Raw genomic sequence first — 286496 nt, 5'->3', positions numbered from 1 at the left:
CCCCTTCTATTTACTGGAGGAGATTGTGCAGAATTGGTATTATTTCTCTAAATGTGTAGGAGAATTTGCCAGTAGAAACATCTGAGTCTGGAGTCCCTCCCTCCCTCCCCCCTCCCTCTTTTCTTTTTTTTTTTTTTTTTTAAGATTTTATTTATTCATTTGACAGAGAGAGAGACAGCCAGCAAGAGAGGGAACACAAGCAGGGGGAGTGGGAGAGGAAGAAGCAGGCTCCCAGCAGAGGAGCCTGATGCGGGGCTCGATCCCAGAATGTTGGGATCACGCGCTGAGCCGAAGGCAGACGCTTAACGACTGAGCCACCCAGGCGCCCCTCTTTTCTTTTCTTTTCTTTTCTTTTCTTTTTTCTTTTCTTTTCTTTTCTTTTGTCTTTTCTTTTCTCTTCTTTTCTCTTCTTTTCTTTCATTCTTTTCTCTTTCTTTTTTTCTCAGATGGTTTTTAAGTACACATCCAATTTCTTTAACAGATATAGGACAATTCAGGTATCTGTTTCTTCTTGAATGAGTTTGGTAGTTTAAATCTTCAAGGAATTGTTCTGTTTCATCGAAGCTGTTGAATTTATGAACATGAGTTGTTCATAGTGTTCCTTATTGTTCTTTAATGTCTGTGGCTCCAGTTGTGATTTTCCCTCTTTCATTTCAGATACTGCTGACTTGTTTCATTTTTCTCTCTCTCTCTTTGGTCAGTTTTGTTATTGGTTTATCTATGTTGTTGATCTTTTCAAAGAACGAGCTTTTGGTTTTATCATTTTTCTCTATTGCTTTTCTGTTTTTAATTTAATTGATTTTTACTTCAATCTTTATTATTTCTTTCCTTCTGCTTGCTTTGGGTTTAATTTACTCTTCTTTAGTTTCTCAAGGTGGAAGCTTTGGTTACTGATTTTAGATTTTTCTTCTTTTAAATATATGTGTTTAATGCTATAACTTTTCATCTAAACACAGCTTTGGCTGCATTCCACGAATGTTGGTATGTTTTATTTTTATTTTCATTCAGTACCAATATTTTTAAATATCCCTTGAGATTTCCTCTTTGAGCTTCAAGGAGTAATTTAAAAGCATGTTGCTTAATTTTCAAACGTTTGGGTATTTTCCACATATCTTTCTCTTTGTGGTTGCTAGTTTAATTGTTTTTCTTATGATCTAAGAACATGAATTGTATGATTGCTATTCTTTCAAATTTGTAAAGTTTTGTTTTATGGACCAGGTGATGGTGTATCTTGGTGAATGTTCCATCCACAGTTCTGATGGATATGTTCCTGTGTTGTTGGGTAGAATGTTCTATAAATGTTTGTGAGGTCTAGTTGGTTGGTAGTATTGTTTAGATCTGTATCAATACTGATTTTCTGCCTACTTGTTCGATAATTACCAAGAAAAGAAGTGTCAAGACATCCAACTACATTCGTGGATTTGTCTGTTTCTCCTTTCAGTTCTGTTACTTTTTGCCTCATATATTTTGATGCTCTGTTGTTAGGTACAGACACATATATAATTGCTATGTCTTCTTGGAGAATGGGTGCGTTTATCATTAAGTAATGCCCCTCTTGATCGCTGAAACAGTCTTTGTTCTAAAGTTAGCTTTGTCTGAAGTTAATATAGCTACACTGGCTTTCTTTTGGTTGGTGTTTGTAGAGGAGGAACAGGGGGAGGAGAGGGGCGAGCAGGGGGAATAATGTCTTTTTCTAAACATTGAGCTGTCAGCATGTTGGCATAGAGCTGTGCCCAGTTGAAGATGGGACTCCGGATTCCTAGCACTGGCAGTAAAGTAGGCACCTGCATGAGAACTATGGCCATCTATAACCTGTCTGTCTGTGGTTCGATTTCTCAGGGAGAGACAGGTGTGGCAGGAGGCCACCATGGCTTTGGAGGCTCTTCTAACTTGGGACTTAAATTATTCTGTGTTTCCAACCTTTCTCCACTATTGGGAGCACCTGGCAACCCCGGAAAATCAACTTTTAAAATACTTGGTGTGTGCACTGGAGGAAAGAAGGTAGAGGGATTATCTGTAGGTGTATTTTTTTTTTTTTAAAGAAGCTCTTTCATAAACCCCCCCTGCTGTGTAATTGCAAAGTGGGCTGTGGGAGGGAAGGGAAGCATTCCAAGGTTCATCAGGAAACGCAGGAAAGACTCAAGCAGATGACAGGGCCCAAGGTCATACCTGGAAGATTAAGAGTAAGTTGGCCAGCTCCTAATTATTGGTATTGTCTTAGAGTTTCAGCCTCAGTAAGGACGGAAAGGGTGGCAGGGAGGGGAGGAGATGTTACTACAGTCCTCATCTATATTCAGTCTCTAAGAATAGCCTTCCGATTGTAACTGAATGTAATTGGAGACAGAGTCTGGCTGGCTGGAAGCTGATGGTTGTCTACCTTCACAGTCTTGGGGTGGGGGAGTGGGAGCAGGGATGTGGTGGCGGGGCGGAGAAGCCCTGTCCACTCAAGCTCTGCTCTATCCTGAATGTGTGGGCAGCCAGGCTGGGGCCAGACAGGCCTGAGTTCCAATCCCACCTGCTAGCTGGCTGACTTAGCCATTCTCTGCTTCAGTTACCTTATCTATAAATAAGGATAATAACGTGTATTTAGAGCACGCTTGTGAAGACGAGATGAGATAATCCACGTCAGTTATTTCTCTCGCAGTTGGAAACATTCTGCCTCTATACCATTGCCCTCTTTTCTCGTTGAGCCCATTCCATTTTGGGGGGGGCTTCCCTCCACCCACATGAAACAGCACTCGATACCAAGAGCATTTGCAGAAGGTAATTCCTACCGTTTTGAGGAGCCCTGGCCTTTCTCAAGAGTATTAACGCTGGATTCCATCCTTCCGTCCCCTCCCCCCAACCCCCAAACCTATAAATCACCATCACTTCATGCATCTGTTAACATTTATGAACATTTGTGAAGACATAGCCTTTTGGCAACTTAGATCCCATTTTTAAAATGTACCTAAGGGAGCCTGCCAGTTAAAGAACACCCCTGGTGAGCACTTCTGCAAAGTAAATAATCACCAACTAATTCATCTGTTTTACAAAGCGCACATTTTGCATATGGTGATTTCAGAACAAAGCAGGTTGAGCTCTTGAAAGTTCTAGTTCTTAATTAGCAGTATTCAGGAAAAAACAATTTTTCTTTGTGTGAGTGACATAGGTCTCTTTTCCCAGTCTCAGTGGGGCATCACAATCACCTGCAGAACTTTACATTTTCGTAAATTTGAAGTATATAAATTGAGTGCATGGCTTGATGACTTTACATATGTATGCATCTGCGCAGATAAGACGTAGAACATTTTAGCACCCTGTTTCTGGTTTGGAATTTCTGGAGGGAAGGGGGACTAGGGAGACATTGACTGAAGTAAAGCCATTTTAGTTTTAGGCTGACCCTTAATCTAAAAGTCAGCAGGTCATAAAAAGAGTTACAAGATCCGATTCATAGGAAATCACAAGACCCCACTCCCTCCCACAGCAAAAGCCACCTAGGCTGGACGTTCTTGAGAATCACTCCCCACAGGTAACCACACCCCTAAGACAATGGAAAAACTAACCACCCAATGTACATGTTAAACCCAGAATTAAAGACTAAGCCCCTCTCTAGATGGTTAGCTAATTTTAAAAAAATTTATAAAACCCTTTGTCAGAGGCAAAGGAGGGTCCCTTCCTTACCTAGGAAGAGAGGCCACTGCTTCGTTCACGAAGTAGCTCATTTCTTACTTCTTTACTTACTAAATCTTTGTCCTTTTCTCTAATTGGCTTGCTCTTGAATTCTACTTTTTCTGGATTGAAGCCAAGATTCTGGCTACGTATGATAGATGTGACTCTGATGCCGGAGTTTGGATTTGTAAGGTTGGTGAGACTGGGGACAGGATTTTCTTTTGTTATTTTCCTGCTCCCAAGTGACCACCAAGAAGGCAGTGGTTTCTAGATGCATCTTTGAGGTCCTAACTGCCGGTTTCCCATTAGGAGTGAGGTCTGTGAATTCAAGGACGCTAGCACCCTTCCCTTCAATTTCTTCTGTTCCCATAAAAATGCAATTCCATTTAAACTCTAAGGCTTAGTGAGTCCTAATTACTATATTTATAAAAATTATATACAATTAGAGCAGAGTTTCAGGAACCAAGCCAATTCTCTTGGGGGGAGAATTGAATACATTGAAATGTAAATTTTAATAGGGCAAAAGATGTTTGGGGGCAAAGCTGTAATGTGACATCTCCCAGGGCCATTTCGGTCATTGGTTTTTAGGGGCAGAATATAGGTTCTTCCTTGGCTCTTGGCTTTAGCTTGGATGCAAACCATTCTTAAGACATCAGAATTCATTTTGGAGATTTTACATGGAATGGTTGTACTTTCTGGACCAAATGTAGGGCATGCGGTTAGCTGAGGATCTTGATGCCCTTAAACATCCGAATGACAGTGTGACGTCAGAGTCCAACCAAAGGTGGATTTGAAAATCAGAAGGAGACAGAAGTGATACTTGGTGGTAGAAGGTCCCCAATCCGGTCCAGACATGGGACCAAGCCCTGCTAATGGAGGGGTCAGGTGATTTGGCCTCCAGTCCTTCTCTGATAACCAAGACTGGCCCAGGTGAGACCAACCCAACATTTTTGGCCTCCAGCCCAATCCCAGAGCTCACTAGTTTTCCATGCAAGGCAGTGCCCATGGAACTTTCACGGAGGCCAGAGAAGCCCAAGCCAGAAAGAACATTTATCCCTGAGCACGCTCAGAGCTTCAGAACACCCTGCCTGCATCCACCATGGATCTCCCCTCTCCTTGCTGGCATGGTAGTCCAGCGCACGGATGGGCTTGCATCCCCTGCGCATGCTGGGCCCTTCACCCTTCTAGGCCTCTGCATAGTTTGTGAGCTCTGCTGCGGTCACCATGCCTTCCTTTGTCCACTTGTCAAGCCCCAGTCACCATGTTCTTATCAGGTGCACGTTCCCTGATGCCCACCCGTGCAGAACCCAGCGCCGCTCCCCTGAGCTCCCTGCGCATGGGATGCTGCAATTGTTGGCTGGAGGTTAGTCCTCTGTAGCAGAGGCCAAATAGGAGTGCCTCGGCCAAGGGGGGTTCATTCTCAGCTCTTGCCCCCATGATATTCCAGGTGTAGTTCAGGCCCATACATGGTGCTCTGTGCAGGGAGCCAAACACCTGCTGCCCTACCGCTCCCCCATTCCTAGGGGTGTCTTCATCTGCACACACCAGATGCTGGCTGTTCGCAGGTCAAAATTCCAGCCAGTGGGAAGGGAAAAGGAGGGAGGAGAGGCCACGCCCCTTTCCCTGAAGGGCACGACTCACTTCACACATACTCAATATTCGTCAAATGTCAGAAACTGCTTTAGATGCTGGGAATTCAGCAGGAAGCAAGCCTAAACCTCTGCAAGGGTAGAGTTTACATCCTACTGGGGACAGAGAGATAGTAATAAGACAAAATATATTGTACGTGCTGGGTAGTACGAAAACTACCAGGAAAGAGGAATCTGATTTCTTAGGGAGCTTTGCAGTGCAAGGAGGGTGCTTGGACTTCCGAGGGAGTTGTTTGCATTTAATAACTGATGGGTGGATGGTTCATGGGTGATCTGAGGGCAGTGGTAACCCGGAAGCACAAGTGCTTCCTCCTGCAGGGGGCGCCCCTGAGCTCACACACTGGAAACCTGGCTCCCGGAAGGGGAAGGATGATGCTGTGGCACCGAGGGGACCTGCCTTTGGACTCTGAAAGCCCTTTATTATTATTATTATTATTATTATTATTATTATTGTTATTATTATTTCCCCTGGGTGGCCGTGGTGGCCCAGTAACGGGAAGTCACAAGCAGTGACCTAGTTGAGGCAGATTCCATGGACAGGACTCTTTCTTTTTCGAAAATGATTTCATTCATTCATTCATTCATTCATTCATTCATTTTAGAGAGAGAGAGAAAGAGGGCCAGCACAGACAGGAGCAGAGGGGGAGGCTGAGGGAGGGGGAAGGATCTCTAGCCGACTCCTTGCTGAGACCCTGAGATCATGACCTGAGCCAAAACCAAGAGTCTGGCGCTCAACCGACTGGGCCACCCAGGCGCCCCCAACTCTCTCTCAATACTGACACTGAACAGCAAACTGCCATAATCTCTGGGGAGGAAGATACTCCTCACAGGAACCGCAAGCATTTCATGTTCCATGTGTGGTGATATGTATAAACGCCCTTTGGAAAACAGCAAGCGTTTGCAACATTATTTAAGGGTAGTCCCTTATGTGGACTAATTTTGTTTCCCATCTAATGAGAAAACTCATTAATTGCTACATGCAAAGTAGGAGACTCCAATTCAACAATGGGGAGATTGTCTGAGGACTTCCCCCAAACACCTTGTCTAATACTGTACGTCAGAGGACCTTCCATGTCAGTTTATAGAGGACTCCCCTGTGTTTTTCATAGCTGCATAGTATTTCCACAATGTGATGAGAACGTATTTTATCTAAGTGGTATTGATGTGCATTTAGCTTTTCAACAGAGAGACATTAAGGGATGTCAACTGAGAGCCTTTGGTTTCAAATCCAAGCTCCAGCACATTCTAGCTGTGTGATCTTAGACAAGTCACTCAACCTCTCTGTACCCTCATCTTTAAAAGGGGGATAGTTATCACATCTATTTCGTAGGGGATTAAAAGACGTAATTCATGCAAAGGATGGAGAACAGCATCTGGGACGTAGTTAGTGCTTGGGAAGTATTAACTGCATTAGTATTGTGCGTTTCTTACTGTAACTAGAAAAAAGTCAGAGTGCAACAATTTAACAGTTCGTTCGTGTTTCCTTGTCTTCGTATCTCCATGAGTAGTGTTTGAAAGCAGGTTTTAAGAAACGGGTTAACTAGTAAAGCTAGGAAATATCTGATAGTAATAGGCATTTTAGAAGCAGAAAGAAGAAAATTACTGCTACTATCTTTGGACTATTTCTTTCCACTGTGGGTCCTTTTTTTTTTTTTTCCTGTTTGTTTTGTTTGTTTGTTTTGCTAATCTTTGGAGGTGAGTTTTGTCAGCCTTTATTTCTATGTGTATATAATGAGGATCATACTGAATTGGAGTTTGTATCCTGATTTTTTTCCTAATTTTATTTATAGGGGTTTTTCCCCAGCTTTATTGAGGTGTGATCGACAAATAAAATTGTACATATTTAAGATGTATAACATGATATTTGGGTACACGTCTTCTGTGAGGTGATCACCGCAATAGTTAATTACCTTGCATACGGACCGTGTTTTCATGTGTGTAATAAGAACACTTGAGATTTTCTCTCTTAGCAAATTTTACGCATACAGTACGTTATTGATAATATAGTTGTTATGCTATACATTAGTCTCTAGAACTTACTTGTAACCAAAAGTTTGTCCCCTTTGACCAGCATCTCTTTTGTTTTGTTTTATTCCCCTCTGTTTTATTTATTTTTATTTTTTATTTTTTTGAGAAAGAGAGAGAGAGAGCATGCAAGCTGGTGGGGAGGGGCAGAGCAAAAGGGAGAGAGAGAATCTTAAGCAGGCTCCATGCTCAGCGCAGAGCCCAACACAGGGCTTGGTCCCACAACCCTAAGATCATGCCCTGAGCCAATATCAAGAGTCAGACGCTTAACCAACTGAGCCACCCAGACACCCCTATTCCCCTCTGTTTTAGAGCAAGCTTAAGTGAATAAGGAAAAAGGAGGGGCAGGTGTGTGAATGCACATTCACTAGCACAGAAGAGAAGCTTCAGCATTGCAATCCACCTAGAAAAGAGGCTGCTTATCTTGAGGTTTCAAATTACCTCCATTCTCTCCCGAAACTCAGGGGGCCCCATGATGTTCAGGGTTTCCCCTTTCCCAGCACGCATGTTGTGCGTGTTTGTACTGGGGCATACGTGTGTGACTGTGCACTTTACATTTCAAGCGTGTGTCACTCAAGAGCTTTGTCCAAAGGGCCCCTTCAGAGAGCCAGGCCAGGGAACTCTCCAAGTTCAGAGGCGGGCTTTGATTTCTGACACATTACAGAGCTGTTTTTGATAGAAGAGTGATTCTCAGCTGCTGAATAAGAAATAGTCCTCCTCCATAATGCATGGCCCTTTAGAAGGAGAGAAAAGGAAGTCTAAATCTAGCATCGGCTGGAAAAAGATGGTGAGTGATTGAGAATACCATTCAGAGCAGCTGGGTACTTCTCTCAGCTAATTCATACTTCCCTCCCGCTCGCCGAGGAGGCCCCCAAGTGGGGGCTCGCCTGCTCGGGGGCGCTGGGGTCAGGAGGAGCTGCAAAGGGAACTCCTCGGCTGCAAGGCACAGGTGACAAGAGACAGAGGCCAAATGCTTATAGGGGATGCCTTCCAACTCAAAGATAACTTTACTCAGACATTCTAGATCCTTATGAGGTTTTTATTTTGGGATCCTCATTTTGGCTGTAGTGTTCACCAACTGAAACACAACCACAGAAACCGGGGGAGGGGAACATATGGGTTTGGGGGGCCTTTGCTGAATTACATTCCCACTGGCCTAAATATACCACCCAGACACAGGAAGGAGCCTGTTTCACATTTCGAGTGACATTTCTAGTGCCTGTCACCATCCATACACTGTTGCTTCTTGTTTGTTCAATCTCGGTGACAGTGGGGGACTTCCCAGGGCCCATAGCTTCTAGAACGTTTAGTCTTGGAGACATTGTGGGGAAGATGTCTGGAGGGGGTTGAATAGTATCCCCTAAGCCCTAACCCGCTGTTCTTGTGAATGTGACCTTAATGGATAGTGTCTTTGCAGATGTCGTGGCGTCAAGGACTGAGATAATGTTTTTCTGGATCCTGTCTTCCTGGATTAGACCCTAAATCCAATGATTGGTGACTTTACAAGAAAAGAGTAAATAGCTTACCCAGGGAAGATGGCCATGTGAGGACAGAGGTGGGGATTGAGGTGATGTGGCCACAAGCCAAGGATGGCGAGCAGCCCCCAGAAACCAGAAGAGGCAAGGAACGGTCCTCCCCAAAATCCTTCAGAGGGAGTGTGGTCCTGGCAGCACCCTGATTTCGGATTTCTGGCCTCCGGAACCGTGAGAGAATTCATTTCTACTGTTTGAAGTCACCCGGGATTTGTTACACACCCGGGATTTGTTACAGCAGCTGCAGGAAACAGCTATGATGTTCCAGGCCTGAGTCCCTCTGGGCCTGTTGTGTCCCACTCACCTGTTACACAAATGCTCCAGCCACACCACGTCTCCCACACTCTCCAGTTCTCTCCGATTTTCTTCCCCAAACTGCCTTCTCCCCTGCCGTCCCCCCGGCTACTTACTTGCTTCTAACCCCAATGCCACTCTCACCCCCAAGTATATTCTGTCCCACAAATTGTCCCACGGCCTCACAGGGGCTGGGACTTGTGGGGTCGACCCGGTTCTCTCCAGGCCACTCCATTCACTCGTTCATTCAGCAAATATGCATCAGACCCTGGCCCTGTTGCAGGCAGTCGTCTGGGCGGGGGTGGCAGAGGAGTGAACTTTGTAGGAGAAATTTTCTTTGTGAAGAAATACTGATGTTCTCTTAGATAGTCACGGCCTATCACTGATACAGTGGCTTTAACAATTAATGGGGGGCCTGGGTGGCTCAGTCAGTCAGCGTCTGACTCAAGCTTCCTCTCAGGTTATAATCTCAGGGTCCTGGGATCAGGCCCCGCGTTGGGCCCTGCGCTGGGCATGGAGTCTGCCTGAGGACTCTCTCTCTCCCTCTCCTTCTGCCCCTCCTCCCACTCACATGCTCTCGCTCTCAAATAAAAAATTTTAAAAAATGAATTAAATGGGAAAACAGCTAGAAAGCTTAGAACAGCGCCTGGTCCACAGTTAGAACTCAGTAGATTCTGGTTGTTGTTACGGTTCCTGTTATTAAGAAGTTATAATTGGGAGGAAACAGCGTGTAGCCCGAACAGAACATGGCTCGGAGCCAAATCCTGCCCGCGGGCCCAGTATCCTCTCACAAAGCAAGAGCAGAAGGAAGGAGCCTGGGAGCCATGTGCAAAAACACACAGAGCTCCTTGCTGCTGTCCCCGATCCTCTGGCTCCGGGTCTGAGCGTCACTCTCTGTCACTCACACACACAAACACACTCACATGGCGGCCCCCTGTCTGCCACGTCACCCCACATAATTGGCAGGGCAGCCAGCTTTCCCAGCAGCTCTGAGGCCGCCGGGGAATTTCTCAGAATCTCTTTCCCTTCCAGGTGAGCCGGCGGGAGCAGCGGGCCAGCCACCTATTGCTGCTCTAACCAATTAGCCCAAACTTTGTGACTTAAAACAACAAAATCCATCATCTCACGGTCCGGAGGTTCAGAACCTGAAATGGGTCATCCACGGATTGTTCCTTCTGGAGGCTCCAAGGAGGGATCCATTTCCCTGCCTTTTCCAGCTTCTGGAGGCCGCCCGCATCCTTGCTTTGTGGCCCCACGTCACTCCGACCTCCGCTTCGGCCATCACATCTGCTTCTCTGACTCTGACCCGCCTGCCTTCTCCCTCTGACAACCCAGGCAGTCTCCCGATCTCGAGATCCTCAACTTAAGCCCATCTGCAGAGTCCCTTCCGCCCTGCGAGGTAACAGAGTGGCAGGTTTGGGGGATTAGGACGTGGACACCTTGTGTGTGGGGTCATCATTCTGCCCGCCGCACCCCACAGAACTGGCCACGGCAGCCAGCTTTCCCAGTGGATCTGGGGCCTCGGAGGAACTTCCCAGAATCCGCTTCCTTCTAGACGTGAGCCAGGCAGCCTGCACGGCAAACCTCGTGGTGCTTCTTAGCCATGGCCGGTTTGCTCAGACGCTGTTGAAGTTCATCCCCCGTGGATCAGCGACCACGCAGGATCGATGGGTCCCCATAGGTGGGTGAGGTTGTCCTCACCTCATAGCCGTGTGAGCTGGGGAGGGAGGGCCCGTTTGAGCCCTTCCCACCCCTCCCCATTCCCCGAGACGTCCACGCCTCTCTCCAAAAGGATATGTGTGAATACATTTAGGGCCCACCCAGGTAATCCAGGACAAGTGTCTCCACGGGAAAGCCTTAATTTCATCACACTTTGTGCCACAAAACGTAATTCTCACTCTTGTACCATACAAGGCAACATTCAGAGCTTTTAGGGATTAGGATGTGGGCCCATCTTTTGGGGGCCACCATTCAGCCCACTATAGGGGGAAAGGGCCAGCCCTCTGGACACAGTCGGGCTTGGAGTCCAATCCAGGGTCTGCTGATTCTTGGGTGCGTGAGCTGGGGCAAGTTGCCTTAACCTTCCTAATCTGTGGCATTAGCATTGGATTAAGAATCCAGCTCACAGATCTGTGGCAGCGGTTCCGCCAGCTAACGTGGCACAGGGCGCAGTGCGGGGCGCTTACTAGGCATTGGGCATGCGTGAGCGGAAAGCACACACCGTGCAGATGCCAACTGCTGCCTGTCCTCTTGGACGAGTCGTAATGTGTCTTATGCCTCTGTATCTTACGTGAAGTACGTCAAGCGTCTCTGCTGCCTTCCCAGGACATGTGTGTTTCCTACTTTCCGGGGGAAAAGTGGTGAGAGCAAGCAGGAAATAAACGTGTGGGTTCCTCCTCCCTGATGTTTCCCAGGGCACGGTGCTTCTCAGATGTGCGCCTGAGTTTCATCCCTGCGCTGGCTTTCCGCAGCTGATAGGGCAGGTTTGGCCACACCTGTCTCCTGGATGGGAAACAGACGTGCAGGGAGGTCAGGTGGCTGACCCCGTCTCACCCAGCCAATTAGGGAGGAAGCCAGGAGGAGGCGCCCCTACCCTCCATGTCTGGACCCTGCACCCAGTGGGGTGTTTGCACTCAGGAGCATTTGGAAATTACTTCCATCTTCTCCTGTTGTTTTACAAGCAATTTTGGGAGAGCGAACTGAGTCTAAAACGTTACCCACCTCCTGACTGTAATGAAACCAGTTGGAGAGAGGCACATGTGTTGCTTGGAGTCCCCTGGGCACATTAAACCGTGTTCTCACTAATAGGAACCAGCGCCGCATTGGAACACAGATGGAACATTTACTCCCCTGAGTGCACCTGAGCAGTTCTGGAGGGTGGGGCTGCTGCTGTCGGCTTCTGGTAGCTGTGGCTCCTAATGAGCCTCCAGGCTCTTTAGGAATGTGATCTACCTAAGTCTCCCAGGATGGGCAATGGAGGAGGGCACGTTGACCAAAGAATGCCAGAGAAATCCTCCCTGGACCTTCTCTATGTTTCTCGGTAAGACTGTGAAGTTTCTGAACGGGAGAAAGGAGACTTGACAATCAAACAGGGTCCTTTGCTATAGGCAACAGGAGGAGACTATGCATAAGGATAGAACACTATGGAAGTGCTCAGAGGATGGAAGGAAAAGACTAGAAAATGAGGTTTGGGGGAAAAAAATCAAGTCCTGCAGATCCAGTGGGATCTCAGTAGCAAAACCTGTGTGATGGTCTCATCTGGAACAGGAGCTGAAATGAACTACCTCTGTCTTCCATCGGGGTCCTTTTGATAAGATCCCACCATTTTGAACACTTCCTCACTTTCTGCACAATGAGCTGTGTCGGGCTCACCTTGTCCTTTTCCTGTCCTGACCCTAGATTCATCCATTTCTCAAGGAGCCCTGGTTGCTTTTTGTGGGGAACAGTGTTTAGACACCAGGATGGCATGCAAGGTGCACGCCCTGCTGCCAGGCTGTCGTTGCTTCTCAGCCCCCAGCGGACAGAGCATCTGTGTGCACCTGCATGTGTGTGCACGTGGGTGCATGTGTGTGTGTGATCTAACGGGACTTCGTACTGATGTCTTCGTGCCAGCCTAATGCCACGGGGCTCCCTGTTGCCTTTCTGTGTCCCATGTTGGTGCCCCCCCTTCTTCTGCAGTGGGAACCCAGGATTTCAGCACAGCCAAGACACTTACTCATTTGCTTAATCCTACAACACACACACTGTCATTTCAGATTTGCCTTACGCAAACCACTGCAACAGGCTGTCTACTGAACAGAGTTCAGCATTCATTTGCGGTCCTTTTGTGTCATCAAACGGAGGGTCGATAGCCCAGGTGCTAGGTTCAGAAGGTATGTGGGTTGGTAACCTCTGCTTGGCTGTGTAATTCCTAAAATGCAGCTCGTTTCCTTTTTTGTTTGTTTTTATTCCATTTTAGAGATTTTTCCCTATTCTCGTTGATATCATACTATTATTCGAAAATAACTTATTCTATGTTAATCTTGTTAATGATTACCCAGATTCCAGAAGACTAAACTATGTGAAGACTGTATTGTCAGTGGGTGGGCCTCCCTTTCCTGTTACTTCTACCAGCCCCACCACCACTGGGGATCAGTGTCATTAGTCTTTGGTTATCAGACCTGTATGTCTTTTTTCAAAAAATAAGCAGATAGGTATAAAACCATAACAAAGGTCATCTAGGTAGAAGGGTAGAAACTGTGATTGTTCTATGACTTTAAAGGAGAATGGACAAACGCAGCAGGTACTTAAATGTTAATTTTATTTATTTTTTTGACACAAGGACAGAGCACAAGCAGGGGGAGTGGGAGGCAGAGGGAGAGGGAATAGCAGACTCCCGGCTGAGCAAGGAGCCCCATGTGGGGCTCGATCCCAGCACCCTAGGATCATGACCTGAGCCAAAGGCAGTCACTTAACTGACTGAGCCACCCAGCTACCCTTAAATGTTAATTTTTGAAATAAATAAAGCCCCTCCCCCTGGTGGTCATCACAGCTCAGACCAGCCCCATTCCTGCACCTCTCGGACTGTCCTTTTCTACCCTCTGAAATCATTTTCTCATCCCCAGGACAGATGATGCTAAAAATACCCATGAGTGTCCTCATTGATAGACCCCAGTTCCTGGAGGCCCTGGGGCCTTCTGCTTCAGTGACTCACCAGCTGATCTGGGGAAGCAGGGCCGCCAGGATGCATTTGGCTTGCGGCTGGGTTGGCAGATTCGAAGTGGAGAGTGCCCTAATTGGATTCCAGCACACAGACCTTCCTCAAGGCATCCTGGAGAATATTGCTTAGGTGAGGCCTGAAACAAAGTGAGGTTCAATATATCGCGCTCAGACCCCGATTACCCACAACCCACCTGTCATGTTGCCCCTCCCTCACCAAAAGCCAGCTGCAGAGTCCTCTCTCTGCCTCTTTCCCTCAGGCGTTTGCACCTGCTGTTTCCTGTACCTAGAATAATCCTCCCAGAGATGTTCTGAGATTGGGTCACTCTTGTCAGTCGACGCCAATGCCACCTCATTGGAAAGCCTATTCCTAACTGTATTCATCTTCTTGGGCTCCCAGAACAAGGTACCACAGACTAGGGGGCATAAAGCACAGAAATTTCTTTCTCACAGTTCCAGAGACTAGAAATCTGAGATCAGGAGCCAACACGGGGTTTCTCCGCCCTCTGTGTGTGTGTATGTGTCCTCCTCTCCTCTTCTTAGAAGGACGCCATCCTATTGGATTAGGGCCCACTTGGTGACCTCATTGTAATTTCATTATCCCTTTAAAGACTTCAAATATATTCCTGACTACAAATATAGTCAGATTCTAAAATAGTGCCGTTAGGACTTCAATGTATGAATTTGGAGGGTAGGAACACAGTTCAGCCTATAACACTGACCATTCCATTTAAATGCCCTCATTCTGCCCCATCACCCTTTATCCTATATTCTACCCTGCCTTCTTCAGAGCACTCATCACTTTCCAAGATCCCCTGAAACAATATTTTCTTACTTATTTATGGCTCATTAGCTACTCAGGATCAGAACTGTCCAGTGAAATATAATACAGGTGCAAATGTAGACATATACATAATTTTAAATTCTCTAGTAGCCACACTGAAAAAAAGTAAAAAGAAAATGGGTAGAATTAATCTCACTAATATATTTGATTAACGCAATATATCAAAAATATTATCATTTCAACATGCAAGCAATATAAGTGTTATTAATGGTATGTTTTATGGGTGGTTTTTTTTGGGTTTTTTTGTACTAAGTCTTCGAAACCTGGTGTGTATTTTACACTTAATAGCACATCTCAATTGGGCCCAGCCACGTTTTAAGTGCTTAAGAGCCACGTGTGACTTGTGGCTCCACACTGGGCAACACAGCTTTAGATTATAAGTTCCAGCAGAGCAGACCCTCATTTCCTTTGTGTGACGCCGTATCCCTCGTGCCCGGCACATGGTAGGCATTCAGTATTTGCTGAGTGACTGGTTGGATAGATAATGTGCTGGGCAAGGTTGGCTCCCCTTGCCATACCCAAGGCCGACCTGTTCATCAGAGTGGTCTTTCCTAAGTGTCGGGAGAAGATCCTGTCGTTTTGCAATAGATGCTTCCAGAAGAGTGCATTTGTCATGCGAGTTGACCCTTTTGGCTGTCTCTGATCTAACCCGTACCCAGGTTGCACGTCCTTGTTTCGATCCAAGTAGTCAAGGTTGTTTGCCTCGAAGCTTTGTTGCTTGTCTGGGGTGTATGTGTTACCTGCGTGAAAGCCAGAGCCAGATACTCATGTCACAAGAGGCCACTACATGGCCAGCCCATGTAGTCTGGCTGGTAGGAAATTTGACTTTAGGCAACTTTCTTGCTTCCTCAGTATAAATCCTGGAGTAAGAAACAATGGCAAGTGTATTTGTTTATGTGTCTTGGAGAGCCCACCACACTTCATTCTGCTTGATTTCTTCTTCCCCTCATTGAGCACTGCTGAACTTTATGCTGTGCTTGGATCACGATTCCGCTCTAAACCATGCTTCTAAAATCCTATTCCCAAATTCAAATCAAAACCACGCTGAGATACCACCTTACGCCAGTTAGAATGGCAAAAATAGACAAGGCAAGAAACAACAATTGCTGGAGAGGATGTGGAGAAAGGGGATCCCTCCTACATTGTTGGTGGGAATGCAAGCTGGTACAGCCACTCTGGAAAACAGTGTGGAGGTCCCTTAAAAAGTTAAAAATTGAGCTACCCTATGATCCAGCCATTGCACTACTGGGTATTTACCCCAAAGATACAGACGTAATGAAGAGAAGGGCCATAGGCACCCCAATGTTCATAGCAGCAATGTCCACAATAGCTAAATCGTGGAAGGAGCCGAGATGCCCTTCAACAGATGACTGGATTAAGAAGTTGTGGTCCATATATATGATGGAATATTACTCAGCTATCAGAAAGAACGAGTTCTCAACATTTGCTACAACATGGACGGCACTGGAGGAGATAATGCTAAGTGAAATAAGTCAAGCAGAGAAAGACAACTATCATATGATTTCTCTCATCTATGGAACATAAGAACTAGGATGATCGGTAGGGGAAGAAAGGGATAAAGAAAGGGGGGGTAATCAGAAGGGGGAATGAAACATGAGAGACTATGGACTATGAGAAACAAACTGAGGACTTCAGAGGGGAGGGGGTGGGGGAATGGGATAGACCGGTGCTGGGTAGTAAGGAGGGCACGTATTGCATGGTGCACTGGGTGTTATACACAACTAATGAATCATTGAGCCTTACATCGGAAACCGGGGATGTACTGTATGGTGACTAACATAATATAATAAAAAATCATTAAAAAAAATAATAAAATAAAATCAAATCCTATTCCCAGCCCAGTGCAGGCAGACCCAACCGGCACATTATTTATAAGAATAACGTAGCTCTCGGGTAGGACGGCATGTCTGGGGGAGCCTGCCAGCCAATGATGGCTTTGATCTTGTTTGTGGTGGTTCGCATACGGAACTGTTCATGTATCTGATAGCCCAGAGAACACCCGGAGCTTCCGTGGTCCCAACAGTGCTATTTCATCTGTCCTGGGCTCTGTGGGAGCCCTTGGGAGGCAGTAGGGCCAGGCCGATTAAGGCCTGGCAGGCCCCGGCAAGGAGCTGGGTTTTACTCCAAGTGTGCTGGGAAGCCAGTGGAGGGCTCCAAGCCGAGGAGAAATGTGACCTGACTCAGGTTCTGCGGGCTCCCTCTGGCTACGAGAAGATGGGAACAGGGAACCAGGGAGGTGGGAGGGCCCCAAAACAGTTCAGGTGGGAGATAAAGTGGCCTAGTTAGGATGCAAATCCCCTTCCCATCATCGTTCCCCGAATCATTGCAATGTTAGGATCTTCTTGAGGGGTTTGGTGGGACTCTGAGTGATCTACCTGCCCCATTTTTCTAGAACATGCATAATAAGAATGAATGTGATGCCTGCTCAAAGTTGGGAGTGTGGGAAGAGGGTTCTTTTCTATTGTTGTATAATTCGTGGGAGTATTAAATTATCTAAATTTGGTAGACTTCTAAGGATTGTGCCAATCCTTCAAAGAAGTGTGTGGTCAGTTAGACGAGGGGAGTAAAAGATTGTTCCAGAATGCCTTGAGCTCTCAAGTCAGTGTCCCAGTGCTGCCTGAAATGTCACCACTCTACCCTTGGGGCCAAGCATTGCCCTTGTCCTGCTTCTTATCCTCCCCCTGACTCTGGATTCTCAGTGCAGACACTGTTGAGTGGTGTGTGTGTGCTTTCTACTGTCTTCCAGCCATAGTGAAGGGAAAGCATCTCGATGTAGACAGCTGCAGAAGCTTCAGGATATTCTCTGCTTCTCTTCTTACTCTCCCCTGTGTGCCTCGAGTTAGCCTTCTGTCGTGTAAGCCTGCTTATGGAATTCTCCTGCTTGAAACCCTCCAGAACCTTCTCAGAGCACTTAGAATAAAACCCAATCTGCTCCCTATGGCCTGCATGGCCAAGCATGATCTGCCCCCACAGCCTCCTGCCGTCTGCCTCTGGTTCACTCTCTCCAGCCTACACTACCATTCCTTCCATTGGTTGAACATGCCAAGATGGTTCCCACCTCAGGGCCTTTGCCCTTGCTGTTCCCTATGCCTAGAACACTGTTCCCTCCTCTGTGTGGCAGGCTCATTCTGTTCTTTCAAGTCTTTATTTAAACAGCTTTTCTTCAGAGAGGTTTGCCTTGATCATCAGATTACAAGTGACCACTCGGGTCACCCATCATTGTTTTATTGCCTTCAGAGCAGTCACCACTAATGGGAAGGATTTCTGTCTATTTTTTATCTACTCATTCATCAGCCACCACGTCTGCACTGTAAGCTATAGGGATAGGGATCTGGTCTGTCTGATTCGTCACTGTGAACCAGAGCTTAGAAGAGTGTCTGGCACATAGTAAGTGCTCAGTAAGTATTTGCTGAACGAATAAACAAACTTATAGCTTCAATACTCCAAATATAGTTTGGTATCTCCTAGTATAGTTCTTAGGTGAGAGCTGCTGGCTGGTTCTCTCTCAGGCATGGTGTGCTATGGTACCCGGCACTGATGGGGCTTCCTTAGCAGGGAGAGCCTTCTCGATGGGATGGGAGGAGTTCCTGAGGTGGGCTGTGTCATTCCCTTAGCCAGGACCCAAAATCACCTCCCATCACCCACAGCATTGAGCCTATAAAGTCTTCACCTTGATCCTGACAACCACTGGAGGCCAGCCCTTTGCTGCCTGTCTACCCTCGTCTCTGCAGTTCAGCCTCTGCCTTGCCTGTTCCCATGTGCTCTCACCTTTCACCTGCCTCTCCACCGTCCCCTCCCTGACACCTGGCCCCTCCCAGCCTCGTTCGATAAGCTTGGAACTCTCCACGTGTCTAATGTCTTTGAAGAACTTGTGTGAGTCAGGAATGAACTCTTCCTTAAATGTTCCGTAGAACTCACCTACCAAACTCAGGGATCTTCCTCCCCTGGCTCTTGGATGCCTGGGCAGCTCAGACCTCCAACTTGTAGTTCTCAGTTCAATGAGATTGCTGAACACGATCTCTGTCTCTATATCTGTGTCTGTCTCTAGCTCGACCTCTGTCTCTCTATCTCTCTGTCTCTCTCTATCTCTGTCTCTCTCTCTCTGAGGCCATGTGAGGACCTCGCGAAGGCAGCCATCTGGAAGCCAGGAGGAGAGATCTCCCCAGAAGCTGAATTGGCCGGAACATTGATCTCAGACTCCCAGCCCTCAGAACTATGAGAAATGAGTTTCTGTTGTTTAAGACACCAGCCTGTGACTGTCTGTTAGAGTGGCCCGAGCTGGCTGAGACAAATGCCTTACTCTACACTGAACCCTTTATGTTCACTGCCTCTCATTTTCCCTAACCCTGAACTTGGCCAGAGTGTCTTCATTTCACAGAAGAGGCAAGCAGAGTCTTGGTCAGATAAATCCCTAATGTCAGAGAGGTAGGTCGTAACCTTGTTCGAGAGAGGTTCGTTGGTGGCCCCTGAGCTATGTCGTGCTGATTTTTTCTTATTAAAATTTTTAAAAAATCATTTCTAATGTTTACAAATTAGAGATTTCATGTGAAAATGGACATTTTTGGCTTCTTTTGAGTTTGTGTTTCCCTGGACAACGAGTAAGAACTGTTGTGCCCGATGTTGGTCTGAGGGTCTTGCTGAAAACGGTAGGAAATGGACCAGCCAGCATCCCTGCCAATGCCTTTCCTTTCTGGGGTTAACGTTGCTGGGCCATGGCCCCTGGAAACTCCGGGCATCCACCCACCACAGGCCTTGAGTCTCTTCCTGGATCAGAGCTGTCTGTCCAGGGAGGGTCTGCATTGTCACAGAGACATCAGAAGCCCTGGGTGCTTCACAAAGCAGGTGCTTTTGAAGAACAGATATACTAATTCAGGAAGGATTGTGGGACGGGGTAGGTAGGTTCCTACCTGCAGACCGTGTTACGACTTTCTCCAGGGCGCCCCTTTATGTGATGACGTCCCCCACCCCTACTGCCTGTGAGCTGAGAGGGTGGGCCCTGGAGCCCGGAGGGCTGCATGTGAGGCCTGGCCCTGTCGCTTCCCAGCCCTGCGACTCTAGGCGAGCTCCTAGATCTCCAGCCTCCCTGCAGGGGGTGGGCCAGAGGAAGATTTCAGGGGTATGAAATGTGTTCACGGACACACCGGGGCCCTGCTACTGCTTTGTGCGTGAGGCTCTCCCCCCAGACACCTGGTAAATCAAGCTTGTGTGATTCGTCCAAGGACATGCAGTGAAGAGGAGCTGCGACTTTTCCTGCCCACGTGGTCCCCCCTCTGGAAGACGGAGGGGCACTGGGTGAGAAAGGGAGTGCTCACTCAGCTCTACGGGCCCTGGGATTCTGCCACAAGGCTCTGCCTCCCAGAGCCCACATCTCTCAACCCCCACCCTTGTCGTACAACCTGCTGGGTGACAGAGAGCGGTCCCTTGGTCACTATCTGAGGGCTCTCCAGTGTCCTGCAGGACAGGAAGTGGGAGAGATGCTGGGCACACAACAGAGCTGGGCACACAACAGAGCTGGGCAGACTCCCCATATAAGCGCCCTGCAGATGCCCCCCGCCCAACACGAACTCTGGCCTAGAAATGCGGTCGGGCTTTTTTTTTTTTTTTAAGTTTCTGCCTTTTGGAAGCTGTTTTGTTTTGTTTTGTTTTGTTTTGTTTTGTTTTGTTTTGTTTTGTTACTTCTGGGCCCTTTTCAGAGCCCCTAGCCACACTTGTTTTGTTTTGTTTTGTTTTTTGGAGATGGTGTTTCCTCCTGGGAAATTTGTTTTGCCACCTGTGTGCCGTGCGATCTCGGGCACTGACAAGAATGCCTCATGTCTGGGAAGTGTTTTGCACAATTCCTGGGGCCCCGTCACCTGCGTCACCCTGAGAAGGAGGCAGGCAGTGCGTTCGGCTCGCCCATTTCATGGTCGATGAAGCGGAGGTCGGAAGAGAAGTTTGCAGCTGAGGGTCACCGGGACGCAGGAGTGATGTTCGGTGTTTAACAACAGTCAGCTGTGGGGTCGGGGCAGGGCCCGGAGGCCCCAGCCATGCAAGGCATTGGCCATTTAGCTGCAGGATCACGGGAAGATCCAGGAGGTACCAGGGGCAGGTCTGGGGTGACAGGATGGTGTTCGTATCTCCAAACAGGAGCCACTTACCACCTGGGGCAGGTTATTTCCGACTGGTGCTGGGACGTAGCATCCGGGACTCTTGGGTAGCAGACAGTGGAAGCTCTGGCTAATTTAAGCACTAAGGGACTGTCTTTATCGGTTCGGGCCACTGGAACAGAACCGTAGACTGCGTGGTATTTATTTGTCACAGTTCAGGTGGCTGGAAGGCTGAGGTCACAGTGCCAGCATGGCTGGGTTCTGGCGAGAGCCTCTTCCAGGCTAGCGCCGGCTAACTTCTCCCTGTATCCTCACCCGGCAGAAAGAAAGCGTGTTCTGGGGTCTTTTCTTATAGGGGTACCCATCCCATTCATGAGGGCTCCACGCTAACAACCTAATCACCTCCCGGAGCCCCCACCTCCTCATACCCTCACATTGGGATTTGGGTTTCATTCAGTGAATTTGGGGGTGGGGGGCACAAACATTTGGTCCAATTGCAGGGACTTTATAAAGAACATGGGGTCACTTACAGAGTAGGTGGGAAGAGGGCCAGCCAGACCCAGAGAAGGATGGAGAGCAGAGAGCTCCAGGAACCTCTGGGGCAGATAGTCTCGGCAGTTCCTGGGGAGCACTACTCTAGGGATGACCCAGCTCCCGCATCTGCTTGTTGCATCATCCATAGAGAGCCTAGTTGGCCCAGCTTGGGTCACATGCCCCCTTTGGCCGAGGTAGGGCCGGGTACCTAGACTGACAGCCCCCCAAGACTGTGTAGTGCGGGATGAGGGACTCCCCCAAGAAACAGGTGTTATTACCAGACGAAGGGGGGATGGAAGCTGGGTGCAGGAAAGCAACAGATGTCTGTTGCAACAAGAATGAGAGCAGATCAGAGAATGTTCGGGCTAAGCCGTCCTCTCATTGAGCCACGGGCCCAGAGGGGAGTCCATGGGCCCAGAGAGTTACCTGTGATCACACGGTGGGTACCATCACCAAAACTGGTGGGTGATCTTTTCTTCCCCAAACATGGATTTTCTAAGAAAACTTCACTCCAAAAAACAGGCTCCAAAGATGTTGGCTAATCTCTGTTTTCACTGTACACTTACGTGTACCAGGCACTGTGGGCTCGTGTTCTTCAAGCAGCCCCACAGAACGTCTGCTGGAGTATATCCTATTATTATTGACCCATTCTGCAGATGAGTAAATGGAGGCTCAGAAAGATTATGCAACTTGCCCAAGTACTAGGGCAAAGATTTTTAAAATAAACTTTTTATTAAAAATATTTTAAGAAAAGTATATAAATATTAACTCTACAGTTCGAGTTTCCACCCAGTGCCAGGAGACTAGTCCCTGGCTAAAAAACCAGCTCATGGCCTGTGTCCCCGAACTGCCTTCATGTCCCCTTCCACCCCCACACTCCTGGTGGTTTTGCCTGGTTTTGAGCTTTCTACAAACGGAATCATACATTTGTGCAATTCTGTGTCTGGCTTCTTTTTGCTCAGTGTTATGTTTGAATATTTCCATCCAGCATACGTGGTCACAGTTCCTTCCTTCTCGTGATGTGAGCTAGGATTTCTCGACCTCAGCAGCACTGACGTGTTGGAGAGGGCAAATCTTTCTTGTGGGGGGCTGTCCTGTGCACTGCAGGGTGTGGGTAGCAGCATCCGTGACCTCAACCCACTAGGTGCTGGTAGCACCCCCGGTTGTGACTGTCAGAAGTGTCTCCAGATGTTGCCGAATGTCCCCAGTGGAGAACCAGCGCCGTTGAGGATCGTGTGGTGTGAGCGTGTCGCAGCTTGTTCCCCTAGTCTGCCTACTTGGCCTCTCCCCAGTGTCGGGTTACAGTCTTAATGCCGCTAGTACCGTCCTCGAGTGTGTCTTCTGGGAGCTACCCGTACACACGTCTACCATGCAGACACCTAAGAGTGAATTTCTAGGTCGTAGCATGCGTCTGTGTTGAGCTTTTATATGCTTCCGAAACATTGCTTTTCTGAGTGTTTGTACCCGTTCTCACTCCACCGGCCACAGATGAGAATTTCAGAATGCTCCACATCCTCATGGGGCTTGACTTTGAACTGTGGGTTTTTGAAGGTTGGGGCATGGCTCTTCCTCTTTTTGCCGTTCACACTGCCTGGCATAATAAATCCCACACAGCAGACACCGCTTGCGGAACAAATACAGACAGGAATTCTGGCCTTCGACTAGAAGGTCCCGTAACCCTGATGTCGTGATGCTCAGCTCTGGTCCTCACGAGCAGTTGCTCCTGGGGGGCGGGGCGCGCTCCTTCCTGCGTTGGTGACAAAGTGTCTCCCTCATCAGCAACTCCAAGCAGCTCATGAGCCCTGGGGACGAGGCCACATATTCACTTTCTAGGCGAGTTTCATATCCTGCCACAGCTGTCAGAGCCAAGTGTCAAAATGTGATTGCAAAGGTTTGGTTCAAGCTTTGTCATTCAAACAAGACTTGTCAATCAAGCGAGAACCTGCTTTTTCTTTCATCCGGCGGCTGTATTTTTACAACGAGGTGGGACTCTTTTAGGACTAAGTTGCATAGCCCTTAAATATTAAGTGTGTTGTAGGCAGACTCTCTACCCGCCTGGGTTTTTTTTTTTTTTTTTAAGATTTTATTTATTTATTTGACAGAGAGAGAGACAGCCAGTGAGAGAGGGAACACAAGCAGGGGGAGTGGGAGAGGAAGAAGCAGGCTCCCAGCAGAGGAGCCCAATGCAGGGCTCGATCCCAGGACTCTGGGATCATGCCCTGAGCTGAAGGCAGACGCTTAACGACTACAGCCAACCCCCACCAGCCTGGGTTTTTAAACACACATCACAACCACTGGGTCATTGCTGTTGTCACCATCATTGTCACCACGCTGCTCATCTCTGAAGCTTTCTGTGTTCAGAGTGTTTTCACACACTCTCTCTCATTTGATCCCCACAATAAATCTTGAAACATAGCAGAGCGGGGAATCAGGCTTTCACTGGGGAAGCAAAAAAGAGGCAAAGAAGTGGAGACTCAGCCACAGGACAGCCCTGGTCCCGGGCAGAAGAAAGTCTTAGCTCCTGGCATTAATTTGGATGCCCCCGTAGAAGGTCTGATTTTTCAAGCCACACATTCTGACCTGCAAAAAAAAAAAAAAAAAAAAAAAAGTAGGCTTTTCTCATACAGCTGCACTTGACCTGTCATTCTGCCCAATGGTGAACATTTTACTCAAGTCAAAGAAGTCATTTCCAGGTTTTTCCTTCGTGGTCATTTCAGATTTACACTCAGCCGTTCGGGGTGCCCTCACCCGCACCCCAGGGTGGCACCCATCTTTGGAGGCTCCTGTCATTTTAAAGTCACGTCCAAATTTATCACCTGTTTTGGAAGGTGTCCCCTCTCTATTGAAATGTCCTGTTGCAGGTTTGCCGTGGACTCTCCTCCACCGGAGGCAGGAGGCCCAGTTTGTGCCCTAAAATGCGGGCAAGGGCGATGTCTCCAGGAGGAAGGGACTTGTTAGGAATGATAAATCACAGGCATTAATAGCAACACAGCACCTGCCTACACTAAAAGGTCAATGAGGATTTAGCCTACTGTGAAATAAAATAGGATTTCAGAGGAGACTACCCCTTGGGGTTAACTTTAGGAGGGTGGGACGAGCTTTGAAAAATCCCCGCAGTCCGTCTCATGTTGAGCCTAATGTTACCGGATGGACTAATGGCCATAGTGCTGTTCCCACGTCTGTGCCAAGCAAACGTCCATAGTTGCGTCATCATTTTACCAAGAGGCCACTCTTATCCGGGTCTCACAGGTGAAGCCGACAGACTTGACCAAGGCCCCGCCGAGAGGAAGTGGACGAGTCAGGATTCAACCCAGGCCTGCCGAGCCTCAGACTTTGGGCCTCCCTCCTTGAACTGCCAAGATGTGTGGGCCCCGGAGCCCTTTCCAATGGTCTCTGTCACGAAGGGGTGAGTGTTTTTACTCCCTTGTACAGTAACTGCTGAAAGTATCACACTTTCAAGGCAAAAAAGCCATCTGAGTCGTTTTAGTGCCTTTTTTTTTTTAATTAATCTTCTTGAAAAAGTCAAGTGAGAAATGTGCAGAGCGCTTATCAGCACCAACAGCCTCACCCCCTCATCGCAGGCTGTGGCAGGAGGGGCAGGAGAGACATGGGAAATGGGAAAGAAGGAACCAGCAGTGCAACCTCCAGGTCAGATTTTCAGGACCCCAGAAGGTTCTCGAGCCTTAGGGACACACGGAAAGTTTACGGAGGATGCCAGTAATCGGGCTCACCCCACAGCCTTCCATTCTGTAGCTCTGGGGTGGGTGAGAAGTTAGGTTTTTGTTTTTTGGTGCTTTTTTTTAGACTTTATTTTATTCTTTAGAGAGGGGAAGGGGCAGAGAGAGAGAATCTTAAGCAGGCTCCCTGCTGAGCATTGAGCCCAAGGCAGGGCTCCATCTCATGACCAGGAGATCATGACCTGAGCTGAAATCAAGAGTGAGTCACTTAACCAACTGGGCCACCCAGGCGCCCCACAGAAGTTTGGTTTTTCACATGCTCCCCAGCAGCACTTTGGTGCAGGAGATCTGCAGACCCTGCTTTATGGAATTCTATATCAAACCTGCCATCCCGGCCAGGAGTGGCTCTGAGGCCGAGCTTCAGGGCCACTCTAAGACTTTGAACCAGTTTCAAAGCAGCTTGGTGTCTTGGGCTCAGGAGACCTTCGGTCAAGCTCAAGCCTCATTCTAAGCTAGTCTGTGTAAGTTCTCTGAGCCTCAGGGAGTAACCAGTGTGAGCACCTGCGTGGAGTAAACTCACAGTGGAAAGTCCACCTAGTTCACTGTGGCTGGAACAGAGTGGCAAGAGATTATGCTTCCAGAGTGGGTAGGGCCTTGTCAACCTCCAGAAGTCTGAACTTCTTGCTCTTTGGCAGTGGGGAGCCCTGAGAAGATCTGGAGCAAGGAATGATGGGAGTGGGGGGCAGGAAGACAGGTCAAGAGGCTGGTATAAGAGACTGAGTAGGGATGGACAGTGGCCTGACCTAAACACATAGCACCACAGATGGGAAGAAGCAGGTTGCACAGGTAATAGGGAGAGGATGAAGTCAAGGTGTTAGAGACTGATGCATTGTAGAAGAAGTCTGGGCACCCCTCCATGCTTAACATGCAAAGCAGCGTCCAGCACATGGTAGGTACCCAAAAATAATTACTGGATGAATGAACAACTGAATGAATTATCTTAGTTCTAGACCCCGTCTGGTTGTGGGAAACAGATGAAATCTTCATGTGAAAACACTAGAAATATGCGTACATTCAGAAAGTGGTTCAGCTACTGACAGAGTCCCAAAATGGTAATGGCTACAACATAATAGGAGATTCTCTTTCTCTCTCATGTAACAGGCTGCCTGAGCATATGGAGCTCACAGGGCAGCTTCATGATCATCTGAAACCCAGGCCCCTTCTCTGTTGTTCTTTCATCGTTGAAACATAGTTTCCATTTCATGGCCCAGTATGGCTGCTCTCACTCCTGCCATCACATAAGCACTCTGTCTTCATTTTACTTGTGTGTGAACCAGTGGTAAAGGAGGAAGGGCATGTACTTCCTTTAAGGACATGATCCAAATGTTATAAATGTTACTTCTTGTCATTTATTATTGACCAGTATTCGGTTATGTGGCCACACTCAGTGCAGGAGAGGCTGGGAACGATGGTCTTATTCCAACACTCGTCTTCCCAGGAGGAACATGAGGGTTCAATTTCTAAAGTGAAGAGGAGCACAAATACTGGAAGACAAGTAGTCGGCTGTGGTATTCAGATGTGAAGCCCCTTGAGCAGATTTTAACACTTGTTAAATCTGGACGGTGTATCCACGGGTGTTAATCCGTACTTTATGTTTGAAACGTTTCATAGTGACACAAAGTGCTACACAGGTGTGAGCACCCTGCACCATTTCTCTCTGTCTCAGCAAGTGACCCACCGTGATGCCGAGGCTCAGTTTCCTCACCTTCTTCTTGGGTTCGTGGTGAGGAGTCTATGGATGGAATGCAGAGCCTGTCCATGGGGATTTGTGCACTTGGGCTGAAATGGGAACCTCACAACATCGAGAATGTAAATAACAACCTCTGATGAAGAACAACTTACAAAAAGAGGCATTTGTGTTCTTTAACCAGACGTCTGAATGAAGAAGGGTGCTGCCCGCGTTATACCAGCAGCTCACTCATGTCAGGGCCCTGGGCAACTCTGTGATTCTCCAGACCTTGCCCCACGGTCCCAAAATAGTTGTCACACAGCCCCAGATGTCATCTATTCATAGAGCTGTATCCAGTTCGGCACTACGAACACGGGGAGCAGATCCTTCTCGGCTGGGGGGCCATCGTGTGTACGGTAGGCTGTTTAACAGCACCCCTCCCACCCGGCCTCTGCCCACTGGAGGCCACCAGCGGCCCCCACCACCAAGCTGCAACAACCAAAGATGTCTCTGGACACAGCCATACGTCCTCTGAGGGACTACATCTCCCCCAGGCCAGAACCCCTGGGCCAAAGTAGGGATGACAATATTCTCTTAGTGCAGTTTTCTCTGTCTTCAGTGAGGAAAGGACCCCCTCATTTTCCACTGGCCAGCGCGGGTCACGTGCCAGAGCCCCGAAAGGGAGCACCTGCCGTCTCTGCCCTTCTAGAAGGAGGCAGCCCTACCACTGGAGAGGCAGGGGGTGGAGATGGCTGTCCTGGGCGCGCCCAGCAGCGTCTGCACGAGGGGTCTTCACGGGCGGGTCCAGGTGTCTTCCCAGAGCTCTTTACATGTGTGGTAAGGAGTGTCTCCCAGGGTCGGCCTAGCTTGCAGGACCCCCGCAGACGTCTGTGGGGAGCTCAGCATTTGTCAGGCGCTGTATTAGTCCTTTACACACATCCACATGAGGAATGGTCACCTCAGCACTGTGGAGACAGACTATTCTTGTCCCTCCTATGCAGATGAAGAAACGGTGGCTGAGAAAGATTAAGCCACTTGCCCCGGGTCCCCCAGCCCCTGAAGGGCGAGGTGGGCACCGAAGGCCATGCATGTCGCTCAGTGCCCCGTTGGGAGACAGAAACCACACCAGCAGCTCTCATAGAGAAGGTTCCTATAAAGGATCGCTGCCAAGGTACGAAAGAACCGCAAGGCAACCTGAGACCGTGAAGGCACCGCAGGAGGAGCACGTCCTGGGAGCATTGACCACGCCAGGGCTGGGGCATCCAGGGGAGGCCCGACCTGCCTCAACTTGGAAGCTTGGAGAAAGAGCCAGAGCGGGGCACCAGCGGCTGAGAAGCACAGAGAGGCTGGGCGTGGGCCTGCTGGAGACACAGACTGCCCCTGCTGCGGTCAGACACACTGGCTAGATGCCGACGGCCTCAGGGAGCCGGCACTGGACGGACAGACAGACAGACAGCCTGCCTCCCCCATCCTTCGGCCCCTCGCAGCTGGCAGTGAGGAAGGGTGGTTTTCAGAGTCCCAGCCCGGCATCGCAGGGCAGAGCGCAGAGGGGGCATGTTCGGGGCTCGGGGACGATCCTTCATAACCAGCACGTCTGCCGGCCTCCTTCTCGCCCTGCCTGATGCCGGGAGCCAGGAGGGCTTCACCGAGACGGTAGATGATTGACTGTCTGTTAGGACTGGCCCGAGAGATGGGCCAGATGCCTTGGAGATCCTTCGGCGAAGGCCTCTTGCCTCCAGGATCGCGGCCTTCGCTGTGTGCTCGTGAAGCTGACAGCTCCGGGGCAGCCTCTGGGTCTCCACTCTCCTGGTGGAAGCAGGTGCGTGAACTCCTTCGGTGGGCCGGTTCTGCCATGTTTTCCGTGGAGACCCAGCCCAGAATGGCTCCACGTGAACTCCCGGTGGTTTTTGTAGGCCCCTAATGGCCTCTGCTAATTTCTCTTTGAAATAGATAGAATGGTTCTGCAGCTGAACTCTACTTCAATCACACCTGCAGTCTTCACGACATTGATTCCATTTTACAGACGAGAAAGCTGAGGCCCGCAGTGGTTCGGCATCCTGCTCGAGGCCACAGTCACTAGTCAGTGGCAGTGGCAGAACCACAGTGCAAAGCCAGGCCTTCCGCCCCCTAATGCTGTCCCTTCCCATCTAACCCCAGGAGGCTGTGACTTTTAAACTGGAGCAAGGATGTGGTCTGAGCCACGTGTAACTTGCAAATCACACAATGTGTTCCACTTTTATGCTGAATTCATCTGAGCCTTGATTCTTGTTTGTTTCAGTGGTATGATTAAGAAAAGCATAATGATTCTCCTCTGGGGTCAGGTGGCTGTGATTGACAGGGCCGTGCACACAGCCAGCAGCTCCGCAGTGGCCGCAGAGTGGGGGCCTGTGCTCCTGACCCTCATCGCCAACCCCCCGGGGAATGACTTGAGGACAGGATGGCATAGAAGGGTCCACCATTTATCAGGCATGCACTCAGTGCCAGGTGCTCGGCCCTAAGGTGGTACCTATGATCCTCACAATGTCCTGCATAGTGAGGACAGCCACACCCTTGTACAGATCAGGGAGTATCGGTCCTTAGGTCACGGTTATTAAGCAGTTGCAGGGTGTGGCTGTAGTTCTGACCTGCTCAGCCTCCCATCCTCCCTCACGAGTAACAGCACCTCTGTTTTCCTTTGTGGGGGCCTATCCCTCCCCCACCCTCAGGCCATGCAGAGTTTGGTTGGCACTGACTCTACCTCACCCCCAGCTGCAGGGGAAATTCCTGACTTCCACATTCCATCCCCAGATTACAAGGATTCAGCCAGGGGCTAAGTCACCCAAACAAGGCAAAGGAGACTTGGTCCTACCACCACTCTTGAATTATTGGGAATGAGAAACTGGTTCTTTCTGTTGGACTTAAAGACATATACATGGAGTATCTGGGGTTACAGGAAGACATAGGAAGATGACCTGTCAGAGTATGACACCCAGGAGCTGGGAGAAAGACGGGAGGCAGATTCTTGATGACATCATTTATAACACTGGATCCAACCCTACCTGAAACCATCACTTCCTACCCTAGTTATGCAAGACAATAAATTCTTCACTTTTCTTAAGCCAATTAAGGTTGGCCTCATTTTTACTTGAACTTCACTGTCTCTTGACTGCTGACTAGATCTTTTTTCCAAGCATGTCCTATGTTCTTTCCACCAAACCAAGCCCCTCTCCCCCCAACTCTAGATGGGTTGAGCTTGGACTGGTCTCAACTACAAACTACTGAACTTCTCCTGAGTTGCCAACTTGGCCTCTCATGTGACAAACACTCAAGATTCAACCAATCCCACTTCTTTTATTCTCCAAAAATAATTTAAGATTGCCTATAGATGCCACCTCCCAAATTACCCAGAAATCCAATGTCACCCTCTGCCCCCCCCTCCCTGGATTGTCTGTGAGTGCTGGAACACAGCAGAAAAGTATCCTGGAGGAAGGGGCAACTGAACTGAGTTTTGAAGAGTGCGTTTGTGTTATTCTTTTTTTTTTTTTTTGAAGATTTTATTTATTTATTTGACAGAGATAGAGACAGCCAGCGAGAGAGGGAACACAAGCAGGGGGAGTGGGAGAGGAAGAAGCAGGCTCATAGCAGAGGAGCCTGATGTGGGGCTCGATCCCATAACGCCGGGATCACGCCCTGAGCCCAAGGCAGACGCTTAACCGCTGTGCCACCCAGGCGCCCCCGTTTGTGTTATTCTATCAAAGAGAGCAGGAGGCGTGCTTTCCCAGGGAACCATCCACCTGTGTGAATGGTAGCGAATACACAAGAGAGAGTAGGGCCAAGGGCTTGGAGCTTTACAGTGGGATGCAGGGAGCCCCATGTTTGTAGAAGATGTTCCACTGAAATATCATGTGGAGAAAAGTGTGCATATACCTGCACAGCTGGATGAATTTCACCAAGAGAACACACCCATGTCAGCTGCAAACGGGTCCAGAAGCAGAGCACAGTCAGTACCCGTAAAGTTTTCTGTCCCTTCCTGTCTCTCTGTGTCCCAAAGGTAAGTTTTCTCCTGACTTCTCATATCTGCATCATGGGTTAGTTTTGCCTGCTTTCAAATTTATAAAAACAGGATCACGTCTGTCCTCTCTTGTCACTGGCTTCTTTAATTCGACCTTGTGAGGCACATCCTTATTATTGTATATAGTTATGCATTGTTTACTCTCAGCACTGTTGGGCAGGGCTTAGCAAACTTTCTCTGGAAAGAGCCAGAGATAGTAGATACACGAGGCTTCTCAGGCCATTTGATCTCTAGCACAATGACTCAACACTACTGTCATCGTGTGAAAGCAGCTGTAGGCAATATTTAAACCAATGGATGGCTGTGTTCTAATAAAACTTCATTTACAACAACAGCAGCCTGGATTACAAACACAGAGCTGTAGTTTTCTGACCCCTGCTGTAGAACATTCCAGTGTGAATAGACCACATTTTATTGATCTGTTCTGTTGAGGAGCTTTTGGGTAGGGTGCAGTTTGAGACTATTTATGAATACGCTGCTATGAACGTTCTTGTCCATGTGTTTGGTGAACAGATGTTTGCATTTCTGTTAGGTATGTTCCAAGGAGTGGAATTGCTAGGTTGAAAGTTATACATATGTTCAGCCCCATAGTTTTGCAAAGTGATCGTCCCGATTTACTTCCCCCGTGTCCGCAAACAGCAATGCCTGGGCTTTCCAGTTGCTCTATTTCACTGCCAACACTTGGTATTTTCACGTGAACCTTTCCGGTGGGTGTGTCCTGGTATTGCTTTATGGTCTCAATTTGCATTTCCCTGAGAAGTAATGAAGCTCAGCACCTGTCCATATGCTTACAGCCGTTTGGGGTAGCTTTGAGAGGTGCCTGTTCCAGTAACATTTGTACCTTTTATATTGGCATAAATTACATCCTGCCCTGATGATAAATCTGGCAGCCTCCTTTGAAGAGTTTGGTTTTCCTTTTCTTCTCTAAACTCAGGAGTCTTCAGGGGCCCATGTTCTGTATATGTTACTAATGTGTCTTTAATTCCAGAATCTACGGTGAAACGTTAGCCCACTAGGAGTTTGTTGAAGTCCTCTTCCCTGAAGGAATTTTGATCTTGTGTCTTGCATGTATAACTACTGTTTTGAAATGCAGAAGCCTAAGGAGCCTAAACTCCTTTGGAGATTGGGACCTAAAAGAGTTTAGACAGTGGGGACCTTTCTGGCTCAGGCAAGGGGGTGTGATCGTGCACCCTGGGGTCCATCACTGAACCAGCCCGGGTATCTGAGTGCAGTTGTGAGCAGTACTTGATGCCTCTATCCGCCCCTGTCTTTTGGCTCAGGACCCTGAAGATCCTCAACGAGTACCTATAAATTGTAGGAGTCACAGGGAAGAAAACCTTTCCAATGGGGCAGGTTGAGAAGTAAATCTGTCTGAGGAGGAAAGATTAGTGACAGTGAATATCATTTGGCAGATTCTGAAATTGTGTGTGTGTGTGTGTGTGTGTGTGTGTGTGTGTGTGTGTTTGAGAGAGAGAGAGAGAGAAAGAGAGAATATGACTATTGGCTACGGAATAACTATGGCTTATGTAACCCACATAAAAACCTAGCTGCATTGAGGTCTAGCAGGGCAAACAGTCCATGTAAAAACAAAAAGAGTGTTTCAACTCCAAATTCACTAAGAGTCATCTGAATATATATTGGAGCCTTTCGAATAGCATACCAAAGAAGGAACCCGTGGGTAATACATATCAAAACTTCTTTTTACAATTCTTCTTTCTACAATACACAACAGCTGCCATGAAGTTATTTTCTCTTCTTTATCTCCCACATTTAAACAAAATGCAACAAACCAAAAAACTCTGTTTAATTCAACATTCTTGGGCTTTTTGATTTGGATCATTCCCTTATTTCCCAAGTCTGTTAGAAGTCACCAGCTGAAGTTCTCGCAGTTCCCACTGGAACCCCGACGAGCCCTCCCTCAGCTTATCTCCCTTATTGATTATTTTATTTTAAAGGTTTCATTTATTTATTTGTCAGAGAGCAAAAGCAGGGGAAGCAGCAGGCAGAGGGAGAAGCAGGCTCCCCACTGAGCAAGGAGCCTGGCGCGGGGCTCCATCCCAGGACCCTGGGACTATGAACTGAGCCGAAGGCAGATGCTTAACCGACTGAACCACCCAGGCACCCCTCCCTTATTGATTATTGCATTCAATTAAGAAAAGGCTCAGTAGCCAATCAGACAAGATTCCTTCCCGGAGAGGGGAGGATGAGAGCAAAGACGAAGCCGATTTTCTTGAGGGTTTAAGATAAAAGAGGCCATGAATACCCTCATGAGTTCATATTTATGTCCTTGCTACTCTTCGATTCTTGGTCCATGCAAGTATACATCTTTTGAAACTTTTCAAAAAAAAAAAAAAGGTACTTTTAGGGAAAAGGGGTCTCTCTGATTTCATTCTTGCGAGTAAGGACATTGAGACCATGACTATGATGGGAACTCATATTTGAGGCTTCTGCTTCCAAAGACTAATCATGGAGCAGGTACCCAGTGCCTGAGGTCTTTACTGGGGCTGGCCACCCAGGGACTCTCTGCACCGCAGGTGCCAAATTTCGCAGGAAGAAAGCCAGTGTTCAACAGAAACCACACTGTTGGTGCGCAGTGAGGGCACCGTGAGCCCCTCTCATCAGGGAATGGTGGGAACCCCTTCTGAAACCCACCTTCTCAGATGCTCTCCTTTGAAAGCCCTTTTAAGCCTTTCAAAGGAGAGCAGCCAGGCCTCCTTTGGTAACCACCCGTGCACAATAATAAAGAACCCTCCCCCCAAACCCTATGAAGCTGTCCGATCATTCTCCCCATTCGGAGGAGAAGAAACTGAGGCTCAGAGGGGTGGAGAACTTTTCTACTAAGAGCTAATAAATGATAAAAGCTGGAAGGAGACTGTGCTTTCACCATGCCCACTGCCTCTCCATTATTTATTTCAGCTTGTAACTACTTAAATAGCCAACATCTACTGAGTTTTTTCTATGGGCCACGCACTGAGTTAACAGCTCATTTACACCTCGCTTTATGAGATCTTCTGTTAACTGTCCTCTCCATTTTACAGATAAGGAAACTGAGGCACAGAGATACTGAAAATGAAACATCGGGGCATAATAATCATGGCCATGTGTTGGGTGCTTTTTAGGGCCAGACTCGGCAGTAAGCATTTTATGTGGTCACTAAGTCTTCATAATATCTTTATAAAATGGGCCTATGGCAGCTCCAGAATTCACGGGTGGAAGGGAGTCAGGGATGGCAGTCTGACTGGAAGGAAGTTTGAGGTTTTCTGTTTTTATCTTTTAAAAAAAAATTTATTTATTTTTTTGGCAGAGACAGCACAAGCAGGGGGAGCGGCAGGCAGAGGGCAAGGGAGAAGCAGGCTCCCTGTCAACCAGAGAGGACCCTGGGATCAGGACCCAAGCCAAAGGCAGACGCTTAACCAACGAAGCCACCCAGGCGCCCGCGAAGTTTGAGGTTTTCTATCCCTTTACCTAAGCCTGAGGAGATCTGATTGTCCACACCAGGAATTGCCGGGGAGGGGGGGCACCCCCAGGGGAGTAGGTGTGACTTTTGTTTCCAGTTTAAGCTGAAGTGCAGGAGTATTAACTAACGTGTTTAAGGCCACATTACTCCTGGGGGGGGGGGGCGCTGGTTGATTCCAGTGTCCCCAGGCACTGAGTTGGGCGTCTTCTCCCTGGTGACCCCTGTAGAGCAGAGCTGGACTGGAGGTGAATCTTAATGCAGTAAAGCTCGCATGAGAAGACAATGAAAAGTTCCAGGAGCCAAGGCTGACGAAGGGCTCCAGTTCGCCCAGCAGAAGGGAAAGCAACTCGTTACCCAGTCAGGAAAGGGGAGACCAAGGAGAAACTGGCAGCCTCAGGGCTTCGAGGAGTTTTCAACGCAAATACAGCCCCTGGTAACTTCTCCCTCATTCTCTCCCCCACACATACCCTGGCCCCACCCTGGCGCCCACCCATCAAAGAAGGGGACATACTGGGGTGGGGAGGGCTCCTTGGAACCCTTGACCCGAGAGGAAAAGGTGTGGACCCAGCTGAGGAGAGAAGCTGGGAATTGATCCAAGCCCAGAGGGGCAAACCCGTGCCTCTAGCCAACTTGGAGGCGCAGATAGCAGAGAGGAGAACCAGTTCGTTAGAAGGCCAGGAGGCCAACCAGACAGCTACTCCAGACCCCGTTGAGCCAGGGCCATTGTCTGGCCCTACTTCTCTGCCTGCCCTGCCCAGCACACACATCACCTACCCTGAAGTGATACAGTTTGTGAAACATAACCCTTCCCAACTCTGGAGAAAGGCAACAACTGGTATTGATTTCGCAGATTCTAAAAAGTAATGGTTACTGTTATCCTGCTAATAATGCAATGTAATGTGATATTGAACTCGTTTTTATAGCAGAATTCATATTGATTGAGAGCATCGTAAGGTCTGAAGGGGACACTTCCGTTACATTTTCCTGCAGTTTAGAGGAAAATTAAATTCGGCGGCCAGGGTTGCCAATTCAGGCATTTACCAAGAACGCCGGAGGGAACTCTTGCAAAGCACGCGGGATTATTTCAAGGGCAGAGGTGATGCTCAGCTGAGAGATATCTTCTGTTTCCTGTCTACCCTGAAGCCCCACCCACGCAGCCGAGCACAAGTATGTGACTAGTACTTTCCCAACATTAGAAATCTGAGGACAACCAGTTGCCCCCTTGACTTTTAAGCTCAGGCCAACAACGTTGGGCAGGTTGATCCAGCTCTCCAGGCCTCAGTGTCCTAATCTGCAAAATGGAAATAACCACGTTCCTAACACTGTAGTTAAATGAGACTGTGGATGGCAAATGTGGGGCACTGTAGCATCTGGCGCGACAATGCGCTTCACACACACGAGTCGCTGCCGCGGCTGCTGCTGACAAAGCTACTGGAACCGTTAAGTCACACTGAGCACCGGTAGTGAGTGCAGCCCAAAGACGCAGGCAGGAGGAGGGACTTCTGCGTTAGCTCAGGGTTGTCTGCGCCCACTCCCATCTCAGAGCAGCCAGTGGGTGTCTGCCACCACCATTCCTTCCCTTGGGGCCTTCCTCAAGCTTCTAGAATTTCCTTCAGGCTCGTGTGCCCCGCTTCCACGCAACACACACTTTGGGGAACGATGACTCCACCCCTTTGCTCCAGCAGTGGGCCCTAATTGGCTTACGGGGAGCCGCGTCCATTTCCACAGGGACCAGTCATTGGTTCGCAGGTGAGCATGTGACCCAGGGGGTCCAACCAGGGTGCGTTTTGTTTGGCCCCGCGCTCGCCGACCCGGGGAACGTGCCTACGCGAGAGTGGACCCGCTGGGGCTGCAGGCATGTCGCCGAGAGCAGAGCTGGGAAAGAGAAAACACCTGCGCCCAGGTGGCACTGTGAAGCCTCTGGATCGTCCACCTGGAGGCTTGCTGCGTGAGACAGATGCCCTTGACTGCACCAGCCAGTTGAAGTTGCCTTTCTCCGTTATTCACACCTAGAAACATCCATCCGGGCTGCGCTTTTATAGAAGCAGTGATCTGCTTTTGTGTCTGCCTTGGAGAAGACAGTAATTTCTCTACTATCTTCTGCATTCACAACTTCTCGCCAGTGTCTAGGACACCTCAGGCACTTAATCATTGTTTGTTGAATCCATCCGACATGACTTACCCTGTGGAACTTGCGGTCTTTTTGAAAAATGAGACACATGGTTTTGAATCTAAATAAGATGTGAGACAAGCTGTCACCAAATCCCAGCCCTAGTCCTACAGGCTGTCAATGTTGTCATACTTAATCTTCCTTGAAGTGACCGTATAATGTTGTTGTGAATGAATGACAAACCCATAGGAACCAGCTGGGCTTTGGGGAAAGATTCACCGAGAAGAGAGGAGGATTTTTCTTTAAAAGGTAAGTTGGAATTGTTATTGAAAGTAGGAGACAGGCTCCAAACAAGGTGTCTGTTAGAACACTTTTGGTTCAAATGGGACAGAAAATTGGTTGCAAAATGGCTTAAGCAAAAAGAGAGAGAGGGAGAGGGAATTTATTGATTCGTGTGAAAGAACGATCCAGGGGCAGATTGATCCTCAGGAATGTAAATGTGAGCAGAATCCTAGCTTCTGTCCATCGCTGAGATCTGCCTTCTTCTGTGTTGGCTTCAGTCCCCCGCTCTGCCTGGGAACAAGATGGTGACAGCAACTGCCACCAGTACTTCTCATGGGTTCACAGGAGGTGGGAAAGAGCTGGGGGCTCCTGCCTTATTGGCGCAAGTGTCTGTCCTGGAACTAGTGGCTGCGGCTGGGAGGTGTTCTGCTTGATAAGGTTAGGCTTCAGTTGCATGCTTCCCCCCTTTGGTGCAGTCCCATTGTCAGCCCCTGAGACACTAGGGCACTATTGCCAGAAGGCTAGGGTGCTAGGGACAAAAGCAAGAGCTGTCCGCTGCACACAGCAATGGATAGGAGGAGTGGAGACAAAGAGGTGCGCACATACCCCCAGCTCACTCTGTCCCTCATCAGGCCCTGGGCTGGGAATGCAGGGATGCGTGAGAGATAGGGCCTGGCTTTGAGGAGCTCACAGCCCAGATGACAGGTGGGAGTTTTATTCCTGTGTGGCTTGGGGTAAGGATGAGGCGCAGAGCTGGGCAGGACCTCTGGCCTCTCCCCAGCCCTTATCCCTTATCCCTTATCTTTCCAGTCGGTGTCAGATCCCCAAGCCCCATCGAGGAGATGGAAGGGATGCAGGCCTGCTTAGAGAGGTCTGGAGGGACCCGAGCTGGATTGAGCCTCTGTCTTCCTGAGGAAGAAATATAGCATCAAGGACAGGGGGAAAATTAGCACTTGAGAGAAAACAGTTTCTCTAGGTGACACCTTTTTTTAATGGTGGAGCTTGTTTGTTATACCTCGGGACAACCCTAGAGCCTGTGTGAGACCCGGCACATGGTAATCTGACACGCAGTCAGGTCGAACCAATAATTTCTTATAGTTCTCCCCCTACCCCCGACTTCTTTAGACTTCTAGGACTTGGCCTTGGGGTGAATATTGCCTTATGATTTATTCTGCTCACGGTGCCTGGATACAGTAGGTGCTCAGCTGTTTGGTTTCCTGGCATTTCCATAAATGCATGGTGCATCAGCAGTCTGCAGAAAAGGAGGGTCTATATCCTTAAAAACCTTGCTGTGGAGTCAGGGCTGACCCGATTTTTAAACATGCAGAAAAAGAGCGTGTTGATGATAGACTTAATGATCACCAACTGAGCACCTACTGTGTGTTAGACTTTGTGCTGGGAACTTGACAAGTTGTTTCAACTCCTCCACCAGCCCTTCAATATGGGTATTATCCCCATTTTCTACATGAGGCAACTGAGATGTGGAGATGGCGAGTAATTAGCTCATTCTTTTAGAGCAGGGATTAGCAAACTGGCCGGTGGGTCAAATCTGGCCCACCACCTGTTTCTGCAAATAAAGTTTTATTGGCACATGGCCGCAGCCATTCATTTACATAATGTCTTCAGCTGCTTTCGCACTACAACAGCACAGTTGAGTAGTTGCGACAGAGACCATATGGCCCAAAAAGCCTAAAATATTTACTATCTGGCCCTTTACTGAAAAAGTTTGCCTGGTTTAGAGGAAACATTTGAATAGTTTCTCTTTGCTAGTCTGGAAATCAGATCGGGGAAAGGCTTTGTAAGGAAATGAGACTTGCTGGGCTGGCAGAGGATTACCACGGTAGGGGTTTGAACAGGGAAGGGACAGGACTGCATTTGTGTTTCAGGACAACCAGGCTGGCTGCTGAATGGAGAATTGTCAGCAGCAAGCCAGAGCACAGGCAGCGAAACCTGTTAGAAGTCTGTTGAAATAATCCAGGCAAGAGGAGGCTGGGCTGGAAAGTCCCAGTGGGGTGAGAGATTTAGGAGGGAGAATCAACAGGAGTTGGTAACTAATTTTCTGGGGGTGGGGAGGGGAGGAGAGGGAATCAGGGAAATAGCTCCCATTTGGTGGGGGGATTAGAGGTGTCATTCACTGAGGAGCAGCGAGGAGGAGGAGCAGGCGTCAGAAGTGTAGCTTGAGAGATGTTGAGTTTGAGGTGCCTGTTGGATGTCTCAGCCAAGATGTCCGCCGGAGGTTGGCCTGATGGGTCTGGAGCTCAGAAGGGAGGGACAGGTGCACACCGGAAGGTGACGATTTAGGAGTCTCCAGCGTAGGGATGTCCACAGCAGGAAGAACGAGCTGAACAGCAGGGTGCTGGTTAGACCTGGGGCTGAGTTCTTGAAAACCCCTATTTTTGCAGCTCTGGCACGGGGCTTCTCCTCAGGTTCTCCTGAGACCATTTCTGGAGCCTCAGGTACAGCTGCAGCCAGTGAGGAGAGTCCAGAACCCAGCAAACCCCAGCCCAACCCCCAAACGGCCAGGGCCTACTCCAGGCTGCAGAAGCAGGGAGACAGCTGTCTACCTAGAGTCAGAGATCCCGGGAGAGCTAGAGGCTGTCACTCTTCCTGGGAAGTTGACATCTGTCACGCTGACAAGGCCTTTTCTAGTGCCTCACACCCCCAGCTGTGTTTCTGCTCCAAAGCGTGGCTCCGAGCAGCTGGGCTGTACCTCCACATAGCCATTTGCCTGGAGTTTGCTTCTCTGGGCTCAGGTGTGTACTTGCCTTTTGGAGAGAGCTAGAACAGGCCCCAGCTGGCCCTCAGGTACCATTTTGAGTGCACGGAGTATCCAGGATGCATGCCTCATATGGGCCTGGGAGCGGATGGCAAGTGGGAGGCATTCTGCATGCTGGAAATGTTTTGCACCTTAAAGAAGGCTGAGGAAATCTTTTTCCTCTAAAGATATGACTGGTGCCTCAGATTTATTTTTTGCCTTGAAAGATTTCAAGGCTGCCTGAAACCCTGAGAGGGGTGAGGGGAAGCAGGGCCCTCAGAGAGGTCGGGTACCCCGGCGGAGAGCAGCTCAGGAATGCCTCCATCTGGGAAGATGCTAGTTTTCCTGGTCAAAGCCCTGGTTGACTTCTGGTCTAATCTGCCTTGGAGTTGTCTGCCTTTTCCCCTTGCTAGTGGAGAATGTCGTCCCTTGTGTGCCACAAAACAGTGTGGGGAAGGATGGCGTTGGGGCTAGCACGGGCTCCCACCGTAGCAGGTTGGGACAGTTGGGGGAAGGTGGCCCTCTTCCCGCAACTGGCACTCTCTGCCCCACCCCCACCCCCCTGCTGCCCCCTCACATCTCTACTAAGCAGCTCCTGACTAATGCTTGCTCTGTGAATCAGAACAATTTTAGTAGCAAGCGACACGTTAAAGTACAGCTGACTTAAGCCCAAAAGGGAATTCATTGGCTTGGAGCACTGACAATTTCAGGGGTTGCCTCTACTTCAGGTAAATACGGGTGCAGGTGCTCAAATGGCATCATCTGAACTGTGTGGCTCTGAGCTCTGCCACCCTCCGTGCTGGCTTTGTTCTCAAGGCGGGCTGTTCCCACGCTGCGGGAAGATGGCTGTCAGCTCCAGGCTTACATCTACTTAGCTTGGCATTCCCAACAGGAGAACAGCACCTCCTTGCTAATTAACACGTGGTGAAAGTCCTGGAATTCAATGTCAGTGGCACCCGCTGGAGTCACGTGGCCATTCCTAGCCAATCACGGGGGTTAGGACAGTGTTGCGCTGTCATTGGCCAGGCGTGGGCCACGTGTCCTGCCCTGGAGCTCAGGATGGGGGTGGGCTGCGTCTGAGCTGCGGGGACTGAGTGTGGGCGAGAGGTGGTTCTGTAGAGGCGGCGTTAGGGTCCTGTTCCCCAAGGGGGAGTGCAGGGGGCAGGCGGAAATAACGGATGAGTGTTATGCTTGGTGCCTCGGAGTATAGTGATGTGGGAAGGTTGTGAACTGGACTGGCCCTCATGGCCTGAAGGAAATACTGATGGCGGAATGATATATATGAGGCAGTCGTCTACACAGGGTTATACTGGGCATTGGGAGTCCAGTGGGGGTGGGGGCAGGGGTTGTGTGTGAGGGGGCTAGGTGGGGGGTGGAAGTGTGAAGGGAACCAGCACCTGGGGATATTGGGGAATAGAAGCCCCAGAATTGGGGCGGGGGGCAGGATGGGCCTCCAGCTTCCTCTTGCCCTCTCGTCCCCCCACCTTCCTTTCTTCTTTTCTTTTTCCTCCCTCCTGTCAACACCGGGAACACAGAGATGGACAAGATGGAAGCATTCCCCACCTCTTAGGGCAAGAGTTAATAGGTCAACGAGATCATTTTCCATAGATGAGCTAGAGAGCGTCTCGGAGGAGGTAACATTTGAGCAGAGACCAAATGATGAGCAGGAGCTGAGCCTAGGAAGAATAGGGGTGGGGTGGGGACAGCGAGCATGGGAGTCTTGAGGTAGCAAAGAGCCCTGGGTACTGGAGAAATAGGCAGCAGCCCATGCAGGTGGAGCCTAAGGATGGAGAAAGTGCTAGAAGTCAGAGTAGGGCTAGGCAGGAGCAGAAGTGGCAGTCCGGAAAGGCCAGGCAAGATGTTTGGATTTCAGAGCCATTGGAAGGGAACTGAGCATGGCAGCCTCCTGGTCTAGGAGGAGGGGGTGGAGCCCTGCTGTGGCTTGGGCCCAACCTTCTAGAAAAAAGAGAAGGAAGAAGGACCAACTTCAGAGACAGTTCTGTGCCAGCTGCCATCCATCTATATCCCTTAACCTTCAGAAAAGCCCCGTGAAAGTTGTGATGCCCATTTTACAGATGACAAAATGATGCTCAGTGAGGTGAGGCGAGTGGCCCCAGGCCTCTTGCTATACTTTGTGGGGCTAGAATTTGAACTCAGGTCTTTTCTACTCCCAAACTCTTCCTCCTACACGAACCTGCCTCTTGCCACGCGCATTCAAATGAGGCAGCAGTCCAGAGTGATTCATCGCTTTTCTTCCCTTCCCGCCGCCTCTCGTTTCCTTTCTTAATTTCCACATTTCTGTGCTGAAACAGGCTGGTATTTAAATTTGCCAGTAGCAGAGTAGCAGATGGGGGTGGGGGTGGGGGCAGCATTGGCCTCTCAGAGCACGAGGGATGGGAGGCTGAACCCCACCTGGCCACTGAGGCTGGCGGGACCCTCTCCGCTAGCCAGATGCTCCCCACAGCTCGCGCCAGCGGCCCCCTTGCCCAGCTCCTGAAATGGTTTCAGAGTAAGAAAGATGATGACGCTTCTCCTAGCACGTAAATGTCACTTTACTTCATGTCTTCCTTTTTTATCAGTGCACTGGGAAAGTGCCTGCTATCTCCAAAGAAACGGTTTTGGTTTCATCTTCCAAATGCCACCACAGTTGGTGCCGGCACAGGGCTTAATAGCAGATTATTTTTACAGCTTGTACTCTTCCCCGTCTTTGAATCCTGATACCATCTTAGCCAGACACGTGAGAGGCTAAGTGGAAGACTGCCATCACAAACACCCCATATGTCCTGCATTATGGGGACTTACAGGGCCCTTCCTCAGAAACCCTAATTCTGGGGCTGGACACAGGGTCCCTGACATGGGCTCAGGCTTGAGAAATTTGCTGCAGAAGAAAGAATTCCTATTTCACCTAGACATTTTGTAGTGCGCATCTGCTGATTTTTCCTTCCCAGTCACTTCTGAAAACGGGACCCTTCGTTCATGCATTTGGGTGGGGATGAAATCCATCTCTACCCACCTCCCACCATCTATTTTTAGGGGCAGTCCCATTATCCTGGCCTGGCCGGCAGACGTATTTTCTCCCTGATCTACCGTGGTGATTCAGACACGAACAGGAAACCCAAGCCAGGCCAGCGAGCTTTGGTTCGGGGACTTATATGGGAAAAGAGTAGCTGTCTTGCTGGGAACTGGCTGAATGGGTAAGATGGAAACCAGAAGCTGCTGGCAGCCAGAGTTCTGGGAGAGATTCTCCTTGATAATGAAGCCAGCACAGTAAAGCAGAGCTAAAATTTGGATGCGAGAGAGGGAAAGATGGAGTTCCAATGACATCACTTGGACATCTGGATCCAGCCATTCCTGAAGCTAATTAATTTTGGAGTTGGTAGCTGTATGTGTTCATAAATTCGGTTTGATGGCAGGATTACTAATAGCTGTTGGTATGATCTTGGCTGCGTAAAGCAGCCTTGTCTCTGAGTGTCCCCACACCCGCAGGTTACTGCAGAGATAGAGCTCATAGCAAGAAGGATGGGTAGGAGCAAGGCATAGACACCACCCCTTCTCGCCTATGCAGACCCCATGGGAGCCATCTCTTGAAGGTTCATCTGCTCTCTGGGGATCCCCAAGAAGGATGTTCAGAGCATAAAGGGCAGGGCTACCTGCTGGGACAAAGTTGGCAGTTGGGGGGGGAGGCAGGGTCACAGAGTGAAGAGGCCTCGCATGGCCCCGTCCTTGCTTTAACATGAGGGCCTTAGTCCTCCAGTTTGCACTCAGCAAGGGGCTCTTATAAGTACTCTAATTCTGCTTATTTGCTCCCAGAATCACACTTAGATTCAGCAGATAAGGTACAGAGGGCCATGCCAGGTGCTGGGAATCGACAGACTTGGGTCTGGGTTCTTCCATCTTTGTCTCTTAGTAACTGTGGTGTTGAGCAGTGTCCCTGATCCCCCAGAGCTTTCTACTCTTTACCTGTAGATCAGGAATGATGGCATGACCTGCTTCGGAGGGTGATTAGGACTTAATGTTCAGCCCTGGGTCTGGCACACAGTAAGCAACTGCTAAGCATTTGCCAGCATTATTGTTCTAGAGATGATTATGTCCTAGTCCCTGTGTGTGTGTATTGGGGGGTGGATAAAGGTGGCTCAAGTTTGAGAGAGTTATATAAATGGATTATTCCTGTGTTGTATAGTTGATGGTAAGATGGACATAAGCCCCTTGTACAGGCTGCCCCAGGAGCCCAGAAGGAGAGGTGTCAAATTAGTAGGTGGGATTCAGGGAAGGCTTCTTGGAGGAGGTGACCACTGAGCAGAGCCTTGAGGATGGACCAGAGAATAGCAGGGGCAGATACTTAGAGGCCTAATGCGAGCAGGAAATGTGCCCAATTTGAGTTAACTAGGTGGTGGAATGTGATGGAATATGAGAGTCAGAGGATAAGATTGGAGAAGCCACTGGAAAGATGATAGATAGCCTGAGTTCAGGGTAGATGCTGGGGGCAGTCGGGAGCCTTGGAGGGTTTACTAATGAGGGAGCAGAATGGTCATATTTGAATTTTAGGAGTTTCCCCCCACCCGCTGTGCAGTGGGAGCTCAGAAGTCTTCTTTGAGGGGGGAGGTTGCTGGGGCATCTGGACCAAGTTAGTGCAGTCCTCCACCGGAAAGAGGTGGTGGTCTGGAGGGAGGGGCAGAGCTGAGACAGATGGGAGGGAGAGAGCTCAGCTGGACGAAACACCGAAGCACCCAGTTTCCCTCTGATACTTGGTTCCCCTTGACTGTGATTTGAAAACATGTCACGTGTGCCTTGTGGAATGATGGGTTGTTTCCCAGGCTCACTAAACGCTGACATCATCTCTCCCCAGATGAACGTCATTCTTTTCAGCCCATCTGCCATAGCTGGGCATATTTTGCTTCGATCAGTGGTTGTCTTGTTTTCATTTTTTTCCATCCTGAATGCCAGTTCTGACTCCTAGCTGTAGATCTGATTCCCTAAGTTCTTTAGACGTTAGAGCCCTGGACCACCGACCAAATGCCCTTCCCTGTATTATCCCATTTTATCTTCACAGAAACCTTGCATCTTAGCTGCAGTGGATATCGTGTCCATTTCAGACACAAAAGAACAGAGGAGCTGGGAATTTAACTGACTTGCCTGAGTATCTGTTAGAGCTACCTTATGTGTTTGGGGGATTTTGATTTGTGTTTTGGGGGCCTGTGTTTGTTCTCTGTGCTAGATACTTAAGCATGAAATCACATTTTTTTTTAAAGATTTTATTTATTTATTTAGTTGACAGAGATAGAGACAGCCAGCGAGAGAGGGAACACAAGCAGGGGGAGTGGGAGAGGAAGAAGCAGGCTCATAGCGGAGGAGCCTGATGTGGGGCTCGATCCCGTAACGCCGGGATCACGCCCTGAGCCGAAGGCAGACGCTTAACCGCTGTGCCACCCAGGCGCCCCATGAAATCACATTTTAAAAGATTTTTGGGAAATCCAGGGATGCCCCTCTTTTGCCAGGTGGTAGATGTAGCGAACCGGTGTTCAGCATCCATTTTTACCTTCCTTCTGCACTTGCCCACCTGCATTTCCCAGAGTCCCTTGCAGCTGGTGTTCCAGACGTTCTTCAGGTCAGGCCAGTCAGTGGCAGGCACGGGAGATGTGATCTTGCCTTGAGGCTGTTTGCTGTGTCCTGTTTTAATATTAAGCTTCTGTGACCTTTGCACATGCTCGTGGCTCTGTTTGTTGGACAGACTACGGGAGATACTCGTGGTCTCGTGGCGGAAGGGTATTTGCTTTGAAAGTGGGTCGGCACATTACATGCATATGCAGACACGTTTTCATGGGCTGATGACCAGAAACTCTTACTCCAGACAAAACTTAGCAGGAGTAACCGGGTTATACACAGTGTAAGAGGCTGATCACTAGCTGTGTCAGTGCGAACTGTGTTGGTTGCACACAGAGCAGGAACCTGACCAGCAGTGGCTTGAACAAACAGGTGTGTACTGGGGGAGGAGTGGGGATTTGTTCTTTCACCACAATATCCCCCAAGGTAGGGACCTGGGGCATTGACTTAGCTGCCCACAAGGGACATGAGGAACCTAAGCTCACTCTCTATCCTGTCTTTCTGCTTTGCTCACCTTCGCATTTTGACCACTCTCGCTTCATGGTCACAAGAGGGCTCCTGCAGAGAAGAGGTCATTTGTCCTTCCTGCAGCTTCCCCTGGTTGTCGAGAGAGGCTTTGTTTTGTTGCTGCCTCTGCTTGGGGGGGGGGCCAGGATGGCCCCAAGCTCCCATGTCCCATGTGCACTGAATGCCAACAGCAGCCGACCCCACGGCACTCGGCTCTGAGAGCAGCCTGGGTGGCCACAGCGGGTGCTGCTTGTGTTAGTGATTAAGGCCAGCACCCACGATTGCAATTTTAGAGCCGTTTCAGTTGTAAAAGCTGATCCCAAGCAGCACAGGGTGACGAAAATTCACGAGCCTCAAACTACGGTGATGAGGACTGTTGATCAGCCCGGCTCAGCGCTGGAGTCTGGGTCTCGGGCCTGCCGCTCCCTGTGTGCTCCCTCTGGCCCTGACAGACGTGTGTAATCTGGTGCCTTCTGCGCAGACCTCACAGTCACTGCTGAGTGGCCCCTGTCTGTGCCTGTCACCTCATCTGGGAAACTGGGATACCTCTAACCATGGGATGTATTTCCTATGGTCCAAATCTCGGGGGGCTGTGGTGAGGCTTTGCTAGGATTATGCAAGTTCATCCCGTAGGCCCATGCCTGATCCTGTTCACGGCTGGAGAAGGAGTTGGGTATTCACTCAGAAGACCTCTCACGGTCAGGGGATCACATTTATCATATACATACGATCGTCTTATTGAATCTAGCCCAGGGGGTATTGGCAACCCTGTTTTACAGGTGAATTCAGCAGGGCTCAGAAAGGCCAAGCAGTTTGCTCCAGGTCACATCGATCTGCAAGCAGCAGAGCCGGGACTGGAGCGCCAGCCTTCCGACTGCAAGCACCAGGGCCACGAGTAGGATGAGACAAGTGGCGCACTCTTTTTTAAAAATCGAAATCTACAAAAAGAATCCAAGGCAAATATCCACAAGGCACAATATTACAGTTTTAAACACAGACAGGATCCATCTGACTGATTTTTCCTTTTGCTCAGACGCCAGTGGGACTTGGCACGGCTGTGGCTGACCGTGTCCCCGTTGCTGGTGGCCAGGGTGGCCCCAGCACCCTCGGGCATGCGTCCTCCTCTGCGAGAGGCGCACGGAGGCTGCCACCTGGACTGTCTTCAACTGCTGCTCACCTCCAGCACTGGGAGGAAAACCAGCCCCGCCGATCACACATAGTGACAGTTGGGAAGGGACAGCACTCAGAAATGTTGGGGTGCTGATTCGATTGTGAAACGAGGCTTGGATGTGAAACATGCAAACATTGCAGATTCTACTCCTAGGGGGTGGTGCCTGATCCAAAGGACTGTCACCAGTCGGGTTTGGGGCGTGGCCGGGGGTCCTTCCTGATGTCCCCAGGTTGGCGCTGGGCTTGGAGGCAGCTGGCACCTGGGTCCTTGTCCGGCTCCGGTTCCCCAGAGTCCCATCCTTCTGCTCAAGGCTGCTTAATCTATGCTCACATTTTCGTCTCCCTCCTCCTCTTCCTCCTACAAGGATCTTGCAGAATGATCAGGGCACTTAGTTATAATTCTGATCTCTTTTGATCAGACCTGTCTATTTTTGCACCAGTAATGCCTGGGCTTGTGCCTCGGTCCCACCCCACAGTGAGGAGTACCGGGGGATAAGAGCAGCCAGAGGAACAAATCCCCATTTCCGGGGGAAGGAGCCCAGCTAGGCGGGACGAAGGGCTCAGGTAGACCTCAGCAGACCTCTGGCAGTGCTGAGAGCGTCTCGTTATGCAGTACAGCACAAAGACGGCAGCATGTTTCTTCTAGAATATTACTCCTGGAGGTTCACCTTTCCCATGACAGCGGGTCGGGTACTCGGGAGCCAGGGCCAAGCTGGCAGGGCTGGCAGGAGTCAGCGGAGAGGTGGCACAACTGTGCACAGTCTGCAAGAGCCGAGAAGCAGCTGGGCAGGCCTGTGCTCTCCGCTGGTCCCAGTCCCCACCCCTCCCTGGTGGTGTACACCTGCTCTGCTCTCCTCATGTCTGTTGCCAGCCTTGCTATTGCAGAATCAGTGTCTCTCTTCTCCCCCCCCCCCCCCCCCCCCCCCGCCGTTGAGACTAAGCCTTTTGCATCCCAGTATCGGAGCATCTGCAAACAAGGCAGGGGAGGGCGTCCTGGAGCTCTCAGGTCCCCCAGATCAGCCTTTAGGGTGTTGTTCAGCAAATGTTCACTCTCTCTCCACTTCCCTAGGAGTATATTCCCTGCCCCACTGACGTTGGGCTTGACCTTGTGGTCTGTTTTCATCAGTAGATCACGTGGTCAAAGTGACAGTGTGCCAGTTGTGAGCCCAGACCGTACAAAGGATCACACACTTCCGCTTGCCCTTCAGGTAGCTCCAGAGTTTACCCACAAGAATAACAAACTCCTGGGTAGTTGCCGTCTTTCTATGCTGGACCCCAAAATAAATACACGTAGAAAAAACCATCTCCATTTTCCTACGCACCTTTGAGCAGGAGAGTAAATTCTTACGGTATCCTGCGGAGTTTGGGCGTGGTGTGTTACGTAGCAAGAGCTGCCAGAGGCAGAGCTCGGGGCTTTCTGAGGTTCAGGAAGACTGTGGTAGCAGTGAGCTCGGTGGTATGGACTGGGGGCCAGATCGGCCTCGGTTTGCCTCTGGTAGGATCGTGGACTTACCTCCTGTGAGCTGAGGCATGTAACTTGGCCTCTCCTTTGGGAGTGTCCCCATGTGGCAGGTGGGTACAGTCCCCCCTACTTCACGGGGCTGTCGTGAGAATTAACATAGATTGTATCTAAAGTCCTAGACGTGTAGTAGGTCCTCTGTGTCTTGGTTTCCTTTTCTCCCCCTTTCTTTCCAAGGACTGCCAAACTAGTCTTTTTTTTTTGTTTTTTTTGGTTTTTTTTTTTTAAGATTGTATTTATTTGACAGAGAGAATGAGCGTGCAAGCAGGGGGAGCAGCAGAGGGAGAGGGAGAAGCAGGTTCTCTGCTGAGCAGGGAGCCAGATGCGGGGCTTGATCCCAGGACCCCGGGATCGTGACCTGAGCCGAAGGCAGGTGCTTCACCGACTGAGCCACGAGGCGCCCCCCAAACTGTTACGTTTTGAGAATGGCTTTGTGAGTCGCCATGTCACCAGAAGCCCTTAGATAGAAGCTTTAGGTTTAAAAATGACAGGCTGTGGAGCGAGGCTGTCTTCCTCTAGTTCTGGCTGCACGCTTCCTCGATGGGTGACTCTGGGTCAGCTACTTAATCCGCCCCGCACCTCAGCAGTAAATGGGTGCCCTGACATTTCCTAGCTCAGGGCTGCTGGAGGGGAAGGATCCTCTGAGACAGGAGATGGCAGGAAGGCAGGAAGGGGGTGCCCCCGGACAGCACCCTGTAGTCACAGCCACTATTCGTGATGCAGGACTTTCACATTCCTGTCCCACCTTGTCTCCCTTTCTCTCTGCCAGTGTTTCTCTAAGTAGGGCCCACGGACCCCCTTACCATAGAATCACCTGGCTGGAGGAAGGGGGTGCTGGTTAGCGTTCAGACTCCTGGGCCCTGTCTGTGACCCATAGAGTCAGACTCTGTGGATGGGCCCTAGCTCCTGCCATTCAGCCATCTCCCCACCTCTGACCCAGGCTCCTCCCTGCCGGGGGACCTCAAGACTCTGGCTGGGTGGCACAGAGTCAATTCAGGACTCCAGTCTGAGGCACTTCCTTGAAGCCAAATCAGAGCTGTGTGCTCTGTTTGCACAGTATTTTATTTTTTGTCAACAGAAAGTACTTGGAGAAGTTGCCTTTGTCTGTGTGCCCCTGGGTGTTGGCAGTGTCCCTTGCGGTGACCCGGGAAGGTTTAGAGAAGAGGCCCGGTTTCCGGGGCAGTCCGCCCCCCAACCGGCAGCTGGGTTCTGGACGCCCCAAACACTGAGAAAGATTTTCACCTTTTTACACTGTCGGAAAAAATCCAACATTGCAGTTGATTTCAATGATCGGGAACACTAACTTTAAACCCCAATGAAGCGAAATGTTCTCGTCCATGTTCCGTTCCTCTCCTTGGTAAACTTGTATTATTTTTTAAAGTTGTACTTAGTTATTATATTTTGAATTTCATTAATAACAAAATGTATGGAGATTTTTTTTTTAAATCTTGTAAATACAAATACTTACACAATTCAGTTTTGCCTCTTGACCCACAGTCTAAAATATTGGCTCTCTGGCTCTTGATAGAAAAAGGTTGGTATTTCTGGTCTGCCCTCCGGGGCGCGGTCTCAGTAAGCCCTGGGCTCCCTGTCCTGCGGGGCAGTCCAGGGACCAGCTGCGGGCCTCAGAATTGGAACTGCCTGCTGGCCTGACAGGACTCTCTGTTTCACTCTTCCCTTAGTTTTCTGTAGCAGTTTTTACACACACACACACACACACACACACACACACACACACACCTGTCAACAGACAGTGAGAAATGCCGTTCAGAAAACCCTCTGTCCCGTGCTGGGGTGGTGCAGCCTTGCCTCGGCCCGCCCCACCCCTGCCCTGCTCCCCACGTCCAGGCCCCCCTCCAGAGGCCCCTCCCGCCATGGCTTGTGTTGTGCTTTTCCTCTTCCGCACTCGCCTCCCCCCATTTCCTGGAGGCTGGAGTTTCCCATGGCAGAAATAACAGAGGGAGCATTATTTGGTGATGTCGCTCAGGGCAGACGGGACGGAGGACAGGCGCTTTGGGCGTCCTAGGGCGTTATCCGTGCTGCTCACGGCTGACCGGCCCGCGCCCCCGTAGGAGAGCCGGCTGCTGCTTAGATTCTGCCAGCCTTCGTCTTCATCATCATGTGGGGCTCTTCCCTCCTTTCTTCTCTCCACCTTCAGAACCAGGGGCTGCCCGCGCCCTTCCCCACACCAGCATGGGAAGCAGGGAGCCAGCCGCCCCCCCCAGAGCCCCCCGGGAGAAGAGGAGGTGGAAGCCAGAGGGGGGGGGGGCTCAAGGGGAAGCATGCAAACCACTGAGGAGGAAGAGGGCCACGGGGCAGAGTGTCCACGGGGTGACCCTGTGGGCCCCTGAGGCCCTGGAGGCCCAAGCCCCATGCCAGCAAATGGGTCCCCTGCTCCCCCACCCAAGTCCCCGCGGCCCTTGGTGGACTCAGAGTTGGAGTCCGTCATGTGACTCTGAGGGGAAGAACCAACAGAGCGTGATTTCAAGGCTTCCAGTACTTCTTTGTTGGGGCTCCACACCCGCCCACCTCCAGGCCGGGGCAGACACTGGAGGAGACGGGAGAGCGCCGGCCGCCAGGCTGCTCTGTGTACTGTTGAAGCCCCTCTGCACCCCCCAGGAAAGGGCGTGGAGCCCAGAGATCACGAACTTAAGCAACAGTGTATAAAAGCACTGAATGCAGTTTTCCAAAAACATTAAAAGGAATCATGTCATAATATTGTTCTAAAATTTGTGTTTCTTACCTATTTCGAGTCTCCCGTTGAGTTCGGCCTCATTCATTTAACTGCTTTATACTTTTCCAGTTTTCTCTTGGTGCCGGAATTTATTTAACCCACCCCTTTGTTGATGGACATTTAGGGTGTTGCCGTGTGCGTGAACATGCATGTACACAACACATACCGTTGCACATGACCTTCTATGAACATTCTGGAACATGAATCCTCCTCGGGTCTAGATTCCTAGTAGGAACATTGTGGAGTAAAAGGAGATTCGTGTCTTTCGCTGAAATTGATTCTGCCAAATCACACTCCAGAAAAAGCCTAGATGACGTTGTCCACCAAGTGGCTCCAAGTCTGACATCCACTTACAGATGGGGAAACTGAGGCACGGAGAAGTTCCGTGATGTGCTGGATGTCCCACAGCTCACGGATGGTTGTGCCAGTTCTCAAGGCCAGGCTCGCGGGACTGCAGGGCCAGACCTCTCCTGCACGGTGTGGGGCGGGGGGGTTGTAATCGGCCGCTCAGTGACACTTGTGGATATGACGGCTAGCTTGAGTTTTCCTGGGAACCCTAATGAACAAGCTCAGAATTCAAAACACTGTGTAATGGGGGCCCCGATTCACACTTCCTGCGCAGACCTTCCCCTTTATAAGCGCCCTTTGATGCATTTCAGCATGCGGTTCTGCAAAGGGCGGCTGTTCGTGTAGTTTTCCAGGAACCCTCTCCTGGGGAAATCCAGGTTCACCTGTGAGCTCGGGGGACACCGCAGGCAGCCCCTGCCTTCATCCGTTTTGTTGACGAACATCCAGAGCCGAGATGTTGACGCTAACTGCCTCATGCGCTAGAAGGCTCTTCCCCAGGAGGAACGCGTTAGTGCCAGGAATGGCAGCCGAGTGTCGATGGACCGCGGGGTCTCGGTGTCTGGGCTAAGGGGGGGGATGGTGTGTGTGTTGGAGGAGGGTGGGTGGGAGGCTGGGAGGAGAGGTGAGAGCTCAGCCTCCCACAGCCAGAGCAGAATGTGTTGTGTTGCTTGGTTCGGGGTTAATTTTTCTGTTCCATTTTCTTCGCCACGAATTTTTATTAAGTGCAAAGAACAGACACCTACTCGAAGGAGGTCCAGCAAAAAGCCAAACGTATTTGTTCCTTGGGCAGGTATTCCTTGGGCACCCACTCTGTGCCACCCACCACGGAAGGTCAGTGACCAGGTGCCAAATAAAGAAACGAGGCCATTGCAGGTAGTGCTGGTGCCATGGGGAGGCTGAGGCTAGGTCCTCACGGTGGATGGAGCAGGAGGTCGTGGGGGAAAGCACCTCTGAGGAGGGAACGTCTGAGCCGAGGCTCGAATGATGAGAGCTGGTGTTGGACATTTGGGTAAAGAACTTTCCAGATGCAGGGAAGAGCAGGTGCAGATGGCCTGAGGCAGGAATGGACTCTGCAGAGTAGAGCAGCAGAGAAGAAGGCCGCTGTGTCAGGATGGAAGGAAGGAAGGGGCAGGAGACCAGGCCCTCAGGGGCCTCAGCTTGGATCTTCTCCTCAGAGCAAGAGGCAGGGCAGCTGTGCGAGGCTCACAAGGGGCGTGAGTGTTAGCGCGGTCCCAGGAGGGACAGGAAGTTCAGAGGTGGGCCCAGGCTGTCTCTCTGGCCTCCGTCTGTCTGTGCGTGTCACCTCCCAGTGTCACGATGGCCACCGGAGCCGCCAGCGTCCGAGGCAGGACGGCAGGCTGGGAGGATGCCTGCTGCGTCTGTGACACAAACAGGAGCAGAGCTTGTGCTACAGGAGTGAGCTCCCGCTTTCAAGCCCTCGGCCAGAACGGGGTCTCGAGGCCCACTGGGAGGGAGGCTGGGCGATGAAGCATCTCCCCTGGGAGATCGATCGGAATTCATCACCCGGGCTGGACCTGCCCCACAAAGGAAGGTTCTTTCAGAGCAGGAAGCAGAGGGCCAGCCCGGGGATCTAGGGGAGAAGAGGAATCTCAGGCCAAGTAAATGAGAAACTGTAAATTAGAGGCCTGTGCAAAATGCAGGGCCATCCACACCCCTACCCACCCCACGCCGGCTGTGGTTTCGGGAAGGTTTCAGGTCAGGCTCCCGTGTCTGGGATCCCGCGCGTCCTTAGTGGAAGGTCTGGCAGGACGAGCCTCTGTGTTAGGAAAGGCAAGTGCTCCCTCTAGTGGCTGCACAGAGGCGAGCCCTGCAGGCTCGGGGGAGCCGGAGGTCTGACCTGGCAGAGGGCTTGATCCATCAACTATACTGGAGCCTGGAAGGGGGGGGGGGGGGCAGTGATGCTGGGATGAGCGAACACTCCCTGGGCACTTACAGTATGCCAGGGACCCTGCTGCACAAGTTACAAACATTAACTCCGATCCTCTTGACAGCTTTGCGAGGTTGGTCCCATTCACGTTTCCATTTTCATGAGGGGGTCCTTTGCCCAATATCACAGGGGCAGGATTGGACCTGTGTCTGTCCCACAGAGAGACTGGGCTTCCAGCCAGTGGGTTCAGGGACTGTAGAATATACTATTAAATGTTACAGCTGGGGGACAGTCGCCCCGATCATGAATTACATTTCTCCACTGTTTTAACTGGCTTACTTAAAAATCCTTGGCTGGGGACAAGGGGTTCATGGAAATCCCCAGATCTGGGTGCAGATGCTGTAGGCAGCCCTGCACGCTTCCCTGGACCGAGGCCCAGAGCAGCCATCAGATGGGCAAAGGGGCTGGGACCCAAAGAAGTAAAAAGAGCCTCTGTTTCTTATTATTTGGATGTCATGCTTCTTCTTCCACAGACTTTTGGAGGGGGGTAAGGATGGAACCGATTAGACGATGTTTGTCACAAAGGCTTGTCTGAGCCCTAATTAACTTGTGATGATCTTAGATTTTGCATAAACCCAGCTTTTGTTGAGCTCTGGAAACCTCTTGACGTTGACACCTAATCAGGGCCCCTCGAGGGTTGAGGAAGGCCAAAGCCACCTCCCTATTTAAAATTAAAATTTTGCTTTTAAAAGTCAAAAGGGAATGTGGAAATTATGGTAGATTTTCAGTACTTGGGTTTAATAAAATAATACTTTTCACGTAAAGTTCAATGATTACTCATCTAAGTTTAGACAGCGTCACAAGTCTAAGTTGGAGGAATCTGTGAATGAATGGCTGGGGGCCAGATTGCCCCCCTGCCCTTTTCCCCCACTCGAGAACAGGCACCAAACTGCTGAATTATACTGACCCCGGTGCTGGAGTCAAGCAGAGATAACAAAGCGTCTCCATCCTTCCAGTTCCTGGAGAGGGTGGCAGGAGCAAGTCTACCTACCTCCACTTCAAACAAGCAGGTTCTCTGCACAGGAGTTGAAGGGGAGGGGGCCATCCAGGGCCAGGGTGGGGGAGGGAGAGTGAGGTTAAGGAAATTTCTCACCCAAGCTGAATTCTTGACCATCTGGCTTGGGGTGAGGTTGATCCCAAACACCCAGCCCCTATTCAAAGGATGCACCAAGTTCATTCCAGAAACAGAAGAAAGGATTTTGAATTCCCAGCCGTTGGGTAATAAAGGGAAGAGGCTGGACTTTGGATTTGGTTTCTGTTTCTACCCCTTTGGAGCTGTGTGACTTTGGGTTAACCTCTTTGAACTTCTGATTCTTCACCTCTCAGGTCAGCTTGATAATTACCTCTTCCCAGGCAGCTACAGGAGAAAGTGCGGTTCATTCAGCCTACACTGAGGGTGGGCCCCTGAGCACTGGGGGTCTGCCGGGCACTTGGGGTGCAGAGGACTTGAGGGCACCAGTCCTAAACTCAGGGTCGTGGCGTGGCATGTGGGAGACAAGGCATTGGGATTTCTAGAGAGATCAGTGTGGGGTTGGGGAACACAGGGCAGGGCTGCTGATCCCACCGCCTGTGGCTCAGAGAGAGGGTCCTGTGAGTACCAGTGTGGTGATAACAGCAGGGGTAACCAGCGTCTGGGGGAGGGGGGACTGTTGGCCTTTTCACCTTTGCAACAGCCTGTGATTGAGGTGTTATGGCCCCATTCTGCAGGCTGCTGAGGCACACGCTAGCTTAGATGGTGCCAGAACCCTTGTTGACAGCCAGTGGCAGAGTGGGGTCTCGTGCCTGACCCCACAGACCTCAGGACCAACTCTGTCAGAGCGGGGAAAAGAGCACACAAGCAGGGGGAGTGGGAGAGGGAGAAGCAGGCTCCCCGCTGAGCAAGGAGCCCGACGACGCAGGGCTCGATCCCAGGAGCCTGAGCTCATGACCTGAGCCGAAGGCAGATGCTTAACTGACTGAGCCACCCAGGCACCCCAAGTTTATCTCCACTCTTAATAGGCTCTAGAAAGCCTGTTTTTCCAGCCCCGCTGCCCAGCTCCTGGAAGGGCCCTGGGCCGCCTCAACATTTGATGACCTCCAGGCTCATGCTCCTGGGGGCACCTCTCACCCTGCACCCCAGCTGCACATATGAGGAGCACAGAAGTTTGGGTTAATTTTCACACGTGCACGCAAAACCCTCTAGGAGGGCATTTGGGCCCAGAGAAGGTTCGGATCAGTGGAAGGACTCACAGCTCAGTAACCAAGCACAGCTACCGGGTGATGGTGAACACCCCCCATCTTACAAAGCTCACAGCGTTTTCACACTTCCGGCTCATCCCCAGCCTTGGGACCCACCTCACTTCCCCCTGCTCCTCCCCCCCCCCCCAGCACCTCTCCCTGCCTTCCAAACCTCCGTGCTTTAGCGCTGAGCACTTCAGCGGATCTCTCTACCAGGCCTGACCTCCAGGGTCCCTTTATGCCTCCAGAGGCTGTCTGGGCCCAAAACTACCAACCTTTTCAATGTTTCGCAAAAGGCTTCAAGTCTAGATTTTGGGTGAAATCTGCCCACTTGTGAGGGTTAACATTCATTATTGTGATATTATGCAGACTTTCTCAGCTCCGTAGCCTGACAGCTTGTGACTTTTGGACAGAAACTCAGTGATACTCTCCCCCAGTTTAAAATGTTTGTGACTTTGACACAGCCCCTGGGGAGAGCAAAATTGAATACACACGTGTCTTGTGACACACCAGTTCCACCCCTCTGCTTTGGTACCCTGGAAAAAGCCTCATTCCCGGGTGCGGGAGCCACGCTGAAGGACACTCACCTCAGCGTGGTGTGTAGACGTGCGTCGTAGGGAAACACGGGAAGCCGTCCAGGGGTCCGGCACCGGGCAGATGGAACGGCACTTGTGACATATTTGCAGGGAAAAGGAACCGCGGCTACATCTACGACCGTGGACAGATTTCAAAACATCACTTCAGAATGAGAAAAACATAGTATTTTATTTCTGTAAAGCGTTCAGCCTGACAAATAATAACGTGAATTGTTTATGTGTCTGTGTCCTGTCAACGTGAGAGCAGAGCTGGGAATGATGGGTGGCATGTTCAGAATGATGGCACCAGGGCGAGAGAGAGAGAGAGAGAGAGAGAGAGAGAGAAGGTGGGACAGTTACCCATGAGGCTTTAACTTGATCTGCCGCAAAGATAGGTTTTGTTTCTTAAAAACAAACCATGGGCACATGAAGGGTTTTCTGGGAGGCTGCTAATAGATTTGTTAGTCTGGATGCTGGCGTCGCTCTGTGACAATTCATCCAGCTGATCACATCATACATGTGCATTTTTCTGCACATATGTGATTTTTCAATAAAAGTTGAAGAACTGAAGTCACGAAGCAGCTCTGATCCAAGCTGGGCAGTGGAGCCAGGCTGTTCTTGTATATTCGTCTCTGTTCTTTGTCGTAGGCTTGAAATCCTTACTAATGCAATTCTGCGAGCCTGTAAATGCTTGGCAGCGACCCGGCAAATTGAGATGACAAAGGTTTTGTCTTCACGGCTGCCTGGCTGGGGGGCTGGAGGGTTGCACCGTGAGGGCGAGTCTGTGACAAACACAGTCCTAGAAATAAGATCCGTCTGCCACCTTGGGCTCCTCATTTGCCAAAGGGGAAGGGTCATGCCAGCCTTACAGCTCCGTGGGGAGGCTCTCCGAGGCCAGACCCTCGTGGGGCCCTCAAGGAGGCGTAGCTCTGGGCCTTTGCCCCGAGCTCAGCAGGATGTGACGGGGAGCCAGTCCATGGGAGGCCTTCTCTGCTAAGTCAGCGCTGTTGGGAATTTGCAGGGTGGCTTGTCCAGGGAGAAGATTCTTCCTTCACACGCCTATTCCCATCTCTGGCACTTCCTTCCCTCTGATGGGAGTGGCACAGGCTGAACACAGCCCCCCCCACGCACACCCCCCCCAATACATGTGAACGCACACACACACCATCCCAGAAGATTTGATGGGTGACCAGTGTTGATTAGAAGATGACAGTTCATCAGCATGAGGGCAATGTCTGTTCTCTGAGCTCATCAGGATGAAAAATAGCAAGGAGCTCCAAGAAGGGGTCCCCCAGGTGTCATTTTGTCCCCCTCAAGGTCATTTGGCAGAGTCTGGAGATACTTTGTTACGAGGTAGGGAGGCGCTGCTGGCATCTAGTGGCTGCCGGTGAGGAGTGCAGCTGGACATCCTACGGTGCCCAGGACACCGCCCGCAGCAGAGAAGGATCTGGTCCAGATGTCAGTAGTGCCCAGGTTCTGGCTTCCAGGAGAGGAGGGCGGCGGGGAGAGAGGAGGGCGGCGGGGAGAGAAGAGCTACTACTTGGAAAAGCTGACAGATGCCATTCAGGGTGTGCGAAAGGCTATCACAGATCGGAAGCATCTTCTGAAGGCCAGCTTCTCTGGAGCTCTGCCTGCAGAGAGCCCCCTGTCCCACCTGCTGTTATTCCCAGGGCCTGCCATTGGAGTGGGGCTATGGAAAGAGGGGGTCCTCTCCCTCTGCCTGGACTGGCTGCCACGGGGTCAGAGCTGGTCTTGGGGCCTAATCTGGAGCCCTTAGAAGGGCACAGGTGGACACATTCCAGCACTGGCTTTCTCTCCCACTTGATTACTGACCTCACGGCCTAGCAAGAAATAGTGCACTTGAGAACAGTCGAGGGAGGAAGACCCAGAGCTGAAAGGGAGAAAAGAACCAGGAGAAGATACCATCACCTCACTTTGGTCTAGGACTCTGGGGTCACCGGCTTTGCCTCACTTAATACCCCCAGCAGCCATGGCAGGGTGAGTGTGATCCGCAGCCAGGTGACAGATGCGGAGACCGGGCCCAGAGCGGCGGTTATGGCGGCAGGTCCCACCACTAATAACAAACTTGAACTCGGGCCCGAGTCCCTGGAGTTCAGAGCCACCCCTGCAGACACCGCCTCTCCAGGCCTGGACATGGGGACAGCGAGCTCAGCAGCCAGGCAGCTAGAGGAGGGAGCCGCAGGGGGAGACGCTGTGGAAGTCAGCTGATGTGTGACGCCCCTCACCCAGTCCTTTACACACAGGGCATCATGCGGTCCTCCCCGAAGCATTTAGCGAAAGCTAAATGTTGTCAACTCCATTTTCCAGAAGGACACAAAATGAAACCTACCCAGCGTTACCCAAGTAGAGAGGCGCAGAGGCAGGATTCGAACTCCAGACTCTGATTCTCTAACCAGCCGCTCACCCACCACACAGACCTGCCTTTGGGTCTACGCTACTTCTAGTTGCTGTTACCACAAGTTCCGGCCATTAGGATGTGAAAGGCCTGGCTAATTCCCCTCGTGTCTCAGGAAATGGAAATGCCCCCAGCAAATCCACTCTAAGTCCTCAGGCTCGGTGCCTTAGCTTTTGTGCCTCTGCAGAAAGTTTTAGACGGACTAGCTGTGTGTGTGTTTAAAGCACGGAGTTGAAATACTGTTTGCTCAGAGGGGTGTGGAAATTTGTCCAGCGTTTCCTTGGTTACGTGTTTTTCTAGGGTGCTAGGGGAGGCCCCCACAAATCATTGTAGCAGTAGTATTTTATACATTTCTAAATCGTTAACCTCAAACCCCCTCCTCTCAGAAATCCGTAGCACTGGAGATCGACCTTCCTTTTGGGCGAGCCCGTTAACAGCTCACTCCCCTCCGCAGACCGTATCCATCTTCGCGTGGTGCTGGAAACGGGAGCGCCGGGGTTTTGGTGGGCAGACGGAGGGGAAGCCTCCCACAGACACCCTGGGTCTGGCCTTGGGGGCTGGTCCTGCTGTCACGTCTCGGACCCGAGCCGCAGTGATGTCACCCGAAGCCACAGTGCGGAACTCCCGTCCGTGGTGTCTGTGGTCGGCCCTGGGCCCAGAAGTGTCTCCCTTCCTGGGCTTCGGTGTCCTGATGAAGTCACATTTCCTGGGCTGTGGCTTCGGTTACCGATAATTGCCTTGCGAACTGGCAGATGCAAAATCAACATTTCTGGAGCCTGGAGCACACGGAGCTCTGGCGGTGGCCCGCCACGACGGCCGGGAGGGAGTCCTGTGGGGAGGCCGGCCCGGCGCTCTGCCCGTGGGACACGCACACCGAGAGGAACCCCCGCACGGCGGCGGGGCCTGACCTGCGGCTTGCGGGGAAGGGAGGGACGAGCGTGTGTGACCGGGGCCAGGCTGAGGGGCCCTTGTGGAATGTGGGTTTTCCACACTCACACAGAAAGCAGATATGGCAATGGGAGGGTCCCCTGCCAGGCCGAGCCATGAGTCATTTTTTCCACCAGCCACTGTCCCCCCTCCAAGTCTGCTCTCTCACACTGTGGTTATTCTGTGGAGGGAGAGCAGAGCCTGGAAAGGGCAGATCCAGAGCCCGGGTCGAAGGGACCGTGTCCTTCCCACTGGCCAGGTGTGAGTAAGGTAGTGGGACTTCCCCAACAAAGAGCTGTTGCTGCGGAGGAATGGGCCTCCCTTCACAAAGAGAATAAAATCCAAATTCCTACAAGGCCCTGCGTAATGTAGGCCTGCCTAGCATCCCCCTCACCTACCCACCTTCTGGATGGTTCAGCCTCAAGATCCCCCCTGCTGTTTCTCACCTACCCTGGGCTCCTACCCACAATCTGACCTCAGGGTGTTTGCACCCTCTGCCTACAGTGTTGGTTTCAGGTTTCTACCCCATTGTCACCTCCTCAAGAAAGCCCTCCATGATAACTCTATCTAAAATTCTATCCCCATAACTTTATTTTCTCATTCTTATAGGTTTTTTTTTCACCCTACAGCCTTTATAATTACCTGGCATGATGTCACATATTTGATTATTTACTGATTGTCTGTCTCTCCCTCACTAAAACTTCAGCCCCTTCAGGGAGGGGATTTTTGCCTGTCTTGCTCACTAAGTCTGTTTTGGCATCGGAAAACTGGAGCTAATAATAATACAAGAGATTTGGGGTGGGTCTAATGAGATAACACAGCTAACAAATTTAGATCCGTGCCTGGCACTTGGAGCCGCTACAAGAAACGTTAGCTGTAAAAAGATTTGGTTGCTCAAGGGACCAGCTTTTCCCATCCGGGCTGCTGTAATCCAGAGTACCACAGACTGGGTGGCTCGCAAGCAACAGAAATTCATTTCTCATAGTTCTGGAAGCTGAGAAGTCCCAAGATTAAGGCACCAGCAGATTTGGGGTCTAGTGAGAGCCCACTTTCTTGTTCACAGGAGGCCATCTCCTCGCTGTGTCCTCACATGGCAGATGGGGCAAAGGAACTCTCTGGGGTCTCTTTTATAAAGGCACAAATCCCATTCTTGGGGGCTCCACCCTCATGACTTAATCACCTCCTAAAGGCCCCACCTCCAAATACCATCACATTGGGGGTTAGGATTTCAACGTATGAATTTGGGGAGAGGGAGGGACGCAAACGTTCAGTCCAGAATACCTCCCAACACCTGGACCCAGGACAGGTATCACTCTGCTTGGGTTTTCACAGTCTGTGCAAAATACTCCACTGTTTAGGTCAGACTTTTTATTTTTCTGAGTATTTTAATTTGCATGCCACTATTGAAAAACATAGAAGTCTTTTGAGGTAGATACAGTTATGATACCTACCAACTTTTCATATCTTTGGCGCCTGTGTGGTCTACAGACAGGTGTATTAGTTACTGCTACATAATGAATGACCACAGCCCAGTGGCTTAAAACAGCACAACAAAAACAATCTCACCATTTCTGCGTGTCGGGAATCCAGCATGACTTGGCTGGTCCACTGCTTTGGCATCACCCAAGACTGCAGTCGAGGTGTCTGCCAGGGCCGGGGTCCCATCTGAAGGCTGGACTGGGGATGGATCTACTTCCAAGCTTGCTCACGTGGTTGTGTGCCAGATTTGGTACCTTGCAGGTTGTCAAAGGGCCTCAGTGGCTCCCTGGCTGTTGGGGAACCCTCTTGGTTCCTCACCGCTGTGGCCTCCCCATGGTGCAGCCAACGGTGTGAGCTGGCTGTTGGCCTGTAAGTTTGCTTCATCACAACCAGCATGGGAGAGAGTCTGCTAGCAAGATGGAAGTTAGAACCCACCAATACTGACAGCCCACCAACACCGAAGTGTTCTGTTGGGTAGACACAGGCTACTGGGGGAGGGGGGCGGTTATCCGGGACATGACGGCCAGGCAGTGGAGAGCATTGGCGCCATCTCAGATGCTACTGACAACAGGGAAGAACCTGTGAGGTGTAAGCCAAGGCTTAGCCCAGTGGGCTTAAGGTTATCCCCTCCTTTAGTTGGTAATAAGATCCCTGAACCTGCCCACACCTCTGCTCAAGTCACCTCATAGTCAACCTTTGATCAGGAGGCAACTGGTCCCTCTTAGCTCGTGTGACAGGGGACAGTTAAACCATTGCTTAAAGATGGTTGTAAAGAACTCGTGTGACCCAACAAAGGCAGGTCTCTCACCATAAAGACCTAGTGGCTGGCTGGGGTCAGGGCTGAGGGAGACTGGATCACTCTGCACATGGAGCCAGGATCTCTAGAGAAGGAAGGGGCTCAGACATCTGACCTCTGCTCCTCAAGACTGGAAGTCAGGAAAACCCATCAGAGTGGACTCCAAAGCTCCCACCTAACACCCACCGGCAGAGGAGGACAAGAAACCCATGTGGGAACTCGTTAGGAGGGTGGGGGCGCCTGGCCAAAGATTGAGAGTCCCAAGGAACTTTGTGGGGGGCTGCTTCTGACAGAGCAAGTGAATGAGCTGGAACCCCTTCAGACCCCCGCAGACTTCCTACAACTGAGTCTGGGATCAGTACTAATTGTGAACTAGGAGATCTGCGGGGACTGTGTGCAGCCTGTGTTCCACAGTGACCCCTAGTGGCCTCAAGAACCAGTGAATGGCCAGACACCCAATTCTGTTCAAATGCTCCCCTGGCCCGCTTTGGACCGAGTAAAACCCTGTGTTCTTGAACAGTAGGCATGTTGAGGAAGTCAGAGGCGCAAGAGGAGGTGTCAGGCTTTTCAATGAGGCGTAATTTATTTATTGAAGACACAAAAGCAATAGGGAAGTCGTTGAATACTTCACAGGTCATAGAGATTGTAGAATAAACCAGAGGTCAGCAAACTTTTATTTGAGGGTCACATAATCAATACTTTTAGACTTGCAGGCCATATGTCTCTGTCCCAGCTAATGAACTCTGTCCTTGTCACATGAAAGCGGCCGCGGGCAATAAGTAAAAGAATGAGCACAGTTGTGTTCCAATAAAAGTTTATTTACAAAAACAGCCAGCTCGCCATGGGCCCTAGTTTGCCGCCCCCTGGAATAAACAGTTGAAGTCAGTCTTTCCATCTTCAAAAAATAGAAAATCATTTATGTTTTTGTAGAGTGTCCTTTCCTCCCTTGGGTAAATGAAGTCTCATCCGTGGATTTGCTAATTGCTCTTTTCTCCTTTAAATAGAGGCTCACTCGGATTTACTTATTTTTTCCTCCTTTGGATAAATGGAGGCTTATCAACAGACTTTCTAGTTGCTATTGCTTTCTTTATGTAAGTGGAAAGTTATTATCTTCTGCTTTAGGTTAATAGAAGCTCAATCATAGGCTTGCTTGCTGTTCCCCATTGTCAGTTACGCTTGATTCGGTCATTTTAACGCATTGACATACACACGTACAACCTTAAGAATGTACTACTTGTGGTTGTAAAAGTGAAGCTGTTCATCTTCTGCTGTGAGAGTCTGGAAAAGCTTATGCATCTTGAACAGTATCCGCCGTCATTGTCCAAGAAGACACATCACTTCCTAGTATGCGGGCACTTCTGTCCTGTCTAGCCGCATGCTTGCAGCCTAGCTCAAGCTGGCATCAGGATTTTCCACTAGACAGTCCACATTCTCCAGCAGCCAGTTCGGAGCTATTCCTGCCCTCAAGGCCACAGCCAAGTCCAAGGCCTTGGTGGCAGGTCTGGGGAAAAACCACCAAGTGATTTGGGAGAACCAAGGAGTCTGGGTCAAAGGCGTAGGGATTTCCTCCCACCTCTGCACCTCTCCAGACAGACCTGCCATTCATCCTGAGTATACTTTTTCATAACTTCAAGCAGAGCTTTTTAACCATGACGCGTGACACCTGTAGGTATTCCTTACATGCTCCTAGGTATTTGATATAGTTACCTGAAAACAGTGGAGCTGTGAGATAGTCTTGGGATCTTATATTTTAAAGTACATTAGAAGAGCATTAGCCTCCAATTACTGTCTAAGGGTTTGATGGGAGAAACAACTGGAGGAATTTATCATAAGGATTTGATATTACGCAGATGTCGGAGGTGGTTCGACAGCCTCTGTGAGCCTGTTTCTTTTGAATCTGGTGCTGGAGCCTCAGGGCAGCAGGACGGCCACCAAGAAGGCAGGGTGAGCAAGACGTGGAGGGATGAGGACAGCCCGGAGTCACTAGCACAGGCCGGAAGCCCTGCCCTGGTGATCCGCTGGAGACAGTGGCATCCTTTGTCATAGGACTAAACAGGCACCTGCCTGGGGTTTGGAGGAGCTGAAAGAGGACTTGTAGGAGCTGGAAGCTGTGGGCTGTCTGCTGCCCCCATGCCAGCCAGGTGAGCCAGGAGAAGAGCGTCGGTGTGAGTGAGCCACAGCCAGCCCCCCACACCCACCCTCCAAGCGTGGAAATAGTGTATCTGCTGCTTCTGCCTTCCTAGTTCTTACCAAACCTGTGTCTCCTGGGGCACATGCCAGCCAGAAACTCGACAGGGGAAGGAATTCTGGAAATTCTAACTCTGCTGATGACACACTCAAACCCACCACAATTACCACATTAAAAAGTAAATAGCAGTAAGTGAATTGATTTGCGCTTTTATTAGAAATGTCACTCCTAACGGCCAGTTTAAATGGACATTTAAAACACGCATGTGAAAAGGTTCTGATGTGGAAGGAAAGGCTTGGGGGTTAGAAAACCTAGATTCCCGGTACTGTGTGACCTAGGACACGTTACTTAACCTCTCTGAGACTGCATTGCCTCACTTGTAAAATGGGGATTAAAAATACAAACTCATCTAGGTAATATAAATAAGATATAGCTTACTGGCTGCATATGGTAGCTGCTCAGTAGATGAAAAAGGAATTTGTCAAGGCACTTACAACAGCATGTCCTGTTGTGTGGTACTGTTTTCAGAATGGACCAATCCATCTGAGTCTCGTTAAACTGTGAATCCATGATGTCTGGGATTATGATTAAATGACCAACATAAATGAATAAATGAACTATATCCCCAGGTGCTAGGCAGAATGGGTGTGGCCCCTCCCATGTAAGTATAACAAATGAAACTTTAGTAGTTGATCAATTAAGTAGCCAAATCAGGACCAGACACTGACCTTCTGATATCTAACCTAGTGTCCTTAACCGCACATCCTTATGTCTCTTCTGCGCACCAGAAGATTCTGGGAGTATAATGAGGAAGTGGCTTTGTGTTCAAAGCTGTTGCTTTTTCTTTGGGGTCCCCATGATTCTGAAGCTGTCGTACACAGTTGGCTTCACAGGCTGCCCGGGAGAAAGCCTTGCTGGAGAGGCCATGCTCCACCTGTCTGCAGAGAGGTGTGTCATTCTGCTTTGGCTGACCGAGTTCCACCTGTACTATTCATTCATAGAGTCAGTCAGTTATCCAACAAAATGGATTAAGAATCTGTTATGTGCCAAGCATTGTTCTAGAGACTGAAGACAACTGTGAACAAAACAGACATGGTTCTGCTCTCGTGGTATTTGTGTTCTAGTAGACTGTGGTAGCCAGCCTTTAAGATGGCCTCAATGATCCTTGCCTCCTGGTAGTCATATCTTGTGTGGTCCCCTCCCACTCTGAGCAGGGATGACTTCTGTCTCACACACACATATGCACACACGCATGCACACACACACACACACACACACACACACACACAGAATGATGGAGGTGACTTCTGAGGTAAGGGTGTAAAGACACTGTGCCTTCTATCATGCTCTCTCTTGAATCCTTCACTCCGAGGGAACCCAGCTGCCATGTTGTAAGTACATCAAGCGGCCTTGTGACAGGGTCCACATAGTGAGGAACTAAGGCCTCCAGCCAACAGCCATGTGCAGGCACCATCTTGGAAACAGATCCTCCAGCCCCAGTCCAGCCTTCAGATGAGACTGTAGTGCCAGCTGACATTTTGACTGCAACTCACGAGAGAGTTCTGACTCATAAAAACTGTAAGATAATCAACATTTCTTCTTTTAAGACTACTTTAGTCTTGGAGTAATTTGTTATGCAGCAATAACTAATACACAGGGAGAGACAAATTTTGCCCAAAATAATGCCAGATGGAGGATAAGTGCTATGGAGAAAAATAGAGCAGGGAAGGGTGAGGTGGAGGGAATTGAAGTGTTAAGTAAGGTAGTCACTAAGGCCTCACTAAGAAGGTGACAGTTGGCTAAAGACTGGAAGTGGTTGAGGGAGTGAACTGTATGGAAGAGTGTCTCAGGCAGTGAGATCGGCAGGTGCAAAGTTCCTGAGGCAGGAGCTTGAGTGTGTCATCAACAAAGAGCCTGATGTGGCTACACCAGGTGAGGGGAGGAAGATGGTAGAAGATGTGGTCGGAGAGATGATAAAGGGTCCAACGTGAGGCACCGAAAGCTCCAGGATGAGAAGCACATAGTGGCTAATGACCCCGGGCGTGCCTCAGCGCCAGGCGTGGCCTTTCCCATGCATTGCTTCCTTCAATTGTCGCCAAATGGGGTAGACACTCTTACTGTCCCCACTTGCCACATAAGGAAAGTGAGGCCCACAGAGGTTATCTAACTTACTTGAGGCCACACCATCAAGTAGGGATTCAAATTCAGGTCTGAGGTCCTCAAACCTGTGGTCTTAACCAACTGGAATTTGGGTGGGAAGGGAAGAAGAGGGGGCTTCATCTGTTTCCCTGAGGCATCATGACACTCTGCGATGCTTTGTCCGAGCTGGGATCTGTGGACCCTGTGCTGCAGGAGGTAAGTATGCAGACTTCAGGCCCTGGAGAGAGCACAGGCCATAAATGACCCAATGGGCTGGAATTCAGGATGGGTCCAAGGTTCTGAGGATTAGCAGAGTAGCTTGGGGGATCTCCAGCCCCAGGGCAAAGTGGGACCAGCCGAGGCCCACTTGGCAGTGGAGCGCGCCGGCTTCGGTCCTGGCTCCCCACAGACATGCATGAATCACCACGGGCAGCCCCGCGCGGTCTGCCCAGGACGCGCCGTTCTGCGGGGACCACGGCTCCCACTGGGAGCTGGGGCCAAGCAGGCAGAGTCTGTGGAAAAAGGCTGTGGTGGGGTCCACCCTGGCACTCTGCTGTGTTCTGTGCTGCCCCAGATTCACCCGTGGCCTCCTGCCAGCCCAGTGGGATTTGGTGCGTTGGTTTAAAAAAAAAAAAAAAAAGCCAATAGAGCACTTTTTGAGAAGTCAGAGGCCCAGATGTTAGGTTTTGCTGCTTTCCCCGTCTAGGTTATCACAACAACCACAATGTCAAACGACACTTACTTCATGGGGACTGCGTGCCAGCGACTGTACCAATATGTACATTGTTCTCTCACATCTGGGCCTCCTCGTGGTCTTGGGGGGCAATGCCTTTATTATTCCCATTTTCCACGGGACAACCCTGAGGCAGAGAGGTTAAATAACTTGACCAAGGTGAAGAGGGAGCTTTCACACCATGTGGTGTGGTGCCCTGGCACCTCTCATGTTAATTCAAGGTCACACTAAGGGGCATGGAGGGCACCCACTTCTCCCCACTTCCATCAGCGCACCTCAATCTTCTATGTGGGGCTTCCGTTAATAGCATTAGTTGAGCATTAAACTAGTTTTCTTTTGCTTATCAAAGCTAATAACAATATAAAGTGTACAAGGCCGAGACTTTTAGTTGTCTTCTCAATGTCCGTTCTTCCCTTCTTCACTAACAAGACCCCGGTTTTATTTACTGTGGCTCTGTGTCTAGCTAAAAGACCCCAATCCCACCCCTGCTTACAGCTAGAGGCAGCCGGGAAGATAAAGGCCAAAGTCACCAGATGGGGCTTTTAAAAAGGCTCTTAATAAAGAGTTTACTTGCTCACTGGAAGGTGTCCTTTTGGTCCTTCCTCTCTTTGCCTCCTTTCTCCTGCTTAGAACTTCACAGTAATGGCTGGATCCCTAGCAGCCACTTTGGACCACGATTCATCATTGAACATGGAAGTCCTATGCTGAGGGTGGTTGAGCAGGAGGCTGGGAAGTTACTGGCATCATGGCGTCACCATGCCAGCCCCGTATTGCCTTCTACATGAAAAGGAAAGGAGCCCTACATTTTTTTAAACCGTATTTGGGTTTCTATTCTAATCAGTGGGAGTTAAGCTTCTGTAGTAATGTTTGTTGAGCATTTGCCACATGCTGGGCACTGAGCTAAAGCTGTTCACATAATCTCATTTAACCCTTACAATAACCCAGTGAGTTAGGTGGGCTCAGGAACCATGTAGTCTGGACTCAAATCCTTGCCTCTTTCAACTTAGGCAAGTAATTCCATCTCCTTGTGCCCTTATTTTCCTTCTTTCTAAAATGGAAACAGCAGCAGTGGGGTCCACCCCATCAGGTCACCCGGACGCTTAAATGAGGCTGTGTGCATAAAGTGCGAACAGGAACAGCTGGCGCGTAGTAGGCGCTCCGTGAATGCCAGCCCTTGTCCCTGTGGCCCAGACGAGGACATCTGGGTGGTTGGGTCTGAGGCTCCACAGCCAGCATAGGGAGGGAGCAGGAATTTGAAGTCCGTCAGGATCCTGTTGCTGAAATAAGTTAGCTGCTCACTATTCGATGATCTGGAAGGATTATTCTCATTTTGATTTCTGTGCAGTTTATTACTATATGTGTCTATGATAATAAATACAGAACTAAAATATGTCGCTACTTTTCAACCAGTAAAGAAACGCTCAGTTTAAACAAAAACACGGAGCCCAACTGGGTGCCCAGGAGTGGCAGGGCTGGGAATACAATGAAGAATAAACTGAAAAGTCAGAGCTGGTGTCCTTCAGGAGCCCCCAGTCTGATGAGGCGGGGGGCTCATCCATGGTGCTGACACACAGTAACGTAATGTCATAAAGCCATCTCCAGGTTGCGGAAGCTCAAAGAAGGGGCTCCTAATCCAGGAGTCAGGGAGGGCTTCCTGGAGGAGGAGACATTACCATTTAATGCTGAAAGAAGTTGTGGTAGGCCGCTTTCGCCACAGCCCCTAGTGATCCCTGCCTGCCTCGTGTATTCACATCCTTGTGTCAGCCTTCCCCTGTGTGTGCATTGGAGCTGGTGACCTGCTCCCAGTGAATAAAATGTGGCAGAATGATGGGGTGTCGCTTCCAGGACTAGGTGCACAACACTGCGACCTCCATCTCCCTGGCACTCCCTCTTGCTCACTCTGCCAGCCGCCGTGTTGTGACATGCGCCGTGGAGAGGCCCCCATGGTGAGGAACCAAGAAGGACTTCTAGCCAGCGGCTTGTGAGGACTGCGGTCCTCAGTCCAACAACTCAGGAAGAACCGAACCTGCCAACAGCCCCGTGGCTCGGCTAGAGGCCTTGCCAGTCAGGCTTGGGGATGACTGCCGCCCTTGAGAGCCCCAGAGCCAGAGGACCGAGCTAACGGCGTCTGGATTCCTGACCCATAGAAACCACGAGATCAAAAATGCTGTTGGAAGCCACTTTGTTTTGAGGACGTTTGTTCTGCCACAGCAGATAACCAACATAGAGGAGTAGGAATTAGCCGTGCGTTGGAAGGGAACACGGGGAGAGTGGGGAGGCCACGGGGGACATGGGGGCCAGCTGAGCAGGGGTCTAGAAGGAAGAGGGAACGGGGCTTTAGCAGAGCCACCAAGATCTGGTTGGGGTAGAGCTCAGGCTGCAAATGGCCACCCCCGAAGAGCAGGGGCTCCACCTCACTGACCGCCAGCGCCTAGAGTGTGAAGGGCAGGTGGGCACACAATGGGTACTCAATAAATGTGTACGGGAGGTGTGATCAAGAGAGGGAAATGGTCAAGGAGAATCCTGGGAGGAAAGCTCAGGGCAGGTAGCCGAGGCCTGCTGGCCTGCTCACGGAACCTGGGCCAGTCCTCAGGGCCCCCAGGGTCACAGCTCACATGTCAGCGGGATGATAGCCGCGCAGCGAGAATGGCCCAGGGACAAGGAGGAGGAGGCCGGCACGGGCCTGCCGGTGAGCAATGGCCTGGACCAGGCTGGGCCTCGGGGAGGGGAGACATGGGCCCAGCCCTGGGGCATCGTTGGAAGGAGCGCCCACAGACCTGCCCGTAGATAGGATGTGTGGGCCGAGGGAAGTGGGGGCATCAAGGGACACCTACTGTGTTGGTCAGAGTGGCCGGAAGGGGGGAAGCGGTGCTGTGTTTTGTGATAGAAAACATCGGAGACGTGACCGTGGGCCAGTCAGTTAGCCTCTCCGTGCCTCAGTCTGAGTCATCAGTAAATAGGGGTAGCAAGTCTACCGAGTAGGGCTGCTGCAAAACTTAAATGAAGTAATGGATGAAGACCCTGGAGCGAGAAAACAACAAGATTTACGCACACGATTCACGTGTAATACATGATTTATGTATTGCGTATGTCGTTTCTACATCTGAGTTTTACGTTCCGTCTCAGACAGGAACACACTGGAGAAGGAGTGGCCCGGGCCGCTCGAGGGGGCGCCGGGAGAGACGGGCCCTCTTGGAGTTCTTTTCCCCAGCTTCTGTCCCTGGGCAGAAACAAGCCGCTCAAAGGAAATCAGAACCCTCTGGATGAAAACTCACTGCTGCCGATTGTGGCAGAGGCGAATTGCATCATGCGTTCGCCCCCCTCCTGAGAAGCGGCCTACGCCGCCCCCCCCCCCCCCCCCCCCCCCGCAGAAGGTCCGAAGTAGGCCGCGGCTCGCAGTGATTACGTGCAGACCCGCTCGCATCTTGATATCACTCCGGGCTCGGGGCTCGTCCCACCACGACGGATGTATAGATTTCAGGGGGCGGGCGTGACGGAGCTGCAGCATTCTTGTGGGCTCGGGTCACGTCTTCGCTTCGAGGCCCAGTCGTGCCTGCTCCCATGATGGGTGTCGCGGGGTCCTGACAAAGGGACGGACTGGCCACATGTCAGATGTGTCAGGGGCTTGGGCGTTGTGTTTCCGACTCTCGGGTGATTGTGCAGGGTGTCCGTGGGGTTGTGCTAACACTCTGCCTCAGGGGTTCTCAGCTGGTGGTGGTTTTGTTCTGCAGGGAACATTTTTGGTTGTCCCAGTGGAGGGGGATGGAGTGAGTTGGGGTGCTGCTGGGCTCTCACAGGTGGAAACCAGGGAGGCCGCGAAACCCCCTGCGATGCCCGGGCCTCCCCTCCCCCGCGGACGTCAGTAGTGCTGAGGACAAGGGACTCTGCTCTAGGTTGACTTGCTTATTGAATGAATTCTCGGTGCCTGCTGTGTGCCAGACCCTGTTCAGCCCTGACAGTAAAACTGGGAACGAGACCTCTGAGTTTCCTCCCCTCCTGGAACTGCCTCACTCTCCGGTGGAGAAGACTGATAGAAGCAGTGTAGAATGAAGTGGATTTCCGAAGATATCTCAGATCGTGGAAATTGTGGCAGACGCTGTGTTTGTGCACACGGTCGTTTCCCGGGCACAGTGCTCAGCGTGGAGTTCTCACGGAGTTGGCATTGGTTAAGAGCGCTCAGCTCCGTGGCCAGCCCACTTTGTGCTCTCGGGCAAAGTCATCTCTCTGTGCCTCAGTTTCTTCATCTGTAAAATGGGGGTGGTCACAGGACCCACCTGGTAGAATTGTGGCGACCAAGGGAGAGGATATATGTACGGAGCACCTCAAACATACCTGGCCTGCCGCCAGTGCTCCGTAAACGTTGGTGATGTTCATTCATTCATTCTCCACCCCCTCCTCGTGGGTCAACAGAGTCTTTGCTCTGTCTCCTTGGTTCCATCTCTGCCCTTGACCTTGGCCAGCTGTGATGGGTAACAAGTGCCTAGCACAGTGCAATAGACCTTCCAGAAGGTATGAGAAGGAAGGTCATAAAAGGGCTTGGTGGGGAATGGTCATGACGGAGAATAGTTCACGCCACTCTGGGGAGGGTACCGTGTAGCTCTGTGTCCCCAGATGGCCCTTCAGGGTCATCATGACCCTGAGTGGTCAGCGCATTTCTTGTGCCCGTACCTTGGTGGCTCACACAGATCCCCAGTTGGCTTCTGACTTCTAGTAAGTTCTTCTTCCTGCCTTTGGCCAGTTCCTGGGGGGCTGGGGTCTAAGGACTTAGTGTCCTTGGATGAGTTAGGAGCCTTCTGGTTACAAGTAAGAGAAGACCACCCCCCAGATGCCATGGACACCCCCCCCCGCACCTCCTCACCTCCTCCCTGGAAAGACCCTGTGAACTTTCCATAGAACAAAACTCTCATCGGATCCCCTTTCTTTACAGACAACTCACCTAAAGTTGGAGGCAAACTCATGAAACCAGCTGAATTATAAAGCATACTCAAGATGAAACCCAACTCTAAACCTATTTCTTGTGTAAATGAGAGGTTTGGATATGCCTGCAACTATTTTGTTGAGTTGTTTGAAAACTTTCAATCGATTTTATTTGGTTTTTAAACTTCTTCCAACGGCATCTGCTTGTCTTAAATAAGAACAGGAGGTGGAAATGCCGCTCTGAACGTTTTCCTTGTTCAATTTTTAATGGAATAAATATAATAACATACAAATTAAACATCATGCAATAAAAAACAACACTTTCCAGGAGGAGTAACTTCGAATAGAAACTCTGCGGTACTACTAGCAGCAGTAGTGGTAAGAGTAGCTCATGCGTATGACCCCTCTCCTGTGAACCAGGCGGCGCTCGAAGCGCTTTATCAGTATGCGCTAGATGCTAACATTGTCCCCATTTTACAGATGGGGACACTGAGGCACAGAGCAGTGACGTGAGTTGGGTAGGGTAATGTGGGTAGTAAACGATAGAGCAGGGATTTGAAGCTGTCTCGCCCAGCTGCAGAGTCTGGGTCCCCGAGCACTGGCCCAGGGGCCTGGGTGGTCTGGGTCCCAGCCATTATGTCACAGGATAATGTCACTCCCAGATGGCTGAAAGGGAGGCCACCCCACCTGAACCTGTTTGCAGGTTCATTCAGCAAAGGTTGCATTTCATGCCTGCTTGATGTCTTTGTAGTTAAGCCGAGAAGCCATATTGGTAAATGGATTCTCTCAAAATTTCTTCCTCCGCCCAAGTTCTCTTGGGCTGCAATCCTCAAAGGCACTCTGCATATACAGACTTCAAAGCCAGTTACATCCAGCCTGGCGTGACTGGAGGGTGCCTCCAAGGCCCTGGCAGAGATGACAGTTGGTGATGGAACTGTTTTTAATGATGTTTCATTTTGATCAAGCCAGAAAAAAATGTGCAAACTGAAAAGATTGTTTACAAACTCCAGCTGTGGTCGCTGACCCGCATCTAATCCTGATAATCACGTAGATGCGAGCTTTATCCCCACCCCGCGGAATCCATTTCCAGCCGTCCCCACCTTTCACCCTGCCCCCATGCCTGTCCCCACTGCTGTCCCCACACCAACCAAGAAACCGCTTTTCTTTGTGACTACAATTGCTGTAATTAGCACTGTCTACACGGCATTACCAGGCCTGTTCCCATTCTTTCCCCAGCCCAAGTTGTGCCATTAAAACAGAGAGCTTGGAGGTTTTGTAAAATCTAAACATCCCAAATGTGTAGGGCTGCATTTGTAAAAAAAATTTCAGCGGAAGAGTCCCACTTGAGATTTCCATTTATAACCAATTATATCTGTTAGGATTAGGTTTCACTAAGTATAACAGGAAAAAACAAAACAAAACACCCACCCCAAATATGTTATGCCCTAAAAAAGACCAAAGTTTATTATTTTTTCATAAAAAATTAAGAGACCCAGACTATCTTTCTCCTCCACCATCCTCAGCATGTGTCCTCTATCTCATGATTGGAGATAGAGGCTGAAGGTCATCTCGTGATTCTAAATGGCTGCTGCAGCTCCAACCATCACATCCACCTTCTAGGCCAGCAGCTAGAAGAAACTGAGGAGCCAAGGGCCCTCACCACTCCCATTTACAGAGCCTTCTTGGCAATAACCCACCAAATCTCCTTTTATGTCTCCTGAGCCAAATCATAGTCACATGGTCATATCTAGCTTCAGTGGATGCTGAGAAATGTAGTCTTTGGACATTGGCTGACAATGAGGTCTCTGTCACCATCAGAGATGCAGCATGACTGGATCAGTCCAAAAGAACTGAAGTTCTGACCACCCAGCACAGTGCTGGGGACCAAGTAGTCCCCTGGTGCTTCTCCCGTCCTTCACTGACCCCAAGTCTTTATTTCTTGGGCCAAACTCTCCTCTTCCAGAGGGGCTATGATCTGGGGATAGAAAAGGCTTACCGGTTTTAGGTAAATTTGGCCTAGCAAAACCAAAGGAGCAGTCTTTGAGATCTCTGGGGTATATCTCCACCCTCTGCCTCGGAGGCAGTTACTCTGGTAACAGTAGCTGAGGATCTGTCCCTCTCATTCACACTCTGCTGTCCTCTACCCCACCTGTCCCAATAGAAAAGCATCCCAGCGCTATCCTCTGGGTTTCCTTGTCTCCCTCAAGGTGGCGTTGCCAACATGTCAGCCCTTCTGCCTTCACTTTGCTCTCATCTCGTCCTTCACCTCCCGTCAGCTCTTTCTGGAACATTAGAGGTGGCTGTGGGATAGGGTCCTCAGGAGAAGTGGGGTCTCCTTCAAGAGAGGGGATCACTGGGACTTAAAGCCCAGAGGGGAGAACTAGGGTTGAAACAGGAGGTTTCAACCAGGAGGGATTTTGCCCCCTGGGGAAGTTTGACAATATCTGGAGACACTTTTGGTTGGCACAGCTGGGGTGGGAGGTGTTACAGGCATCGCGTGTAGAAGCCGGGGGGGTGCTAGACATCTGACAGTCTAGAGCGCAAGGCCCACAAACAAGGCATCTGGCCCCAAATGCCAAGAGCGTTAAGGCTTAAAGGGAGCAGAGATGATGTAGCTTCGTAGTTGAAAGCATGTGTTCTGACGTCGAAAGGCCTGGGTCAGATTCCAGCCCTGCCACGTGGCAACTTCGTTGACTTTGGACAGGGCCCCCTGGCCTCTCTGACCCTTTCTGTGCATCCACAGTATTCATAGCTCTTGGGGGTTGTCTGGGGGGTGAAGGAGATAATCCCAGAAAGTGGTTTATAAAACACCTGGCCCCTCGCACTCTCCCGAGTTTGCAGAGCAGGATCGAGGAAGAGAAATGCACAGACACCGGGATTCCCACGCCGAGCCTCAGAGCATTTACTTCCTGTCCTACAATTAAAAGGAAAGCGGAGGTTGATTCTAAAGTTGAAAAACAAGAAACAGATCTAATGTGGTTGTGCAAATGCTGTCTCTGGAGAGAACGAAACGCAGGGCCACACGGCCGAACCCAAGCCCTTCGAAGGCGGGTGCGCAGCACGGCCCGCCAACCAGATCCTCCTATGTTCTCTTCATGCTCACAGCACTGCCTCACTTTAATCGTCCGGCCTGTGCCTTTCCTTGTCCAGACTGCTTGTGTGTTTTGGTCTCATTAAGAAGGGGCTCTTCAAGCAAAGCCTTGAAGGAGAGGAGAGAAAAGGTTGTTCCAGAAAGAGCGAACCAGGCAGGGGGAACAGCAAGAATAAAGCAGAGGCACGTCAGACGTGTTGGGGAGCAGCAAGGGGTCCCGTGTGGCTGCAGCAGGCTGAGAAAGGAGAGCGAATGGGAAGAGACGGGCACTGGGCCAGTCTGGGCTTTTGTTTTCTGCCTACGAAATGAGAAGCCACTGAGAAGCCGGGAACAGAGGAGGGACGTGATTTGCTTGGTTTTAACAGGGCTCCCCGTGCTGTCGTTCTGACAGTGGGCTGTGGGGCACCAGGGAAGAGTCGGGTGGGGGGTGCTCAGAGCAGGGGAGGCGGAGGAAGATATTCAGCATATATTTAGAAGCTGGGACCAGTAGGATTTGCCGATGGACTGGGCACGGGCTATCAGAGAGAGTCACGTCACCATCAAAGTTGTCTCCACATGTTCTGGCCTGAGAAACTGTGTGATGGGTTCAGTAATGCCCCCTCCCCACCAAAAGATATGCCTAAGTCCCAACCCCCTGGAACCGGTGAAAGTGACTTTATTTGGAGAAAGGGTCTTTGCAGGATCTCAAGGTGGGATCATCCCAGATTTAGGTGGGCCCTAAATCCAATGACAGATGTCCTTATAAAGATTGGAGGGGACACAGACTCCTACGGAGGAGAAGGGTGTGTGAAGACAGGGGCAGAAGTCGGGTGGTGCATCTACAAGGAGCACCGGAGCGAATACATCCACCAGGAGCTGGGGGGGCACGGGGTCTACCCCCCCCCCCCCACAGAGCCCGCCATCACCTTGATACTGATCGTCCAGCCTCCAGACTCTTGAGAGGACAAATGTCTGTTGTTTAAGCCCCCAGGGTGCATGCCTCGTTCCAGCAGCCCCAGGAACCAAGCACAGACTGGAAGGATGGGGCTGGCACTATTTGAGATGGAGGAAGTTAGTGTAGAAGGGGGTAGAGGGTGGGGTCCCTAATCCTGTGCAGGGATGTTGTGAGGCCAAATGAGGCAGTGTAGGCAAAGTGCCCAGCACACCTGACCCTAGCTGTCTCACCTGGAACCTTCTCCCCCGACTTCCCATGCCTGGCCTCATGGCTCAGGTCTCCCCACCCCCCATGCCCCAGTGACTCCCCCTACCCCCCACAAGAAAGACCTTCCCCACCACTGTCTAAAACGGTCCTCTGGCCTCCCATTAGGCCCTACCATCCCATCTATTTTCCTTCCCAGCACATAGTACTTTCTGGAATAATCTCATTCTTTGTCTGCTTTTCGCCATCTGTTACTGCAGGACCAAGACACTCACATGCTCTAAACTGAAATTTGCATGTGGGTGGGGGCTTTTTCTGTTTTTATTTCATTTTATGTTTCGTTCCTTTGTTTTTCATGTCACTTTCTTTTATGCGTCCCCAGGGGCCAGGACCATGCCTGGCCCCTAGCAGGCCTCTGATGAGCCATCATGGAAGGTGCTTAGTGGCTGCTTGGCAACCGTGAGGCCTCCAGCCCCCTGGCCTGACGGCCCTGTCTTGTGAAGACTCCTTGCACGGTTCCGAGTCACTGGGTCTGGGTTAGGACTTGGAAATCTGCGTCTGTAACCAGATCCCTACGTGATCCCAATGCAAGTGTCCTAGGGGGTCACACGCCTTGTCGATCGCCGCCGTCCAGGCTGTTCCAGGAATGGTAGAGGGCACGGGCCTGCTGTCAAAATGCTGCCCGCCTGGGAGGCTCCTGCTTCCAGGCCCCGGCATGTTTTTGATTGGCAGGAGCTTGGACTCACATACAGCTTTAGGCCCTTCTCCTAAGGCCTGTTCTTCAGGGTGGGGCGTCTGATACACACACAGGGCGTTTGTGCATATGTCTGTATCTGACTCACACGACACTAGATCGAGCCAGGAAGGAGCCTCCCAGCAGGACACCCACTTCGATGCCAGCCCTGGGATAATGTCACTCCAGTTGCCTTGTGACTAACCCATGGCCCCAAGGGCATCCCTGGGTGGGGAAGGATGAGGTCTGGCATCTACAGAGTTTAAAACCAAACATCTCAATATAATTTCTTAAAGCATCGACTATACTCAGGGAAAATTCAGATAAAGGCCAGAGCTTGAGGGATGAAGGCAAGGAATGGTAGCCAAGAGGTCGACTTGTAAGCTTGACCAATTAAGGGCATGGCTTCCAGAGCCTTAGGCATAGCTGACCTTCAAAATGATACTTGACCTTGGGAAAGCAGTGAGTCACAAGGCTCTAGTGCCTGGTTCCTGACGGCAGAGCTTCCAAAGTCTGTGAGCCTCGGGGCCTTTCTGTCCTGACAGTGTCAGTCCCACGTCAGCCGATTCTGCCAGAAGAATGTGGCATCTTGCCCTGGGAGCTGACCTCCCTGGGGAGAGCTCAGCTTCCTGGGGGGGCCCCTGGACTGATAAGGACTTAGGATCTCAAATGGGTCTCAGCTGGTCCCAGGTTTGGGGTGACCAGTAGGCACTGAATCCATCCAGGAGAATAAATCTCGCTGACATGTGGAGAGGAAGCCAGTGAGAAGCAGAAAGCGGAGGGACAGCAGCAGGTGGGGTGGGCTGTCTTCTCTCTGTGTCGGTGTGTACCGATCGAGAACAACAGCTAAGATTGATGGAGCAGCCTCATTGGCCAGACTGAACAGGAAAAAACCCTGTTCTCTGTGCGTTTTCTCACCCACTGCTTACAGCGTCTCTCACAGTAGATGTGTGGGGTTCCCCCCAACACAGCTCTGCCACACCAGCTGCGGGTCCACGACGCCCTCCGATTCTGACGCGCACCGGAATCGGCGCAGACCCCATGGGCTACGGGGTCAGTCCCACGAGACTGCCTCGCCCTCCCCGGGTGACATCGATACCAACCAGGAGTCCAAATGGTCGCCGGTGCTTCTGACCCACCAGCACTCAGTGGGGGTTCCCATGACCCCCTCCTGAGGTTTGATCATTTGCGAGAGGGGCTCACAGAGCACAGAAAACACTTTACTTCCTCTTGCTGGTTGATTACAAAGGATATTTCTAAGGATAGGAATGAACAGCCGGCTGAAGAGATTCATAAGGCCAGGTCCAGGAGGGTCCTGAGGGCAGGTGACTGTCCCCCTGGGGTTGGGATGTGCCATCCTTCTGGCACGTGGATCTGTTCACTAGGTCTGAAGCTCTCTGAATCCCATACTTAAGAGATTTTTACGGGCTCTTCATCACATAGACACAGTCAATTATGGATTCACTTTCCAGCCCCTCTCCTCTCTCTGGAGGACAGGGCTGGGGCTGAAAGTTCCAAGCTTCTGACCACGGCTTGGTCTTTCTAGTGACCAGACCCCATCCAGGAGCCCACCACCACGAGAACAAAAGATCCTGCTGTCACCCAGGAAATCCCAAGGGATTCAGGAACTCTAGGTCAGGAACCAGGGATAGAGACCTATATATCTTCATCTGTCTGTCTGTCTGTCTATCTATCTGTCTTTTGTAGGATTTCACACACGCCTGCCCTAAGTGCCCTGCAAACATCTCCTCTCCTCTCTGTTCAGAGGTGGTATGAGAGGAAAAGCACTGGGCTAAGAAGCAGGGGATCAAAGCTGCAGACCCAATGATTTCTAAATTGTTGGGAGGCCTCAGGTCACTTAGGGCAGTGGTAACAGTAACCGTGTCCATGGCCCTGGTCCTTGAGCCAGGGGCTGGGCTAAGCCCTTTCCATGGAGTCCAATGGGCCGGGTGTGTGTGCGTGGGAGCAAAGGAGACAGGCTCAGTCTGCACCTCGGCTGCGCCATCTGGTGTTCACGGGGTTCGGGATCCAGGACACCCACCATGCTGGAGGTCGTGGAGACTCAGAGCGAGTCCAAGGTGTGTGTGTGACACTTATGACTGAGTCATCACTGGGGGGGGGCACTGACAGCTCTGAGAGGCCAGGCTTTCTGTCAGAACCCAAACCTGCTTTGAATGTAGAAACAAGGCAAAGGCAGAAGGAAACACAACCAACCAGGGAGCCCTTGCTTATACGTGGAACTTGCCCGTTCTGGTTGGTCACAAACCCTGAAAATGAGGACTCGGAAGGAGAGGAAGGATTGCAGAACCCAGAATTCCTTCTCCTCTCTGTCCGTCCTCGCTCCAAGGTGAGCAGAAGGCAGAGGGGGGCTTCTAGAACGTGCGTGTACTCACTATGCTGGTCAGGACGGTGTGTGTGTGTGCATGTGTGTGTGTGTGTGTGCGTGCGCGCGCGTGTGTGTGTGTGTGTGTGTGTGCGTGTGCATGTGTGTGAGAGAGAGAGAGAGCTGCGAAATACCAGTCATGTAATCTGGGTGTAACTACTGATGGGCGAGGTGCCCTTATATTTGAATTTAGAGTTGGGGTTCTGCAGTATACAGATCGGCAGCAAAAATTCATGCTAATAATTTCAAATGTTGAATGTTTCCATACTTAGAGCAACGTCAAATAGCAAAGAAACGCCACGAGCAGTCAAGAAAGGAAAATACTTGATGTTGTCGTACCTTGAATACCTTTAGCGACACTTTCTTCCTGCTTTTTGAACAAGGGCCTGGCGTTCTCATTTTACCCTGGGTTCCCTGCTTGCGCCCCAAGCCCGAGCACTGTGTAGAGAGAAGGGCAGAAGGGAGCAAGGGCCCAGAGCGGTGTGTGGCGAGCGGGACTTGGCTCGGGGCCCAGCCCTGGCCTCCCCCAGCCCAGATTTGCAGAGAGGAAGGAGCTGGGAGAGTTGTTTGCACTCGGTTCAGTTAATCAAGGGGCCGGGCAGGCATCAGCAGTAACTTAGACTTTATCACAATATTTGCTTTGGCCCCTGGCTTCGCCTTGAAGGTGAAGTTTGGTGAGGGCAACGGCTGCTGTGAGCTCACTCCCTTGGGTCCTTCCGGAGGCGTGTGAGCACAAAGAAAGCTCATTCTTCTGCTCTTAAAAACAATCAGGCCCTTTCCCTCTTTTATTTATTTTTTCGTCTTAAGTCCAATTTAGAACGGGCCGGGGGCCGTGACTCAGTCCTACCTGGTGCCCCTTGGAGAAGCCGAGGACGGAGCGTGGGGCCCTGTCATCTCCGGGAGCAATATTTATGACCTGCTAGGGGGTGGAAGGCACACACTCTTGGGTTTCCTGTCACGGACTGGGAGCTGGGGCATGGAGGGCCCTGCCACTGGGTGGCCAGGGGCTGGCCCAGCACCCTCCCATAGGGACAGCCTTGTTGTCACCAGCTCAGCTTCTTTGAAAGGCTCGTCAGCTTCGGGGGCTGGCAGGAGTGACAAGCCGGAGAGAGAAGGGTGGCCATTGGCCTCTCCAGGGTCAGAGTGAGAGGTAGTGTCACCTTCTGTGGTCCCCAAGCTGAGGACCAGATGGGACAAAGCATGTGCCTGGGTCCCTCAGTGATCAGGAGGAGAGGCACTGAGAGAGGGGACACTGTCTGCCCGGATGGTGGGATGATGTCACTCTCAGGCGGGGATTGGGGGTAGGGTGGTTTGTGGAATTTACTCGCTGGGCCATTCCGAAGCTTTCTCTAGCTTGCATCCAGCAGGATACGGGAAGGAGCTTGGCTTTGCTTCACTTGGGGCTGAGTTTGAATGCCAGCTCACAATCTCAGAGGGACCCCGTCACACGGCCAGTGCAAGGAGGGCGGAGAGGTGCTCAATGCATGTGGGTTCTACGTATAATCGGTATGCCCCAGAATCTAAAGTTCCCCAGTTTTTAAATGTCAGTGTTTCAGAGACTACGCTTTGTCACCCAAATTGATGTTCTCTTTTTCCTTTGATAGTAGCACCTCTGAATTTTTGTCAGGCTCGTGGCCGTCCCAGGTACCATACACCCCAACAGCTGCATGTGGTCAAATGACCAATTTCAGGCCAATGGGTTGATAGCAGAGGTGATGTGGGCAACTGCAAGGCCCTGACCCCAAAAGGAAGGGCACACCCTCCCCTGCCCTTTTGTCGCTGGCTGGATGCAGACCCAGACCATGGGATGGTGAACCATTGTGGACCTTCTGGAGGGTAGCACTTGGGAAAGGAGGCAGGGCAAGAGGGAAGGAGCCCGAGTCCCCAGCCCCATAGAGGCTCTGTATCCACCTGCTTGTCCTCAAGCTGTTCTGGAAGAGAGAGAGAAAACGATCTCATCCCTAAGCTGCTATTATTTGGGGTCTCCAGGTCAGCAGCTGAACCTGTACCCTAATTCCTTCGGCAGCTATCTTAAGTTTTAAAACCACCATGTGGGCCAATACCTAGCGTGCCAAACAGAACACATCCCCGGCTGGGCCCAACCTGTGGGACCCTCGTATACAAAGTCTGCCTTAGATTTGGAAACCTGACCTGGGGACTCAGATAGGAAAGAAACCAGTTTTATTAGAATCAATGTATAATAGTAATAATAATTAAAATCTCAATATTTGGGGCGCCTGGGTAGCTCAGTTGGTTAGACATCCAACTTTTGATTTCAGCTCAGGTCATGATCTCAGGTCGTGAGATCGAGTCCTCATTGGGTGTGGAGACTGCTTGGGATTCTCTCTCTCCCTCTCCCTCTGCCTCCTCCCCCTGCTCATGTTCTCTCTCTCTCTCAAAATTTAACTAATTAAATTAATTAAAATAAAAGCTCAATAATTATCATGAGCTGTCCGTGCCAAGACTGTACTCAGTCTTTTTCCTGCATTATCTAGTTAACTAGTTGAATCCTCCAACAATCCTGTAAGGTAGGTCCTTTTACAGCTGAGGGTATGGGGGCTTATGACAGTAAGTCCAGAACAGAACAAGTTGTGTCTGTGGTCAGTGAGAGCCTCTGGGTACCTGGGGCCAGCAGGAGGCCACAGGGACCGTGGACGTGATGCATTCTAATTGCACAGTCACCGTGGCAGATCTGAGACTGTGGCTGGGGTGGTGGGGTTGGGGGGGACCTGCCCCTCCACAGACAGCCAGGCAGTGGCAGCGTTGGGCCTCAGGAGAGGTATCGCTGTGGTAGAGAAGCAGAGCAAGTGTGTGAGGGACCAGGGGATTCACTCCCTCACGGCTGGTGGCAGAGCTCCCTCAGCTCCTTCGTAAGTGGCCTGGATGAGGGAGATGCCCAGAGGGTCCTGAGAGTGTGTTGAGATGGGATGGGGAGCCTCTCAGGTTTGGCTGAGGCCCTGCCCCTGTGGTTTCCTGAGCATGGTTGCTCTTGGGAGTACCCTGGCTCCAGGTCCCCAACAGCACCCCTGACTCATGCTTCTGTTGTCACAGGAGAACTGTTCCCCCAAACAAAGGGAGGAGGCCTGCGGTGTGCTTATGGGCAGCCGCAAATGAGGGGTCTCTGAGCCACCAAACTGCAGCAAAGCAAAGGCTATTTTAAACCAGAAGAGAGAGGCTTAGGGGATTAGAAGGATATCCTGACAAGTTGGAAAAAATAAGGCATTACTTCGCAGGTTGATTTGCAGGGCATGGCTTTCCTGCCACACTCTTGCCCTTCTGAACCTTCTTAAGTTTTTTTTCAAGCTAAAGGCCGCAGAGCGACATGTTGGGAACATACCCTGGCTCTGCCACTTACCAGCTGTGTGGTCTTGGACAATTTACATAACCTCTCTGAGTCTCAACTTCTTCTGTGAAATGGGGGTAGTGGGAGTAGTTCCCTGGTAGGGTCGTGAGGATTGAGGTGGAATCTTTTGCGTCATGAATTTGCGGTATACAGGTTGGATGAAACACTCTACGAATGGCTACTTTTATTTTCTCTTGGACGACATCCTTAGCTAGCGGATGAGTTTCCCATTGCTGCTGTAAGAAGTTACCACAAACTTCAAAACAACACACACTGAGTACTTGACAGCTCTGGAGTTCAGAAAGCCTAAACTGAAGGTGTCAGAAAGGCTGACAGGTTCTGAGAGAGGATCCATTCCCTTGCTTCGTCCAGCTTCTAGAGGCTGCGTTCTTGGGTTGTGGCTCTTACCTCCATCTTCAAAGCCAGCAGCATCTTTATTTTTTCTTAAAGATTTATTTATTTATTTGAGAGAGAGAGCACAAGCAGGGGGAGAGGCAGAGGATGAGAGAGAGGGAAAGAATCTCCAGCAGACTTCCCACTGAGCATGGAGCCAGACACAGGGCTTGATCTCACCACCCTGAGAATGTGACTTGAGCCGAAATCAAGAGTTGGACACTTAACAAACTGAGCCACCCAGGTGCCCCCCAGCAGCATCTTTAAATCTCTGTCTCTGACCCCTGCTTCTATCACCACATCTCCCCCCCTGACTCTGACCCTTTGTCCCCCTCTTACATGGACCCTTGTGATGACATTTGGTGCCCCAGGCAACCCAAGGTGATCTTCCCATCTCAAAATCCTTAATCACATCTGTGAAGCCCCTTTTGCCACCCAGGGGAATGTATTCATTGGTTCTGGGGATTAGGACGTGGACATCTTGGGCTAATTATTCCGTCTGTAACTGGCGGTGGTTATTTTTGTTAATGGGACTGAGAAGGCATCTTTTTTTAAAAAAAAATTTTTTTTATTTATTTGAGAGAGAGAGAGACAGAGATAGTGACAGAGCGAGAGAGAGAGCACGAGTGGGGAGGGAGAGGGAGAAGCAGACTCCCCGCTGAGCAGGGAGCCCGACGTGGGGCTCGATCCCAGGACCCCAAGATCATGACCTGAGCCGAAGGCAGACGCTTCACCGACTGAGCCCCCCAGGCGCCCTGCGAAGGCATCTTGAAGGTGGCTGTTTGCACTAAGCATCTGCCACAGAGGCCCAAATAGCAGCGGCTAAAACAAGATGAAGCTCTCGCCGGAACTAAGGAGGTGCCCCTTATATCACGTCCTCACTCCCCCCACCTTACCATCCCCAGGCGCGTTCCAGAAAAGTCTCCATCACATCTACAGCCTAGCCAGTGGGAAGGAGTGAAGGGGAGAGGACACCCCTGCTCTCCTTTATGAGCACACCCAAAAGTTGGATCCTTCACTTCCGCCACCACTCCGTTGTCTGGGCTTGGCCACCCTGGCACACCTAGTTGCACGGAAGGTTGGGAAGTGTGTTTATTCTAGGTGGCCATGTGCCCAGTAAAAATGGGCGTACTAAACTAAATGGGCGTACTAGTACTAAAAAGGAGGGAGCGAACCAATTGGAGGGGACACAGAGCCATCTCCACGACAGGGCTGAGAGAGGAGAGAAACCCGAGGTCTCTCTCGTGGACATGGGGTTGGTGGGGGGAATAAGCAGCTCCCTGGGGGGGGATATGGAAGCATCCATCCCTCGTACACTTGATCACTCACCCAACATCTGATTTCCTTCTCCTGTCCTAAGAGGAGCCCTGGTTTGTTCAAGACCGCAAAGCATTTGGCTAAGAAGTTTTATCTCCGTCTCCCTTGAGACCATAACTATGAGCAGAAATCTGGGATTTCTGGAATAGCTTTCCGTCTCCTGATATAAACGCCCTCCTTTCTTGTTTCCCTGGTCTTCCTCTTCTTACCAGAAGCTCAGGAGTGAGGCTTCAAGGTGCAGCAGCCATCTGTCTGTCAAACGTGACAGGTGGGCACCTAGGAGGAGCCTTGATGGATGATGGATGATCTCACCCTAACATCTGGGGACTTCCTGCCCTCAGACTGCCTTCCTCCAGAGAAAAATGAACCCCTTGTTTGTTTAATCCTCTTTGCTCTGGTAATTTGGAATCTCCTCTGCCCTCCTGTTTGCTCTCTGCTCTTGTACCTTATAGGGAGGCTTGCTGGTGGTTGTGTCCTGCCCGTGGTGTGTCTCACCCTTCCAAGGAGAGGTCCACTAGGAGAAGGAAACCATTCGGAGTTGCAGAGGAAAACCATGCCTCTCACAGACGTTGGCCAACTTGATCCCATTTGTCAATGCAAAACAACATTCAGAGGATCTCAAGGCACTTGGAGAAAACAAATACCACAAAAGGGAAGGATAGCAGTGGATACACTGACTACTTTACTCTGGAAGAAGAAGAGATGGTCCAGGGAAGAGGAGAAAAGTGATTTTGTTCTAGTTTGCATCTCTAAGAGGATTTGAGAGACTCTTGCATCAACAAGAGTAGGTTGGTGTGAAAATGTAGTCGTCTGAGAAGAAGAAAATGAAAGAAATATGATCTCATTTGAAGATTTCAGTGAGTGGGCTGAAAAATAAAATAGACCAGCCGATGATAAAGTTACTATCTGGAAAACGGAATCGAAGAAATACCCCAAATGTAAAGAGAGAACACTGGAAAATATGAGGACGTTGAGACAGAGGGGATAAATCCAGAAGTTCCAACCCCTGGAAAATGGGAATTTCCAAAGAGGGAAGAGAATGGATGAGGGCTTAGGGGGTGGGGGTGGCTAATAAAAGAAATGAGAAGAATATTTCCCTGAAGTCCCGGAGAAACTTCAGGTCTGCAGATTACATGCTCCACCAACTTCCATTTCTGATTCATGCCCACAGATATCAAGGGAAGTTTTAAAACTTGGAGAATAAAGAGGCTACTGTATAGGCTTTGGGAAATAATCATTTTAAAGTGGCAAACTACAAAAGATTGAGAATCCAATGACACCAGATTTGTCGTCTACTTGGATGCCTAAGATTAGAAAGGGAGGTCTCCCACGATCTGAGGGTAAGAGATTCTCAATCCAGAGTTCCTTGGATATAGCTCAACAAAGAAATTCTCAGATGTTCCAGAACTCAAGCATTCACAGTCCTTGTACTCTCTATATAGAGAAAACTGCTCAAAGGTCGAGGTCAGCATCCTGAAAATCTAAGAGAGAGCATGGCATACACTTTTTAAAGTGGCAGTTGACTGTTATACTGAAGAGGCAGGGAATACTAGAAAGAAATGAAGAGTATGTATTAGACCTGATACTTGGAAGATTCCCCTCTGAGTGGTAAAGGTTCGGTGACCAGAATCACGTTTCCTTCTCCGTGGGTCCGTGCGCATGTAGTGAATACTATTTATTGGTCATGGTTTTTAATTTTTAGAGTCAGCCTATTGACGGTTCAAAGAAGACTTAGCTCCAAATTCTAGAGCAGGATAATGAGAAATCGTTTAAGTAATAATAACAAGTTAATAATAATTTATCAAAAAATTCTATAGCAGGCACTGTTTTAAGCACTTTGCACGATTAGTCCATTTAATCTTCATGACAACTTTATGAAGCAAAAACCAGCGTTAGGCACATTTTTAACAATGAGGAAACCAGAGCACAGGTTAAGCAGTTTGCCCAAAGTCACACAGCAGGAAGTGGGAGAGGTGGGATTTGAATTCAGACACTGACCTCAGGGTCCACAAAGTAAAACTAATATAACTATTATGCATGGGAGGGGATGGGGTGGTAGGGGGAACAAAAGGGTAACTATATTAATTCCCTCATGCCTCAATGGAAGGAATTGTTCAGTACCATTTAACATTGATAAATCAAGCAGAAGTGAACATATCATTCAAGGTAAACTTGACCATCAGAAAAACAAGAAAAGCCAAACCAAGAACGGACAGCACTGGGGAGGGGCTCGTGAGTACCCTGGTGGAAGAAGACCTCTTGTGTTACACTCTTTTCCCCTTGATATTAACATCCTTAGATACTAACTTTGTCTTCATGTTCGCTGCTAATACTTATCTTTATTATTGAAAAGAGTGTTATCATGTGCACATGTGATTGCTGTCACTTCAATTTTCAAAAAACGTGACTCTCTAAGTGCAGTGAGCCATCCTGACAGTCCGAGTGGAAGTTATGCATTTTGGAAGAACACTGACAGTGGGTCTGGGGCCCAATTCTAACAGCCTGCTCGGCCGGACCCCTCCGCTCTGTCCAGTCAGGGCTCTCTCCCAGTCTGGGGAGCAGTCAGTCTGGCAAAGTCTTCCAAGTTCAGAACCTTGGCAGACTCAGCATTTTAAAGGGATCCCCCAGGGCGTCTGGGTGGCTCAGTCGGTTAGGCCTCTGGCTTGGTTTTGTTTCAGGTCATGATCTCAGGGTCATGGGGTCAAGCCCCATGTCGGGCTCTGTGCTCAGCGCAGTCTGCTTGGGATTCTCTCTCCCTCGCTCTCTGCCCCTCCCCCCACTCATGCTCATGCACTCTCTCAAAATAAAAAAATAAATCTTAAAAATAAATAAAGGGAGCCCCAAGCTTCCTGGGAAATGGCTGTTTGTTCTCCCCCAGAAAGAAGGGTATTGGATGAGGTGGGCCGGGGAGAACCTGGAGCAAATAGACTCACCATTCAGGGCATTTTGGACATTTGTAAAACCCAGTCTCAGTCTAGCAGGATCCTCCAGCTCCCCAGAAGCTAGTGTGGGGTGGAGTCACCCCAACTTTGGGGTCTCTCCATGGTCACTCCTGTGACCCCCTGGATCTGTGGTCCGTTGGCCTCCTGGCTCCACCACCCATCAGTGCCGGGTTCCCAGGGCCCTCTCGGGAGCCACAGCCCCTGCCGCTGGCCCCTCTGAGGGGTCCGGGTGGCCCGGGTCGGTCATACCCCTGTGGTTCTCGCCGTGAGTCATGTGGGTCGGCTGTGCGGTCCCCGCTATCTCGGGGAGCCGGAGATCCCCGTTAATTCCCTCCAGCTGCCTCTCTGCAGGACTGAGGTCATCTGGCGCAGGAGGAAAGCGGAGTTTGTTGTGTCTTTCTTTCATTCAAATGGTTTGGATGATGACTCACTTAATTTCTTCTTTCTTTCTTTTTAAACCAGGGCCCCGTCTGGGAGTCGTTTTTGATTAGGAGTTGACCTCAGAAATATGCTCGCATCATTTTGAAAACATCTTCCAGCACCACAGAAACCAACTCAGAATGAGAAAGGACACTGAGTGGACGAGGGCCAGGACTGGGCGTGTGCTCGGCACCAGGGCCTTCCCGGGGCTCCAGGGGTGTGCGGGCCTGAAGGGAAGTGGGGATGCATCCCGGTCATGCCCCCGGAAGCGTATTGGCCTGGCCCAGCTGGGAGTGATGGTGATGATGGTCGTCGCCGTCCTCGTGCACGACACCAGCCGGTGTTAGTGACTACCTATCACAGACCCTACGGCTTCTAGGGGAGTCCCATGGGTGACCTCATTACGTACTCACACCTCCTCTCAGATGGGTCTCATTGGAGTTCGAGGTCTGAGCGGCATTGTCAGGTACTGCTCAGGAACTGGCAAGGTCAGGGTGGAAGGCCAGTGCACTTGACCCACTGGGTCAGGACTATCATATGGGTCCTATAGGAAGCACAAAGCCAAAAGGCAGAAAGTGTGGACCCAGGGTGGGTGTGGGAGAGGGTGGTCACAGGCGGTGGGCAGGGCATTAAGTGATGTCAGAGGTCAATGTTGGCAAGAGGGGAGCAGGAGGTAGGGAGTTGGGTGCGCAGGGTGGGGGGCAGCAGAGAGCTGTGGCTGACCAAGGATGAGGCGCTCTGTTTTCATTTCTTGCTGTGCCTCTGCGATCTGCCAGGTGGCTTATGGGGGGAGACAGGTGAGGTGGGAGGTGTTCCTTTCCCTGGGCGTCCACAGCCCATAGGAGAACCAGAGAGAAATCCCCCCACAGCAGGGGATTAGGGAAAGCGTCCAGTGGGGAGGCGGCTTTGGCGTCAGGGAGGGTGGGAAGGGAGCACCCCTGCATTCAGGTGAGTTACACACCTGTGTGTCACAGAGTTGCTCCGTGTGGCAGGGGCGTGAGCTGAGGGAAGGGGAACTCTAGGACATCTGAAACGTAGGTTAGAATAGACTGGGAAGGTCTCATCACAGTGGCGGTGAGGATACTGGAGGAGAGGCATGGCGTCTCCGTCTCCAGGGCAACGGCAGGTGCCGGGAAGGAGGGCCGATCTGGCTGCACCTCTCGCAAGCGCAGCTCTTCCCATGGCGCCTCCCGGCGCGGGTCTCGGGAGCCCTTTTGTGGGATGTTTGCGTTTGGTCAACGTCTCAGTCTCCCAGGGCCACGCAGCAACAAAGGGCCACATACTCAGTGGTCTAAAACAACAATTTGTGTTTTCAAAAACAAAGTTTACTCCTTACAGATCTAGAGGCAAAAGTCCACGGTCAAGGTGTCGGCAGAGCCAGCCTCCCTCCAAAGGCTTCAGGGAGGAATCCTTCATGGCTTCCTGTGGCTTCCGTGGCCCCGGGTGCCCCTTGGCTTGTGGCTCTGCTCTCTGCCTGCATCTCCACAGCCTTCTCCGTCTGAGTCTGGCCCTCTTCTCGTGAGGATGCTTGTCATTGGATTTAGGGTCCACCCAGATAATCCAGGATGATCTCGTCTTGAGATCATTAACCTAATTGCATCCCCCAAGACCCTTTTTCCAAATAAGGTAGCACTCACAGGTCCCTGGTGGGCCTTTCAGGGGGTACGGGCACCGTTCAGCCTACTGCAGTGAATAAGGTCGATTTTCCCCCATTAAGCGGGAGCTTGAGACTAGAAACTGTGTAACTTCATTCATTCGTTCAGTCATTCATTCATCCCACAAATAACGGAGGGAACGCCTACTGTGTTCCAGGCCCAGTCACGGCGTCCGGAAGCAACCCCAACAGATCCAGTGCCCGCCCTCCCGGAGCTGACCCTGCAGCGAGGGAGGCAGACCCAGTGAGACCAGTGAGACCGGAAACACGACTGCCATTGCGGGCGGAGCTGCCAAGGGAACAAGGGAGAGGCAAGGCCAGTAGGGGTGGGGTGGGGTGGGCCAGCTCTAATCAGGGAGGGCAGCGAAAGCTTCTCAAAAGACGTGACCCGAGAGCTGGGCCCTGGAAGCTGAGAAGGACCCGGTTGTTCCCTCCCCCTCACTGCGTCGCCGTGTGATCTTGGGCAAGCTGCCTTCTCTCTCTCTGCCTCAGTGTCCTCCTACGTAGAGTGTCGATGGTGACAACCCAGCCTGGTAGAGCCGTCCTGCGGACAGGGTGAGTGAGCCGGGAGGAGCCCTCAGAACCGCAGGGTCCCTGGGACCTGCTCCAGGAGCAGCAGCTAATCCTCATAAAAGAATACCGAAGTGTTAGCATTATTAGAGCCTGAGCAAGGTGATGCACCAAACATTCTTGGTTAGTAGTTTGAGGGATATTTATTCTAAAAAATGGAGAAGTCTTCAAAGTCGTCATCATGCAACACTCGGAACCGTCTTGGACGTCCCTGTTTTACCGAATGTTGGGTTTTGTTTGAGTTAGATTAGGGGGCATGAGACGTCATATTCTATTCAGAGCTCAGGGATTTACCATCTTTGGAGAGGCCTGGCGGAAGTGCCTGGACGCCAGTCTCTACTTTGGGCAGATCAAGCTGAGTCCTTGGGATGCAGCCCACGATCCAGGGACCTGACTCAGCTGGCGGGGCTCAGGGCCTCCTCCACCTTGTTGACTCAGCAGATGGACTGAGGTCAGGCTAACATTGTCCCAGAGGAGGGACAAAGAAGCCCAAGGAGCTGCTCTGGCAGGGGGCACAGGGAGGGCCCCAGGCCCCAGGTTCCAGGCCCGCACATCCCCAGCGAAGCCCCCAGAATGTGTCCCTCTAGGGGGCAGTAGGGCTCCACTGAGCGTCCCCATCTGGGCTCCCAGAGGCCAGGAAATGCTCTTTGCCTTAAAACCTGCCTCAGTGTTCAGCATAAAGGGGACTTTCTGCCCACACGTTGCCTTGTCTGGGCCCAGAGATTATATCTTTGCACATTCAGGTGTTGGCGAGGTGTTAGGAGGGCAGTTGTTCGTGTCATCGTACCGTGAATGTTTCTAAAAACAGAAGCCCAACAGCTGCATCCACTTAGGGGACCCTTAGGGGTTTAGGGGTTCCAACCAGCATGGGAAGTCCACCTCCTATGGCCAGGGAAGGTAGGTGGATTTCTAAGGCTCAAAATATTCACGTGGAGAAGATGTGCATTTCTGCGTGCATGTTTATGGCCAGACTCAGGTTTCTAGACTAAGAACTCGGGTTCTAGACCTCCTTGGCTGGTCTTCTCCCCCATCCTAGGGAGCACCTGCTCCTCCTCTCTCTCGCTTGGCAGACGAGGCTAGCCCCTGGGTGTGTTTGGTGTAGCACTGTGACCCCAGATCTGAGACTCGTGGGCAGCACCCCCTGTGGTCCCATGGTTTGCCCCCCTCTCCAGGGGCAGGTGTAGGGGTTATGAGCACTTCTGCCTTGGGCGCACACAGCCCAGGGGTTAGATCCTAACTTTGCCACTTCAGGCTGGGTGGTCATCCGCAGGGATCCTCCATGACCCTCCCACCTCGCCCGGGAAACAAGGGGAGACCTGCCTTGCCGGGTGGCTGGGGTTCCTGGACACCATTCTGGGGACAGGATTCCTGGAATGGGCTTAGCATGGCGCCAGGGACATCGTAAACATGCCCCACAACACTGCCAGCCACCCCTCCCTGCTACCACCCATCCCGCCTGCGAGACTCTTGCTACCTTGACCCACTTCTTTCCTCCACGGCACTTGCCACTTGACTCCGTGCCTTCTCTGCTGCATCCCCAGCACCCTGTTCCGGGCACACAGTCCGCATCCATGTCTGGTTATTGCGTGTGTGAATGAATACTGGGAGCTCTCGTGACAGCTCTCCGGGCCTCCGTTTCCCCAGCTGTGCAAAGGAGGATAATGGTATTAATAACAAGTCTCCGAGGTTGCCTGGGACGGATGAATGCCAGCAGACCTGTGTGACAGCACCTGGCCCAGGCACTCAACAGGTGCAAATGTGCTTCCTGGTTCAGATTTCCGATGTCGTCCGAGGCTTTAGAATGCTGTTAGGAGAATCGCCAGCCCCCCTCCTGCCCCGCAGCCCCCAAGGGCCGCTCAGAGCTATGGGCCACCAGCCACCCATTTATACAGCCTCGACCAGCGAGACCTGAGTTGGTTCTCTGCATCAGGCACTGTCACATTGGATCTTTCTGAAGGCCAGACAGAGGAGGCCCGGGTCAGGGAGGAGGACCCAGGGCTCAGAGAAGTGGGGTCACTGGCCTGTGTAAGTGGCAGCATCGAGCCTAGAAATGGTCTCAGCTGTTTCTCTGTGTGAAACAGCCAGAGGCTGCGAGTCTCCAGGGGGAGAGGTGGCCCATGGTGGGGGACAGAGCTCACATGGTGGCCAAGAGCAAGGACTCCTGACGCATGAGTCCCAGCTTGGCAGCGTTCCCCACCCAGTGGCCTCTGGCAGGTGGATTCACACCTGTGAGGCCCAGTTTCCTGTAAAGTGGGGGTGATGCTAGCCCCTCCCTCCAAGAGCCGTAGTGAGAATATAACAAACACCAAAAATGGGAGTCATTACTGTGCTGAGTTCACTGTTGAGAAAGGAGTAACAGCCCCCAAAGATGTGCCAATCCTGGTCCCCAGAACCTCTGGATTTATATTATGTGGCGGGGGGGGGGGGGAGGGGAGATTAAGGCTGCTAATGAGCTGGCCTGATGATAGGGAGGCCAGCCTGGAGTAGATCCACTGTGGCCACAGGACCCTTAGCAGTGGCAGGGGGAGGCAGGGGTGTTGGTGTCGAGATGCAGAGAGAGACTCCGCCTGCCGTTGCCAGCTTTGACGATGGAGGGAGGGGCCCCGAGCCAAGGCAGGCGGGTGGCCTCCAGAGGCTGGAAAGGGCAGGAAACTTAGAGCCTCCAGAGGGAACACAGCCCCGGCAACACCTTGCTTTTAGCCCAAAGAGGCTTCCGATCTCCCAAACTGTAAGATCATCACTTTACTTTAAGCTGCACGCTTGTGGCGGTGGGTCATGACGGCTACGGCGAGGTCTTGGGGAGGGCTCAGTCTCGGGAAGAGGGTCTCACACCTGCGCACGGTGAGCTGAAACTCCGAAACTCCCGGTCCTTTATACAGGAAAGAGAACTTCAGGATCATGTCGCTCAGCATTTCAGAGTGAGGTGTCGTGAGAATGGGTCCAGGGCAGTAGTCCACTCCGAAGGGCCTCATGGGTCAGTCAGGAAATGCCGCACACGCGGTCCACCATGGAGATAGTCACAGGGTTCTCAGCTCTTCAAGGGCCTGAGAAGGTCCGCAGCAAAGAGCAGAAACGGATTTCCGACTTTTAACTCGGCACTTCCAAAGATGATGTACCACCAGCTACACCCCCTTCCAGAACACCTATGAACAACTCACAAAGCATGTGTTCAGTGCAGGGGCTGGCCTAATCAATCGATCTCTGTGCCAAGGGAGAAACGAGCCCAGAGAGGCAGCTGAGCAGCGGCGCGGCCCGGCGGGAAGAGTGTAGGCGTTGGAAGCAGGGAGAGCCGGTTTGCAGCCTGGCTCTGTGGAAACCAGCTGCATGACCTGGGGAGGTCACGTCGCCTCCCCCGGCCTCCATTTCCTCATGGGTAACATGGAGATAAAAGTGCCTGCTTCGCACAACACCATGAATAGCTGTCTTAGTGCCATCTGCAAGCCAGAGCAACTTACTGTAGACCGGCTGGCTGACGAACAACAGAACTTTCTTTCTCGCAGTTGTGGAGGCTGGAAGTCGGAGACTGGGGTGGCAGTGCCAGGCTTCTGTGAGGGCCTCCTCTGGGTGGGCCCCTCACGTGGGGGATGGAGAGCTGGCGAGCTCTTTTGTAAAGGCGCTCACCCCTTTCTTGAGAATTAGGCTCCACCCCCGGGACCCAAGCTCCTCCCCAAAGGCCCCGCCTCCTGATACCATCACATTGGGGCTTAGGATTTCACACTGGAATCCTCACTCCGTACAAGGATCCGCCGCAGGGGCTGGCGCGCACACGGTCGTTAGGGGAGACTAAATATTACTGTTTGTATTAGTTTCCTCTTGTTGCCGTAACAAATCACTACCGACTTCGCGGCTTCAAAGACAAATGTATTATCTTGCATTTCTGGAGGTCAGCAGTCCTAAAACCAAGATGTCGGCGCTGATTCCTTCTGGAGGCTCCGAGGAGAATCTTACTTTGCCTTTTCCACGTCCTAGAAGCTGCCCACGTTCCTCGGCGCACATCCCTGTGGCCCCTGCTTCCTGTCACTTCTCAGACTCTGACCCTCCTGCCTCCCTCCTTGAAGGACCCCTGTGGTCACATTGCGTCCACCTGGATAGTCCAGGACAATCTCCGGATCTCATGGTTCTTCGGCACAGCTGCAGAGTCCCCTTTACCGTGTAAGTAAGGTGACACATTCACAGGGCCCAGGGATGAGGATGTGGACGTCTTCGGGGGCCACCATTCAGCTGACCGCACGACTCCTCTGATGCCTCCGTGCCTGGCCCTCCATTCCTCCTGCTGCCCTGGGTTCTCCTCCACTCCAGCCTGGACACCAAAGGAGTGATTGAGTTCTAGTTTAGGGTTCCAGTTGGGTCAAGTGGAGGAGAAGGTTTGTCTCCCCAAATACTCCTCCTCACCCCCAGACCATGTAGGTGGCCATGGAGGAGCTTCTCAGAAGGCAGTCTGCAGCCAAGGATTCCAGAGAAAATGGATAGCCAACATACCCGTGCACTTGTCAGATATTGGAGTGCCTGCCACATGCCTGGCCTGTCTGGTCCCTGTGGGGATGGCTGTGGACTGGACAGAGCGGGCTTGCTCTCAAGGACTGACTTCCTTATGGCGAAGAAAGACAGTCAGGGGAGAGATCATGTAATAGGCACTAGACCAAAACAAGATGGTGGGTATGGAGATGGAGGGTGGCGGAGGGGTGGCCGGTAGCCATACTGGGCTGGGGAGGTGGGAGGAATCCTGGGTTTCTGGGTTTAGCACCAGGGCAGATGGTGGTATCGTATTCTGGGAGGGGTTCACAGGAAGAGAAGCACATTTTGCAGGCAAGGGGGTGATGATGAATTCCATTCTGGGTATGACAGAATGATGGCGTGAAGGGCCTAAGGTGGAGCCACACGGGGCATCGGTGGTGAGGGAAGATCTGAGCTGGAGCAAACGGACACAGGCATTGTTGGTCTCAGGATGGGAATCAAAGCCGTGGGGTCCCCAAGGGTGAGAAGAGGACCCAGGTTTGGAGCCTGCGGAGCCTCTGTGGTAGCTGTAGAGGAGAGGGCTGGAGGGCAGAAGCAGGGGAAATCCCTGGGTGGGGTGTGGGTGTCCTGAAAACCCAGGGGAAGGGGACAGGTTCACATGGCGGAGAGAACTCGACAGTGCCAAACACTGCTGAGAAGTCCAGGAAGAGAAGGATCAAGACGACTCCATTTGATTCAGCCTGGGAAGGGAGCTGGTAGCCTTGGTCTCAGCAGTGGGGGGGCGGGGGGGGCGGGCAGAGGCTGTGGGGCAGCAGCTGAGGAGAGAGCAGAAGAGGAAACAAGAACAAGACACATCAAACTCTTTCTAGACCCTTGGCTGGGAGGGGGGCAAGAGAGCTAGGCCAGTGGCTGGAGACAGCAGTGGGGCCGATGGTTTTTCTATTTTTGTTTCCGGTTTGACAGGGGACACCTCACATGTGTATAGGCGGATTGCTGGAGGCCAGAAGAGAGAGCGTGAAGATAAAGGGGAGGGGTTGAGCCCATGGGAGGGTGGAGCAGCCCTCCCGGGAGGAAGGAGGGGGGATCCTTGGGCGGGACATGTGTGCACCAAACGCAGGGGCTGGGGCTCTGGGTGGGACAGGTGTGGGCCGGGCCTTGTGTTGGCAGCCCCAAGAACTCCATAAAGGGGTCATCCCAGGGCTTCAAATCTCAGAGCGATGGGGTCTGATTTGAGCTTTCAAATCAGTGTCTGGCAGTTGAATGAATGGGTGGAGGCACGAGGACCATTCAGGAGGCAAATGTGCAGGCCTGGCAGCCTGCCAGGAGCAGGGCTCACACCCATCTTCTTTGTGGAGATGCTGGTGGAACTGTCCTTCCTAACACAAGACGCAGAATATTCTGAGAAGTGCTGTGTTTCAAGAATAAAAAGCACAAGTTCTCAGGGATGAACTGGGCGTGGACCCTGACTCCTTTCCAACAAGCTGTGTGACTTCAGGCTGATGACTAGATTTCTCTGTGTGTGTTATTCACTGTATAAGAAATTGCCTCAGAACTCAGCATCTGAGGACCACCTGGGTGGCTCAGTTGGTTAAGCGTCTGCCTTGGGCTTGGGTCATGATCCTGGGGTCCTGGAATCAAGCCCTGCGTCGGGCTTTCTGCTCAGCGGGGAGTCTGCCTCTCTGTCTGCCTCAGTCCTCCCCCCACCACGTGCTTTCCCTCTCCCAAATAAATAAAATTAAAAAAAAAAAAAAAAAAAAAAGCTTAGCATCAAACGACATGTTTATCATCTTATGGTTTCTGAGAGTTAGGAATCCAGGAGCAGCTTAGCTGGGTCCCCTGCTCAGGGTTTGTCATAGGGCTGTGATCAAGATGTCCGCTGGGGCCAGAGTCCTCTCCAAGGCCCGTGAGGCACAATCAGCTGCTGCTGGCGGGGTTCAGTTCCAGCTGTTACCATTTCCCTCATCAAATGGGGCCGCTGGGAGAGAGGGAGGGTGGGGGAGGTGCTGGGGGAGAGGAGAGGGGAGAAGGTGTGAAGGGCTCCTCCAGCAGAGCTGAGAGCTGCGGACAAGGAGCGAGGGACTTGGGTGCCTGGGCCCTGACAGAGGCCGGTGTGTCATTGGTGGTCACGCACGGGCAGTGGGTTTGTGCTTTGCTGTAGCACGTTCATGGGTACAGGCGCGGAGGAAACAGCGCTGGATTTAACCAGCGTGGGCAAGATGGGTTGAAGCTGGGAAAGGGGAGGAGGAAGCAGGTCAAGGGAAAGGCAACAGGGAAAAGGTTATAGGGACAAAGGATTGTGGGTGGCAGGTGGGATGTAGGATTGTTGGAGTCAGGTGCTAGAGAGGGAGGAGAGAGGGTCAGAGGGGGGTGCTCGAAATTGATTGGAGGGAGGAGCTACGGTGACGGGTGATCTCAGGGTCAGCGTGCCAGTTCTGCACGTCGTCCCAGAACCTTGTTAGATGTGCCCGTTCTCTGGCCCACCCCCGACCTGCTGCCTCAGAATCTCTGGGGATGGGACCAGCGATGTGTGTTTCAACAAGGTCCCCGGGTTTTCTGATACACACAAAGATTTGAAAACCACAGCTCTAGGGTCTGATGGCTGAAGGAGGGGACAAATCACAGGACAAGAAGAATTTAAGAAACTGAAAGTCGGGATGAGGAAAGGATCCTTTGATGGATGATGAAATTGCCAGAAATTAGGCCAAGAGTAGAAGCTGAAGAAAGGGCTCTGGCCCGGGAGCCAAAATCACGAAGAAATGAGCACATTGGCTGGGGATGGAGTAAGGAAGGCACCGACACGCCGAGCCCGGCCGTGCAAGGGCTGTGGGCAGCACAGTGGGCGGACAGCAGTCCCCGACGTCCACCTCGCAATCCCCAGCACCTGCGGATGTCCCGTGCACTCCGCAGGTGTGAGTACTACGCCCAGGCTGGGGAGAGTTGCTTGCATTTTCCAGGTGAGCCCAGTGTAATCACACGGGTCCTTAAAGAGGGAGGCCGAGGGGTGGGGGGATGGGATCGCCGGCTTCGAAGATGGAGCGGGCCCCAGGCCAGGAGGCAGATTCTCCCCTCGAGCCTCCAGAAAGGACGAGGCTCCGTGGACACCTTGGTTTTAGCCCAGGAGACCATTTGGGATTTCTGACTCCAGAACCGTAAGTTAATGAATTTGCACTGCGTCAAGCCCCTCGGTTTGTGATCGTTTGTCACGGGCCTCCGAGCGAAACGGGGGCCTCAGCAGTGTGGCGTCCTCAGTTGGAGCAAAAACCCCTGGCATGCATGGGCCAAAAGCCCGAGGGTGTGGGGGTTGTGTGTGTGGCTGGCCGTGAGATGCCTCAGGCGTAAGCCCCAGCACTGTTTTGGGAGGCGGGGGGGGGGGGGGGGAGCGCAAAACGTGAGGTGTGCAGAGCCTCATGGGGGCCGGCGCCGGGGAGACAGAGGGAGGCTGGCTTGTCTCTGACATGAACAGGAATGAAGGACAGAAAAAAGATCAGTGCTGAGGATGAGGCCGTGGGCAGCGGGAGATGAAAAGGGGGGGGTTCTGGGACCCGTCTTCACAGCGCGCAGAGGGGGCCTGGACCCACTCAGGGCAGTGTTGGTCCCTGTCAGGGCCCCAGGGGAGGTGTCCAGGGGGTTGGCTTGAGAAGGACTTTCTGCAACGCCTGTATCCAGAGCGCCTGTTGGGGGATGGACGAGATGTCAGACCAGGCGCAGCCCGGCGCAGGTGTTTCTGGGGGAGGACCAGGTAACGAGGAGCCCCAGCCACGCGTGTTTGCACAAGCAGGCAGGACACTCTGGCTGCACCTCGCCTGCTTCAGACTCTCCTATTACTCACCTTGTCAAACAGACTCCCCAGAGAAGTCGTGTTTCACATGTGGCTTGTAAATGGCAGGTGGCCAGCCGCCCTGCTCTCCCCTGTCCCCAAAGAGCCGTCGAGCCACAGCAGTAAGCACTTTACAGGCAAGAGGGCCACTGACTGCACGATGCCAGGAGGCAGATAAAGCTCGGCAGGCCCCCGGATTCTAGGGCATAATGGTCTTTATTGGCTTCTGCAGCCAGGAGAACTGGCTCTTTGTAGAAGACGGGCTGGAATACACCCATGTGTAATTAGAAGTAAAGAAACTGAGTCACATGGGACCAAAGGTCTCTCTTGAGTTAGATGTTTGGCTTTTTTAAAATGTATTAAATAGTAGGAAACAATTTTTCATGCATTCCAGACAAGTCCGATGTTCTCAGTGTCGCTTGCATATGTGAAATTTAGACGTGTTTATTCATTCAGCATGTCGTTCCAGGGGGCCTACTGTATGCAGGGGCCAGGTGTGTGGCATTGAACAGAGACCAACCCCTCGCGCTCATGGAATTGACAGATGTAAGAGATAGACCAGAAGCAAACAAGAAAGTGGTTATCCAAACAGGAGCATGCATGGGTTGTGACGGGTATATGTGTCAATCCCACATTACCCAGTGGTCAGGGAAGTCCTCTGAGGACGAGATGGTTGATCAGAAACCTGAAGAATGAGGGAGAGCCAGGTCCATGAGCATTTGAAATCCTGGGAGAGCAGAGAAGGAGGCGGGAGAAAAGTTTTTGCCTGTGCAAGGATCAGGAGAGCAGCCGAGGCTTTAGCCAGAGGCAAGTCTGGAGAAGTGGTTGGCGGGGAAGTTCACTGGAAGTCTTGCCTGCAATCTGGACCATTCTGAATGCACAGGGAAGAGCTCGGTCCTGTGACTGGCAGGACACCAGGGCTCTTGCAGTGTCTCAGAGCCAAGTGGTTGAGCTACTTGCTCCAGGTTTGAAATTAAAATAAAGAAGTGATGTCAGCAAAATGGCAACTAGGAGCTTTTTACCCTCCTTCTCCCACAGAGCGTTGATTTCCACCCCCCCCCCCAGCTTTACTGAAGTGTAACTGACATGAAATTGTAACCTGAAGTGTACAGGGTATATACATTGTGAAAGGCTTCCCACCCACCCTTCGCTTCACATACTGTCGTTTTTCTGTGTGTGAGAACGTTTAGCTTGGCCTCCGTTAGCCGATTTCAGTTACACAAGTGTTGTCAACCGTCATCACCGTGCTGTACGTTAGATCCTCAGAACATACTCCTCTTACAGCTGAAAGTCTGTACCCTTTTACCAACCTCTCCCTATTTTCCCCGGCCCCTGGTTACCAGACTTTTCTACTGTCTCTTTGAGTTGGACTTTTTTTTTTTTTTTTCCTTTCCTCTTAGATTCCACATAGAAGTGAAACCATGTAGTATTTGTCTTTCCGTGTCTGGCTGACTTCACTTAGCATAATGCCGTCCAGGTCCATGTTGCTGCAAACAGCAGGATATCTTTCCTTCTCGTGGCTGAATGATAGATATTCCACTATGCGTACATACCCACTCTTCCTTGTCCATTCATCCACTGACAGATGCTTAGGTGGTTTCTATATCTTAGCTACTAGGAAAAGTGCTGCAGTGAACGTGGGAGTGTAGGTCTCTCTCTCATTTCCTTTGGATCTATACCCTGAAGGGGGATGGCTGGATTTCGAGGAAACTCCATACCGTTTTCCATAGTGGTTGCACCAGTTTACATCCCCACCAGCAGTGTATCAAGGTTCCCTTTGCTTCCTCACCAGTGCCTCTCTTGTTTTTTCGGTAACTGCCATCCTAAGAGGTATAAAGTGAGATCTCATTGTGGTTATGATTTGTGTTTCCCTGACGGCGAGTGGTGCTGAACACCTTTTCAAGTACCTGGTGGCCAGTTGCCTGTGTTCTTTGGAAAAATGTCTTATTTAGTTACTCTGCCCATTTTTAAAAAATTGAATCATTTGGTGGTTTTGCACATATTTTGAATATTAACCCCTTATTAAGATTTGCGGATATTTTCTCCCATTCTATAAGTTGCCTTTTCATTTTCTTGATGGTTTCCTTTGCTTTGAGGGAGCTCTTTTAGTTTGATGTAGTCCCATTTGGGTTTTCTTTCTTTTTTTGTTTAGCGTTTTTTCCCTGTGTTTTTGGTGTCAAATTCAAAAAACCATCACCAACATTGATGTCCAGGAGCTCACTGCCTATATTTTCTTCTAGGCGTTCCATGGTTTCAGGTCTTATGTGAAGTCTCTAATCCATTTTTGAATTGATTTTTGTGTATAAGGGTCCAGTTTCATTCTTTTGTGTGTGGCCGTCCAGTTTTTCCAGGACCATTTATTGAAGAGACTATCCTTTCCCTGTTTTATATTCTTGGCTCCTTTGTTGTAAATTAGGCAGCCATGTATGTGTGGCTTTATTTCTAGACACTCTCTCTGCTCTCTCACTGATCCATATGTCTGTTTTTAGGCCAGTCCCACACTGTTTTGATTACTATGGGTATAATTGAAAATCAGGAAGTGTGATGCCTACAGCTTTGTTCATCTTGCTCAACATTGCTGTGGCTATCTGGGCTCTTCTGTGGCTCCACACAGATCTTAGAATTCTTTATTTTTGTGAAAAGATGAAGGTTTTTTATTTCTATTTTATTTCTTCTTTGGAAATTTGATAGGGTTTAAAATCTATGGATCGTTTTAGGTAGAATGGACTTGAGATATCGTTCTATCTCTGTGTCCTCTTCAAATTCTTTCATCAGTAACTTCTAGTTTTCAGTATACAGACCTTTCACCGCCTTGGTTAAATTCATTTGCAGGTATTTTATTCTTTTAGGATGAATTTCTCTTTCAGTTTGTTAGTGTATAGAAATGCAACTGACTTTTGTGGAATGATTTTTGTATCCTGTTACTTCACTGAATTTGTTAGTTCTAACAGTTCTTTGGTGGAATCTTTACGATTTTCTATAGATGACATGTCGTCTGCAAATAGAGACATGACTTCTGATAATGAAATCTAGGGATCATAGGCCATTTCTTCTAGATTATCCAGTATAGTGATGGGGTTCAAATATCTTTTTGAATAAGCATTTTCCTGTTCTTTGGGTAAATACCCAGTAGTGTGATTACTGGATTGTAGGGTAGCTCTATTTTTAATATTCTAAGGAACCTCCTTACTGTTTTCTGGAGGGACCGCACCAGTTTGCATTCCCACCAACAGGACATGAGGGTTTCTATTTCTCCACATCCACGCCTACTCTTGTTGTTTCCTGTCGTTTTTATTTTAGCCATTCTGACAAGTGTGAGCCGATCTCTCATTGTGGTTTTGATTTGCATTTTCCTGATTATTTATGAATGATGCTGAGCATCTTTTCGTGTGTCTGTTGGCCATCTGGATGTCTTTGGAGAAATGTCTGTTCATGTCTTCCCATTTTTAATTGGATTATTTGGGTTTTTTGGTGTGGAGTTTTAGAAGTTCTTTATATATTTTGGATACTAACCCTTTATTGGATACGTCCTTTGCAAATACCTCCTCCCATTCAGTAAATGGTCTTTTAGTTTTATCGATAGTTTCCTTTGCTGTGCAGAAGCTTTTTATTTTGATGGGGTCCCAATAGTTTATTTCTGCTTTTATTTCCCTTGCCTCAGGAGACCTATCTAGAAAAATATTCCTACAGTCAGTGTCAGAGAAATTACTGACTGTGCTCTCTTCTAGGATTTTTATGTTTTCAGGTCTCACATTTAGGTCCTTGATCCCATTTTGAGTTGATTTTTGTGTGTGTGTCTGGTGTGAGAAAGTGGTCCAGTTTCAGTCTTCTGCATATAGCTGTCCAGTTTCCCAGCGCCATTTGTTGAAGAGCCCGTCTTTTCCCCATGGCACATTTGTGCCTCCTTTGTCAAAGATTAATTGACCTATAATTGTGGGTTTATTTCTGGGGTCTCTCTTATGTTCCATTGGTCTACGTGTCTCTTTTTGTGCCAGTACCATACTGTTTTGATTAGTACAGCTTTGTAGCCTATCTTGAAATCTAGCATTAGGATACCTACTTTTGTTCTTTTTCAAGATTGTTTTGGCTATTCGGGGTCTTCTGTGGCTCCATACAAATTTTAGGATTATTTGTTCTAGTTCTGTTAAAAGTGCTGTTGGTATTTTGATAGGGATTGCATTAAATCTGTAGATTGCTTTGGGTAGTGTGGACATTTTAACAGTATTTGTTCTTCCAATCCATGAGCATGGATATCTTTCCATCTGTGTCATCTTCAGTTTCTTTCATCCGTGTTTTATACCTTCAGAGTACAAGTGTTTCATCCTCCTTGGTTAAGTTCATTCCTAGGTATTTTATTATTTTCGGTGCAGTTGTTAAGTGGGATCGTTCTCTTAATTTCTCTTTGTGCTGCTTCATGATCAGTGTGTAGAGATGCAGCGGGTTTCTGTATAGTGGTCTCGTATCCCGCAAACTTACTCAGTTCCTTCATCAGATCTAGTAGGTTTTTTAGTAGTCTTTAGGGTTTTCTCTATAGAGAAACCAACAGTGAAAGTTTTAATTCTTCTTTACCAGTTTGGGTGTCTTTATTTCTTTCGGCTGTCCAATGGCTGTGGTTAGGACTTCCAGTATTATGTTGAGTAAAAGTGGTGAGAGCGGACAGCTTTGTCTTGTTTCTGATCTTGGAGGAAACACTGTTTTTCACCGTTGAGTATGATGTTCACTGTGGGTTTTTCACATAAGGCCTTCAGTATGTTGAGATCTGTTCCCTCTAAATCTACTTCGTTGAAGTGTTTTTTTTTTTTTTTTTAAAGATTTTGTTTATTTATTCGACAGAGATAGAGACAGCCAGCGAGAGAGGGAACACAAGCAGGGGGAGTGGGAGAGGAAGAAGCAGGCTCATAGCGGAGGAGCCTGGTGTGGGGCTCGATCCCAGAACGCCGGGATCACGCCCTGAGCCGAAGGCAGACGCTTAACGACTGAGCCACCCAGGCGCCCCTTTCTTTTTTTTCTGATTTTTTTTTTATCCCTTTTCTTGTTGATGTGAAGTACCGCATTGATTTGCAAATATTGAACCACCCTTGCACCCCAGGAATAAATACCACTTGATTGTGGTGAATGATTTTTTTTTAAATGTATTGTTGGACTTGGTTTGCCAGTATTTTGTTGAGGAGTTTTGCATCTGTGTTCATCAGAGATATTGACCTATAGTTCTTTTTCTGTAGTGTCTATCTGGTTTTGGTATCAGGGTGATGCTGGTCTCAGAATGAATTTAGAAGCTTTCTTTCCTTTTCTATTTTTTGGAATAGTTTGAGAATAGGTATTAACTCTTCTATAAATATTTGGTAGAATTCACTTGTGAAGCCATCTGGCCCTGGACTTCTGTTTGCTGGGAGTTTTTGTTTGTATTTCATTTTTTTAGTTTGTTAGAGAACGGAGAGGCAGAGGGAGAGAGAGAATCTTAAGCAGGTTCCACACCCAGTACGGAGCCCAACTTGAGGCTCAATCTCATGACCCTGAGATCATGACCTGAGCCAAAATCAAGAGTCGGCTGCTTAACTGACTGAGCTGCCCCAGTGCCCCTGCTGGGAATTTTTTTATTATTGATTCACTGCTGGTAATTGGTCTGTTCAAATTTTCTATTTCTTCCTGCTTTACTTTTGGGAGGTTATATGTTTCTAGGAAGTTATCCATTTCTTCTAGGTTGTCCAATTTGTGGGCATATGATTTTTCCTAATTTTCTCATCCTTTGTATTTCTGTGGTGGTGTTATTCTTTCTCCTCTTTCATTTCTGCTTTTGGTTGAGTCCTCCCCCTCTCTCTTTTTTTTTTTAAAATGAGTCTGGCTAAAGGTTTTCTTTGGTCGTTCTTTTTCAAAGAACCAGCTCCTGGTTTCATTAATCTTCTCTGTTGTTGTTGTTGTTTGTTTTAGTTTCTATTTCATTTATTTCTGCCCTAATTTTTTTTTTCTCCTGGTTTTGGGTTTTGTTTATATTTTCTATATTTTTGTTTATATTTTCTATATTTTCTAGCTCCTTTAGGTGTAAGGCTAGGTTGTTAATTTGAGAGTTTTCTCACTTCTTGAGGCAGGCTTGTATTGCTATACACTGCCCTCTTGGAACACCCTTTGCTGCATCCCAAAGATCTTGGCCCATTGTGTTTTCATTTTTATTTGTCTCCATGTACTCTTTGATTTCCTCCTTGATTTCTTGGTTGACCCATTCACTATTTAGTAGCCTGTCACTTAACCTCCACGTATTTGCGTTTTTTCCCAGATTTTTTTTCTTGCAGTTGATTTCCAGTTTCATAGCATTGTGGTGAGAAAAGCTACTTGGTATGACTTCGATCTTTCTGAATTTGTTGAGACTTGTTTTATGGCCTCATGTGTGATCTATTTTGGAAAATATTCCATTTGCACTTGAAAAGAATGTATTCTGTTTTAGGATGGAATGTTCTGAATATATCTGTTAGACCCATCTGTCCAATGTGTCAGTAAAAAACACGATTTCCTTATTGGTTTCTGTTTGGATGACCTATCTATTGTTGCAAGTGGGGTGTTAAAGTCCCCTACTATTGCATTACTATCGATTACTTCCTCTGCTTGTTACTAACTGCTTTATGTATTTGGGTGCTCCCATGTTGGGTGCATAAAGTGTTTACAATTGTCATATCTTCTTGTTGGATTGTCCCCTTGGTGATTATATAGTGTCTGTCTTTGTCTCGTCACAGTCTTTGTTTTAAAGTCTATTTTGTCCAATATAAGTGTTGCTTCCTTGGCTTTTCACTTCCATTTGCATGATGAATGCTTTTCCGTTTCTTCGATTTCAGTCTGCACGTGTCATAGGTCTGAAATGAGTCTCTTGTAGGCAACATCTGGACGGGTCTTGTTTCGTTTTGATCCATTCAGTCACCCTAAGTTTTTGTATTGGAGCATTTAGTCCATTTGTATTCAAAGTAATTACGAAGTATCGCCATTTTGACATCCGTTTTGTGGTTCTTTTATAGTTCTCTGTTCCTTCCTTCTCGATCTCTTCTCGCACGATTTGCTGGTCTTCTTTAGTAATATACTTGGGTTCTTTCTCTTTGTCTGCATATCTATTACGAGCTTTTGATTTGTGGTTACCATTAGGTTTCTATATAACATCTTCTGCATATAGCCGTCTCTATTAAGTTGATGGTCACTTAAATATGAACCCATTCTTTACTCCTCTCCCCTCCACATTTTAGGTTTATGGTGTCCTACTTTGTGTCTTTTTATTTTGTAAATCCTGTGGTTTTTATAGATATACTTAATTTTACTGCTTCTGTGTTTCCTACCGTTCTTACTCCTACTTATGGTTTTTTCCTTTCCACTGAAAGAGTCCCCTTTAACATTTCCTGTAGGGCTGGTTTAGTGGCCATGAATTCCTTTTGTGTTTGTTTATCTGGGAATTTCTTTCGCTCTCGTTCTATTCTGAATGATAGCCTTGCTGGATAGAGTACTCTTGGCTGCCCATTTTTCCCTTTCGGCACTTTGAATATATCATACACTCCCTTCTGGCCCACAGAGTTTCTGCTCAAAAATCAGCTAAAAGCCTCATGGGGTTCCCCCTTGTATTTGCTTTCTTTTTTCTTGTTGCCTTTAAAATTCTCTATCTCTACTTTTTGCCATTTTTATTACTGTGTGTCTTGGTGTGGACCTCCTTGGATTGACTTTATTGGGGGATCTCTGTGTCTCCTGGATCTGAATATGTTTCCTTCCCCAGATTTGGGAAATTTTCAGCTATTATTTCTTCAAACAAATTTTCGGCCCCTTTTCTCTCTTTTCTCCTTCTGGGATCCCTATGTGTATTACAACTTGATGGTGTTGCTAAATTTCCTGTCTATTTTCACTTATTATTTTCTCTCTTCTGTTCAGCTTGCTTGCTTTCCATTAGTCTGTCCTCCAGGTCACTGATCCATTCTGCTGCTTCCTCTAGTATGTCATTTATTCCCTTTCGTGTATTTTCAGTTTAGTTATTGAGTTCTTCATCTCTGATTGGTTCTCTTTGTGTTCTGCCTCCTTGTTAGGGGTCTCAAGGAGGTCCTCCACTCTTTTCTCAAATCCAGCGAGTATCTTTATTACCATTATTTTAAATTCTCTATCAGGCATATTACTGCTCTCCATCTCGTCTCGGTCTCTTGCTGTGTTTTGCCTTGTTCTTTCATTTGGGGCCTATTCCTCTGTCTCCTCACTTTGTGGGACTCTCTGTGTCTGTTTCTTTTCTTTTAAAAAAAGAATATTTATCTATCTATCTATCTATTTATTTATGAAAGCAAGAGAAAGCAGGGGAAAGGGCAGAGGAAGAGGGAGACAGAATCTCAAGCAGACTCCCTGCTGAGTGTGGAGCCCGATGTGGGGTCCAGTCCCACAACCCTGTGATCGTGACCTGATCCAAAATCAAGAGTCAGATGCTTAACTGAGCCACGCAAGTGCCCCTCTGTCTGTTTCTGTGTTAGTAAAGTCAGTGAGGTTTCCTACTCCTGAGAGTAGTGGCCTCGTGAGGAAGAGGCCCTGTAGTGCCCTGCAGTGCTGTGTCCCCTGTTCACCAGAGCTTGGTGCTTCTGGGGTGTCTCCTGTGTGTTGCATGTGCCCTACCGTGGCTGTGTGGCTTTTGCCTTCAGTCCAGGCATCTGCAATGGCTCTTTTCGCCTGTTGTGGGCAGGGTTTGGTACCTGTGTTATTAGTGGACCAGTCTGGGGCTGCCTTGGGCTTGAGTTGAGTCAGACCAGACATTTCCTGGAGACGTAGTTGCCCTGAACTGCAGGAGCATGGGGCGGGGGGGCACACGGTGCCAGCAAGGTCCACACCGGTGGGAGAGGACCTGTAGCCCCCAACTGCAGCAGGCTGGGTGGGAGGGGGCAGATCCCTAGAGGCAGGTGGGGGGTGGTGGGAAGCAAGGTTTGCACGAGTCTGCTGTGGGAGGAGACCTGGTAGAGGGGATGTATCCACAGGAGAACACGGGGGCAGGGCACGCCGTTAGCAAGTTAGGTAGGGATTGTTGTTGCTGTTTCCCGTAGGTGTCTAGGCTGGGGGGCAGAGGGAGGGAAAGGGCACCCACCAGCTCCCTTGTTCCTGGAGACGTGTCTCTGTCCCTCCAGCACGAGCTCTGAGATTAGTAAGCAGGTCTCGCTCCCATATACCGCAGGCAGTTTTCAAACTGCGGCTTCCATACTTTATGTCCACAGGCTGGTTTGTTGTGCTCTCTCTTTAAGGGCAAGGACTCCACTTCCTCTCTCCTCCCAGCTCTCCTAGAGCCTGTTGATTTTTAACATTCTAGGTTTTAAGCCCCGTGAATTGTAAGAACTGAAATTTGGCCCCTGCAGTTTTCAAAGCCAAGTGGTATGGGGATTTCTTTCCCATGCAGGCTTCCTAGTCTAAGTTGTTTCTCTCCCCTCCATGCGCCTGTGGCACCCTTCCAGTGGACAGTCCTGTGGGTCCATTCAGCTCCCAGCCGCATCTCCGCCCTTCCTACACTCGTCTGCTCCAGCGTTAGCTGTGGGGGGTCTGTTCTGCCCTTCTTTGTGTCATTTTCTGGGTGGTTTACCCTGATGTGGCTGTTGCCTCGTCCTATCAGTGGCACGAGGTGAGCTTAGGGCCCTCCTGTTCTGCCATCTTCCCCGGAAGTCTGGCCTTCATTTCTTAATGGTCCCTGTGGTTATGCCTCCTTCCCAGGATTATTTCATGTTCAGCCTGCTCCTGCCAAGAAGTCCGTTTCCTTCCAGTTTGTGAACCTGAAAATGGTAGCATTTCATCTGCTCTCGTCTGCTTCTTCATATTCCCACTTGTTACTAAACCAGTGTTGTTTTTAGTCCTTTGTACAAAACCACATCACGCCGTTGCCTGCAGCAAGAGACCCTCACAAATTTGCCAAGTTGCCCTGATGCAGAGAAGTTAGCTGTCCCCGTGAGTTTCCCTTTTGTTTCAGGACTTGAAAAGTGGACAAGCTCAAGTTTTTGGCTGTAACAATTTCGTGTGAAAAGTTCAAGACCTACTGTCAGAGCTCTGAATGCTTCCTTCCCGATATGAGGAAAACGGGGGCCAGCTCTGGGTGACTCTTCAGTTTGCCAGATGATGGGATGTCGCATCAACAGCTAATTGTTAAGTGAGCGGTGTTAGTGCCTACGATGCAGGGACTGTTCTTATCCTCAGTGTACATCTAGGGAAAATGAGGCACAGGTTGAATCGTGTTTACCAAGTGTGACTCAGATATAAACCTAGAAGACACTTATTTTCTAAATGGTGTATAGTCTTATCCTCGTCCTGTGCCTAAGGTGATGGAGTTTCTATTCAGGACAAGCAGCATAAAGCTTTCAGAAAGTTGGTTTATTTAAAGACCACCAGCATACACAGCGACAACAGAAGCTGTAAGGGGGCAGAATTGCCCAGAGAGTGTGTGGGCCTGGGCAGACTGTTCTTATGGGGATCCTGGCTACATAAGAAGTTTGGAACTTCTTCAAATCAATGTTTTAGCTCCAATCTGGTGACCCAATTTCACAGGATCCCACCAAAAAAATGAAAAACTCTTCACCACGAAGCTCTTCTGGAAACCAGGTCAGACCCCATAGGTGTGGGCCCTCTTTGGGGCATCTGGTTGACCTTGTGCTCTGAACGGCAGAAATGGGAACCAGCTGGTCCCAGCCACTAGAGGGGACCATGGGTTCCACTAGCCAGAACCCACGCAGGCCCCTGTGTGTACCCCACTTAACAGTACTGCTGTGGTACTGCTACTTCTGGGCCCTGGAAGGGGGGCTCAGAAAGTCCCCAGGAAGGCATTCCCAAGGCGGGGCCATGTGTGGGAGAGTGGTCCTTGAAGCACAGGACCTGGGGCAGGGATCCGGCTTCCCGAGGGCATAAGGGCAGCACTGAGCAGTGGATGAAGTTTGAACAATATTAAGACTTAGTGATTACTTCCAAAACCTCTTAATAGCTAAAGGACCCGAGGGCCGGGGGTGGGGTGGGGGGGGGAGCTCTTGTAAGGAGGAAGCCAGCTGGAAAATTCTAGTATTTACAATATCTAACTCTGTGGGTTTGGTAAAAGGGACTTTTTTTTTTTTTTTTAATTGTGTAAAATGTTCAGGCAAAGAACTGCTTTTCCTTTCAAGTGCCCAGTTCAGCCCAGCTGGCTGTGAACGCTCTGCAGGCCTCCGTGAGCTGGCCCAAGGGGGACGTTCCAAATCTTCTTTACGTAGATGCTACTTCTAAAAAGGTGTAGAGACCGATTATAGCAGAGCTGCCCTGATGGGAGCGGGGAGAGAAACGGCGGAATCGAGGGTGACCTTGTGGCTCTGCCGCTTGGGGCCAGTGGCTGCTGAGCCCCAGCGTTAGACGTAAAACAGACAGTGTCTACCTCCTGGGACTGAGACGAGGGTATAAGTACACACACCGAAGGGCCTTCTAGGAACTCGACCCGCAGAGGGCAAATCTGAGCAGCCTCGCTGGAGAAGAAAAGGCTCACGGATGCAGCCGTTGCTTTCAACTGTTTTATTGCTAAACTATGATGATACAAGCCGTATAAAAATACTTTACATATAGCAAAAATAAACTACATTAAACTGGAGATTAAAAACGTTTTGCATAGGAATGTGATGTATTCAAACTTCTTTAACAGTCAAGATTGTAAAAACCTAAGCCTCCCAGCACCACCCCGCTGGAGAGAATTCTGTTTGCTGGAGAACAGCTGTGGCATTGTCCACATTTTCTCCCCTCTGAGGGCTGCAGAGGCAACAGGCGTAAGGAAGGTTCTTTGACAAGATGCTCAGGATGTTAAGCTTGTCCTAACCATGGCCCCTGTCTGCTTACGCCAGCCTCCATGCTGCAAGCACCTGCCTCCTGGAAACCCAGCCAGACCCGGGAGCAGGCAGGAGTTTGGTCCGCTAACCGCTGCGCCGAGGCCAAGTGTTCAGTGTTTTTTCCAGCACCCTGTCTCCTGTTCAGAGGGGCTTTGCTTAGGGACCATCTCTGAGGGAGGTTAGGATGTGCGGGGCACCTGCTGAAGGGTTACCCCTCCAAAGAACAAGTGCAGGAAAGTTTACCCCAGCTCGTCAAGAACGTCACAACCCCCTGCCTCTTGTAAACGCGGACGCAACCATTGACTGGACTTCTGACACTTTCAATTCTGAACAACGGAAAGCCCTTGGAAAGTGTTTGACGTGAAAATAAACACATTCGGCCCTCCCTTTAGTTCAGAGTGACAACTAGAACACATGAGCTTCCAATCTGTCTAAATGTGACCGCTCCCGCACCGGCCAAGGCTGGCTTCCTGAGACCGACGTCTTGGCTCCTGGCTATAAACAAGAGAGGCCACATCAGTGCTTCCCAGCTTCTAGAAGAAATCAACCCGATTCATCTAGGGTGTGTCTACGCTGGAAAACTCTGCAGGTCCTTTGGATAATGGGTGCGGGGCGGGGGGGTTATCTACCAGGATGAGGTCAGCTCTGTAAACACGAGCCTGTACTTAGGGTTCTGTGAACGCGAACGTGAACTCTTCCAGAGTCCCATTACCGCACAGGCGGTTTTGTTTTTAAATCAAAATCCCCTACTAGGCTACTGCTTTGGGGGATCTCAGCACTTTACGATTCTCCTCCGTGACCAGATGAAGGCTCAGAGCCGACGTCCGTGTCCTCTCAGGCAACCAGCAGAGCGTTCCTCCTTCTGCAAAGTCGTCCCTCGGTCTCCAGAGACGCTTTCTTCTGAGACTTAGGTGACTGACAGACTCGGAGGTGGGTTTTGGGGTGGGTTTTTTTTGTGTGTTTTTTGTGGGGTTTTTTTTGGGGGGGGGTTGCTAGCATGAATCCCACAGTTTCAAGAATACATCATTTCCCTTAGGGGAAAAAAATCAACATATGTAAAAAGAAACACTTGAAAAAGATTTCAACCATTTATAAATATTTTCTAATTCCAACAGGGGTGGGGTGTGATATTTTCAGGACAGATAAAAAGCATAAACATACAGATAAGAAAATAAAATTTAATAACCTACTAACTTGGATCGCTCTTATATATTATCAAGCAGCAGTATTTCTGGACAATCCAGGAAGACTTGCAGACTCTGGACATCTACATTCAGCAACACGGTAGAGTCCTGTTGGCGGGGCTACATATCTACCTTGGACGTAGCAAGTGCAAACCTCGACCTGAGCTCCTTCTATCACGTGCAACACACACATCTTTACCACTTAGACATCCTTACTTTTCTCCTTCTCTGAGAGGATCTTATTGCCTCTTCCCAGACCGAAAAGATTTCATGAGCAATTCCTCTTGGCAAAATTTCCTCCTGGCAGTTGTTACCGACCAAACTTTCTTGATCGCTGTCGGTTCCTGATACACATTCTCTCGCCTGTTTAGGTCTCAAAACTAATGCTTTGGCTTCTCTTTCCTTTGTCATTTGGTATAGTTGTTTATGAAAGTGCTTCCTCTAATATCCAGCTAAGAGGTCTTAGAAAAAGCTTGTGTGTGCATTAGACACACACATACACACACATACGTACAGGAGTCGGGCGGGAGGCCTTTTTCACGGACATAGTTGGAAGATGGATAGAAAACATGTTAGCCCTTGTTCGCCCCATCCAGGCACAACGAAGCAGAGCGACTTTGCTACAATAGCAGGAAGGCACTTGGGTAAAACATTCAGATAACTGAGGAAAGGCCAAATTCCCTCATGTGCAAAAAAAAAAAAAAAAAAGTTAAGGTTCTCAGCCAGGTCAAGTGAAAACAGATCGTTCACCAAACACTTTAACTCTTCCCCAGTGAAGTCAATATTGCTGGAGAGAAAATGCTTTAGGTGAAGCTGCTGGTATAAGGAATCTTTTATTAGGCAGAATTTCACATCCCCGAAGTTCTGCAACAGCGGGCAAGCTCTCACTGGCATTTTGTATAGCAGAGGATTTTGCCAAACTTTGGTCCCCACTTGGGGAAAATAAATGCTAGGTCTCCATTGAAAGGTCACACCCTGGGCGTTCTCTTCTACTTTCTGGAGCACCAGACCCTCCGGGCCTTAGTCAGCAAGCCTCACGTTCCTGGCCAAGCCATGGGGAAGGCTTAACCTCCGGGTAACCTTGACAAGGAAGCCAGAACCCAGAAAACCCACAGCGAGCCCTGAATGGCCATCCTAGGCCTCTACCTAGCAGAGTTGACTGAGAGATCCCGAAGAAGAGCCTTTCGAAGAGGCCCAGGGACGTTTACATTCTGCGTGGAAGAAGCTGAAAGGCTACAAAGGAATCCCTGGCTTGTCCCAGGGTGTCCGCAGTCAAGGCCAACAGGAACACATCTGTGTGATGACAAAAATCCCCTTCCGAGAACTCAGAGTTCTAGGTGTTTGCAAAAACTGCACCAAAGGAGGAAGACTCTTGAGGACTGATGTGCGCAGTAGAAACAACTGGGGAGAAAATCACCATCCAACCGGTCTGGGCAGAGCTCCTGCCAACTGAGGAGGCACGGGGGTGGTTCTCTTCGATGCGGATGAAGCAGCTAATGCAAACAGGTCTTTGGGGACAGAGGGGTGCTTTAAATGGGTTTGGGGGAAAAAAAAAAACCAATGAACTTTGGGGCCAAAGCCTGAGCTTGTCCCACCAGGAGTCTAGGCCAGAGAGGGCGTTCCACCCTTGCCGTGGGGGAACTCACTTAGAGAAACACTTAGGCCTGCCCGTTGCCTCATTTCACACTTGACAAAAATACCTGTGCCGTTTCCATGCTCCTTTCCTTTGGTTCCTGGAGCTCCTCTGTGATTCCTTCTCAAAACTCAATGCACATGCTCGAGATTTTTCTTCACGAGTTAATGGAAAAGCGCTTTGGCCGCTAGGAAGGAAGCAAGCGAGACTAGCAGAAAGCCCTTGGGTTCAGGGCCGCAGAGGCCGGGTGCTCACGCCGCAGCCTGAGGTCCCTGCTCCAGGCCCACTGCTCCCTGCAGGGGTGAAGAGCAGCGGGCCCGAGAACTTCCCCCTCCGGCCACCTTAGGCCGGCTTTTTGAAGCAGAGACAAAAATAACAAACGTGGACACATGTCATAACTTAACGCTGAGTTTTAACTGGTCATCTTGCATGGGCCACACAGTCTTGCTTCAGAATGAGAAAACTGAAAAATAAGGCTTGAGCGGTGGCCCAGCCGTGGCCGGGACTAGGTGGTCCCTAAGGAGGACGGTCCGGCTTCTGGTTTTTCCTTCAGCCTGGAAGCCAGGCTCGCTCGGCTCACGTTCCTTGGGTGGCTCTGTTTGAAAACTCCTTTCCTTCAAAAAGTACAGGAGCTGTATCTGTGACCTGGAAAAATGAACGCAGGGCTGGGGTTTAATCACAGGGGCCCACATCTTCCATCCCCCAGCCCAGCCCACGCCCCACGCTCCGGTCACTCCGTTCTCAGGGCCGATGCAGCTTGCTGTCTTGTGTGTTTGGTCAGCAGGCACTTAAGGCTTTTGGATGGGACACCACGAAAGTCAACCGAGATGCTCTCTGGGATTTAAAACAAAAATCAAAAGGCAGAGTGTTCTCTCTGGTGTTTACACAGAGAGGTGGCGAGCTCCTTAATCGAGAGTCAGCTTTCTGCCAGGACCTTGTCCCGCGCGCGTGGCCTCCGGGCCAGGAGATGTACAGGAAAGGAAACAGAGGTGAGGGCAGTGGGAGGCTCCAAGGGGTCAGATACGGGAGGTGTCTTGCTAATGGCATCTTCTACGTCTGATTTCTGGCGGGAGGTCCTGAAAACTCCTTCCTGATAATTTCATTAACTACAAAAGAACAGAGAGAGAGGGGGAGAGAGAGAGAGAGAGAAGGGGCGAGTGAGCGGGCACCAACAACACGGATCAGGTTAGCTTTCTAGAACCTCAACAATGGGGCTGTTCTTAAAAACACGCTTTTGTTCTGATAATACATCGGACGGTTTTTAACCTAAGAAATGCTTTCCTCTGCTCTTTTTTCTGGACGATATTCTGGGCTTGAGGTGTTTGTGAGAGTTAACTTAAAAAATCATGGCAGAAACGGTGCTGGGCCAGAGGGCAGGTGCTAAGTATGTTCTGTCTCTCTGCTGGCTACCGAACTCCTTCCATTACTCTAGCATCCAGAAAATACCTGCTGCGTGATGAAACCATAGTTGACCCACAGGGCCTACAGTTCCTAGAAGAGGGACCTTTCAAAAGATAGTAGATGGGAATCCCACAAAGACTAGCCATCAGTGTAGACAAAATCTCTCTCAGCACAACCAGGAATCCCCCCCACACCCCCCCCCACACTAGTGAAGGATCACGCTGTGAGTCTTCGCAAGTGGAAAATGTCCTCCGAGGGGTCTGGAAAATTCGGCCACCCCCTCCCCCAGAAGGACTGTGTAATTCCTAGCAGGGACGCAGGGATGGGATGGCAGCCCCTGGCATCAAGAAGCTGGCTATCTTCTCCCATCTTGGCCCCTTCCCGGGCCGTGGTCCCTGTAAGCGAGGCAGTGAGGTCTTAGCAGGGGGTTGCTGGCAGAAAGGTTTCCTCCGACTTTCTTGGTAAAAGTTGCGGTCAGAGGTGCCCACCTGCCCTGAGGTGTGTGTCCGCCCTGGTTTGTGCAGGGGGGTGGGGTGACTGGTCCCAGGGGCAGGAGGGGAGGGGGAGAGCCTTTTGGGTGCCACGGAAGGTCTCCCACGTTCCCCGCAGCCCTTCCCCAGCCTCCTCAGACGGGGGGTTTCACTTCCGCCTTGCTTTTCCCTAACTGTTGAGATGTGCTCCCACTCTCCCCACGTTCGAGCCGAGCCCTCCGAGGTCCAGCGTGCTTTTCCCAGAAGCCCCCGCGCGCCCCCAGGTAAGAGGAGCGCAATCGCCCTGCCCCAGGGCGGCCAGCGGCGCGTCTGCCCCTCGGCTCCCCCGCTCCCAGGGCGGCGGGACTCGACCTCTCTGTGCCTCGTGCTTTCCACTTTACAGAGAAAACAAACCGTGCGGACCGTTCCGTCCCCAGGAGGCACTGAGGTCCCTGCAAGCTCCTCGCACCCACCCGGTCCCTGGTAGCTGTTGCCCACGATCTTGGTGCCCAGGCTCGGGGTGGGGCTCCGAGGGAGTGTTTCGCACCAGCGGCCTTCGTTTTGTGCTAGAAACTAGTCAAGCACCGCTCTCTCTCGTTCAGATACAAGGGGGGAGTTTGGGCTCTGGAGCCCGCCGGCCAGCGTTAGAATCCCACCTCGACTGCCGCCTCGCTTGCTGAACCTTGCCTCAGTCTCCCCATCTGTACACCGTGTATAGGAACGTCCCCTTCCTTCTAGGGTTGTGGAGGAGCTCGGATGAGATCATGCAAGTGATGAAACGGTCACCGGGCCTAGTGTGTGGCAGGTGTTCAAGTATGGTGTGCATTAGTTAGACGCCTCCGGTGTGCACAGATGCATGTGTTCGTGTCTATCAGAATGGCAACCTGTGGGAGCGGATCTGTTAGTAGCAGCTCCGAGGAAGACTTCATAGCGAACCCACACTTACTGTATACCGGGCACCAGCCTAGCTGACTCCCAGGGGCCCTCAGGCAGGAACCCCACCAAGAATGGCCACCCCATGGCCTGCCCTTGGGCGCACCCCACCAGGGCCTGCTAAGCCCAGAGGCCTTTGTGCGGCGGGCAGGGGGGCAGCAGTGAAAGCAGAATGCCAGGGGAGGGGGGGCAGTGCGGCTTCACGCCGAGCTTTTCAAAGCCCGGATCCTGAAGGGCTTCCTGTTTTCTCAATCTAGGAAACCAGAGGAGTCGATCCTTAATGGAAACTTTCCATAGCCTGGGCTTTCTAAAAATATCTGGGAGGCAGTGATGTTGGCACCATGGCCCTTGCTAAAGGGTCGTTTCCCTTCTCAGAAGGCAGGGGCCGGGGCCGGGGAGGGGATGGAAGGTAGGGAACGTGGCCAGCAGGCTGACGCGGCGTTCCCCTCCTGCCTTCTGAAAGCGACTTCCAGGTAGAAGCTAATAGTGGCGTCTGGAAAAGCTCTGGACACGGTGTACTTAGCCCTTCATGTGGTTGGGGGTGGGCAGGCGGCTGTGCACTCAGGCCCTGAAGGGAGGCCCCGCTTGAACCCCACAGAAACCTCTCTGGGTAGAGGAACCTTCACTTGCTGAAACCTCAGAGTGTGCTCCCCTCGCTGTGAACAAGGAGAAAGTTCTACGGCAGAAGAGCTGGGTGGGCGGCCGCCACGGCAGGGCAGCCCCATGGGTCTGGGGGCTTGGAGGGTCTCTGCTCCACTGCTTCCTCCAGAGCCCGGGGTCCTGCCTGTAGGAGGTCTTCTCTTCACAGCCAAGGCTACTGGAAGAGTAAGCGAGTCCACCCTGCCCTCTCAGTTCCGCGGTGCCCACCATGAAACCCCTCCCTTGGTCTTTCCGCAGCTGCTGTCCTTCAGGGGAAGACGGACTCCAGACTCAGCCCCATAGCACCTCATTCTCGGGCTTTGGTCTCACTCCCAAGCTCTGTCTCTCTTAAGGTCTCCCTGATGCAAAAAAAACACAAAAACCCTGCTCTGGGCCCCACCTGTTCTCTTAGAGGTCCTGCAACCTGGTCCCAGCTCCCTGCACCCTCCCCTCCTGCTGGCTGGCCACGTGAGCTTTTCCCTGCACCCCACTAGGCCTCTGCCCTGGCTGCCTCCCCCGCCACCTCTAATGAATGCCTTTCTCCTCACTCCTTCATTCAAGGCTCTGCTCCCTCTCCTCCAGGAAGGCTGCCTGGGTGCTCCACAGTGTGCACCCCCTGCCCCGCCCAGTTGCATTCTCCCTCCATCTTCTCCAGTCAACCGTTCCTGCAGTTCACCAGCTAGTGCTTTGGTTATGTTCTTGTTCCCCACTGAATCCTCAGCTTTTCAACAGGGCCTCAGGACACAGGAAGTGCTCGCTGACACTTAATGAGAAAAAGGAAGCTGAGAAAGAGGTTAAGTAGCCTCAGGTCCTACTGACAGTCCTGCGCTTGGTCCCCAGCTCTCCCGGATGTCTGTCTAAGGGCTGGATTCTGTGTCAGCCCTCTGTGTTGCAGTCATTCAGTAAATGTTTTGAGCATCTATCCTATGCCAACCTCTGTGTCTATCTATCTTCCCACCTCTTCTCAAACTGGGCCACGTACATTTCTCCAAGTAGCCCCTCTCCTTGTCCCAGCCCTGACTTCCCTCCTGCCCCTGTTCCAACGCCACTTTTTCACGGAAGCCATCTCCCACTCCCACCCTCGGGCGTTTACTCCTTCCAAAAGCAAATACTGAATTCTCAAAATGCTTTGCTTGTGAACTCCTGGGCCAGGTTATTTGAGTTACCTGTATCCCCGTGGTGCTGTGCCTAGCACCATGCACACAGGTACCGACTGCATGCATCTCAGCCCCCCACGGGGATCCCACACCAGTCCCTTGGAGGTGGATTTTCCTCTGTCACCCAGTTGACAAATGGGTTGCTGGTCTATTGTCTCTACAGAAGAATAGAAGCCATTCATGTTTACTGAAGGCTAACCATGCACCAAGCACTGTAGTAAATGCAAATTTTTCTTAAACCTAGTAATACAATCCTTGTCTTAGAGATGGCAGTCACCAGCCATACCAGGTGATGGGGTCGGGATTTGAACTCAGGGCCCGTGTGTTAACCTGAACACCATATGGCTACACAATTGGTAAAGCGACTGTGCTATTCAGTTCAGGGGTCACCGCCTTTCCTCTGTGGCCCTGGGGTCCTCAGTGTCGTGTGTGTGTGTGTCAGGAAACGAGAAGGGCAGCCTCTGCTAAGTTAACAGCAGAGAAGGCCATGTGCTGAGTGGTTAAGGCGGTCACCGAGTATCACTTTCTCAGAACACGATTGAGGCCAGTGGTGCTGACTGTACCACAAGCACTCCTGACCTTTGATCACCCTCAGAGCGAGGCACTGTGCTGAAAACACTGAACGTGCGTCCCACCTCAGCGTGATTTCTAAGCCTGACACCTGAGGCTGAAGCCAGAAAGGAAAAGAAAGATTGACAGATGTATTATTATAATTATACATTTTTCTCTTTCAAACTCCAAAAAATCAAACTGGTAGAATAAGTAAAATATAACTATTCTAATAAATGGCTGTAGGCATAAATAGACTATACAAGGGGTCACCAAGCTGCTTCTATAAAGGGCCAAAAATATTTTCGGTGCTATGGGCTAGATGGCCCCTTACTCAACTACCGAGCTCTGCCACTGTAATGCGAAAGCCACAGACAGCATGTGAGTAAACAGACATGACCATGTGCCAATAAAACTTTATTTAACCAGAACAGGCCGGGGGGCCAGATTTGAACAGAACACTTACCAACTGGCCTGAGCGTTCATGCACCAACCCCTAGTCTATACCAAGGGCAGAGAAGCACAGGAAAGCAGTGTTTTCTTCACCTACTTTTGGGGATTGGCAACTGCAGAAGCCCGTGCTTCCTGTTCAACGATTCTAGGTGTTTAATTGCTTGGGTTTCTGGGAGCATCCCACTTTGCCCTAGGAATTTTCTGATTCACTTGAAGGGCCAGACATCTGCATGCTGACTTCCTTCTTTCAGCTGAACTCGGAGGTTCTCAAGCTTCACCTTGCAGAAGAATGGCTGCTCAGAGTTGCAGAGAGAAAACCACACGCGTCTATGGTAGGTGTACTTTAAAAGTCTGTTAAGAGTCATTTTGACTCTAGGCCTTTCCCCCTTAAGTGCTGACTTTGGAACTTCATCCCCCGAGAAAGCAACAACAGGAAGGAGTGGACAGACCCCATCCTGCTTCTCTCCCAAACCTCAAGCATGTTTTCTAAAATCGGGTTAGATCATGTGAGTGCCGACGAGAGTGTGGGGCCAGCCACAAAGGCCACAGCCAGAGAGATACTCCTCAAGCTTGGATGGGAAGTGGGGGGGGGGGCTGCCTCCTCTAGGGCCAAAGAGGCTAAGAGCTAGGATGGGTGCAGCCCTGCCTGCCCCCCAACCCTTCTCTTCCATCCCATCCCCTCCCACGGTGCTTTCCTGCATTCACTCCCGAGACCCATGCTTGGGGCGAGAAGGCTGGACCAGAAAGCACGTGAGTGTGCCCTGGGTACTGCCGCCTCTTTGGGGGAGTACCTGCTCGGACAGCCAAGAGTGAGCGCCAGGCCTGTTTCCCCCACTAGCGTGTGGAAAGGGTCTAAGAAGGAAAGGGTGGCTAGTGGCCTTGGACCTTCTCCTGTGACTTCAATATCAAAACTGAAATGATTTGTCCTCTGAGACCAAAACTCTCCTAGGGCTCTGCTTTTTGCTTGCTCAGCAACTTCCAAGCCTTCACTGCCTGCTCTGGGGGCACTTGGGAACAGTGACGAACTTTCTACAGGGGCCAGGCCAGACGTTAGAGGCTCAGTGAAAAAGACAAAAAAAACCCCTTGACAGGCCTGAAGCCCAAAGCCGTGGGTGGGGTCTGCAAGTTGCGCGCTTTGGTAAATCCCCCTGGGGCCCTGAAGAGCAGAGCCCGCGCCAGAGTTCCCAGGCCCCTGTAAGGTCAGAAGCATTGCCAAGTGCTAATACCAGCGAGGGGAGAAGCACCAATCAAAAGGCCCTTGAAGGGCTTTGGTTAAGTGGCGTATGGCCTTGGCACTGACATCTTAGCTGCCTGTGCGTCACCCTGACTCGGGGAGAGGAAGCCCCCGGGAGGGAGTCTGGCACCTGCTGTCCAGCCACTGCTCGCTCATGGTAGTGGACGGAGTCTCATAGTCCCTGCGGGAGAAGGTGCCAGAGCACCACCGCCTTCCCCGTGGCCCCCGTTTGTGCTGCTCCTGGGAAGTGTTAGGATGGCCACAGAGCCCACCTTCTGGGCTCCCCCCGCCAACCCCAGGGCAGCCCACTCTGAAAATGGTCAAAGTCACCAGTGTGACACTGCCGTGCTCGTCTGGGCCTGGCCTTGATGGAATGAGCCCACTTTCTCTGACAAGGGGCCGTTCCAAAGCCACAGCCCAGCGAGCCGGGGAGAGGTCCAGAGGCCTCTAACCCCGCTCGCACTGGCGGACTTCTGGGGAGGGCTCGCCGCACGCCTGCCTCTGCGTGTGCGGATTCTGCCGGAACGTCAGAGGCCCCGGTAACAGCAGCAGCATCTCAACAGCTGAGGCCCAGAAAGGCCGAGCAACAGCCTCCCTGACCCCCCGGGGGCCGCCCAACCCCTGTGCCGCGGAGTCTGCAGTGGCTACCGGGCTCTTCTCCGAGGGCCCAGAATCCAGAGTCTGTGGAGGGAGGTCTGTGCCCTGAGGCCGGCTCAGGGGCGCTGCTGAGCTCCGTGGGAAAACCAGCTCTGCCTGGGACCGAGCACAGCATCCCCGCTTCCCGGGCTCGTCTGCTCTACCTGCCTTCTCGCATTCCCCAATGCAGAACACCCCGTCTGACAGAGTCTTACTTAACCGCATCCACCAAGCAAAGCTGCACAAAGCCAAAAAGGAGCTGGTCCGCTGCAGAGCAGGACTTTTCGACCCGGCTGCGCTCTTCCTGGGAGAACATGCAAGTTCCCAGAGCCTCATCCCCCCCTCCCCAGCCCAGCCTTGAGCTCCAGCCTCCCAGACAGTCTCGGGGATGTCCCGCAGGGGTGTCCCCTTACAGGGTGGTGGGGTCCAGCCCTTAAGAGCAGGAAGCGGCGTCTGTGAGGACGGTTGGAAAAGTTTTCTTCTAGAAGTAATTCAAGTTAAGGAAACACACAGCTGGAAAACCAGAGGAGAAGCAGAAGATGTCAATTACCTTTCACTTTGATTTCTCGGATCAAAGATCACAGTCATTCTGTTTCATAATATGTTTTGTATCCAGCTAAGGTGTGTGTCTATCAGCTCTGAAAAAGATTTGCAAAACCATTTTTAAGAAAAAAAATCACCTTTGACCTCTATTATGCTTCCAACTCATGTTAATATCATCCATTTAATGAATATCATCCCTTAGCCGAGGGCCACTCGAACCCAGGACAGACGTGAACCCTCTGGCTATAGTTTAAGCCCCCATTCTATATCCTCTTAACAACTGTGCCAGGATTACCCCCAAACCAGTGTTAACAGTCCCTGAGCGGAGGGACTTGGTGCAAAGAAATGAGGGTCTCTGAGATCCAAGGGCAGCAGCAAGGCTCTGGTGGGTTTTTTTTCTAAACTACACCAAACAGTCCTGCCGCCCACATGTCCTAGAGTTAGTTACAACTCAGGGCCGACTAAAGTGGTAACATTTTAAAACATTTTCTCTGCCGTCAGAGAAAATCTGAATTTCATGAGGAATCATCTACCCAAAACTAACCCTTCCTCAGGCTTTTATATATGAACCCCGCTTCCTTCTTACAAGTGACATAACCCCAGTGTGCATGCAAATTCATAAGACTGCACATTTTCTTCCTGGTTTTTGGCGGGGGGCGGGGGGGGGGGGGTTCACGATGAGAAAAAGTTACTATTTTCGTTGCTCCTGCCCAGTCCGAGCACTGAAGGCCCTTAAAAAGGACTCGTGAGCCGTCTACACTACAAGCCTCTCTCTTCAATTTTCAATGGCCCCACCCTCCCCTCTACAGCCCTATAACGTCGAAGTTTTCAAACCACTTGTTCTCACGATCCCCTTTGAATGGCCAAAGTCAAAGGCCGGTCCGTTTTGAGTGCCTGAAATTAGAAACAGTTCCCGGGATGAGTCTCTTACAGGCAGTGATCCAACTTGTATCTCATCAGCATTGTTAGGTAAACCAGGATGGTCTTTAAGGCCAGTACGGTCTCCCTGAAATGTCCCATTCGAGGCGGACAACACCGAATCTTGAGAACTTTCCAGCCGGGATGCAGTCACAGGCCTGAACTCCCCAGTGCTGCGCTCCAGCAGGGCTGGTTCAGTTGGGGTTAGGGGCAGGACAAACTCACCAGCCCACCTCTCGTCCTCTGTAGGTGCGGTAAACAGTTTGGACCATGCATTGCAAACCATCTCCTGAAGCAAAAAAGGCCCCACTCCCCCCAGATCCTGGGTGCCCGTGGCCCTGCAGCAGCTTCCTCACTCTACTTTCCTCTCTCTACTCCACACCAGCTTACTCTAAACCCAAGAGCAGAAGGTACTGTCAGACCAGGCCCTCGGGGCCTTAAAACACCACCTGTACTCACCCTTGAACTTCAGGCTCAGACTTATAACTGCCCCCTGGGCACCTCAAACTGAACACGGCCAAGGCCGATCTCCTGATCCTCGCTCCCCCCTCCACAGTAGCCCTGTACCACCTGTTCCCACCCTAGGAAACCTACTCCCTTCTTCCAGTTGTTCAGGCCAATCTTGGTCACAGCCCACATCCCTCCACATGCAAATGTTCCTGGATTTACCCTCGGAATATACCTGGAAACTGGCAGCCCCTACCACCTCCTGCCTCCATCATTGCCTTGGCCCCTCCCCTGTCTCCCTGACCCCATGCTGGGACCCCTGGTCTCTGCCCAACAGCAGGTGGGCCTCTCGGCCTTCAAGGGAGAGCAACTGGCCCAGCTGTTACTCCCGGAAAAACCAGCTCCAAGGTGCTCTCCGGGCCAGGACGTGTTCCCTCCGTCCGTCTACGCCCATTCAAACAGCACGGAGGTGGCATCGGGGGCCACACACAGGTCCGAGGTCACGTGCTTGGAGCAGCAAGCCAAATCTAGGGGGAACCCCGGGGACCGTGCCCTTAAAACCAGCCAGCCGGTACCCAAGAAGCCAGCCCGGCTCGGTCTCCACTCCCCCCCAAGAGTGTTCAGAGAATTTATAAAGCATCAGACTAACGGGTTGGTCTGCGGCCTTTTGAGGTGCGGCTTCCTGTTTAGTCATGAAGTTTCACTCTTTAATTGTGTGTTTCTTGGTGGAAGACAGAGGCGCCAAGAGGAGAGGAAGGGCCTGTTTCCATTCAACTAAGACCCCAAACTCCGCTCGAGACCCAGCCCCTGCCCCCCCCCCCAGCTGACCTCTCCTGCAGCAGCGATCCAGGTGCTTTCTGTAACCCCCACGGCCGTCTCTGGGATTGGTGGTGAGATGCCCATTGCTCAGCACAGAGAGATGGCGCAACTTGGCCAGGACCAGCCCCCTCCACTGGGTGGAACTCGATAAGGCCCCAGCTCCTTGGGCGTTAGTCCCAGGCTCCCTACGTTTGGAAGATGGTCAGGGGGGCCCCGGGAGCTGGGTTAAAATGCAGATTGGTGTCAGGAGCCCTCAGAACAAAAGCACTCTGGCAGAGCCATCTGGGTCGGTCTCGTGGCCTCTCGCTGAGCCACAGACTGGGGATAAGAACACCTCCTTGGCAAGGCTGCTGTGTGGATTAAATAAGAGGTTCTAACTTATTCACAGGTATTTATAAATGCCGCAATATGGTCCCCTAAGAAAGGAGAGTGAGAGGAGAGGATGTGAAAGGAGATGGAGACCTGGCCTAACCATCCTCTCTAATAACCAAGAATATCACTCTATTGCCCTACATGGTTCAAGAGGAAGTAGGTTCATCAGTATGACTGCTCTGGCCAGTTGTTAGTAGTGTGGAGGGGGCCTGCAAGAGAGAAGGCCATGCTTAGCATTACCTGGGTAACATCCACAAACCCTCCCAAAGCCAAGGAGAGGGGCCTCTGGTCCTAGAATCATTGCCCCATTTTGTGGTCTTTCATGAGGCTACAGATAAAGATGGATACAGTGATGTTGCATTTTTACAACACTAGGCACAAATGGGTGAATCATTCCACTGGTGCTGTGGGTTAGATGATCCTTGAGGCTAGGAATTGGAAGTGCTTCACTGATTAATCAACACTAATAATTAACAGGCAAGCACACGGTATCGACAGAGCAAGTGCAAAAACACAGAACCCAGAATCGGTCACCTTGACAAATCCTACAACTAGACTCCAGTCTCCTGAAAGCACAGGCATGCCTCTCTAAGTGGGGTGGAATCAGATGGGAAGACCTGTGTGCACTGTGTTGGGGAGCCGACAGGAATTAGAGACACATCCAAGGTGTGTTCCGTTTGAAGGTTCTACGATGAAAACACCGATGTCCCTCCCCAGCTACTACCATCCTACCCATTTCTACTTTTCCCGGGGTTCCACGTCAGCTTCAGTCTAGAGAAGAACTTGGACTTTCTCTAGGCTAAGCTGCCCTACAAGGAAGGACTAACTGGCTACAGAAACTCAGACCTGAGCTTGGTTTGCCCCTTCTGTCCAGTCCTTTTCTCCAGTTCAGCAGAATTACTTCTGATTTCATGCAGCGACATTGCACCTCTCCTGGCGAGCAACCGCACGGCTTCTAAGGTGGCACCCACAGGCAGGAAAGCATTCTAAACAAACCACGCTTGCTTGCCCTTCTGCCATTTTATCATGGCCTTGCCCCCAAACCTCTGCTCAGAGGCATCGGCCACAAAGCAAGCATTGCAAAAGGAGCTGTCGGCCAAAACAGAAGCAAAAGAAAAGCACTTGTTACTACATCCAGTTGAGATTCAGGACAGAAACAGCAATCCAAACCCACAAATCAGCCTGGGACCGCAAATGAGATGATCAAATAAATACCTAATTGTTTGGGAAGCCTTTTTTCTCATTGCGGGTGGAAAGAATTAACCAGACACTGACGCGAAGACACTGGAGTGTATTTCTCCTTGCTTACGGGTGAGAGATGGGCTGGAAGCTGGGGATGGGGGTAACAGGTGGAAGCCTAGAGCCGTAAAAAGCACCTCCCTCCTGGGCCACTTTCCTCCTGTCACACAATGGCACAAAACTTCCTCGTGACCTGTCGGGAGCTGGCCCGAAACCCCCGGCCTGGCTCACAAGACCCTGCCTTCAAAGACCAGCGTGGCCCTTGCCGCTTGGAAAGGATTCTCTGCAGCTCAGTCTCCCCCTCACCTTCCAGATCATTCTGTATCCTCCCACATTTATCCTGACCAGCTCAGAGCACAATCCATCCCCCAGAAGGACACCCCCACACACATTTCCAAAGCCCAACACAAGCCCGTGTCCTGTAAGGAGGCTTCCTACCACTTTGCACTCCCTTCCATGACACCTTCCTCCTGTCTTGCACATCTTGTCTTGAAATTCCCCTAGAAGATTACAACCACCGTCCGCCTCTCTCTAGCTTGGGTTGGCATAGGACTTGCCTCCTGAGGGTGTAAGGCCTGGCCCCAGGTTCGCTCGGCAAGCCCTCACAATGGGCCCAGCCCTGGGCAAGCCCACCTGCCTCGGGGAGGGAGAGGGCAAGTGCAGAGCCAAGAACCTTCCACCTTCCTGGTTCAGCCAAGGGCCTGTGGGGTGGGTGACAGATAAATCAGGGACCCCCTGGGCCACCCAGCCCACTCCTTCCAGGCTCAAAAAAGCTACTAGCTCCTTACAAAGAAATTTTACCAGGTCTGAGCAGGGACCAAACCGAGTCCTAAAGGTTTCCAAGCGAGATTCACAGGCCTGGCCTGGGCACTAGTTGCTCTCAACTCAAAGGCTGTCCAAGGACCAGCAAGGACTGTGTGTGTGACTTCACACCAGATGTCCCTAAGATACATGCAGACAGAGCCCCAACACCTGACTCACTCCCTTGATTAAACATTTCACCTCCAGGCCCAGCTGTGAACTGTGTCCCCCAACATGGCTGTGTTGCAGCCCTCCACCCCCATGTGATGCTATCTGGAGATGGGGCCTTTGGAGGGTGGTTAGAGTCAATGAGGTCATCAGGGTGGGCCCCCCATGATGGGCCCCAGTGTTCCCTCATGCAGTCCAGCTCCGGGGCCGGAAGTCCCCCCTCTCCTCGCTCTGCAGCAGGATGCTGCTTCTCTGTCTACACCCAGCCTCAGACGCTGCCTGGATCGTCCAGCCCGGAGCCCCTTCCCCCCCTCCACCCTCCACTGATGTCACACATGCAGCCTTGCTGTGTCTGGAAGGTGGTACAAGCCTCTGAAAGTGGGGACCACAGATGGCTCAGTGCAGGGGCTGAGCACTGTGGAGAGGGGCTCGTACCCCAGGGCAGACTCGCAGGGAAACACACTGCTGGGGGCCAGAACCGTGGGTCCAGATCCCAGCTGCCACATGCTGCCACGGACCCTCCGCACCTGCCCCTGTAGAAGCTGGACCATGACTGTTGCCGACAGCTGCAGAGGGAATCGAGGAGTCGGCACGCGGCAGGTGCTTCCAGCAGCGTGTGTGACACACGACAAGCACTCTGCAGACAGTGAGGGGACGTGAGGCGGTCGTGTCACTCCCGAGCCTCCGCTTCCTCACCCACGGAATGGGCTGTGAAAGATGCTGCGCTGAGTCCGGGGGGCACGATGCCGCGCTCAGCGAAAGCGCGTAACTCTGGCTGTCCGTCCGTTTTCGCCCACCACGCAGAGAGGGCTCGGCTCACGGACTGAGCCGGACGGACAGCCACCCTCTTTCACCAAAGCACTTTCACCCCAGCAGCTATTTCTGCATTTTCAGAGTGGGTGGGTCTGAGGTCGGAGTGCTCTCAGAAATGCGTTTTCACATCCTGCCGGGAGGGGCCCCTCCAGGGCCACCCTGCACCGCGCCCTGGCTGCACGGCCGGCGACGAGCACAACGGCCCTCTGAGTCACCCACGCTCTGCAAACCAGAGGCCTCCGGAAGCCAGCCCCGGCATCGGGCCCGCACAGCAGCCAGACGTCTTACCAGCAAGACCTCGGAACTTACGAGAAAAACGCCACGCCGCGCCAGCCTGTCCCCAGCTCTCGGGATGAGTAAACATGGCAGTTCTGAGGCTCGGGTGCTGAGGCGGAAGCCAAGGTGCTAACTGGGAGGAGGGCATGTCGCTGGCAGGCGGGAAGACGGGCCAGCTTGCAGCCAAGATGGGAATTCTTCTGCAATTAGCATCTGGCAGCCAGAACGCTTCTCTGAAGGCAATTCTGAGCAAAGACTGGTCCCTAGGGTCCCCTAACTTTAAACAGGGTGACACTGTCAAAATCACTCGTGTCGTATTTGAGGGAAAATGGCGTGAGCTAACCGCGCTGTTCACTCTAGTTAAGCTGGGGGGAGGCACCCTGGGGACTGCAATGTCAAGCATAGGGCGCATGTCTATGAAGTGACAGGGCACGGGACATCACGAGACTGAAAACAGAGCTGAGGCTCAGGGCTCAGAGAGAGATGGCTTCCCCAGGGATGACGGGGGGGGGGGCATCCCAGGGGGCTCCTGTTGACAACATTCTCCAGCGAAAGAGGAAAGTTTAAGTTCACAGCACAATACCACCAGCAACCTGTGTTTCTAGACCTCATGGAACCCACGCCTTCCCCTGCTGGATCTGACGCTGGCTTTGGGCTCCAGTGGCCGCCTGCGGAGCACATAAGGCACCCCTTCTCCGAAGAACGTATAAGCATCTTAGCCTCCACGGTCAGGGGCCTGATGGGGAAATCCAGGCGATCCTAGAGGGTGATGCGTGAGTGGCTGTCAGACTGCCACTGTCCACAGCAGGAGCTGGGGTGCTGTGGATGCCCATGGGATTCCACTTTGGTGGAATTTCTCCAGCTACCACTAACCCACTCCTGGGACCTAGGGATCCCCTCGGCCCTGGGAAAGTCCACCCCTTTAAGATCAAAAAGAATACACTTCTCTTCCTCACGTTCCTCTGATCCCCCAGCCCGCCTTCCCACACTCTAAACACAGCAAGCATACTTACACCCCAGGGCCTTTGCACTTACTGTTCTTGCTACCTAGGATGCTCTTTTCTTAGATATTTATAAGGCTCTCTCATTGAGCTCTCTGCCAAACGTCTCCTCCTCTGGGACACTTCCCGTTACTAGAACAGCAGGCCTCTGTTCCCACCACTCTCCGTTCCTGCTCTCCTTGCTTTGCCTTTTTTCACAGCACTTAGCTCTACTGGGTTCTATCATTTAGACTGTGAGCTCAATGAGGGCAGGGCCTTTGAGCCTTTCATTCATGCAGCGTCCCCAGTAGTGACACTAAATAGCTGTTGGATGAATGAATGATTAATGAAAGAAGGAAAAAAAGGAGGAATAAACTCTGGCTCTGAGTATTGGCAAACCCAGTGCTGACTTCCTCATGGCAAGACACGGAGAAATATAACGCTTGTCCCTTAGAGCAGATCCCAAGACAAGCAGTGACCAGTCACGCGCTGCTCTCACAAGGGAGAAGCCAAGGCCTCTGAGCTTTGGTCGTGCTGTCACCCACCTGGCTCCCTCTAACTAGTGAAATCCTGGCTCCAAAGTTTCACGAGGCCCACTTCCCCCTCCGAGGGCCAAGTGTGGACACAGCAAGCCTCCTACGCCATGCCGCAAATGCGGTTAAGACAAGAACCGTGGAATCTGGAGCCCCAAACCTTTGTTCTTCACTAAGTCTGACTTAAAGGGTGAAAAAACCCTGTTTCTCCACCTGTGAACATCTCTACCCTGAGCCCATTTCTTATGCCAACTGGGATGTGGCTAGAAATTGCCCATGAAAAGACCTTTGCCAGACGCAGGTTTTAAGAGTCGCATATCCGCAGGAAACCAGAGACTCTTAGGTATGAGAGGGTCAGCCTTTCCAACCAATGCCCTCCATCTTCCTGACCCTGAGCACGCACCCTCTGAGGCCACCAAGCTTTGAGGGGGAGGCAGGTGGCAGGGCCATCGTGAGCTCATGAAGTGCATCCCAGCCCACGTGGCAGGGTCAGTGGCTAGGACTGACCGCAAACCCTCACGTGAGGTGGCTCTCTCTTTCCTCCTATTAGGAAGGATGACCTTGAGAAGATTCTAGAAAAACTCCAAAAAATGCAATACTGTACAATGTCCGTGATTTCCTGTTTGACCTAGAATGTGAAGATTCAATGCCATTCTGTGCAGCCTGAAGAGCTGTGTCCACGGACAAGCAAAAATCCCCAAAGAGGAGCGCCTGGGTGGCACAGCGGTTAAGCATCTGCCTTCAGCTCAGGGCGTGATCCCGGCGTTCTGGGATCGAGCCCCACATCAGGCTCTTCCGCTATGAGGCTGTTTCTTCCTCTCCCACTCCCCCTGCTTGTGTTCCCTCTCTCGCTGGCTGTCTCTATCTCTGTCAAATAAATAAATAAAATCTTTAAAAAAAAAAAATCCCCAAAGAGCCAACACACTTCTGGATAACAACGAGCTGGTGACTGACCCTCCCAGAAACCAAGACTATCTCCAAAGCTAATGAAGACCTGTCGCCGGGGACAGACAAACTCATCCATGGAACAAAGCCGAGAGACCAGGAAGAAGCCCACGCTTACGTGGAAATGCCATCCACGCCGCCACTGGGTTACAGGCCCGTGGGGAGAGCAGGGACTTCTCAACAGACGGTCTGGGCCCACTAGTTGTCCATATGGAAAACAATGAAATGAGAACCTTACCTTTACTGGCCTCAAAATCAATTCCAGGTGGATTACACACTTCAGTGTGAAAAGTAAGACAACGACATACTGGAAGGCGATCTAGGAGAGGCTCTGAAAAGGCGTCAGGGTGGAAAAAGGTTTCCTAAGCCCGTCCTTCAGACCTGAGCGCCAGAATCACCTGGAGGGCCTGAACCGAGCAGAGTGCTGGGCCCCACCCTGGCGTTTCTGACTTACCAGGTCTGGAATTTGCATTTCTAATAAGCTCCCAGTCCAGCGACACATTTTGGGTAGCACCACCCGAAACGACGCTCGAAAAAGTTCAAACCTTTCGGAAAATAAATTTACATTAAAAGTTTCTGTTCGTCAAAAGGTGTCACTTCACACATACCAGCTAAGCAAAACCACTCGCAGATCTCCCAGCACCAAATGTCGGGAGGCTGTGGAGCCGGGCCCTCGCGTCGGCGCCGCTGGTGGGAGTATAAACCGGCACGACCACTTGGGAAGTCAGTGTGGTACTGTCTACTGACGTGGCAGCGGCGCACGCCCAGGGACCTAGCAATTCCACCTGGAGGCATAACCCTACAGAAACTCCTGTGTGTGCCAGGAGACACAGCAAGAATATTCCAGAAGACACTGTCTGTAACAAGCAAAGGGGAGAAATACAGAAACGGCCAAAGGTCTCCGGGTGGGAAGGACACAGGAGTTCCGTGATGGGATACTACACAGCAGAGAAAAGGAAAGCAGGCCGGCTCCCGAAATGACAACATCTGAACCTCAGTGTTGAGGGGAGAAGCGGGTTGCGGCAAACTTCTTACAGAATGATTCCATTTACGGAACCGTCACAAGCATGCAAAGCTACATGTACCGTGCGGAGAATCGAACAGGTGGAAACGTTAGAAAGAAAAGGAAGTGCCAAACACAGAACTGAGGACAGCGATTACTCCAAGGCAGGGGGCGAAGAGGGTACATTCCAGGCGCCCTGGCTGTTAGCCCTGCAGGAAAGAGGCAGCCGGACCCCAGGGGCCTCCTGACGGAGGAACGCAGCGCCCCTCATGAGGTGTTCTCCCCCAAAACATGAAGCTGAATCTGATCCGGCCCCTGGTCTCACGACTGACTGGCAGGAGATACTGGGGACCGAGCAACACATCGGAGATGCATGGGGCTTCGATCTGCCGAGCCAGCCTCTGTGCGAACCACCTGGCTTCTCGAACAGCAAAGGGGAGAAAGGGGCGGGGGACGTGAGCACACGAAAGAGACGAAAACACACGTCAGTGGGCCCTGTCTTGGATCCAGACTCAAACAGGCTGAGAAAGAAAGAAGGAAAGAAAAGAAAAAAGGAAAGGAAGAGGAAAGGAAGGAAGGAAAAGACAGGACTCGCTCAGAGTTACAGAGCCAGCAGGTGGTCGAGTCGGGATTTAAATGCAGGCGGTGACGCCAGGGTGCAAACTCAAAACCACCCTACCCCGCACCCCTGCCTCGCCAATAAACCTTGGTGTAATGGTAAAGACAGAGGTTTTTGTTCGGGCCTAAAATGATCAGAGTTAACCCCGAAGTCCAGGGAGAACCTGACTGGGCCCACTGCTTTCTCTTGCCCATACCAGCTCCAGGGCTGCTCCTTGGCACACGCGGTTGTGAGCCCATGCTCCCCCGTGTGTGCACACACCCCTACACTCACCTCACTACAAACCATAGTGCAAGTCACTAAGCCGATACCCTCTGACTTGTTTTCTGCTTGGTACACAGTAGGCACTCAGCAGATACGTTGAGTGGAACAGACTCGAGGGCACACAGTTTGGGCCAGGACGCCAAACTTTCCAAAATAGAAACTGGTGGTGCCGACCTCCACATGAACACCCCCCCACCCCATTTCTTCTTAAGAGATCCGCCGGCACGAAGCAGCCCCTCCTGGGAATGTGACGCACCCCCAGGAGGGGGCCCTGATCTTATCAGGCATTCCCACCTCAGCAAGAACGACTTTAAACGGGGTGCTTTAGTTCTGTCCCTCTGCCAACCCCAGCCATGCAGAGGGGCCCCCGAATGGCCAAGCAGCTCCCTCAGAGCAGCAAGAGCCCCAGGGCTGTAACCCTCGAGTGCCAAGAGGCCAGCTTGGGGTGAGCCCCAGGCCCTGCGCACCCAACATCTGGAGCTGGGTTGGGGGATGGGCGGGTGAGTAAAGGGATGGCAACTGCAGATGGGGCAGGAGACCAGCCCTAGAACCTCCTCTCCCATCAGAGCCAAACGGGAAGCCGGCCGGGGCAGGGGCGGGGGGAGCTGGTACCTGTCCCTCACAGCGGCCAGGGGTCGGCCGGAGAAGGGAGTTCCAGCTCCTGGGCCGAGGCACACATTTCTCAGAAGCTTGGCAGCCTGGAGAACACAGGGCTGGTTTCTGTTTTCCACCCCCAGAAACGCCTGGAACCGCAGCAGGAGGGAGGCCCCGCTTGGCCAGGCCGGGCCCCCGGGAGCCCTGGCCAGCCCGGGACGCACACACGGTGCTGTTTACAGAGGGAAGCCCGGGCCAGCTCGGATGCCCGCTCCGGGCGTCCCCGGCTACCTCGCGCTCGGCCAGCCGGCCTGGGGACGCTATCTGCCGGGGCAGCGGGAGCTGGCCGGCCGCCCCGGCAGGGAGAAGGGGGCGCGTGTGCCAGCTGGGCCAGGCTCCTGGCCGGCGCGGGGGACGGGGCGGCGGGTCTCCCTGCAGAAGGAGTGCTGCGGAGCCTGGCGGCGGCCGGGCCAAGCACAACAGTGGACGGGGCCGGGAGGGCCGCGCTCGAGCTACCGCGCACCCCGGTTTCGGGGTGCCAGCTCCGGCCTCGCACCGCCGTTTCCATGGCACCGGGTGTTGCTGTCACAACAGGCGTGGGATGGCCTGGTGCTGGGCCGCGCGGCTGGCCGCAGGCAAGAAATCGATTTGCTCGTGGTCCCGCCGCCAGCACATTTTTGAAGGCCTGGCTCGGCCCCGGGGTTCAGGCTCTGCCGTCCGACGGAGGGGAGGGAGCCCGAGGCCCAGCCGCGGCCCTGCGCTGTGTGCAGCCCCAGCGAGACGGGCAAGGCCCAGGCACGGCCGCTTTTGGAAACGCCGGGCCCTGTCCTGCCAGACAACTGAGACGCCCCCATCACCGGCCCTGAGCATCGTCAAAGCACTGCCGTGAAGCCTCAAGGGGACGGCTGACATCTTTCATTTCTGGGCATTTTGTTAAACAGACGTCACCTCCATTTTGCAGCTCTGGCTTTGCATTTAGAGGATAATTCCTCTCCTTGCCCCCGGCCTCAACCCCCCCAATCCCACGTCTCTCAAACAATCTCTTGGGCCTTTTCGAAAAGCTCACAGCTCTAGGTTCCAAAGCTGTCCTGCTGCGGCCTGATTCTGAGACCAGGACACAGGCTGTGCCCGCTTTTATGTGATACTGAATTTTGCTAGGAGGGGTCACAGGGCTGTGTATTTCCACTCCTGAACTCCCACAGAAAGATGCAGCATCTCGCCTCACAAAAACAGAGAGAAACGACGACTACACATTTACTCGCTGGCTGTGTGACCTTCGTCAATCACCCAACCTCTCTGGGCTGGAGTTTCCTCGCCTCTAAAACGGGAATGATAACAGCACTTGCCTCATGAGCTGTTGTGAGGGTTACATGAGTTAATACGGTAAAGTCTTAGCAGAATGCCTGGCACGCAAGGAGCACCATCAAAGTATTAGCTATTATTATTATTATTAAAAATAAGTATTGTTGTTTTAGGATGAAAAGTTTCATATCATTTAAAAGCCAGGCAGCATATGGTCTCCATTCTGTTCTCAGATATTCATTCAATTCCACACGTCGTACCCGCAGGGAGCTGGGCGAGGCTTGGAGCAAAGGGGGTCATGAGCAAATGCTGCCAAGGACCTACTATGTGCAAAGTCATCCCAGGGGCAGTTGTGGGTACAGACAAGTCAGAGATGGAAGTCCCTCCCACCCAGAGACTTGGACTTGAGCCAGGAAGAAAAAACCAGAAAACACCTGAGAGGCACGGTGATCAACAGCGGCTGCTAGGGGCCCTGTGCGTCTCCAGGACTCGGAGGAGGAGAACCGAGAGAGCTCGGCAGAGCCTCGAGACAGTGGCCAGAGTCCAGAAGGCACAAGAGGGAGGGGATGGCATTCCAGGCAGAGGTTACGGTATGGGCACAAGTTCAGAGGCAAGAAAGTCTCAGCGCAGCCACATGGCAGCCTCCACTCAAAGCTGAGCGGGGTGGACAAGAGGGACAAGTTCATGTCCAAATGGCAAGACGCTCCCGTAAACAGAACTAACCGCTTTCCATTTCAAAAACCCCGTTTTTCGTACGAGCCTGTAGGATCATTTCTGAGACCTGAACTGTGTTCCCTTTATTTTTTTCTTTGTCATTTTCTTAAGGAATACACGCATACAGCAAAGAAGAAAAAAAATCCGTAAGTGTAAAAACACAAACAGGAAGAGGTCTCCCCTCTACTCCTGTCGCAGCTGCTCGGCACCCCCTCCGGGGCCTGGGTTTTAGTCACAGGCAGGTAGGTTGCGTCTGGTCGTCTGCTAGTGAGGACAAGACGGCAATCCACACCCGTGCCCCTCACTCAGTGGGGCGTCTGGCCCTGAGACGAGGCTCACTGTGCTGGCCGAGCGGATGGCTTAAACCCGGAGCGGACGGAAGGACGTTCACGAAGGGCCAGCACATCCCAGCTGTAGGGATGGGCCACTGCTCAGCTGTGGACGGATGAGGATGGTGACAGGGAAGGTGACGAGCTGCCAGGTACTCCCTGCCAAGTGCCGACCGTGGCGGCCTCTGTGACAGGCACTGGCCACGTGTCAGTCATTGAAACCCAAAGCACTGTTATGATACCCCTTTTACAAATGGGGAAGTTGGGGTCACAGGTATTCAGGAACTTGCCTGAGGCCACACCCCCACATTCCCTAGGCAGCCACACAGATAGGGGACACAGGGACAGAGCAGGGTGGGCACCGGATTCCCGTGGGGCGTCCATGTGGGGGTGTCCAGCAGGCAGACTGGTGGGTCTGCCATGAAACCCCTTTTTCTGGGGTCTCATCAGATACAGGGAACAAAGAGGCCCGAGCTACATGCTCCATTCTGTTCATGAACTGTATCTGGACGACTCTCCCAGGTCCTCCGTCTGCACGTGCCTCTGGGCCCCTACCTTTGTGACCTGAGACAAATCGCTCCCTTGCTCCTCGGCCAGGGCTCCTAGCTGTGATGGGAGATGATAATTAGTCCCTGCCTGGATTCCAAAGGTGCCCATGAAGTGCGAGGGACTGTTGTCATAATTATTTCCTGTACTTGCCGGCCTGGCAATCACACGCCCCAACCTGCCACCTGCCAGCAGCTTCCCTTCCCTCCTGGAATCAAATCCAGGCCTCTTGCTGTGGCCTCTGAGGCCCTATGTGGTCTGGCCTACCCTCAAAACCTGCCTCTCACTCACCTCCTGGCCATGGCTGTTGGCTACACCAGACCTCCCTCTGTCCTCCACACGAATCGGGCCTCCTCCCAGCTCCGGCCCTTTGCACATGCTGTTCTCCCTGCCTGGAATTCCCTTCCTCCACCTCGTCTATTTTATTCAGAGCACTTAGCTCCCGCCGAGTCTCATTATTGGTTGATTTTTGATGAACGTTTTCTCCCCTAGAGACTCTCGGAGGGGCCTCGTCCACTGGACTCACTGCCATGTCCCAGTGCCCAGCACAAAGTCCAGCACACAGTAGGTGACCGGCAGATACCTTTTCAAAGAAGGAATGAATGAAGGGGCAAGCAGCCGATCAGAAGCAAACTAGGCAAATGCTCACACGAGATGTCTCTTGGCAGTTTCCTGAGCCGGCCAGCCCACCAACCCCATGCTAAGGGAGGTTACACCCACACCGTCAGCCCTCCCCATTTTTTGTGGGGCACTTTTCACACATGCCTCACCCAAGGCCACAAGCAAGGCGGAAGCAAAGCACGCTCCAGGTCAAGCCTCCTCTGACTCCAACGAGTCATGGGCATCTGACCCTGAAGTCACTGTCCTGGGCATTCACCAGGAAATCCACCGTGCACAGCGAGAAGCTAGTTCCTGGTGGCTTTACACACCCAGAGAGATCTAAGAATTCTCCAGTCTACAAATAATAGGCTTTTTCTAGAGTGGACCCCCACGTACCAAAAAACCACATGCTTTGGTCAATATTCAACATTATAAAGGCATTGTTTCCACCAGAATCAGGCACTAAATCCTTCAGACTGCTGGTTCTTAACTAGTGGCAATTCTCCCCTCCCAGGGGTCATTCGGCTGTCAGAACTGGGGCAGGGGGCACCTGGGTGGCTCAGTCGTTAAGCGTCTGCCTTCGGCTCAGGATGTGATCCCAGGGTCCTGGGATCAAGCCCCGCATCGGGCTCCCTGCTCTGCTGGGAGCCTACTTCTTCCTCTCCCACTCCCCCTGCTTGGGTTCCCTCTCTCGCTGGCTATCTCTGTGTCAAATAAATAAAAATCTTAAAAAAAAAAAAAAAAAAAAAGAAGAAGAAGAGGAAGAACTGGGGTGGGTCAAGGGGGCTGCTGGAATCCAGTGGGTCAAAGCCAGGGTTACTAATAAACATTCTGCAGTGCACAGGGCCGCCACTGAGAATTATCCAGCACCAAACGTCAACAGTGTTGAGGTTGAGAAACTTGATTCAGACAAAAAGATAAAATGTTTTGGGGGTTCTTGGACTAAGGAGAGGTAATCAGCAACTAGACATTTGAGGCCTCATCCTGTTTTAGATTCTCCTCATAGTGTTGTGACCACTGGACGTGATCATACATATTTGTTTGACTGTTCGTTTCGTTCCCCAACTAGGAGGTAAGTTCCATGGAGGCAGGGACTCCATCTGTTTGCGCACGACTGTGTCTGCAGGACCCAAACACCTCCCTTGTCACATGGGAGGCATTCAATAAATACTTGTGGAATAGATGAAGGAACTCTTAAGAACATTAAAGATTACAAAATATCCAACCTCTTTTTGGAGCTGTTTTCCCATTACAATCACACTTCATGGGCAGAGACCCAACATCTGTTCTCCTGTGACCCAGAGTAACGGGTTTTGTGATTGGGCAATGTAAATACTTAAAACTACATCTCCCAGCCTCCTTTGCAGCTCAGTGCAGTCACGTGACAAGCCTCTGGCCAATGAGGTGTCAGATGAAGGGATGTATGAGATGGCCAGGTTACAACCCTGAGAGGAAGGGGCATGCCTGTCCTCCTCCTCGTCCCACCCTCTCCCCCACCCAGGAGCCATCTTGGACAATGCAGATGAGGGCACCACCCTGAGAATGGTGGAAAGATAAGATAGAAGGAGCCTAGTCTTGGCACCTTGTGGCCAGTACACCAGCCCCGGACTGCTTATGCCGGTGCTGTTAATAAGAGAGCAAGCATCTATCTTGTTTAAGCTGCTGTGAATTTTGGGTTCTGGTTACAGCAGCCCTGTATGCCTAATCAATACATAAGCTTCTCCTGCCCTGCAAACTCCAGCTATTCTGAAGCTAAAGACTCCTTAATGCGTTGAGGACGACCTCCGTCCTGGCACGCAAGGGCTATTTTATGATTTCCCCCTCACACATGTCGGGATCATAACCCTTAGTCTACACGAAGGATTCTTTCCTCCCCAACACCTCAGAATAAGCACATTGCTAAGCCAGAGAAAGAAAGGAGAGGAAGTCGTATTATTTAGACCCACCGAATGACGAGGACAGAAGGAACTACCAAAAGAAAGTCTATTAAAATCTTAAAACATCAATTATGTTTAAATCTACGAGTTCATAATGGCACGGAAACCCCACAAAACCCTAATTGACTACCACTGGAGGATGTTAAGGAACCAACCCATTATTTTAAAAACTGGTAAATAAAGGGAAAGAATCAAGCATTCATTCTTCTTTTCCTATATGAATTCTACCATTGTTGATGAGGGACATTTCTCTTTATAGAAGTTTTCCAACTAACCGAAGAGGAAGGGAAGACGGAATTAGAACAGAATATCACCATTTTGCCATTAATGCGTCACGGAAGCAACAGAGCTGGGCCGATGGACCGTTACGAACATCACCAAAAGAGAAGCAACCTGACATCGTGCGCTTCCGGACAAAAGGATCCACCGTCAGCTATGAAGCCATCTTGGCCAAAACAGTTGAATCTGAATCAGTTGAACCGTCTAGAATCAATGGCCAATTTACAGGAAATGGAGAAGAGAGGGGGCCATGCTGAACCTCACCCTGGGAATATAACTGCCAAAAACCAGACTGTGAGAGATTTCATGGGATGAAGAAGCTGGGTCTTTTTTTTTAAACAAATAAATGGCAAAATAATAATAATAAAACCAGTTCTAGGGGGGACCTCTAGATTAAAGCAGACTTGGAGAAACCAGGGTATCCCGCCTTACAAGATATGGGCCTGGGTCTGAATCCTGATGCAGACCAACTATAAAGTAATGAAAACAAAATGAAGGGGGAAAAAACGCTTGATGATAGGTCCGAGACAATAGGAAGTTTCAACACTGGATAGTTCGTGATATTAAAGCATCTTCACGAAGCTTCATACATGCTAAGAGCATTAGGAGTATTTTCATTTTTTTCCCTTAGGGATACACGGTGCATTCCTACACATGCAATGATATGGTTCTGCTCTCTAGGACTTCTGACGTCTAGGATTTGCCTCAAAACACTACAGTGCAATGGGAGTGGGAGTTGACGGAGGTAAACCGGATTGGCCGGGAGTCGATAACTGTCTAGGCTGAGTGGTGGGTACGCGGGTACACAGTGCTGCCCTAGATTTGTGTGTGTTCAAAGCACTTCATAGCAAAAGCTTTTTAAAATATCTTACCCCGAGCTTCGGAGGGAGAAAGAAGAAAGACGGAGGGAGCTAACACTTCCTAAGCGTGGCTGTCTACCCAGTGCTGAGTTAGGCAGCCACGGACGGGCGTGGCCCTTCCAGAAGAGGGGTCACCAATTCACATGCTTAACAGGTCAGAAAGAAACCTTGACTGAGTGAGGTCGGCCGAGTACGAGAAGCACAACGGCACAAGCATGATGGCAAAACACAGCAGACACTCCATCCATCTTCAGGAGACAGGAGGGAGGGGTGGGGGGCTGTGGACGACGGCAGGTACGTGCTCTGTCTAACGGACGTGGTCTCTACAGTGGGCCAGCCTTGACCCTGATTCTAGGTAGCCACCGCGCAGAACGTGGGGCCCGGGCCGGCCGATTCTTGGATTTTCCAAGGAAAGCCTGAAATCTGTATTTGTATGTGCAATCTCCCAGTTTTTAAACGTTGGCATCTAATCCAAATATTTTTTAAAATACTGTATGGGCCAAACAAAATATCTGCAGGCTAAATGGAGCCCCTGGAACACCAGTTGGCCGCCCCTATTCCAAGCACTGAAGCCACAACTCGATCCATCTGTAAGAAGTGGAAGGGGTGCATTAATCAACTTTGGGTCAATTCTTTTTTAGGCATCCAGTAAAGCTGAAAATTCAAAAGACACCATCAACGTCCAGAAATCTATAAGAACCGGCTGCGGAACGTTTCAAAGGCGTCGTCCACATAAGTCAGCTTATGCAACAGAACTGCGACTCTGTCCAGAGTTTTGGAAACTAACAACCAGGGAGTGTCCTTGCAACTTTCCTGGGATGGTGGAACTAACAGGCTTCAGATGAAACCCATTTGCTGGTTTGCAGAACGCCTGGGACTGGAGTCCAAACCACTTGCAACAGGCGATCCCATCATAAACTCAAGTCAGGGTGCTCAGCGGCCATTGTAAAATGACCAGGAAGCACTCCACTTTGGTTGCCAGGGATCTGATTTCATGGCTGTTGAAGGAGATGAGGCAGATGTCATCCTGAAGGCTTAAAGTGGCAGCAGTGGTTGCTGAGGACCTGAGCAGACCTCGTTCCTGAATCTCAAGCCTGAGTTTGCTGGTGACTTTGCCCAGGGAAAGACTCCTGACATCCTGGATGGGCAAAACAGGCTCCAGCCCTGCCTTTATAGGCACGGGCTCAGCTTAACCAGCTCAGGTTTAACAAATTAAAGAGGTGTCAAGAATGCGGTGGAGAAGGGCCAGAGAAATGGTTTCATCATTCCCTGAGAACAAAGCCCCTCTTTTTTTCCTGAGAGGGTGGAAAGTGAAAGAAAACTCGTGCTAAAACAAAGCTGAACGGGCCCAGGGCACGAAAACAGTCCGGAACTATGCCCAAAGGCCACAAAGACAACATGCATCCCAGTCTCAACTCTACAGAATGGAGTGAAGGCTATTTCATAAAAGATTTTTTTCTGGGTAAATACAGCTTAACTATTTATCTGCAATGGGTTTCCTGATGGGGGAGAGGGGAGGGAGTACAGAGAAAAAGGCGGCATTAAAAGAACATTTGATTAACGGCCACACATCTAACTCATAGCCTCCAACAACGAAATTGCTTTTCCAGTTCTACTTTTCTAGAGCGAAACAAATGACAGCTGGAGTGGATACTGTGAAGTGTCGTATTTTTTAATACGACAATTCTGGACTATCTTGGCTTGTGGCCTGGGGCACATGAAGAGCCACCACGAGCACAGCCCTCCACGGAGGGATGCTCGCAACGATCACCGTGTCGTCCTGCAAGGAGCAAAGTCACGGGCAGGGCCAGCGCACTGGCCAGGGAGGCAGTAAGCCTGAGCATTTCTGCACGCTCCGCTAGCAAGCATGAAAACGGACAAGCGCTGTTCAAAGCAGGTTTGCATGCTGACCTACCCAAAAACCTGGTTTAACCGATCACCTTATTCCTGCACAAGGATATCCGCTTGTTACCACAAGACAATGCCTGCACTTGGAGGAGGAAGGACAGCCGCACAAATGACTCAGAACAGTTCAAAGCGTGGGTGTTGGTGGATGACTGTGGGGCCATCGAATGACACCGAGTGACATCTCTCTTGGTCCTTTTTACTGGGCCCGGTCTGCTGTCTGGGGGTCAGAGACTGCTCTGGAATGCAGGCCGAGTGGACAGCAAGTCTGAGAACAGACTTTCTTGTGGTTTGGTAGCTTCAGACCTTGACACGCAAGAGCACATTCCTTCGGAAACACCTGCTGCAGAACTGCAAAGAGATGGCTGAGCCTCTCTGGGTCTGGACTGTGCTGGAAGGCGTTCCCTTACACTTACATGAGTCAGCAACGCAGAGCACACATCACCGGGGATGCCAGGACAGCGAAGGGGCACGGCGAGAAAGCTGAGGTTCTTAGAAGGTGGGAAGTATCACGAGGGGCAAATTAAAGCTGCGTCTAGGGAAGTGCCTACGTGACGCCGCCTCTCCTGGAACAGAGGGACCAGACCTGCGCTTAGCTCCCGCAACGGACCTTCCAGCCCTAGCTCTGCAAAGTTCGAGGCTAGCAGCTTGCGACGTGGAGGCAAGCAGCTTCCTGGGCTCTGGAATTTTCTAGTAAGACTCTAAATGGCCTTTGCTGAATTCACGAGAAGTAGCCTAACAAGGTCCTAAGGACACAGGCCGAGGCAGCCTCAGGGCTGATCTTCAAAGCCCAGCTCGGCCCCGACCACCTGCAGGGCCGGCTCTGACTGTCGCGGCCCCTGTAAGGAACAAGCCACCGGGCGGTTCACGAACGACAAATATTTCTGTCTCACGGTTCCAGAGGCTGAGAAGTTCAAGATCGAGGCGCCACCAGATCTGGCACCCTCCTCACAGACAGCCGCCTTCCCCTGTAAGCTCACACGGCAGAGGGGAAGCGGGGAGTTCTGCGGGGTCTCTCGTAGGAGAGCACCAGTCCCATCCAGGAGGCTCCGCTCTCCTGCCCGAAGCACCTCCCGGAGGCCACACCTCCTAATACCGTCACCTTGGGGGTTGGGCCTCAGCGTATGGATTTTGTGGGGGCCCAGATATTTCAGACCATAGCAATGGCCCAGAACGGATGACGAGGATGGGGGGAAGGCGGTAAAGTGTGCCGACAACTACTGAGCCCTCCCCGTACATACCAGGTACTGGCCCAGATGCTTTCCTTCCAAGGACGCTCCCTTTCTCCATTCGTACCAGAACCCTCAGAGTTGGGGCCAGCATCAGAAGTTACTTGCCTGAGGCCACAGAAGAGTGAAGCGGTGAGTGAAAGCCAGGCGGGATAACTCCAGAAACTCTCCACCCCCCCCCAGGCCCCCGAATCCAGGCTGGACCCTCAGACCAGCCCTCCCATTCCCGAGAGCCAGTCCCTGACATACCCGCCCCTTCAGCGGGTGACGGATTCGCACGGGGGACCCAGGAATAGATCTGCTACGTTCTGTAGAAGCAAGGAGGAAACCAGGAAGCCGGATTTGCGCCCGCCTGTGATGACATGAAGAAACTGTATGCGTGCACTCCCGAGGGGGTGAAGACTGGATCTTGGGGAGTGAAGAAATCTTATATATGACGACAGTTACAATACCGTACAAAGGGCCATGGCCCGTAACCCGATATATGGTGTATCTGTGGGAGAGACGATCAAGGGCACTGATGGGACAGAACTACAAAAGGAGCCTGGCCGGAGAGGGTGGTGGTACCGACCATGAGGTTGAGAAAGGCCATTCTAGAAGGCTAGAGAGGGGGCAGGGCAGAAATGGGAGCAAGACTGCGCCGGATGGATCTTCTTATATGGTTTGTTTTTTTTAAGCATGTGAACATATTGCCTAAATAAAATATAAACAGCTTCAAATGAACTTTAAAAAAGAACGCTGACCAAAAACCTCGGCCGGGGCAGGCTCTGCGGGCGCCCACGGAGGGCGGCCGCGTGGATTAAGCTTGGCTTTGGTTTCTGGCGAGTGGCACGCCCTGATCCACGGCCAGAAGCGGACTCTTGAGGCGTCCGTGGCCTCTGGGCCACCCGGCCAGGCAACCACTCTGCTTGGTCCTCATCGGAATCTACAGTCCCCGTGTTTCCCCAGCCCTGCTGGGGCCGATGTGGGGGCCGACGCGGGGGCCGACGCGGGGGCCGCTCTCGGCAGCACCAGGCTGACCGTGGGCTCTGCCCGCCTCTCGCCTCTCCCTACAGGAGCTGCTTTATCACAGGCTTGCCGTGGGCACTGAGCAGCCCTGGGAAAGGTTCCTGACCTGCTGAACAGAGCTGTGCCAGTCACCCTCAGCTCCTTCCTCCCTTCCTGTGCGTCCCTCTGTCCACTCTTCCCAGCCCGGTCCCTGCCGACTCCCTCAGCCCCTCTGCCAACGGCACAACTAGCAAAACTTGGGCCACTGGTCCACGCTCTGCCAGGGGAGCACGGCGGGGGCCACCAACTGGCCTTCCAGCAGTCCCTGAGCAGATGGCATCATGTCCTCGTGCAGGCAAACATCCCAGAAGGGAGCTTGGGAAGGGCCCCCTGAGCCCATGCCACGTGGGGAGACAGGGCCTAAGGGTCCTCATATCCCAAGACCCAAATAGCCAATTTTTTATTTTCCTATGTAAATACACTTTTAAAACTTTAAACTGTGTTCTACGAGAAGCCGCTAAGCTCCTACAGAAAACAGCAGCTAATATTTGTGGGGAGTTACTTTGCGCCAAGCACCGTCCCAGCACCTGTCCACTCACTTCCTTCTCGCGGCAGCCCCAGGAGGGAGGACGGAGGAGGGAGGATGGTCTCCACAGGGTAGAGAGGGAGGTAGGGGCGCAGCCCGGCAGGAACCTGCCCGAGGTCATAAGTCAGCGGTGGAGTGGACACTCAAAGCCGGTGTCTCACGTCGTAGGGAGTCACGCTGAGTAAACACTGACAGCTGGGCATAAGGTGGGGAGGGGGGATGAAAACAAGACCAGACGCAGAACACAGAAGGCACGAGGACAGGCCGCTGCCTTGCCCAGTTTCTGCAGGGGGGCTGACCCTTCGGCCCCACGCTGCCTGCCAGCCCGAAGCATGGAGAATTCCACGGGGTGCGGTCAGCCCTTCCCACTGTGCCCGAGTGGTTCTTCCAAGGGAACAAAGAAAGCTATCCATGGCCACCTAACCTCCCTGGGCCAGGCCAGCAGTGCTCCTTTGCCCTGCCAGGTCTTTCCTTGAGTGGGGAGGGAGCTTGGGACCGTGTTGGCCCCCGAGGTGAACAGAACATCGACACAGTTCCTCCGCTGCCAGAAAACCAGTCACCGATCTGTGCTTCCACCGATCTGTGCTTCCTTCCTACTTGCTTTCTGCATATTCTCGTCAAACAAAAAAAGGCCGCAGTGGCCAAGATACAGGTCAGCCAGGAGAAGGCGCCACGAGAAACCTGAAGGGAGGCAGAGCTAGTGTGATCACCACGATTATTATTAATGGCGCCAAGAGTGAGCACTGGACATCTTTCAGGAGTCTTATGTCCTCGGCTGGCAACGCCAAGTTCAGATCTTCATGCATCTTTGGCAGGTTGACTATCAGAGCGAGAGGTGGAGTTTTCATGAGAAAACAGAGGCCCGGGGAGTGTAGGTAGCTGACACCCAGCCAGCCTGCTGCACCCGGGGTCTGCAGCCCGGACCCCCCCCCCCCCCACCAGTATGTTCATTAGCAGCGAGGGCGGACCGCAAGGTCAGGAGCTGTAGAACGAACCACGCTTCGGACGACCTGAAGAGCGCGGATCAACTGGCATGACCGCTTAGGAAGAGAGTCCGGCAAGGGCATGCTCTGACCTTGAGCGCGGGCCCCAAGAAGAGTTCACGGACATTTTATTCATAAAGCTAGACGTGAGCCCAATGTCCATCGACAGACACATGGTACAGAGACGACAGGATATCCCCTCAATGGAATGATCCACAACAATGACATGAACGAACCCCAGCTACACGCAATGGTGTGTGGGACCGCCCAGGCCTGCGGGTGACGGAAAGCAGCGCTCCCGAGCACCACTGCATGACTTCCTTCCGTACAGAAAGGCCTGACGAATCTCTGGGGTTACAGGGCAGGAGAGCGGCCACGCTGGGGGATGGGACAGAGGACGGGGGACCCAGGAGGGCCTCTGGGGTGCTACCATGCTTCCATGTCATGCGTGGTCCAGGTGGTAATCACGTGGGTGGCCCAACTGGTGACGTTCCGAGGACACGACTGGTTCCTGAACGTGCACGTATCTCGATATGTAAATACGTAGAGAGATACTCAAATTCATTCAATGTATTTCAGTAAATGATTTCTTAAGTGGTTCACATGAGGACCAGAGAAGCAGATCCTGAAACAGACTGGTCTGTGCTCCTCCCGCCTGTAGAAAGGCTCATAGACACGCATGTGTGCACACACCGTCTGCTGTCCTCCGAGCCACTGGGCGGAGGCTCTGACATCACTGAGACCACATCCTTTCTCCGTAAGACATTTCTAGAACAGGATCGAGGAAGTCCTCTGAGAGTCCCAAGCCTCCCCTGTCCCTCAGTCCTCTCGTCTGTGGCTCAATCTTGAGGCAGATGGCAGAGGCCCGCCACGCAGGGCCTGCGGTGAGATGGCCTCATGACCCAAAAGCCGCCAGGCCTGCAGACACTGTGCTCTCAGTGGCATCCGGCCAGGCCCCCATCCACGCCTCTCCCCTGCCCAGGCCTGCACGGCACAAACCTTCCCTACCTGCCGCATCTAAGTGCCCTGGCCCGAGAGGCACGGCCACCTGCCCGTCGTCCTTCCGGGCAGCGACAAGGCAAGAGCTACTTGTGAACTGATCCCGTTTTGACAATTCCAGTCACAGTTTAAATAATCGCACTAATGAGAGGACGCCTAAGGCGACCTTTGGTAAAATGCGTCACCACCACCCCCCCCACCTCCCCCACCCCTACCCCCCGCTAACCGCCTGCTGCGGGATTCTGGCTTTGTCTGAAACACAGTAACGCCCCTGTTGGCCAACTCTTGCCTCCCTGCGGTCCATTTTTCAAACACAGCCAGAGTCATCTTTTCAAAAGGTAAATCAAATCACACTGCACTGCTCCAAACACGCCAACACTGGCCCGTTCCTCTGCCCTCGTAGCCGCCCCCTCCGTCCTCCCCTCCACCTGCTGTCCCCACCTCCCTACTGCAGCCTATCTGTGCACCGGGTCTCAGGGGCCAACACCACCCCCATCCGGCCACACTTTCGCTCCTAACCTTGTGCAATTTCCCTCACGGCCTTTTATCGCCATCTGAAATATGCTTGTCACCTTACATACTAATGTCCATCTCCTTTACCGAAAAATTCTCCCACGTGGGCAAGGCCTTCATCAGACTTGTGCGCCTGTGTACCCAAGTCCCAAAAGAGTGCCAGGCACAGAGTAGGTAACCAGTCACTCACTACCTCGTGGGGGGGGGGGCGGAGAGGGAGGTGCGGGGGGAAGGCAGCAGGGTCAGGATGGAGGGGACAGAAGGAAGGAGTGAAGCCTACCAGCAGGGAGGGCTAGCAGGAGAGAGGGTGGAGGCAGGGAGGGAAGGAGGGAAGAATTCATTCACTGCTGGTGTTTTCCAGGTAAAACCAGGGACTTCAGAACAAGGACGTCATAGGGACAAGAGGACAGAGCAAAAACAAGGGGGTGCGTGTGCAAAGCCTACCTTTCCGAAGAACTACGGAAAGCACCCGGTTCGGGTGGAGGAGTGAAGGGAGAGGGAGGAGTGGGGATGCATGTGGCTCTGGAATCTCACTTACGTTGCCAGTTCGAAATGAGACTTTTTGAAAATGTCTCAAGTCCTTGGAGTGGGGAAAGCAGAAGCTGCATTTTGGAGTTCCAAGAAGTGGGGTATGTGCAGGAATGCAATGTCATGGAGTCAGGACAGGACACTCTGGACCATGCGCGAAGGGTCAGGAAAAGATACCCAGATGTGGGGGCTTCTGGGGATCACAGTCAAGTGGCACGTTCAACTTCAAAATGATTTGTTTGCATTTGGACCCCAGTCTGCTGGTGACCCTTCCTTTTCCAGCTCGAGGAATCTTCCCTTGACTCTCGAAACACATACGCCCCCTCTTGCGAAGTTCCCAAGCAAAGCATACTCTGCCCAAATCCCAAGGCCCATGAAGGGCACGTGAGGAATCCCCGCATGCTGGAAGCACACGCCGACTCCTGATTGGGCAGCCAGATGTGGCTTTCGTGGGCAAGGCCCCCTTGGCGTAATCGGTGAGAGGCGCAGAAAGGGAGCTTCCCAACCAGACTAGAGACCAGAGATTTCCAGTTTGCCTGTCAGAAATAAACACAAAATCAACTGAGAAGTCTGAATCCCACACCCACGAAGCCAACGGTGGAATCTGAGAATGTTCCATGGGAGGAGTCTGACATCTCAGCCATCAGGAGACCAAAGGGCACACCTCTTCCTGGGAGCTGCGGTGGTGGTGCTGTTTGGGGCTTACACGGGGCACAGCTGGCCACACTGGCTGGTCCTGGGTTGTACAGAGCCCTGGGGACACTGCTGGTCAAGCCCTGAACATCTAACCAGCAGCCACCTTGCTGCCTTCTGGAAGCCACATAGGTAGAAATTATTCTCTTGCCCTGTCCTGTTCTGGTACCACGTGAAGCCAAAGAACTCAGAAGCATGAATATAGGTGCATGGGATGGGCGCAGTGCTGGGCATCTGAACCTGAAATTCCCTCAAGGTTATTTCCCCAGAATGTTGGGGAACAGGGGTTCCAGGCCTGCCATGTGGTACCACTCCAGGATTCCATTCACAGAGAGAATAATAAAATGCAGGGTGAACAGCACCCCCTGGAGTTGCACGTTCTGTTATATGTGACTGAGTAATTCTGGGAAGTGCTACATCCCTCATTTTAGAGATTGATAATGTCTACCAGCACAGTAAAGGCACTGAGAAGTCCTGCAGTAAACAATTTTGTTTGGTTTGGTTTGGTTTTGTTTTTGTTTTTAACTTGGTTTTACAGAATTTTTTCACCTTTGTAAGCCACGGAACCCTCACTTCAATATCTCCTAACATCCCATGGAATTGGGCTTGTGCAGAAAGTACTTAAGAAAAGGCTCCGTCAGGAGAAGCAATTTCACTGCACGCAGTTCTCTGAGACATCCTTAGAGCCGACTCATGTTACTGACCTGCCAAGAGCTCACTTTCACCATGACTTTGAACCTGCCTGTGTTCAGAAAGGCATTTAGGAGGCCCTAAAGGGTCTCCATCCTCAGCTGCTCTGTCCGCAACTCAAGCTTCTGTGAAAACAGGAAGCACCTCTGTGGGTCTGGGGCCATGATGGACCCTCAAAGGTGAGTCATGACCACCTGGATACTGCTCAATCCCTAAGAGGCAGGGCACAGACTAATTCGCCATCTCTAACAGAGACCCTCACTGTTTGTCTTTAACATGGGATGACAGAGAGGTGGGGGGGGGGGGGGCCGGCACACGTCTAGCCCTGGGAGATCAAACCAACCACCAGACACAGAGTCACTGGGCAAAGTTACCTGGGCCTGCTCAGGTATCATTTACTTAGAAAGCACCTCATCCCTGATACATCCCCCAAGCGCATGCGTGGAGAGAGGTCTGCTTACAGCCACGTTTCATTTATCTGCTCGCATTAGGCATTCCGCATGAAATGGATTTTCTGGATTTTCTACAAGATAGCCCCCTTTCAAATAAGCACCAAGATTTTATCTTAACCATCTACATGCAGTGAAAATTGTTCAAGGATGGATTGCACGTGGGTCTCCCTCTTAAAACCCAGCACAGTGACCCTAACTGACTGTGTCGGAACATTCAGGATGAGACAGATCCATTATTCATGCGGCAACCCTGAGGTCAGCCCTGCAAGGGCAGCTTGACCCGACGCCAGGTGGCCCAAGGTATCTTTGCTTGATGCGCTTGGGGGGAGTCTGTGATCAACAGTTTTACTAGAGAGAGGATGTAGAAACTGCCAGAAGTCCCGGAACCCCCAGATCGCCCAGACTGTCAAAACTTCACAAAAGGTAAAAGTCAACAGTATCTGAGTAACGACCAGAGAATTCCTGCCACCGAAGCGTCTGATGCTCAGGATCTGGTTTTTATGATAACTGTTCTGGCTATTTTGAAGCTTTTTGCCTGAGTCCTATTACTTGGCTGGGTTCCCGAGAGTAAATTTTCCTAAATAATTGATGTTTCAGGGTCTATCCGATGCTGCTGCCTGTAAAAGGTGAAGCTGGAGCCGTGGCGGCAGCCAGTGGTATAGGCTTTCCTTCTCCTAAGAAACTCACACCCCCTGTTTTCCTTTCCCTGGTGACCCCCAACCCCCGCGCCCCCCCCACCCTGTCCTCCAGCTGCACCTGGCTGATCCCAGGTGAGTCCTCTAGCACATTGGCCCCTCCCCCTGAGATCACAGATCACCATCCCAGACACAGCCACTCTGCCAAGACGACCCTCCAGCACCACGCCCCGCCCCCAAACTCAGGCACCTCAGACTCACACAAAGCTGCCCTGAGTCTTTTCCTTTGGCCCAACCACCCCAGCAGCCGGGCTCACCACAATGGAAGCCCGCTGTTTCCCTCCTGTCAATGCGCCTCTCTGTTCCACAGGCCACGGCACAGATACGCCTGGAGCCTGCCTGCAAGCCCCCCATTCATGCTCCCCTTTCCATCGAGCTTGCTCCTTCCCTTTCTCCACGCCCCCTCCCCCAAATACACAAAAGAGGGCTATCAAGCAGGACTTTTTTTTCTCTACAGGAATAAAAGGTTTGCCTTCCTTCCTTTCTGCTGGTCTATTCTTGGTCTCCACTTGGCGATGCAGAGAGTGCCAGCAGTTAAACTGCCCCAGTTCATGACCATGACCCAGGGGACACTCCTTCGGCCAGAACTGCCCTCCTTTGCTCTTTCTGTTGCACTGGTTGTAGCAAAACCTCTAAAACTCTTACCAGCTGCCCCAAAAGTCCTGCTGGGAGGGCATTCGTGCACAGGGTCGGGGGAGGCATTAAAGGTTCTCTGCTTCAACCCCCTTAAAGAGGGGGACATGGAGGCCCAAAGGGGTGAAGCCACACAATGAACTTGCTGGGGGGGGGGATGCTTTGGGGGCCCCGTCCTTACGGGCAACGAGAAAAAACAAGCATCTTACCATCATCCAAGTAGGTCTGGTCCAAGTTCTGCTCCTGTTTAATCGTCACTCCTGCGGGTAATACTTCCTTTTGGTCACTGACCGGGGGTCCGTTTTTGGTGGCTCTTTGGCTGGTGGCGTTCTGCTGCTGAATGACCGTGGGGTAGGACCCCGGGCTCAGCCTCTGCCCTTGACTGACGGCGGGCGGCGGGCCGGGCCTGGCGGGGCCGGGCGCGAAGTTCTCGCAGTACATGATGTGCTGGAATTCCTGGTGGCTGCCGCAGCGCGGGGGCTGGTTGGTGGGCGAGTAGTGGATCACCGGCGAGGCCTGCTGGTTGGCCGGGGAGGAGTGCAGCAGGCCGGAGCTCTGGCCCTGGGGGCCGGCGTGCACCAGCACCGAGCGGTGGGCCTCGGCCAGGGACAGCGGGGCGGCCATGAGGGCCGGCTGCTGGTAGCCCAGCAGGCTGGGGCTCAGGCTCTTGCTCCGCTGGTAGAGGACGGCCGCCGGGTTCTGCTGCTGGTAGCGGGCGTCGGGGGACGAGAGCCCCGAGCGGAACTGCTGGCAGGGCGCCATGGTGGCCACGAGGCAGGAGGGGGATTCGGCCACCATCGGGTGCTGCGGGTAGTAGGGCTGGCTCCCCAGGCCCCCGTGGGCGGGGCTGCAGATCAGCGTGGGGTCATACTCATCGGTGGGCTCCGTCTTGATGGCTGGGACTGGGGGAGAGAGAAGCACACGGGGTGCGCCCATCTTAGTGAGCCACGGGGGTGAGCAGAGGATCAGTGGGCTGCAGCTGGGAACGTGGCCTTGGCAGTCCAAGTAGGGGGGATCAGACACTTGGGCTCGGTCACGCACGAGTCTGGGACGAGAGCCTCCCTGTGGAATTGTCTTAGGGAGAAATTTGACCCCGGACGATGATCGGGAACCGTGGGTCTTTCCAGGAGTGGAAAGACGGCTCGTAGGTCTGTCTCAGCCCTGGGACCTTTTCCCAGGGCCAGAGCTCCGAGAGGAAGGCTTGCCTGAAAATTATATCCCCCTCCTCCTTCTCCCTGCTTGCTGTCCTTGGTAACGTGCATCACCACCTGACATGGTCTGTATCTTTCCTGTGCTTATTATCTGAACAACCCGCCCACACCTCCTCTTGAATTCTTTTTTACTTTATTTAACCAACGACTGGAGGCAATATTGGCATTTCCTAGGCATGGGCCAAGTGTGTTAGCTATGTGGCAGTTTGCAGGATGGTCTAGGACTGTCGGCTCCTCAAAGGGAGGATTTTTCTGGTCTGTGTTGTCCAATGCTGTGTCTCTAAGCACCTAAAACAGCGCCTCACACTCAAGTGACACTCAGATGTTTTCAAGAAACAGGAAAGGACCAAATGGCGGTGGATCCATCTCCTTAGTTCTGCAGTATTGTGGGGGAAGTGAGACCTGCCGGCCTCGGCCTCAGTGTCCCCGTCTGTTACCTGGCAGTAACAAGCACACCCCCTGCTCCCATGGGGCTGCTGGGAAGATGAAATGAGATGTGTGGAAAGTACTTAGCACAGAGACTGGCACACAGTGAGCACTCATTGCTTGCTGTTGTTACTATTAGCATCTGCCCGCTACCAGCGCTGGTGCCTTTGCTGCTCCTCGCCGCACCTAGGACGGTCCCCAGAACTTGTCCTCCTCCAGCATCCCTTCCTAGAGCATTGCCAGCCCCAGGAGCTGAGGACCCAGTTTCCTCACTGGAGCGAATGCTGTGGGGACAGGACGCTAATCGAGTTCGGGGAACCGCCAGGCATCGGGGGTAGAGGCAGCAAGGGGGTTCGGCCGCTAGAGCAAAAGGCCGCTTGGACACCAGCCAGGAATCGTTTCTCAAGGTGCCCTTCGCCTCAGTCCCGGGTTGACCTGGGGGACTGAAGTCTCACTCAGGCCGTGCTCAGACAGGCAGGGGCCAACAGCAGGCCCAGGGAGGCTTCCTGACCACAGGCACGAGCTGAGAGTGCAGCAGGACACAATGGAAAACCTCTATGTTAAAAAGGATCACTGAGCTGCTGTCTAGAACCTTCCCAGGGATTCTCTCCCATAGTGTTGGGCCCCTGGCACTCACGGCATGTCACGTCAGTCCTGGGACGGTGCCACGGCCAGAGAGACCAGGCAAATCTCTGGACACACCCCACCAAAGCCAAGCCCCGCCAAGCCTGGGCTCCCAGGACGGTCCCCTTGGTCTCATGCTTCCGGCAGCCCAGAGGCTCCACGTGACGCCATCACAGGATGGAATACCCGGGGGGACAGTCTCGGATTATAGGTTTCCAGTCCTGGAAAGGTGGCTAGTAGGCCCGTGTCAGCCTTGGGAAGCTTGTAGGCCACTTCTGCAGCCTGGTTATAATCTGAGAGGTCAGTAATATCAATATTCCCCACTCTCTGTATCGTCTTTGATCAATATTCTCTTTTATCACACACACCCCCCCCCCCCCGTTTGAACATGAGCTCCAACGAGGGTAGGGACGTTCGGGTTTTGTTCACTCCCGGATCTCCAAGCAAGAACAGTGTCTCAGATGTGGCGTTCGGATATTTTCGGGAGGAATAAACGTACACAAAATGGCCCTTGTCCCTCTTCTTCCGAAGTACTTTGTGGGAATGAGACCCCCCTGGCCTGGCTATCTACTCAGGAATCCACGGGGCCGCAGGGTGACTACCCACTGTGGGGTCCACTAAAGAGCCCGCAGGTTTCAGGGCACGTTCACTCCCCCGATCAGGAGCAAATCTAAGACGTGGACCGAGTCATCAGCCTTGCAACCTTCTGTTGAACCAGTCCACACGTACCTCCCTCCTAGTCTGCCCGCCCCCCGAAGAGAAATATAAACCATAATAGCTAATATCAGTTGTATCTGCTTACCGTGTGCTGTAGTAAGCACTTTACATGCACTTGATTTCTCTAAGTCTTATAAGGAGCCATTTGACAGATGAGGAAATGGAGGCTCAGAGAGGCTGAGTCAGCTGCTCAAGGTCACCCAGCTGGGAGCAGACCTCATGTGTCCTCACCGCACACCAAAGGGGCCTCCAGAGAGGACGCCTTACCTGGGTGGTAGGTAAAGTGCTGCGGCTGACTTCGTTTTCTTTTCCCATTGATGACGTAGAAGTTCACCTTCACCGACGCGCGGATGTGCTTGTTTCGATACTCGGGGATCTCAACAAAAAGCATGTTCTGGAAGGAAGGAGCTATCATCAACTCAACTGCAACAATGCCTACACGCCGACGCAAGGCCCCAAGCGCATCAAGCCAGCTCCTCTCCAAGGGGTCAAGACACATTCTGCACGTGTACAGGCGAGAGTCTATCTAAGGGGAACTTGACCTTCCAGCTGCGGGCGAAGAAAGGACTGCCGCTTACTCTACCCAAGTCTATTCCGATGCCACAGTTACAAATCAGAGGGCCTGGTGCTCAACCAATGTCCAACTGATGTGTCCATTCAATACCTACTGAGTGCCTGTGAGGTCCAAAGCCCCGGGACTTGGAGGAAGGAGGAAAAAAAGAAGGAAAGAGGGCACGAGGGAGGTGGGAGGGGACACGACAGGCGCTCAGTCCTCTCGTCCAGGTGCTTACGGGCTGGCTCTTGTCTTTATCCACCGTAGCTTCCATCTCCCAAATTTGCTGCCCATCTGGAAAAATTAAAAAAGGACACGCTTTGAGGGAACTATTAGAAACCAAAGATTTAAGACCAAAACTCAGCAGCTTACATTTACCTTGGTTTACACATTGTACCGTTTCAGCAAGGTGTCTATGTGTGTTTGTGTGTGTCTATGTGTGTTTGTGTGTGTCTATTTGAAAAATACACGTATTTTTCTTTACATATGTGTATATTTTTTTTTCCAAAGGGAATGTATGTTGACCATAGAAAACTGGGCACCAGCAGGTAACAAAGAAAAGAACAGAAATTGCCCATCATCCCACGGCTGTTGTTTGAACGGCTCTTATATCTTTCTTTAAAAGAAGTAAGACTGTTCTACACGATACTTCACTATACGCTTTTTTCAACCAAAGACTATTTCCAAAGTGTCCTGCACACGCCAAGACGGTCACAGAGGCCCTATTACGGATCACTGGCTGTCCCAGACATGGCTTCTTGATCATCCGAGAACACAGGTCGCTCGCATATTCTGCCCTAAGAGCCTGAAACAATGTCCTGGCTTGTGAGTCCCTGGAGAGGGTGGAAACGTAGGAGCCCAACCCCCACCTTTCCGTCAACAGTCTGGATTTCACATGACTCATTACAAGAATCGATGAGAGCTTTTGCTCAGGAGTGAACGCTCCTTCCTTGGAGAAGAGCACTAGTTCCTCCGTTTGGGGCCAACGAGTTGGGCCAAACAAAACTCTGCATTTGCAAATAACAGATCTCTTTTTCTGACCCCCTACATTGGCCATCGGGCAGTTTTCGGCTGAAACAAATCATTTCCACAAGTGTTTCCAGGGTGTTTTGTGGAACGCTGGCTCTGAAGAATATTAAATGGGTTTATGAGGACAGGAAACAAATTCTGAAGCTAATAAGCATTTGGAAAATGCTCAGTCAATGTCAAATGGGTTTCTTTACTGCAGGACGTCTCAGAGCCTTTAATCTGCTCGCACGCAGCGTAATTCTTCAAGGTGGGCTGGAGTAAGTACCATGTCCCAACATTTGGCCACAGAATCCCTCTCCCCGGTTTTAAGCACAACTATTAACATCTCCAGTGACAGGTTAGATGTGAATTTGTATAGTCTTGGCTCTTAAGGTTCGCCCAAAGAAATCTGGTTTCCAAGCGTTATTTGAACTTCCGTGTATAGAACATATTTCCCCCAATAATGATTAATAAAGTCCTGTGATTGCTACCAAAGCTGATGTGTGCAGATGATCTTAACAACACACGGGCAATGAGCTAGTGGGAGCCCTGAGTAAGGAGTACGTCTGCAAGTCGTGGCCTTAGAGTTCTATTAGACTCCTGAAATGATTACGGGAGACATGGGTTTATGTCAAAAGGGAAGAGGGAAAATGTGGTCAAGGAACCAACTCTCACCATGATGGGAGGGCGCAAGTTCGAGTCACGCCATCTCCCCGACACCCGACACACCGCGGGTACCTAGCAAACATCTTGTGTCTGAGCACACGTGCCAAAGTGTCGGCAGCTCCAAGGGCCAACGTCAGCCACTGCTCCAAAGAAGGCAAGAAAGGACAGATGGATGGACATCAAGGAATTGGAAGTTAGGTCATCAAGACAGGGTACTTTCCATGTGAAAGGCCCCGGACAGAATGAGTCAGAAAAAAATCTCACCCCTTTATCAAAGACTGGGCAAAAGTCACCCACAGGAGACATACATCTGTCTTTCAGGTGGTGGTTACGAGCAAGGCGTGGGTCCGTGCCAAAAAGGGCATTCTTATTCACTAACTGCAATGCGAGCTTTAAGTCAGAAGATCAAGTAATAAATTAATCAAGGAAAGAGACAATAACGTGTTGATATCAGGTGTACCGCCTCCTCCCTGGCCTCTCATTGGACCCAGTAATATCTGGGTCCCTTCGGTTCAGCTCATTTCCCTGTAGGACTCTGACCCACTTTGAAAAGAAAGGACCATGTTCAGGAGTCTCATAATTGGGAGGAAAGGGAGCAGCAGCTGGAAAAGCAATCAGGATGTATCAGGCTGGGCCCATGGTCTCCATCCCCAGCCCTCTTCCCAACCCACGCCGGCAAGTGAGAGGCGAAGCACAGAACGGGAGTCGGTGAAAGGCATGACCCCAGGAAGAGGGTTCTCAGGGAGTCTCTTCTCCTGGTCCAGGGACCCAAGAGAAACAAGAGGGAGCCCTTCTCCTTCAATTTCACCTTTTTTCCATCTCTGGTGGGTGTATGTAAGTAAAACTCCACCCACTAAGAGCCACAGAATTTCAGGGCATAGGTGCCTGGGACGGCCCCTAGGAATTAGCCAGCCCAACACCATCAGATGGGGAAACTGAGGCCCAGAGAAGGAACAGGGAGTTTGTCCAAAGGCAGGAAGTGGACAGTCACGCAATCGCAGTCCTTAAGCCACAAGGGGCACAGTCCCATAACAAAAGAGATGCTTTCAAGGAGAAAAGCTCAAGATCGTTAAGCAGACACGGGGTGACCCGCTTCCTGGGAGGCCGAGGGAAAGTCCAATGCAGGTAAGATCTTTTCCGGGTCACAACCGCCACAAAGGTTCACGCGCATCTTCTCAAACTCGTCCCTGCTCCCCCTGTGCCCCCAGATAGCATTGAAGCACGCACAGCCGCCTTGAAGGCCCCACACGACCTGTTCCAGCCTCCCCAGGCCCCGTGCTCACGACCCCGCCCCCAGGAGGAATAACAGCTTTTGCTTCCGAGCACTGTCTGTATGCCAAGCACCACTCAAACCACCTCTCAGGTGTGGACGGGTCTGATCCATACAACAAGCCTGTGCCACAGGTCCGATCATCACCCCCATTTGACAGGTGAGGACACTCGGGCACTGGCCCGAGGACGCACGGCTATGGGTGCGGAAAAGCCAGATCTGAGCCCAGGAGGCCGAGCCCGGACCCAGTGGCCCTTCTGTCGACGTTCCGTGGTTGCAGATCCCTGCGTAGGTCCTGCGGCAAGTGAACGGAGGACGCGGGCAGGCATTCCGGGCGGCTGGGCCGCAGTCTCTCCCACGGAAGCCCAGCCACGGCGACCGCGGCACCCGGGGCCACCCCGCCGCCGCGCTCTCTCCACGAAAGCCTGCGTTTGCCTCCCCCGCCGTCCGCAAAGGCCACGTTTTCCTTATTCCGAACCCTAGCGCTCGCTCGGCCACTGCTCAGCACACCCGGCGTTAAGGTCATTGCAGTTAATGACAGTCACCATCTAAGCATCTGCTGGGGCAGACACTTCCTCAGAGAAGGCCGCGGTCCGTCAACAGACACACGGATCGACGGAATGTGCTCTATCACACCGACCATGCACAGCGGCGTCCGGCCTCCGAAGGGAAGCGACTCTGACACACGCGACCACACGGATCGACCCCGCACGCGTGTGCTGAGGGAAACAGGCCGGACACAGAAGGACGGCAGTACGTAATCCCACGTACGTGAGGTACGCAGAATCGGCAAAGTCGCAGGTTACAGGAGGCCGCAGGGGAGGATGGGGGGGTTACTATTTAATGGGGAAACAGCTTCTGTTTCGAGAAATGAGAATATCCTGCAAACTGGTGGGGTCACAGCGGTACGATACTGTGAGAGACGTAATGCCACTGAGGGCTCAGGGATAAATGGTTACAATGACCAATATTACAACACGCATATTTTACCCCAATTTTTTTTTTTTTTAAAAGCTATTGGCCTCACGCTGGAGACCAGGCCTGTTTTGTGGCCTGTAGGGTGGGGTGGCTTTTTGGAGGTTTTCTCATTAGCTGCTGCCATTTCAAAATGAGATTTCACCTACAAAATGCAGATCTTGCTCTTGGGGGAAAAAAAAATCAGACGATCTGACCATTCTGGGCACCCACACAAGACCGTGGCCTCTTCAGACAGCACTATGCTCCCCACTTCAACCACAGCAGCCCCTCCCCAGCCCCCACATCTCTCCTCTACTTCTCATGCCCCACCCCAGGGGCCTCTGGGAGAGGCAGGTGCCGCCTCGCACGGCACGGAGAGGACGACCGTCAGGTTTCTGCAGATCTCCCTCCCCTGGGATGTATCTGAGGTTTTCCCCAAGACTGCATGACATTTTGGCCAGAAACCACTACCACCCGATATTCTCTTGGTCAGCGTCCTTCTCTGCTACTGTTCCCCACGCGCCCGCAGCTGTCGGGAAGGGAAAACGACTAGCTTTCCTTCCTCCCAGGCCCTAGGCCCCTTGCTCTGAGGACCTGACCTTCTCTTCTCTTCAGACTCACAACCACGTGCCCAGGAGGGCCCCAGGGTGTCCACAGGGCCCTCCCCAGACTCGGGTGCAGAGGGATGTCCCCATACCAGCCACTCAGTTAAAAACTCTCCTTCCCTCCCGCCCCCTTCCTCTGGGCTCCAGGCGGAACAAACAGGACCCGCCAGGCAGGACTTCCCCGGAGGCCTCTGTAGCACCACGGCCCGCGGCCTCACCCCTGGCCGGGGGGCCTCCACACACCGGCTGCTAGAGCTCTGGGCAGCAGGTCAGGGAGGAAAAAGCCCGTGGGGTCGAGGGGGCAATGCCCACCCACTCCAGCGTTTTCTGTGGGGCCTTCGGCTACACGGCTACTGTAGCCCACAGGTCCTGTGGCCAGAAGAAACTTCCCCTCTGTGGTTCCCCAGAGCTATCCGTTTCATCCCTGCGAACCCCGAACTCCAGAGCAGACAGACCCAGCCTGGAATCTCTGCATGTGTAGTGAAATCTCATTTTGAAAGGGGAGCACGTCATTCAAAAGCTCTAAGGCACCCTACAGGCCACAGGCCCAACCCGCTGTGCGTGTTCAGATGGGGCACTTTACCTCTCTCTGCCTCGTCCCCAAAATACAGGGACCACCTCAGGACCTATAGCTCACAGGTCCGTTCCCAGACAGACACAAGGCACAGGATAAATGTGTGGCAGATGTTGGTGTGCAAAATTATTACGGCTCATGGCAACATATTATGTCAATATCGTCTTATCATTTTTTGCATATATTCCACCATGTGTCATTACTGAAAAAGCCACAAGCATATTTTAATCAGAAAATAATACACATTTCTCTGATTATAATTATAAATTATAAATACTCCAGCCTGTGGGCATGAGCAGAGGGAATTCACAAAGGGCCGAGGCCTGTTATAGGAGGCAGGTGGACACGTGCCCAACTTCTTTCCTTTCAGATGGGTCTTTTCACCATTACCTCAATTTTTAAAAAAGAGGGAGCACTCACAGGAATGAAAAATCAAAACCTAAATCATGGGGCGCCTGGGTGGCAGGGTCGGTTAAGCATCAGACTCTTGGTTTCAGCTCAGGTCTTGATCTCAGGGTCGTGAGATCGAGTCCCGCATTGGGCTCTGAGTACAACAGGGAGTCTGCTTGGGCTTCCCTCTCTCCCTCTGCCATTCCCCCTGCATGTACACGCTCTCTTTCTCTAAAATAAATAAGTAAATCTTTTTAAAAAGTAAAAACAAACCTAACTTATGAGCCAAACTCAGGGGCCCAGCTTCTTCCTTTTGTCTTTAAGCATCAGAAGCCCAGAGGGCAGCTTTAAGGGTCTAGCCTTGTTGTACGTCTCAAGTACAGTCTGTCCTGAGTTCCTGACAGGTCCCCAACAGGAACTGAAAGCTGACATTACTGTCCCCAATTTTAGGTAGCATATGGAAGGCATGCTCAAGGGAACTGGTCTCTATGGGAAGTGTGTGGTTTGCAAAATACCTCAAGACCACTTCCCTGGGCTCATCTTCCCTTCCCCCACCCTGCATCCCACAGCACACAAGTCCTGGGGTTTCACTGAAAGAACACGCTAATCCCATCCTCTGAACTGAGCTTCCAGGAGTCAGAGGAACTCATCGTAAATGCTGGCAGGGCTCCCTGCCTGAACTCCCTCCCTCTGGAGCTCAATCATTGCTGTTTCCTCGCTGTGTGGCCTTTAAGTGGTAGCTTAACCTCTCTGTGCCTTAGTTTCCTCATAAGCAAAATGGTCTCGTTCATTCACTGACTTCAAAGAGTTGGCAAAAATTCAAGTAGATTATATGTAAAATGCTTAGCAAAATATTCAGCCCATAGTGAGGACTGCTGTCATTATTTGAGAATGTCGTGTCCCATAGGTCTGATTAGGGAGAGAGAACTGGTGGGTCATCTTGACCCAAGTGTTCTGGTGGCTGTCCCAGGTCCTTGTTTCACTGCAGTGTTTTTTAAGATAACGCTTTTCTCTTGAGGACAAAGTATAGTGCAACTGCCTGTTGATTGCCTGTCTCCCGGGGGCCCTCGGGGGCCACGGTCTCAGATGGAAGCCAGGCAGGGACCAGGTTTCTACCACATAGCAGGCCCTGTGCAGGTTGCTGGCACCACGGTATGAGCCACACATGCCTTCCTGCACTGGACAGGCCCGCCAGAGCTCCCAAGTGAGGACTCAAGATTCTTCACCTCTCCTGGGACGAGGACCCTGCCTCCTTCCTCAGTTTCCCTCCAGCCACACTGGACTTCTCGATCCCCCAACAACCACACTTGCCCTTCTGCAGACCTCACTCAGACCGGCGCCTTCCCAGCCTTCTGGCCCTGCTCAGGGAGGTCCCCCTGGACCTGTCCCCCATCCCCTTCCAACCTCTGGCCTCATTTTCTCAGCCTATTGGCTTTCTGTCTCCTTCCCCTGCTAGGCTGGGGGCTTCCTGAGAGCAGCACCTCGCACCTGTCTCGTTCTTTGCTTCGCCCCAGCACTACCGTTGTCTGGCGCGTAACGAGTGCTCGGTAAACACCAGTGGAATAAATGAACAAGGTGACCTCAGGATTTCCCAGCCTCGGCCCACAGCCAGACCACTGGCCTCACCAGCAAAAAGACCCCACAAGGAGAGACTGCCGAGCCCTTCGTGAAGAATCCTCTCTGGGAACTGAGTGGTGGGGAAGGCTCCTGGAATAATGGCGCAGACACTGAATCACGTGTCACCCGTGCAACCCAGCCGAGTTCTCGACAACCCACCTCCCGACCCAGGCCCCAGGTCCGGGACTCTGGGAAAGCCTGCCCGGAGCAGAAGAGGCCCAAGATGACCAAGTCCGCTTCTACTGCTCTGGGCTGAGATGAAATGAAGGACTTCAGTCCCTTGAGCAGATGTTTGGGCAAACTTCCCCTGTCCTAAATTAACAGGGACTGGCAGCCAGCACGGAAAGGGCCCTTCCAAGTCTTACTCAGAGGGGAAGAGAAAAGAGCCAGGTTCTTTGGGCAAAGGGGCTGGGTCTAGAGAAGACTTTAGCAAGACTTTGCAAGAACAAAAAAACACGGGGTGAGGGGTATGCATGGTTCAACAAACATTCTAGCCTTGGTGGTGTCTTGGCCGCTGTGCCAGAGGCTCGTGCCCTAGTAACCAGACCATCTGCAGACCCGTGGCCCCTACCCTGCCAGTGGTTTAATATCCGCTTTGCAGGCAGCTCTTGAACCCAAAGCGTCAGGAAGCAGGAGGGCTGGCACTGGGTCTGGGCTGGGGTCTTAACCGTCAGCCTGGATAAGCCACGGGCTCCTGTCAGCACTCGAAGGAGAAATAAGGGCGATTTCAGAAGAAGGAGAGCGAATCCGTCCTCACGCGGACTGTGAGCACGCCCCTGGGCTCGAGGCAAACGGAGGAAATCAAAGTGTCAGTCTGTATTAGGAAACCACGCATGATGCTTCCCAGTCCTGGCCCTGCTTTTAAAATTAGCTAAATGAAGATGGCTGAAGTCCTTCCAGTCTGCTTTTGACGACTGCTAACTAGCAGAAAAATGCACACTCCCTGGGTGTGGGGGCTTAATGAGCCGAGCAGATGGGGGTGGCGGGGGGCGCCAGGAGGGTCCCAGAGCTGAGGATTTCACCCACCTGAAATGGTACAACTGTCCGAATGTACTTGCTGGGCGGTGGAGAGGAAATGCCTTGATTCCCAACATCCCACTTCTCTCCTGATGCCCCACCACCTCTTTGGGGGGCTCAGCCCCCCTGTCCCTGACCTGGACAACTACAGTGGGGGGCTCAAAGCACCTTCCACTTGTTCCCCCCAACACCCCTGAGTCCGTTCTTCATCCAGATTGCCAGAACAATCTTAACGATACAAATTAGATCATGGCACTCCCCTGCTTAGGACAAGAGCCCCTAGTTGCTTTTGTAACAAAATCCAAACTCTTCTCCGTTCCTACAAACCCAGGCACGACCTAAGCTCCAACACGCCCCCGCCCCACCACAGAGACCTCTCCAGGCTTGCTTGGTGCCATCCTTCCCCAGGCTCTCATGCTGCCCTGGAGGCCTGGGCCTGCTTTCATTTACTCAAACACCCCAGCTCGTCCCAATGCTGGGACTGTGGCCCTGGGAGGTATTTCTGCCCTGAGACCCTCTTCTGACGGTCTGTGCAGCTCCCTCTTTTCTGCCTTTAGGCCTCTGTTCAAAGCCACCTCCTCGGGGAAGCCCTCCCTGATCCCACTCTCCAGGGTTGCCAGATTTAACAAATAAAATTACTGGACGTCCAGTTCAATTTGATTTTCAGCAACCAGGGACTCCTTTTTTACTACAAGTATGTCCCAAATCCTATGCCATTGCAGGGGACATACTCCTACTACAGACATGTGTTGTCTGAGATCTGAATTCCACTGAGCCTCCTGTATTTCTCCCCCTACCTCCAGGCCCTTCGTCTAGCTCCTCTGACCTGATTTCAGAGTCCTCAGAGCACTTTCCCCATCTCGGAGTGGCCTGAGAGCAGGGACCTCCTCTGTACCGGGTCCCCAGTGCCTGGCACAGTACCTGTACCTAGTAGGTGCTCAGTAAATACCCAGGGAGCCTTATGTGTTCTGGAAGCCCTGGGGCCGAGTGAGCAGAAGGAGGCTAAAAGAGCATCACTGGGTCGTTTGCCACAGAGGCTGGACTCCTGCCCATCCTTCATCCCCCCGCAGGGGCAACTCTTCAGCCAGCCCGTCGCTCTGGGAACCAGGAAGTGGGGCTCTGGGACCCAGCCCTCCAGCCACAAGCTCTACCACCTCGAGGAAGTCTGTCGACCTCACCATGTGAGTCAGCTTCCCCACCTGTAAGATGGGGGGCAGGGCACAGCCATCAGCCAAGCTCCCTCCAGCTCCTCGGTGAGGCCACGACAACCGGTGTGGGATAAGATGGCTTAGGGGACAAGAGGAGAAACTCATCTGTGTCCGGAAGGACTCTTCTCTCAGACAAGAAACCAACATGGGCCTGCCTTCCTGGCTCCATGTTTGGTAAACTGACTCCCAGGGGGCATGTGGAAGGTCAGCGGACAGCTTCTGAGCACTTGCTATGAGCCTGACCCATTTAGATCCTTGCTCTCTTTTCATTGCTGAAATACCAGGAACCCCACTTTAGAGATGGGAAAACTGAGTCCCAAAGCACATAACATGGGGCCTATCCAGGCTTCGAGCCAAGCCTGCTAAACGATCCCAAATCCAGCCTGCTTATACCTTAAATATATACAATTTTTATTTTTTTAAAAAGGGCATGCAACCAAAAATGCAGAAAAGATACAGAAGGGTGTTCATTAATAAAAGATATTTTGATTTTCTTGCCAGCATGTGTGGCAGTGCGGGGGCGGGGGGGGGGGGAGTGCAACCTACTAATTGCAATTTACACAAAGGTCTGTTGGCACCAAGAACACTGACTGCTGGTGGAAACGCCTGAACCCAAGTCAGCTAGAAAACTCATTTCTCTGCGTCCTCTTTCAAAGGCTTCCAAACAGAATGAACTGTAGGATTCTTTCACCCAAAAGCCTGTCCTTACATGCAAGGGGAGCGAAAATGAGACCATTTGCTCGGTCTCCAGCGGGGCTTAGGGGCAACGACCTGGCCTCTGGCTTTGGAGGCAAGCATGGCATCCCAGCCAGCTGTGTGTAAATGGTGGGCTTCAGCCCAGGGGGCCCATGACACTGTGGACGTGAGTCACCGAGGGCAAAGGTCTGCAGGGCCTTAGTCATGCCGCAGCCCAGCCTGGAGTCTGACCTTTCCCAGAGGGAAGCCCCGTCTAGAGACTCCCACACCAGGTCTATTGTTTTCGAAAACGCCACACTGGGCAAAACCAAGCCCGCGGAGGAAAAACAGGTGGCTGCAGCAGATGCCTTCTTTCAGGTGGTTCCAAGGTTTCTAGGATACTAATTCATGGAAAGATACTTAATTTAGCAAAAAAATTTTATTTTAAGCATGTGCATTTATATTTATTAAACAAAGCTCAAAATACAACCTTTGGGAACCTCCAAGTAATAAAATGACTCATATTAGGATATGATGACTCAGTGGGAAAGAGGGAATTCCACCACCCACGCCTCCTTTCTAAAAAATCAATTTGCCCTCTCAACAGGTGATGGGAGCCTCTGCCATCAGACTGTTCCAAGAAAATCGTCCAGCAAAACAAAACACAAATTCTCTTCAAACAATTTAAGTTTCAAAGCTGAGTAATCCGATGCAGGCAGGTTTCCAAACTACACCCCCGCAGGACACGGAGAGCCAGGGAGCTACTTGGCCGGGGCCGGGGGCCTGAATTAAGAAAGATTTACCAGCTGAAAAATTCCAAAACCCTGTGTCATGTGGAGGAACCTTCCAAAACATTGGATCCCACCCAGAAGCGGCGAGTCGCTCAGAGCCATGGCAACCCTGTTTCCGCTGCCACATCACTTTTATTTTTGTGTCCTTAGATTTTTTCCTGTTTTGCAATGTTTTGCTGGGACCCCCAACTCCGCCTGAGGCCTGGGTGGCCGGGGGCCAGGGTTACCAGCTGAAGTCAGGAACAGCCTGGACTTCTCCGCCTGAACTTTGCCTGGAAGGTTACACATTTTTTAAATTTCAGAGAATATATGAAGGCTTCTAGGCAATGACTGAGGACGGTAAATAGGAAAGATCCTGATCATTCTGTTTGGTTTCTGTTTGTCCTCGTGGATGTGACTAGAGAGCTTCCTTGGGGGGGCGGGGAGGTGTTGATGATAAGCACCACTCGGGTTTCCAGCTCTGTCATCAGCCGTGGGCTGACCTGGGGCCTGTGGCTTGACCTGTACGTGCCTCAGTTACCTCAACTGTAAATGGGGACCATGTCACCTGCCCCTTGGGGCCGATGTGACAAAGAAAGAAGGCACCCATTCAGCAGTATGAATAATCACCTACTAGGTGCCAGGGATTGTTCTAGATGCTGTAGATACAGCAGCAAACACCGAGTCCCCACCCTCCCTGGAGGAACTAAGAGGCTAGTGTGGGAGGCCAGATAACAAATGGCAAGATAATTTCAGCGGTGCGAGCTGCCACTGAGAAAACAGAGCAGGACAATGCGAGAGAAGGTGACAGGGTTCTGGGGAGGGGATGCTGAACAGCTTTGAAGCAGATGGGCAGGGAGGGACTCGTTGAAAAAATCACCTCCGTGCTAGCCTTGAAGACACAGGAGGATACGGCCTCGTAAAGAAATGTTGGAAGGACGTTCTAAGAGGAGAGAGCAAAAGCAAAGGTCCTGAGGCAGAAACGAGCATGGGGTGCTTGAGGACAGAGTGAAGACAGGTGTACCTCCAGCCAAGTGAGCAAGGGGACAGTCCAAAAAGCTGAATTCAGAGGGATGGGCAAGGGCCAGATCATACAGGCTCCTGGAAGTCATGAAAATAATTAAAAATAGTAATAAAAATAATATAATAGTGATTATTATTACTGCTGCTATAAATAAGGTGCCATTTTCCAAAACACCGAGCTTTTCTAACTTAAGAAACACCACGCTGCCCCTCTCCTACTGTTTTTCCATCATTCTTCAATTTGTCATCCTGCTGGAGGGAAGCTGCCAATCCCATTTCAGCCGACAGCTATAAAAAGAACATTGGAGCTGGTGGTGCCGATGACCCAACGTGGGGGCTAAGATTAGCCCAGGAGGCTGTCACCTTTCCTTAATGTGAGAACCAGCTGGGGTTCCCCTTCCTTGGAAAACTTCAGCCCGTTCCACTCCGCCCCGCCCCGCGGAGCCCTTGCCAGCCCAGCTATCCATGGAGATGGGAACGGGGATGCGTTTTGGAAAAACGAAGTTGAGCAACAGGGATTCCCCCTGCAGAAGGCAGTCCCGGGCTGGGAGGCGAGTGCTCGGGGTCAAAAGAGCAGGACCAGCTCCCTGCAAATGCATGAGGAGCCCCCTGTCTGTTGGGGCCCTGAGGAGCCAGACACCCCGTGAGGTGGGGGCATCTCTGAGACCCCTGCTTCTCTACTGGCATCAATCCAGAAACCGCGTTCACCCAGGATTCCCTAAGCTAGGCATGAAAGGGCTCTGAATGGGTCCTCTCAAACCCAGCGGCCCCACTGCAAAAAGCCAAGGGTCTGTTTCACCACAAAATGGTTCACCTCAGTGGCTCAAAGCGGCTGAAGGGTCTTCGGGCAAATTAACCTGGTTCTGAGCTTCCTCAGGACACAAGAGCTCATGGTCAAGGGTGCAGACTCATGAGCCAGGCTGCCTGGGGTCGAACCCAGCACCACCGTTTACCAGCTGTGTGATCTTCACTAAGTTACTTAACCTCTCTGTGCTCAGTCTCTCATTAGGAAAATTAGGAGAAGAGGAGCTCTCTGGTAGGGATGTCATGAGGAATCAGGTTAGTTAATACACGTCAAGTGCTTAGAACAAGGCCTGGCACATATTTTCAAAGTTTTTCAATGTTTTTCAATGTCCTCCTGGTTCCATGAGGTAAAATTTTATTCATCTTTGTTCTCCCACAGCCTAAACATAATGATAACAGTAAAAACTACTGTTTCATGGGCATCTCCAATGTGCCAGGAGCTAGGCAAAGAGCCTCATCTGTACCCCCAACTCGTGTCACCTCCTCTTCTCTCAAGAGAAGCAAATCCCCTGTATTTGACACAAGAGGAAACTCTGGCTCAGAGAGGTGAGGTGACTCACCCAGGACGCCAAAGGCGCTAACTGCACGTCACGGATTCGAACCTAGGCCTCCTGAGCTCAGAGCCTGCACTTGTGACCATCGAGTCAGTGACGCTGGCAGCCTGAGCCATGAGAATTCTGCCCGGAGAGACAACAGCAAACACTCGGTGAGCACCCCCTAGGCCCTAAGTGCACACTGCCTGTGAATCCATTTAACTCGGGGGCGGGGGGCATTGGTACCTCATTTCACAGAGAGGGAAACTGAGGCCCAGGGAGGTTGGCCATGAGGACAATGCTGGCTCTTACCTGTGGGTGAGCCCCCTCCCTTCTCCATGCTTGGCTGGCTGCCTCCCATGGGTCCCGGCTTAGAGGAGACAGTCCATGGAAAGTGTCCGTCAAAGAGCACAGACAGACACTACTATGATTCCTCAGTAATCCCTTAATTATTAATTAATTCCTTAATTACTCCTTATTCCTTATCAATACACAACTCTTCCGGGGCGCCTGGGTGGCACAGTGGTTAAGCGTCTGCCTTCGGCTCAGGGCGTGATCCCGGCGTTATGGGATCGAGCCCCACATCGGGCTCCTCTTCTATGAGCCTGCTTCTTCCTCTCCCACTCCCCTGCTTGTGTTCCCTCTCTCGCTGGCTGTCTCTATCTCTGTCAAATAAATAAATAAAATCTTAAAAAAAAAAATACACTTTTCCAAGTTGAAGCAGACCCTGAGTTTTCCTCCCTCCAAGAGGTAAACCGTGAAATTTCTTCTGAAACCAAGAGAAAGCAAGCCAGAGAGGAAATACCATTGTTCATTCACTCAACAAACACTTAATCGATGCCCAGAGCAGCGTCACAAGTACCTGAGCTCCCAGGACCACGAAAGCTGGCTGACTCCTAACTCTGCGAGGGACCTGGTAGGACCCGGCCTCTCTCCAAGCCACCCCCACCCCGTTCCATCAGCACCACCACCCCACCTCCGACAGCACCTGCCAGCCTGGGTGTGGGTAACAAGATGTCTGTTTATTACTCTCATTTTCCCCTCTGCTAACAAGGCGCCATGAGGCCAGAAGCTTCTTGGGAAAGTCCGCGGAAGGCCCGCACGATGGTGTGCTTGCCCGGGAGGCACATCCGAGCCAGAGCAGCTAATGCTTGCTCGTTTATGTCTCATGCCCCTCTCCTGCTGGAGAACTCACCCTGACTCCCTATTACCTTACCCATGTGCCGACCAAACCAAGGCCGTGGTCTCCACCTGGCACTGGGAAACCTCTCTGTTCTGACCTCTGCCTGCTTATCACAATGTGCCAGCCACATCGGTTCACTCTCTGATTTTCAAAAGCCTAGAAAATTCCTGCAGTAGAGAGTATTTCACACCGTTCCACCATCTGAAAAGTAAGCGTCCCCCCCAAGATGCTTAAAATTGTGCATGCCTCCATGAAGCCACTACACCATAGGTCAGCCTTAATACTAGGAAACAATACCAAATAGCATTAAATAATGTATATACCAAGCATTTTATGAGTACTGAACATGCAGAAATTCTTAATCCTATGACCACCTTATTGAGGTAGGACTGTCTTCATCCTCATCACACAGACAAGAAATCTATTGCCCAGAGAGGTTAAGTAACCTGCCGACGGTCACACAGCTAGAAAACAGTGGAGCTGGGTTTTGGCTGAAGAGCATGAGCTCTTACCTAGCTGACAAAAGGGATGTAGAGAACGTTGATCACTGAGTTACTTATAATAGCACAGAGCTGGGAGCAGTCGAAGGCATAAGAAAAGGGCAATGGCTAACTAAAGTACTAGACAAACATATAATAGACTGCAATGCACCCATTTAAATGCCTGCATCCCTAACCCCTCACTACACCACCACTGCCCCTCAAACCCACAGTGACTGACCACATACCCTTTAAACCACTGCCAAACCCACCCATGCATCTCCAGCCCCCACTGCCACAGCCTTCCTTGATGTCATGCCTAGTCAGAGAGCCAGCGCACCCCAAGAATCCTTCCCCAAGACACCCTGCTTCCTCCTGCCAGCAGCCGTCTACATAGATTGTCGATTAACCCACTTGAACGGCGGTCCCTAGAGGAGGTACCCTTGTGCAGTGCACAATCCTCACAACTGGACAATCTGCCTATTATAGTCTCCACATCATCCTAAGGATAGTAAACAAATAAGGAAACCCCCTAGAATAACCTACTGAAATCATGTCCATTAGAGAAAAAAATTGATCTAGCATCCATAACTATCAAATAACTGCATAACTTAAAACTGACCCTACTTTAGATCATTCTCTTTTTACCATATCCTCATTGGCAAAAAATATTAACAAACAGTGTATGGAACAAAGAATACATATGGCCAATAAACAAAAACACTAAACCTCTCATAGCAAAGGAGCGTATAGTAAGGAGAAGCACCAATTCAGCAAATATTTTTTAATTAAAAAAAAAATGGCACTTCTGGGATGGGGTGAAACCACTCCTGACATAGCATTGATGGAAGTTTCAATTTGTAGATTTCCAGAAGGTAATTAAAGCTCTCAAAATGACTATCCAAAATCCCACTTTAGGAATAAACCCTGAGTACACAATGGCAGACACTCATGTATACAAGATTAGTTAATTAATCCTCAAAGTACTAGAAGATTCATTGCAGCAGTATTTGTCATAAAATTCTAAGTAGCTTATGTTTATTGGCCTACAAGCAACCCGGCGCTCTTATAATTACTCAGCATGTATTAACCTAGTTAGCCTTCCTGACAACACTGGGGAGTAAGAACCTTTGTTATTATCATTCTCTGCGTAAGGAGAGGAAGACACAGAAGGGGAGGTAATGTGCCTAAGATCACAGAACAAGCAAGTGGTGGACCTAGCCTTTGCACCCAGGAGACCCAGGGCCAGAGCATGCAAACGTATTCGCCGTGTCGAACTGCCTCCCTTTTGGGTAATAGTAAAAAGTTGAAAAGGGTTGCCTCTCTATGTAAAAAAAAATAAAAATAAAAATAAAAGAGTTTGGGGTAGGGGTCAACCTCATCATCCAGTGAAACAATCCAGGACCAGCTAAGACACATCATGGTACACTACCCCCATGAACTGGGGTGACATCACTCGCAGGAGGTCTGGGAAGCTTCTCGTCATGAGTAAAAAGAGCAGACTAGAAAGCCCCACCCAATAGAACGGATCCCCCCAAGCAGTGGTGTTTGGAAGAAAAAAGATGGTGCTTTTGTACGACGCCGGCGGACAACGCAAGAGCTCCAAAAGCCCCCTGACCTGTGGTCTTCTCAGTGAACACGACTTTGGACTCGGCCGTGAAGTTCTGTCCGGTGAGAATCATCTGCTGACCCCCGTAAACCAGGCAGCTGTCGATGTCTTGTCTCTCCACCATGGGCAGCTCGTGGGCCGACCGCTGGGCTGAGGGCCAGAGAAAGAGAAATCACTGGGGTGGCAGGAGAAGTCCGTTCAAAAGAGGCTCTCTGATTTCACGGCGACCAGACACGCTCTACCCCCTTTGTCACCTGTTGTCATGGCAAACCTGGAGCCATCGCCCCAGCAACTGTGGACTCTGGAAATGCCAGGTTCCTGCAAAAGTGCCCTAAGGCACTTGGGGTAGTTTGCCTCTGACAACGCATTTTGTTTTCATGAATCAAAGGACAGGTGCCTGTCCTCCTTATAGGGAGACAAGGCGAAGGAGATTTGATCTTTACTTTATAAAAGGGCAAATCAACTTTTTCATAAGAGAATCCCTTTGCCAGAGTGTACTTTCTCCTCGTGCACCTGATGTCAACAAATACTTGAAGGGATCATATGTGCTGAATGCTAGGACCCAGTTCCTGCAGGGTTTAGACGTACTCGCTTGGGAATTCACTGGGAATCCTGAACTGGGTTTTCGAAACAGCATGATGTTGTCCCATCACCTCTCTGACCTCACTTTCTAGGACCACCCCCCCCCCCCAATGCCTCGGCTCACTGTGCTTCAGCCATACTTCTAGAATGTTCTCAATGCCTCTCAACCACACTCAGCTACACTCCTATCTTTGAGAGCTTGTACTTTCTAGTCCCCCTCTCTGGAAAGTTCTTCCTGATTACTTCGGTGGCTCCCATCCTCACTTCTTGTACATTTTTCCTCTGATGCCCCCATCTCCAAGAGGCTTCCTTATCCCTACCCCTCCACTCTCCCACCCTGAGGTTAAAACAGCAGTCCCCACCCTGTCTGTGTCTCTCTCTCTCCTTCTCTCCCCTTCATCTTGCATTATTAGTGCACCTGTCTTTCAAATCTCTCCCCGTTAGAATGTAAGCCCCAGGAGGGAGTTATGTGTACTGCTGTAAGCCCAGGGCCAAGAGCAGTGCCTTGGACTTAGGGGGTACTCAGGATGGATGGCCTGATGGAAGGATTGATGGATGGGTAAATACGGATGTATCTCAATATATCTTAATACCTACCTATACATAGCTATCTCTCTACATGTACCTATACCCTCACCTGTGTCTACGACGAATGAGAGATGGAGATTTAGGACAGACCTGTGCTAAGCACTGAGCCACAAGGACACACTTGAATGGTCACAGCAACTTTTGGAGGAAGTATTGAAAGTATTCACATTTGCCTAGGGAGAAAACTAAAGCTAAGAGAAGTCAGGTCACCCCCTGGCCAAGGGCGTGTGGTGGGACTGAGATCTGAATCCTCGGAAGTGGGCTTGTCTAGCTCCAGAGCCCCATCCCTTGGTCACTCCAGCCAGCCACCGATTTTTCTGGAGGGCTGGCTGCAGGAACAGAATGAAGACCCTCTCCAGCCACCTTTCCTGGGCAGGGTGAGAAACACGTCCCCGTCAGCGAGAGGGACCCATCTGCTCAGGCCTCGCCTTAGCCGCGTGGGCCGCAGAGGCCGGCCCTCCCCTCGTGAGTCAGCCCGAGCTCCTGGCGTTCCTCCCAAGCCCAAGAACTGGGCCGAGGGCCAGCCCTTTCCGTGCCAGCGGCCCGAGGACCTCCCCATCCGGGAGCTATGGCAGGCAGCAGCCGCGTGAGGCCTGAGGCCCAAACCTAACCCTTCCCTCCCGGCCGGCCTGCACCTCCATCTCTCCCGAAACGGGCTCCCTCAGCAGCAACCGTGCACTTGGCAACATGTCAGGAGTCTGTTGTGGCCCAGCCGGATGCTCCCAGACACTTCACCTTGAAAGTGCAACCCAGCGACTCATGAAGAGCCCCTGCCGGCTTTGCCCCATGCCCGGCTCAGCCCAGGGACCGGGCAGCCAGTGCTGTTCCAAGGGGCTGCCAGTTAAGAGTACATATGAAAAAGGCCTCTCTGCAGAAGCTGCTAATTTCTCCCACATGGGCCGGGTTATTAATCCCTTCTTTCAATATAAGAGTTTTGTACGACTTCCTAACTGAGCTGCCACAAACGGAGATTTATGAGCAGTGAAAACAGCAGTTGCATTGCCTGCAAAAGCAGGTCCTGACTTTTAAGATCTGCCTTTGATGAGTTCGGGGGGCACCCGGGGGCTTCTGGCCCCAGGAATGGGTGGGGAGGCCGCAAGAGCCATCCCTCCCATTTTGCAGGTGGAAAGCCTGAGTCATCACTACTGGGCCAGCCAGGCTGGGGACCGGCCGTGGCCGTGACTCTCAGCGCTGGGTGGGAGGCTGGCCTGGACGGCTGCTCTGTGAATCACCGTGCATCGCTGTGAACACAACGGTCTCCTTCCTGGGGCAGCTTCACTGCGTCTCCCTGCAAAGCCTCGCGGTTTCAAGCAACCACGTTCTTCTCCCTCTGCCACATCTCCATTTCCCAGCCCTTCTCCGTATCTGAAGGAAAACATTCTTTTTTTATTTTTTTTTAAAGATTTTATTTATTTATTTGACAGAGATAGAGACAGCCAGCGAGAGAGGGAACACAGCAGGGGGAGTGGGAGAGGAAGAAGCAGGCTCATAGCGGAGGAGCCTGATGTGGGGCTCGATCCCAGAACGCCGGGATCACGCCCTGAGCCGAAGGCAGACGCTTAACGACTGCACCACCCAGGCGTCCTGAAAACATTCTTTTTTTAAACAACAGCTTAAAGAGAGAGAACGAGAGTCCAGCCCAGCTCCCCGTACCTTTGTCTGTTCTCCAGTCCTGAACACAAGGTGAGGGCTGGGAGCGCCGGCATCACCGGGAGCTTGTCAGAAATGCAGAGCCTCGGGCCCCACCCCAGACCCACGGAGCCCAAGTCCGCCGGGGAACGAGGAATCCACATGATTGTTAGGGACTAGCCAGTCGGAGAGGCACTCTCGGCCCTGAGGGCACACGAGGATGAGCCGGGAAGTTAGAGAATACTGACACCCAGGCCCTAACCCTAGAGCAGGACTTCGCGGCCTGGGCGCTACTGACGTGTGGACTGAGCAGCCTTTGATGCGGGGCCGTCCTGTGCAAGGCAGGGTGTTCGGCGGCAGCCCTGGCCTCCCCCCAGCCCTCCCCTGTGGGCAGCCAGAACTGCCTCTAGCCATAAAGCTGGGGAGGAGGGGGCCAAAATCCCCCCTGGTTGAGAACCACTGTTCTAGAGGTTCTGACTTCAATGCTCTGAGGGGAGGATCCCAGCAGAGATTTTTAAAAAATAAATAAATAACCCCTAAGGATTCCAATGGGCCCCCCCAGGTATGCTCTACCATATCATCAGTGGCAGGATAAGGCAGGCCCCCGGGAGTCAAAGGAGAATTCCCGGTTGACTGCTGCTTGGGCTCTGGAGTCAGAAAGACACGGTTTCGAGTCTTGTGTCTGCTACTTCCCTGCTGTGTGACCCTGAGCAAGTCACTTCACCTCTCTGGATTACAGATGCCTCCTCGGCAAAACCCTCTCTGTTCCTGGAGAAATCCGATTCGGCCATGAGAAGGAACAAAGCACGATACCGGCTACACCGTGGGTGAACCTTGAAAACGTGGTGCTAATTGCAAGGAGCCGGACGCAGAAGGACAACTATTCTGGGATCCCGCGGGTACAAACGGTTCAGCATGGGCGAATCCGGGAGATGGAAAACAGACCGCCCAGGGCCAAGGAGCATGCGGTTTCTTTTCGGGGGGATGGACAAGCTCTGGAACTAGACGGTGGTGGTGGTGGCCCCGCACCCCGAGTCCTCAGTACCACGGTGTTGTGCGCCGTAAAGTGGGTCAAATGGCACGTTTTGTGATGTGTATTTTATCTCAATAAGAAAAACGTCTAACATAAGACTAAAGCATTCAGCCAGCGCCTAGCCCACAGTAACCGTTCGAGAAACGACTCTTGAGCTCCGTCCTTCAAAACGCCACTCTTTCTTGCTTAGCCCTTTTCAGAACATTTTCTCATTTGTTGTCTTTTTAAAGCCTTCAGTGACAGCCCCACCGGAGCGAGGAAGATGCTATTAAGGCCGCCTTACAGGCAGGGGAACAGACCCTTGGCACTCAGTGCCCTCAAGGGGCAGCCCGGGTGCGGATGAGCCCCCGGCCCTCGCTCGGGGGATCCTTGCGTGGGGCTTCTCTAAGCCTGGTCCCCCCTCTGGACGCCGCAACGGTTCACAGACCCATCTCCCGGGCTGTTTCGAGGCTTCCATGGGAGAATTCACAAAAAGTGTATTTGGCTCAGTAAATCTCAGCCAGCAAGGTTACGGATGGATACTCGACCCTGCAGTTTCTCCGGCAGTTTCCATGCTGGAGGCGCGGGCTAGATGTCGCTGTCTTAGAGTCTGCATTTCACCCAATCTGTGCCCGCCACGTCCCGCGTGTCTACACGTGCTGCTGTGCTTGTCGCGGCTGTTCTTGGTGGATCCCGAACCAGAAACCAGATTTCTCAACCTCGACGGCCAGAGTTGCTCAAAGTAAGGCTCCCAGGTCCCCCGCAGCCGGATTACCTGGCTGGAGGAGGCACTTAATAAACTGCAGGTGCTCAGGCCACACCTCCCCCTCCTGCACCCAGCTCTCCCAGAATTCGCAATGGTCACAACCTTTCCAGGCAACTCGCTACACACATCTGTTTGAGCGCCAACTGTGACACTTAGGAGGCCACCTGAGGACAAGGGGACCTCCTCCAGGGGATGCCCCTGCATCCTCAGAGAGCCCAGAGGTAAAGCAAACAAATCCAATTAGCCTCTGAAAGAGGAACTGAAGAGAGGCAAACAGCAACCAAAATTACCCTCCTGGGGTCCACTTCCTCCTCTCTCTCTCTCTCTCTCTCTGATGCAACCTCTCACACCCAGGCTGCTCATTGGAGTGACACCATCCAGGACCCGTGAGAGGGCTGTCAGGAAGCCCGGGGTGCACCAACCCCCATCAGCCCCCCACTGCCTCTCATTCGGCTTTTTGACCCTTACAGATTCCAGACCATCCAAACCATCCACCCTGCACTGCTCTCCCCAAACCAGGGGCCGCCATTTTAAAGCCATCCTGAAGGCCGGGCTCTCCCTGTGGGTGAAGTCTAGACGCTCTGCTCCAGCAGAAGCTTCTAGGTGGCCCTCACCAAGAGACTTCCCCAGGCTTCCCCCGTGCCCCCAGGTTCTGGCCCTTCATAAAGGGGCCTGGGGCTCCTGGGTTTTATGAGCTCTGAATCAACAGGGCACTGTTGGTTTAACCAGTTCGGCTGTTTGCTCTTACCAGCAACAGTGGCTGATGGGGAGCAGAGCGGCCGCGGCTGGGGGAGTTCACACCGGCTCGGGGTCCTGCCGGTCGGCCCGAGTCAGCCTGGAAATGGGACATGACTGCTTGCCTCTCTCCAATTTGCCCCGTCATTGGGGTGTGTGGCCAAGAATTACGATCTACCCAAAAAACCTCAGGAGACAGGCAGGAGAGGCTGGTCAGAGAAATTTGATTCTGTGGAGTGGGTGGGTTCGGCTAATAATAGCGAGTAATTACAGCTGCATAGAGAGTGCCTCGGATTCCAGGCACCTCACATATATGTGTTTGTTGATATTACAAAACACACACAAGAAGGCAATTTAGGGTCGTGGATAAAAGGACACTGCCACGTGAGTGCCCGAGTTCAAAGCCCAGCTCGGTGTCTTCCGAGCTTCGGGACCTCGGGCCAGTCACTTCATCTCTCTGGGTCTCTCTTTTCTCATCTATAAAATGCGAATAATCATAGTGCCAACCTCATAGGGCTATTTGCAAATTAAATGAGTCAATGCATGGGAAGCGCATAGCATTTTGTCAGGCTCACTGAACTTTAGTTATTTTTACTGCTAAGCCTCATGAGACCGCTAAGCAAGAATTACTCCCATTTTGGAGCTGGGAGCACTGAGTCTCCCTGAGGAAAAGGGATATGCCTGAGAGCTCACAGCTAAGTGAGGCAGACAGGCAGGATTTGAACCTAGACTGTGGGATTCTATTACCCCGAGGGGCCCCTTTTCAGTAAAGGCTTTCCCAGTGGGAAAGCCGCCAGCCAGCCCAGGCAAGGGGGGCCGGGGCGGGGGGGCTCCCATCAGTCTCATCCTGGCCCGAGCACTGACCACCCCGGGCTGCAGCGCTGCAGCTGCTGTACTTCTCGTCTCTACAGCAGGCTGCCATCCTTGGCTGTGAGCCTGGCCCAGCTCAGAATACAGTGCTGACTCAGGCCTCGCCTGAGACCAGCCCCTTAGGCCCCCCAGCCCCTGCCCTGGTGATTCCCGGGTCTTCCCCGGGAAGTGGGAGGTGGGACAGCAATTCTCCCTGAGTGTGGGGTTCACCTCTGTGAGAGAGCTGTCAGCATTCACCCCGCGGGAGTGGGGTACGGTGTGCACAGATGGGCCTGCAGTGCACGTGACCACCTTCTACCTCCGGACCTCACGCGGCCTCAGCTTTCCCATAGGAAATATGGAGCAGTAACTTGTACCCTGCGGGGCCGGTAGATCTCATCTCACCGAACCCACAAAGCACCAGGGCCCCCGTGGGACCTATGATCTTTCTTTCTTGCTCAGATAATCACTCTCCCATTCCGCTGTGCTCATGGGCGGCCCCTTCAGAATATTCCCACGCATCTCCATATGACAAGGCCCTCCCCGAGGGCTGCACGACTCTCCACTGGACCGATGAGCTTTCTGGTCACTGAGGGACCCAGGCAGCCTGGACAGACAAAAGGACACGGGTGTCCTCTCCCCTCCGCCCCTCTCCTTGCCGGCCACGCGGCTGCAGTAAATCACGAAATGCTTCTCAACTTCAACCGGGGAGAACAGAAGCGCCAAGAGGGCAGCATCTCACGCCTCAAACGCTCACTGGCACAACAGGTCAATAAATCTTTCTGAATGAATGAATGGAGCAAGTCTCTAAGGGGAGCTCTGCGAGGCCATTAAGAGGCTGGAAACGAGCTGATACACGCGAGGGCCATGGGCACACCGCAAAATTTCAATCCGGGTGGTTTTACCTTCCCTGCCCCTGCACAACTAGCTCAGCGAGGGCCTTAACCTTCGGTCAGATAACCACATCAATCAGCAGAGAAGCCACCCCAGTCCTGGGCCCTCCCCCTAAACCCAGCTCCCCCGCACTCACCCCCCGGCCCACCCACTGCACCGGCCAGATAACCGGCCAGGTCCCTTCTCAGCAGCGGGCGTGAGCTGCTTGCTGCCAGCTCGCCCGAAACAATTAGTGTTTGTTACACCCCCACACCGGTCTGCTGCCGCCTGGGCTGTGGCCTCTTGGCAGTGACCCAGCGGCAGTCAGAGGTGTATGCAAGGCTGCTCTGCAGAGCCAGGGGAAGGGCGGCAAACAAGCCAGCGTGGGACACACCACGGGAGAGGCACTCGGGTTATCTGACTGCGATCTCAGCTGGCAGCTACTGTACGATCCACACACAGGCAGTTAACCCACACAAGGGCCAAGAGATAGGTACGACTGCTATTCCCATTTTACAGAGGAGGAAACTGAGGCACGGAGTGTTGAGGAACTTCCTGGGACTACATAGCCACTAAGTGGCAGAGGCAGGATGTGAACCCAGGCCCAGACCTCACCACCACCTGAAACTGCTTCTCCCCATCATGTAGGTTTCTGGTTGTTTCTGAAATGTGGCTTCTTGGTCATGCCTTAGAAGTCTCCTTGGAAAGCAGGGGCTGACAAAGGCCTGGCCTACCCAACCTCTGCCCAATGCCCAAATTTCACCCCAGATTTACTGCTACAGCAGCTCAGGGAAGAACATCTATTGCTGTGGGTGGGAGCACACCCAGAAGCCTCTGAGGGTTGCTGAGCTGTTCTCTCGGTTTATGTGAGAGGATGCCAGTTTTGGGGTTCTGGCCCAAATTAATCTGTCACCCGTGATGTAACTCCATCTTGGTGTCCTGAGATCCAGCACGATGTGGATGTCACCACTGGTATGGTCCCTTACTAGTTGTGTGACCATAGGCAATTTATTCAACTCCTCTGTGTTTTAGTTTTCCCAGCTGTGAAATGGGAACAGACACTGAGCTCACAGTGTTTTTGATGCTTCACAGCAACATGGAAAGTGCTGGACTCACAGCAGGTGACCGATAATTGTTTCTCTTCCTTTACCCCTTCCCTGCCAGGTCCCTGTTGTCTCCTTTCTTCCTTCATTTAGTTTTCGAGTATTTATTAACACCTACTGTGTACCAGGCACTGTGCCGAACAACTTTGAAAATATAGATCCCATCACGTCAGTCTGCTACTTAGAACTCCAGGCTTCCCATTTCACTTGGAATGAAATCTGAGTCCCCAGCTTCATCTCAGAGCTCTCCTGACCCCTATTCACTCCGTAAGCCTCCCCAGCTGCCCTTCTGTTCCCTGAAAACCCGGAGCTTATCCCTGCCTCAGGGCCCTTGCACCTACTGTGTCCTTCAGCTGGGCCATGCTCCCCCACCACTCAGGCCCAGGTTAATGTGCCACCTCTTTCAAGAGGTCTACCCTGATCAGCACAGCCAAGGCTGCTGCTACCCTCCCCCAAGTCACCAACACATGGTCCTTATTATTTTCATCACCATGCTTAGCTGTTTGAAATGATGGTTTTCATTACTTGTTTATTGTTGGTTTTCCCCACTAGAATGTGACCTCCACGAGGGCCGAGACTTTGTTTTGATCCGTGTTTTATCCCCAGTGCCTAGAACAGTGTATCATGCACTCCAAATATATTTCTAAGTGGAAAAGTCCGCGTTAAGAAGCCCATAGGAATTACGTGTGTCCTCTCGGCTTCTGGCAGAAGCAGGTGGACAAGTTAAGCATCTTTGCTTTCATGAAGCAAATGAGGGAATATGCCAGGCTGGTCCCACTGATTCTAAGGACTTTCGCGAAGCAATGCTGCGCGATCGCCCACCTCCCAAGCCAGACCTAGGACAGTGAAGTGGAGCGGTGCAAGAATATTGATGAGGGAAGGAACACAGTTGGGATTTCCAAGCTCTTGCTTGCAGAAAATGGCATGTGAAACAAGCAGATTTCCAGACGGTGAACACTGGACCTCGACCGTACCTCACACCATACACAAAAATTAGCCCGAGATGGAGTGTATCCCTACACCTAAAAGTCAGAATCAAAAAGCTTCTGGACGAAAACACAAGAGAATATCTTTGCTTCCTTCAGAAAGGTAGAGAGATTTGTTGAGGGAATACAAAGAGCACTAACCCCAAAGGAAAAGAGAATGATAAATTAGGACTTCATCAAAATAAAATATCGATGCCTGTAAGAAGACACAAATAAGAAAATAAAAAGGCAAGCCATGGACTGGGGAAAATATTCACAGTACATACATCTGACAAAAGTCTCCTACCCACAATACTCAAACAACTGCTGCATATTAACAATAAAAATCTGAGTAACCCAATAGAAAATGGGCAAAAGCTTTGAACAGACACTTCACCAAGGAAGACATGGAAACAGCCAAGAATTGCACAAACTGGAGCTCAGCATCCTGAGTCACTAGGGAAATGCAAATTCTGCACAAGGGGGGACACTGCCGGCTCCCCGGCATGACTACCAGCAGAGAGACTGGCAACATCAACCATCGGGAGCAGGAGCACATGGAACCCCCATGCACTCGTGCACAGAGTATAAAATGATCTAGGAATTGGAACACATATCCTTTCCCCACGAAGGAGCAATTCCATTCCCAGGTATGTACCCGGGAGCAGTGAAAGCATTTGTCCACAAAACACTTGGAACGAGAAGGTTCACGGCAGCCTTCTCCACAGCACCCGAACCCCGCCAACAAGCCAGATGTCTGTCAATCATTACAGTCACACAACTGCATAGTGTTCGGCGAGAAAAAGGAATAGACTCTCGAGTCACATTGTAATAGCAATGGATCTCAAAACCACCGCGTGGAGCAAAAGCAGCCAGGCGCAAGAGTACACGCTGTACGATTCCATTACGTGAAGTTCCAGAACCGGCAAATGTGTGGGACCGGGGAGGAGCCACTGGCTGACAGGGAACGAGGGCCCTTCCAGAAAGGAAGGAAATGTCCTGTGTCTCGTTTCGAGCCGTGGTCACACAGGTATGGTGAATTGTCCAAAATCCCTCAGCTGAAGACACGAAGTCTGCACGATTTATTCTATCTTAATTAGACCTCAGTAAAACCCAGTTAAGTCACAAAAAGGGAGAAACTGAAAAAGAGCTCGTGAGAAAATCCGCATGCCAGGCCCCCTCATATACCCACTCCCCCAGGCCCTGCAAAAGGAGCGGAGCGAATTTCCATTCTGCGCTGGGAGTGGGCAGGACTTGGTGGAAAACTGCTTTCGGTGTTTTCGGGAACTCAGTGAACAGAGAAGGCCCCTTGGCAGGGCAGGGAGAAAACCCACGGGAAGGTTCTCATGGGACAAGACCTCTGCACCTATGGACAAGACCCCTTCCCCACCCCCTCCCACCCCCATCTCCTCACTGCCTTTCTCTCCTGCTGGGCAGCCTGAAGATGCCTGTTTTCACTACTTTTTTTTTTTTTTTTTTAAACAAACATTCTAGAGATAGTTGCTGTGCCAGACCCTGGCTGACACCCTCTGGTCTCCGTCCTTACATGAGAGAGACTGACAAGTAAATTGGGTTGTCAGCAGAGAGCGGTCCCTAAGGACCATATAGTAAGTCCATCAGCCAATAAATACATATAGAACGATCCGGCAGCAGTCTAGGCAAATAGAACAAAGAAGGGGATAAACATGACAGCAGATTCTGAGTGACAGAGAGCGAGCGAGCGAGGAGCAATTGGTGGTTCAGTCTGGTACTGCAAGAAACGGTGGTGTTCTAGAAACCCTAAGAAGGTGTTTCACAGGGGCGCCTGGGTGGCACAGCGGTTAAGCGTCTGCCTTTGGCTCAGGGCGTGATCCCGGCATTATGGGATCAAGCCCCACATCAGGCTCCTCTGCTATGAGCCTGCTTCTTCCTCTCCCACTCCCCCTGCTTGTGTTTCCTCTCTTGCTGGCTGTCTCTATCTCTGTCGAATAAATAAATAAAATCTCAAAAAAAAAAAAAAAAAAGGTGTTTCACAGAACTAGAAAGCTGGAGACTCTGGCTCTGCTACCTACCGAGTCAAAACGAGTGAATCACTTTACCAAGAAAGTCTGTTTCCTTATCTGTCAAAAGGAGGTGGTTGAATCAGCCAAATGCAGAAAAAAAAAGCCTACATTCAAGATTCGAACAAGTTTATAACACCCTGGAGATCGTGCTGGAGATGCGTGCAGTTCAGTGCTGATCCTTAAAGTCTCTGATCAGCTGGAGATGCATTGACCTGAGCGGCCCAAAGATGGAGAGAAACAGGGGCTCTGGCATGTGGTCTCTCCTGAGACCTCCTGCTCCCCACCTTGCTAGAAACCACAGCCCCATCCTGTAGTGTGAGTCATTTGCCAGAAAGAAGAGACCTTATCTTCTCAAAATCCCCCAAATTACTGAGGAAGAGCCCGAGTTTCCTTCCCAAAACATCTCGAGATGTTCGAAACCAACATCGGAGTGGGGCAGCCACTGTGACTAGCGCTCAGAGGACAGGGGTGGGGTCTGCTGGGTAGAGGAGGGGAATTCCAATGTTTCTGAGATGACGTTTTTCAACACTGCTTTTCCCTTGTTGTCTGCTGTTGGGTCTTTCTCGTCTAACATTAGAGGAGAGATGCACCACCACGTTTAGCCTGATCCATATCAAGACTCGCAAGACTGGAAGAAATCATAGGGCCCCTTCGTCTTTTCCCGAAGACCAACCAAGACCAAGTTCTGGCTTCTCTCCCAACGAGGGCCCACGCTCTTTCCTCACCCTCTTCTAAACCTGGGGGCCAGTCTTCCTCAACCTTCTCTGCATAAGATATTCATGCATTTGCTTTACTCATTAATGTCTGATTAAGACTACCTCTGATTAATCAAAGCCACATGAAGGTTTCCTCTGATCCACACAGTATTTTGAATTTGTTGCTGTTTTGGTCTTTGTTTTTTTTTTTTTTTTTTTTTTTAATCAGGAGATTTTTGGTTTGTCTTCAAAAGTCAGAGGACTTGGCCACCTCTAGCCTACAAGCCCACGTGGACACACGGGCTGGGGTGGCCTAAAGGCAGACCCTGTAGGTGGGGAACGTGTCCTCCTGCTCCCTGGTCTCCACCACTCCCTACTGCCGCCCACCAAGCCACTCCACCCCTCCACAGGACCTCCCTGGCCTCCGTAGGCAAAGGATTTTTGTGACACAAAGTTAGGGTAAAGTGTCCAGTAAAAAGGAAGAAGAATCCTGAAACATAATTGAATACAGACCATGACTGTAACAACATAAAAAATACTCTTAGAAGACACGAAAAAATAATATGAACCGCTTTGGTTTCCGCAACAATGTTTACTTTTTTCTTCTTTATGCTTTGATAAACGATCTGTGAACTCTCAGACCTGGAGCAGACAGTAAGCTTTGCCATGTCTAACTGCAAAAACCAGCTACACACCTTGCCTCAAGCACCCGTGAATGAGCTCAAAGCAGCTTCTTCTTTCAAAGCCTGATGAGAACTGAGCCAGTTCCTGCTCGGGCCCGTCCACATGGCAGGCCTCGGCCACTGCACACTGGATCATTCTAAGATTCCTCTGCATCTTTGTTTGGGCATCTTTCCCTGTTCACATCCCAGCCCTGCTGGCACAAGTTAGCCAAGCCCTCAGCCCTCCCTCCCCTCCTGTGAAACGGGCATCACAGCACCAGCAGCTGCCAAAGACTGCTGTGAAGATTCCACGGGCTCTTGAGTGCTGAGCACTCAGCACTGTGACCAGCAGTCACCGCTCCAGAGGCGACAGCCACTGGGATACTCTTCTGAGTGAAAGGAGAGGCAAGGAAAAGAAAAGAGGGCACTGCGTACAGTAAACCCATGCCAACTAAATCTACCCTTTTAAGACCAAAACATTCAGACATTTCAAATCTTCTAAACAAAGCTGTAGGCTACTCATTAGCTGTATTATTTTTTAATTTCCTGTGAGACCACAAAACCTTCCACAAGTAAATAGAAGCAGAGAGAAACTGTTAAACGGGCTCTGCCTCTGGGCCCTTGGGTCCTCTTGCCCACCCCTCCCCCCCACTGACCCTCGTGAGTCCCGCGTCTTCTCGCGGGGCACCTTGCCCCGGGTGGAAGGTCACACAGAGCACACTTGGCAGAGGCCGACCCTGCCCAAAGCCCGACTTACAGCACTCGATGGGGTTCGACGCAGTCTGCAGGGAGACGATCCTCCCGCTGGACTCTGGAATGTGCACTCGGAACACCAGCCGCACCCGCGTGTTCTTCCGGCCGATGTCCGTCTCCCCTTTCCGCAGCTCAATGTCAGCGTTCCGAAGCTTCAGGATCCCCGCACAATCGATGCTGCCAGGAGGTGGAGAACCCCATTGAGAACTGACCATCTCGGTGAAGAGACAAGATCACCCACAAAACCACCTTGCTCGGTTCACCAAAGTAAGGCTACCGTCAGCGGCGGTCGTGGGGGGAGGGGACTGCCATCCGCTGATGAATATTTCAGCCAGGGGCTGATGCCCAGTCGGAGGTCAAACACGAACAAAGTCGCGAGAGAAATGCCCCCGTGAAATGACTGCTCTAGGGAGATGTTTCTCATGCCAATTTTTCTACTCTCAAATGTATCTGAAAAACTCAACTATGTAACTGGTAAAATTGATTACAGACTATTCAACAGATTAAGAATGGTGTATCAACATGAAGGCTCTTTAATGTGATAAATGCGCTGTGGTCACAAAAGACCGCATTCTTGCTCTGAGGAAATGCACAGACAGGCATCTAAAAGTAAAAAAAAAAAAAAAAAGTCACCATGTCCGCAACTCTCAGCTCGGGAAAATGCGAAAAGTGAAGGGAGTCATAAAGCGAGTGTGAAAAATGTTCGCGATGGGCAAATCTGAGTGAACAGCAGACAGGAGTTCCCTGTAAAAATTCTCATGGTTTGGAAGTCTGAGATTATTTTCTAATAAAGAGTATGTTTTAGCTCTAGTACACGGATGCAACGTCTCCCAGACTCTAGCTATATGCCTGTCGCCTTGTGAGTTGTGACCTTTCCGCATCCCTATTTAATCATTGTCTTTAGGCCAAATAAATTTTTAAATGTAAATAAATTTAGTCTCATCCCAAGTAACAATCCAAAGATGCGTAGGTATTCTTCCTCCTGATACGCATGAGAAGTACTCAGGTAGAGAACTTTTAAAATAGAAACTTTTTCAATGACTCTCTAAGGGTCCATCACAGAGTGGGAACCACCATCCACGGTTCCTTCCACCAACTCCAAATCCCTGCCACTTAGCCCCACTCACTTCCCCGTAAAGACCCACCACCCTTGGGCCCCAGCCCTTACGTCGCCCTCATGTTGTTTTTTGGCTCTAGAGGGATCTCCAGGACTTTGGTGTTGCCCACGATTTTCTCGTAGCTGGTGGTGGTGACGGTTTTGCCCGTGATCCGGTGCACCTGGTAGAAGGCATGGGGCTTGAGGATCCGCTCATCAGCTGTCCCAATGAAGATCTGAAGCCCCAGGGGCTTGTTTTCCATGTAGCCATGGAGCTGTGGGGGAGAAAACAAAATCAAATTATTATAGCACCTTTAGTATGCAGGGTGCTGGTGGGTGTTGTCCCACCAGGATCTGAGAAGCTCACGGGCAGCAGAAAGAGCACAGGATTGCTGCATCATCTGGAGGAATGGAGAACCCGAAATAACCTCGACGTCCAACCAGAAGGGCTGCTTAGATAAACTACAGAGATCCTCCCTAAAATGGAATGTTAAACAACCATGAGGAAGAATATAATAGACTAGAACTGCATTTATGAGGAAACAGCCAGAAACTGCCAGTGCTCAGTGTTGCCAGTAGGGTTGTGGGGAGAGTGTCACATGGTGGTGAGGACAGAAAATAATCAAGAAAGATAAACCAGAGCTCTTGACAATGGTTGCCTGAGAAGATCAGAAGAAGGAACTTACACTTTTTTACATGAATATATTCCAACCAACAAGTTACATTTTTTAATTAAAAAAAAAAAAAGCTAGGCAAAAGTACCATCTTCTGAGTCAAAAGAAAATTAAAGACTGTAGCAAAATGTGTGCAACATAGAAAAAGCAAAGGATTAGTACACAGAATATACAAAGAATGCCTACAAAATTCCTGGCCATCCTATTTAAAATTGAGTCTTACCCCCAGTGGGTAGAACTATCTCTTTCCTTCTTCTCTACCTCCTTTTCCTTCTTTTCATCCCATCTAACACTATTATATATTTCCTCAATTTCTTTTGCTTAGGTCTTTCTTTCTTTCTTTCTTTCTTGAGAGTGTGTGTGTGTGTGTGTGTGTGTGTACACATACATGTGCAAGGGAGGGGAGGGGCAGAGGGAGGGGGAAGAGAGAGCATCTTAAGCAGGCTCATGCCTGCTTGGAGCCCAGCATGGAGCCCAATATGGGGCTCAGTCTCACGACCCTGAGATCATGACCTGAGCCAAAATCAAGAATCGAACACTTAACCGACTGAACCACCCAGGTGCCCCCGGTCTTCCTCCTACAACTAGACTATCACCACTTCGAGGGCAGACTTGTCTATTCATTTTACTTGCCACAGCATCCCTAGCACCTAGATTACTGCTTGGCACATGGTAGGCATTCTGGTACACATTTGCTGAATGCATTTACAAAACGATCCAACAGAAAAATGAGCAAGAAGTTTGAACAGGCAATTCACAGAAAAACTAATGGCCATTAGCATGGAAAAGATGTTCAATCTGACTTATAAACAAGAAAATTCAAATTACATAACTATGGGATACCATTTTTCACCTGTTAGATTGGCATACGTGTTGGTATTTGATAAAATCATGTGTTTTAGAGACTTACGGACACAAAAGGCATGCTGACGCAGTTCATAGGAACATAACCCGGTATAACTATTTTGTGAAATTTTTTTTAAAGATTTTATTTTTGAGTAATCTCTACCCAACATGGGGCTGGAACTCACAATCCCGAGATCAAGAGTTCTGTGCTCTACCAACTGAGCCAGCCAGGTGCCCCTTATAGAGTATTATGAAGCTATTAAAATTAAAAATACATATTCCCTCTGACCTGGTAATTCCATTTCTCACTGTGTACCCTAAAAGAAATATTGTGCATTCAGGAGACACACACAAAAATGTTTACTAAAACAAATGGAGTAATAAACAATTAATTACAGCAACAGCTTCTAAGTGATATGAAATGTCCAGGCAATGAAATACTATAGCAATTAAACCAAACCAAACCAAACCAAACCAAACAAAAAAACAGTAGAGATCAATGAACTGACCCAGAAAGATCTAAGACTACTGAAAGAGAAGACAACTTGCAGAAAAACAGGTACTGCATGATACAACTTATTATTTTTTTTTAATGCTGGATGCTTGGAATCTATCCACTGATACAGATAGAAACACAAGAGGAAAGGTGCAGAAGGGTGTACCCCAAAGTGACCACACCACGGGCACTTCTAGGGATGGAGGAGGAGATCAAGGTTAAGAAGGTGGTCAGAGAAGACTCCCACTTGATTCACAATGAAGAATCGATGCCTAGAAATGTCTGAGATGTAACACTGGTTTCATATATATAATAACAAAAGAAAAAGAGGACCAGGCTGAGACTTTGAAGATGGTGTCCTGTCTTGCCACTCCCCAGCTGAGAAACACCGTTCCTTCCTTGGCAAATTGCGAGGGGCTTTGTGGCAGGTGACAGCTCCCTAAACCCTACCCTTCTCTGCGGGTCTACAGAACTAGGCTCTGCAGCCAACTGCCAGAAAACAAAGGTTCCAGGGCAATGGAGGATGACACATAGTCTAGAACCGTGCGGGCCAGTACCATCAATACAAAAATTAAAGAAAATGGAAAATCCAGTTTCTCAGTCATGCTAGCCACATTTCAGGCACTCAGAAGCCACAGATGGCGAGCGGCCACTGTCGTGGACAGCACAGATAAAACCATTTCCATCATCAAGTTCTACCGGACAACACAGAGGTATGACGTTCTCTTGTGCCCTTCCGAAAACCATACAGAGACAGGTTGGGAGTGGAGAAGAGCCAGATGACGCCTTTTTTTAAAACCTGCCAGGTGGACACCCACAGCATTTACATGTCTGATACACACCCAAGAGGCACCCTGGGGCCAAGATGGAAATTCTAGTCAGAGCCTCTTATCTCCCCCCCACCCCCCGCCCCAGGCAAAACGAAGAACAGGGGACTGTTCTCCTGCAAAAATCAAAGCAGGAAGCTCAGAGTTGAGATTTTGTTTTTGTTGGTTTTGCTTTGCATTTGGACCCGAGATAAATAGATGTCCTCACCATCTCTCCAGGAGGTGGTAAACAGAGTTATCACCCAGTGTAGAGAAAAGTAGGCTGGAGAGATAGTAAGCCTGGCTGGTCTCTGGTTCCTTCCTCTTCCCCAGGACAGAGGCGCAGAAATTGCAGCCGGGCTGTACTTACGGTGAAGAGCCAGGTGACAAAACTCGTCACATCCCTACGGCTCTACCTGAATCCAGCCATTTCCAGGTCTTCCCCTGCGGCCACACCTACCCCAACACCACTGCCTCTCCCCGGAGCAACCATCACTGCCCCCTAACTGGCCTCTTGCTGGCCTTTCACAGAAGAGCCCAATAATGTTTAAAAAAAAAAAATGCAAATCAGACCCAGACATTCTGCTGCTTACAACTCTCCAAAGACTTCCTGTGGCCTTAGAATAAAATCCAGACTTGGTCCCAGGGTCGCTGAGGCTTCCACCAGCCCAGCGGCTCGCTTCTTTCCCCACCCCGTTAGGTCCCTGCCAAAACCAACCACCTTCTGCTCCCTGCGCACACGGAGCCCTCTCCAGCCGCAGGGCTTCTGCGCAGCCCCCTTCTCTGCCTACGATGCTCTCCCGCTGGTACATTTTGTTTTCAGGTACCTTCTGGTCTTTCCCGAACCACACCCAACGCCGCAGCCAGCTTCCTCGGCCTTGCAAGAGCCACTTGTTAAAATTTTTAGAAATTTTAAGAGCCAGTTGCCACTTTGGTAACCGGAAGTCAGCCACAGTGGGGAATATTTATACCCCGAAAATTGGCAAATGCTACACATCGGGGCTCTTTTTTCCTCCAGAAAATCAGACATTTCATGTTCTGGAGCACGCCTCTGGCATAGTGACTGCATGCCCGTCTGAAATGTTCTTGTTTCGTTAGTTGTTTGTTTGCTTAGCACCTCTCTCTCCCACTTGAACACGAGGTCCAAGAACCTTGGTAGCAGGAACCTTGTTTATTTTGTTCGGTGTGATCGATAAACATATGCGTTCCCGGTCACCAGCAAGGACAACGCAGCAGCCAAGCGCACGCGTCCCGCAGACCCGGCACCACACTGCAGCTCCGTGCGGGATGGGCCCACCGACGCCAGCGAAGGGCAGGCGACCTGTCCAGTAACATGGCTAGGATAGGGCCGAGGTAGGATGTGCATTCCAGGCTCTCGGACCACCCCCCACCCCCCACCCCCTGCCCCCACCGAAGTGACACCCGCTCTGCTCTGGGATCTAGGAAGACAGGTCAGAAATGCAGCTCAGGTGCTCAAAGGAAACACGAGTAAGTGTTCAATTGTGAGATCAAGCATGTTCTTCCTGCTCAACAAGGGGTGTTGGGGGCGGGGGATGGAGAGAAAGACAGGCATCAGAAATCAACACAAGAAGAAAGGATCTCACGCTCGGTCAGACAGCTGCATTTCCATCCCGGCTCTTTGGCTCTTTGCTTCTGCAGACCCTGGGACTGTGGCCCCGGGGCTCCTCCCTTCTGAGTTTCAGATGCTCACGTAAAACAGGGATATCACCTCCTACTCCCCGGGGCTCTTTCGAAGGCTTAATAAGATGCTTTTGCAGGGCCCCAAAGGAGAGCTCCCAGTAAGTGCCCATGAACAGAGACTTTTCCTTGCCATCAGAGGATGACATGAATCAAAACACGGAGGTGATACTACAGAACTGAATGGAAAGGTGAAGAATGAATGTGAAAGACTAGCAAAGTGAAAAATGACCCGAAACGGGCTTGTGGGTGGCAAACCCAGGCACTAATACCAGGCTTCTCTGCGGGCTGGCTAACAGCCGCTCTGACATGGAGCTCTGGAAGGAGGTGGGGCCCAGCGAAGAAACCTCACCATCTTGCAAGAAATGCAAAAGAACACTTCCCCTCCCCCCTCCCCTCCCAGAGAAGATGGTAGAGGGTGCCCAGAGCCCTGACTGCGTGGCGTGCTCTTTCTGGAGAGCCTTGCCAGCCACCTGGAGAGCTGGTAAAGGAGAGCATGGAGCCATTTACTTGCTTCTCCAAAAGCCGAGGGATTTCAGTCTTGTGAAAAGAACTTCATGTCTCGGGATGGCCTGATTGACCCTTGAGGTCCCATATGCCCTGTTGTCCCCATTTTAGGGAGACTTTGGTCTCGAGGCCTCTTTCTAGGCTTCTCCAAAGGTAAGATCTCTCCCGGGGCCTGAGCCAGCAAAGTCACCTTCCCACCTTAGCAGACACCTGCTGCAAACCCAGAAGTGTAAGGTTATCTGGTCTCCAAAGCACAAGAGGCTCTGCTTCCTGCAGCCGAGATGAGAGCGAAAGTTCTGCTTCTTGTCATTTCCCAGGCGGGTGACAGGGTTCCAGGAAGAAGGGGTGTTTCCAGTGCACACTGTGAGGTTTGCTACTTGAGTAGGGAGTGGCAGACTGATTTAATCTGCACAGCAGGAGAGCTGAGTTACTCCTTTTTTGGATGAGAAAGCTGAGGCTCACCAGGATTAGGGGCCCTGTTCAAGACCCCACTGCTCCGAAGCCAGGGGGGGGGGAGCCCCAAGGATGTGGCCCTTCTGGCTTCCTCTGCGTCACCGCTGACTCGGAAAAAGGCCAACTCTCCTGGAATCTGGTGGAGGCATCTTAAGACACACAGGTGCATCCTGCCAGCTCAGCAAAAAGAATCCAGAGGTGAACATGGGCTTCACACCTCGAAGACCTACGGTTTCACGGGGAAGGCTCATCAGAGCCCCCCACTCCCAGATTCAAGCTTTGCCCGCTCGCAACATCAGCTTAACCGCTCTGGCGGACAGATACGAAGGGCATCGATCTTTGTTGGTATGAATTTTATACCAAGACAAAGGGAAAGTGAGTACAGGTTCATTCGTTGTAGGGTAAAAAGATGAGACCCCAAAAAAGTATAAATTATAAAGAGAATACTCTCTCAGGGGTGCCTGGGTGGCTCAGTCGTTTAACATCTGCCTTTGGCTCAGGGCATGATCCCAGCGTTATGGGATCGAGCCCCACATCAGGCTCCTCCGCTATGAGCCTGCTTCTTCCTCTCCCACTCCCCCTGCTTGTGTTCCCTCTCTCGCTGGCTGGCTCTCTCTGTCAAATAAATAAATCAAATCTTAAAAAAAAAAAAAAGAATACTCTCTCAAAATAAGTAAGCATTTTAGTGTATTCCTTCCAGACTTTTCTTCTAGGCACACAGATCTGGGATTCTACTTTACATCTTGTTTCCACTTAACAATACAGTGTGACCATTTCCCCTTGTCATTGAAACTTGTTTCATGAGACAATCTCAGATGACAGCACAGTATCTCCAGGGCTCAGACTAGCAAGGCCGCTCAGGTGCCTGGGCACCTGATCACGTGATTTAAGGAGGCACGGGCTCTCAGGATTGTCTAAGTGCAAGGTAGGCCCCGGGGAGTGAGCGCTGCCTTAAATTTCGCCCCCCTCCTGCCTCTCTCGCCTCAGGCTGGGTCCTGGCCCTGGCGTTTCCATCCCCTGTGTGGGCTACAGCTTTAACCCCTACGGTCGGGCATTTAAGTTGTTCAAACTTCCCCCATGATAAACACTGCAATGAAAACTCATAAATGACATTTCCTTGAAAACGATTTTTCTATCAACTCAGCTCAGAGCTTTTTAAATACTCGCAGATGGACGAGACTGCCACCAAGTCCAAAATGTGGGATTGATTTTCACACTGGCCACTGGCCAAAGAAACTGTTTTGAATTGTGCTAAAATCAAACTTTAACAATGTTAAGTAGCATTTTTTTGTTGTTGTTGAATTTGGAATATTAGGAAATTGGTATCGCCCTCAAAGACTTCACTCTGAAGGAAGAGAAAAGCCCATCAGGGTGTTTTCTTGCGATTCCCAATTGCCACATGGCACGTGGGGAGAAGATTTCTACAGATACGCATGGATCCCAAACTCTGCCTTTAGTTTTGGATGCAGAAACTGCAGCGCATACCTGCCACCCCAACCCCCCATCCACACACACAGACACACGCACACACAGACGCACCGAGACTCACACATACAGATACACAGATCCGCGCACTCACATATACACACTCACACACAGACTCTCACACACCGACACACTCACCCCAAGGAAACTCGACCATGATTTTACTCTCTCCTCAGGCATCCCAACAAGCATTACATACCCATCTAGTGAGCACATATGAGTAACTTCACTAGAACTGCTAATTCTTGAGATCTCCGTCTCACCCCCATACGGGCTCCATCTCAAAGTCCTGTCAATTCCATGTCCTAAAGCGCACTCCCACCCGCCACCTTCCCTCCCTCCATTGCCTGCCCCCCTCATCCAAACTACCACCTTCCCCTCCAGCCCTCACCCCCCCACTCCCCACCCTGCAGCCAGGATGACCTTTTAGAAACTTCAGTTGGCCATCAGTGGCTCCCAGTCCCTCTGGCTGCAATGCCATGCATGGCCCGGCCCCTCCCCACAGTGTACCCCTCCCACCCCCGCCCCTTGTGAGGTCTTCCCTACCTCTGATCATCAAGAACAATATCCCGCCACCCCCCCACGCCCGCCTTTGTCCTCATTAACTCCTGGTCACACTGCAGAGCGTGGCTCAAATCTTATTTCCCACCAAGTCTTTCCTTGCTCCCCGGGGGGGGGGGGGGGGGGGGGGGCAGGGCCTCAGGAACACTCTCCTTTGTTGCCTTCACCATCACTACCAGATCTAATGCGTTGCCCGGTTAATTGCTGTCCCCTTCCATCCCCATAAAGTTCCCCGAACTATGCTACTGCCCTTTTACAGAAGAGGAAGCGAAGCGCAGAGGCGTGAGGTCCGCCGGCAAGCAAGCGGCAGAGCGGGAATTTGAATCCAGGTCTGACCTCCTTCATCTGCTCTGCGTGGACTGACACGAAAGGCAGGACAAGGTGCCACCCAGGTAGAGCGACCTGGTTGAAACAACTAAACCTACGTGTAGAGCCTGTGGAAAGAGGGTACGTGCAAACCAGTGGCAGGTAATTTTGCAGTTTTCAAAATTAAAAATGTATACCTCCTTTGATGAAGTAATTCTACGACTAGTGAGTGGGCTGTCCTGTGATGTCCTGGCAGACGTGCAGAAAAAACTAAGGACAAGGTTATTCCGTGCGGCACTCTTTAAAATAGCAAAAGATGGGGCCCACCAAAAGAGTACTGGTTAAGTCAGCAGTGATCTACGATGCAGTATAACGCTATTGCAGAAAAGAATGAGTACTCTAGGAACCAGCATGGCAGCTAATACGAATGGCACCCCCTGGCATTGTGCAGTGCACAACCTGGGCATACTAAGGAAGCTTTTAATATATGGAGATAAAATAATCTCCAAAATATACCGTAACAGTGAGAACAAATATATCTATTTGTGTTATGAAGCTGTGAGGGTGCAGAGTGTGTGGGTATCCAACAGTAAGATTTAAAATAAAATTAGACATCAGACCCTATTTTTAAAATGTCCATTGGATTTTTATCATTCCCAGGGAGAAGTTCTTCTGTCCCAGGAGCCCCTGGTTGTAGCTCCCCTGACCTATTATATTGATTACAATTCAACACAAAAATTATTTTCTGAATGTATACTGTAAAAAATAAGCAAAACATTCATTCAAAGAAAGAGACTGCCCCCCCCCACGCCGCTGCTTTTCTCTTCGTGAATCTTGACATTTCTTTTAAAGACCACAAGGAAGAAAAACAAAAGCAATGAAGGTACCAATATATGTCCAATCCCATCTCATCCTGCAAGAAAAGTAAAGACCCAGGACCCAGCCGTGGAAACCTCAAGAGTAGGAGGTCCAAGGTGGAAGCCTTCAGCAAAGGAAGAGGCAGGAAGAAGTGCCCGCAGGCTCCCTTCGAGCTCAGGGTATGGGGCCTACAACCAAGAGAGAAGCAAACCACACACCACATCCAGTCGAGCAGCAAGTCTTGGTGACTCAACGTTCAAAATCCATCCAAAACCTGACTGCTTTTCACAAGCCCTATCACCGCCACTCCGGTCTGAGTTTCTACCATCTCCTGCCTGGACTAGTGCAGTAGACTCCTTCTGGTCTCCCTGCTTCCATCCTCCTTCCCCCTCCCCCCCTCCCCCTCCACACAGTCTTCTCCACATAGCAGCTAGAATGATCTATACAATTTTTTAAGTTAGAGATCTTGTTCCTTTGCTCAACCTGCCCCCACCCCACTCTCCCCTCTCCCCCCAACCCTCACAGCAAACATCTTACTCAGATCAGAAAGCCAATGCCTTTTACATGACTCAGAAGATCCTATATGATCTGGTCCCCTCTTCATCATCTCCAGCCCATCATCCTCCCTCCCTCCCTCTGCTCCAGCCACCCCGGCCCTGTTGTCCTCAACCAGGCCAGGCACAAGCCAGGCACCCTCCTGCCTCGGGGTGCTTGGAATGTTTACCCTCCCTCTGCTTGGAATGTTCTTCCCCCAAATCCACAGGGCTCACCCCTCTCTTCATTTAACCTCTCCTCAGAGGACTCCTCCTTCCCCAACCGCCCATCCCAACGTGGCACCCTATACCCTTCCCGCACCTCATTCACCCACCCTGCTCTATGTTACATCAGCCGTTTATCACGACCTGACACTGCACCATGTATTTATTTGCTGGTTTCTCCCTTCTCCACCTAGAGCAACCCCCCTGACCTTGGTCACCGAGGCATCTCTAGCGCCTACAAGGCCATGCGGTGCTCAACGCATGAGCAACCCTCGAAGGAACGAGAGCCCAAAGGGAGGGGTCTGAGTGGCTGCAATCCCCCCAGACCATCCCCTTCCCCTCTGCTGCCCACACTGCCTCCCCTCCAGCTCACACGCTCTTCCTGGCCAGAGCGACCGTTGCGTCCTGCTCAGCGTGGGCAGGACTCAGCTGGTTGGACGGCCGGTCCCTGGGCTGCTGTCTCCCAAGCAGAGGGGGCAGCATCGCCAGCGTGTGATGCAAAAGGAGTGCCACGTCTGCTTTTGGACCCCAGCTGGGACGCCCCCAGCCGGACCTGTCTTCGGCGGGCAGGAGACATCTGTGACCAGCAAAGTCCAGATGCCCCGGGGTAGGGCCACGTTTTGAAATCACACGGTGATTTCTCTCCAGAGAAGGAGAATTAGACATTTTGCACAGGCTTGAAAACAAAACAAGACGGTCTCTCTCAGGATTCTAAATTAAGAATCGTCATTCTATATTTCTCACATCACTGGAAATTAAAAACAGATCTATCTACCGCACAGCAAACACGCTGCCCGAAGAGAGGCCCGATGGCCTGAAACATGCTAAATTTGTTTCCAATTACCATGTCCACACTGGAAACCGTGAGGAAGCCATAGACAGATCAGAGGCGAGGCACGTTAGCGGCTGGGATTCCAGACCAAACGTATGTCTCCCCCCAGCACCTCCAGGGGTCTCTGAACAAAGGAACTGGACCCTTTTGCCCCCTCCCCTCGCCTGTCAGGGGCTAGAGACACCTGCTTTCCCCTCTCGGGTCCCACTCACCCCCCTTTCCTCTCAACCCCCAGCCTCCGGTCCACTCAACAGAACCGGCAGCCTGGCCGTGGCTCCCCACCAGCATCCCTATCCTGACCAACTATCTCTCTGGGCCAAGGAGTGACTGAGTCATAGAGGAGAGGAGTCTGGAAGGCCTGGATTAAAATATGCAAGCCCTTCTTTGAGTCAACCTTTGGATGGAGTTTGGGGTTTTTTGTTTTTTTTAAGAAGCCAAACAAGTACTTTTCAGGTCTTCCTTCTGTGCTACCACCTGAGTGGGGCCACCGTACGGCGGAGGGCTGCGAACCCGGGGGCCGGACCGTCTGGGGTCATGTCCCAGCACTGGCACTTCCTCTGTCACGGCAGGGGACTCACGGACTGCTCCGGGCCTCAGTGTCTTCATCTGTAAGTGGGACTAAGGACTCGACACGCCTCCCTGGGCTGTTGGAAGGATCAAGTGAATTTATGTCTAAAGCGTGCAGCAAGGGGCGCCTGGGTGGCACAGCGGTTAAGCGTCTGCCTTTGGCTCAGGGCATGATGGGATCGGGCCCCATATCAGGCTCCTCCGCTCGCTATGAGCCTGCTTCTTCCTCTCCTACTCCCCCTGCTTGTGTTCCCTCTCTCGCTGGCTGTCTCTATCTCTGTCAAATAAATAAATAAAATTTAAAAATAATAATAAAGCGTGCAGCAAGAATTCAATAAATATCTGTTTTTATTAATATTCTTCCACCAATAATGGCTGGGTGACTTTTGGTAAATTCCTCTTTTCTAGTTTCAGTCCTTGGAAAAAAATCATCTTGAAGGTTGTCTCTCAGCCCTAAAACGTAATGATCCTCAGCTATGTTTAGAATAAAAGCCAAACGCCTCATCACCGCCCACAGAACCCTGCCTGATCTGGCCTTTGCCCAGGTCACCAGCTTCACCTCCCCAACTCTGGTCCAGCCACATGGACCTCCCTGATGCTCCGTAAACAGGCTGAGTTTGCTCCTACCTCAGGCCCTTTGCACTAGCTGTTCCCTCAGCCTAGAACACCATCCCCACCCCCCAGATCTTCCCTTGGCTTGTTCTTCCCAATTCTTCAGGTCTCAGCCTAAATTCTAGGCCTTCTCAGAGCAGCCCGGCTAGAGTCGAGCCCCGGCCCTCACCCCACTGTCGCTCCATCGTAGCTTCCTGTTGATTTCCTTCCTGATAGCGATAAGTGTCACCTCATGCTTCTGCTTATTGTCTGCCCCCACCCCCGCACCGCCCACTGCTAGAATGAACGTCTGTTCATTACTGTGGCCCAGCACCTTGAGCAGTGCCTGGCATGTAGTAGACGTCCGATAAATATTTGCTGAGTAAATAACTGAATAGATTGATTCTCAGGCTCCTATGTGGCTCAACATATTGCCGGATGATTCATCCTCCAGTGACCCTGAAAGAGGAGGCTTATTCATGTCTGGAAGAGAAGCCCCACGTTTGGAGTCCGCCTAAATTCACTACCGTTTGAGCCAGTCTGCAGGAATGTGTCTCACCGTGAAAGAGACATATTACACCAGGCCAAGTCCACTGGAAGTCAAAGAGGAGACAAACTTGGGCTGGAAAAATGAAGTTTACAATGTCTTCTCCAGGCAGCATTCGGGGATCAGCCCAGGGAGAGACTGAGTCGAAAGTGCAGTGACTTGGCAGCCTCGTGGAGATGGTGAGGGAAAAGTGAGGCCCGGGCAATGCCCCCTGCTGCCTGTGTTCACCCGAAGACCAAACAAAAAGGGACGGCATGCTTCAAAAACATTTCTCCGCGTGTCTCTCACTCCAGGCACTGATATTGAGGAATAGGACACCTACTCTGCAGGTCACCTGGGCCCTGGGAGAAGCAGGGAATAGGAAGAAGATGGAGTCACCCTTGCAGGGGGCAATCAAGGACCCAAGGCAGCTCACGGCCATTCTGGCCATTCTGTGAACCTATCTGACCCTGACCAGTGGTACCCGACACGGCAGCATGCGAGCACCCCAAGGATACTGGGGCGAGAATCCCACCATGACGGCAGCCCCAGAGAACACTCTGATAAAACACCTCAAAGGAACCACAGTTCAGCTCTGCATAAATGTTCCGCCAAAGACAGGGACATCTGGGGGAAGCATCCGCTCTGGCCCCTCCTTTTTCACAGCAGCCAAAAGCTGAGAAAGAACGGTGGGGTGGGGAAAGGCAGACTCAAGAAATGCACGAGAGCCATCAGAGAGGGGAGCCATCCCCCATCCAATCTCACCCCTGCCCCCCTGCCCAAAGGCCACGCAGGTCTCTCTGGATCCAGACCAAGAGTTCTGAGTCACTTTTGCCACCAGGGGGAAAAGGGGAAGGCAGACGTGATGTGTACCTTTCCGTACTCTATTTTGGGATTTTAAGATCCAATTTCTTTCGTTTCAAAGGGTGGGTTTTTGGAGGGCCCCGCACAGCTCTGCTGCCCCGAACGCGGCGAGACAGCGGGGAGACTGCTGCCGGTGACCTGGGGAGAGGCGGGGCTCTCTGGCAGATCAACAAATCACATCATACAGGAACAAGGAGCCCGTTCTTGTGTGCAGCCGCACGGGGCCTGGCTTTCGTAACACGGTGGGAGACTGTGGGCCGATCTGCTCTGACTCATCTCTTTATAGAGCCAGCTCTTGTGCTCTTCATTCATTCGTGCACTCACCCGAGGGCCTCTCGGGGAAGGCATCAGGCGGACAGCCGTCCTGCAGGACAGTCACTACACACCCCTTTGAGTGAGGAATCAGGGACCCCTCTGGACAGACGGCAACATTTGGAATTATCATTGTCCCATAATTTATTTAAGATATGGGATAAAAAAAAGAAAAACGAAACAGCAACCACTGAATCAGGATTTCTCAGCCTCGGCATACGGACCAAGGCTGACTACTGATTGGGGAGCCAGATTTTTACCTGCCCTGTGCCCCAAAGGGTTTTCAGCAGCACCTCTGGCCTCCACCCACGAGATGCTGGTAACCTACACCCTCCAGCCGCCCAGTTGGGATGACCAAAAACATCTCTGGACATGGTCAAATGTCCCCTGAGGGATGAAATCACCCCACTGAGAACAGCTCTTCAATGACACGGACACTCGTGGAGGGGGGCTTTTCCTGCAGGAAACTTGTACTGGAATCCTATCCCTTGTCCATCAGAGAGTGCCACCCTTCCCTTCTCACCTTGTCCTCCACCTCCCCTGGGTCCCACGACTGCCGCCTCATGTCTAGACCACGCACCCACCCTGCTGATTATCTCCCTGCTTTTCTCTTGCTTCGCCCCCTTCACCCCCACATCCTAAATAGCCTCTAGAAGCAGCCAGAGGGATCTTTTTAAAGCAAATCATCACTCCTCTTGTTGAAACCCACCGATGGCTTCCCAGGGCATAAAAAAATTAAACTCAAATTCCGTGCCCTGCAAAGTCCTGCATGATTAGATCCCTTCTTCTCTCTCCAGTCTTATCTCCTACTGCTCCTTCCCTCGTCCACCGTCCCCTTCATCATTCTTCAAACACCTGAGCTCTCCTGACTCAGGGCCTTTGCACTTACTGTTCCCTTTATCTGGAATGTCCTTCTACTGATTCTCACCTGCTTGGTTCCTTGTGGTCGTTCAAATATCAATGTAAATGAACCCATCCCTGGAGAGGAACCCCCTGATGACCCCAACATAAAGTAAACCACCTCCCCAGGCTTTCTCTCCTACTACCCACTCTTTCCCCTTAAAACTCTTCATCACAATCTGAAATGATCCTATCGATGCCTAACCTGTTCAGTGTCCATTTTCTCATTGGAACGAACACTTCATTTTTCTCTTTCACCTGGACTCAGAGCCTGGCACCCATTCGGTACATAATAATAAAGAAGTGAGCAATCGGTACGTTCCACAATGAGTATATATTACCTTAGTTCACAAGGAAGAAAACTTACTAAAAAGTAATAGCTCTACCTTATCCAGCATTCTGAGCACTGACTTATTTTTTAAACTTAGATTCTAGGGGCGCCTGGGTGGCACAGCGGTTAAGCGTCTGCCTTCGGCTCAGGGCATGATCCCGGTGTTATGGGATCGAGCCCCACATCAAGCTCCTCCGCTAGGAGCCTGCTTCTTCCTCTCCCACTCCCCTTGCTTGTGTTCCCTCTCTCGCTGGCTGTCTCTATCTCTGTCAAATAAAAATAAATAAAATCTTTAAAAATAAATAAATAAATAAACTTAGATTCTAGTTAGTGAACATGCAGGGCGATATTGGTTTCAGGAGTAGAATTCAGTGATTCGTCACTTACATACAACACCCAGTGTTGGGCACTGACTTTAAAAGGCCCCGGCACCTGCCATCTCCATGGCTCCTTAGAACACGCTCTGTGAAGGACGCGGGCACTCATCCAGGTTTTGTAGATGAGGAAATAAGGCTCAGACTCACTTATTCTTTTACTGACTACAGAGAAAGTGCCTACAGTAGGCCTCGCACAGTTCCCGATGCTAGAAACTCAGCACTGAAAACGACAGGGCTAGCGGGAGGGAGGCCTGAGGTTTTTGACTTTTGCACACAGGTTCTCGAAAGAGAATCTCCAAGGTCCCCAGGGACCATCCATCACAGGAGACCCCTCCCGCCCTCCTCTCTAGTGGCATCCTGTCTGGCCCTCTCCCAAAGCCCTGTCACATCTGCGAGTTGAGCTTTCACCTCCCTGGACCACAAGAGATAGAAAACCAGGTAGGAAATGAAGAACCACATCTCTCAAAACTTTAAAAGTCTATTATAAAAATGGTGCTACAGTATCTCTTCTTCAAGCTCATCTGTTGTGCTGGAGACTGCTGGCCCTCTCTCCGGTACTCATTTCCCCTGCCTTAGTAATAGGATCCCAATGATCTCTGGTGACAGCGAGCCTGGCTAAGAGTCTACACTTCCCAGCTTCCTTTGCAGATCAGTGTGGTCACGTTACTAGTTGGAGGTAATGAGATGTAAGCAGAAGTGCAGGGAGAACTTGCAGAAGGGTTCCCAAGAGGAAGCTAACCCAGCTGGGGAGCGAGCCCCTTTTGCCCTATCTTCCCTCTTCCTTGGAACTCAACATCATGGAACATAGACGTGATGGTGGCATCTCCCGCAATCATTTTGGACCACGAGGGGACCTTGAGGGGAACAGGAAGAGAGAAGGAGCCTAATCCTGATGATTCCTGATGGCCTCACAGTAACTTAAATCACTCACCTTTAGACTTTGCACATAAGAGAATAAATTTGGGGGTGTTTAAGCAACTGTGATGTGGGGTTTCTGTGAGATCTACCTATAAGCCTACCTGAGAGGCCTATCACCCCGCCACCATACCATCCTTTACCTTCATGCCTCTATGGTCCCCTCACTTGCACCTCAGTGGGAATAAGACAACCATGCTTAGGTGAGCCTCAACTAAACACAAACAAACACACCCTCACGGTGCAAACAGTAGATACATATATCAGAGCACAAAGCTCTTGCAGTAAGCTTCATTAAAAAATGATGTGTCTTAAGAGCCAGGAGTGAAAGTGAATCAGAAAGAAATGGCCATTCACAAGAAGTCAAAAGCTCCAACTGCTCAGAACTCTATCGGGTAACGACACCCAAGTCGGTCTGGGAGGCTCCCTGCCCTCCCCGGCACCATCTGAGCAAGCGTCTAGAAAGGTATTCCCGAGGGGGGTGGGAGGGTGGGGGAAGAGACGGCTGTCTGACACACACAGCAGGGACGATGGGGCTTGCTAGAAATAAAATTGCTGCTTACTTTCTGTCTGGTTTCCCGATTGCTTTTTCCTGGTTGAAAGGTGCCAGGCCTGGCAGCTTTCTAAAAATCTAAAATTCAATTCAAGTCAACAAATATTTGTTGAACCCTGTCTATTCACACACACACATACACACACACACACACACACACACACACACACACAAGCCATGCTAGGGAAAATCCGTATAACTGGGGGGTGCTATAATTAATCATCATAATAACAACCTCAACGACAGTGGCAGCAGCTAGTACGGTCGTGAGTGCTTGCGACATATTGGGCGTTGTTCTAAGTGCTGGTACCTATCAACTCATCCAATCCTCAGGCCCACCTCGCAAGGCAGGTCCCGCTATTTTATACAAGAGGAAACTGAGGCACAGAGAGGGCAGGCGATTTGTTCAAGGTCACACAGCCAGGAAGGGAGAAGCCAGGGTTCCAACCCTGGCAGCTCCAGCTCCAAGGTCTATTCTCTTGACCACTCTCTGATACACTTTTCCTACTGTTTTGGAAGTGGGGGGGTGGGGAAGCACACCCACAAGGGGCCACAACAGTGTTCCCTAAACCTCATTCTCCAGCCATGTTCCTGAGCTTTTGCGGGACTCTGAGTTACTGAATCTTTCTCCTTAAGATTTAACACGTATATTTATTATAGAAATTTATCGACACATAATCTTTAGGTCACTAACATAAAGAGGAAACCAGGATCCCCAGTCAGAAATCAAAGGCACACGTAAATACACAACAAAACAAAGATGTCAATAAAATAACTATAAATGTTTTCTAAAATGCTGATTAAGCACCACGGAATTCATCTACCCGCGAACCCCAGTTTGCAGAATACTGACTGAAGTACGAAGTATATTCCAGGAGGCCCTGGGGGAAAGCTCAACCAAGCCTGGGTGATCCTGGGGGTGGGAAGCCAGTAGATATCCAGGAACTAGTTAAGAAAACCACCTGGGTCAGTGCCCAGACACAGGAGAGGTTCAGCAAACCTTTCTTTGCTCAAGGGGCCATAGGAGCTCTGCTAAAGACTTCACTGCAAGAGGGAAAAGCACCACTGCCCTACCCGGGGAGGAGGGGGAGGCGAGAAGGGGCCTGTGTGCAGAGAAGGGGGCGGAAAAGAAAATCAACCAATCTATAAAAGTTTGATACATTTTCCTAAAACAAAAAGGGGCATTTGTTCAGAGGCTGCCTGCCTGTCTCTCTGCCTGCCTTGCTCTGGGTGTATGTGCCTGTGGGGTATACAGCTGGGGGCTGGTAAATGTCTAATAACCATTCTCCCAGGGAAAAGCCTTGATTTGTCGCGTTCACTAATTTCCAGGGTGTAAATCCTCCCCCCCCCGGTGGCTGATTTCAAGCTCCGGGCATGTGGTCAGTGAACACGGAGTTGGGAGGAGATGTTCAGCAGCGAGCACACCATTCTATACTACTCCTGCCAGGCCATCGGAGGGGTTTTGTAAGTGCACACAGATGACAGTAGAACGTGGTAGAATTCCTGAACATTTCAGCATCGGCTGCCGCGAGCCAGCACAGCCTGGCTTGGGCACAGCCCTGCCAAGGGGGGAGGTCTCTGTGCGCATCTCTTTATGTGAACATCCACCCAAGTACTCCAGTGTCGCGTCTCAAGCTCTTCCCTCTGAGAGCACGCGAGCCCACCCATGCCCCCAGCCCCACTCCCGTGAAAAGCCTAAGAGTCCTGCTGTGGTCCGGCCCCCTCTCCACGTTGCCCACCCTTGGATCGCCTCTGCCCTTCGTGTCCCCTATGCCGCCCGCGGGGCCACACACGCCCCTGCCTCCACCAGCCTGGGCTCCCCCCGGCCCCAGGGCTCCAGGCTGCCGCTGCTCACCCCAGCAGGAGCTACAGCCGGCTCTTTGAATCCAATCACACACATCTTCCTGTCTAGACAAGGCCACTGGCTGCCAGGGCCCCAGAGTGAATGAATTCACAGCCCTCCACACCCTGGCACGGCCGCGCTCCACCGGGACGGCCCCGGAGGCCGGAGGACCCCGCTCAGACTTGGCGCAGCGCTCGGCTCTCCGGGAGCCGCGGAGGGGCCGCACATCCGCCGGGTGTGCACGTGCGTGAGCGTGGCATGGCGTGTGGCCCGCCGCCCCCCCCACCCCCCGAGAGTCATCCATCATCCTGGCGCTGAAAAGTGGGAAAACAAACAAAAACCCGGGCCGACCTCATTTAATGCGAACCAAACACAAAAGCCGCAGGAGAAAGCCTTTCCTCTTCGTGCTTCCCTTTTCCGGCCCAGAAGGAACAACGGGCCGAGATAAGGGCCGCGTGGGGCCCTCTGGAGGGTTTCAAAGGGTTGGCACCCACCCGCCCCAGGCCCACTCCCACCCGCTAGCGGCCGGCCGGAGCGCGGGGCGGCCGAGGCTCCGCGCCAGGGACTTGGAAGGGGTTTAAGGCTCGGCCACCGAGGGGAGGAAGCTCGGCCTGTCAAGAGGCGTGATAAAGCGTCTCCTTATCGGGAGCTTTCCTTTCAACTGCCTCCAGCGAGCCCGGGGCTGGGCCCCGTCAAGGCCGAGCATGTTCCTTTCATGTCGTCCCGTGTCCCCGGGTCATCGGTGTGCGCGCGTGCACACGGAACCGGAGCGCAGTGCCGGGGCTCGGGGCTTGGGGCCAGCAGCTCAGAGGCGACACTGTGCCTCCAAGCCTGGCCTCCCGTTAGCCATGCGGCATCTGCCCCGTCGCCAAAGCCACCCGGCCCTTGTGTTGCCATCAGGAAACCCGAAGAAGAGATTTCAGAGCAGAACTCAGCCGTGAAGACCCGGGGCTTGGGAGTTGGCAGACCCCAGCTCCGTCCCCGAGGCTGACCTTGCTGGCTGGCGGCTGACCTTGGGCAAGTCACTCAGCCCCGCCCCCTCAAAAATGCTCGCACACCGATAACAGGGAAAGGGCGCCCGTCTGTTTCCCGGACTTGGAAGGATGAGCCCAGTCATTACAGCGTAGCTCTAAGTACGGAGACGGCACACAGCCGTGCTCGGTAAACATTAGCCATCATCTCTGTTGCTGTAATTCCTCCTGTGCTCTCATGGGGCTGTTGCCAACCCTGGAAGGAGATTTTGGTGGCACATCACGTTTGCTGATGTGACATCAACCACAGACCAGAGAAATCGTTTTGGTCTCACAGGTGACCCTGCTCACCACAGGTTAATGTCCCAGATGGACACAGTGAACCCAGATGGACACGGTCCTCTCGCACATCTTTCACCCCGAGTGGGAGTCTCAGTCGCCAGGCCGTGGACACAAGCCAGCTCCCCACCTGACCTGGCTGTGCAGCAGCAGCAAGCTGGCCATTCACACAGGAGATCGGGGGCAGCTCAGTCCATGCTGCGCCCCCATCGTCCATACCAACATGGGCACCAGGTCCCCAAGCATTATGCTCTCCCACCAGGATGGGTAGAAAACACTAGCAAAGAGCCCGGCCCAGGATGTGGTGGCTCTGACCACCAGCTTTCTCAGGCCCCACTGCATCCCAGAGCTAACATTCATCAGGCCCCCATCTGTACAAGAGGGGTAACAAGAGATACGGCTCCCATGGGCTGCAGTGAATGGTAAACGATATAATATACGTAAAGAGCTTAGATCAGTGCCTGGCACACAGTAAGTGCTCAATAAATGTCAGCATCATCACCATCATTAATCTCAAACCTTCCTTTAAGGCAGCTCCGTGGCATTATTAGTTTATTCACTCTAAGGAGGCACAGAGGAAGGCTGGGGCCCACGCTGCCCAGCTCCCTGCCGAGCCCTGCACTAGACGCTGTACTTTCGTACACGAGCTCCGAGAGGCTGAGCAAGCTGCCTGAGGTCCCCAGCGCAGGAGGGGTGCAACTGGGCATCAGAGGCCAATCCAGAGGCTTCCCCGGCTGTCACTGCTCGGCTACACCTGCCCCTCCTATTTCCTCTCTGCAGAAGCATTTTTCTTTTCCCTTCCAGGGGAAATGCGGCACATCAGTGATTGACTCACACTTCGCTCTTGGGAGGCTTGCGCTCCCAAACACCCCCCCCCCCCATTTAATGCCCCAAAGCCCTCTTCCTTCGGCAACCAACCCTGGCCAAGAGTTTCCTTTGGCTCTGTCTGAGTCCTGAGACTCGGGACCTGTGAGGGTTGCGGGACTGGAATTTGGTTGCCACAAATGCGGCCCCCACCGGCTTGTTCCCCAGTAAGCGAGATGTTCTCACCTCCCACAGCAGGGAGGGCTGAGGCGGAGGAGCCAAGTTTGCCAAGAAGAACTTCTTGAAGGAAAGGGAAATGAGGTCTGTTGTAAAAAGGAAAAGCTCACTCTAACTCCTTAAGGATTAGCAAGGCCTGGGCTGCCCAGACTCTGAAGCCCTGTGTGAACAGGGAGACATGGCTTTGGAGAGGACGGCCGTGCACGGGACCAAATGTTACCGCACACGGGTGTGCCCGCCTCCGAGTCATCCACACTTGGCAGGGGGGCCAGCGTGGGACCTAAACGGACACCCAGTCACCCCGCGGGCATGGGGTCGTTAGCCATGACCTCCAGATGGGCAAAATGAGACCCAACCCACTTTTGTGGGGCCAGAATCCCAGCGAGCCCCAAAGCCTCCTTTCTTACAGGGATTCGAGTGTGACCCTAATATTCAGCTCAGAGACAATGCGGCTTCTCCCTAATTCAAGGGGGGAGTGGAGAAACAGATGCCATCCTAAATACCCACGGTGGAGCTTGGAGCCGCCCACAAGGCAGGACTCACACCTAGGTCCCCCCACAAGTCCCAGCGTCCAGAAGCCCACCTCCCACCCGGCCATGCACTTTCCAAGGTGTGCCCCTGCCCGGGGAGGGGGCGGCAAGGCGCCCAAGAACATCAACAACCTGGGGTCTAAAGCCAAGGAGCCAATGCTTCGGCTCCCCTGGCAAGGAAAAGAACACAGCCCCAAACAATAGACACAGAGAGGAAGAGCGTGGGAGAGCAGGGCCAGCAGGCGCGTGCCCACGAGCGAGAGTGCCCCTTCCGCAGATTCGCAGCACGCACCGTTTACAGGCACTGTCTGAGCTCGAGACTATCCCATTTTTGCACAACCCTTTTCTATATTGTTCTTCTCCCTGCCAGCACTTGGTAGAGACCCCTGGTTCACCGGTACACCGGCTCTGCTCTACCACCGCCCAGGAGCCACTTTCCTTCCGTGGCCCCACGTAGAGGACACTCCCTTGGGGTCCACTGGGTGCCGCCCCCGCCTTCCACCGCCTGGTGCCCTCCCCTCGGCCCCCGGGGCAGGATGGGGCTGAGAGGGGCGATCCGGAACAGGACAGAGACGGGGTAAGATCTGGACACAATAAACAAGCCCGTTGCCTTGTTCCGAGATGGACCCCAGGACCCCCATCCGAGCACAGCCCTAAAAGCACGAGTTCAAAGTTAAAGTTAGACACACGCAAAGCTGAAGCCCCAGGGGGAACTCGGAGCTCAACAACAATCCTCCCTTTGACTGAAAAACCACAAGGGAACACCCACAGCATACTTACTGATTAAAAAAGGAAAGTGAAAAATAAGGTTTTTTTTTTCTTCTTCTTAATCATTATAAAACTAACTTATGCCTATTCCATCAAGTCACGCGTCTGTGTGCCTCAGGCAAGCCCGAGTCACGCTGGGCAAAGAGACAAGGGGCACAGGAAGCCTGGGCTTGTCCCAGTGAACTGAATTAGTCCTTCTTAATTGTTGTCACTTCCTTCCTCCACTTCCTTTAGCACAGGAAAGCCACTGAGGAGCCGCCTGGGTCAGCACACCCATCACCCAAACTCCAGGGGCATCGCTCATCTGAGGGGCCGAGGCAAAGTGGGGCTCGCCGATGCCTCAGAGGAACACTGGTTCGAGCCTGCTGTGGGTCAGGCACCGTGCTTGGGATTGGGGCTGGAGCAGTGACAGAGGGATGATGGATGGGTGAGGAGGGGGAAGAAAGGAAGAATATATCAGGTTATGAATAAAAACCTCGCAAGTGTAGGGACAGAGGATGGCAGTGGAAGAGAGGACTGTTTTGACAGAGCAATCAGGGAGAGCTTCTTTGAGGAGGTGACCACTGAAGTGAGACCTGAGTGAAGGAGAGAAGAGAGTCAGATGGCTACTCAGGAGAGGTGAATAGCAAATGCAAAGGCCCTGAGGCAGGAGCCTCCTTGGAGTGGCTGAGGAATAGCAAGAGGCCAGTAGGGTGGGAGTGGAGTGAGGAAGAGCAGAGTGGGGGCAGGGAGCAGGTGACATAGGGTCTTGCCGTCCATGCGTGGCAAGGCGTTGGCGTGTACTGAGTGGGGAGGCGCAGGATTGTGGACTGATTTGCATTTGGAACAGATGCCTCTGGCTTCTGTGGAGAGCAGACTGGACAAGGGGCACAAATGGGGACAGGGAAACCAGTTAGGAGGCTGCAGGTGTCACCCAGACAAGGGATGATGATGCTTGGCCCCAGGGAGCAGAGGGAAGGTGGTAAGAAACGAGCCAGTGGCTCAGCATCCCCCCCATCCTGGCACAGATACGAAGACCTGTGACAGAGGCCAACAGGTAAACAGGATGCACTAAAAGTTCACAGAACAAAGAGAAGTGCATGAGAAGGAAAAAAAGATCAGAAATCTGAAATGGTCCTGCTCACTACCAGCATAAGCCCTCCCCTGGGTAACGCACACATTTCTTTGGGGCTTGGTTTTCTCCTTTGTAAAATTACAGGACCTAATTCATAGGGTTAAAATGGGTAATGCAAACTGGTGCTTAGATAAGGTCTGGCATATTGTACCTGCTCAGAACTAATATCTTCCGAACCTCTACTTCTAGCAGTCTGAATGGTGGCTCTGCCCCCTTAGTCACTGCGCAACTTTTATAATTCACATCATCTCTGTGAGCCTCGATCTGGTCATTTGCAAACCAATGCTGATGGCGCCTAGCTCAGGTACTCATTGTGAGACTGAACGACACAGTGTTAGCTTAGCAAAAGGCCTGACACGCCAGAAGCCCTCAGTGAAATGGTAGCTCAAGCCCTCAGTGAAATGACACATGGATCAGACACACCAGGCCTTCAGCTAAATGATTTCGAAGTTTCCGTCTAGCTCATTCGTTCCCAGATCCTAAACAAACAAACAAACAACCCCAGCTTCAAGTCAACTTTGGAGCTAGGAAAGTACACAGGTTAAGGCAGGCTAGGCTGAAGAGACGCTGGAACTCCCACCTGTTAAGTGAACAAGACTAAATGCAGGCATTTCTTCTCAGGTGATACCTATTAATGTGAGTCACAGAATCCTGGGAGTTCGGAGGTGGGAGGAAGCTTACAGAGCTCTCCCCCCTCTTTATTACAGACAAGGCTCCCACAGCTCAGAGAGGAGAAGTGTGCGAGCTGAGGTTGCACAGCAAACACAGGCAGAGGTGGAGGATGACGGGACTCCCCGCCTGCTGTCCCAGGCGGTCTGGTCTGACAGCGGGTGGGAAAAAGAAAGCAGCGGAAACCCCATCTGGAAAAAGAAAGTCATGAAGTAGGGACGTCTTTTCAACCAGCAGAAATGCCTTTCTTGCTGTCAAGAGTTAAATTCAAACACCTTAAGGGGCCACACAGGGAACGTAGCTGAGGGGAGTAACCGGCACAGAGACTGATGAATGTCCCGTACCTAAAGACATGTACGCTCAGATTTTGTTCTCTTGTTAAGAATTATATCACCAGGGCCACTGCTAAAGTGTCTGACACTTTTATGCAGATCAGCAAGAGACACCTCTTCCTCCGTACCCTTTGCGGGCATGTGTCAGAATACTGTCTTAATAAATTTGCAAATGTGAAAGGTGCCCTCATGTTAGGCAGCAAACTTTGCAGTGCACAGCATGTGCAACTGTATCCAGAGACACGCAGAAGACTTCCCTGTGATGGGAGATGGGCACCTCTGCCTATATTCCATGGTCTCATAAAAGGCACTCAAATGCCACAGCAAAGGTCATGTGGACACCGAAAACCAAAACCCACATTTGCTGTCAACACTTAACTTCTAAATCAGACTCGGCTAGCTCCCACCTCCATAGTGATGCACAAGGTGGACATCAAGAAAGCTCCTGCCTCAGGCTCTTTGCACTGGCTGTTCCCTCTCCTACACCGCTTCCCCCAAGATAGCCACGGAGCTTACTCTGTTTCAGTGCAACTCTTCGGAAAGTTCTTCCCTAAATAGCACCCTCACCACCTCACAATCATCTTCCACCCCCTCTCTTATTTTGCTTACTGTTTTTTTCCTACCCTACAGAGTGTAGGTTTTTTTGGTTTGCTGTACGTCTACTTCCAGCAGAACATCAGCTCCATGAGAGTTGGAGTTCTTTCTGTTCCGTTCACTGCTCTAACTCCGAGCAGCGAACATCTTCTGTAAAGGACAAGACAGGAAACGCGGTAGGCTACGTGGGCCATATGGTCTCTGTGGCCAGGGCTCCACTCTGCCCTTGCAGGGTAAATAAACGTATGCAAATAAACGGGCATGACTACATTCCAATAAAACTTTATTTGGAAAGAGGTGCCAGGCCGGATTTGGCTGGTATAGTTTGAGGACTCCTGTCCTAGAATAACATGCTTCAGACCCTAACAGGCACACGAATCCCCTGAGGATCTTGTAAAAAGGCAGACTCTGACTCAGCAAACTTGGGGGGCTGGGGGGGAAGGAGCCTAAAATTCTGCGTTGTTAGCAAGCTCCCAGGGGATGTGTGTGCTGCCGGCCCGTGGACCAAACAGTGGGGAAGACCTAGCCCAGTGCCTGGCATGTGGTGGGAGACCAATCGTTATTTGCTGAATAAATAAAAGAGAAGCAGAAAAACACGCATAATCCTATTCAATACTTTCCTTGCTACTTTTTCTTTTAAGATTTATTCATTTGACAGAGAGAGAGAGAGAGCACGCTAGCACAGGGGGAAAGGGGTAGAGGGAGAGAGAGCCCCAAGCAGACTCGGGACTCCACAATGAGCATGGAGCCCAGCCTGGGGCTCGATCTCAAGACCCTGAGATCACCAGCGGAGCCGAAACCAAGCATCCAACGCTTAACCCCAGTTAACTGACCGTGCCACCCAGGTGCACCTTTTCTTGCTACTTTTTTATCATGGGTTGCACCCTTGCTGATAATATCCATTGCTTTTATCCTCAACGTATCGTTTTCGGATGGAGAGCGAAAGGGTACGTGCACACAGAGGTTTAACGTGGCCCGTGAGGACTGACACACACCTGGCATCAGGTAAAGCCAACGCTTAACCACCACCTGACGCGGGTCTCAGAAATACATTCATGAGAACGGTATTTACAGTTTTATAATAAACGTCAAATCAGGAAGATGAGGGTTCCTTCATCGAAACCGAAGTTCCGTGAGGACAGAGCAGTCTGGTTAGATTCATGATGCCGCAAAGATCACCCCAGCTTCACTTCCTATCTGGGAAACTGAAATCCGAAGCCTTTTTAAGCTCCTCAGTGATAACCCCCTTGATCACTTACTGGGGATTTAAAACGCACAGGACATTCTGCCAAGTCCTTCGTAAATGAATGTGCCGCCATTGATGGGGACGGAGACAACAGCAGCTCTACGCACAAGCACATGGACCCTTCTGGAAGGATATTCAGGAAGTGGTGACACTGGGACGTGGGGTAGAGGAGGCGGCCGCCCGGCACAGGATGCGGGGGAGGCCTTGCCCTGCACGTCTCTAGTACATTCCAAACTGCACACCATGTGAATGCTTCTCCTCTCCAAAACTGACTGATAAAAGGAACCAGGGAAGCCGACACTTCATACTGTGCTGTCTTACAGAAATCTTCCTATAGAAATCCTATAAGCACCATTTTGTCCGATTTGCCATTGGGGAAACTGAGGCCTCAGGAGGTCAGCTTATCCTTTTCCTCCTAATCACAGCACCGGTACAGTGAGAACAACTCAGGCTGAAGCGCCAGGGTGGACGGGGGGGGGGGGGGGGGGGTGTCCCGTGACCAGCTAACGCAGGCCCGATCATCGAGGTTTACGCTCGGGAGCTAACCCCCCGCCCCTGCTCCCCACAGATGCTACGTCTCAAATCCCAGGTACAGGTCACCCGGTCTGGAAAAAGAATGTCATGGAGTGGAGATGTCTTTGAAACCAGCAGAAACGCCTTTCTTGCTATCAAGAGTTAAGTTCAAACACCTTAAGGGGCCACGCCGGGAATGTAACCTGCAGGCCTGTCAGGCTCTCACACCAGGACAGGTGCGAGTGTCCACTGACATCCACACCCTGGGAGGCTGTACCGCCCACAAGCAGGCTGCTGTTCTGCACCTGGGAGGGGCCTGTTGGCCGCTGTGGCCAAACACAGGGAGGGCAGAAGCCTGAGCCACCTGACAAGGGAAAAATTTGACTTGATGTTCAACCAAACTAGATTTATTTCCTGAATTTTTCAAAATACTTAAGTAACAATAAGAGCCCCTGGGAATGACCTTGCAAAGTATCTCAGGGTCATTAAACGTTTCTATTTTTCCTTTGGAGCCAGACCACCTCGGTTCAGTTTGGGCCTCACTCACTTCCTGTGTCACCTTGGCCAAGTTCCTTAACCTCTCTGTGTCTCCAAGTACTGCCTAGAAATAATGGTAGCATTATACCCATTTCTAGATGGAAAGTAATTTCTAGATGGAAAGTAATTCCCAGGCTAACTCTGATCTTGCTAGGTGCTATTTTGCCTCAGGGGTCATCACAGTAACCTGATATACAGCTGACGTGCAAGGAGGGAAGGAGCAGGGTGCCGGCCCGTGGGAAGAGACTGAAGGGAAATACAGCAAAGCAAAGCTGGTAGTTCTCCAGGTGACAAAGGGAGCTGTTTGGTTTATTATATTTTCCCATATTTTTTAAACAAAAAATACCTATTCAAACAAGAAAAAATAGGGGATCTGGGAGGCTCAGTCGGTCAAGCATCCAACTCTTGATTTCGGCTCAGGTCATGATCTCAGGGTGGTGATATCGAGCCTGTGTCAGGCTCCTCACTGAGCATGGAACCTGCTTAGGATTCTCTCTCTACCCCCGCTCTGGCCCTCCCACCCACCCACGCTGCTCACACTCTCTCTCTCTCTCAAAAAAAAAAAACCAAAAAAGCAAAAAAACAAGAAAAAATAAAGAATAAAAATTATGTATAGACGTGTGTATCTGATACACAGATCCATATATAGACATATAATGTCTTTATATACATACGCATGTGTGTGTATTTACATACATATATTTAATTTCTATATGCCTGTCTGTGGATATAGATACACACACGCGAACTTTTTCAAACCTGCGTCAGAACGTTCAGAGGGGGCTAACCCTTGGCACCGGGCCAGCGGACCACCGAGAACAGTGGAAACGGTCCGGCCCCGCGGCTCCACAGACGCGCTTTCAAACGCTAGTCCGCCACATCAGACCCCGCGACCCTGAGCACGTCCTCTGGCCTCGAACAGAGCCCGTGCTCAATGAATGACGGCCACGAATGTCCCCCGTACGGGCAGTGTTTAACTCCTGTCCATCCCTGGCTCCAGGCCTACGGCACGAAATCAAAACTTCCACGTAAGAACAAATGCTCCTTTTCTCACCCTAACAGGATGGAACAGAGAAAAAGAAACAATAATAGGAAACAGGAACAAGGAGCACACGCTGAGCCCCTGTGGGGTGCCAGGCCCTGCTCTGTGCCCTCCACCCTGTCAGGTCAGGGACTCTGTGCAAAGACCCGAGGAGGCAGGCGTGGGTATCGTCCCTTCCGGTGAGCTGTGTGACCTTGAGCCTCAGTTTCCTCATCTGCACCTGAGGTTAATAATAGCACCACGGCCTCCTGTGGTTGGCACACAGGGAAAGCTCAGTCAAGGGCCGCTAATGACCGTGTGCTCCTTGAGGAAGGCACTCGACACCTCTGAGCCGGGAGAGCACTCCTACCTGAGCCGGGCAATGGGACACGCTTGTCACACAGCAAGTGCCCAGTCAACAGACCTGGGTATGGGCAGAGTCGGCCCACAGTCTTCCAGGAGGCTCAGAACCAGTGGCTCGAACCTCCCCACTGTCTCCCCGGGTCTGGAGATCTCCAGCAGATGCCTCCTTTCTCACAGGACCAGAGAAAATCTTCGCTTCACTCGGGGTCCCTCAATGCAGAAAGTGGAGACAAGGGTGGGACCTGGATGCCCAGTGCTGGCCCAGGGCTCCGCCCGAAGCTGGTTCTGCTCAGAGGGTCCCATTTTACCCTCGCATTACCCCCCAGCTGCAGTGCTCGGTGCTGGGGCTTCGGACGGGGCCGGCTGCGAGCAGGGGACGGATGAATGAACAGGGAAGTGGAAAGATGAGAATCCAGACACTGAAAGCCAAGGTCAGGCCAGTACACGAGTTGCCTTTAGGCAAATGATGTTAGCTTCTCCTGTGTCTCTCTACTCCCCTGCATGACGGGAATAACAGCCCCCCTGCAAGGGTGAAATAAGATCGTACACGTAACACACAATGTGTAAGTAAACAGCCCTCAGAGTGCTCACGGGACCCCAGATGAGTCTCAGGTTGGGCTCACTCCGCCAGGAAAAGCCTGAACGCACACCAGCATCTACTCTTGGGCTAGCACAGCTCAAAAGATCCCAGATCCAAATCGATCGCTCTATTTCTCCACAAAAAGAACAGCAGATTAAATGCCTGCTTTGTGCCAAAGATCACGCTGGACGCTTGGGTTCGATATCCTCACGACTCTTGACACAACACAGCCAAACAATCTGAAAGATGCAGTCTTCATCACTTTACAAGAGAAGAAACTGCAGCCCCCCAGTGGCACGGAGCCCCGAAGCTGACGAAGGCTAGGACTGCCTCGCTCCAAATCCCCTGCTTCCAAGAGGCAGTGCAGACCAATGGTTAAATGTGGGCTCTGGTTTCAGGCCTCCTATGTCCAAATCAGTGCCACTGCTCCCAGCTGGGTGACATCAGGCAAGTTGCTTAACCTCTCTGTGTCCCAGTCTCCTTGTCTGTAAAAGGAGAGTAGTCATTCTACCACCTACACTCCATGGCATCACTGCAAAGATGAAGTAGGTCGGTCACTCTAAGGAAAGAACACAGTAAGCGCTCAGTAAGTGCAGCTCTCACTGTTACAACAGAGTGCCCGGCCCATAGGAGGGACCCAAAAAGTTGTTTGGGGAACCAATCAAGTTTCCTCTATATGTCCCCACTGGTTGCCAGACATATTGCAACCCTCAGACTGAATCACTCTTTTTGGAACAACTCTTTCTCCAAGATTCTGGAAGCTTCCTGTTTTCTCCCTACATCGGGGGGCAATGTCTCACTGATTCTGATCTTCTGATTCATCTTCTAATGTGACCTGAAAGTACACCCTGCTTACCGTCGGTGTGCATTTGGCACACAATGTGTGCACACAGTCTATCACCCAACCCCACACCTGCTCAGCGCCCACACCTTTGCCGGCCCCGCCCCGGACGCCCCCACCCCCGCCCCCGGCTCAGCCTTGGAAGCCAGCACCCGTCTCTGTTCTTTCACACAAAGCCTCCTTGACCACTCGAGGTCACACAGGAGGCCACATCTGGCCCACAGATGCACTCGGTTTGGACGGCACTCTTTAGAATTTTTAAACGAACGGCCGGTGTTATGATCGAGAGAGTGGCATAGCCAAGGAGAGGCTGGTGAGGAGCCCCTCCAAAAGCTGGCGTTAGCATGCCCACCCTGCCCCATCCCCATCTGCACAGGAAAAGGCTGGGTCAGGCCACCCCTAGCAGAGGTCTCCCCCCTGAAAATAGGCAAAGGCTCCATGGGGACAGGCAGGGTCGCTCAGCCCTGGGGACTCCGGCCTTTCCCAAGACTACAGCCACACCCGTGCCTCTCAACCAGAGCCAATCTCTCAAATAGACCAGTTAGCCCGGCTTTCAAAATGTACCCGCAATCCAACCACTTCTCATGCCCTCCCCCCCAAGCCCGGTGCAGCCACCCTCGCCTCTCACCCGGACTAGAGCAGCAGCCCCACCCCCACCCCTGCTTCTTCCCCGGCCCCCCTGCGGTCTGTTCTCACCCACGGAGCAGCCAGAGGGGTGCTGCTACAACCTAAGCCGGATCCCATCCCTCCCGGCTCCCACCTCACTGAGAATAAAAGTCCTTAGCGTCCAAAGCCCGAATCTGCCCCTCCTTGTTCCTCTGGGGCCTCCGTCTCCTACACACCCCTCCCGGCTTACCCCGTGCCTCTGGCCACCTCTGCGTTCCCGGCCCCTGCTGGCTGGGCCCAGAGGGCCCCTCAGCCCAGAGCACTCACCCCCGAATCCCTGCACATTCTCCTCCTTCCTCTCCTCCTTTGCTCCAGTGCCACCTGCCCAGTAAGGCCTCTCTGACCCCTCCCAACTCCCCTGGGCCTGGCAGTCTTTCCCACCGGACTTATCACCTTCCAGCATACTATTTAACTTTCCTACTTCTTAGATTTATTGCTTATCTCCGGGCAGCCAGAACGGAGGCTCCGCGGGGGCAGGGGAGCTTTGTCTGTCTGGTTCACGGCCGCATTCCCAGCGCCTGGAACGGTGCCTGGCACATAACCTTCCAGACAAGTGGGTGAACGAGCAGAGGAACCTCTGGGGATCTCAGAACACACCCTCCTCCCAGAAACTTGAGCCACCTCTCTTTCCTCTCCCTCTCCAGAGGGTCGGCTGAACCTTGTGGAGAAGCAAACACGGCAGCTTCTAGACAAATCAGCATCTGCAAGACCTGCTTCCTGGTTCCTGTCTAAGAAGAGGGGGGGTGGGCGGAGCCTCACTCAGCACAACATTTGGTTAGTCAAATAGAAGTCTGGTGTGTGGCCAATTGCCAAAGCACGGCCCGGTAAGAAGAAAACCCCACCTGGCTTCTCTCTGCCCTTTCGGAGATACAATTTAAAGTGAGTTGCAGAGAAGATAAAGGCTAAAATCCAACAGGATCAAAATCAGAGCCTCGCAATCCGTTTCAGGAGATGAAAGCTTGGAGACTTGACCAGCCTCCTCTGGATGGGAATAGGGCGGGGGGGAGGGGGTGGCAGGTGGACAGGCGAGCCCCTGGCCTCCAGCTCCCCGCCCTGCGAAGCTCGTCACTCTTACCCTGCATGAAACGCAGATCAGGTTTCTGCATCTGTAAGGAATTTCTCCTCAAGGAACTACCTATGTTTTTTTCCATATGTCTGAACATCTGTTCGAAAGAATTGTCATTGGAGGTGTGTACTATGGGTCAAGAGTCTCGTTTTGATTACTAACTGAAAGGATGCCTTTCCGATCATTCTTTCAGCTGAAAACAAGTCCCAGAGAGTGCTAAGAATAATGTGTTTTGGAAGCCCCCAGCATAAGGAATGTGACCAAGTGTCCCCTACCAGGAATTTCTATGCAGGAATACGCTTACAGGGTCTGGAAGCCGGCAGGGAAAGGATTCCACGACAAGGGCATGACACAGCCAAGGTCAACTGGGGTATTATCAGATCTCATAAGCTGAAGAGCTGTGGAAATGCTTAAAGCCCAACTTTGCAAAGCAGCCTGGGAGTGGAAGTTTCGTCCACCAAAGGACCCCTGCATCCTGCCCTGAGACAGAACAAGGAAATGATGGCTGGGTTCTGCCAAAGGGCACATGGCTCTTTCAAGGTGAGTCAAGTGCTTCCCTTTCTCATCTGATCCTTACCGGTCAAAGTCAGGCCAGAGAATTAAGATTCCCTGGCTCCTGGGAAAGAACCATAAGCTTGTTCTGTTTCAAAAGGATTTAAAGCTTTATAAAAGAAACGTTGTGGGCCTGGCCACTAACAGTGTGCCTTCCGCAACCAGACAATTCTTAGAAATCGTATAAATATAGCCTCTCTCTTATCTCCCTTTCTATTTGATAAACCTTGAAGTAGTGCAGACCTTATTTACCCCCAAGGATATGAACTTGACGATATTTGCCTGGAGCCAAATATAACCCAAAGTTTGATTTAGTAGTCGACACTTAATAACCAGAAATTTCACATGAAAATTCAGATTCCCAGCTTCTCCTGAAGAAAACCTCTAAAACCTGTCAATGCTGGACCCCCATTCCCACGTGGTACAACCAAGGGGTCGCTGAATAGCAGCTGCCTCCCGGAGATGAGGCGCACACTCTGCTGTGCCCTACTCCCCACCACTCCCTAGTGCTTCCTGACCCTTGGCCAATCTGGCCATTTCTTTTCACTGCCTGGCCCCCACCAGCCTGGTGGTTTGTGATCCTGTTTCTCCACTCTCTTCTTTGGTTCTCTCCTTAGTCCATTGCTTCTGGAGAGACACAGGTTCCTATTAGGGTGTGGGAGATAAACCCTTCCAAGTGGACCCATGCTAAGCCTTCCAGTGACGGCACACGTGGTCCTGTGGCATTCCACAGGCCTGAGAGTGAGGAAGTCCTATACTTTGCTTCCGAGCTCGGGGGTCTTAAGTCCAACTGCCTGTTGACATCTCTTTACTTGGATGCCTCACAAGCCCTTCCAACTTCCTACAGCCCACACTGAAGTCATCATCTTCCCTTAAGAAAACGATCCCTTCCCCAGTCTCCCCACATGGCACATGACACCATCCTGTACCCAGGAGCCCTTCCCCTCCCACACAGAAGCCAGCACTGCGTCCTGAAGGTCACACCATAGAGTCCCTCCCCACCCTTCCTCTCCCCCTGCTGCCTTGTCCTCTGCAGTTTGATCTCCACCTGGAACCTGCCACAATCCGTCAAGTTCATCGCCCTGCTTCCTCCCTCGCCCCTTCTAACCCACTCCCTAGAAAGAAGCCCAAATGATCCTAGAAATAGTAAATCAGAATCACCTTCCTCCTCTACTCAAAACTCCCCACTCCCTTCCCCTTCCCCTGGAATAAAACTCGAGCTCCTCACCTTGGCTTAGGAGTCCTGCACAGCATGATCCTGCCAACCCATCACCCCCCAAGCTAAACTCAAGTGACACTGGCCCTCCTTCAGTGCCTCAGACAGACACACACGAAGTTCTTCCCTGCCTCAGGACCTTTGCACACACTATACCTTGTGCAAGGAACACTCACCCATCCCTTCCCAGAGAGCTAGAGAAACAGAAAGAAGAAGGGCATCATTCCTCTCTTTGCTGGATCTTTCACCGCTCTAGGTCCCAGCTGATAAGTCACATCCTCAGCAAGACTCCCTTCTACAGCAGGTCTTCCAAGTACTCTCTCGGCATGTTGGTTTTGTTGATGTCATTACCCCCACATTGTAAATCCAACAGATGGGCTCCTAATCAGTCATCATGTCTTGCCCTAGAGTCTAGGTGTCATTCCAGATTGCCCTCCTCTGCCTCCCGGACTCACCCACATCTCAGCAATGGTCACACCAAACCATTCTGGTCAACTTTGTACTTTCAGCGCCCCCTGAGCTCCATCAGGACAGAAACTGTACTCTTCTCCCCCATTATCGTATTATCAGCACTTAGCACAGTGCCTGGCACACAGCAGGTCCTCAACAAAATATTTGCCAAATGAAGGAGTCATGAGATCTGAAAGCATTTAAGGTTTGGAAGAGACTTTCTTCCACGACCAAGGGACGTTAAAAAAACAACAAGAAAAAAGAAACATTAAAAAAAAGCAAACAAACAAAAAAACAAAACCAGCTAAACGTGGCCCACGCTTAAGGTTTTTAATTTCATATGTAAAGAAAGAATGAAATGATCTTGTACTCATTTTATTTTCCTATAAAGAGGAGCATAAAACCACTAGGCATGCAAAAAAAATGAAGTTTTATAGTGCAGTAAATAGAAAAGAGAAGGGTGGGGACCAATCATTGAGGGGGGAAGAAGCCGTGGTACAGTACAAAAATAGAAACAGATGTAGAGATAAAGAGAGACGGACCAAGAGGGAAACCAGCAGAAGCATCTAGGCAAGGTACAAAACAGGGCTTCGCTGCTCTTCTGGGAACGAAAGGGCAACCCTCCAGATTTCGAAAGGGGTTTTCACTCCTACCTAAGGGGTAAGAACTCTTGTCTTAAGTCCCCTAATCAGTGGTTAGCACATTGCATTTTGAAGAGAACATAACCTATTCAAATGATTTTTTTTTTTTAATATTTCACTTTGTATCTTAAGAAAATGTGGCTACAAACTTTGAAGTCAGGCACTGGGTTTTCAAAGCAAGAAGAGAGAGGGATCCTTAGGGGCTGTCAGAAGGAGGGGCATGAACTTCAAGCACAGTTCAGCAGGGTCTTTTGAATTGCACATCCCACCCACTCCCTTCTCTAGAAACGTCCATGGCCCCAGCCCTAGATGAATGGGTGAACAGAGCCTGGCATTGCACATGGTCTGACCTCTCTGGCCAAGCCAACTGGACCAGTGGGCCTTCCTCACCGGGGCCAATTAGAATTTCCCTGAGAAATCACAATTTGGGCCCCAATGGGCTGGTGCAGGGACAACAGATAAAATTGATGGGCAGGAGGTGTGGGCATTTTTCCACTAGGCCTTCTCAGCCTGGTAAGAGTGTGGAGTCAGGGAAAGATGGTCTTCAGGGAGACGGGAAAAATCAGGAACACTGTGTAGCAGGTAGACTCAGACCTGGCGGTCCAAATCCTAGGCCCACTCGATAGCTATGACGCTGACCAAGTTCCTTGACCTCTCCTTGACCTAATTGTAAGCTGCTTCCTAAGACTCCTTTGAGAATTGAATAAGTCAACACATACAGCACTTGGAACAAGGTCTGGCCCACAGTAACCGCATGCTGAATGTCAACTACTATAACGATCATTTTGCTCAACTGGAAGCTTATGAGGGCCGAGGGGTTCTTGCTGTTTTGTTCATACCATATCCCAGAATCTAGAACCACGTCTCGTACACAGCAGTGCTCAACCCACATTTGATGAGTGATCGGAGAATGGGGATACCACGCAGCCCTAAGAGGACAGAGACCATGGACAGAGCCTGCTAACTCTCTCCTGATCTTAGCTCCAACTCCAGATGGAGCAATCAGAACCGGGTCTTATCACAGCCTAAATCAGATCACGTTTCTTTCCTGCTTCTCACATCTCAGGATAAAGCCAAACTACCCCCCCTGCGTTCCCCCACCGCCGCCGCAGGCTACCCGGGCCCTGCATGTTCTGGCCCCTGCCTACCTCCTCCCGCTCCCTTGGGCTTCCCGCTCCACTTACACTGGGCTCCTTCGTTCCTCTGACGCGGTTCCCTCCGCTTCCTTTCTACCTCTGGGCCCTTGCACATGCTGATTCCCCCCGATGCATGCTCAGCCCCAGTCTCCTTCTCAGGGAAATCTTAGCAGCTGCTCTTCCCTTCTTTTCATTGGCTCCTCCATTTCACACACCCAGAGCCTCATGTTCTTTTCCTTTACGCTATTTGCCACCGTTGGTACCTTTATCATTTATGACTACTTAGTCAAGGACTCTTTCCCCCTAGACCATGAGCCCCATGAAGAAAGAGACCATAACTTCTTTTCTATTCTTCATTGTACTTTAGTATCGAGCACATATATAGCAAAAAGAAGGTGCTCGACAAATATTTGCAGAGTGAATCCACTTGTTGAATGGGTTGACTGAACAAAGAAGTACATTTTGGACCATTCTCGAGTCTAGCGTCTTCCCGAGCCTCCTGGCCTGGTTTCGCAGTAGACGTCTCCTCGGACAAGCCCCTAAATCCCCCTTCTAATCTGCCTTAAGTGAGTTTCTCTTTCTATCACTACTAAAGGCTTTGACTCCAACCCACAGACTAACGTTGCCCTCCGAGCCAGAAGTCTCCATCCTAGAATCGACAAGCCTAGGTCAATAACGATACAAAGACTTCCTTTCCCAAAAAAAGCAGTTTTCATGCATGACAAAGTAAATGGCATCAGAACAGCCCTCCCACCATCAACAACTGTTAAGTGAGGGCAAACATACGTAAGTCTACTGTCGTCAGGCCCTAGACAGCAGGCAGCATAAGACTGTGGTCACTGAGGAAAAGGAAACACAGGAGGTGAGCCCATGTTCACACCAGCTCTCCACCTGAGGACAGTTTCCATACCACCAGCGTGGTGTCCCCTCCCCCACCAAGCATCCAAAAAGGTTATGCCTTAGAAATAAGGGTATGCCTTAAAGAAAGGCTTCCCGAGACCCACCCTGACATAGTCTAAACCCAAGTCTCAACGAGACTGATGCAGGAGGGAGCATGGGAAATACCTTGGGCTTTCCACAGGTCCACCCTCACAAGATGTAAAATCAAGTCCATACAAGTTCATAGTGATCAGCCCGTGATGGAACTGCCTTCCGCAGAAGATAACAAAATCCAGAGTCTCTATAATGTCTGATATATATGTTATCATCACACTATCAGAAGATAATCAACAATTACTAGACATGCAAAGAAAGAGGAAAATGTGGCTCATGGTCAGGGAAAAAGAAGAAAGAGACACAGATCCCAAAATAGCGATGATGTCAGCTCTAGAAAAAGCAACTGCTGGGATTTGCAAGTTCCTAATATTAACATGAAAGTCTGTAACCAGGTGTGTATACCCAAAGCCCCTGTGGAGATTTCAGGGTTTGGGGGTTTGTGTTTTTTGCCTGTCTGAGCTCCCTCATGTAGTTTCTCATTGAGTAGTTTCAGGGGATGCTTAGGAATCTGCATTGTTAACAACCTCTCCAGAGGGTTCTAACACATCATAGAGTTCTTATCACAGAATACATCCACTTCAAGGCAAATACAAATAAAAGGTAAATTTATATGTATTGAAGGTTTTCCTTAATTGAGTTGGTGGGTGAGCACCGATCAGCAGCCTCAGGTTGAACAGATTACACAATTGAGAAAGATAATTTCAACTCTAATTATTTGGTAGAAAAATGCATACTTCTCTACTTATTTTGAAAAAAGAAAAAAAGTCTGAGGTTAAATCAAAAGCCACAGACATAAAAGATAATGATTAAGAAAAAAACAGGAGGGGGGCGCCTGGGTGGCACAGCGGTTAAGCATCTGCCTTCGGCTCAGGGCGTGATCCCGGCGTTATGGGATCGAGCCCCACATCAGGCTCCTCTGCTATGAGCCTGCTTCTTCCTCTCCCACTCCCCCTGCTTGTGTTCCCTCTCTCGCTGGCTGTCTCTATCTCTGTCAAATAAATAAACAAAATGAAAGAAAAGAAAAGAAGAGAAAAGAAAAGAAAAGAAAAGAAAAGAAAAGAAAAGAAAGAAACAGGAGGAAATGCTCACAGTATGATATAAGAAAGTATCAGAGTACCAACCACTGTAACATCAAGCACATAAACGTACATTAATAGTCACTGCCGTGTTTGTGAATAGAGAAGGCAACAAGAAATAGATAAAATGCTAAGAATCGTTATTTTCCGTATAATTTTAATTTTCTCCTAGTTTCCTATATTTTGCAAGAACGTATGGAATTTCCTCAGTGGACTCACATCTGAGATTTAAACACAAAAAAATGGCTTCAGACACCACCTGTCAATACACAAATCTCTGCAAAATCTAGCAATTTTTCAATCAGAAAGAGAAGGGAAGAAGTAGCTTGAGCAAGAATATCATTTCTATCCTTATCCAGCTCAGGAAGACTTTCTTCTCTGGCCTCTGCGTAACTGGACTAGCTTCTGATACTAGCTCCACGTCAGATCTTCCCGTCCGTCAGACAAGTAGGAGCCTGAGACGCATACCACAGCCCAGCAAGCAACAGGCAGTGGACGAGCGGAAGTAGCTCACCTCGTGGCAAATGAAGGACACAAACCGGAAAAGAATTCGAGTCCGTACCTGAACGACAGGGTGGCCACCAGTTGGAGCTTTGACAGCCCCTCGACTGCCTTCCGTCTCATAGTGGGCCCGGTGATGTGGCTTGGGCTGCACCTCGATCCGCAGCTCATAGGAGCCCGACTGGTGGGAGAGCGGCCACTCCAGCGGAGGGAGAGATGCGGTCACTGGGATGCTGAAGGGGGAAACAGAATTAGTCATGTGTATGAGAAATCAGAACCAGTCAACCTGTACAATAAATGTAAATGGTCCCTTTTTTGAAAAATCATGTCCAGTGGGTACATGAGTAAAATACTGGCTGTTGGGAAGCATATATTTCTCAGACAGCATAGGTAGGACTCTTCACAAGGTAGAGATCTTTTTCTTTGTTTTCTCTTCCATCTTTGATGACAACAGTTTATGAAGCTAACTTTATTACATGTGAGTTCTAGGGTATTTCTAACGGCTATAGCTTCTTTTTCTCTGGGAATTTTGAAGAGTACCACCTCCTACCTCTAAAAATCACCCTTTTACCAGAATGTTCTCCCTTTCCAAAAGAGTAAGTGTGGGAGAAGGTACACTGGAGTGGAAATCAGGGGCCCACGTATGTCACTAATGTGCCACGTTACTTTAGGCAAGTAACCTCACTTCTTTGATCTTCAGTGTTTTATAATAACATAGCAAATGGACCAGATGGCACTGGAGGGTTATTTCAGCTCTCATTTCCAAGTCCGATGCTTTCAATTAAAAGCTAATTCTAGAGAGAGGCCATTTCCAGTGATAGCCATTGCTTATCAGGGCAAGTACAGAACATCTAACCATAGAGAGGTGGCTAAATTTAGAGACCCCTAAATTTAAAGGAAGAGTAAATGTCAAGAACATGACTGAGTTACCCACCCAAGTACAAGTCCAAGCTCCACCTCTAACTACTTTGAGCAGATGCCTCTACCTCCCTAGGCCTTAGTTTCCTCAACTGAGAAATGGGGATACTGAGATCATGTAAAGAGCTTAGTGCAATAACTCCTCCATAAATATTAGGCTATAATTATGTTTCCCTATATCTATTTCATATTTCAAATAAATAATTATCTCCTATAGACAATCTAATTTACTTGTGGTTATAGTATTAGATGTATATGCCTTTACATCTGAAGTTGTAATGATGTGCGTTAAGTTTTATTTTCCTATAGAATCTTAAACCTACCCAGCACACTCAACAGGTACTTGATATATGGTTAGAATTATGTCATTTAAGAGTTCACTGAGGTCTTAATGATCTATCTAGACCATCCCTTCAAAGCCTCAGAGAACATAGACAATTCCCAAAGATTACAAAGCAAGACACACCAAGGCTACAACTTACGTGCCTTGACTCTCGGTCCAGTGCTCCATGCACATCTCTACACTACCTCTTACCTTACTAATTTATTTAAAATACGGCCAAGAAAACCTCTCACTTATAGAATGACTCTAGAACAATACCTGACATTTGATAGGTATTCAGTGGGTGGGTGGGTAGATGGCTGGATGGATACATAAATGAATGAATGAGCAGTTTTATTTCAAAGAAGCCCTATATATTCGAAGCAGCTTCAGGGGCACCTGGGTGGCTCAGCTGGTTAAGCATCTGCTTTGGCTCAGGTCATGATCCTGGAGTCCCAAGATTGAGCCCCGAGTTGGGCTCCCCGCTCAGCAGGGAGCCTGCTTCTCCCTCTGACCCTCCCCTCTCTCGTGCGCTTTCTCTCTCTCTTACTCTCTCTCACATGAATAAAATCTTTTTAAAAAATCAAAGTAGCTTCAAATTTGCAAGTACATGGATTTGTGCCACTGTGTCTGATTTTGCACATGGCATACCAATTATTAATCCAATCAGCATATTCTTTCCCACTAAGCCCAGAGCTGCTAAAAGCTGACATTACCAACTGGATTTAGTTAAGCATTTGTAATGAAACCAGTTCCATCCCTTCTCTATCACAGCTGTACCAAGGGGCGATGCGGGGGAGCGGCACCCCATAAACCCCATCAGGGCTGGAGCCCAACTTGAACATACAATCCAACTTAAAATTATATCCTCACTATGCAAGCAAATCTCCATCTCTTCTTTGCAACTATTTGCCTCCTGAAGTCCCCCTTACCCTGAAGTCTTAGAGCGTCCGCCTTAGTTTCAGTGCCAACATGCCTTCAGCTTCTGCCTACAGCCAAGGGGCTGTGTGTGTTAAATACTTGCACTCTCATTATGCATGCAAGTTACATTTTTTTAAAGTTTGCAAAATAAGACTCATAAAAAAATCACTTCACCCCTGTATTATCTTTGAAGTATCAAAAAAAAAAAAAAATCAAGGAGTAGGAGATCCAGTGGGATATGTCTAAGCATCAACTTCAAATTTTCTTTGGTTCCAGAATAAGTCTTTCATGACTCCAATACAATCTTAAGAATTAGACCATCAGAGCCAATGTGAAAGGCTGCATGTGAATTTCAGCCCTCTGCTCTGCACGCCTGAGACAATTATTATCATGAGACTTCCCTGCACACCCTATCCTCTCACTCTTATAGAAAATTCTTACAAATATCTCCTCGGCTGGCACAAACTGGCACTTGTAGGGACAAAGGTCCTCTACTAGCATTCAGAGCCATCTGGATCCAGCCCCAGAATGGAGATGGACGGAAAAATGATAAAGTCTTAATAAACAGTAAAGTCTCAGACAAATGCAGCAGGATCCTATTTTAGGTCAATGTTCTTCCCCAATCTCAATCATCACACAAATCACATTCTGGAGACTGATCAGTAGGAGTCAAGAACCCGAGGTTCTAAGTTCCCAACACAGTCGTTAACTAGTGGGGTGATCCTGGGCACATCCCCTCACCTCACCAAGCCCAGGTTTCTCAACCTGCACCAGGGTTGTCCTTACTCAGCATTTCCTAAGGTGATTCCATACAACTTTGGTCACAGAACTCGTAACTCCGTGGCCAAATGGCCTTTGAGATCACTGCCTGTTCTGTCCACAGCTGGGAGTGGCCCCTGCATCAAGATATCTGTTTAACTCTGTTAAACTCAGAAACTCCTTTTTTAAGGAATGCCAATCAGCCTCTGATGGCACCAGTGTTCTCAGAACTGTTCTCGAGGTGGGGCTGGACCGAAGCCCCCTGTGGTCCAGTTCGGTCTGCGGTGGGATAAGCAAGGCCTGGTGGACAAAGCCCTTGTCTACTCTCATTCCATTAATCAAAACAGCTCTACCATGATCTATTTTGGTCTTCAATTTAATATTTGCAAAAAAAAAAAAAAAGGCTTCCATTTACTGAAAGTAAACATGCATTGAAGAATCTATGGCCTCAGGACGCCTGGGTGGTTCAGTCAGCTGAGCACCCGATTCTTGGTTTCAGCTCAGGTCATGATCTCATGGGTCTTGGGATGGAGCCCCACACGGGGTGCCATGCTCAGCGGGGAGTCAGCTTGACGATTCTCTCCCCTGCCCCTCCCCCATTTGCACTTGCTCCCTCTCTCTCTAAAATAATCAATCTTAAAAAAAAAAAAAAAAAAAGAATAGAGGCACCTGGGTGGCTCAGTTGGTGAAGCGTCTGCCTTCAGCTCAGGTCATGAACCCGGGGTCCTGGGATCGAGCCCCATGTCAGGCTCCCTGCTCAGAGGGGAGTCTGCTTCTTCCTCTCCCTCTGCCCCTCCCCCTGCTCATGTGCCTTCTCTCTCTCTCACTCTCTCAAATAAATAAAATCTTTAAAAAATATAAAAATAAATAAAATTTAAAAAAAGGATCTGCAGCCTCATGCTATTACCTTTACCTCATGGTTTTCAAAGTGTTGGGATTATTTTTACCTTCATTTTCATGGACTATCATCTGCTTCTAACCTCGGTGAGCCCCATTTTTCTCGGCATCAAAATGAAGATAAAACTAATACCAGCCAGGGGCACCTGTGGGGCTCAGCGCGTTAAGTGTCTGCCTTCAGCTCAGGTCACAATCCTGGGGTCGTGGAATCAAGCCCTGCGTTGGGCTCCCTGCTCAGCAGGGAGTCTGCCTCTCTCTCTCTCCCCCTCTCCCCTTTCCCCCTGCTCGTGCTCTCTGTCTCTTTTTCTCTCTCTGAAATAAATAAAATCTTTTAAAAATAAAAAAATAACAAAATAATACCAACCAGGTTTGTAGAAGAATGAAACAGTACGTACGGAATACTTAGAACCGTGCCTGGCACACAGCAAGCACCCTTAAATACTGGTGATTGTCGCTGCCATTCCTCTAATGACCATTGGGAGCTCAATCTCCTAGGACAAGGCTCACTTCCTAAAGTGCTTCCCTCATAGTTATAAGAGAATTCCCCTATAAAAATAATGGCTGCCCCTTTTTTTCTTTTTTTGTATTCTTACTTTGTGCAGGCTCCATGTCAAGAACTTGATATATATCCTCTCACCCAATCCTTGCAAACAAAACAAAACAAAAAAAAACACATGCTAAGGTGGGACCATTATTATCCTCATCTCATAGGGAATGAGCCAAGGTTTAGTATGGTGCTCAGTGAGAAAGGGAGTCCTGATTGATTAGCAATGCCTGCCCTGGAAACAGCATCGAAAAGGTGCTCAATGAGAAAGAGGCTCCTGATTGATTAGTGATGCCTGCCATGGGCACAGCAGGAGAGCAGCACCAGAAATGCCTGTGATCACACAGCTGGTGAGTGGCAGAACTGGGACTCAAAACCAGTCCCGACAGACCCCAAAGGGTACATAATGCCATCTACATGCATCTCTTCTGCTTACCACTATTTTAAGCTCCTTGAGGATTGTGGCTCATACTTTCCAGGCACATAGCAGACACCAATGACATCAACTCCTCTTACAAGAGGACAGTAAATTCCACACACTAAGGCTTGCTCTGTGTTTCCCAGAATGTCAGCTCCCTGAAGGCAGAAATTTTGGCCCATTTTGTCCACCACGGGCTCCCCAATACCTGTAACAGTGCCTGCCTGGCCCATAGCAGGTGTCTGATAAACACCTGCTCAGTGAATGAATGAATCGGCCAAGTGTCCTACCAGCGATCGCAGGCATCCTCACAACAAATCTGGTGAGTAAGGTACACTTATGCCTATCGTACAGATGGGGAAACCACAGCTCGGAGAATTTAACTTCCTTGCCAAGCTCTCACAGGCAGTAAGCGGAGAGCCAGGATGAAAACCCTGTCTAGCGCCCCCCCAACCAGAAAACGTTTCCTAAAAGTAAACTGTGGACCAGACCGCTTCCCGAGCCCGCTCACCTGCAGATGGGAATCGCAGGCACCAGCTGCTTGGGCCAGGTGGGCGGCACCAGCAAGATGGACTCGGGGGCCGAGCTCCTCCCCTCCTCCTGCTCGCAGGGTCCCAGGAACTCCACGGCCGGGTAGATGTGGCGGGGCAGGCCGGCCTTGGGCGGGGCAGCAGACACCGGCGATGGGTCGGGGCTCGTCTTCCACATCTTGGGGGGGATGCCACAGGGCGAGTCCGCGGCGAGGCTGTTCAGGGCATCCATGAGGACGGCAGAGCCAGCCGTGGGGGGGTACCCAGCGGGAGCGCCGTCGTCCCGGGGCTGCGGCGAGGGGCTCCGGGAGCGCTGGGGTGAGGCTCCGGGCAGCGGGGCAACCAAGGCCCCGGCACACGAATGCCTCCGCTTGGCACCAGGCGACGAGGAGCGGGAGGCCGGACGGGGCACGGGCGAGTGGCGGCCCAGGCAGCTGTCCTCAGCGAGGCTGGTTCGAGGTGACATTATTGGCGAGGTTCTGGGGGAATAATGAGCAGGGATGTTTTGAAACTGCGGACACAGGTCGTCGGGCCCGCCGTTATTGGGCGAGACGCAGGGCGAGGTGTAGGGGGAGAAGGTGTCGGAAATGAAGCTGGCAGAGGAGCCGCTGCTAGCGGGGCTCAAGCAAAGCGGCTCGCGGTAGCCCTCGAAGCCGGGCACGGGCAGGGTGAACCGCGGGCCGGCGGCCACGCCGGCCAGGGGCGGCTGCTCCCCCAGCAGGCCAGTGTCTCTCCCGCGGAGGGGACCCCCTGCCTGCATCAGTTCGTGAGATGGAGTGATCTCGATCCGAGGGCTCAGGCCCGAGGCCCCCGCTGGCTTGGCCGCCGGGCTCAGAAAGTTCTGCGGCCCTACCCTATCCGGCTCTCCGAATCGGCCGGGGGGTTCGCCAGGGAGACTGGGGAGGGGGCTGTATGGCTTGAGGCCATAGTCCAGGACTTCATCGGGGTATGCGAGTCCGGAGGGTGGGCTGGCGACCTTATGTGCATTCGGTTCTTCTGGAAAGAGAAGGGGGGAAGGAGGGGTCTTTTTAAGCCTCTAAAACAGAACTCCCGTGCAGAGCAATTACAGGCTGGGTTTTGTCTCCTGATTTTTGTTTGTTTTTGTTTTTGCTAATCCCCACCACACCAAACCCCAAGCTGGAGCCCCCTTCCCTCGCCAGAGGAAAGGGAGGCCACTCCATCCCAGATTCCTTGAAGACAGAGACCAAAGTGGAAAGACTTTGGCGCAGGTGCACAGAGCACAGCTCATCCAAGCCATGCAGGACGTGCTGGGCCCGTGGCTTCCAAACTTCCGGTTCCATGGAACCCTTGGGAGAGATGCATTTTATTTCACAACTCAGTTCACACCGTATCTACTGGAAACTGCAACAAAAGCTTCACGAAACAATACTTACCCTGCTACCTACAATACACTCTTATCTTTCCTCTTGGAGGGGTTATTTGGTTGAAATGCTGGTCATAACTCATTCAATAGATTTCCGGGTCATGACCCACAGTTTAGAAACCACTGACCTAGGCTCATCTCATCATTCTGCATGTCTGGTACGGCCAGAGGATGCGGAGGGAGACTGCCTCAGCTCTGGAGTCCAAGGGGCTCCAGGTTCAAATCCCAGCCCTTTACACCAAGCGTAAATAGTGGCTTAATTTAGAACCAGGACTCCTGAGTCACGTCTCCTCTTGTGCCATTTCACAGATGGGGAAGCTGGGGCCCAGGGAGGGGAAGATTCACCCAAAGACACAGAATTTGCAGGACAAGCAATCGCACAGGCAAGCCCCTCGGCCCTCATAAAGGCAGAGCCATGGCTCTATAGTCTCCCAAGCTACTGAAAACAGTGCGTGTAGAAGGATCTAATATTTCTTTAGTAGTGGCCTTCTGCTGACACCTAGAAAGGAGCCACGCTGGAGAGTGGATTGAGTGAGGGAAGGAGCTGTTCTTCCCGCCACCCTGACCCCTCATCAAGCTCCCCTACTCAGCAGAGGCCCCTCCACCCTCCCTATCGGGGCTTGGACCCGCCTGACTCCTCTCTCTCACACACCTTACGTCCAATCCATAGCGAACCCTAATGGCCCTGCTGTCAAAACATAAGCCACAGGCATGCGTGTCTCCCTCTCCACCACAAGCCCTCTGCCCTAAGCCACGAGCCGTCCTCTCTCACCTGGACTGTAGTCCCCTCCTCCCTGGGCTCCCCACTTCTACCCTGCTCCTTCCAGGCTGTTCACCACACAGCAGCCTCTTGAAATGCCCATCTGCAAAACTCTAAAAGCTCCCCCAGACGTGCTCTAACGTCCTTAACAACTTGTCCCCGAGCCCTGGCCCATCTCACCACTCGTACCTCCCCACTTTTTCCCAACCTGACTCAGCAACAGCCCCGCTAACCACTATTCTTCAAGTAGCCCCTGCCTTGAAGCTCTCGAGTGCTGTTCATTCCGCTGGAGACTCTACCCCCGAGATCCTCGCATGGCTGCTTCCCTTAATTTCTTCATGTGTCTGTTCCCTCTCCACCCTTTTCCCCTGCCATCTTTTCTCTGTTAACACCTGTTACCAGCTCACACCACATCAGGTATTATCTGTGGAGGGAATCTCATCCCGAGAGATCAGGGGCAGGCAAACTGCAGCTCCTGGGCCAAATCCGGCCCACAGACTGTGTTTGTAAATAAAGTTTTATTGGAATGCACCCACGCACCTATTTGTTTACATATGGTCTATGGCTTGTTTTCGCACTACAATAGTAGAGTTGCTAGTTACGACAGACACTCTCATGGCCCACAAAACGTAAATACTGATCAGCTGGCCCTTTATAGAAGTTTGCAGCCCACTCACTAGACCGTCTGCTACACCAGCGCTGGAACCGTACCCGTTGAGGCTCGGCATTGCTTGCCAGGCACTTGGTACAGGCTGTCCATAAACATTTGCCGAGTGAGAGCGAACAATAGAAAAATCATGCGCAAGGTCCATCCAGCCAGAAACGGGGCATCTTCCTAAAGTTGTGTGACTGGGCCTCATCTTGGGCGGCCAAGGTGATTTGGCTGCATAGGTGATTCTCAATCTCCTGGTGCCCTTCTGGGACCATCCTGGAGTAAATGCTGCCTGGCTTAGCTGAGCTGCTCTCACGGGGTCCAGATGGTGTCCCCAGCCCAGGTGAGAGCCCAGAAATGGCTTCCCACAGCTCTTGGGGTAAAGATGAACAACCTCAACTAGACCAGCCCAGCCAAGCCCAGCCTGCCACCTCTGGCCTCACCTCCCTCTCCTCTCCCACATCTCTCCCTGGACTCCAACCAAACTGGTTGTCTTTCTGGTCTTAGAAAGCACCTACCTCCTTTCTGCCTCAGGACCTTTGCACTTGCTGTTCCCCCTGCCACACCCAGGCCCCTCCTCTACGTAACTAAAGCTATTCATTCCTTCCAGCTAAAGGGTCAGGTGCTGGGGAAGGCTTCCTGGTCTCCTTGGCTAGATCAGAGCCCACTCACACTTCTCTGTTCTGCTCCATACAATTCCCAAAATTCCAATTAAGTAATTTTGAAGTTAGTTGTTTATTGCCGGCTTCTCTCCCAACCTCCAGCTCCACCCCTACCAACAGGAAATTCTATGAGGACTCTTTTACCCCCTAATGCATTCCTAGCAGTTGAACAGGACACCACGCCCCCCAAAAAAATATGTGTTGGTTGGCTAAATGAATTTTTTAAAAGTGAGTTCACAAAAGTCTAAACGAAATATTTAAACTGCTACTCAAAGATGCTAATATCCAAACCTAAAGGTAGAAAGATATACCCTCCAGAGGGTAATCTGGTAATACCTATCAAAATTCCAACACGCGTACCTTCGGAACCAAACAATGTTGCTTTAGAAATTTATCCTGCAGCTAAACCCTCATATGTGCAAAATGAAGTGTGCATGAGATTAGTTAATACTGCCCTGTTTGGGGGCGCCTGGGTGGCTCAATCAGTTAAGTGTCTGCCTTTGGCTCAGGTCATGATCCCAGGGTCCTGGGATCAAGTCCTGCACTGGGCTCCCTGCTCAGCGGGGAGTCGGCTTCTCCCTCTTCCTTTGCCCCTCCCACTGCTTGTGCTCCCTTGCCCTCTCTCTCACTCTATCAAATAAAATCCTAAAAAAATAAATAAAATACTGCCCTGTTTGTAATCCCAAAAGACTGGAAGCAACCTAATGTCCATCAGTTGGGGATGGGTTGAATTCTGGTTTGCTCATACCATGGGATACAATACCGCTAGATTAAGGGTTGGAAAAGTTCTTTCTGCATTGATACGGAATGACCACGAGATACAGTGTCAAAGGAGAAAAGCAAGGTACTTACAGCACGTACAGAATAAAAGCAGAGGATAAAAGAATGCGTACACAGATACACACGCCCACTGCTGCTGTTCACATAGGCTCTCTCTGCTACAGGTAACGGGGACTTCCTCCAGGGAGCGGAACCAAGGAATCAGGCAGCAGAAGCGTAGCAGGAAGGAGACAGAAAAGGAAGACAATTCCCCAAAAAAACATATTTTTAAAGGTGGCGGGGCATGGCCGTGACATGACAGGATATGTAGTGATGACGCCCTGGTTTCCAAAGCAGGAAATTGTGATCGAGTCCTACCCTGCCACTAAATAGCTGTGTGACCTTGGAAAAGTCCCCCACCAGCTCCACGTCTCAACCTTCCCATTTATAGGACAGCACTAAACAGATCGGTTTCCTTGGTCACTTCTGGCTGTGAAAGGCTTTGGTTTTTCTAGCTGGGGTGTGTAGGGTCTCAAGTTCTTACGAAGAGGCAATCGATCACATCTTGCATCTATATGTGCGTGCGTGTACACACACACACACACACACACACACACACACACCCCTTCCCGGCAGGTAACAGAGCACAGATTTTTAATCTAGCGAGAAATCAACACCAAATCCACGTCCGACAACATTCTGATGATCCACTGCCTTGTGAACCAGCACAACAAACCACAAAACATCTCTCTGCAAAAATTCCGGCCTTATCAGATGAACGGCATCACGTCTCATCAGAAACACCCCCTCAGGCCTGACGTGAGCCGTCCCAGAAACTCGGCCATGAAAACACACATCACTCACGCCCGCTGGCAGCAACGCCGAGCAGAGAGGCCGGTTTGCTGAGCGAAAGCATCCGAAGCATGCACACTGGTTTTAATTAATCCAAGCAGCAGAGTTTTTCCGTTTTCTTTCTCCTCTCAAGATTCTCGAAGCGTCACAGCAAGCAGGGAACGCGAAGGAAATTTATCATCATTCCGTGCTCGGCCCTCGGGGTGTTTGACGGTAAACACCCGACGCTCGGCTCGCCGTGAGCACCGCACTTGAAGCGGCTAGGACTCTCGGCTCTCTGTCCCTGCACAACGGCCCCCCTCCCAGCCGGCCCCTCGGGCTCCCGGCCATGCCCACACGGCCACTGGGCGGAGTGCGCTGTACCTTAGGGCCACCAGATTGTCAGAAGGGCTCCCAAAAATCTCTTTTTACCACTTGCATGATCCTTGCTATATCCATGTACCCCCAGTAAATATTATTTACTTAATATTTCTATATTTAAATTCACTCACGTAGTACTTTAATTTTTTTTTTTAATTTTAAAAGGAAACTTTATACCACTACCACAAGTGGAAAATCTGTGTCACGTCCGTAAATAGAAGGTAGGGTAAAAACACAATAAAAATAAAAGTTACTAAATTCGAGATTCGAGACACTGTGGCCGGCCAAAGGGTCTACGCTGAGGCCCCCTCTTCTTCTGCCCCTGAAAGCTCTCTTTTTATTGAGGCAGAACTTATATACACAGATTTCGACAAGGTAGAGGTCGATGAGTTTGGCCAAATGTCATACACCCCTGTAACCACAACCACAATATAGATGCAGAGCGCTTCCCCAGCCCCAGGAAGCCCACCTTTCTTAAGGCTGGAGGGGGGGCGGGCAGGGAATGGCAAGTGCTAGAAAGAAAGGTGTCAAAGACACACGAGTACCTAACGAGACTCTGCCTTGGACTCATTCAAAGCAAAGTAGCGCTGCAAAAAAAAAAAAAAAATGGTGCTCATTACATGCCATGTACTCATCAGTGGACCACATAAAAATCACCTCATCTGCCGTGGGAGCTACCTAGCCCACACTCAAGGCATCAGTGCTCAGAGAGAGGAATAAGGTAGAAGCTATGAGAGGTGATTCAGAGGTTGCTGTTCTAAGTCCTCTGTGCCTCCATGTCTTTGTACATGCTGTTCCCCTTGCCTGGAACTCCCTTCCAAACCTCCTATCCTCATAGTAAGCCATTATTCGTCCGTCAAGATTATACTTGGGCCACCTCCTCCTGAAGGCCCTCCGTGATTCCCTAGCCTGGGTCAGGAGCTCTTTTCCTGTGTTCCCAGAACCTACAGAATCATGTAATGAAGTCTATCGATTATAGCTTCCCTTGTCTGTCTCCCTACCGGACTGAGCTTTCCGAAGGCAGACAGGGATCCTAAGTCACTAATAATAAACTGTGAGGCAGCTAACATTTACTGAGAGCTTATATGCCAGGCACTGTGGTAAGCACATTACATGCAGCGAATTATTCCATCCTCATAACCACCTATGAGGTGGGCACTGCATATTCCCCTTTTACAGATAAGGAAACTGAGGCACAAGGAGGTGAGTTAACTTGCCCGAGGTCCCACAGCCCGAACCCGGGCAGGCCTGAGAGCACCACCAAGCACCAGGCCAGGGATTCTCAGCCTCGGAACCAGCAACTGCTTCTGTGCAGAGCGAGAGAGTTCTTTCGTGTGGGGGCTGTGGCGTGTGCAGCAGCACCCCTGGCCCCTAACCACGAGATGCCAGTGACACCCCCACCCTTCTCCCAGTCGTGACAACCAAAAACGTCTCCAGGCATTGCCAAATTCCTCCGGCCAGGCAGAACAAATTCCCCCGCGCCAGCTGAGAACCCCTGCTCGATCCTGGACGGCCCTGGGGCCGCACGCGGGGGCTGCACACAGCAGACGCCCCAGAGACTGACGGAAGCATTCACCCGGGCCCTTAACCCAAACTGCTTCAGCGAGGACAGACCCGCTCACCATCAGCCCCAGCGGGTACATCCTGTCTGCAGCAGACATCGGAAGTCCTGAGTCTCAGCACGCTCCCCGTCCTCGGCTTCCCGGGCGCTCCCCCCAGCATTCGGCCCCGGTCAGAGACTGCAGGACAGGACCAGTCTCCCAAGTGCTCACAGTGATGAGGTCAGTGACCAGACACTGAATCCACATGAAGCCTGAGACACGCGGGATAAGCACCCAAGAAACCGGTTCTATCAGTGTACCGTGTTGTTGTTGTTGTTGTTATTATAGAAAGAAAGACTTTCTAAATGAAATTCCCCCTTTCTCAGCTCTCACTGCTTTATTTTACAACTTGCCAGCACGACACACACTAGCCCCCAGTGTCCCCAAAAGCATCAGAGGAAAGAAGGGTGGGGCACCTGGCAGGCTCAGTCAATGGAGCGTGCGGCTCTTGATCTCAGGGTCCTGAGTTTGAGCCCCACGTTGGGCATAGGGCCTACTTACAAGAAAAAGGGAAGAATGCTTTATAAAAATAAGATGGGGCGCCTGGGTGGCTCAGTCGGCTGGGCGTCTGCCTTTAGCTCCGGTCCTGATCCTGGAGTCTCGGGGCTCCCTGCTCAGCAGGGAGTCTGCTTCTCCCTCTGCCCCTCACCCCTCTCTCACTCACTCTCTCTGTCTCTCTCTCTCTCAAGTAAATGAAATCTTAAAAAATAAAAATAAGATGGATTAGTCAGTACCCTGGGAAATCTTTTTCAGGTATCCTTCAAAAAATATGTGGAATAGGTCAAGAGGGCCTCCAACCCCTTCCATTTTATGCTTTTACTTTTTCCCCTGGGCTATCTGGGAGCTGATCAACTAAATCTTACTAAAGTGTAAGTGACTTGGGCTGCTACTCACCATAACAAAAACTGATGATAGCTACCATGTCTATACCACTCACTTTATGCCAAGAACCACTGGGTACACATTTAATGTTCATCTCACAAGAACCCTGTGAAGCAGGTGATACCGTTTCCAAGTGTTACCAACAGAGAAAAGGAGGCTCAGAGAGGGTGACTAATTTTCCCAAGGTCACACAGCTTCTAAGTGGCCATCCGGCTCCTCCACCTCCTAACCATTAGTCTCGCCTGCTAGTCATGAAAGGGGCTATGCCTTGGATGGTGACACCTTCACCCCAACCCTGGGATTAGGAGGTACCCCCAAGAATTGGAGCTGCTCTGGGGATTCCATCAGGAGGCGACTGACAGCTAAGGACACAGATTCCTTTCTTCTGAAATAGTCACAGTCCCTCCATTTGCCCCAGGATTGAGTCAACGATTTATTTTTAAAATCACGCTGAGGCCGCGCGGTGGTCTCTGCCAGCGCCTCTCCTCCCAGAGCCTCTGGCGGGCCTGTTGCTCACCCTTGGGGACACACGGCCAAGTCTGAGGTGGCCGTTCAGTGCCAACCCACCAGCCAACAGATCGCTTTTGAAAAAAAGGAACAGCAAGAGAACATCTTCTCCGCCTAGAGCCACGGGCGGGTGGAATTTTCAGGAAGCAGAATAGAATGACCGAAATAGAAACCCGGCTAGGGAACCACCGCAGGGTCTGTCCTTGGGGGGAGGGGAGGGCACAAGGAGAACCCGTGCCTTCAGGCCTGAATGACCTGGAGGAGAGGAGCCAGGTCACAGCCCAGAAGCCAGACGCCCCTCTCGGCCTGGCAGCGGGGCCCTGGGGCTGCGGCCGTCCCTGTCTGAGGTGATGGGCCCACTGCTTGATGAGCTCACAGCCCAAGGTGGTGCGAGTCACAGGCCCTGGGCTTGAGTCATCACCGTCTGTTGCCATGGCAGCACTTAGGATGCCACGACCTGCACCACAGAGGACGGCCGGAGGAAAGGGGAGAAGGTGGGGGGAACGAGCCTGACTCCCACCACCCGGCCATTCTCCTGACCCCTGCATGTCGGGGGCTGTGAGGGATCGATCACCAGAGGAGTGGGCAGGTGGAGGCTTTCTTGTCTGGTGGCTCACACCACCTAGAGCAAAGCCCTTCTCTGAAAGGCGACCTCAAGCTTTGCCCTCAAGTAGTAAGTTCAGCGCTCAGCAAACTTTCCCCAAAGCCCCCCACGCCCCTGCTGCCCCCACCGAGCGCACGCACACAACCGCAGCCGGATTCCTCGTGTATGGATTGTGTGTATTAATAATGACGGGGAAGCAGGTTGCCACACTCGCCCCTCGGAGATGACATACACAGACGCAGGGCATGAAAGGCGAGAAATTCCATCCAGATAAGTCAGGTCCAGAAATGCCAGAAAGGGGAAGAAAGGCAGTTTACCATCCCGTCTCGTCCATGGGAGCCACTGGAAAAAGCCACCTTGAACGCTATGCTCTTTGCTGACCTTGTCCCAGCGAAGACAGCTGTCTGCCTTCGCCAGACGGGACAGAAAAGAAGGCTCGGTCCTGCTTCCCAGGCAGCCTGCCATGAGGCCAGGCGCCCGGGACACAAGACCCAGGATGATTTGCAAGCAATCAGCCTCAGACTGGCTGCTAGCAGGGCCGTTTGCAAAGCCACACACACCCACAGGCAGACACACACTCCTTTGGGAGAGAGGTTGAGAAGTGTGTGGAATCTGCAACCCATGGGCCTCAAGGTCAGCTTTTGGAAGGAGGCAGCAGGGCCCGGGCGCCTGACAGACAGGAGGCCTCATTGCCAGCCTCACACTGGGGTGGGAAGAACCACCTCTTGCTGGTTTAGTCATTCCAAGGGCCCCTCCTGCTTTCAAGAAGCTCAGAGACCTTCCTATTTTTATTCATCGCGATGGCTGAGATTCACTGTGCCGCAAGCTTTCATGCCTGCTACCTCCCTGTCTGCAGCTTACAAGGCCCCCCGCCCCCTGGAGGTAGGTATTATCAGGTCCTTTGTGTTACAGATGGAGAAACTGAGGCTCACGGGTGCAGAGATTCACCCAAAGTCACAAAACAATCAGGGGCAAAGCTGGCGTTCAAATTGAGACATCGTTTAAGTGCAGTGAAACTCACAAAGGTGAAATGTACCTCTCTTTTTATATATGTATGTACCCGGTTATCCACCGTTCAAGATATAGGCCATTTCCATTCCACCCGAGGGTTCCCTTGTGGCGCCCCCTCCCCCCACCCCACCAGGAACCCTCACCCAGCCTCACTCTCGCACCAGAGACTGGGTTTGCCTGTTCTCGAACATCACATAAATAAAACCTTACAGAATGGACAGGTTACGTCTTTCAACATTCTGACATTCATCTGTGTGGTGCACGGCCACAATATCTTTTTTTTCTATCACCTTGTAGTATTCCCCCATACAATGAAACCATAATTTATTTATCTGGTCACCAGAATATATACTGCCTCCCTTTTTAAGGACAGCCATGTGAGACTGAACCGGACTTCGTGAAGCCCATTTCTAACAGAGAGTCCGTCCCTCCACACTGGTCACGGGGTGCGTGACAGAGAACATGGCCCAGGCAGCTTCCTCACCAAAAGGAGAAGGAAAGGTCTGGTCAGAACTAACCAGAAATAGACTTCAGATAATCCTCCCTCAGAAACAGGGCTGGCCATGGCCAACCCAACCTCTCCATCAAATGCCTGAGCGAGGGCACTCGGGTGGTCGCGCACTTTCTAACCAGCTCCCCGAAGACCCCTCGCCTTCACGCCAGCACCTCAAAGCTGCTCCCCTTAAGTCCCACAAACCCTGGCACAGCCTTGAAAAGTTGATCACCCTCTTTCTTTTAGCCAACTTGAAATCCAAGTGGAAACTTCCCCCTTGAGAACAGTGGGGCCCCTGAACTCGGCCAGGGGCAGAGATTTAAAATTAATACCTGATTGAAGGACAGATCCTTTATTTACACTCCGCCCCCCCCCCCGGCAGTTTTCATTTCGGTGCCATGCTCCCAGGGGCGGGCACACTTAATCAGTGGCCCTGCCAACCCCAGTCATTAATGGCATTCCTCCTTTCTCCACGGCAACAGAGGTGATGTCACCCTCTGTGGATCTCAGACCGGCGGCCCACCGTGTTAGGAGCACGCAGGTAAACAGCCCGTCTGTGGTCTTTATAGTCACTGTTGCAGGGCCCGCAGACCAAGTTCTTCCCCTCCTCATTTAACATTCCCTCCCCCGCCCTTGCAGGCATGCCCAAGCAGGTTTGTTTTGATAAGGGCCTTTATAAATCCTGAGCTTTGCAGGCGACTTTCTTCCCTTCAGAAAGCTCACCCAGGCAAGGCTCAATTAAAATTCACATGGGAAGACCTGGCTTTTAGAAATGCATCTTAACTAAAACAGGCCCTGTGGAGAAAAATGTGCTTTCCCCAAACCTCAAATTAGGTCTCTGCTCTGCTTGTAGCTTTAGTCTGCCTTTGGGTGTATATCCCCTCCCCCATACCAAGGGGGGGAGCATTAAAAATCCAAAGCATGGGGCTTTCCATCTGAATGCCAATTTATAAGAAAGGCAAAGGACAGAGGAACATGTTCAAAGACACCCCAGGAATGCCATTGGCCAAATCCAGCACGGGGCGAACAGCGCAGGAAAACTGGCCTTGTTTCTTGGGCAAAGAAATAGCAAGAAAGCAGATTGATGGGGACCATTCTAGAATGAGACACAGTGATCACATCAACCAAATACAACACGAAGGTCTTGTTTGGATCTTGGTTCAAACAAATTAACTATAAAAAGATGCTTGTGAGACAAGCGGGAAATTTGCAACTAGACCTTTGAAATTGCCATTATTGTTGTTTTAGATTTGATAACAGCATCGGATTTTTTTCTCAAGTCCTTATCTTGGTAAGCTACAGACTACTCTAGTTATTGACAAAATAGTATATCATCTGGAATTTGATTTAAAGTAACCGGGGGCAGGAGTGTAGAAAATAAGTGGGGGTAAGGAGGAAAGATCAGCCCTATGCTGGGACTTGAAGCTGGGTAGTGGGAACGTGAAATTGTATCATTTCTCTACATTTCCATATTTTGGGTAAAGTTCATTACAAAAATTCAGGAAAAAGTCTCCCTTGCTTTAGGGGGAGCCCATATTGGGTTCTGCTCCAGCTAAGGAAGTAGACTGCCCCCCGCCCCATGCATCCCGGCAAGAGCCCCAGGGTCGAGTCTCTCGCCTTCTTCCCTGAGCTCAGTTTGAACGATCAGCAGAAAAAACAAACCTCACACCAGCCTGGGGAAGCCAAGTTTGGCTGCAGCTCTGTGGAGCCTGCGGCTGTTTCCTGTGCTGGGGAGGAAAGGAGGAGGAAGTCCCTCCGTGGGGGGAAGCCACAAGGCATCCATCACACTGCACTTTCCAGGGCTGCTCCTTCCTGGCCCTGGTTCAAGGGTCCCATGGGGCTAGGGCAGGACACCTGGGGAAACCCTGCCTCCCCAAGACAGGCAGCCACAGGGGAACCTCCAAGCCCCGTAGTCTGGACATTGAGAGAGTTTTTTGCAGCCGGCCCAGTTCTGGGGCCAAGGCAGGAGCCGGAGGAGTTTTTTTAAGTCATTACAAAAGGTGCGTTAAGGTAGATAGCACCCACTCAAGCCTGGCAGCCAGGGGCTCGTCTCCAAGGACCAGAATCTTCTTTATTCCTGGCCGGTCTTCTCTGAAAGCTCAGCATTCACCCAAGGTGAAGGCTCTCTGTTGCAAGGAGCCAATGCCCTCAGAAAGTCAGGGTGCTGGAAGCTCTCCCAGAGCCCATCACCACAGCCACCCAATCTCTGCACAGCCCTGCCACACGGGCTTCAAGCACACCTAGCACACCGCCTCCGGGTAAGCTCACATCTGCCCCAGCAGGTGAGCGCTACCATCAGCATCCCCAGCACAGGTGAGAAAACACAAGCCCAGAGATCCAAAATCACCTGCCCTTAGGCATACCACTATTAAGGAATTATGCAACTTTCCCTCCATTCATTTGGCAATTACTTATTGTGTGCTTGCTAATGCCGGGGACTTTTGCTTGGCCAAGGTCGTGCAGGTAGGAGGCATCTAAATCAGAATTTCAAGCCAGGGTTTTCTGATTTCAGACCTGGTGTTCTGACCGGCTGAGCCAACAATCCCCTGGGAGGCAGAAAGAACTATAAAAACAGAACTCCCATTGATTTCCTGTGCTTTATCACTGTTAGTTTTGCTGTAGGAGTAGATTCCCCCGACCGCAGCAGCAAACGTCAAGTCGATGATTCTATAAATATCAAATATAAGGGGCAAGTGCAGCCCAGGCTCCAGTACGTGGGACCCCCCCCCCCAAAGCTGGAGTCCGTGACCTTGTAGCTGAGTTGTAGTGCTGACAGCAGGGACTCGGGACCCCATCTGCCTGGGTTCAAGGCCCGGCCTGCCATTTACCGCTGCATGACTCAGCAAAGGCAACGGACACCCTCCCCCACCCCCCTGCAAAAAGGGTCTGACTTTACCGGTCCCGAGTGCAGCTGGAAGATTCTAATGTCCAGCCAGGACTGAGAACCGGTGGCCACAGTGCTGCATTTTTCAAATATGTTCAACTCCCCCGCCTTACAGGATTAGGACGCCTCGGGAACCAACCCAAATAGCACTGCTCGAAGGTTTTAAGAGCCTCGCCCCCATTCAACTCCAGAACAGAGGGCCTTGAATTCGGAAGCGTGGACATGTGTTCAGTAGTGAAGAACGATTAGGGCAACTTTCTGCCCATTTCCTTCACCTCCCGGACAAGCCACCGCTCAATCCTAGCCCTCATGTCAGCTTTCCGGCTGCACCCGGAGACACTATTTGTACAAAGCAGGCTTAATAAGGCCTGTCCTTAACTCCACACAGAAGGCAACGGCTCTGAATGTCACACGTGTTAAGCGAAACTGCTTGCCCAGGGTAGAGCTCTATTTTTAGTAAGCACCCAAAAAAAACCCATGATACCCTATCCCAGCACCTCGTTCGTCCCTATTTGTTTACCAGGCTGTGTCCCACACTGGCCTGGGGGCCAGACAGGGGTAGGACCACATCGAATTGTCTCTACACCCCCACAGGGCCTGGCACCAAACCAGCATTCAGTGAGTGTTTGCTGAAAGAATGAGGTTTTAATTGTCCCCAGTGAATGGGTTGAGAGCAGGTGTTCCTCAGTGGAAATGCAGGTGACAAGAGGGGATGGGTTCCAGCAGGGTCTGTGACTCCACCTGAAAACGGTATGAAAGGCACGTGGAGGGCAGAGGGGGAGCATGCAGAGGTCACGCACGTGAGCAGCGTGTATGTACCTGATATCTGTGCACACGTGCTCCCACAGTGTTTGCACGTATGGGATCTGTGGCGTTCGTCAGCTTTGCAAAGGGCTGTGACCCCGAAAGTTTAAGGACCACCAGAACTGACTCTACAAGACCAGGAGGTCTGAAAGATCAAGGTTGGTACCATTTGCATGAGCTTACCAGGAGGGACACGCCAGACCCACCGAGGCCTACCAGCCGTGATCACGCCCGATGGGTCAGTCCCTGACACAGTCCGGAGGGGATGTGGCACTTCTGGAGGTGACGGGGACTCACAGCTCCCATCCAACTCTCCCAGTGTTTTACACATTGGGAGAAGTACTAATTCATTTCATTGAATTCACGAGCACACACAAGGGAATGAAACTTCCAATCTGTCCACTGACAGCCAGCACACCTCTCTTCCCTCCACGAGGAGGTTAGGAGCACTGGTCACGACTCCCCGAGCTCTGTCCCCGTTCTCTCTGTTGCTTTTTTTGACTGAGGGAGACAGCTAAGCATAGTAAGAGTCTACTTTGCATGCCTCTAAGCAAATAAATTTGAAAACCTAGATAAATAAAATGGACAATTTCTTAGAAAGATATGGCTTACCAAAATTGACTCCAGTAGACACAGAAAGTACAAGCAGACCAATTCCCATAGACAATCAGGAAGAGAAGAGAGAAAGCAAGCAGAAAACCACCCCATAAAAAGGCACCAGGTCCAGATGGCTTCACGGGGGAATTCGATCACAACTTTATAAATGGGATCGTCCCAACAATACATATGTTGTTCCTGAGCGTAGAAAAGGATAGAAGTCCGAACCTAACAGCACACCAAAAAGGACATTACAAATATCACTCATGAATACTGCCGACAGGAATCTTAAATATTATCAGACACCAGCCCCACCACCATAAGTGACCAAGTGGGGTTTAAACCAGGAATTGTTCCATATTTGGAAATCTATTAGTATAAGTCAGCATATAAATAGATCTAAGAAGAATAAAATCATTTTTCCATAGATCCTAAGAAGTCTATGACACAATTCAACTCTCATTCCTAATCAAAACTCTCAAGAAAACAGTAATGGGTAGATGCTTCCACGACATAATAAAATCCATACACTTCAGTCCTAAAGTGGACACCTGAGATATTCCTGCCGAGGTCAGAAACAAGGCAAGGGTCCCTGCCATTTCCACTACCGTGTGGCAGACTGCTAAAGGTATTCTCAGTCAATGCCATCAGACAAGAGAAAACCAGAGAGGCTCTAGCCCAGAGAGGGCAGGGCCTGGGTCTTATTCCCTATTATAGCCCCAGGATCTAACACAATAGGCGCTCAATAGTTAGCTGGATGAGGAAATGAACGATGGCTCACATTAACTGAGCACGTCTATTAACAAAGCCAAGGGTTTAATAAAATGCTCACACTCTGTATTGATTTAACTAAGTCAAGGGGTGCCTGAGTGGCTCAGTAAGTTGAGTGTCTGACTCTTGATTTCGGCTCAGATCATGATCTCAGGGTCGTGAGATCGAGCCCCGTGTTGGGCTCCACGCTGGGCATGGAGCCTGCTTAAGATTCTCTCTCTTCCTCTGCCCCTCCCCCTCCCCTGCTCGCGTGCGCATGGGCTCTCTCTAAAATAAATAAATAAATCTTAAATAAATAAATAGGTCGAGCCATTCAAGGCAAACAACCCTGTGAGATAAGTAGTATTATTTTAGCTATTTGACAGATAAGCAAACCAAGATCCAGAGAGGTTAAATGACTCACCCAAGATCACTCTGTTGGTAAATGTTTCAAACTCCAGTCTTGCCATAGTGCCAGGCCCCTTACAAACTGCTCTGCATCTCCCTCATCAGACAGGAAAGAGTGAACCCTCACATGCGGGTTCAGAGCACAGGCTGTGGAGCAAGACGGCCAGGTTCATGTTTCAGCTTTGCCATTTACCAGCTCTGCTTTCGTGGGGAAACTCCTTCACCTTTCCATGCCTCCCTGCCTCCTCTTTAAAATGAGTGCAACAATAGTGCCCACCGGCTAGGGTTGGAGGGTTATTGCAGGAGCCAATAGGCATCTGCTGGGCCGCTACAGTTCCATCAAATGAGCATCCGACTTCCCCCAAATTCCCAAGCACCATCACCAAGTTCTGACAGTGTCTGTCCCATTCACAGGTGCTTTCCTTCCTTGACTTTTGCCGAGCTCGCGCACAGAGCTAAGGGCAGCCCTCGTATGCATCACCAATATATCGTCACCTGGGACAAAGCCCAACGGCAAGCTAAAGGCTGGTGTCAGTCCTTGGGCAGTTCCACCGTTCAGAAGCAGAGAGGTTGACCCCACTCACATCTGGGTAAGCCAGAGCCAGACCCACATCTGGAAGAGCTCGCTTCGCCTCCCACGGCTCACAACACCCCTTCTCTTCCTCAGCCATCATACTTCCTACTTCCCAGCAAGCAATCATCATTTACAGAATCCAGAGCAAACTCCCCACTCTGGGGGAAGAGGCGGGCTGCACAGAGGAACTGCTTTCCAAAGAGCACAGTTTGGAAAGGAGGGACTTTACAATGAAGAAACCCGATAAATACTACTCTGGCCAAGTCGATCAAGGTCAGTATCAACAGTGATCAATCGAGTTGATAATAGGCACCCTTGATAGGATGTGATGGACACGGCCACTTCCGCTGTGCGGTCTTCGTCCCCCAAACCCATAGCCCCAGTCTTTCCGTGAGTCAGGAAACATCGGAAAGACCCTAACTGAGGCACGCTCCACAGTATACCTAACCGAAGCGCCTCAAAACTGTCAGGCTCATAAAAAACCAGGACAGTATGGACTCCAGTTCACAATAATGCGTCAGGATTGGTTCATGAATGACAACAAATGTATCCATACCAATGTAATGTAAATAAAAGGGGGACCTGGGTGCTCAGGATATGGTAACTCCCTATACTGTCTCTACAACTGTTCTGTGACTCTCAGACTGTTCCAAAAAAAATAATGTTTGTTGTTGTTGTTGTTTTTTAAATGATTCCAGGGTTTTCACTGTGGCCATTTAGATACCCATCTGGCGGCCACCAAGCACCGCTTGCCAAGAAAAACTATAAAAAGCACCTCCCATCAGATTTGGCTTGGAAACTATTTCCCCGGAAATCTCCCCTGTGCAAAAAAAAAAAAAAAAAGAAAAGAAAAAGAAAAAAAGAAAAAAAAAGTTAGCTGATTGTGAATCTGGGAGGGGTGTAAGTATTCGTTCCCTGCAAAATGTGACTTTAATCTTAACAAACAAAGACCACGGATGTTAAAGGAACCTTAAAGGGATCGTTTGCAGATTCTTAATTGTATCTTTTCAAAGCAAAGGATGGCCTCCAGATTGCAATTCGAGAAGACTGGTCTCTTTTGCTGGCTAATTATTTCCATCTCCAGCCAAAATACAGAATCATTTACTCATTACCATCTTCCCTTGGCTCCAAGCCAAAGCAAGCCCCTCACCTAACGTGGCCAGCAAAGACCATGAGGGATGGAAAGTCAAAACTTCGCATTCACCTGCCTTACCCAGCATGTCTGGGAAGCACCAAGCCCCCAGATATCTGTGAGAAGGCCTCCTCCACAAACCAGCCCGCGCAAGCCCTTCCTGCACTCCGGATGCGGCCAAGCCCGAGTGCATCTGGAAGCTACCAACAGGCCTGCCCCTGAGGCTTCAGCAAGCACTGGCTGGGCTGCGCTGTCAAAATCAGGAAGCCTGGTTGGGGTTGGGTTTTGGGGGATTTTTTTTGTTTGTTTTTTCCAAGACAACCTGCTAACCAGAAAAATACAGTGAGGTTGGGCACACGACCTCCTGCTCCCTCTACCAAATGCTCCTGCTGAGCCACGTGAAGCGACGGCCCAGCCTGGGGAAGTCCCCGGCCGCGTCGGGCACCTAAAAGCCCAGACTGACAGGTCGCTGAGGCAGGAATAGGCTTCTTCTTCCTGAATCCACATGCCAGCCTTGCCCCCTACACCCCACATCCATGACGACTGGGGGCTAGGGGAGCACACGACAAACCTCAGACGGATCCCCTCGGGGTGATTCACAAAGGCTGCAGAACCCAGGGACGAAATGGGCTGGCTTCCTGACACTGAAGTCAAACCAGCCTCCAGCATCAGACAGAGACACCCTCTTCACTAGTTTGCACACACAGTCCCCAGCAAACTCTGCTCACGGCGGTGCTGTCTGGAGAGAGGAGGGGCAGCGGCCCAGGCCCTGACAGTCGGGCTCAGCTGCAGCCTCTTTGTCTATCGGTTCCCTCCCTCCTGCCTCCATTTTTTGGCTTCCTCACCTCCTCCCTCCAGAGGCAAATTAATCACTTCCTTTCCCCTCCGAAGACCCTGCAGCAGGCAACCAGCCGGCTGAGGCCCCTGCCACCTCTTGCTTTGCTACCAGTGACCCTCAGGGAGAAGTCACCAGTAACCGGAGACTGACGCCCTACCGGGCAAGAGTGAGCCTACCGCCCCCTAAGGGTGGCAGCCGTCCCAGACGCGTCATGCCCTCCCTCTCACCTGGGGAGACGCACCCCTCCCTCCCTGCAGGCCCCCCCCGGAAAGGGTGACATCGGGACCAAAGAGGGGCCCCGTGCCCACTCCGCAGGCCCAAGCCCCCGCTCGGGGTGGGGCCAGGCCGGGAGGAGCCTCCACCGACCTTCGATAGGATTCAAATACTCATAGTCGAAGAGGATGGAGAAGTCGAACTCGTCTTGGGGGCTGCCCCCAGGCTCGTGGCCTGGGGCGTCCCCGCCGTCGGGCTCGGGCTGCTGCTCCGGGGCGTCCATGGCGCGCAAAGCGGCGGGACGGTGGCGGGGCGGGGGGCGAGCGCGGGCTCGGCCTCCTCCTGGGCCCCTCGCCGGAGGGCGGGAAGGGAGCAGGAAGCGGGGCGGAGAGGCGGCGGGGGCGGCGGGGTCCCTGTCCTCGTGGGGACGCACGCGGGCCCGGGGATGGCGCGCCGGCGCAGCGGCTCCTGGACGCGCCCGGGGAGCTGAGCGGCGGCGGCGCGAGCTTCCTGCTCCGGGAGGCACCTGTTGCAGCCCGCGGAGGGGGAGGCGGGGACAGGGCGGCCGGGCCGGCGGGGGCGGGGCCGCCACCCGGGCCCCGGGGGAGGGAGCGAGGGAGGGGGAGGCGGGCCGGCCGGCGCCCGGGAGGAAGGAGGCCGCCCGCCGGCCGGGGCCGCACCGCCCGGGCCCCGCGCTTAGCAACCGGCCGGGGCCACCGCCGGACACTCCGGCGCGGCCGCGCTGGGACCCGCCGCCTCCCACCCTCCCTCCCCGCGGAGAGGCTGCGGCCCTGCGGGACCCGGGACCTAGAGGGGAAAGCTGCCACCACTTAGTTTTGCCCTACGTGACCGGCTGATCCCATTCTTCTCTCTCCTTTCTTCTGGGGGGGAGGGGGGGCGGGGGGTGCAGCCACTCCCTTCCCTGCAGACTGTGCCTCCAGGTGTCTCTGGGTGCCCACAGCTGTGGCATGCTTTCCCCCTACAGTTCAGTCACCTGTGTACCTCTGAACGCAGTTTCCCAGGACCTGGGAAAGAATTATAGATACTCTGAGAGCCCAGGTCCCACCCTGACATCTGTACCTCTTAGGCCCCCTCCCGTGTGCCTGGTGCCAGGAACCCAGGCTGAACCAGACTCGACGCCCTGGGAAGCTCGGGTCAGTGGTAGAGGCAGGCGTGAAGGTAATAAAGAAGAGAAGAAAGATCATTTTGAACAGTGCTGGGGGGGAATCACCAGCAGAATGGGGTAAGGGCGGGCAGCTGGGGAGGCTTCATGCTCTTTGGTGGTCAGGGAGGGCCTCTCTGGGGGTACCTGAGAGGCCCTCCCTGACCACCACATTTGGATGGACCTAAATGATCTGGGGGAAGAGAGTTCTGGCAGCCGGAACCAAAGGGAAGCTAAAGCCGGAAGGGGCTCCGCGTGCCCTCCAAGCGAGGAGGCCAGCGCAGTGGGAGAGGCTGGCTGGTAACATCTGCGCGCTTAAAGCCACAGATTCCCAGGCTCTCCCTGGAGTTTCTGATACCGTAAGTCTGGAGTAGAGGCTCAGGAATGTGAATTTTTCAATAGACACCCAAGGTGAATGTTATGAGCAAGCACATTTGAGGAACACTACAGAAGGACCCGGTACAACCACCCCCCCAAGACACTTCCAAGGGTCTCAGACCAAGTTGGTTGAAGTCGGTAAATAGACTCCCAGAGGCAGACAAGGAGATGAGAACAGCGGTCTTCAACCCTAACAGCATGTTAGAATCACCTGGAACACTTTTTAAATGCCCGTGCCTAGGCTTCAGTCCAACCCCCAGGGAAACAGAACACCCAAAGGTTTTTGGTTTGGTTTTTGTTTTAAGGACCTCAGATGAATCTAAAGTGTAGCCAGTGCTGAGAATCTCTGGAGCAGAAGAGAGGGTGGGAGAGGTTCTAGGATTCCCAGAGAACCACAGCTTGACCTCACGTGGGGAATGACTCAAATCCTTCCCCAGGTGCTAGGAAGAATGGAGAATGTGCACCCTTCACGGGGAGCTATCTCTGCTCCATTAAGGGATTTGTGCAAAGCTAGGGATCATCATTCATTCCACGAATATTTGCCGAGCACCTGCCAGCTCCCTGACGTTGCTACAGCTCTTGGAGATGCAGCCATCAACAGGGCAGCGTCTCCGCCCTCGTCATCCGTATATCCTGGAAGCAAAGAGACACAGCAATGAAGAGGGTTTTCCAAATTGCACTTAGACCCTTGGTTCTTAACCCCAGTTACGCATTTGAATCACCTGGACAGCTGTTTAAAAATTTAATGGCCGAGCCCCACCAGAGACCAGTTATAATCAGAATGTTTGAATGGGGCCTGGGCACCAGGGTTTTGTAAAAGCTCCCCAGATGTTTCCAGTGTATGTCCAGGGATGAGAAACACTGGTTTAGACTCTCACTTCATTTCAAGGGACCAAAGCCTGGTCTCAGGACTCGCCAACTTTCAGAGACTTAGGAAGTACTTTCTGGTTGTCAGAGCGGAAAATGCTCCTCTTTTTTAATTCTTAGCCACAAGCACGGCGACACTGTGTATAGCCAACACACATCTTAGGGTAGCTGATAAATGTAGATGGAGGAGGAGAGAGTGATGACCCAGACTGGGACATTTAGAGCCAAGTATCTACAAGGAGGTGGGTGCTCTTGCGTCCTTATGACAGGACCCGAAGTCCAGACCCTGAAATGTGGTCAGGGTTAAGCAAAGGAACCAGCCTGCCCTTATGCTGTAGAAGAAAAGAAGGGCTGGTGTCACCTTCCCATGTGCTGCCTCGTCCCCCACCCATAATGATTAAATGCCTCTAATCTAGTGGGCTTCTGCTGATTTTGCCTACCTGGAATCATCCCCCTCTTCTGACAGCAGCGTCCCAGGATGTTCCTTTGGGAAACTATTCTTGACACAATTTTGGCAAAACTATCAACCCAGTTGTCCCCCCACCCCACCCCTGGCAAAGAAGTGGATGAAGGACCCAGGCTTGACCAGAGAATTGCATCTCCTCTAGCCTATGAGACGTACTGAGGCAGTGGTCACGACGGCCTCATTCAGACACAGCTTTACGTCCAGTGGATGTGGGGATGGGCAGATGCATGAACGGAGAGTGAGTGTCTGTATGGATTAATCAGTGGATGCATACACAGATCAATGGACCAACTGATGGAAGAACAGATATTTAGATAATAGCTGGGTCAGTCAAGGGCTCAATGGAAGAGTGGATGTTGGGATGTTGGGATGGAGGGATGGGTGGGAAAAGAGTTTAACTCTCCTATGTAAGTTCCTTAGATTTTAACAACCCCCATTCAGAGGGGAGTCTGCTTGTCCCTCTCCCTCTGCCCCTCCCCACACTCGCAAGCAGTCTCTCTCTAAAATAAATACATTTTTAAAAAATAAAAACAAAAAAAACAGACTCTAACTGCCGTCGTTGTTCCTCTGAATGGTGGATATATTTTAAGTGTCTAAGGTCTGGAATCTGCACCCAAACAATCAAGAGTTCTCTAAAGGCGGGCGCCTGGGTGGCACAGTCGTTAAGCGTCTGCCTTCGGCTCAGGGCGTGATCCCGCGTTCCGGGATCGAGTCCCACATCGGGCTCCTCCGCTGGGAGCCTGCTTCTTCCTCTCCCACTCCCCCTGCTGTGTTCCCTCTCTCGCTGGCTGTCTCTCGGTCATATAAATAAATAAAATCTTAAAAAAAAAAAAAGAGTTCTCTAAAGGGAATAGGTTCAGGCTGGGCCCTGACCCAAAACAGTTTCTCCTGGAGCAGCGGGAAGCGAGAGGCTTTTCTTCTCCGAGGGCCACCTTGAGCGTGGGGGTTTGGGTTGGGGGGGGAAGACATATTTTCAATTCCAAAATAAATAATTTGTGCTCTTAGGATCGGGGACTAGGAGCAGAATGCATGACCTTTATGCATTCAGTGGCCACCCGGGGTGGGGGGATGGGGGGGAGACAGAGGCCTTGACAGTGCAGCTCTGGGTCAACCTTCTCTCTGCCCTGTGGCTGACCTCCTCGCAGAGGCCCTGGCCTCTTCATTTTTCTCCAGCCTTTCCAACAAAAGTGCAAGGGGAAGCCAGCAAAGCCCCTGAGAGCTTGAAACTTCTAGCACGCCTTGGTACTGTCTGGCCCTGCTCCAGGAATTCAGCTCACTCCAACAAGCATTTACCCTGATGTATAATTGCAAACCGAGGTAAGCACCATGAGGAAAAGAAGAAGGTGCTACAGAGCTTGTAGCAAGGAAACCTGATGTAGATATAGGGAGTTCAGGGAAGGCTTCCCTAGGAACTGATGTTTCAGCAGAGACCAGAAGGTCGACGAGAAGTTGGCCAGGAAATAGTGAGGGGAAGAACTAACAGCCAGATGGGGAAAGTATGTGCAAAGGCCCTGAGGCAGGAGGAAGTATGAAGTGTTGGCCCACCAAAGGAAGACTGGAGTGGAAGGTGTTCAGGAACCTGAAGAAGCTGTAAGGGAAGGCTGGCAGGTAAGTGGGGCCCTGGGACCATGTGGAGAATTCTGGACATAAGAGCAATGGGGAACAACCAAACAGTCTCAGGCAGTACGTGACAAGACCACATTCGAGTTTTTAAACAATTGCTTGGGTTCTATGTGGAGAAGAAATTGCAGGGTACAAGGGTTGAAGCAGGATGACCAATTAGGAAATGCCTGTAGCCATGGGGGCAAGGAGTACTGAGAGCGTGGCCTTCGGTGATGGTGTTGAAAACAGCAGCAGCACACAAAAGGCACACGTATGTAGCCTTGCCCTTGGTCTGTACTTGAGTTACCTCCTTTCCTCTTCTAGGCTTCCCCTTAAAATGCAGCACAATTTGATTCCACCCTAACACGAATATCAGAGGAGCACTGGTCCTGGGCTCTGAGGCCCGAGGCCCATTCAGGTGGGCCCTGGAGGGACCCACTACCCACAGCTCTGCCCTCGTTTCTACCTCCTGGCAGAAGCTCATCTTCGTCCGCAGCCCGGACCTCTCCCCTTACATCCGGGGGCATGCGTCCAGCGGCCAACCCAACATTCCACTCAGTGTCCAACAGGCATCTCAAAGTGACCATGTCCACACGAAGCCCCGTGACCCTCTGAAACCTCTCTGCTCCCACTATTACCAGCTCAAACATCACCCCCCCCCCATTCATCCAGCTCTCTGACCAAAATCCAAGGAGTAGTCCGTGATCCCTCTCATTTTCTCACACCCACAGGCAAACCCGCAGCAAATCTGGGCATCTCTATCCTCAAAATGTAACCTTAGACCCAAGCGTTTCTCACGCCCCAACAACCCACGTCCCCAGACAACTGCAGTCGCCCCTCCCTGGTCTTGGTACTTCCACTTTGCCTTTAGGTCCAGCAGCCACGGGCAGCCTTTCAAAATATAGATCCCGTAAATCCTTCCGCGGCTTCCCATTAAGTTTAGAATTAAATACAAACACGTTGGCCTACAAGGCCCTGGAGCAGCTGCCTCCAGCCCCAGCTCCCTTTGACTGCCATCTCTCGCCACTCTCCCCTTCTCTTACTCCCTCTGCCACCCTGCTCATCCACCTGTCCCTTGATAATGCCAAGCACGGCCCCCACCTCAGGGCCTTTGCACCTCCTGTCCCGTGGATATTTGCTAGGCCACCCCCTCACTTTGTGCATGCCTCAGCTCAAATGTCACCTCCTCAGAGAGCCCGTCTGTGACCACCCCAATAAAAATAGCGCCCCCTGGCCTTCTCTGTCCCCGCAGCCCGTTTGTGTTTTCGCAGCCTTTATCTCCGCAGTATATTGTACTCCTCTGTGTATCTGTTCACCTGTTGATTGCCTGTTCTCACTTGAATGTAAGCCCCACACGGGCAGGGCTGTGTGTCTGTTCTGTTCACTGGCCTATCTGGGGTTGTCAGCTTTAGCAGATGAAAATACAGGGCACCCAGTTAAATTTGGAGTTTCGATGAACAACACATTTTTTTTAACTGTATGTTGCATATATTTTATGGGACACATTTAAGCTAAAAATGATTCATTATTTGAAATTCAGAGTTACCTGGGCACCTTGTATTTCTGTCTGGCAACTCTGGCTACATCCCCAGATCCTAGAATAGCACCCAGCACGTGGCAGGTAGTCCCTAGAGGCAGCTGAAGGAATGAATGAAGAACAGTGCCCAGCAGAGCTTCCCCCTGAGAGATCGATCCAACAGGAGCTTGTACCAGGAGGAGCGGAGGGTCTCCGCTTTCCTCAGCTTAATAGGACTCGTCAGGGATATCCTGAAATCTGGTGTTTTGCACAACTGGCAGCCCAGCCTCTAGCGTGGTTACAATACCTGTAATCATTTTTATATAAAAACATTTCATCTGACTCAGTGACTTTAGGAAAATTCTGCCTGTACATGTCTTTTTATTTAAAAAAGAAAAAAAGAAAGAAAGAAAGAGAGAAGAAAAGAAGAAAAGAAAAGAAAAGAAAAGAAAAGAAAAGAAAAGAAAAGAAAAGAAAAGAAAAGAAAAAAGAAAAGAATACTTCTAGAATATATGTCCTGTTATAGAAAATACGTGCTTGGGGTTATTATACAATACTGATACATTTGAATCCAATCACCACTGCCCCCCACCACTGACCTCTCTGAAGGTCAATGGCACCCACAGGCAAGAAAACACAAATGTCTGGCCAAGGTTGGGGTGACCTAGTGGTGGAATATGAAACATCCCCAAGCTGGGAGGCCCAGGATCCAATCCACGTTCTTCCTCTAACTCACTCTGCTACCTTTAAGCAAGTCACCTGGCCTTTCTGTGTCTCAGTTTCTCCATCTATAAAACGGGGGGATGAATTGGATAATACCTGAGCCCCCGATCCGGCTCTAATATTCAAGGATTCTTTGACGCTCACCCAAGTAGCCTCCAGGGCCATCTCCATGGGTGTACAACCTGTCATCACAGGACCCCGTGCTCAGAAGGACCTTGTGCTTGGTTTAAGGCTCTGCTGTCGTAAGATTCTTGATTTTTGAACACGGGGCTGCACACTTTCACTTTGCGCCGGGCCGTGCAAATGACGCAGAGAGGCGTGATGGCACACTACAACGAGTAAGCCACAAATTCTCATCACGAACTCTGCACGCTGACATCCCCCACTGTAATAAAGCTTGACTATAAAATGCAGACACCGAAACATTTTTAAGTCTAATCCAAAAAAGCAGGAACACCCTCACCAGCTTCCAGAAACAATATCCTGGGATGATCACCCTACACGCTACTATTTTAATTTATAGATGGATGCGTTGGACTCCTACAGGCCTGCAACGCGGATAAGGCACAAGAGAACCAGACTCAAGAGAGCACCAAAAAACTCAGCAATCGATGAAATGATATTTCCATAAAATATTTTAAAAAATCAGAACGAATGCAGAAAAAAACAAAGGATCCATGGTGAGCAAACTATGACAATTCTAATAAAGACAGAATGAGCAGCAACAGTGCCGTGCAGAGCCGCACCGGAGCCTGAGGCGAAAAGGAGATGAGTGATACCGATCCTGTCCTTATTTAAAATCCTTATTTTCATTTTGGGCTCAGCACGGGCTTTTTGACATTAATTCTGATTTTTAAAATTTTACATTAAAATATTACTCATCTCGATGACGGAGTCTTTTGGTGTGCCCTTCTACTCGGCCTTCCCACCAAAGCCGGTTCCGGGAATGAGCTCCTTATCGGGGGGACAGTTTGAGAGCTGACTTCTACTCCAATCTGACACCGACAACGTCGTTTAACGCCTGCACCGGACTTCTCCGCTGTGAGAAGACAATTCTCCAGGAGAGGATCGGTGTCGAAGCCAGCTGCCTCCCGTGCAGACGTTGACCGTGCAGGCTCTAAGAGAGCGACCTTCTACTAAAAGCCCGAACCCGAAGCCAGGCGTGGAATGTGAGAAGACGTTCCATCTGACAGCAGCAGAAAGCACAGGTCTGCTGTAGCTTAGCCAAACCCGTCCTGCAGGCACATTAGGTCTGGCCCGCTTGGCCATTTTTTTAATCCAAACTAACATTTTTAAGTTGGGAGATTTTGGGGGCACCTGGGTGGCTCAGTGAGTGAAATGTGTGCCTTGGGTTCAGGTCATGATCCCGGGGTCCTGGGATCGAGCCCCATGTTGGGCTCCCTGCTCGGTGGGAAGCCTGCTTCTCCCTCTCCTGCTCCCCCTGCTTGTGTGCTCTCTCTCGCTCTCTCTGTCAAATAAATAAAATCTTTACAAGAAAATAAATTTATATAAATTGGGAGATTTTACACGACAATCCCAATTTCTAGTGTCTCCTAAAAAACGGGAAGATCTGGCCACAGCAGGTCCGTAATCCCACGTGGGCCAGTCGGCTGGAGTGGAACAGGAGCTGCCCCCTTCACGGGAGTCTGTCGTTCTCTGGCCACCACCCAGCTGGCCCGTGTCCCCATGAATGTGAGCTTGAGACCCTGGCTTCCAGGCTCTTGACTCCTCCTCCCTGGTCCCTGCTCACCCAGCATGTCCTGGCTGTGTTTCTCCTCTTCATTCCCTGCTTTCTAGCACGTTCCCCTCTGCCTCCTGAAACTGATCCTTAGCAGGGGAGCTGCAAACTCACCTTTCTCCTAAACCACTGCCCTTGCCCTCGATGAAGCACAAGGAGCCGCCATCGCTCTTCCCCGGGGAGCTTCATCTCAGGTTGCGATGTTACTTCTCAAGTCACGCATGCCACCACGGAAATGGTTTTGTCCCACACAAGTCTGATACTCATTACTGAGTCACACTGTTCCTCGGTTATTAGCTAAGGGCGGATTTGCTAAGGGACATTTTGGACCAAGATGAAACGCTGAAAAATGTCTTGTGACTCCCAGGGATAGCTGAGGGTGAAGGAGGGGCCCACGTGGGGAATCTAGGCTGGGCCGAGAGGAAGATGCGTCTGAAGTGGTTCGGATTGTTCGCAAAAGTAATGGCGTCTACCCCCCATGCCAAAGACAGGGGCCATGCCTGCAGGACCCCGGGCTCCAGGGAACACAGTGTGAGAACCACAAAGGAGAGCCCTCCGTGGACTGGAAACCACCTCCCCCCGCCTCCTGTGCCCGGTGCTGGTCCCAGCCACCACATCTAGAAGCTGCTCTCCACTTAATGGTCCGTAGGATCCTTTGAAAAGATTAACGAGACCACACCCTGTGCACTTAAAATTCCCCTAGTGCCTCCCCATTACCCCGAGAATGAACTTCAGACTGCTCCTGCCCTGGCTTGCCTCCCTGATCTCCTCTTCTAGCCTGCTCCCCCCGCCCCCTTGGATTCCAGCCTCCAGCCATACAGGCTTTCTTGCCGTTCCCCGAATGTTCCAAGCACATCTCTCTCCTTGGGGCCTCCTCCTTCTGCGTGGATGCTTTTCCCCGAGACATTTTATAGGCAGACCCCATGCCAGTCAGAGGGCAGTGAAAAGACATCTTTTTAAAGAGGAAGGGGGCCATTCACTCTGAATCAGCAATCCCTACCGTGTAGGTTAAATGTGTCTTTTCCCAAAAATACACTCAATTCCTAACCCCAGGTACCTGCGAATGTGATCTTATTTGGAAAGAGGGTCTTTGCAGATGTCATCAGGTTAGGATGAGCTCATTAGAGCTAAAGGCTGGACTCCAATGGCTGGTATCCTTATCGGAAGAAGAGAGGACACACATACACAAGGAAGAAAGGCACTCGAGAGCAGATGCAGAGACCGGAGGGAAGCATCTACAAGCTAAGGATTGCCAGGAGCCGCCCCAAGCTGGAAGGACGAGAAAGGATCCTCCCCTAGGGTCTTCAGAGAGATCATGGCCCTGCTAACGCCTCGATTTCAAACTTTTAGTTTCCAAAAATGGGAGAGTATAGATTTCTGTTGTTTAAAGCCACCCAGTTTGTGGCAACTTGTGATGGCAGCCATAGGAAACGAATACCCCCACCACCACACATGCGTGCACAGATACACACACATATACACACACATACATGCATACACGCATGCATGCATACATACATATATACATGCATACACACATATACACAATATGCACCTGCACACATATACAAATATACACGCATGCACACACATGCACACACATACATGCATACGCACATATATACATGCATACACACATATACACAATATGCACCTGCACACATATACAAATATACATGCACACACACACATGCACACACATACATGCACACACATACACATGCACACACACATACACATACCTGTATACACATTTGCATGCACGCAAATACACATGCATGCACATATACACATACACGCACATATATGCACACATATACACGTGTGTACTCGTGCATGCATACACTCATACACCCACACGTATACACATATACTTGTATGCACACATGCATGCACGCATACACACATGCACACACGTGTACATACAGGCATGCACATGTGCACACACAAATGCATGCATGGACACGCGTGTGCACACATGGATGCACATATGCGCACATGCATACCGTACTCGCGTGTACACGTATGCACATACACACATGCGCACACGCATACACATGCATGCATATGTGCGTACACTAGGTCATTCACAGCTCTATTCTCCTATCGGAGTCTCTAGCATTTGACTCTGTTTGAAACGATCTTGGATATTCCCGGGGTCGCTTGCTTGGTGTTTGCCTCACGAGGGCAGGCTCTGTCTTGTTCACTACTCTTTCCCCAGCATCTGGGATGGTCACTGGTACATAGTAAATGCTCCAGAATTGTTGATAAAAATAAATTCAATGATTAAGGGAGCTTCGAAGCAGGGGCGAGGATGAGGCGGGCTGTGAGGAAAGGTGTGGCGAGGCTGGCACAGGCCAAGGGAAGGCCCGAATGGCGCGTGTGCAAAGGAGTGGACTGGACATAGACTGACTCTGGGATCAGTGACGGTGCTGGCCACGGAAGCACCAGAGTCACCAAAGAGGCACCGACAGAGCCTCAGCTTGAGATGGGCTTTGAGGATACGGCCCCTGGACAGCCCCATTGTGCTGGAGAGAACCAGAAAGGGTGGGGAGGGGGCTGCCTGAAGTTATTGGGTAACCCAGAGAGTCAAAGGGTCATATTGTTTATTAAAAGATTGAAACTCTCCATAGATTAATAAATAATTGCCGTCATCCCCTCGAAGGGTCTCTGCTGACTTGGGACTTTGCCTGCCACTCGGCAAACAAAGGGTTAAAATCTGGCCCAGCAGGGGAGTCTGTCGGGATCCTGCCCCTGCTGTTCTGATCGGCTGACGCTCAGTTATTAGCTATTACTGCACATATATGACAGCTATCCTTTTCTATCTGGCACAGAGACACAGGAAAGCGAGGTGACCTGCCTAAGGTCATGCAGCTAGCAAGTGGCAGAGCCAAGATTTGAACTCAGATCACTCAGATCTCAAGCTACTCACTTCTCCCATGTAGAAGTGTCCTGGGTCCCATCGCAGACACAGAAATAGACCCGGCGCCGTCCTAAGGGGTGTATGATCCAATGAAGGCAAATCTGCACAAAGGTAGTTGGAGGAGCATCTGGGAAAATGAGAGCTTCTCTCTGAAGTTCTCGGGAAAGGAGAGACTGAAGGGCTTGCTGGAGGCAGGCTGGTGGGGGAGCAACGGAAGGGCTTAGCCAGGCGGAGGGGCCCTTGGAAGGATCTCTGACCAGTGCAGGCAGAAGGCAGTGCTGGGCTTAAGAGCCTCCTGGCCGCCTGGGGACTCTTCTTCCTCTAGTGGAAGTGGAAGCATCACGCCTTCATTCCCCCGAGGCAAGGCAAGAAGCCCTCCCTGATTCACCCTATAATCGAAACAGATCTGCTGCCTCAGTTTCCCTGACTCTAATGATGATGCTTGGACCCTTCCCCTCCTCCCCCACGGCTCTCTTTCCCTTCCAGGATACGTCAAGGAACAGCGCGGTGCTGCGAAAAGAGCCCAGGACCAGGGTCGGGTCTGCCTCCGCTCCCTCATCTGTCAAACGCTGTTATAAAGAATTGGGATAATATTAAGGAGTTCCAGAGACCACAGAGCTTATGGTCTAGAGGCTGGATTCAAATTTTGGCTCCGCCACTTTCCTGCTGGGTAACGCTGGGCTGGTTACCGCACCTCTCTGTGCTTCCTTCCTCCGTGAAGGAGACGATAATTGTACATAGCACGCACGAAGGCGCGCCAGGCGTTGTGCGGCTACCTGCGGTGTGGCCTCAGGCAAAGTAGCTCTCATGGTCCTCAACTGTCAGGCAATAATAACATGCAGTGTGTGTTCACCTCGTGCTCAGCACGGAGGTGAGTGTTTTGGGTGCACGATTTCATGAGCGGCTCATCACAACCCCCCGAGGTCACCACCATCGTCATTCCCTGTGGCAGCTGAGAAACAAGCTTTAGGAGCCATGATCTTAGCCCACCCTGTGCCACTGGGAAGCTCCAAGAAGTTAAAAGAGTACCTTGAGAGATTTAAAGCACCGCATCTCTTCAAAGAATTTTTGCTGTGAAATCCCGAGTCAACGTCACCATGTTATTGTTTTGTATCTTTAATATAACAGAAATTGCAGCTAATATTTACCAAGGGCTGACTTGTGAGCATGACACCATTGTGGGGGCTTTACTTGTGTTACTTCACTGAACCTCACAGCAACCTGTAAGGGAGACATGATTATTGGCCCCATTTCATGGATGTGGAAACCGAGGCACAGAGAGGTTAAGTCACTTGCCCAAGATCACACAGCTGCCATGGGGCCAAACAGGAATTCTAATCCAAGCAGAAGACTGGGAGTTTGGGTCTGGGAGTGAGCAGAGCTCACCCTGGGTTTGTTTATTCCTAAAATATTTTCCATCATCCCACTTCCGATAAAACTGAACACACCTCTTTCAGATCTTCAGTTTTTCCCAGGACCTTGACCCAGAGCTGCACAGCAAGGTCGGTATTTTCTTACCATGCAAATACTTCTATTCACTATTGCTGACCCCGCCCATCTGCCTGCACACTTCAGGTCTGTTCCTAGGATCGCGCGGTGTTTGAGTTTAAAGGGGCATTAGGTTTTTCCCTCAGGAGACCCCGACGCAGGACACGGCTGAAGCCACTCATGCCAGCTGTCTTTGATGCCTGGAATTGCATTCTGTGTGCCCAGTTGCCTTGGCCTGCCAAGTGTGGTTTGCTGGGAACAATGTGGTACCCTGTCTCCCACATGCATACACACACACTGGCACGCACATACTCACAATCCCTGCGCACATGAGCTTGGGCCGGGGAGGGTAGGCAACGCACCAGCACACCGAAAATACGCACAGAGAGGAGCAAGTTCATAAACCCAGAGCAGAGGTGTAGCCGCCCCAATAAAATGTAATGCTTGTGTTAGGTCACACAGTGAAACAAAAGCCCAATTTCCCCTCCACGCTCTCTCTCTCTCTCTTTCTGAATAGAGCTAAATGTGGCATTCGTCTGTCCCCACCCCCACCATCATGACATCAAACACTACTTTCGGTCTGTATGACAGTAAAAGCCAATCCGTGTCCATAAGAGATCTGTGAGCTGGCTGAGAGTATCGCTTTTACAGATGATGCCATGTTAGTAATGTCTTGTGGCCATTACTGTCATATGCTTGACCACTAGCAGAGGACAGGATAAACTGGTACCCGTAAAAATGTTCAAAGCTACTGGCAGGGTCTTGCTTTCAAACGTGCAACTCAGCTAAAACTATATGTCATTGAGGTCCGCTGTGGCAAAGCACACCATTTACCTAACCCAAGGCATTTGGCTTCACTCCGCTTTTCAAAAAAAAAAAAAAAAAAAAAAATCCCTTCAGGTTTATTTACTGAAATTGTCATTTCTTTTCCCCCAGAACTTTAATCAGCCACACAGAGCACAAAACCTACATTCAACTCCGATTTTATGACACGAGGCTAACTCCTCCTACGCATATTTATTTCACTTAACTCTTGCAGTCCTGCCTGCTGGGCAGTGCCCCCCCCCCCCCCCCCGCTCGACTCGACGGGGCTAGCCTCTGAAAAACACATCACGTTTCCCGGTTTCCACTCTTAAAGCCCTCTTCATTAGCGTGCAGCCGAAAGCCCTCCGCAATCCCAACCAGATGGCTATTTTCATATCATATTCTTATACGTTAAGCCCCTCCCGTAAGATCCAAATAGTATGATTCCAGGGCTAACTCCAAGAGGAGGGGGAGAGACAAAACACGGAAAGTAGAGTGTAATCAGATCGCCAAACAAACTGATGGTACATTGCACTTAAAAAGGGGAGCCGGAGGACTGTATCCATCAGGCACATCAAAAAAGGGGGAAAGAAAGTTGTTTAAATGTCCCAGGGCATCTGTTGCGTTCACCGTTAAAAAGCAAAATCCTCATTACTCTATCTATTATATAGTAACATGTCAAGCGTGTTCTCCTAAAAGAAGAAAAAAAGCTAAATGATGATGATGATGGTGATGATGATGATGGTGCAGCCTCCGGGCATGTGCTGTCAGAAGCCCAGTGCTCAAACGGTTAAGCAGCCAGCGGTTAGTAGCACGAAACTCTCCCACTGTCCCACGGAGGGGACAGTCCTTATGACAGACATGCCTAGGGAATCCCGCGTGGGGATGCCTCACTGCCCCCACAAAGTGGCCTCAAGCCGGCTCCCTCGGTCTCCCCTCCTTGGCCAGGGCGAGGGCACCTCTCCTCCTGCCCCCTCTACCTGCGCCCCTAGGAGACCGCAGTCCCTGGGCCTCCCCGAGACCTCAGCCAGGAGCTGAAAGCGCTGCCCGAAGGAGCAGAAGGGACAGGGCTGGGAGGCGGGAGGAAGAGACGGAACCAGAAGGCGAGTCGCTTACCTTGGTCCACAGACCCCATGATGCGGAGGGGATGGCAGTGGCCCGGTCTGAACGCAGCCTCTCTCTGCATCTGGAGGAGATGGGGGCTTGGCGCGCCGTGGGAGAGGGAGAGCCGTGGGGGCCGTCCTCCCTAAAGCATGCTTGCCGGGCTGCCCCGGCCCAGGAGCCTGCGAGCGGCCCGGGAGCTGCGCGCCTGCCGCCTCCGGGCTCGGGCTCCCGGCTCCCGGCTCCCGGCTCGGGCTCCGGCTCGCTCTCCCAGCTCCCGGCTCAGGCTCGGGCTCCGTCTCCCAGCTCCCGGCTCCCGCTTCCCGCTCCCCGGCTCCCGGCTCCCGCTCCCGCTCCCGGCACGGCTGGGCGCTGGGGCTTACTCGAGAGGGAACGCGACTTCCTTCCCCGCGCTCCGTGTTTATAGGCTTTCAATGCAGTAAAATAACGGGATTCCCTCACTGTTTCCTCCTGTTTATCCAGCGCCATGGAAACCGCTGGATCCCGGCCATCTCCAAAACTAAGGGCTTTCCTGCAAACTTCACACTCAGGAATCCATGACGTCGCCTCCTCCGCGGCCAGCCAGCTCCGTGGCTCCCTCGGCCGCCAGCACAAGTCCCTGATTGTTCGGGAGAAAAGTCGGGGAGAGGGAGCAGAGGCGAGGAGAAGGGGTGGGGGCTTGCAGGAGCTCTGCGGCCGTCTGCAAGGATTGCCCGGCCAGCGCCTTCCCTAGCCCCACCGCAGCTCTTAGCAAACCGCGCCCCCACAACGCCCAAGCCCCCCATTCTGCAGGCGGGCCTCCCCCAGAGCCAGCTGCCCAGGGCTCAAACCAACAGCCCAGGTGGTCAAGGCCCCTAGCCCCTGACCCACGGGCCCTTCCATGTCCCTCGGGGCTCCTCTGGCTGCCCAAATTTTTTGTCTTGGGAGGGAATGGTGGGGAGGAGGGAGAGGAGGGGGAGGGGAGGAGGGGGAGGAGGGAAAAGAAATAAATAACGGTGCCTTGTGTCAACTCTCCAACTCCAAGATTTTTTTCTCTCGAAGAGTTTATTTTTAGATTCATTTAGAAAACCCAAGGTTTCCAGTGATGCTCAGAGGCTCCAGCAATAATGAAATGGCCAAAGAGACGCGGGAACCAGGCAACCCATGTGTTTACACATGCTCTGAATAAACAGGAAAATAAAAGGAAGGGATGTCATGAACTTTGCACACTCTCCAGAAGAAGGTCCGTGGGATGCCACGCGTGGCTCCCATCAATGGGCCACAGACCCCAGGAGGCAGGTGGGAGGGGGGAAGTGCAGCTGTCAAGATGCTCTTTCGAAGTGTAGCCCAGCTCGACCTCGTCCCCTGCACGCCGGCTGGGAGACTCTGGGCCCACAGAGAGAAAGGCAGCTTCGAAAGTGGCCACTGCAGATACTGTTGATCAAACTGTGGGTAGCACCGAGGCTGGTGACTCACCGGCACCCCCACCCCCTCGCAGACAGACTGGAACTTTCAGAGCACTGAAAAGAGCTGGCTCCATCTGTGGGACCACTCTGTTTTCCAGGCCTCGGCCCACGAGAGCCTTGCTGGGCTCTCAGACATAACCACTTCTGCTGCACATGCTGTGCCTCGAAGAGCCGCTGGGGAAAGCCCCCCCCCCAGCCTCATCCCCCCCCCCACCTCACCTGGAAGCCGGCATCAACCCGAGTGGTCTCCAGCAGTCGGACGTCCAGGCCGCTGTGTCTCCCCAGGAGCAGCCATAGCTGCCCACCTCCTGCGTCGGGGCCTTGTACTCCCTTACCTTGATTCCTTGCAGCTGCCTGGCAAGCAGGGGGTCCATGTCCCCCCCTTTCCAAAAGGGAAACCGAGGCACACCGAGGGCAGACGAACTTACCTGTTGCTTTACTTGGCAAATACTGGGGTGCAGCCTGTAAGGCCAGAGAGGAGATTCTTTTCAGTGAGCCTACTGAGGAAGCTCCATTTCCTGAGGTCTCTGCACCCCCTGGTCGGAGGCAAGAACTGGGTGACCAACCGTCCTGGTTTGCTGGGATGGAGGAGGTTCCCGGGACGCAGGACTTTCAGTTTCAAAACCGGGAGAGTCTTGGGCAAGCTGACACAAGTTGGTCATCCCAGGCATGAATGAAACTCATCACTCGACTTCCTTTTGCTGCTGTCCAGACACAGGCAGACTGTGAGCCACTGTCTTCTCAGGACGATCACTCTGCTTAGAAATACTACGAAGAGCAAGCCCTAATTTGGCACCTACTGTGTGCCCGGCCCTGAGCTAAAGTCATCTATAGATTCCTGCTCTGGACCCTCTGCAAAATAATACCCTGACCCTGGGAGGGGCTGGCCCTGCGTTGCCTGAGATGGTCGCCACGAGCCACGTGCAGCTACTGAAATAGAAAATAATTAACAAATAAAACAGACACATCAGTTCTTTGGTGCATCCACCACATTTCATGTGCTCAAAAGCCACCACAGCTATTTGCTACTGAGTTGTACCGTGCGGCAGAATAGAAGGTTTCCCCCACTGTAGAAAGTTCTATCGGGCAGCACTGGGTCAGATGACTTGAGAGACAGGATAAGGGACAGGCTCTAGAATCAGACTCTTGGCTCTGCCACAGTCACTTACCCACTATAAAATGGGGACACCATTAATGCCTTACTTGGAGCTGACGTAAGAATGTGATGCTAAGAACAGTAAGCCATATAATAAGTGCTTGAAATAGGTACGAAAACAAAACTAGGGGCACCTGCGTGGCTCAGTCCGTGAAGCCTCTGCCTTCGACTCAGGTCATGCTCTCAGGGTCCTGGGATCGAGTCCCGGGTTGGGCTCTCTGCTCAGCGGGGAGTCTCCCTCTCTCTCTCCCTCTCCCGCATGCGCTCTCTCTTTCTCGCTCTCTCTCTCAAATAAATAAATTTTTAAAAATCTTTAATAAAACAAAACCCGAAAAACAAAAACAAAGCAAAACAACGTTCCCATGGTCAAGTTGTGAATAGCGCTTAAGCCAGGACTGAGACTGTCTGACCCTGTAGTCCATGCCCTTGACCTCCAAGAGCCTCCCTTTATTAAACAACTATGCTGTGCGGGTCATGCAAGAGATTCTTTGCAGGATCTCGTTCGTCTCGCCTTCCCACTTTTGGCTTGATGCTGTAAGCCCTATTCACAGATGAGCAAACTGAGGCTCTGTGAGTTTATGTTCACAGGACCAGCCTAGACTGGAACCCAACTCTGTTTGGCCGCAAAGCTCATGTTCTTGGCACCACGGCCCCTGCTCCCAGAGGCCTCCCTGGGAGCTGAGGTCTCAGAGGCCAGAAGCAAGGCAGGAAACTAGCATGCTGGGCCCTCTTCTGCCAGACTCATTATCGGGGATAATTTTAGACTCAGTCCCACCCAGGCTCAGGCCTCGGAGGCGAGTCCCCATCTCCACAGGTGCCCAGCACTGCCGAGAGGGGGCCGCCTTCTGGAACTCGGTAGAAACAGCATTAGCCACATTTTTATGGAGCCCACTCTCTGTCACAGTTAAGCATTTTTCCCTTTTAAAGCACTTTCAAACTGCAAGGATTGGAGCCGGGGGAGCCGAGGCTGAGTCACCTAATTTGCCCTTATGGGCTGCAGCTTTCGACTTCTTAGTTTAGCTGTTCAGTTCCTCAGACAATTTCTTTCCTCTCCCTGTGCCAGGGCAAGAAATATTTTGTCCTTTTGAACTGAACCACCCACTGTTTTTCACTTCTCTCGAGCACTCTCCCTTTTTTTAAGGGATGCTCCGAGGGGGGTGGGTGGAGAACTTCCGCCCACTAAATTATCCACGAAAACTCCCAAAATAGAAGCTCTCAGCTGGGGTGGGAACGGGCCAGCATATGAGGAAAAAGCGAAAAATACGCTGAATCAAAGCAAATCGAAGGTGTCCAGGTGGCCGTGGGGAGAAAGGCCTGGGGAGACCGCAAGACATCTGGGCTGCAGGAGACCTTGAATCACCGGGGAAGCCTTTTATTACACTCTCTTCCCCCCAACAGCCCCATAAACAAGAAACGAAGGTATTTCTGCTGAGACGCCACTTGCTGGGGCTGCCCCCACAACTCATTCAACCCCAGGAATATTTAGAAGCATCTGGGCATTTTCCCTGAGGGCACCTCACCGGACCTCTGGCTGCAATTATAGCTCAAGGGTCACCTCTGTCTGCCGGTCACCTTGACCCGCAGCCCCTTCCTGGCTGAAAGGTAGACAGCAGGGGAGAACTGGGCTGGACGGCCACACGGCCCAAACCCAGAGAATGGGGCAGATACAGGTGTGTGCAAGGCAGAACTGTGACGTTTGTGGATCTCTCCACGGCTGTGGACATTTACTGAGCCCTTACTGTGTGGCAGGAATGAACTCACCCAATCGTCACCACGCCCCTGGGATTATCGTTTTGCAAAGCAGGACGCTGCAGCACAGAGAGGTTATGCAGCTTGCTCCGGGCTGCACGGCCAGTAAGTGGCAGAGGGAGATGGGAACCCCAAACCCCGTGGCTCGAGAGCCCATGGTCTCAGGCCACACTGCTTCTCAGTTGCTCTCAGAAACTCCCCCACCAAATACCTAGTCACCTACCAGCCAACGCCATGCCCCTGGCACCGGTGAGTGGTGGGCACAGGGTGGGGACACAATTCCAGGTTGTGGGCCTTGTCTTGGACTTGGCTGAGAAGGCCCCCGCCACCCCGAGGGAACACTGGTGAACTGTAGCAGTGGAGGGACTTTCTGGAGGGACCATAAATGCTGGGGGCCTCACGGACGGTGTTCGGGAGGCTGGTGAGCTTTCCCCATGTGTCTCTACCTCCCAGCTCCCTCAGCCAGGAACCTGGGGGTTGCCCTCCTTGACTCTGTCTTCCCTCCGCTGCCACGCTTCCCCCTTACAAAGCTCTTGAATCCGTCCACCTCGCTTTGTCCCCACACGACCAGCCCTGCCGGGGCACCCCCATATCTCCCTCCTCGCTGCTGTCCTGCTTCTCTCCTCTGCCTGCCCCCTACGTAAGTCCACACGCTGTCCTGCGTGATCTTTCCTAAACTTCAGGATCGAAAGGGGGCACCCCATCCTGTCATTCTCCCCTGCTTAAAACCTTCCATGGGGATATAATTCCCTTCCGAATCAAGTCCAGAATCCCATGTGTGGCTTAAAGACCTATAAAGTCTACTCCACCCCTTCTGGCCACAGCGCTCACCTCTCACCCCCTTGAGCCCCGTGCTCGTGCCCTCGGGAAATCCTCAGAGCCCCACATCCTCTGCGTCCTGTTCCGCTGCCCGGCCTTCCACCGCACGGCTCTTTCTGGGCTCCCTGGAGCTGCACCGACTTCCCCAGGCGCCCCGAGGGGCTGAGGACACCGCACCTTCACCGCACTTTCTGAAGCTCAAAGTGGGGTGCCTGGCAACACAAGCACTCGGCCGCTGTGCGAAAACCACCATCTTGCCACTACAGACGGCAGCACACGAGCTCCCAGATCCACCAAAAATGCCATTTCAGAGGCTCCCCAGCCCCCACCGCCAAGGCCCCGGCCAGCCTCCCTGCAGGTCCCGGGGTGCCTGCCCTGGGGGGTTCCCGCTCTGGTGCAGCCCCGCCCGCCCTGGGATCTCGCCCAAACAGTGCCACGTGGCTTCTGCGGCCGGGTCACAGAGATGTGCGGTTTCTGCCCTGCTGTCCGCGTTGTCAGGACACTCCGGCAGCCCCCCTGGAGAGCCTCCTGCCAATGGCCACATCTTCAGATAATGCGGCCTCCTCATCCGCCTACCCTGCTCCTGCCCCACAGACACGGAGATCATTCACTCTTGTTTTTTAAAGCCACGCATTTTGGAGGGAACAACTGACAGCTAACACAATGGCCTCCAAGACCCGGTCCCACCCACCTGTCCGACGCCATCTCCCTCACTGCACCGTTCCAGCCTCCCTGTCCTTCGCGGGCCTGGCCCCACCACGTGGCCCTTGTGCTGACTTACCCCTCTGCCCGGAACCCTCTGTCCCCCGATCCCTCGTGGCCGACTTCTGGCATCTTCTTGGTCCCCGTTCTTATGTCATCCTCTGAATGTATTCTTCTATGACCCTCATCTTGGAAATAGGGTCCTCCGCCCTACAGCTCAATCCCACCCCACAAATCGCCACCTCAACACCCTGTTGAATTTCTCTATAGTATTTACCACTTGCCACAAATAAGTTGTATATTCGTCCATGTGGTGTATGTCTCCCCTGCCTCCCACCTAAAATGGCAATTCTACGAGGGCAGGACTTTTGTCTTACCCACTGCTGTCTCCTGGGCACCTAGAATGATGCCCGGCATACGGCTGGACCTCCAAAAGGTCTCTTCTGCTTGTTTACTTGGTTATGACTCATCCCCGCACTGGACGAGAAGGGTAGGGGCATGCCCGTCTAATGTGGGGCTCAGAGTGACGTCTGGAACTGATGGGTGCTCAGTAAATGGTCCTATCTCCTATCTACTGAGTGGAGTCCATGCACTCACTCACTGTCCTGGCACCAACTCTGGGGGATGAAGACGACTATCCCCATTTTGCAGGTAGGGAAACTGAGGCAGAGACTCCAAGTCACCAACTAATAAGCAGCAGACAGAGTGTGAACTTGGACCACAGCAGCCGAGTCCGGAGTCACGCCTCTAGAACCTCTCAGTGTTTGTTCCATGAATGGCAGGGAGGCAGGCCTGTCCGGCCACCTTCTCCGCTGGCTGAGGGGGCCCCTCACCCCATCACGCGGCCGAGAAGGTGGATGAGATGCTCTGCCGGGGTTGCCAGGGGAGAAGGAACGAGCCGGTGCCTGGACAGCTGGAGAGGCTTTCCCCGTTTCCAAGGGATGGAAAGGTTCACCTCATCTGGAAAGAACTCCCAGTTCTGTGGTCGTGGCAAAGAGCAAGGTGTCTCCCCTGCCTGGTTCACTTCAAAATACATTGTCTTGCTTTTAATAGCCTCTCCAATCCACTCTTGGAGGTTCTCATGACTGACTGTTCCCAAAATAATACCCAGCACCACTTTTTCCAACTCAGAAGTGCTGAATCCTGCTACCTCCCCATCGGCCGCTGGCTGCCACCGAGAGCTCTGGTAATCCCAGGGTCCCCCAAGCCGGAATGTGACCCAACAGGGAGGTTTCCAAGGCATTTGGAGAGAACCCCGGACGTTCCCTGCCAGCTCATCGGCCTGCTGACAGCAAGTTTCCAGGGAGAGCCTGCCCCTCTGCGGGGCTCCCTCCGCTGCTCCAAGATCGCTGAGCCGGGATGCGGCAGGAGGCCAAAGGCGGCCCTCGGAATGCCCTGGGGGCCCTCAGGGATGGGGAAGATTTTCCTAGAAGCTGGAGAGCTGACGTGGAGTGAGAGGGAATCGGCTGGGCTTGCCTTTCTCCATCTGCGGGCAGAAGAAAAAGAAAGGGGGAGAAGGAAAGGTTTATCTCGTTTGCATTTTTCTGAGAGCTAAGCTGGAAAGAGTCAGGCCTTCTGTTTGTTAAAAGAAGGACTGAGGTGCATATAACTCGAATATTTCTCCTCCTTTAAAAACCAAATGGGCTATGTTGTTGCTTTGTTTGTGTATTCAACAGACATTGTCACATACCTGCAATCTTCTGGGCACTGGGGATGCACCTGTGAGCAAAAGACTTGCAGATGCTGCTTCTACTGAGCTCACAGTCTGGGGGATGGGCAGAGATTGAAAGTGAACACGTGAATACAGATGGCACTGTTGCATGGCGATAGGTGCCAAGAAAAAACCAAAAAGCTAGAAAGGAATGGGGGAAGGGGGCAGTTTCAGCCAGGATGGTCAGGGAAGGCTTCACTGAGGGGGTGGCACTGAGCACAGTGAAATAGGAGAACCGGTTCTGCAGATAGCTGGGGAAACACACTGACAAAAGAGGAAACAGCGTGTGCAAAGGCCCTGAGGCAGCATCCTCTATGGCTGTGAACCCGCTGTCAATGGAAATATTCATTCCTTCATGCATTTGACAGGCTTTCTAGGCACCTGCCATGTGACTCTGAACTTGCTACTGGGGACACAGTGGAAAAGCAAGACAGTACATGTCTTCAGGGAGCTCTCCATCCAGTGGGGGCAAGAGAGGTCGACACACATAAAGCAGCTTGCTAGTCCTGCCATGGGAGAGGCCTGCGGAGTCACAAAGTCATGGGAGAGCCATATAACCCAGTCACGTTCACCTTCACGAACATGTCATCTACATGGTGTCAATAACAGTCGCGAAAATTTATTGTTTATTCTACACTTTGCCTTATTCCAAGGGTTTGACCTGTATTAACTCATCTAGTCCTTATAATCTTTGAAAGAAGTTCAAATATTTTCCCTTTTCAAAGTTGATGAACAAGGTTAAATGACATGACCTAAGTCACATGGTGGAAAGGCCTGGAATCAAACTCTTAAAGGGATAGGACATACTCTCCATTTCCCCTTCTTCCCTTCCCGCTAAAATGGGGACTTGATGGTAGGAGCTCAAGCAGCCATTTTGGGTCCATGAGGTAGAAACTGTGTTAAGGAAGACAAAGCTGCCAGCTAGATGGATCTCAGGTCCCTGAGGATCATGGGGCCTCCATATCAACCCTGAATCTCCTAACCAGGTTCTTTTGTAAGAGAAAAATAAATATTTAACTTGGCTAGGCCACTGTTATTTGGGGATCTTCAGTATAACAACTAAACTTGTCCTAATCAACGAGGATTTTATTTTAAGAGTACAAAGACCTCCAGTACAGAGACACTGAGTAATGCGATCACATATGTACTTCAGAAAGATGGCCATAAGTGGGGTTAAGAGTCAGGCTCCAGAGCCAGCTGGCCTAGGTACCAATGCTAGCTCCACCTCTTCCTAACTTTACGATCTTAGGCAAGTTACTTAACTGCTCTGTACCTCGGTTTCCTCATCCACACAGTGGGGGTAGTATTACCCAACTGGAGAGCTGCTGTGGGGAGTTAGCATGTGCAAGGGTATTTAAAATAGCACCTGGTTGGGGCACCTGGGTGCCGCAGTCGTTGGGTGTCTGCCTTCGGCTCAGGGAGTGATCCCGGTGTTCTGGGATCGAGCCCCACATCAGGCTCCTCTGCTGGGAGCCTGCTTCTTCCTCTCCCACTCTCCCTGCTTGTATTCCCTCTCTCGCTGGCTGTCTCTCTCTGTCAAATAAATAAAATCTTAAAAAATAATAAAAAAATAAAATAAAATAAAATAAAATAAAATAGCACCTGGCATGGGTCGCCTGGGTGGCTCAGTCACTTAAGTGTCTGACTCTTTGGTTTCAGCTCAGGTCAGGATCTCGGGGTCACGGGATCGAGTCCCGCGTCGGGCTCTGAGCTCAGCATGGAGTCGCTTTAGAGTCTCTCTCCCTCTTGCTCACTCTCTCTCTCAAATAAATAAATACAATATTTGAAAATAAAATAAAACAAAATAGCAGGTGGCACATATGAGGGAGACTTAGGGTCCAAGAGAGCTCTCTCAAGGAGAACCAGAAAAGCATGCTGGAACTTGCCTCACCCAGCAGGCTCCGGTAGGCACCTGGGTGCCCAGAGAGATGTCTGGGGCCAGCTCCGAGCCTTCATTTGCAGTCAAGTGAAATGGGGCGCGAGGGAGAACACCTGGGTGGGGGCAGTCACCAGGAACGAAGCCGCTAGGCCGTGGGGAGCCGTATCTAGAGTGGGGTGCGGACTGGACCATGTTGCAGAAAGCCACCTCAGCACAATCCAGCCCAGGAAGCCATGCCTGGGAGCCTCGTGCGGAAACGGAGCAGGCACCCCGCCGGGAGCAGCACTCCTCACTCTCCCCCCAGCAGGCTCCCTAGGAGATAAGAAACCCAAGCTTCCTGAGGATGTGCTCTGAACCTTCCCGCTGGCTCCTCTGGGCTTGTCAAAATATTTCTTTGTGGAGCCATCCCTGTTTTTCCATTAATAAAAGTATTTTTGGGCTCCTGGCAACAATGAGTGAGTGTTACAAAAGAGGTCGGGCCTTCCAAGGTAAACACAGCTCATCCCGGCCTGGTTGGTGGCTCTGGGCCACTGAGCAGAGGAGCCGTAATTCCTACTCTGGGACTCTTTCTCTGCCTTCTGAGCCCTGATCGGGTCCAGGCGGAGCAGGCTCTGGGGCTGCCCGCCTCTGCAGGGAAGACAGAGCCTCATGCTAGAGCAGAGGCCCAGGGCCACCGCTGCTCGGGATCCCCGGCCTTCCCTCATGCAAAACATGCCGCATCTATTGATGTGAAATGCTGGCCCTATCCAGACTAATCTGGACGATGGCGATCAGAACAACAGTTGGCTGGGCAGAGGATGGGGGGCAGGGGGCCGTCCATGGCGAAAGGCAACTGAGATGTTCTGCATTGACGGATTGAACCACACACTTAAAACCTACGTCTCATCGTACATAAATGAAAATTTTGTAAAGCTGACTTTAAAAAACAAATGCCAGCTTTCTGACTCAGGGTGCTAATTCTTCCTACAATTTCTTTGGTCTAAGTCAGGGGTTGACGAACTATTACCAAAGATGGCCCATTGCCTGGTTTTATAAATAAAGTTTTATTGGCATGCAGACATGCACATTAAATTATGGATTGTCTGCGGCCGTGCTCACGGTAAAATGGCAGAATGGTACGACTGACTTGCACCAGAGACCATATGGCCTCCAGAGCTGAGAATATCTTCTATCTGGCCCTTCATAAAGTGTGTTAACCCAGCAAAGCTAGGAGCTAAATACTCCTTCAGATGCATCCGTTTTCAGGACTGAATGCACCCCACCTCCCAACCTCTTTATCCCAAAACGGCTCCAGTCCCCAGCTCACGTGCGTGCCTGGCGACTTCTCCCAGTGGCAGGCAGATGTGGGAAGATGCAAGTCCTCTGGAGTATCTCTCGATTTGCCCCATTTGGGAACCATTTGACATGTCTTTAGAAGCGAGCGCCTTCTGCAGCCCAGGCCTGAATGTCTGGGAGCTTGAGCTGGAGAATCAAGCAGCAAGAAGACGGTCCTTACACAGAACCCGGCCCCACGCAGCAGGAGACGGCAGTGTGGTGGCCCTCCCTGGGGAGCCTTTATATTCCATGAATTATGTCTCTCTCTGTCCTTCCTTGCTTCCCTCCTTCCCTCCTTCTCTCTTTCATTCTTTCCTTCTGCAAAGACACTGCCATCAACCGAATGGGTTACGTGGGCCAGAGTCTAAGTGGTTCTTTTTCACGGCGCTGACTCCACCTGGAGTCGGGAGGCAGTATGAAATTTCACTGTCATCAGCGGTAAGAGTAATATTAAAAACAAAATGGGAGCTGTGAGCAAAAGGCTGCAGGGAGGGCCTGCCTCCCACGGGCCTCTCTCCTCCAACCTGAAGTCAGAGCACAGAATGCGGGAGGCAGACAATCTCAAGGTCCCAACCATGAACAGTCCTGAAGCCCTGACTGCAGGGGCCTGGAGGTCAGAGGGACCTTATGCTGTGGGCTATTGGGGGATCCTTCTGCGGGCAGGTCCCTCTAAATACTCGCCGGCTTTGCCCCTAGCCCCTCACGTGCCTGCCTTCTTCTGGAATAAGTACTCCGATTCTGGGGATCAGAACTTTCTGACTCTCTGCTCACACAGGAGGGGCTGACTCTATCAGCTTTGGGGATAAGCAAGGGACCCAGGTCCAGCTCATCAGCATTCAGACTGATTGGTTCAGGCCAGTCAGAATCAGTCCCGGGACTTTAGTTTGAACTGTTAGAAAAGAGAATCCCACTCACACATACATTCTCTCTTTCCTCCTGAGATGGAAGGATATTTGCCTGGAATCGTTATCGGCCATCTTGATGCCTTGTGCTCTAAATAGCAAGATATCAGAGGCGGTAAGCAACATAGAGAAAGGCCAAGAGACTGAAAGAGATGAAGTGCTGCTGACAACACCTGAGCCCCTTAATCCAGCCGTACCTGCAGCCAGAAGCTTCATTAGCCTCTCACTTATATGAAAACATTTCTTTTTCGCTTAAGCCACTTCAAATTAGGTTTTTTGTCACATCCAACATCTCCTCTTTCACCCATGGGAGTTTGAAATCTGGAAATGGGGCCCCAGTTGCTCGCTACCAAGAAAGACAAGGGCAAACCAAGGGAAGTGCAGAGACATGGAGCCCGCGCCTTGATCGTGCCATTCCTGAAACCCACCTTACTGCTGATGCTCCTGATGATGAGCTCATACACTTCCTCTGAAGGAAGTCAGTGTCAGCCAGTTTGAGTCAGGTTTTGCACTTCTTGTGGCCAAAAGTGTCCCAAGTGGCACAGCCCGTTTTCTTACATGTAACACAGAGATGCACTTATCTCAAATAGCAGCTGTGAGCAATACAGTCTAGCGTGAGGGCTCCAGCCCAGAGCCAACAAAGCAGAGGCTCTGCAGGTGGCTCCCTTCCATTCTCTGACTTATCTCCTTCCCATCCCTCACAGCTGGCCCCACGCAGGGCAGGCTGGTGGTCATGTCATTACTGACTCTGGAGGGGAGGAGGGGACCCTCCATGTGCAGTGGTCAGTGGTTCCCCAGACGGAGCCAAGGGCGACACTGCTGGGGTGGGCCAGGAGACAACCAGAGCTGGAAGCCTCAGCCAGACCCCAGGGAGTATGTGTCGTTCACCCTCCTTCTGATGAAACAGCGCTGCAAATCTCTCTCTGGCAGTCCTTCCCTCCCCCTCCCTCATCTACACACTTGGAGGGACCGCATCCCCAATTTAAAGTTGGGTCATGTGCAGACAAGACGGCGGGCTCCCAGGGAGCTGCTGTCAAGGGGTGAGACCCGATGTGCCTAGAAGCAGACTGGAAAAGCAGCTTCTCTTCGAAACCTTGTTTTCGTACCACCCGATAAGCATCTCGATTCCCCCCGGCGGGAGCAGCAGTAAAAGGGCGATATCAAAGAGAACGATCTTGAAACATTTATTTCCAGTCCCATAATGGAGCTTCCTCCTGTGTTTGTCATAAATCTACAGACTCTTCTCCTCCAGGTCCCTGCCCCTGCGAAGCAGAGCTTGCTTGGACACCGGCGAGGGGGAGGGCGTACGCAGCTTCCCATGGACACTGCGCCCACAGCAAGACTGCCCTCCGCCAGATCCTGTGCGTGACGCGCCGACACCCGCGACCCCATGCTGGAACCGGAGCAAGACGGGAACACGGGGGGCGGGAACCCACCACAGACCCGGTCAGCAACACGCGCTTTACTACTACGCGCCGGGGCGTCCCTGGGGACAGGATCACCGACATTGTCGGAAACGAGATTCTCCAAAAGGACATTAAGGTTCTCAGGAATCAGAGAAATGTGATCTCGTGATTCATGTGTCATTTGGGGGACAAAAAATGCAACGGGTGTCGGCTCTAATAGGTTCTCTAGTGAAATAATAAAACATCCTTCCAGGGCGCCTGGATGGCTCAGTCGGTTAAGCATCCAACGCTTGATTTCAGCTCAGGTCATGATCTCAGGGTCGTGGGATCGAGTCCTGTGTTGGGCTTTGTCCCAAGCACTGAATCTGCTTGTCCCTCTCCCTCCCCCACTTGCGTGCTCGCTCTCTCTCTCATAAATCAATACATAAGATCTTAAACAAAAAACAAAAACATCCTCTCATAAACAAAAGGGGGGTGGAGAGGAGAGAGGTGCTAGGGGACCGAGGCCCAAGTCAGTCAGCACCCAGAATTCCCCTGACCACTGGGATTGGTTCAAGGACGAGCACGTGAGGCAGGCCAGGCCAGGGTTTCACCAGAAGCCTTCAGCTGGGCTCTGGACAGACTCACTCTTTCCTGCTGGAAAGGAAGTGGAAGGATGTGGCCACTATGGCAACAGGAGGGGGAAGCTGGGGTGCAGTCAGCGCCACGAGCGCGGAGCCAAGACACTGAGGGAGAAACCAAATCCTAGTCCCATTGTTTGAACGCCTTCATCCCACTAGGTCTGAAGTCTGCCCCGGACTTTTCAATAATAAACTCCCTCTTTTTACTTAGACTGGTTTGTAAGGTTGCTCGGGGGCACAGGTGAACTTTGAATTTCAGGTAAACAATCATTTTTTAAGCATAAGTATATCCTATGCAATATTGGGGACATACTTATGCTAAAAAATTATTCACTGTTTCTCTGAAATTCGCATTTAATTGAGTGTCCTATGTTTTTTCTGGCAACCCTCCCAGTTTGGACCAGGTTATTTGAACCCGAGAGGTAAGCTGGGCTTTCACAGAGGCCCAACCTTCAATAAGACCTCCGAGATACCCTCTGGCCCTGCCTCCCCCCACAGGTCAGGCCCAGGGCCCAACGGCAAGAATGCACACAGCCCCTGCACTGCACTCCTACAGACTGTGATTTCCCGTGAGCGGGGACATGGCCTGTGAAGGGAAGCCCTGTCGCCCTCCTCGCATTTGGAAATGCCTACTATTTACTGAATGCTGTCCCCACTTCCTCTTGCTTCCTCCTTCCAGCACGATTCTACGAGGCAGGCAAATGACAGTCCTCATTTTATAAATGAGTAAACCGAGGCTCGGAGTTTTGGTGACTCTAACAGAGTCACACAGCTGATACGTGGTACAGCCATGTTTCATACCCAGCCTGGGTTCCAGGAACTATACCTCTAAGCAGGAGGGACCGGGGAAATTTGCTCCCCAAAGACCCTTCAGAGGAAGCCCATGGCCACCCTCTGGATGGAAGCAGGAGGCCTGGGGAGGTCTGAGGCACTGGGGCTGGGATCAGCAGAAAACCTAGAAGGCTCCTTTCCTGCGGGATTTCAAGGGCCTGGGCACAAAGGGGAAGGACACCTAATAAACCGTCCTCACATGGGCAGGGGCTCGCAGGACGCAGTGGGCCACAGGGGACAAGAACCACACCTCCAACTTCCAACATGTTCTGCCCAAGCCCTTCTGGCCCTTCTCCTCGAAGGCTCCTCACATTCAACTTTGGTTTTGCTTTTTTTTTTTTCTTTCTGTCTCTCTGTTGTTACCACTTAAAAAAAAAAAAGAAAAAAGAAAAAAGAAAGCAAACCAACAAAGCAAACATCTGGAAAGCTTTGTGGAAAATGGCATCTTGGAGGACCCACCCTCCCCAGAGTCAGAGCGCAAATGCCCATGGGATTCACAACTGGCCCCCAAATGCTCTCGGAGGAGAGACACAGGCCCCTCTGTTCTCCTACCAAAGCTCTGTCTTCGCCTGGGGTCACGTCCTTCCAGAATCACCACCACCTCCAGAGGGCGGCTCCCAACCCCCAGCCCAGATCAAGTGCTTAACAGGCTGGTGGGCCTCATTTGCCCCAAGCCCGGCACACCCCACCCCAGCGAGTCCCTCCCACTCGGCTCTCTCTTTCCCACTCTGCAGTCACTGCCTCGCCTCAGACAGGTCTCATGCTTCCTGGCTACCCGGAAGCCTCTTCCACGTCACCTCACCTCTCCTTCCACTCCCGTTGACCCCTCTCTCACCACCACTGCCAAAGCGCTCTTCCCACAGAACAAGCGCTTGGATGGTGATATCACTCCCCTGCTCCACGACCTTCTCTGGCTCCCACGGCCTCCTGAAATAAGTACCAGCTTCCTCCCTGAGGTGTTAAACCTTCCCATGATACCTATGTTGCTTTGCTTTCCAGTTTCTTTCTCTTCTTTTGGGAACTCTGCTCTCTGTTTTCTTGGGGGACAGGGGAGACGTCACAATCTCCCCCTTTGCCTCATGTGGTTTGGGACTGCCTTCAGTCCCAGGTCCAGCAGGGCACTGTGAGGCCCAGTTGGGCCGATGAGTGTACTTCATTCCCCTGAACATAGGCGTTGGTTCAGGACTGGCCACGTGGCCCAGGACAGGCCAGCCACGCCCACCCCAGGGCCCTGGCTGGAACTACTGAGGTCTCTTTCTATCTCTCTGTCTGTCTCTCTCTGTCTCTCTCAGTGTGGCCAGCCTTAGAAGACGCAGGTTGGGGCACCTGGGTGGCTCAGTCAGTTAAGCGTCTGACTCTTGGTTTCAGCTCAGGTCATGATTTTGGGGGTCATGAGATCAAGGCCCGCATCAGGCTCTGCGCTCATGTGGAGTCTGCTTGAGATACTTTCTCTCCCTCTGCCTCTCTCCCTGCTCGAGCTCTCTCTCTCTCTCTCTCTCAAATAAATAAATAAATAAATAAAATCTTTAAAAAAAAGAAGACGACGACAACGCAGGCCAGGCGCTGCTAAGGGCCATCTTGCCATAACAAGGGGAGGACAGACCTGTGAGACCAAGAAAGAAGTGATCTTTAAAATATCTTTATGTCCCTGGACACAGCTGTGCCTGAAGCCAGGATAGCTACTCAGTATATCTGTCTTTTTTTAGATTTGAACTAGCTTGACATAAGTTTCTGTCGTGGGCAACTCAAAGGTGTGGTTCCAACTTCCTTTGCTGTATCACTATTCTCCTGCACGTCTCTATGCTTCTGAGGAAAGCACCTCTTGAGCAATTAGAACGTATCCCATGCCCCAGCCCGTGTCCCTGGTCCTGTGGTCTCCTCGACCTGAAACGCCCTTGCCATTCCACCGTCTACCGAGATGTGGATTCGTCTTCAGGCATCTCTCACGTGGGGCGGAGGGGTCTCTTCCTTGAGAATCACACAACTGTCACTCCCTGGCTTTCCATCCCTCTGAAAGAACCTTTCTGGGCTCTCAAAGAATGTACCACCCACCCTGCACTCCTGGCCACTTGCATACCTCCTATCCCCTCTCAGAGACAGGGACTTAGAAGACAAGGACTCAGCCTTGTTCAGCTCTTTCTGAGCACAATGACTGACACAGAACAGGAGCTCAGGGAGGCCTCTCACACTCGGGCCACCTGGCAGAGCATCCCAAGAGTCACTCACTGAAGCCCTGATCTTCTGACAGACACTCCGCCTGCCAGGCTTCCATTATCCCATCTTTTCATACCAGTCTTCCTTTGGGGAGCCATTTCACCTCTATTCTCATTCTTGTGGCCTATGCAAAGCTCACCCCACCTCTCTGGCTTCAATAACAGCATGTGACCCAGAGCCAGCCCTCAGGGGCATTCCCAAGCTCCCAGCCAGAGAGATTGTTCCAGGGTTCAATGTGTGACCACCAATGAGAGTCAGACCTAGAACTTTTGCTGGAGCTCATAAGAAGGAGATGCTCTGTTAACCAGAATTAGAAACTAGTGGAATATGATCCCAGGCTGCTGGGGCCATCAGGGAGAGAGGTTCTGCCTTAGAAAGAAGCAAAACATAAGGCAAAACAACGTCAGGAGATAGAGGTGGATGCCTAATACCATGTTCATCCTAGATCCAGCCATGCCTGAAGCCAGCCCTGGCTTTCTAGGTACATGAGCCAACAAATTCCCAATTAACTGGGCTTCTGTCCCTTGCAACTACGAATCTCAGCTGATACAACGGCCCAGTTTTCTCTCCATCCTTAGGCCTAACCCAGAGCACAAGAAGTCCATGAATACTTGGTCATTGATTAACTGAGTGCAGGGCAGTCTCTCTACCCTGTCACGAGCCCCTCTCCCTCCCTGCCACATTCCCAACTCTTCATCTAGCTAAGGTCCACCATCCACCCATCTTCCAAGTCTCTGCTTAACTATGACTCCCAGAAAGACCTTGCTTAATACTCCCAGAAAATAATTAAGTCTCCTTGGGGCCTCGAAGCATTTCTCACCCAGCACTTCTCAGGCCACTGCCTAATTTTTGGCAGGAGTAATTATCTATGACTTTCTCCCCCTCTCCCCAAAGTTACAAACTCCACCAGGTCAGGCACTGTCTCACCTGCCACTATGTCCTTAGAGCCAGCACGGAGCCTGGCACCCAGGGCGGGTTTAGTAAATCGGCCCTCAATGAATGCACTGACACCACTCAGGAATCAATGAAAAGAACACGTCCCACATGCTTCTCAACTTGAATAAAGATGGTGGGACCACATCTCCTATTAGTCCCTTGTTCCTTGAAGAAGGGTTCCTAGGAGAACCGGGTTTGGGGAGGCTCAGAGAGAAACTGCCTCTTTGTGCAAGTCCACAGGGGTAGTTAGCATATTGAACTTGATCAGAGAGCCCAACACAATTTGTGATTCATTACCAGGGACCCTAGCCACGCCCTGAAGCAAATGTCAAATTTCACACATTTAATGAACTCCGTACTTGAAATACGTGGCCTGTAAAATCTGATTTACACTGCTGTTAAAATCGTTGGTGCCTCAAAAGGAATGTGAAAAGTATCTATTTGTGCACAGAGAAGGGGCTTTTTTCTTTTAAGACACTAATTCACTCCAAGGCATATAAACGTCCCCTAAAGCATTATTTCAATTGCAATATTTCTTTCAGCACCTCCAATTTAGTTACCAACTTTTGAGACGAGTGGCTGTGTTAGGTCACACGTGAGTGAAAAAGTGCCACCATGTAATTGTCAGCTCTCTGGAAGGTAAGCGGAGTTGACAGCCGAGCTGGGGACAGCCCCCAAAAGGCAGAGCAGAGTATACCTGGCCCTATAATTAAACCTGCCTTAAGTCAACACTGCTGCCTGGCAAGATGATTTTTTTTTTTTCCCCAGTTCAGCCACAATTCTTATTTATTGGGTACTCCCACCTGGTGTTCCTTTCTTTCCTCTCCGCGTTGGCCGCTGGCTTCGGCACGTTGTAGGTACGTGCGATGCCCGTGGCCGCTGAGCTACCCGGCGGGTGACAGACGGCCTCCCTCGGACGTGCTCCACCGCGCAATGGCGACACAACCAGCCTTCATGGACACCTTCTGGGCCAAAAAAGGACACCCGACCCTGTTTCCAAGCTTTAGCGTCTCGGAGAATTCTGTCTGTGGGACAGAACCCACGACCCTAGAGTGGGAAAGCCTGGAAGACCACTCTGGGACCGCGGGCTTCCGGAAGAACAGGGGTCAAATCTGATTGGTCCTTATCCACCCCGCCTCTTGCTAGTGATTGGCTTAGGAGTGAGCGTGTATCCCAGTCCTGGCCAATGACATGTCAGAGGGAACGCCAGGGAAAGTTCTTCGAGATGATCAAAAGAGATGGCCCCAAAGAGATGTCCTCGTTTTTCCAAAACCCCACCAGAGATTCTGAGAGGCACGCTGGCGTGGAACCCAGTGCCTTCATTTGGCAGAAGAGGCAAAGAAGCTTGGAGAGGTGAGGGCTTGAGCAGGGAGTTCAGCAGCAAAGCCAACACGACTACCATGGGGATGCGAGTGCCTCTTTGACCACCAAGCATGCATTCGCCCTTGCTTCTTGGGAACTCAGCAACAATCCCTTTGGAGAATCACCTCTTCCCCACGGCAGGCGGTCTGGAGAAACTGTTGGCCAAAATACCGTGTATTTTCTGCCGTGTGACCCAAGCTGAGCTCATGAGATGCTCCCACCAGGACTTTGACTTTTGAAGGAGGCAAGATGGGCGGCCAGAGGGGCGACAGTACAGCTGGAGGTAACGGAACACGCTGTGGTGACCCGTCTGGAGGTGCATTAGCTCCTGCGACCGCATCCCCAGCGTGTCCTGGTTCTTGTCGGTTCCAAGCTGCTTAAGTTCCAATCAGCAAGCCACTTCTCATCCTGGCCATAAATCCCCCCCCCCCTTTCCTGCTTCACTTTGCCAGTGCTGACTTCAGCTGTGTGCCAGCACAGAGCTGTCACTGATACAGGATGGCTTTGTATGTCCATGCTCCATTCCAGGCACCTCCCACTCGTCACCACATTTATTTCTTCCAACAAGTATTATCAGTTAGGGACGGGGCATTCACACACACAGACCCATGCCCATTTCACAGATGTAAACTCTCGGGCTCAGAGTGCAACATCTGCCTGGCTCTCTGTGGTTAACGAGTTGCCAAATCTGGTATTGAAGTTGTTTCTTGCTGTCCCTATCTGTTAGAGGGGTTTCATTTCATTTCACCCGCATAGCTACAATGAGGAATCAAGGAGATAACTAAGTGGAAGTGACTATGACATGGCATACACACCCCCATTTGGAAGCCACATGGCTCTCTGGAGTCTCTTTTTTGAGAGGTATTTCCTGAGCCCTGGGGGGTTCTCTCTAGAATTAGGAGAGCTTTCTCATGAATTGATCCAGCTACCAAAAGCCACAGCCCTGGACTGGGAGAAAGAAATCAGTCATACTTGGGGCAGTGTGGTCTGGGGCATGAGCCACTTCCCTGACCTCTCTGGCAATGGGAATCTGTGAGCCTGGGATCTGGACTCTCAACATGACACACAGTGGGTCCACTCTCGAAACTGACCTGGAAAGGTCAGATGACAGTGAGCTCTGGTATGATGGAGACAAGCAGGGGGCGGGGGAGGGGTGGTGGTAAACAGATGCCTTCCTGCAGACAGTACTCACTTCCCGCCACTTATGAGCACCAGCTGCCACTGCTCTTCTTTCTGTTCCTCAATACACTGAACCCTTTCTGCCACAGGGCATTTGCACATGCTATTTCCTCTGCCCTGAAGGCTCTCTCCTCGTTGGAGACACGTTGGCTCCCTGTGTCTTTCAGATTCAAGCTCAAAATCCACCTATTCAGGTGCCTGGGTGGCTCAGTCGGTTAAGTGTCTGCCTTCAGCTCAGGTCATAATCCCAGGGTCCTGGGATCGAGCCCTGTTCAGCGGGGAGTCTGCTTCTCCCTCTGCCTCTGTGTGCTCTTTCTCTCTCTGTGTCTCAAATAAATAAATAAATAAATAAATAAATAAATAAATAAATCTTTTTAAAAAAATCCAATCCACCTTTTCAAGGACACCCGGCCTGACCACGGGGTCTAAAATAGCCACACACACCTCACACTGGTCAGTCCCCCTCATGGCACCCTGATTTAAACTCATTATGGTCTTTATCACTGTGGTATCACTGTATTACCTCATTCATTTAATTCCTTTGTTCATCCCACATTTACTGAACACCCACTACATGCCACCTGTTTCAAGGTTTTCAGAGCAGCAAATAAGTCTGAGCCCTGTCCTCACAGAGCATACATTTCCGTGGGCAGGACTGGAAACAATGCTCTAACAGGGCTAGGGGGCTGAGGACAAAGACAGCTGGTGAGAGGCCAGGGAGTGACAGCGCTGTAACATCAGACGGGGTGATCAGCGAAGGGCTCTCTGAGAAGGGACATCTGAGCAGGGGGCATGAACGTCACATCCGCAGTGCCTAGAAGCGGCTTGGCACCCAGGAGACACTTGATAAATATGCAAGCCGTGGCTATCGAATGGTGCCGCCAGACAGTTCAGGGGTTCTCTCCCTCCGGGTGACGACATCCCCGCAATGACTCACAGCTCAAGGCCTCGGCCCCCTCCCGGGGCTGACTCTGCTCATAATTAGAAGGTGGGAACAGCCACAATGACAGCAGCTAGAGAATGTGGCAAATCCCTGGGAACTGCCATGTGAAGGATGGAGGGAAGGAGGGTCCTTGGGATGATGAGACTCAAACCAATGGAGCTTTCGTTCGTCATCTTCGTGGGCATTTCTCAACCTCTTGTGACATGCCATGAAGGAATGCAGCTTGCTGGGGAGATGTGAAGAGGTTGCTTTTACCGCTTCGACCCTGGAAGCGGAGCGTTGAAGTGGATTCCCGCTGAAAAGAGGCAGCTGCTTCTAGGACAACAACGCTGGGCTCCTATCCTGGCCCCAGCCGTCACCTAGGAGCTGGGTGACCTTGAGCCAGTTACTGAATCTCTTAAAGCCTGCCTTGTATGAAAGGTAACAAGTCTCCCCCTCTTCAGAAAGATTCTGAACATAAAGCACTACGCATGTAGCCAGAGATGCTGTCGACCCGAGACTCCGCGAGCCAAACTGCGAAGTGATGGGGTGCAACTTCGAACCACAATGAGATAGTCACCACGCACGCAGCAGAGGGCCTAGAATTAGAAATAGTGGCAATGAAGAGAATGAAATGCCGAGCTACAGGTGGGGGGGGAGTTTCAAATCACATATTCAACAATATCTTTGTATCCAGAACATATAAAGAACTCTCAGAAGTCAACAATACGAAAACAATGTAATTTTAAAAAGTGGGCAAAAGACATGGACACCTCCCCAAAGAACGTATGTGGGTGGCACCCAAACACACGCAAAGACGTTCAAGGTCATCAGCCGCTAGGAACATACAATGAAAACCCTGAAGACGGGCATCTGCTAGAAGGACTAAAGCAAAGCCACGGACAACACCAAGTGCTGACGAAGATGTGGACAGGCTGGTACAAAATATTGGCCGGTGTTTCTTAAAACAGAGTTGTTGAGATACAAGTTACATACTATACAATTCACCCACTTAAAGTGTACTATTTGGGGTGCCTGGGTGGCTGAGCTAGTGAAGCGTCTGCCTTCGGCCCAGGTCATGATCCCAGGGTCCTGGAATTGAGCCCCACATTGGTCTCCCTGTTCAGTGGGAAGCCTGCTTCTTCCCCTCCCTCTGCCTGCCATTCCCCCTGCTTATGCACTCAGTCTCTGACAAATAAAATCTTTAAAAAAAATAAAGCATACTGTTCAATGGGTTTTAGCGTATTTTCCATTGTGCAAGCGTGTGTCTCATTTCAGAGCGTGTTCATCAGCCAAAGAAGAAACCCATCGGCGGTCACCACGCATTCCCCCCTAGCTTCCCCAGCCCCAGGAAACCATGACTCTGCCTCCTGTCTCTATAGATTTCCCTCTTCCGGACATCTCATAGAAGCGGACCCATTCGGTATGTGGCCTACCGTGTCTGGCTTCTCGCACTGACCATCATGTTATCAAGGTCCAGCCACCCTGCGACACGTAGTATACTCCACTCCTTTTTATGGTGGAACTGTATTCCCTGGTACGGTTATGCCATATCTTGTTTATGTATTCAGCGAGTGCTGGACATTTCCACTTTTTTGCCGTTGTGAATAGCGCTGCTGAGAGCATGCATGCTGCTGTGTGGGCCTGATCCAACCTCAGCCTCCCTGGGACGCTATTTTCACATCACAGGGAGGTGACGCCTGCCTCCCAGGATCATGAGGGGTAGGTAGGGGAAGCACTGTGCAACTCTAAAATACCATGATGAGGCAAGGCCCACTTTTTTCAGGCAGGTTCCTGAATCTTCCAGAACCTTCTCTTAGAACTCAATGACTCGATGTCACTGAAAAAGACAGTCCAAAATGGTTAAAATGGTTAATTTTATGTTGTGTGTATTTTACCACAATAAAAATTAAAAAAAACAGAACCTCAGTGTTTCCTGAGCCCCAAAAATGGACCTGGCCCTGGGCTGGCTAAGGATAAAACGAGCTGTCCCTTAGATCCGTAAAGAGCAGAGCCAGTAAAGAGGCACTGCCTGCCCAGGCACCAGCCACCCTTCCCCCCAACACATCACCCAGGCCTTGTGGTTTCTTTTTTACAACTCAAGCAAAATTTGCCTTCTCCTCTACTACATTAATGAATTCACTTTCGTGTAAAAAAAAATAAAAAAATAAAAACTGTTAAATGATTGGCCATCCGGTGACTTGCTCTCATTTGGCCTCCCAGATCACCGAGTCTGTAGAGTCTTCGGGAAGTCCCCTTTCTCCCTTAGTTACATCTACCCCCAGCCCCAAAGGGGTGTGAGCATCCCTAGGGAGGCCCACGCCAGCCCCACTGAGCCCCTATCGCGGGCAAGGAGCCCCAGCTCAGAGAACTGTAAGAATCAGCCCCCCATCCCTCAGTAAGTATGGGACTCAGTATTCCAAGCTCTCTCTGTTCCAGCTCGGTCCATGGCACATGTCCCTAGGCTGCCCACCCCCCAATTCCAGCACCTCCCCTGAAACAGCATTGCGCTCATTTCTCTTCTCCCTCCCATTAGGGCTCAGAAGAAAGGCAATGTTTTCTCTTGCTGTCTTCCTCAAGCCTGAAGCCATTTTGGAGCAAAAGTCTCCACGTCTGCACAAGTCAGCCCGGCGAGTGGATTCTTCCTGGGCTGATTTTCTCTAATTCTGGTGGTGATGAGCTGCTGAGAAAATTATGCTAAGTTATGTGCATAGAGAGTAGCATCTTACACTCTAATTACTGGCCCTGTCTCTGAAGAATTCCCGGGCAACTCACCTCTTTCTTTGGGTCTGATTAGTCGTTGGGGCCAATGGAAGCCCCCACCCCCCACCCCCCTCAATCCACAGGGCTCTGGATGTCATTAGCTACTCCAATTGCCTTTTAAAAAAATCTGTTTCACATAAAAGGACAAATGAGAATGAATATTTGCCCATCTTTAAGACACTAACTACATTCTTTTCAACAGCCTGTTCTCGTTATTCCTTCTTTCTTCGGGAGGAATTTGAACACAGCCTGGGCTCCCGCACGCAGGCTTCCTCTTCATCAGACCCAAGTGGGCATATTCTGGAAATGGGGCAGCTTCGAAGAACGTGACCCAGTTCATTTCTCTCTACCTGTTCTCCCCCGGACTCACCTCCCAATTCTGAGCTGGCCTGCTCTCCAGGACTCTCGAGCAAACAGCCACCAACAGTACCCCAAGCGGGACAGAAGGCCTTGGTAGTATGTGCTGGAAAAGCAAGAACTTCATCCAAGGACTAGCTTCCTCTTCCCTTTCATAGCGTCATTTATGCCGATAAAATCACAAGAAATACCAGGGATGAGAGTGGGTTGATTCCAGTGGGAGGGGTAGGTCTCCCCACAACCCTCTTGGACCACGGAGGTGAAAGTGAGAGCAGGCACGGATGGGTCAGGGAGGCACAGTAGACGGCACTGAAACAGGGCCTCTCAGACACAGTTCAAGTGCAGCAGGCAAATTCGAATAATGCCTGCTCAGTTCTCAGACAGGGCTGCTTAGTCTGAATGCCATGGTCTGCAGGCCTTGACCTATGTCCCTGCTCTCATCTACTCCATGCTCCCCCTTGGTCTTAGCACACCAGCGTGTGCCCCTCTTTCTGCTCCCCCAACATACCTAGCCTCTCCAACCCCAGGGCCTTTGCACAGCCCACTGCATGAATCCTGCTTCCCCTAGACTTTGCCACAACTCCCTCCTCTTTATCCTTCAGGCTTCTGCTATAGGGGGCCCATCCCTAAAGGGTGCTTCTCTGACCCCCATCATTTTCTCTGGTCTTACTCCTACCTGATCAATACCCTCTGCCCACCCCTCACCCTGTTTTGTCTTAGGACACTAAAATCTGTATGTCTTCTGTCTCCCTCACACATACAAGGACGTAATCACCGTGAAGGCAGGGACTGCCCATCTTGTTCTCCACTGTTCTCCAGCCCAAAGAACAGTACTCAACACATAGTAGGTGCTCAGTAAATATTTGATGAGTGAATGAACGAAAAAGTATATTCCCTATCACCCCTGTCCCTTTTCTTTTAGGATTCTACAATCGTTCTTGAAGAAAATTTTGAAATATTCCTGGGCTTATCTGGACCCGGTAAAAAAAAAAAAAAAAAAGAAAGAAAGAAAATGCTTTGCTCTTAAATCTCTTGAAAATGGACCGCAGAGGCCTGAAACACCAAGTTCTTAGGGTGAGCAAATAGAACCTGCAGCTGAGTTCTAAGAAATGGGGCCCGCCTGGTCATCAGACACAGGTTGCGGAGCTGGTGACCTCACAATATGATTCAATTACCCCGAATCTTAGCGGGAACGCACTTCAAAGTCCAAACGTCAACATGGAAGGCTGAGGGGTGGCTTGGCTTTGACATTCCTACGAGAAGGCAGGCTCTCTGAAAAGACGCTACGTTATAGATAACTCATGCACCAAAGCGGGAGCAGGAGGGAAAGGGAGAAACCCCAGGATCGGGCGTGTTTGTCTGCTAAGGCTTTGGATGGAAACTGATCCGGGGATGCGTGATCCGCCAAAAATCTGCCAGCCCCCAGAGTGCTGAAGTTACCCCTCCAACCACAGCCACATGGAGAATGAAATTAAATCCCACGGAAAGAGTTGACTTTTTTAACATTATGCAATGTTTGGGTGAAGGAAAGGGGGAGCTATCAGGAAAAAAAAAAAACCTTCTCTTTTTCCCAGAGTTTAGCAAAGCTATTTCTAGCTTTTAATGATACATTTCACCATCACTACATGGGTAGTTTTGAGAGAAACGAAGGCGGGACTGCTCTTGTTATGTAACCCATTTCAAGTAGGAAATTAGCAAGTCCTGAATGAATTCTGTTACTGTGCTCGACTTCTGGAAAGTTTGGAGCGACTACAGTTCTATTTTGAGGTGAGCAAATCCATCATTTATAGATCTCCTCACAAATACCGCAGGGCTTCATGTCACCCTGAAAAGTTTCATAACAAAAACAGTTAAAGTACTTGGGGTGTTGGAACATTTCGTCTCAAAACCTTATTAGCCTGAATAAGGAGTAGGGCAAGGCCTCCCAGTTGCCAAATATTCGAGAATACAAATATCCAAGATCAAATAAATATTCATCTCCCACACCACCCCCCCCTCCAACCCTAGTTTTTTTGTGCGTGTGTTTTTTTTAAGCGAAGTCCAGTAAAATCGTCTGGTCAACAACATAAAAAGAAATGTCTGTTTTTAACGAAGCCGTTGGCCATGAAATCAGTTCTGAGCTATGAAAGCAGCGTCTTGAACAGAGCAGCTGGGCTCGCGGACCTTCCTGGTCGTTGAAAACAGGAAACATAAACGTCTTTCGATCTCAAGTTCCCCCTAGTGGCACGAAGGGAGCAGTGTCTGCGCGCCGATGGAATTTCACAGCCCAGGCACGACTGCTTTGATAGCACCCCGTTAAGGAAAAGTACTGTGGGTCTGTCTGCCCCTCCTGAGCCCATGTCACGGGGGCTGAGAGCACGCGCCTCCGATTCGCAACTGTGGGGTTGAGACACAGCTAGTTTACAATTCTCTTTCCAATCGGTAAACCGAGGAGGACCTTTCGGTGCAGGGGCAGGAGGAGGAAACCGGCAGCCCACGCTGCAAATAGCGCCTAATTAAAACATTTGGCTGGTTGGGTGTGTACAGAGCTGGTTTCCTGAGACACAGGCGTTCCCATCGCTGCGCTCCTCTGGAAATAGAGAA

The 286496-nt window shown here is 51.3% G+C and overlaps 1 protein-coding gene and 2 long non-coding RNA genes across 9 annotated transcripts; 1 reads left to right on the top strand and 2 right to left on the bottom strand.

Moving 5' to 3' along the window:
* Positions 1-109349: 109349 nt before the first annotated feature.
* NFATC2 (nuclear factor of activated T cells 2) lies at positions 109350-260040 on the bottom strand. Of its 7 annotated transcripts, XM_026503746.4 has the most exons (11): positions 245032-245346; positions 226133-227147; positions 220904-221075; positions 183097-183299; positions 181933-182105; positions 168684-168824; positions 152525-152580; positions 152001-152127; positions 148965-149657; positions 120512-120599; positions 109350-113595 (listed from the first exon to the last, which is right to left on the bottom strand). In XM_026503746.4, the coding sequence occupies exons 1-10, from the start codon at positions 245159-245161 to the stop codon at positions 120556-120558; spliced, it is 2754 nt and encodes a 917-aa protein (XP_026359531.2). In that variant the 5' UTR covers positions 245162-245346; the 3' UTR covers positions 109350-113595; positions 120512-120555. The 7 variants fall into 7 exon arrangements, with proteins under 7 accessions (XP_026359531.2, XP_044241838.2, XP_044241839.2 ...); XM_044385903.3 differs by lacking the exons at positions 120512-120599; positions 245032-245346 and adding an exon at positions 259662-260040; XM_044385904.3 differs by lacking the exons at positions 120512-120599; positions 245032-245346 and adding an exon at positions 259662-260040 and having other exon boundaries at positions 226133-226630.
* Positions 172398-179706, bottom strand: LOC125283116 (uncharacterized). The gene is made up of 2 exons (XR_007190674.2): positions 174000-179706; positions 172398-173264 (listed from the first exon to the last, which is right to left on the bottom strand). It is a non-coding gene; the product is annotated as an uncharacterized LOC125283116 (long non-coding RNA).
* On the top strand, positions 240066-243340 carry LOC123001295 (uncharacterized). Its single transcript, XR_006410035.3, has 3 exons — positions 240066-240312; positions 240411-240524; positions 242536-243340. It is a non-coding gene; the product is annotated as an uncharacterized LOC123001295 (long non-coding RNA).
* Positions 260041-286496: the final 26456 nt, after the last annotated feature.

This window comes from Ursus arctos, unplaced genomic scaffold, assembly GCF_023065955.2.
Source record: "Ursus arctos isolate Adak ecotype North America unplaced genomic scaffold, UrsArc2.0 scaffold_16, whole genome shotgun sequence".
Lineage (NCBI taxonomy): Eukaryota > Metazoa > Chordata > Mammalia > Carnivora > Ursidae > Ursus > Ursus arctos.
The sequence above is the reverse complement of the archived record's forward strand: the minus strand, read 5'-3'. Positions and strand labels throughout refer to the sequence as shown.

Excerpts from the sequence above, each read along its gene's own strand:
- NFATC2 (XM_026503745.4), bottom strand. The coding sequence starts at position 245,161 with ATGGACGCCCCGGAGCAGCAGCCCGAGCCCGACGGCGGGGACGCCCCA. Across the intron at positions 221,076-226,132 it reads CCTGCGATTCCCATCTGCAG|CATCCCAGTGACCGCATCTC; the intron begins GTGAGCGGGCTC and ends TTCCCCCTTCAG. Across the intron at positions 149,658-152,000 it reads GCACTTTACCTACCACCCAG|TCCCAGCCATCAAGACGGAG; the intron begins GTAAGGCGTCCT and ends TCTCTCCCCCAG.